Here is a 288,358-nt window from a genome sequence, read left to right as displayed (position 1 = left end):
TCGAGTAGGTAACGCTACTCCTCCAATGCCAGCTTGATGGCCAATAACTCTCGGTCTCCTATGGAATAGTTGCGCTCAGAAGAGGAGAAGAGTTTGGAGAAGAAGCCACAAGTTACCATTCTCCCGGAAGACGATTTTTGGGTAAGTACCGCTCCGGCTCCAGAGGAGGAGGCGTCAACTTCCAGGAAGAACTACTTGTTGCCGTCCGGGCGATGCAGCACCGGGGCGGAAGAGAAGGCCTGTTTTAAGGAAAGAAAGGCCTCCTCTGCTTCGGGCGGCCACTCTCTGGGATTAGTGCCCTTACGGGTAAGCGCGGAAATTGGGGCAGTCCGGGAAGAGAAGTGCGGTATGAAGAGGCGGTAGTAGTTGGCGAAGCCCAGGAACCGCTGAATAGCCTTCAACCCCTCCGGTCAAGGCCATTTCTCGATGGCAGACAGTTTCTCTGGATCCATTCGGAAGCCGGTCTTAGAAATAATGTAGCCCAAAAACGGAAGTGAGGTCTGCTCAAAGAGGCACTTCTCATATTTAACGAAGAGGTGATTCTGCCTGAGCCTGAGCAGGACCTGACGAACATCCCTCCGGTGAGTCTGGAGATCCGGAGAGAAGACCAAGATGTCGTCCAGGTACACCACTACGCAGGAGTAGAGAAGGTCCCGGAAGATGTCATTGACCAACTCTTGAAAGACGGCAGGAGCATTACAGAGACCAAAGGGCATTACCAGATATTCATAGTGGCCGTCCCGGGTGTTGAATGCAGTCTTCCATTCATCCCCCTGACGGATACGGACCAGGTTGTACGCCCCACGGAGGTCCAGTTTGGTGAAGATTCTAGCCCCCCTCAGACGATCAAATAACTCCGGAATGAGCGGAAGGGGGTACTTATTCTTCACCGTGATCTGGTTAAGGCCTCTATAGTCTATACAGGGACGGAGAGAGCCGTCCTTCTTTTTAACGAAAAAGAAGCCTGCTCCCGCCGGGGAGGTAGATTTCCGGATGAATCCCCGGGCCAGATTCTCCTCAATATATTCGGACATCGACCGGGTCTCAGCAGCGGACAATGGGTAAATACGCCCACGGGGAGGCGTAGTACCGGGTAACAGGTCGATAGGACAGTTGTATGGTCTATGAGGGGGTAATGTCTCTGCCTCCTTTTTATTAAAGACATCAGCAAATGACCAATAAGGAATCGGAAGTCCAGGTAGATTAGTTGGGGTAGGAGAAGGACGGACGGGATGAACGGGAACCAAACAAGTCTTATGGCAGTCCTGTCCCCAGCGAAGGACCTCTCCGGTCTGCCAGTCAAGCACGGGTGCATGTTTCTGGAGCCAAAGTAGGCCTAGTAAGAGGGCGTGAGAGAGTCCAGGCAGAACATGAAAAGAGATGCTCTCAGAATGCAGCATTCCCACCTGCAGAGTAATGGATTCGGTGATGAGTTGGATGGGATGTGGTAAGAGGCCCCCATCCACGGCAGCGACAGATAAGGGTACAGCCAGAGGTTTGGTGGGAATGCGGTATTTTTCTACCAGGGACTGTGAAATAAGATTCCCGGCTGCTCCAGAGTCAAGTTGGGCTAGTTCGAAATAACGGTTCTCCCCGCAGATAATTGAGACTGACAGCAGCAGAGATGGAGAGGATTTATTCTTGTCTAGGTCGACCTCTCTGAGCGAACCTAGACACAGGCGTTTCCCGACCTCTCCGGGCAGGTACGGATCCGGTGCTCCTTGCTGCCACAGTAGAAGCAGCTCCCCTCGGCACGGCATAAGTCCTGACGGGTTTTGACCATCTTGGTCTGGTCGACCTGCATAGGCTCAGGAGAGTGTACCTGGGGAGAAACAGAGGGAGTGACGGGTTTCTAGAAAGTAGGAGCTAGACGTGGAAACCTCCTCTCACGGGTGACCTCTTTGGCACGCTCCTGGAACCGTAGGTCAATCCGGGTGGCAAGAGTTATTAAGTCATCGAGAGTGGTAGGAATGTCCCGACCGGCGAGTTCATCTTTAATACGGCCAGACAGGCCCTACCAGAAGACAGATACCAGAGCGTCGTTATCCCAGGCCAGCTCCGAGGCAAGGGTACGGAACCGTATGGCATATTGGCCCATGGTGAGACTTCCCTGACGGAGGCGTAGCAGAGACGATGCGGATGAGGTCTTCCGTCCGTGTTCGTCGAAGACTTTCCGGAAAGCCGTGAGAAAGGCAGGCAAGTCGGACACCAGGGGGTCTCCTCTCTCCCATAGAGGATTCAGCCAAGCCAGTGCCTCCCCCGTGAGATGGGACATGATGAAGGCTACTTTGGCCCGGTCGGAGTTAAACTGGTGGGACAGGAGTTCAAAGTGCAGGGTGCACTGGTTTATGAAGCCCCGAGCCTGAGCGGAGTCACCTCCGAAGCGAGGAGGTGCAGAAAGCCGGGGTCCGGAGCAGGATACCATAGTATTGGTGGGCAGCGGAGCTGCCGGGTTGCGAGTCATGACACTAGCGGTGGTTGCTGGTGGAGCAGTCAGAGTGTCCAGGCGAGAATTGACATTCCGCAGGTGACTCAGGATGGACTCCTGTTGGGACCTCTGACGGGACAGTTCATGACAAAGGTCCGAGAGCGAGGGAGCTTGGGTGCCACCGGGTTCCATGGCCCGAGCAAACTGTAACGGGTCTGGGAGGCGGAACCTCTGAGCAACTTATACAAGGGGGCGGTCCTTGTAAGGAAGCGGGTGGCGACCAGGGAAGACAGGCAGGTAGTCACAGCAGGTGACCGGGACAGTCTCTGGGTAAAGGGGCAGGAGGTCACAGCAAGTGACCGGGGCAGTCTCTGGGTGAACGGGCAGGAGGTCACGGCAAGTGACCGGGACAGTCTTTGGGTAAACGGGCAGGAGGTCACGGCACGTGACCGGGATAGTCTCTGGGTAAAGGGTAGGTACGACCTGTGACGGCTGAGCCTCCAGGTAGGCTAGCAGGCAGATGGCAGAAATGTGCTCCCAGGTGAGCGGGCAAGAGTCTCTGGACTGGCAGGTGGTCACAGCACGTGACGGCGGAGCCTCCAGGTAGGCTAGCAGACAGGTAGCAGGTGAGCGCTCCCAGGTGAGCAGGCAAGAGTCTCTGGACTGGCAGGTGGTCACAGTACGTGACTGCGGAGCCTCCAGGTAGGCTAGCAGACAGGTAACAGGTGAGCGCTCCCAGGTGAGCAGGCAAGAGTCTCTGGACTGGCAGGTGGTCACAGCACGTGACGGCGGAGCCTCCAGGTAGGCTAGCAGACAGGTAGCAGGTGAGCGCTCCCAGGTGAGCGGGCAAGCTGGTCCATAGACAGACTGACAGGTGTCGGAAGGCAGACCGTCGGACCTCAGGCTAGCAAGCAGGTAAGCGGATAACAGGCAGGAATCAGACAGCACACTGGCAGGAAACTGGCAGGTAATTGGCAGGTAACTGGAAACGGGACCTGAGGGCTGAAGCAGAGTAGTGAACAGTGCAACAACATTGCTCGGGCACCTCCATTTTGGAGGAGGTGCCTTATATATGGTGAAGTCCTCCGGCCATTGGCCGGGGACTCCTTAGGACGGCGCGCGCGGCCCCTTTAAGAGGGGGGGAGCACGAGTGCGCACGCCCTAAGCACCGTGGCCGGGAAGGAGCGCGCGCTGCCAGCAGAGCGGGAGGAGGACGCCGGGCTCGGAGTGGAGAGGTGAGGGGAACAGCGTCCCTGCCTAGCAGAGGGCAGGGACGCCGACGCTACAGTCAGTAAAGATGGACTAGTAGAACAAGTCCCAAACACTGCTAGAAGGACAAATATTTTTTCAGAGCTAGATGCAGAAAAAAATTATATTCAATTTGCAACCTGATGGAGGTCAGTATAGATGGACTAATAGACCAAGTCCCACACACTGCTAGAAGGCCAAATATTTTTTCAGAGCTAGATGCAGAAAAAAAAATATTTTTAATTTGCAACCTGATGGAGGTCAGTATAGATGGACTAATAGAACAAGTCCCACACACTGCTAGAAGCCCAAATATTTTTTCAGAGGTAGATGCAGAAAAAAATTATATTCATTTTGCAACCTGATGGAGGTCAGTATAGATGGACTAATAGAACAAGTCCCACACACTGCTAGAAGGCCAAATATTTTTTCAGAGCTAGATGCAGATAAAATTTATTTTTAATTTGCAACCTGATGGAGGTCAGTATAGATGGACTAATAAAACAAGTCCCACACACTGCTAGAAGCCCAAATATTTTTTCAGAGGTAGATGCAGAAAAAAATTATATTCAGTTTGCAACCTGATGGAGGTCAGTATAGATGGACTAGTAGAACAAGTCCCACACACTGCTAGAAGGACAAATATTTTTTCAGAGCTAGATGCAGATAAAAATTATTTTTAATTTGCAACCTGATGGAGGTCAGTATAGATGGACTAGTAGAACAAGTCCCACACACTGCTAGAAGGACAAATATTTTTTCAGAGCTAGATGCAGAAAAAAATTATGTTCAATTTGCAACCTGATGGAGGTCAGTATAGATGGACTAATAGAACAAGTCCCACACACTGCTAGAAGGCCAAATATTTTTTCAGAGCTAGATGCAGACAAAAAATTATTTTTAATTTGCAACCTGATGGAGGTCAGTATAGATGGACTAGTAGAACAAGTCCCACACACTGCTAGAAGGACAAATATTTTTTCAGAGGTAGATGCAGAAAAAAATTATATTCATTTTGCAACCTGACGGAGGTCAGTATAGATGGACTAATAGAACAAGTCCCACACACTGCTAGAAGGCCAAATATTTTTTCAGAGCTAGATGCAGATAAAAATTATTTTTAATTTGCAACCTGATGGAGGTCAGTATAGATGGACTAATAAAACAAGTCCCACACACTGCTAGAAGCTCAAATATTTTTTCAGAGGTAGATGCAGAAAAAAATTATATTCAGTTTGCAACCTGATGGAGGTCAGTATAGATGGACTAGTAGAACAAGTCCCACACACTGCTAGAAGGTCAAATATTTTTTCAGAGCTAGATGCAGAAAAAAAATTATTTTGAATTTGCAACCTGATGGAGGTCAGTATAGATGGACTAGTAGAACAAGTCCCACACACTGCTAGAAGGACAAGTATTTTTTCAGAGCTAGATGCAGAAAAAAATTATATTCAATTTGCAACCTGATGGAGGTCAGTATAGATGGACTAATAGAACAAGTCCCACACACTGCTAGAAGGCCAAATATTTTTTCAGAGCTAGATGCAGACAAAAAAATTATTTTAAATTTGCAACCTGATGGAGGTCAGTATAGATGGACTAATAGAACAAGTCCCACACACTGCTAGAAGGCCAAATATTTTTTCAGAGCTAGATGCAGAAAAAAATTATTTTTAATTTGCAACCTAATGGAGGTCAGTATAGATGGACTAGTAGAACAAGTCCCACACACTGCTAGAAGGACAAATATTTTTTCAGAGCTAGATGCAGAAAAAAATTATATTCAATTTGCAACCTGATGAAGGTCAGTATAGATGGACTAATAGAACAAGTCCCACACACTGCTAGAAAGCCAAATATTTTTTCAGAGCTAGATGCAGACAAAAAATATTTTTAATTTGCAACCTGATGGAGGTCAGTATAGATGGACTAATAGAACAAGTCCCACACACTGCTAGAAGTCCAAATATTTTTTCACACACTGCTAGAAGCCCAAATATTTTTTCAAAGGTAGATGCAGAAAAAAATTATATTCATTTTGCAACCTGACGGAGGTCAGTATAGATGGACTAATAGAACAAGTCCCACACACTGCTAGAAGGCCAAATATTTTTTCAGAGCTAGATGCAGAAAAAAATTATTTTTAATTTGCAACCTGATGGAGGTCAGTATAGATGGACTAATAAAACAAGTCCCACACACTGCTAGAAGCTCAAATATTTTTTCAGAGGTAGATGCAGAAAAAAATTATATTCAGTTTGCAACCTGATGGAGGTCAGTATAGATGGACTAGTAGAACAAGTCCCACACACTGCTAGAAGGTCAAATATTTTTTCAGAGCTAGATGCAGAAAAAAAATTATTTTGAATTTGCAACCTGATGGAGGTCAGTATAGATGGACTAGTAGAACAAGTCCCACACACTGCTAGAAGGACAAGTATTTTTTCAGAGCTAGATGCAGAAAAAAATTATATTCAATTTGCAACCTGATGGAGGTCAGTATAGATGGACTAATAGAACTAGTCCCACACACTGCTAGAAGGCCAAATATTTTTTCAGAGCTAGATGCAGACAAAAAAATTATTTTAAATTTGCAACCTGATGGAGGTCAGTATAGATGGACTAATAGAACAAGTCCCACACACTGCTAGAAGGCCAAATATTTTTTCAGAGCTAGATGCAGAAAAAAATTATTTTTAATTTGCAACCTAATGGAGGTCAGTATAGATGGACTAGTAGAACAAGTCCCACACACTGCTAGAAGCCCAAATATTTTTTCAGAGGTAGATGCAGAAAAAAATTATATTCATTTTGCAACCTGACGGAGGTCAGTATAGATGGACTAATAGAACAAGTCCCACACACTGCTAGAAGGCCAAATATTTTTTCAGAGCTAGATGCAGAAAAAAATTATTTTTAATTTGCAACCTGATGGAGGTCAGTATAGATGGACTAATAAAACAAGTCCCACACACTGCTAGAAGCTCAAATATTTTTTCAGAGGTAGATGCAGAAAAAAATTATATTCAGTTTGCAACCTGATGGAGGTCAGTATAGATGGACTAGTAGAACAAGTCCCACACACTGCTAGAAGGTCAAATATTTTTTCAGAGCTAGATGCAGAAAAAAAATTATTTTGAATTTGCAACCTGATGGAGGTCAGTATAGATGGACTAGTAGAACAAGTCCCACACACTGCTAGAAGGACAAGTATTTTTTCAGAGCTAGATGCAGAAAAAAATTATATTCAATTTGCAACCTGATGGAGGTCAGTATAGATGGACTAATAGAACAAGTCCCACACACTGCTAGAAGGCCAAATATTTTTTCAGAGCTAGATGCAGACAAAAAAATTATTTTAAATTTGCAACCTGATGGAGGTCAGTATAGATGGACTAATAGAACAAGTCCCACACACTGCTAGAAGGCCAAATATTTTTTCAGAGCTAGATGCAGAAAAAAATTATTTTTAATTTGCAACCTAATGGAGGTCAGTATAGATGGACTAGTAGAACAAGTCCCACACACTGCTAGAAGGACAAATATTTTTTCAGAGCTAGATGCAGAAAAAAATTATATTCAATTTGCAACCTGATGAAGGTCAGTATAGATGGACTAATAGAACAAGTCCCACACACTGCTAGAAGGCCAAATATTTTTTCAGAGCTAGATGCAGACAAAAAATATTTTTAATTTGCAACCTGATGGAGGTCAGTATAGATGGACTAATAGAACAAGTCCCACACACTGCTAGAAGTCCAAATATTTTTTCACACACTGCTAGAAGCCCAAATATTTTTTCAGAGGTAGATGCAGAAAAAAATTATATTCATTTTGCAACCTGACGGAGGTCAGTATAGATGGACTAATAGAACAAGTCCCACACACTGCTAGAAGGCCAAATATTTTTTCAGAGCTAGATGCAGAAAAAAATTATTTTTAATTTGCAACCTGATGGAGGTCAGTATAGATGGACTAATAAAACAAGTCCCACACACTGCTAGAAGCTCAAATATTTTTTCAGAGGTAGATGCAGAAAAAAATTATATTCAGTTTGCAACCTGATGGAGGTCAGTATAGATGGACTAGTAGAACAAGTCCCACACACTGCTAGAAGGTCAAATATTTTTTCAGAGCTAGATGCAGAAAAAAAATTATTTTGAATTTGCAACCTGATGGAGGTCAGTATAGATGGACTAGTAGAACAAGTCCCACACACTGCTAGAAGGACAAGTATTTTTTCAGAGCTAGATGCAGAAAAAAATTATATTCAGTTTGCAACCTGATGGAGGTCAGTATAGATGGACTAATAGAACAAGTCCCACACACTGCTAGAAGGCCAAATATTTTTTCAGAGCTAGATGCAGACAAAAAAATTATTTTAAATTTGCAACCTGATGGAGGTCAGTATAGATGGACTAATAGAACAAGTCCCACACACTGCTAGAAGGCCAAATATTTTTTCAGAGCTAGATGCAGAAAAAATTATTTTTAATTTGCAACCTGATGGAGGTCAGTATAGATGGACTAATAAAACAAGTCCCACACACTGCTAGAAGCCCAAATATTTTTTCAGAGGTAGATGCAGAAAAAAATTATATTCAGTTTGCAACCTGATGGAGGTCAGTATAGATGGACTAGTAGAACAAGTCCCACACACTGCTAGAAGGACAAATATTTTTTCAGAGCTAGATGCAGATAAAAATTATTTTTAATTTGCAACCTGATGGAGGTCAGTAAAGATGGACTAGTAGAACAAGTCCCACACACTGCTAGAAGGACAAATATTTTTTCAGAGCTAGATGCAGAAAAAAATTATATTCAATTTGCAACCTGATGGAGGTCAGTATAGATGGACTAATAGAACAAGTCCCACACACTGCTAGAAGGCCAAATATTTTTTCAGAGCTAGATGCAGACAAAAAAATTATTTTTAATTTGCAACCTGATGGAGGTCAGTATAGATGGACTAATAGAACAAGTCCCACACACTGCTAGAAGGCCAAATATTTTTTCAGAGCTAGATGCAGATAAAAATTATTTTTAATTTGCAACCTGATGGAGGTCAGTATAGATGGACTAATAGAACAAGTCCCACACACTGCTAGAAGCCCAAATATTTTTTCAGAGCTAGATGCAGAAAAAAATTATTTTTAATTTGCAACCTGATGGAGGTCAGTATAGATGGACTAATAGAACAAGTCCCACACACTGCTAGAAGGCCAAATATTTTTTCAGAGCTAGATGCAGACAAAAAAATATTTTTAATTTGCAACCTGATGGAGGTCAGTATAGATGGACTAATAGAACAAGTCCCACACTCTGCTAGAAGCCCAAATATTTTTTCAGAGCTAGATGCAGACAAAAAAATATTTTGAATTTGCAACCTGATGGAGGTCAGTATAGATGGACTAGTAGAACAAGTCCCACACACTGCTAGAAGGACAAATATTTTTTCAGAGCTAGATGCAGAAAAAAATTATATTCAATTTGCAACCTTATGGAGGTCAGTATAGATGGACTAATAGAATGATGCTATGCCCAAAAGGTTTTACTTCACTAGGTGCAGTAAAAAAATTGGTATTCTATACACAGGTGGTGTATCTTGCAACACATATAGGCTACTCCACTGACTAACACACTCTGCAATAGGCCAAATAGGATTAGCTTTGCTAGATTCAGCCAAATGCTGTGAAAAAAACTTGCACAGCACTGGCACAGACCTGCCTGGCAAAAACTGATAGGAACTGATGTAACTTAGTCCTGAAAAGGACTGCAATTACAATTAGTCTTTACTCCCACAACCTATCTATTTAAGAGCACAGACCAGCCTGATAAAAGTCGTAGGAAATGCTGTAGTCTAGTCCTTAAAAGGACTGCAATCACAACTATTCCCTACTCCCAAGCTATCTGTAGATTTGTGCGAAAATTGGCTTGAAATTAACAAGGTATAGAGCACACAGCAACAGCGGTGCCGTCTAACACGCAGCTGCAGCAGTGAGAAAATGGTGGCGACGGGGAAAATGGCTGGGTCTTATAGGGCAAGGATATGTGACATACACTGCCAATGACACATGCCCTTGCGTGTGTGAAAAAAAGCACTTCGCTCCGTGTGTGCGCTGCTGATAGGCTGACAGATTGCACCTCCCCACTGTAAATGCGGGAAAGAGAAAAAAAAATGGAGATCTTCATTATTCCTGCAGAGATCCATCCCCTGCCCCTCCCCCCGCCCCGCTGTACACTCAAACTGCGTATTAACATTAATTTTCATCATTACTGAGAAAAAATCCAGTTATGATTTTGGTGCACGAACAGTTATCGAACATAACCTCGAACAGCCGAATTTTTCTCAAATCGTTCGTGTTCGTCGAACACCGCCCAAAACAGCTCGAATTTGAGATTGTCGAACAACGCTCATCTCTAGTCACCAGCCTCAGAAATCGCAGGTTAACAGCAGCTCAGATTAGAGACCAGGTCAATGCCACACAGAGTTCTAGCAGCAGACTCATCTCTACAACTGTTAAGAGGAGACTTTGTGCAGCAGGCCTTCATGGTAAAATAGCTGCTAGGAAACCACTGCTAAGGACAGGCAACAAGCAGACGAGATAAGTTTGGGCTAAAGAACACAAGTAATCGACATTAGACCAGTGGAAATCTGTGCTTTGGTCTGATGAGTCCAAATTTGAGATCTTTGGTTCCAACCACCGTGTCTTTGTGCGATGCAGAAAAGGTGAACGGATGGACTCTACATGCCTGGTTCCCATCGTGAAGCATGGAGGAGAAGGTGTGATGGTGTGGGGGTGCTTTACTGGTGACACTGTTGGGGATTTATTCAAAATTGAAGGCATGCTGAACCAGCATGGTTACCACAGCATCTTGCAGCGGCATGCTATTCCATCTGGTTTGCGTTTAGTTGGACCATCATTTATTTTTCAATAGGACAATGACCCCAAACACACCTCCAGGCTGTGTAAGGGCTATTTGACCAAGAAGGAGAGTGATAGGGTGCTACGCCAGATGACCTGGCCTCCACAGTCACCAGACCTGAATCCAATCGAGATGATTTGGGGTGAGCTGGACCGCAGAGTGAAAGCAAAAGGGCCAACAAGTGCTAAGCATCTCTGGGAACTCCTTCAAGATTGTTGGAAGACCATTTCCGGTGACTACCTCTTGAAGCTCATCAAGAAAATGCCAAGAGTGTGCAAAGCAGTCATCAAAGCAAAAGGTGGCTACTTTGAAGAACCTAGAATAGAAGACATATTTTTAGTTGTTTCACACTTTTTTGTTAAGTATATAATTCCACATGTGTTAATTCATAGTTTTGATGCCTTCAGTGTGAATGTACAATTTTCATAGTCATGAAAATACAGAAAAATCTTTAAATGAGAAGGTGTGTCCAAACGTTTGGTCTGTACTGTACATGTATTTCTCCTTGAAAGCCTGAGAAATATGGGTCGTTCAAGACATTGTTCATAAGAGCAGCTTTTGATTAAAAAGTAGATTGGAGAGGGTAAAGTTTGTAAAGAAGTGCAGACAATGATAGGATGTTCAGCTAAAATTATCTCCAGTGCTTTAAAATGCAAAACCAGAGAGACGTAGAAGAAAACAAAAGACTACCATTCGAATGTATCGAAGAATAGCCAGAATGGCAAAGGCTCAGCCAATGATCAACTCCAGGATGATCAAAGACAGTCTCAAGTTACCTGTGAGTACTGTGACAGTTAGAAGACCCCTGTGTGAAGCTAAACTCTTACCAAGAAGTACCCGCAAAGTCCCACTGTTAAAAAACACACATGTACTGAAGCGGATACAATTTGCCAAAGAACACATCAACTGGTCTAAAGAGAAATGGAGAAACATTTTGTGGACTGACGAAAGTAAAATTGCTCTTTTTGATTCCAAGGGCCGCAGACAGTTTGTCAGACAACTCAGAAACTCTGCATTTAAGCCAGAGTACACTCTGAAGACAGTGAAGCATGGTGGCGCAAGCATCATGATAAGGGGCATGTCATGTTTCTCTTACTATGGTGCCGGACCTATTTACCGCATACCAGGGATCATGCACCTGTTTGTATATATTAAAATATTTGAAGAGGTCATGTTTCCTTACGATGAAGAGGATATGCCCTTGAGATGGGTGTTTCAACAAGACAACGACCCTAAACACACCAGTAAATTGTTAGGAGTCCGGGTGGTGGAACCTCTGTGCTTCGGTGCAAGGAGGGACCAGAGGGGCGCGACTAAGTGCCTACTCAGCCTGACCAAGGTCGCACGGGGGTTCAATCGACTCTGTGAACCAGGGAGGGACCGATCAGGGGGACCAGGTGCCACTCTGGGACCGACGTTGTGTGAGAGCAGGTGACTCCCACTGGTCAGATGGCAGGAACTGACCAGTACAGCGGATGAGCATGGTATGAAGGCTGACGGGTGGTCCAGGTAGATAAGCAGGCTGGTTCGGCAGATAGCCAGATGGGTGCTCCGGGTAGGCAAGCTGGCGGGCACGACAGGTAACAGGTAGGTGCTCCAGGTAGGCTGGCTGGTGGGCACAACAGGTAACAGGCAGGTGCTCCAGGTAGGCAGGCTGGCGTGCACTACAGGTAACAGACAGGTGCTTCCAGGTAAGCTGGCTGGCGAGCAGAACTATAGACAGACTGGCGGGCTGGACTGTAGTCAGACTGATGAGCAGGACTGACAGGCACCTGGACCTGAGGGCTGAAGCAAGTGTTAGCACACAGAACAATAACCTTGCACAGGCACCTCCATTTGGAGGAGGTGCCTTATATAGGGCCAGTCCTCTGGCCATTGGCCGGGGACTCTATAGGACGGTGCGCGCGGCCCCTTTAAGAGGGAGGGAGCGCATACGCACCCTAAGCACAGAGCCCAGTAAGCTGCACATGGTGCGCGCCACAGCAGCAGGGCAGGGGGAGGACGCCGGACCTGGACCACGGTGGTGAGGGGAACGGCGTCTCTTCCCAGCAGGAGGCAGAGATGCTGATACTACATAAATGAGCAAAATTTTGGTTCTAGTCCAACTAAACTGAGGTTATGGAGTGGCCAGCCCAATCCCCAGACCTTAATCCGATAGAACACTTGTGGGGTGACATCAAAAATGCAGTTTCTGAGGAAAAGTCAACAAATGACAAAAATTTGTGGCATGTAGTCAAAGCATCCTGGGCTGGAAATAACAGTTAACAGTTAGTGCCAGAAGTTGGTTGACTCTTTGCAACATAGATGTGAAGCAGTTCTAAAAACTGTGGGTATGCAACTAAATATTGGGTTAGTGATTCACAGGAATTCTAAATCCTCAAAAAAAAAAGAGTACATATTGTGAGTTTGTAAAGACAAATGCAGACGCTGTTATTTTTTAGAACAGCACAAAGTCATTTTTTGTTATTTTCTGTAAAGTAGTTAAAAATTATATACATTTATCTTCATGTTTTGAATTAGAAAACATTGTGCAATTTTCCCAATGCATGGAAATATAAACTAGTATAAAGATTTTGTGCTTAACTTAAGTTTTTGAACACACTGCTATTATTTTGAACACTACTGTAGCTGAACTTAAGCGGGTGCAGAAAAGAGCAACCAGGGTTATTAAGGGAATGGGTGGACACTGGACAGCAATATCAAGACAGGTTATCAAACTTGGGGTTATTTAGTTTGGAAAAATGAAGGCTTAGAGGCGATTTTATTACAATGTACAAATATATGAGGGGATAGTACAGAGATCTTTCTAATGATCGTTTTCCACCTAGGTCTGCAACGGTGACAAGGGATCTTCCTCTACATCTAGAATAAAGAATAATTAATCATAATCACAGAGACAGATTATGTACTTGAAGAGCAGTAACACTATTGAACTCTTTGCCATGTGATGTTGTAATGGTTGATTGGCTACAAAAGTTAAAGGAGGGTCTGAATGCCTTCCTTGAAAAATATAATATTATAGACTATGGGTAATAGAGTCTTGATTTTTCTGGAGCCCAAGGTTAACCTTCCTAGGAATTTTGTTTTCCTTTAGGGAAAGCTGTCACCTGTATTTCAGGCTCCGCTCACAATCATCTGGCTCTGAGGGTCAATGTGTGGGACTCATTGTTTCCCTACTGCAGGGTAATCCCCAGGCTTCGGCCTTTTCTCCAATTATTATAATTGGATTTCCATGCATTGAATTAAAACAGCATTTATTCAACACTTGAGTGCCGGGATCTTTCTCTCTGTTGCATTTTACCTCCACAAGCACCACAACTCCCTGTAGTGCTGACGCATTGCTTTCTATTTTTTTGGTTAATCCAGAGGCTGGTATAGTTGAAGCTTGTTTGCCCTGAGAAAACCTGAATAGGGCACAGTGTAGACAGTCCTCAACACTAATAAGAGTTGCATTGATGGAATGAGCTTTGAATTGGGGACAAGGTGTGGTTATCCACCAGAAATATCAAGCTCAAGGCCCCTCTGCTAAGTTGGGTCCCAAGTTCATTGATCCTTATAAGATTATTGAGGTGGTCAATCCAGTAGTCTTCCATTGGAAACTTAACCCCTCATTTCAGATTCCCAATGTCTTTCACAAACCCTTGCTAAAGACAGATCGCTTGCTGATGCATCCTGTTGATAACCCCCCTCCATCTGTGTTGGTTGGAGCCAGCCTCGAGTGTGAGGTGTAAAAAATCCTTGATTCAAGGATAGTAAAGGGATCCTTGCAGTACCTGGTTCATTGGAAAGGCTACGGACCAGAGGAAAGATTGTGGGTGTCAGCTAATAAGATCAATGCTGACAATCTTATCAGAAAGTTCCATCATTCTTTCCATGGAAAGCCTGGTCATAAGTAAGAAGGGGGGTACTATAACAACTGTGGCGGTCTCTGCTTCAGCCGCTAGGCAGCACCACACCATTGCTACAGGTTGTAACGGGTCTGGGAGGTGGAACCTCTGAGCTACGATACAAAGGGGCAGTCCTTGTAAGGAAGTGGGTGGCTCCCAGGGTAGGTGGGCAGGTAGTCACGGCAAGTGACGGGGACAGTCTCTGGGTAGAAGGGCAAGAGGTCACGGCATGTGACGGGAACAGTCTCTTGACAGGCGGGTGGTCACGGCAAGTGACGGCGAAGCCTCCAGATAGGCTAGCAGGCGGGTAGCAGGTGAACACTCCCAGATGAGCGGGCAAGAGTCTCTGGACAGGCAGGTGGTCACAGCAAGTGATGGCTAAGCCTCCAGGTAGACTAGCAGGCTGGTAGCAGGTGGACGCTCCCAGGTGAGCGGGCAAGAGTCTCTGGACAGGCAGGTGGTCACAGCAAGTGATGGCTAAGCCTCCAGGTAGACTAGCAGGCTGGTAGCAGGTGGACGCTCCCAGGTGAGCGGGCAAGAGTCTCTGGACAGGCAGGTAGTCTCAGCAGGTGACGGCAGAGCCTCCAGGTAGGCTAGCAGGCAGGTAGCAGGCGGACGCTCCCAGGTGAGCGGGTAAGAGTCTCTGGACAGGCAGGTGGTCACAGCACGTGACGGCAGAGCCTCCAGGTAGGCTAGCAGGCAGGTAGCAGATGAGCACTCCCAGGTGAGCGGGCAATCAGATCCATAGACAGACTGGCAGGGCTGGTAGACAGACTGTCGGACCGCAGGAATGCAAGTAGATAGACAAGTATCAGGCAGGTATCAAGCAGGAATCTGGCAGGTAACTGGTAACGGGACCTGAGGGCTGAAGCAGAGTGATAGACTATGCAACAACATTGCTCGGGCACCTCCATTTTGGAGGAGGTGCCTTATATATCGTGAGGTCCTCCGGCCATTGGCCGGGGACCCCTTGGGACGGCGCGCGCGGCCCCTTTAAGAGAGGGGGAGCACGCGCGCCCTAAGCACAGTGGCCGGGAAGCAGCACGCGCTGCCAGCAGAGCGGGAGGAAGACGCCGGACACGGAGCGGAGAGGTGAGGGGAACAGCGTCCCTGCCTAGCAGGAGGCAGGGACGCCGACGCTACACAGGTGATGCTTATTAGCATCAATCCTATTTTATTTCTAGGTCATGTGGCTCAGGACAGTCTGGAAGCTACAGAGTTAATCTTGTTGATTTGCTTTCTGGTTGCTGTCAGCGCTGGATGGGGTGTTCTATATAAACCCCTGAGAACCCTCTCCCACTGCCAGTCAATGGTTCAGCTTTCCTAATTCAGACCTCTGTGTTGTGCATCTGTGTTTTGTACTGATTATACCCATTCTTTGAGCTTGGCTTGATATTTGAATACACGCTTGTTTTATGATTCTGTTCCTGAAATGACTTTTTTGCTTTGACCCTGCTTGGCGACCATTCCTACCTCTGGACAACAGCCCTTCCATGCTAGCAATCCACTGGATCCTGTTCTAAAACCTAATCCCTGTGTAGGAGTTAAAGCGTATTGGGGTTCCTCTGGAGTCTGCCAGACAGAGTGGCCTGTACTAAGTCTGTCTGTGGCTATGTGCGCACGTTCAGGATTTGAAGCAGAAATTTCCACAGCATTTCTGCATCTCCTTTGCAGGGAAAACGCTGTGGAAAACGCGCAGTATTGATGCGTTTTTGATACTTTTTTGAAGCGTTTTTGTATATCAATGAATGCTTTTTGGATCTAAATAAAGTTATTTAGTGGGACAATGCTTTTTGTATTACCGTCAGAACTGGGGTGAGTATATTGGTTAATTTAAATGATTAAATAATGTGTTTGTTGCATTTCAAATAAAGTGTTTACTCTGTTTCTGTGTGTTTATTTAACTCTTTACTTTAATTAGGTTTGGCGATGAAAGGGTCTGATTGACACCTTCTAATCACCAAATAAAATAGCTAGGTGTCAGCTAATCCCATTCACCTAATCTGATTAGCATTTCCATTCATGTAATTTCTGGGGCAGCTGTGAGCTGCTATTTTTAGCCTAGGAAGGTGCCATTAGGCAAACATGTTCCCTGGCCATTAACAGCAGCTCACAGCTGTTTCGTTAGCCGCTATGTCCCCACGAACAGCAACAAGCAGCTCTTTGAATGCAGCGTATTTTTGCTGCATCCAAAACGCGGTGTTCTAATGCCGCACTTTTGTTGTCGGTATATGTGAATCCACCACATACAATGACACTTCAACCGGTCAAAATCTGCAGCGGAGACTAGCGTGTTCACTACAGAAATTGACATGCTGTGGGTGAGTTTGGGTACATGGCCACGATCAGAAGCTGCTGCAGGTTTGATGCTGCATGTTTATACAGCATCAAACCCGCAGCGTCCAGATGTTGCAGCATAGTGAATTGGATCTTTAGAAATCCCATGTCCACTGTGCGTGCATCAGAGGCTGCGAATCGCCTGTGGACACTGACATGCGGCACGTCTTTCTGGACCGCAGCATGTCAAATTCTCTTGCTGAGTCGCTAGTCTCCGCAACAGAAATTTGACCACTAGAACGTATTGAATGCAGTGAATATGCATGGTTCAGTGGACACATGTGGATTTACCTGCGTTCAATAGAATGCAACGTTTTGGATGCAGCAAACAATATGCGTCCAAAGCGCTGCTACATCTGAATCGTGGGCACAGAGCCTAAAATGTAAAAAAAAAAATGGCGTGTGCTCCCGCGTCATTTTTATACCCTGCAGAGGGAAGGCCTACCCCTGGGGGCTGATATTAGTAGACGGGGAAAGGGGCCATTAACCAACAATGTTCCCTGGCTATTAATATCAGCCCACAGCTGTTTGTTTAGCCTTTACTGGCTAGATTACAGCGAGACCCCAGAAAAAAATTGATGTGGGGTACCCCTATAAAATCTAACCAGAATAGGCTAAACAGACAGCTGCGGGCTAAAATTAATAGCCAAGGAAGGGGCAATGAATACTAGCCCCCTCTGCGGATAATAATAGAATCCCTCAGCAGTCCCAGAAATGGCGCATCCATAATGGCGCTCTTCCCACTGCTCTGTAGTGGTGGTCCGTGGGGTAATGGGGTTGGGGTTCACGTCAGCCTTGTGTTGGCAGTTGACGGGAAGCCAAGGTTAGTAATGGAGGGCATCTATGAGACGCCCCCATTACTAATCGCGTAGTAAAGTGGTTGCCGCTTTTTCAATAAATACATGGCCAGAATAAAGTATTTTAATAAAATCAAAAACACATGGTTTTAAAAAAAAAATTATTACACTCTCAGTCCCGAATCAATCTTCTGAAAAAAAACATAAAATAAAAAACAACCATATCCCTCACCTGTCATCCGTCACGACGTAGTCCACGATTACCGCCAACGATTGTCTGTTGGCGATCCGTGTCACTTCTACAGCAGTGACATCAGCAATCACTGACGTAACTGCTGTAGAAGACAGCAATGTATACTGATAGGAGTGTAAAATCACTCCGTTAAGTATACATTGCTGCTGCAGGAGTGAGGTCACTGGGGTTCATCAGCAGAAAATTAGCTGATCAGCCCTGGTGAGCTCACCACCAGTACTGGTGGGAATATTCTCAAGAATGTTCCCATGGTGAGGTCATGTGAGCTCTCAGCTGATCTTCAGCTGAGAGCTCACATGACCATCACATGACCGCAGGTCCTGGCAGCACAATACACTGCTGGGAGCGAGCGCGCTCCCCGCAGTGTGCCGCCGGCTGCCGACCTTATCAGATTGTTGGGGACCAAGGACCAGGAGGACACTGGGGGGCACCGGACAGGTGAGTATAGTGTTTTTTTTTTCATTTTTATTTTTTTTTATTTTTTTACACCGCATGGTACCCGGCTCGGCTGAGGAGACTACTGCTCCCCTCAGCCACGCCGCTCTCGCTGTTATCAATGAAAGGAGTAGTAGTCCTCCTCTGCTGAACCAGGGCATTTCCACCGTGAATTCACTCCCATTGGCTTTAATTGAAACGCAGCAAATCCGCAGATATTATAACTGCGGATTTGCTGCGGTTCAATAGACCTCAATGGGCGCAAATTCGCGTTGCGGAAACGCGCGCACAATGGACATGCTGCGGTATTTTCCGCAATGGTAATCCTGAGCGGAAATTTTCGCATCATGAGCGCAGCACATCAGGATTACCATTGCAATAGCTGGCAGATCGATTAACAAGCATTTTCGCAGCAAAAATGCTACATGTGCACACACCCTGAGGTAGCCTTTTTGAGCCGGTAGCCTCAGGTAGAGGGGACATATATAGGCACTTAGCCTATGACACCTTGTCTACCTGTGTCTGTTTTGAGACATACTGTACAAATTGGTACTGTACCCTCTACATTATAAGCAGACTAAGACCCACATATATATTACTATATATGTGTTTTGAGGTTATTTTGACTACCAAAACCAGTAAAGAGAGGGGGGAGCATTCGCTGTGTCTTACATTCTCTTTTTAAGATTAACTAATAATATGTATTATATTTCTTCATGTTTAAGCTTTCTTGCTTCTTTTTTTTGGGGGGTAGGGGGCAGTGTTTATTATCTTTTGGAAGTGCCCCTTTAATAATGGACTTATATAGGAATTTAATCTGCAGGTTGTTAGCGTTCTGAACCTGCCTGGCGCATACACAGAGCCTCGATGCCAGGAGGAACTTAACTTTATTCCCCCAGCAGGTTCGGACTTTCAGTCATAAGGGTGGACTAGCATGGCTTTAGTCACCGCTCAGTGCATAGTGAGCGGCGGCTGTAACCGCTCCCCCCGATACTATGACACAAGATAGCTATACTGCATCAGCAAGGTCTCTCCTGGGCAAAGATTTCAAAGTAGACTAGCGGTTCAAAATGTTCTTTTCAACTTATTTTGAAGAAGAACCAAGAATCGGGCAATATTGAGGACTATAGATGCAGTGGTTGGCTAAGGAAATTTAGGGTGGCAGCAACCACTGGGACCAAGCTACATCCATTTACTGTTTGAGGACGTCCGGTCAGAAGGGATCTTCATGGAAGAATTGTGGCCAAAAAGTCTTATCTTGAGAGATGCGTGGCCAGCAGCCTAATGTAAGAGACACAAGATTTGTGTGCTCCTGTGCTGTATACCACGCAACTGGGGAGTATGGCTCAGGACCCTAACACTACATCCACTACACCACATTTCCAGGGGACAGGGCGAGATTGCTCCTATGGGAGAGCACAGTCCCTGGTCCCTGGCTGGAGTGGGGAGGAACCACTTAGAGAGGGGGAACTATGTAGTGGATGGGGTGGAGGACATAGATCCTGGGAGCATTGGAGTAGAAGCTATAAAAGGAAGGAACCATCTTGGTTTGGGGTTGTTGGAGTCGTGGAGTCCCAGTCAGACAGACTGAGGAGAAGTCAGGGAGCGGAGGCTCTGTGTGAGCTCTGCTCCACAGTCGGGCCAAGTCAGGAGGCCTGAGCCTGAGAGAGAGGAAAGGGAGCAGGACGGCTCCAGGAATGAGGAGAGAAGGGACCCTAGGGGTACGGGCCGTGCAGCAAGCCACCCGTACGCCCGCCGCTACAAGGAGGTAGGGGGGTCAGGCCAGAAGAAGGGAACCGGTCCCTCAACTAGCACAGAGCTACAAGGCCCAACTAGGAAACTGGAGGCTGCAGCATTTCAAGTACTGCAAGCCACAAGTCCACACCAGTACATTAAGAAGGTAGCCACATAGAACCCAGGGGACGGAACATACGTCGCCCGCCAAGGCCCAAGGGTACCGGACAGAAGTGGCGCTGGGTGTGAGGTGCAGGAAGAAGCCAGAGGAAGGTACAGAGAACGGGGTCCTGATAAGTGCTCTGGAAATACCTGAGGGTGGACTGAACCCCTCACTGAGTACGCACAGCACGACGGGGGGAAGATTGCTTGGTACCTGTAATCTGAACTACACCAACAGTGAGTAAAGACCCTGGGACTGCATTATCTTGTCTCTGTGTTCCTTGCAGCGCCAGCACTCGCAGCACTAGAACGCCCTGCACAATCACCACCATCATCCATACACGCTGCCCTGAAGCTACACTCCTCCTGTGCGGTGTCACATCATCTTGCTGCACATACCACCAGCTTCAGCAGACTGCTCCGCAGCGGCAGTTACCAATAACCGCATTCCACAGGTGGCGTAGTCGGACATTAACATTTGTACACATAGACTACCCCCTTGGTTTGACCGCCCTGGGTCATGGACCGAGTTGCCGCCACGGTGACTACGACCCCCAGCATCTACAAGGCCCGGCTCCGGGTATCCCCACGACCCAGGGGGCGCGTCAACTTCATAAGTGTAGCACTTCAGCACACAAGCAGGAGAGCACAGTAATTTTAACTAAGTGCAGGGTGAGCTCAAACAGCTTCCCAGGGAGCAGACTCTGCAATTAACTCCCTCAGTGCTGGCCAAAAGCACGGGTAACATTGAAGACCACAAGTGCTGGATCCTGCAGACAGGCTTAGTTTCTGCAAGCAGCTGATCCCTCGTCCAGATTAGATCGACTCTACTAGCAAGTGAGGCTGACGAGCCTCCTTCGTGCCCAAGTTACGCAGACAGAAGAGACCATCGGACACCCCAACATTTCCTTTATTATATCAATGGTGGTAACTTTGCCTCTTACAGGTCTGCTTCACTAGTGTTTTATAGCTACTGTCAAATCTCTGGACAACAATACTAACTATTGATCCAGTTACTAAGTTTGACTTGCACTTTTATGTTTATGTGTATTATCTGCTGATTGTATATCCTACTTCTACTATTACTACTAGTATAAGTGCCGTTCCTCTTCTTTACATTGTTACTGAAATAACTATTATTGTAATGTGAACTGTACTGTTAAGTACTTATTACTGCTACTGAGAGCTCTGCCACCTCTACAGAGCCAAGACACCCAGCGCAAACCCAAAACCTCACATATATAAGCTACGACAATTACAAACCCTCCCTACTACTGTCCACCTTCACCTCTCCTTCCTCCCTACACAAAAAATCTTACATATTACAACCTAGCCATAATCTAACGCTACTTCCTTGTAATAAGCTACTCAATATTACACACATATTTCTATAACTAGACATAACGTACTCTTGATCTCCTTCTAAATCATTCAACTGTTTCTCACTGCTTCCGGTCCAAGATCTGAAACTCCAAATATCGAGCCCGATTAAAGAGATCTCCCTAACACTATCACTAATCCAAATAAAATGCCTCCAAAAACAAAATCCAATCTTAATAATAAACCAGCTAATAACGACCAAACAACCGATTCAGGTAAAGATCAACAAAATCTGAAATCAACCTCTTCGGTTCAAACTACCACTGACCTAAAACCTGAACGCAACTCATAAATAATTGAAACTCATCCAGAAAATCAAAGATCATCCCCTGAAGACTTGATGGCATATGAAAATTCACAACTCATCACTAAACGTAAAGAAAGAGAAATACAGACCAAACCTCACCTAAATTACAGTCTTCCAGACGATACTGACTCTGAAGTTGACACTAAATTCAAAAGCCCAATTCGACGAAGATCAAGAAAGGATAACTCTGAAGACGACCCTTTACTGAACTTCAATGTGGGTCAACCTATGGATAGAGACTTTTTTTCACAAACTCTTCTCTGCTTTCAAGCAGTCTCTAAAGGAAGACCTCACAGAACAGTTTGATGACATGCGATACTCACTAGCGATAGTTGTCTCCAGAACAGAAAACAATGAGAGAGCAGTACTTGACCTGAAGAAGGAAAGTAAATGACGCGCCCCCTGGGCCAGTGTTGTTTGGGGGATACCCGGAGCCGGATCAGATGGGGGTTGTAGTCTCCGAGTGGCGGTGACCCGGCCCGTGCCCAGGGTGTCAAGCTCAGTGTGTGGCAGTCCTTATAGATGTTACTAGATGTTCTTTTATGTCGACTACGCCACCCGTTGAATTGCGGTCAATACGGCCGCCGCTACAGCAGGGTCCGCTGAGGCTGGTGATGTGTGTGCAGCTCAGGTAGTATAACCCCCAACGGGAGGGGTATAGCCTCAGGGGGTCAGGTGTAGAGGATGGTGGTTGTGGAGGTGCAGTGAGGATGGTAATGAGACTCAGAGTCGGGCTGTGCAGTTCAGGGTCTTTACTTACTGCTGTTATTCTGGTCACTCCGGCCTTGAGCGACCGCCCGAGCCGTGCTGCGTCCACCAGGTCCTGGACTCGGCCAACTCCCAAGTAATTCTGGAGCGTGATCCTGAGCTCCCTTTCTGACGTTCCTTCTCTCTGGCCTTCCCCACCCGGGATCCACCTAAGTCCGGCTCCCTCGGGCCTCTTGTTGGTAAACCCTTGTCTCTGGGTTCCCTGACCCTATTCTTGGTTTGCCTTCCGGGTGGATTTAGTGGGTGGTCGTGGCAGATCCTGCCCACGACCTCCGGTCTCTGGCTGAGGATTAGTGCCCTCCACCAGCTTGGGATCCGGTACCCTTGTGCCAACTCTTCACCCTCTGGTCTAATTTTGGGATCTTGGAGTTCTCTCTTCTCCCCCTCTGGGTCCTTCTTTCTCCTCTCTCTCTCTTGGCCTTGGAGCTGCTCTTCTCCTCTGCTCTCTTCCTCTGACTCTGCAAAAAGACTGACAGACTGACTGACTGTCCCTCTACAGAAGACTGACTGACCCTGATCTAAGATGGTTCCCACCTTATATACTCCCTCTATGTGTGAGCTCAGGTGACCAGCACCCAATGAGCTCCTAGCATTACCCAGACTGCTCCCCCTATCTGCCCCTACACTACTGGGATGTTCCACCCCCCTCCCACTCCAGCCAGGGACAGACACTGTCGTACCTGCACATTTCTCTAGTGGGAGTACCATTGGTCTGTCCCCCGGAAATGGGATGTGTGTAGTGCATGCAGCCTACTGAGCTCAGTTCCACACTCCATCCTTACCCGGGAGTGGAATATCACACCTCTGGCTGAGGTGCAATACCCCTGTAGCAGCCGAATCCTCAGGGTGCTACATAAAGAATTCAAAAAAGGACAAGACCAGATGAGAGATGAAATAAAGTTTCTGAAAGATAAACTAGCGGATAGAGAGGATCGAGACCGCCGCAACAACCTCAAATTTAGAGGAATTCCGGAAAAGGTCAAAAACCCCGAACTCATGTCCTTCATGAAAGACCTGATTAAAACAACAATTCCCACCTTATCGGATATCGAATATTCATTAGAAAGAGCACATAGACTACCCAAGCCATCCCATCTACCCAATGATATCCCTAGAGATGTCATAGTAAAATTTTCATTTTATCAGACGAGGGACCAGATCACCAACTTCTTAAGGATCAATAAAACATTGCCCTCTCCATTCAAGAAAATTAAAGTCTTCACAGACATATCAAAAGAGACTATGACTAGACGCAAGGCACTGAAACCGATCACTGATATCCTCCAAGAGAAAAAAATTCCGTACAGATGGGGACGACCAACCACTAATGTCATCTTCTCCTTTAAACAAAAGATGATTACAATTGACGAGACAGCAGCGGGATTAAAAACTCTTAAGGATCTCCATATATCCAATACATGAAGCTTCATATCACACCTAAGTACTTAACACATTTCTCTCTAACTAAGGTCCAGCCTAGGCACAAAGGCTAAAACTTTAGTCTCCTCGGAAGTTTTACATTTGCTTTGACCCTTCCGCTCTACCATCTCTTTAGTGACCTACGAATCCCTTAAAATTTACGGGTGCCTCTGAACCCGGTTGTTCATTCACTGTTCATTTACCGTTAACCCCTCTTGAAAATGGAAGTCACACAATTACTATCTCAAAATGTTACCCCTATGCCCCTATGCACTCTATCTTACCAAAAATTCCACATTGCTACCCAAGCACCTGACTCAGACTATGGCTAACAAATTCTTATCCTACAACGTTAAAGGTCTAAATTCACCCCAGAAACAATTCCTAATATGGAAAGAACTTACAAAATTAAATATTGACATTGCAGGCATACAGGAAACTAAGTTTTCAATTGATAATCCACCTCAATTCATGAACAAAAACTACCCAAATATTTTTTTATTTTCTAATAAAAAGAAAAGGGCAGGGGTAGCTATCATTGTCAAAGACACTGTTAAATTTGAAAAAATCAACTTAATTAAAGATGAAGATGGCCGCTTTCTAATTCTCATCTGCAAAATAAATGATACATGCTACACCCTAGTCAACGTGTATGCCCCTAACAAGGGACAAATTACTTTCCTAAAAAGACTAATCAAAATTATACATGAATCACAAAAAGGACAGTTACTCATATTCGGAGACTTTAATGCAGTACCTAACGCTTCCTTGGATTCTTCCAACAAATCTAGGAATTTAAACACTTCACTCGATCCCTGGTTAAATAGAGAGGAACTTTTTGATGCCTTTCGCTGCATTAATTCTTCCTCAATTGAGTACACCCACTACTCTGATACCCATAAATCATTTGCCCGAATTGACCTACTCTTAACTGATATCCGTACACTTCAAAACATTAAATCTGTTAATATCCTTTCCAGGTCGTGGTCTGACCACTCGCCGATCATTTTCGAAGTCACCCATGGCCCCACCCACTCTGTAAAAAAGCACTGGCGAGCAAACTCTTAACTATTCCACCACCCACAATATAGAGAAGCAATACAAAATTCTATAAATCTTTATTTTCAGGAGAACGATTTAGAAAACATCGCAATTTCAACCCTCTGGGCCACTCATAAAGCGGTAATAAGAGGCCACCTAATTCAACTCAACTCTAGACTAAAACGCGACAACATTAAAAATTCTGAAAACATTATTAAAAAAATCAAAAACTTAGAGGTCCAACTAGAAATGTTTCCTAATGATAAAACTCACACAGAAATCCTTCAACCGTGAGTTCAACTAAAGAATCTGCTAACATCTGATTATGACAAATACATCCATACTATCAAAAGCAATTTCCACAACTGCATGGACAAACCATCTAAACTCTTTGCCAACAAAATTAAGATTCATAGACACAAAACTAGAATCCTCAAAATCAAAGATAAGCAAAACTTAATACATAAAATCCCGAAAGACATCTCGAATGTTTTTGCCAGTTTCTATAGAAAGCTCTATAATCTGAAAGAAGACCCAACAGAAATCTTGCCCTCAAAGTCTGACATAGACAAATTCCTAGAATATCCTACTACACTCTCTTTTAAACGAAGACTTGAACTTTCTCAATTCCCCCTTTACTGAAACAGAAATTTTGGCGACAATCAATTCATTATCAAAATGCAAATCTCCTGGCCCAGACGGCCTACAGAACGAATATTACCTAAACTTTAAAAACTCTCTTGCTCCCTTCCTTACTAAACTTATCAACTCCTCCACTACATGCCAAGACGCCTTCCCAGCAGAAATGCAGGAGGCAATAATCACGGTGATATCCAAAAATAAGTGTAACACCGAGAATGTCAGCAACTACCGCCCTATCTCACTTCTAAATACAGAACTAAAAATCATCGCCAAAACTATTACCTCAAGACTTCAAAAAATCTCCCCTAGGCTTCTTCAAAAAGATCAAGTGGGATTTATCCCTGGAAGGGGAACGTCTGATGCTACTAGACGTGCCATTAATCTGCTATCCTATATTGCAAAAACTAAAACTCCCGCCCTGGTGGTCGTTGTCGACGCAGAAAAAGCGTTCGACAGAGTCTACTGGGGCTTCCTTTTTCAAACTCTAAAAAAAATTGGATTTGAGGGAAACATCTTAAATGCTATCACATCTCTCTATTCTTGCCCCTCAGCAAAAATTCTGGCCAACAATGTTCTGTCAGATGAAATTGCACTTACCAATGGCACGAGGCAAGGTTGTCCCCTTTCTCCCACCCTTTTTGATCTCTATATAGAACCTCTGGCTGAGAAAATTTGAGCAAATCCCCTAATAAGTGGTATCCAGATACATCAGAGACAATACAAATTTTCATTGTTCGCAGATGATATTCTTATAATTCTTTCAAACCCACTTAACTCAATTAGAAATCTACTGGGCACAATTAAACACTTCTCCAAAATTTCATATTACAAAATAAATTTGACTAAAACCCAAGTCCTCCACCTAAACCTTGATCCACAAATCTTGGAAACTCACCTTTACTTGGGCTAAAAAGAAACCTAGGGTAGCTAGTTCTGTCCTAGAAAAGAACAAAAAAAGAGGTGAACTCGCCTTGCCCAACTTAACTGCCTACTACCACGCCACCTTAGTCAAACTTAGCCAGAATTGGTGGGCAGAAAAAGAAAAGCCGACCTGGATAGCCCTAGAAGAACCTTTGAAACCCAGTGGCAGACTTAGCCTAATCACCCTCTCCCAGCGCCGGACTGGAGTATCTGGGGCCCACCAGGAAAAAATCAATCTTGGGGCCCACCAGCACCATGCAGTTACCGTATATTGGAATAACATAAGTCCACAAACTCTTTCAAAATGAATCAACTTTATTAACCAATAAATAACCAATATAATGAATAAATAACAAACTAAAGAAACACTCCTGGCAAAAGAGGAACACTGTTATCTTATTCACACCAGTGTGTGATAAAGTGCCATAACAGAACAATAACAATAAATACTTTCAAGGTACATTCTCTTAAAGTATAAGTGCCACAAATTGAACCTGCATCTATCTAGCATCCCAGCAGCCAGCATCATTGCAGCAGCACCAAACTTGGCCCACTGGGAAACTTAAAGAATTCTGTAAGCATTTTGGAAGTTTGTATTGCACGTTTTCCTCTCCTCTATAATACAATACCATTCAATTGTTAGTGAAAGGCCCAAAACAACAAATAAACACACACTAACAGTCATTCAGCAGTAAAATTACAAAAGTTTTTTTTTCAGAACAGAAGATGACATTGCATACTTATTAATAATGTCATCATACTCTACGTTCCTTGAAATGTCATACTCAATGTTCAACAGAAGGAGTGACTCTAAAAGCTCCTGTCCAATCGAAGACCTCAGACGATTTTTTACAATTTTCAGCTTTGAGAACACTCTTTCGCATGAAACCTGGGTGCAAGCAAGTGTAAGAAGTGTATTGTAAACTGCAAAAATGTTTGCATAAGCAGCAGAATGTAAATTGTAGTCATATAAAAGTCTGTAGCAGCAGGAAAGACAGTTTTTTTTGCGGGACGAGTTGTACTTTCAGATGCAATCATTTATTTTACCATATAGTGTACAAGGAAATGGCAACAAAAATTCCAAGTGCAGTAAAATTGCAAAAAAAGTGCAATTACACATTTGTTTATTGGGTTTTTTAGTCACCATGCTCACTATATGGAAAAACCGACGTGACAGGGTGATGTCTCGTGTCAGTACGAGTTTGTAGATACCAAACATGTATACCATTACTGGTATCTAAGTGGTGAAGACAAATTCATAAGTTTGAAAAAAAAATCACACTTTTCACGCCATGTTCTGCGCACCGTAGTATTCTCATTATTTTGGATCTGGGGCTGTGTGACGGCTTATTTTTTGCGTCTTGAGCTGACATGCATCTCTGCTGCTGTGTAGTAGTCACAACACAGGGAGAGGTTAAACATCCAAGTATTTAATATGTATTGTAAATAAAGAATGTTCCCATTCTTAATATCCGAAAAAACAAATGACTGACAACCATCTCTAGACTAATAATACCATATAGAAGAGAGAAATACCGCCACACCATGACCAGAACACATACCACCACATAGTGATCAAATACTACCAAGTACAAGGTATATATACTGCCACACAATGAGAAGACCACATATTACCACCACATAGTGACTGTCTGAATAATACCACATACAAGGGACAAATTCCGCCACGCCATGACCATGGCACATAATGGCACCAGATAGTGACTGATAATGAAAATGTAAAAAAGCTCTGTATATAGAGTCAGTGTACAGATAATGTAGAGATTATCAGTGACATTATGCACAGGAGCTCTGTGTATAGTGTCAGTGTAGAGGTAATACAGTGATCACCAGTGACATTATGCACAGGAGCTTGGTATATAGTGTCAGTGTGTGTGTATAGGTAATACAGTGATCACCAGTGACATTACACACAGGAGCTCTGTATATAGTGTCAGTGTACAGATAATGTAGAGATTATCAGTGAGATTATACACAGGAGCTCTGTGTATAGTGTCAGTGTAGAGGTAATACAGTGATCACCAGTGACATTATGCATAGGAGCTCTGTATATAGTGTCAGTGTGTGTGTATAGGTAATACAGTGATCACCAGTGACATTACACACAGGAGCTCTGTATATAGTGTCAGTGTGTGTATAGGTAATACACATACTCACCAGTGATGTCTCTAGGTGAAGTTCTTTATCTGCCGCAGACCGATATATCACATCTTCTATGCAGGACTTATCTCTGCAGAAAATAACATAGTTAGCTATAACTGATCACTTCCAGAGCACAATCCACACTTTTCCCAAGATTTCTACACTGCATGAAATGACAAAAATAGAAACATAGTGCCGCACTACACAGTAACAGTGCTCCAGTGTCATTCTGTGCCTCCTCATCTCTGTCAGCAGACATATTTGTCTGATGGCAAAGATGTAGCAGAGCTGAAGACAGAAGACCTATGGATTACGTTGGAGTGAGGATTTTTCTTTATTAAAGATGGAGTCCCTAAATGTGTTTTATTTTTAATAAAAAAAAAAAATTCTGTCTTTTTTTTTTCTGTATACTAGAAATTCATGGTGGCTATGTCTAATTTGGTGTGACACCATGAATTTCGGGCTTAGTATCAGCTGATAAAACAAAGCTGGCCTGGTACTAACCCTATTATTACCCAGGGTGCCACTCACCGCCAGGGCCGCTGGAAGAGCCGGCTAAAGCACCTGGAAATGGTGCTATGATGAATGCGCTATTTTCATGGGTGGCTGCGGGCTGCAATTTTCAGCGTGGGGGGCCAAGAACGCCTGGGCCTTACCATGCTGTGAATCCCAGCCCCCAGCTGCCTTGTTTTATCTGGCTGGCGATCAACATATGGCGGGAGCTGGGCAATGGGCATGATTATCAAATAATATATATCTGACAGGAGCCCATAGATTCTGCTGGCTCTAATAATATATACCTGACAGGAGCCCATACATTCTGCTACCTCCAATAATATATACCTGACAGGAGCCCATAGATTCTGCTGCCTCCAATAATATATACCTGACAGGAGCCTATATATTCTCCTGCCTTCAATAATATATACCTGATAGAAGCCCATACATTCTCCTGCCTCCAATAATATATACCTGACAGGAGCCCATGCAGTCTCCTGCCTCCAATAATATATACCTGACAGGAGCCCATAGAATCTGCTGGCTCCAATAATATATACCTGACAGGAGCCCATAGATTCTGCTGCCTCCAATAATATATACCTGACAGGAGCCCATAGATTCTGCTGCCTCCAATAATATATACCTGACAGGAGCCCATAGATTCTGCTGCCTCCAATAATACATACCTGACAGGAGCCCATAGATTCTCCTACCTCCAATAATATATACCTGACAGGCGCCCATACATTCCCCTGCCTCCAATAATATACACCTGGTAGGAGCCCATACATTCTGCTGGTGTTAGGTGCCCCAGCGAGGTAGTCGTGGGCGAGCTGTAGCCCCCTCTCGATCTGGAACCCTACAGACAATTCGTGTCCTCCCTCTGATGTGTGGCTGTGTATGTGGGGCTCTCCACTTACTTCAAACCATCGGGTTGCGGCATTTCTCTTCTGGGACCAGGGCAGCAATAAATTCAGAGGACACGAGGTTCTTAACCATAACTTGGACTTTACTTGGGGAAGAGGAATATGTACAATATTTACAGGCAGATATAATGGATAAGGCCCGACAGGTTATCTCCCTCACAGGCGCTGGCAACATCTTCAGCCCTGGTTCCCTCTTTAAGTGAAGCATCTCTGTGACTCTAATCTCTAGCCCAAGAGACTCTTCTGCAATACCAGCAGTGTTCCGGATCCAATATCTCCCCCACGTCTTAGCCTGCAGTCCTATTTATCTTCCTCTGCTTCCTGCAGACTAGAAGTGCCCCGGGTCCTCAATACCTCTGTTGAGTTTCTCCAGCCGGCTAACAGGACTCTTGCGTAGGGAGACTTTTACACTGGTGATCCCACTGTCTGAGGGTATGGAGCTTCCATCTACCCTAGCAGCCACCATATAGACAGGCTGCCCGTACAGTTCACTGTCCTATCTCTTACTAATCATCACTTCCTGCTTCTGGAAACTAAGCAGAGATTTTCCTAATGTGCCCACCCTCTGTGGACTGTCATCACATAGCATTAACCCCATCACTGTCTATAACACTGCTAGCAGACTCAACCTAACATCTGCACCCAGGACAGTGGCATCTTGTGGCTGATTACAGGTACTGCAGCCCACAAGGCATTATGCCAGAACCAAGCTCTATAAAACTCAAGGCTTGGTCAGGACTAAGTTCCCCCTCTTCTCTACTGACTGGACCACTGATGCTAACCTCTTAGCTTGGCCTACCAACAGTTCTGAGAGGTTTAACTACGGGAACACTCCCTTTAACTACTTCAGTGCCAAAAGGAAGGCTACGTCCTTCCCTACTATTACATTGGCTCCAATAATATATACCTGACAGGAGCCCATAGATTCTCCTGCCTCCAATAATATATATGACGCGACCCCTGGGCCATGGGGATAACCGGAGCCGGGCCTTGCAAATGCTGGGGGTTGTAGTCACCGTGGCGGCGATCCGGTCCATGACCCAGGGCGGTCAAACCAGGGTAGTCTATGTGTATAGGTTATATATAGTCTGACTACGCCACCTGTGGAATGCGGTTATTGGTAACCGCCGCTGCGGAGCAGTCTGCTGAAGCTGGTGGTATGTGCAGCTAGGTGATGTGACTCCCCACAGGAGGAGTGTAGCTTCAGGGCAGCGTGACTGGATGATGGTGGTGATTGTGCAGGGCGTTCTAGTACTGTGAGTGCTGGCGCCGCAAGGAACACAGAAACAAGATAGTGCAGTCCCGGGGTCTTTACTCACTGTTGTTGTAGTTCAGATTACAGGTACCAAGCAATCTTCTCCCGTCGTGCTATGCGTACTCAGTGAGGGGCTCAGTCCACCCTCAGGTATTTCCAGAGCACTTTTCAGGACCCCGTTCTGTGTACCTTCCTCTGGCTTCTTCCTGCACCTCACACCCAGCGCCACTTCTATCCGGTACCCTCGGGCCTTGGTGGGCGACGTATGTTCCGTCCCCTGGGTCTTATGTGGCTACCTTCTTAGGGCTACTGGTGTGGACTTGTGGCCTGCAGTACTTGAAATACTACAGCCTCCGGTTTCTAGCTGAGCCTTTATGGTTTCTCTACTAGTTGAGGGATCCGGTTCCCTGTTCTGGCCTGACCCCTCTACCTCCTGGTAGCAACGGGCATACGGGTGGCCTTCTGCACGGCCCGCACCCCTAGGGTCCCTTCACTCCTAATTCCTGGAGCCGTCCTGCTCCCTCTCCTCTCAGACTGGGGCCTCAATGCTAGGCCCGCCTGTGGAGAAGAGCTCGTGCAGATCCTCTGTTCCTGACTTCTCCTCCTCTCACTGTCTGACTGGAACTGAACTGAACTCTGGACTAAGATGGTGTCTAGTTTTTATACCTCCTACTCATGTGCTCCCAGGATCAACGTCCTCCACCCCATCCACTACATAGTTCCCCCTCTTGAGGTGGTTCCCCCCACTCCAGCCAGGGATCAGGGACTGTGCTCTCCCGTAGGAGCAATCTCGCCCTGTCGCCCGGAAATGTGGTGTAGTGAATGCAGGTATTAGGGTCCTGAGCTGTACTCCTTCCTTACCTGAGAGTGAGATACCACACCTCTGGGTGAGATGCAATACCTCTGTGGCGACCGAACCCTCAGGGACGCCTCATATACCTGACAGGAGCCCATACATTCTGCTGCCTCCAATAATATATACCTGACAGGAGCCCATACATTCTGCTGCCTCCAATAATATATACCTGACAGGGTCCCATACATTCTGCTGCCTCCAATAATATATACCTGACACGAGCCCATAGATTCTGCTGCCTCCAATAATATATACCTGACAGGAGCCCATATATTCTCCTGCCTCCAATAATATATACCTGATAGGAGCCAATACATTCTCCTGCCTCCAATAATATATACCTGACAGGAGCCCATACATTCTCCTGCCTCCAATAATATAAGCCTGACAGGAGCACTTAGATTCTTCTGGCTCCAATAATATATACCTGACAGGAGCCCATGGATTCTGCTGCCTCCAATAATATATACCTGACAGGAGCCCATAGATTCTGCTGGCTGCAATAATATATACCTGACAGGAGCCCATGGATTCTGCTGCCTCCAATAATATATACCTGACAGAAGCCCATACATTCTGCTGGCTCCAATAATATATACCTGACAGGAGCCCATAGATTCTCCTGCCTCCAATAATATACACCTGACAGGAGCCCATACATTCTGCTGCCCCAATAATATATACCTGACAGGAGCACATACATTCTGCTGCCTCCAATAATATATACCTGACAGGAGCCCATACATTCTGCTGCCTCCAATAATATATACCTGACAGGACCCATAGATTCTGCTGCCTCCAATAATACATACCTGACAGGAGCCCATACATTCTCTTGCCTCCAATAATATATACCTGACAGGAGCCCATAGATTCTGCTGCCTCCAATAATATATACCTGACAGGACCCATAGATTCTGCTGCCTCCAATAATATATACCTGACAGGAGCCCATAGATTCTGCTGCCTCCAATAATATATACATGTCAGGAGCCCATACATTCTCCTGCCTCCAATAATATATAACTAACATAAACCCATAGATTCTCCTGCCTCCAATAATATATACCTGTCAGGAGCCCATAGATTCTGCTGCCTCCAATACTATATACCTGGTAGGAGGCCATAGATACTACTGCCTCCAATAATATATACCTGACAGGAGCCCATAGATTTTGCTGTCTCCAATACTATATACCTGGTAGGAGCTCATAGATTCTGCTGCCTCCAATACTATATACCTGACAGGAGCCCATAGATTCTGCTGCCTCCAATACTATATACCTGACAGGAGCCCATGGATTCTGCTGCCTCCAATACTATATACCTGACAGGAGCCCATAGATTCTGCTGCCTCCAATACTATATACCTGACAGGAGCCCATAGATTCTGCTGCCTCCAATACTATATACCTGACTGGAGCCAATAGATTCTGCTGCCTCCAATACTATATACCTGACAGGAGCCCATAGATTCTGCTGCCTCCAATACTATATACCTGACAGGAGCCCATGGATTCTGCTGCCTCCAATAATGCATACTGTAACGGGTCTGGGAGATGGAACCTCTGAGCAACTATACAAGGGGGCGGTCCTTGTAAGGAAGCGGGTGGCTCCCAGGGAAGACGGGCAGGTAGTCACGGCAAGTGACAGGGACAGTCTCTGGGTAGAAGGGCAGGTAGTCACGGCAAGTGACAGGGACAGTCTCTGGGTAGAAGGGCAGGTAGTCACGGCAAGGGACAGGGACAGTCTCTGAGTAGAAGGACGGGTACTCACGGCAAGTGACAGGGACAGTCTCCGGGTAGAAGGACAGCAGGCAGGTGGCTGGTGAGCGCTCCCAGGTGAGCGGGCGAGAGTCTTTGGACAGGCAGGTGGTCACGGCAAGTGACGGCAGAGCCTCCAGGTAGGCTAGCAGGCAAGTAGCAGGTGAGCGCTCCCAGGTGAGCGGGCAAGAGTCTCTGGACGGGCAGGTGGTCACGGCAAGTGACGGCAGAGCCTCCAGGTAGGCTAGCAGGCAGGTAGCAGGTGAGCGCTCCCAGGTGAGCAGGCAAGAGTCTCTGGACAGGCAGGTGGTCACGGCAAGTGACGGCGGAGCCTCCAGGTAGGCTAGCAGACAGGTAGCAGGTGAGCGCTCCCAGGTGAGCGGGCAAGAGTCTCTGGACAGGCAGGTGGTCACGGCAAGTGACGGCGGAGCCTCCAGGTAGGGATGAAGCAGAGTGAAGCAGAGTGAAGGCTTTGCAACAACATTGCTCGGGCACCTCCATTTTGGAGGAGGTGCCTTATATATGGTGAGGTCCTCCGGCCATATGGTGAGGTCCTCCGGGGACTCCTTAGGACGGCGCGCGCGGCCCCTTTAAGAGAGGGGGAGCGCGCGCGCCCTAAGCACAGTGGCCGGGAAGCAGCGCGCGCTGCCAGCAGAGCGGGAGGAGGACGCCGGGCACGGAGTGGAGAGGTGAGGGGAACAGCGTCCCTGCCTAGCAGGAGGCAGGGACGCCGACGCTACAGTACCCCCCCTTTAGGCCCCCCCTTTTTTAGGCCAGACAGAAATTTATCAAGGATGAGAGGGGCATGGATGTTCTCCCGGGGCTCCCACGTTCTCTCCTCAGGACCAAACCCCTTCCAATCTACCAAAAAAAAGTTTTTTCCTCTTACCCTTTTGGTGGCCAGAATGTTCTCTACCTCAAACTCGTTTTCAGCAGAAACCGGAGCAGGAGACGTACCTGTAGACTTGGAAAAAGAGTTAAGTACCACGAGAGATACATGGAAGGAGTTAGGGATCCGCAAGTTGGCCGGAAGTTTCAATTTATAGGCCACTGGGTTGATTTGTTTGATAACTTCTAGTGGGCCGATGAACTGAGGCCCTAACTTGTAGGAAGGAATCTTGAGCCGGACATACTTGGACGAGAGCCAGACTTTATCTCCAGGACGGAATTGTGGAGGATCCAGGCGTTTTTTGTCAGCGTGTTTTTTCATCCGCTCGGACGACTGAAGGAGTGCTTATCGGGTACTTTCCCAAATGGAGGAAAATTTGCTAACGAGAGATTCCGCAGCCGGATTGTCCACCGAGGTGGAGACGGGAAATGGGATCCGAGGATGCTGACCGAAGACTACAAAAAACGGGGATCTGGAGGAAGATTCGCTCTCGTGATTATTGTAAGAGAATTCGGCCCATGGCAGGAGATCCACCCAGTCTGAATGGTGGGCATTAACGCAGTGCCGGAGGTAACTGGTCAGGATCTGATTGATCCGCGCCACTTGACCATTGGACTGTGGGTGGTATGCAGAGGAGAAGTCCAGGGTGACGTCTAGCAGCTTACATGTGGCTCTCCAGAAGCGTGAGGTGAACTGAACCCCACGATCCGACACGATGTGGAGGGGCAGGCCATGGAGATGGAAGATGTGGCGGATAAAGTCTTTAGCCAGCTCGGGTGCAGATGGGAGGCCTGGCAGGGGAATGAAATGAGCCATTTTGGAAAAGCGGTCAGCGACCACCCAAATGACCGTACAACCGGCAGAGACAGGGAGATCTGTTATGAAGTCCATAGCTATATGCTGCCAGGGGGCAGCAGGTACTGGAAGAGGAAGGAGGCGACCGGCTGGCAGGTGTCTCGGAACCTTGTTGCGGGCGCAGGACACACAGGCAGAAACAAAGTCTATTACGTCCTTGTGCAGGGTAGGCCACCAGTAGTGCCGGGTAATAAGCTGGAGGGTCTTTTTCTGACCGGCATGGCCAGCAAGCTTAGACGAGTGACCCCAGTGTAGGATCTTCTTCCGATCACGTACCGTTACGAACGTCTTACCGGGAGGGAGACGATTTAGACTCACGGGGGCCACCTGCATTACTCTGGCGGGATCGATGATGTGTTTAGGTTCCTCCTCAAGATCAGACACCAGGAAGGATCGGGACAAGGCGTCAGCTTTGATGTTTTTGTCAGCCGGGCGAAAATGAAGAACAAAATCAAAGCGAGCAAAAAACAAGGACCACCGGGCTTGGCGCGGGTTAAGTCTCTGGGCACTCTGGAGGTAAGCCAAGTTCTTGTGGTCCGTGTAAATTATTACCGGGTGAAGAGCCCCCTCGAGCAGGTAACGCCATTCCTCCAATGCCAGCTTAATGGCCAATAATTCTCGGTCTCCTATAGAATAGTTGCGCTCGGAAGAGGAGAAGAGTTTGGAGAAGAAGCCGCAAGTTACCATTCTCCCGGAAGACGATTTTTGGGTAAGTACCGCTCCGGCTCCAGAGGAGGAGGCGTCAACTTCCAGGAAGAATTGCTTGTTGCCGTCCGGGCGATGCAGCACCGGGGCGGAAGAGAAAGCCTGTTTTAAGGAAAGAAAGGCTTCCTCAGCTTCGGGCGGCCATTCTCTGGGATTAGTGCCCTTACGGGTGAGCGCAGAGATTGGGGCAGTCCGGGAAGAGAAGTGCGGTATGAAGAGGCGGTAGTAGTTGGCGAAGCCCAGGAACCGCTGAATAGCCTTCAACCCCTCTGGTCGAGGCCACTTCTCGATGGCAGACAGTTTCTCAGGATCCATTCGTAGGCCGGTCTGAGAAATTATGTAGCCCAAAAACGGAAGCGAGGTCTGCTCAAAGAGGCACTTCTCATATTTAGCGTAGAGGTGGTTCTGCCTGAGCCTGAGCAGAACCTGACGAACATCCCTCCGGTGTGTGGGGAGATCAGGAGAGAAGACCAAGATGTCGTCCAGGTACACCACTACGCAGGAGTAGAGAAGGTCCCGGAAGATGTCATTGACCAACTCTTGAAAGACGGCGGGAGCGTTACAGAGACCGAAGGGCATTACCAGGTATTCATAGTGGCCGTCCCGGGTGTTGTATGCCGTCTTCCATTCATCCCCCTGACGGATACGGACCAGGTTATACGCCCCACGGAGGTCCAGCTTGGTGAAGATTCTAGCCCCCCTCAGACGGTCAAATAATTCCGGAATGAGCGGAAGGGGGTATTTATTCTTCACCGTGATCTGGTTAAGGCCTCTATAGTCTATACAGGGACGGAGTGAGCCATCCTTCTTTTTGACGAAGAAGAAGCCTGCTCCCGCCGGGGAAGTAGATTTCCGGATGAATCCCCGGGCCAGATTCTCCTCAATATATTCTGACATGGATCGGGTCTCAGCAGCGGACAAAGGGTAAATGCGCCCACGGGGAGGAGTAACACCAGGCATCAGGTCGATTGGGCAGTCGTATAGTCTATGAGGGGGTAATGTCTCTGCCTCCTTTTTATTAAAGACGTCCGCATACGACCAATAAGGAGTGGGAAGACCAGGTAGATTGGCTGGAGTAGGAGAAGGACGGACAGGATGGACGGGAACTAAACAAGTCTTATGGCAGTCCTGTCCCCAGCGAAGGACTTCTCCGGTCTGCCAATCAAGCACGGGTGCATGTTTCTGAAGCCAAGGTAGGCCTAGCAATAGGGCGTGAGAGAGTCCAGGCAGAACATGAAAGAAGATGCTCTCAGAGTGCAGCATTCCCACCTGCAGGGTTATGGATTCGGTGATGAGTTGGATGGGATGTGGTAAGAGGCCCCCATCCACGGCAGCGACAGATAAGGGTACAGCTAGAGGTTTGGTGGGAATGTGGTATTTCTCTACCAGAGACTGAGAAATGAGATTTCCGGCAGCTCCAGAGTCAAGTTGGGCTAGTTCAAAATAACGGTTCTCCCCGCAGATGATAGAGACTGACAGCAACAGAGATGGAGAGGGTCTACTCTTGTCTAGGACGACCTCTCTGAGCGATCCTAGACACAGGCGTTTCCCGACCTCTCCGGGCAGGAACGGATCCGGTGCTCCTTACTGCCACAGTAGAAGCAGCTCCCCTCGGCACGGCGTAACTCTTGACAGGTTTTGACCATCTTGGTCAGGTCGACCTGCATAGGCTCGGGTGAGTGCGCCTAGGGAGTAGCGGGAGAAGTGACAGGTTTCTGAAAGATAGAGGCTAGACGTGGAAACCTCCTCTCACGGGTGACCTCTTTGGCGCGTTCCTGGAAACGGATGTCAATCCGGGTGGCAAGAGTTATTAAGTCGTCGAGAGTGGTAGGTATGTCCCGACCGGCGAGTTCATCTTTAATACGGCCGGACAGACCCTCCCAAAAGACAGACACCAGGGCGTCGTTATCCCAGGCCAGCTCCGAAGCAAGGGTACGGAACCGTATGGCATATTGGCCCACGGTGAGATTTCCTTGATGGAGGCGTAGCAGAGATGATGCGGATGAGGTCTTCCGTCCGGGTTCGTCGAAGACTTTCCGGAAAGCCGTGAGAAAGGCTGGCAGGTTGGACAACAGGGGGTCTCCTCTCTCCCATAGAGGATTTAGCCAAGCCAGTGCCTCCCCCGTGAGATGGGACATGATGAAGGCTACTTTGGCCCGGTTGGAGATAAACTGGTGGGACAGGAGTTCAAAGTGCAGGGTGCACTGGTTTATGAAGCCCCGAGCTTGAGCGGGGTCGCCTCCGAAGCGTGGAGGTGCAGAAAGCCGGGGTCCGGGGCAGGATGCCATGGTATTGGTGGGCAGCGGCGCTGCCGGGCTGCGAGTCATGACACTAGCGGTGGTTGCTGGTGGAGCAGTCAGAGTGTCCAGGCGAGAGTTGACATTCCGCAGATGACTCAGGATGGACTCCTGTTGGGACCTCTGACGGGACAGTTCATGACATAGGTCCGAGAGCGAGGGAGCTTGGGTGCCACCGGGTTCCATGGCCCGAGCAAACTGTAACGGGTCTGGGAGACGGAACCTCTGAGCAACTATACAAGGGGGCGGTCCTTGTAAGGAAGCGGGTGGCTCATAGGGAAGACGGGCAGGTAGTCACGGCAAGTGACAGGGACAGTCTCTGGGTAGAAGGGCAGGTAGTCACGGGAAGTGACAGGGACAGTCTCTGGGTAGAAGGGCAGGTAGTCACGGCAAGGGACAGGGACAGTCTCTGAGTAGAAGGACGGGTACTCACGGCAAGTGACAGGGACAGTTTCTGGGTAGAAGGACAGCAGGCAGGTGGCTGGTGAGCGCTCCCAGGTGAGCGGGCGAGAGTCTTTGGACAGGCAGGTGGTCACGGCAAGTGACGGCAGAGCCTCCAGGTAGGCTAGCAGACAGGTAGCAGGTGAGCGCTCCCAGGTGAGCGGGCAAGAGTCTCTGGACGGGCAGGTGGTCACGGCAAGTGACGGCAGAGCCTCCAGATAGGCTAGCAGGCAGGTAGCAGGTGAGCGCTCCCAGGTGAGCGGGCAAGAGTCTCTGGACAGGCAGGTGGTCACGGCAAGTGACGGCGGAGCCTCCAGGTAGGCTAGCATACAGGTAGCAGGTGAGCGCTCCCAGGTGAGCGGGCAAGAGTCTCTGGACGGGCAGGTGGTCACGGCAAGTGATGGCAGAGCCTCCAGGTAGGCTAGCAGGCAGGTATCTGGCAGGTGACTGGCAGGTAACTGGTAACGGGACCTGAGGGCTGAAGCAGAGTGAAGGCTTTGCAACAACATTGCTCGGGCACATCCATTTTGGAGGAGGTGCCTTATATATGGTGAGGTCCTCCGGCCATTGGCCGGGGACTCCTTAGGACGGCGCGCGCGGCCCCTTTAAGAGAGGGGGAGCGCGCGTGCGCCCTAAGCACCGTGGCCGGGAAGCAGCGCGCGCTGCCAGCAGAGCGGGAGGAGGACGCCGGGCACGGAGTGGAGAGGTGAGGGGAACAGCGTCCCTGCCTAGCAGGGACGCCGACGCTACACATACCTGACAGGAGCCCATGGATTTTGCTGCCGCTGCCTGGGGTGACGCCGGGTCGGTCCTCCACAGCGCGCACAGGAAGCAGTCCCAGGGCGATGACGTCATCGCCCTGAGACAGACTTCCTGCGCACGCGCCGGCAGTGTCGCGCTGTGCAGAGGAGGTAGAGAGGCACTGCGGCAGCAGGCAGAGCAGGGAGATCGCTCTCCCTGCTTTGCCGCTGCAGAGGGCCCATCACTAATCATATCGGCAGTGCTGCCGATATGATTAGCGAACCGGGGGGGGGCCCTCTGTTCTCTGTACAGGGCCCAGGGGGGTAGGGGCGGGGCTTGGGGCGGGGCCAACGGGACCCAGGGCCCACCAGGGGTTTTCCCGATCCTCCGGTGAGCCAGTCCGCCCCTGCCCTCTCCTACTTATGGGACAAAACTAAGAGACTTCCAGAAGAAATCACAGTTAAATCTGCAATTCTCTCTTGGAGATTACAACTAAAACTATCTCACAAAAGCTACCCCATGGTTTCTCCAACCTGGATAGTTGTAGATATTCTTGAACTGTTATCCTCAAGAATCAAACTAGATTCATGGAAGAAGTTAGGCATTAAATTTATCTCAGATATAATGGATGACAAGAAACAACTCATACCTTTTCAATCTCTTAGAGATAAATTCAAACTCAACATTCTAGAAGAAAAGACATGGAAGAAGATTCAAAACATCCTCAACTCTCACAACCTAAACTTTTTTCTCCCTCAAAATCTAGCTCAGATGTTCAAATACCCATAAACTCCCTCCCCTTTTCTGGAAAACTGGTCACATATATCAGAACTTCAACCAAGACGCTCACTTTCCACATACAGTACAACAAATATAGAAGCATGGAAAAAAGAATTAAGTATATATATTACGACCGATATTCTGCACAAAGTCTTCGAATCTATCTATACTGACATTCCCTGCTCATCCCTTGTAGAAACCCACTACAAGATCTACAGACGCTGGTATTTTACTCCGCTTAAACTTCATAAAATTCAGAACACTAACTCCCCCCTTTGCTAGAGGAATTGTAATGCTACTGGCAGTCTGACTCACATCTTTTGGAGCCGTAAAGCTCTCAAATCATACTGGTCTGGAATTGAATCCTTAATTAACAATATCACAGGTTTAAACATACATCTTTCACCAGAACTGGTGCTCCTACTTTTGGGCTTTGAAACCCTCCCATGCAGATACAGACCTATCATTACTCATATACTCCTTACAGCAAAAAGCAATATTGCCGCCCTTTGGAAAGACCCTCTTCCCCCAACTGTGGAAAAAAGTATAGAAAAATTAGCATGCCACAACACGTATGAATATACATACGCCCTTAGAAACAATCTTTTAAAAAAATACTTCAGAAAATGGGAGGATTGGAAGTCTATTATGATTCCAAAACATTCACCGTAGAGACCTTAGCGTTGTTTAAGACTATATTAGTCTTCTCAATCTAACTCGACTCATCATCCTCATTCATCTAATTGTATCTAACTTACAGGATAGTCATAGCGGGCATATCGTGTCTTAATATCACCATCCGATTTTCACTTCCCCCCTGTTTTCCTGAAACATTTCTGTGTACTTCAAAATATGTAAATAGTTATCTTTGTATACCTTGGTAACTTATGTTATGAACCAGGGGTCCTCAAACTACGGCCCGCGGGCCACATGCGGCCCGCGCAGGATTTTCATTCGGCCCGCCGAGCTGTGGGCAGAGGAGAGCTGTGCCAGCGCCCGCCCTTCCCCCCCGCTCGCTCAGGGCCTCGGCAGCCGGATACTTACCTCTCCCCGTGCCTCCGCAGATCCGCTGTCTTCCTGGTGCGCACTCCCTGTGACGTGTCAGGTCAGAGGGTGCGGTGACGTCTTTACACCGCGCCCTCCCCTGAGTCGCTACAGGCAGCGCAGAGCGGGGCGACACTGGAATATAGACCTGAGCAGCGGCAGCAGGTGAGGAGGAGGGAGGTGAGTATTGCATTTTTTTTTTAATGTATGGAGGCATGGGACATAATAATAGGGGTGACATCCTGCATGGGGCATTATATGGGGGGGGGTGACATGCTGCATGGGGCATTATATGGGGGGGTGACATCCTGAATGGGGCATTATAACGACAGGGGAGTGATATCTTGCATGGGCATTATATGGTGGGAGATAGGGACATCCTGCATGGGGCATTATATGGGGGGTGACATCCTGCATGGGGCATTATAAGGGGGGAACAGCCTGCATGGGGCATTATAAGGGGGAAATAGCCTGCCTATTGAGGACCTATGCTGCCTATTGGGGAAATTTACCTGCCCATTGAGGACCTATGCTGCCTATTGGGGACATTTACCTGCCCATTGAGGACCTATGCTGCCTATTGGGGACATTTACCTGCCTATTGGGGACATTTACATGCCTATTGGGGACCTATGCTGCCTATTGGGGATATTTACCTGCCTATTGGGGACATTTACCTCCCCATTGAGGACCTATGCTGCCTATTGGGGACATTTACCTGCCTATTGGGGACATTTACCTGCCCATTGAGGACCTATGCTGCCTATTGGGGACATTTACCTCCCCATTGAGGACCTATGCTGCCTATTGGGGACATTTACCTGCCTATTGGGGACATTTACCTGCCCATTGAGGACCTATGCTGCCTATTGGGGACATTTACCTCCCCATTGAGGACCTATGCTGCCTATTGGGGACATTTACCTGCCTATTGGGGTCATTTACCTGCCTATTGGGGACCTATGCTGCCTATTGGGGATATTTAGCTGCCTATTGGGGACATTTACCTCCCCATTGAGGACCTATGCTGCCTATTGGGGACATTTACCTGCCTATTGGGGACATTTACCTGCCTATTGAGGATATTTACCTGCCTATTGGGGACCTATGCTGCCTATTGGGGATATTTACCTGCCTATTGGGGACCTATGCTGCCTATTGGGGACATTTACCTGCCTATTGAAATACCGGTTTATCTAACTTTACTTGTTCTTCATTTTAAATATTGTATTTGTTCCTGTATTGTTTTTTTACGTCAAAATAAGATATGTGCAGTGTGCATAGGAATTTGTTCATAGTTTTTTAAAAAAAAACTATATTCCGGCCCTCCAATGGTCTGAGGGACAGTGAACTGGCCCCGTGTTTAAAAAGTTTGAGGACCCCTGTTATGAACGAATCAACCAAGTTACCCATCTATAAAATGCACCTATAAGGCTATGTGCCCACGATGCAGAAATGAAGCAAAAAATTTCTGCAGCATTTCTGCATCTCCCTGGCAGAAAAAACGCATGCAGATTGTGCATGCGTTTTTCCTGCAGAATACATGCGGATTCACATGCGTTAACGCATGTGTTTCCGCATGTGGACTGACAAGCACTTTCCAGGCGATAGCATCACTTGGAAAGTGCTTGACAACTAGGTCACACTATATAAATCCATGCAAAAGGCATGGATTTATATAGTGTGACCGTAAAAATAAAAAAATAAGCTATACTTACCCCCGATCCCCCGCCGCGTGTGCTGTCGCGCTCGTCCTGGCTTCTTCCAGGTTGCCGGCATCTCGCGAGACAGCTTGCGGTCACATCCTGCATGGGGCATTATATGGGGGGTGACATCCTGCATGGGGCATTATAAGGGGGAACAGCCTGCATGGGGCATTATAAGGGGGGAACAGCCTGCATGGGGCATTATAAGGGGGAAATAGCCTGCCTATTGAGGACCTATGCTGCCTATTGGGGAAATTTACCTGCCCATTGAGGACCTATGCTGCCTATTGGGGACATTTACCTGCCTATTGGGGACCTATGCTAGCCTATTGGGGATATTTACTTGCCTATTGGGGACATTTACCTCCCCATTGAGGACCTATGCTGCCTATTGGGGACATTTACCTGCCTATTGGGGACATTTACCTGCCTATTGGGGACATTTACCTGCCTATTGGGGATATTTACCTGCCTATTGGGGACCTATGCTGCCTATTGGGGACATTTACCTGCCCATTGAGGACCTATGCTGCCTATTGGGGACATTTACCTCCCCATTGAGGACCTATGCTGCCTATTGGGGACATTTACCTGCCTATTGGGGACATTTACCTGCCTATTGGGGACCTATGCTGCCTATTGGGGATATTTAGCTGCCTATTGGGGACATTTACCTCCCCATTGAGGACCTATGCTGCCTATTGGGGACATTTACCTGCCTATTGGGGATATTTACCTGCCTATTGGGGACCTATGCTGCCTATTGGGGATATTTACCTGCCTATTGGGGACCTATGCTGCCTATTGGGGACATTTACCTGCCTATTGAAATACCGGTTTATCTAACTTTACTTGTTCTTCATTTTAAATATTGTATTTGTTCCTGTATTGTTTTTTTTACGTCAAAATAAGATATGTGCAGTGTGCATAGGAATTTGTTCATAGTTTTTTAAAAAAAAACTATATTCCGGCCCTCCAATGGTCTGAGGGACAGTGAACTGGCCCCGTGTTTAAAAAGTTTGAGGACCCCTGTTATGAACGAATCAACCAAGTTACCCGTCTATAAAATGCACCTATAAGGCTACGTGCCCACGATGCAGAAATGAAGCAGAAAATTTCTGCAGCATTTCTGCATCTCCCTGGCAGAAAAAACGCATGCAGATTGTACATGCAGATTGTGCATGCGTTTTTCCTACAGAATACATGCGGATTCACATGCGTTAACGCATGTGTTTCCGCATGTGGACTGACAAGTACTTTCCAGGCGATAGCATCACTTGGAAAGTGCTTGACAACTAGGTCACACTATATAAATCCATGCAAAAGGCATGGATTTATATAGTGTGACCGTAAAAATAAAAAAATAAGCTATACTTACCCCCGATCCCCCGCCGCGTGTGCTGTCGCGCTCATCCTGGCTTCTTCCAGGTTGCCGGCATCTCGCGAGACAGCCTGCGGTCACATGACCGCGACGTCATCTCAGGTCCTGGAAGGAGAAGCGCTGCAGGGGCCGCCGCACAGGTGAATATAAACTTTATTTATTATTTTATTCTTTTTTTTACAAGTACAATGGTACCCAGGTCTGGATGAGAGTCTTCTCTCCTCCAGACCTGGGTACCATCCGCACATTGAACCGCATATAATCCGCTTGTACAAATGTACAGACACGGATTCTATGCGTCTCAATGCAAGTCAATGGCGGCGCTTCCGCAAAAATAATGAACATGCTGCGGATTTATTTGCGCTGCAGAAACGCTGCAGAAAAATCCACAGCATGTGCATTGACATTGCGGAATGCCATTGGGGACCATGGGGTGCGGATTACCAAGCGTTTTTGATGCGTTTCCGCTGCGGAAATTCCGCAGCATAAATGCATGAAAAACGCATCGTGTGCACGCAGCCTTAGATATAGCTTACGTATCTAAAGCTATGAATCATATCACCAACCGAATAATTTCAGGTTTACGACGATATTCACCTTGTTTACTTGTGTATCTCAATTTCACTATATATGTACTGTTTGTATGAAATCTATATTTTTTTCATTCTACTTGAAAATTTAATAAAAAAATATTTGAATACAAAAGTCTTATCTTTGACATAAAAACAAGGCTAAGCGACACAATTCGGCATGAGAAAACAATTGTGGCATGTTGCGAGTGCATCTGAGAATTGGATCGCACGCACCAATACAAGTCATGTTTGAGTGTGAAACATTGGACTGCACTTGGATGTCATCTGAGTGTAGTCCGATTACCGTGGATGCCGGCAATGGAGGAGATGGAGAAATTACTTCTGATAATGGACTCAAACTAACAGTGGCATTTGCGTAATTGTCCCCGATTTTCTCTCACGCTTGTGTGACCCCAGCCTCAATGCAGAGAGGCGCATACTTATCCATCATCATCAACTACCATCAATGAGGTGCCTGATTGGTTTCAAAATTATTCTGCAGCAGGACAACAACCCCAAACATACAACTAATGTTATCAACAAGTGTCTTCAGGGTAAATAAAAGCAAGTAGCCTGGAAGTAATGATATGGCCCCTACTGAGCCCTGATCTCATTATCACCAAGCCTGTCTGGTATTACATGAAATATGTGTAAAGGAAAAAATAGAGAAAATCTGTGCTGCTGGTAGATGGTAATAAATCCAGGTCCACACTAGGATAATGCACGATTTTTTTATTGTCTACGCGTTTTGAAGAACAATACTTCTTCTCAGATCCATGAACCTGCTGCAGCTAGGATTACATGCTCACTTAAATCTTGTGTTAACACAACATTATCAGGTTAGCATAACCTTTAATTATTTTATCTATTTTAACCGGATAAGACCCTATTGCGCTCTTCTTCTCCATCTTAGTTCTCCTGGTATTACATGGAGAGACAAAAGGATTTGAACAAACCAACAACTGTAGAACATCTGTGGTTAGTTGTCCAAGATGTTTGAAACAATTTGCCTGCTTAGTTCCCTCAAAAACTGTGTAAAATTTATGCTGTTTTGAAGGCAAAGGGTGGTCATACCAAATATTGTTAATTCACAAAAATGAAATATTACTACTATTTTTGAAGGCATTTTTGCTTTGCAGTTTTTTTCCATAACTGCCAAAACGTTTTGCACTGTACTGGACATCTGACAGGAGGCTCTGACGTGATATGAACAGAATCTTAATTGGATATGAATAGCGGTACCAGAGCGCCAATAACAGGGCAAAAATATTAAAAGGACTGATTTATTAATATACACACAACGCGTTTCGGTGGACACAGCCACCTTCATCAGGTGTGACAAGCAGCAAACAATTGATCCTTATATACATTTGACTAGGTATACAATTACTTAAAAGGGGCGGGGCCAGATACAGAGTAATACCTCTATATTAACCCCTTGAGTTCATATATGCTCAATAGAGTAAAAAGGATTGTTATAAAATAATGCCTAATGAAGCATATAGGGTTCTTATAAAAAGGATTCGCTGTAAAAAAACAACAACTTGTGAATCCTATAATCTTAATACTTCATAGGATATATTGTCATCTACCACCCTATATTTTAGATTATATAAAAAAATAATAATAATTTTTACATACAACATAAAACAATGCATAAATATAAAGTATAAAATTACAATCAGTTTCTATCATTATAATTAGGAAAAGTAGACGAAGAAAGGAAAGAGAAAAAAAAAAAAAAAAATTCCAAAAAAAATCCCCCCCCAAAAAAAAAAAAAAAAAAAAAAAAAATTTTCAAAAAAAACAAAAATAAAAAAAAAATAAAAAATTTTTCTTTAAATTTTTCTTTCCTTTTTCCTTCCCTCCTCCTCCCTTTCCTCCCCTCCTTCTCCCTTCTCTCTCTCTCCTCCCTCCTCCCCTCCCTCTCTCCTTTACCCTCTTCCCTCCTTCTCCTCCATATAAAAGATATATATAATAAATTTGCTAAAATATGAAAACAATTATTTAAAAAGTTGTCTTCTCTATATTAAGGTTCAAACCTTCAGGAGACAAGGTTCCCATTTTGAAAATCCAATAATTTTCACGTGTAATGAGACGATTTAGTCTATCAGGGTGTGTATCAACTATATGATCAATGATAGTTAGTTTTAGGTTATTAGGATTTTTTTGATGTTCTTTTAAGAAATGATTAGAAACACTATGTAGGGGAAAGCCGTTTCTAATATTTTGGCGATGTTTATTTAATCTGGAGTGCATTTCCTGGATAGTGCGGCCAATGTATTGCAGGCCGCAGGTGCACTGGAGCAGATAGATCACATATGAGGACTGACATGTAAGTCTAAAGCGAATGGGATATATCTCTCCAGTGACCGCAGAGACGAATGTTTTGGCTCCGTTATCAATGGATTGACAGCATAAGCATTTAGGGACATTACATTTATAACATCCATTATTGCTAATAGGAACTGAATGGTTCGGTCTTCTACCAATTGTTGTATTGCTAGGGGCTATATAGTTTCCTAGATTTTTACTCCTCCGATATATGACATGAGGAAATTCCGGTAAATGACCAGTTAATATTGGATCATTACTTAAAATGAACCAGTATTTTTTTAATAAACTGGATAACACTTGCGTAGGTTTACCATAGGTAGTAATCAGATTTAAACTGAAATCGCTGTATGGCTCTTGGCTGGTATTCTTGGATTTGTTGATACACAGGTTCTGTGATAGGGATCTAGTTTTGGAGAAAGCATCCTCTAATAATTTCCGGGGGTATCCCTTAGCTCTAAAACGTTTTTGTAAAACCTTAGATTCCAGAAAAAAATCCGAATCATGTGTACAATTTTTTCTGACACGCCAATATTGACCGTATGGAATATTTCTAATCCAGCTGGGTAGATGGCCACTGTCAAATTCAAGATAGCTATTTACATCCACTTCCTTAAAGTGGGTAGATGTGGATATTTTACCCGAATTGTCTATATTTATCTGAAGGTCAAGATATTGAATATTACTCTCAGATATGGTAGAGGTAAAGGAAAGACCCCAGTCGTTAGAGTTTAATTCATCAATAAATTTGGCAGCCTCCACAGTATTTCCCCTCCATATAATAAACAGATCGTCTATAAAGCGGCGGTACATAACGATGGGTTTATCGGCGCCGAGGGATTGCGCGATGTGGATAGACTCGAATGCCCCCATATATAGATTTGCATAACTGGGGGCAAACCTCGTCCCCATCGCGCAGCCCCTCAGCTGCCGATACATCACCCCCTCAAAAGAAAATACATTGTTCTCAAGAATGAAAGTTATACCCCTCAATAAAAAGTTTTTCTGAGGATCTTGTAAGTTAGGGTCCTCATCTAGGAATTTTTTAATTGCCTGTAAACCCAATACATGTGTGATATTGGAATAAAGAGAGCTTATATCGAGTGTAATAAGAAGACAGCCTGGAAGAGGGGGTAATTCTCTCAATAGTCTAATTAAATGTGTGGAATCCTTTAAATGAGAATCTAGGGATAAAACGTACTTCTGTAAAAAAAGATCAATATAGTGGGATAAGTTGGATGTGATAGAATTAATACCAGAAATAATAGGACGTCCAGGGGGATTAAATTTATCTTTATGAATTTTGGGTAAAAAATAAAAATAAGGGACTTTGAATTTTTTAATGTCTAAAAAGGATTTTTCTTTTTTATTGAGGAAGCCAGCTGTAGAGGCCCCTGCTACAAGTCCTTTTTTTGGAATTTTTTTTTTTTTTTTTTTTTTCTCTTTCCTTTCTTCGTCTACTTTTCCTAATTATAATGATAGAAACTGATTGTAATTTTATACTTTATATTTATGCATTGTTTTATGTTGTATGTAAAAATTATTATTATTTTTTTATATAATCTAAAATATAGGGTGGTAGATGACAATATATCCTATGAAGTATTAAGATTATAGGATTCACAAGTTGTTGTTTTTTTACAGCGAATCCTTTTTATAAGAACCCTATATGCTTCATTAGGCATTATTTTATAACAATCCTTTTTACTCTATTGAGCATATATGAACTCAAGGGGTTAATATAGAGGTATTACTCTGTATCTGGCCCCGCCCCTTTTAAGTAATTGTATACCTAGTCAAATGTATATAAGGATCAATTGTTTGCTGCTTGTCACACCTGATGAAGGTGGCTGTGTCCACCGAAACGCGTTGTGTGTATATTAATAAATCAGTCCTTTTAATATTTTTGCCCTGTTATTGGCGCTCTGGTACCGCTATCCATATTCACTGATTGTCCCTTTCCCCCTGTTGGGGTGCGGTAGAGCTGCCTTTAACTTATTGTTCTTTCACCTGTGGGAGGAATTTAATTAGAATCACTACCCTGGTTTTCCAAGCTGCGCTGCCCTAACCCCTCCGGAACGCTGCCGGGGGTGTTGGTGAAGCTGGGCGTCCATCTCGGCGTTACATGCAACTAACCTGACCACGTGATCCACCACCGAGAGATCAGGATCTGTGAACGCCGCTGGAAATAGATGACAGCCACCAACAGAGCGGAGCTTGTGGAGCTTTACACTGGGGTTGTGCAGAGGTGCACAACTTCATAAGGTTAGTAGCCATCCTCACACCCCTCTAACAATTGCAATACTGAGTCACCCATTGCGCCTTGTTCTCTCCTCTCTTTACATGAACAGAATCTTGTTATACAGAATTTTCCTCCAATAAAGAATAAGTGCTGTCCATGTGCAGTCTATTGTGGACACAAACAACAGACTGATCGAAATTATAATCTTCTGAACAGACCCTAAGAAGTACATATATAAATATACATAGTTTGTACATCTGTGGTCTATAGTGCATGTTACTACTTTGGACAGTTTATTATTGCTATATGGACACTAAACAATACTTTCTCAAACCCTCTGTAGAACAGTGTGAACATGCTCTCATATGTTGCATGTATACCAACTTATGCCCCAGCTCATTTCTTTCTTTAGCTTTTCTGTAGTTCTTTGTACTTTCTATAAACAGGGTTGTGGCTTCCTTTTTTAAGCTAGGGATTTAATTTGTTAGCTTCCCATGGTCAAGTGTATGACCAGTTGGACCCCGATCCTGCTGTGTCCCTATCTACATTGATGTCATCTAACGCCAGGTAAGGTTTTAATACTAGAGGATACGACTGTCCCGATTGGTGTACTCCTAGTCTCGGTGGGATGGCTTTTTTGATCAAAAGCAGTGTTTACTAAGTACCTAATCTTATTTATATGTACTATTACTATTTACTTACTTACAGCAGGGTATATGCTCATTTTGTTTCTATCTTAGGTTTTGTCTGTTAAATGGTTGCAGTGTGAACATACTCTTGTACTTTGCATGTATACCAACTTATGCTCAAGCTCATTTCTTTTATTTTGCTGTAGTTTTTTGCACTTTGTTGAAACAGGTTTGTGGCTTCCTTTTTTTAACTAGACATTTCATTTATATAGCTTCCCATGGCCAGGTGTCTGACCATTTGGACCCCAGTCATGCTCTGCCCCCATCCACATTGAAGTCATCTGACTCATGGTGAGGTTTTAATGCTAAAACAGGGATGTCAAACTCAAACACACAAAGGGCCAAAATGAAAAACTTGGGAAAAAGGTTCGGCCAACCAGTATACAGTATAATGGGCCCCATACAGTCCTCCATACAGAATAATGGGTCCCACATAGTCCTCCAAACAGTATAATGGCCCCACATAGCTTTTCATATAGCATAATGGGCCCCACAAAGTCCTCCATACAGAATAATGGCCCCACATAAGGGGTGATGGTTCTGGTGTCGCGGGCCAAATGTAATCGCCCACAGGTCAGAGTTTGACATGTATGTGCTAGAGGATAGGACTATCCCAATTTGGGTACACCTTGACACTCGTGGGAAGGATTTTATGCTTTTTTGATCAATATCAATGTTTACTAAGTACCCTATGCTATTTATATGTACTATTACCATTTACTTACCGTACTTACAGCAGGGTATATGCTCATTTTGTATCAATCTTAGGTTTTACCTACTAACTGGCCACAGTGTGAACATGCTCTTATACATTGCATGTGAACCAATTTATGCTCCTGCTCATTTCTTTGGTTTTCCTCTGTAGCTAATAAGCAGAGCACTTATGGACTTGGAAGCTGCAACTCTTTGTTGGAAATCCAAAACAGCACTAGATAAATATTGCTCCATTGGGTTAAAATAATTAGCAATGTAAAAATCATATACGAGGGTTAACACAGTATCACGATATATGATGTATTTAGTACCAAAACAATCAGAGCAATCTGGGACCTCAGCAGGACAAAATTTTTCCTACCTGTGGGAGTATAGGTTATTTAACGGGAAGCTGATATGTCCAGAAATGCTATTTTCCTGCTGATATTACTGAAAGTGTGGCTATACTGAGAAATTTTATTTTTAATTTCTCTGAAATATCTCTCTTTGAGTCCAAAGGCCCCATCACTGTGGTTAATAGCCTGCTCTGCACATACAAACAGTGGTGAAGGCTACCAATCAAAGTGCCAGAGAGTGATAACGGCCGCCTTCACTGTATAGAAAGCAGTAACGTAATTGCTACCCTACATCACCTTGTTCACTCAGAGAGTGCGTTTACAAGAACATTAAACCTTCATTTTCTCTGTGTAGCCATGCTGCAGATGGCTGCACAGAATTTAAGCACAATTTACCTGCAGGTTACCCTAATATCTGCAAGTAAATACAGTGGGTACGGAAAGTATTCAAACCCCTTTAAGTTTTTCATTGCAGCCATTTGGTAAATTCTAAAAAGTTATTTTTTTTCTCATTAAAGTATACTCTGCACCCCATCTTGACTTAAAAAAACAGAAATGTAAAAATTTTTGCAAATTTATTAAAAAAGAAAAACTGAAATATCACATGGTCATAAGTTTTCAGACCCTTTGCACAGACACTCATATTTAAGTCACATTTCAGTCCATTTCCTTGTGATCATCCTTGAGATGGTTCTACGTCTTCATTGGAGTCCAGCTGTGTTTAATTAAACTGATAGGACTTGATTTGGAAAGGCACACACCTGTCTATATAAGACCTCACAGCTCACAGTGCATGTCAGACCAAATGAGAATCATGAGCTCAAATGAACTGCCCAAGGAGCTCAGAGACAGAATTGTGGCAAGGCACAGATCTGGCCAAGGTTATAAAATAATTGCTACAATACTCAAGGTTCCTAAGAGCACAGTAGCCTCCATAATCCTTCAATGGATAAAGTTTGGGACCACAAGAAGTCTTCCTAGACCTGCCCGTCCAGCCAAACTAAGCAATTGACGCGCCCCCTGGGTCGTGGGGTACTCGGCAGCCGGGCCTATGGATGCCGGTATAGGGGATATCACGGTGGCTGGCCCGGTCCGTGGCCCAGGGCGGTCAGTAAAAGGGGGAATACACTGTGTGCAGAATTATTAGGCAAGTAGTATTTTAGAGGATTATTTTTATTATTGATCAACAACTATGTTCTCAATCAACCCAAAAGACTCATAAATATCCAAGCTTAATATTTTTGGAAGTTGGAGTGGGGTTTATTTTTACATTTGGCTATCTTAGGAGGATATCTGTTTGTGCAGGTAACTATTACTGTGCAGAATTATTAGGCAACTTAATAAAAAACAAATATAATCCCATCTCACTTGTTTATTTTCACCAGGTAAACCAATATCAGTGCACAAAATTTAGAAATAAACATTTCTGACATGCAAAAACAAAAAACCAAAAAATTAGTGATGAATATAGCCACCTTTCTTTATGATGACACTCAACAGCCTTCCATCCATAGATTCTGTCAGTTGCTTGATCTGTTTTCGATCGACATTGCATGCAGCAGTCACCATAGCCTCCCAGACACTGTTCCGAGAGGTGTACTGTTTTCCCTCCCTGTAGATCTCACATTTTATTATGGACCACAGGTTCTCTATGGGGTTCAGATCAGGTGAGCAAAGGCGCCATGTCATTATTTTTTCTTCTTTTAGACATTTACTGGCCAGCCACACTGTGGAGTAGTTGGATGCATGTAATGGAGCATTGTCCGGCATGAAAATCATGTTTTTCTTGAACGATACCGACTTCTTCCTGTACCACTGCTTGAAGAAGTTGTCTTCCAGAAACTGGCAGTAGGTCTGGGAGTTGAGCTTCACTCCATCCTCAACCCGAAAAGGTCCCACAAGTTCATCTTTGATGATACCAGCCCATACCAGTACCCCACCTCCACCTTTCTGGCGTCTGAGTCGGAGTGGAGCTCTTTGCCCTTTACTGATCCAGCCTCTAGCCCATCCATCTGGCCCATCAAGAGTCACTCTCATTTCATCAGTCCATAAAACCTTTGAAAAATCAGTCTAAAGATATTTCTTGACCCATTCTTGACGTTTTATCTTATGTTTCTTGTTCAAAGGTGGTCGTTTTTCAGCCTTCCTTACCTTGGCAATGTCCCTGAGTATCGCACATCTTGTGCTTTTTGATACTCCAGTAACGTTGCGGCTCTGAAATATGGCAAAACTAGTGGCGAATGGCATCTTGGCAGCTTCACGCTTGATTTTCCTCAATTTATGGGCAGTTATTTTGCACCTTTTTTGGCCAACACGCTTTTCAGAGCCCGTCAAAACTCTCTTCTGACCCATTTTGCCAAAAGAAAGGAAGTTGCCTAATAATTAAGCACACCTTATATAGGGTGTTGATGTCATTAGTCAACACCCCTCCTCATTACAGAGATGCACATCACCAGATTTACTTAATTGGTAGTTGGTTCTCAAGCCTATGCAGCTTGGAGTAGGACAACATGTATAAAAAGTATCAAAGTGATCAAAATACGCATTTGCCTAATAATTCTGCACGCGGTGTATATAGGGGATTTGGAAAGTTTGTGACGCCACCTGTGGAATGCGGCTAAGGGGTGCCGCCGCTGCGGAGCAGTCCTCTGAGGCAGATGGTAGGGCAGCTTGTGATGGAATGGCTCCCCACAGGTGGAGCGGACCTCAGGGCAGCGTGTGGTGTAATGGATGGTGGTGCAGGGGAGAGACGGCAGGACGGTCCCGGAGGAAAGACGGACACTCACACGGGAATAAGCTTCAGTACCTTTACTGGTGATGCTGCAGGCATGGTCCAGGGTACTCCAGGTGAAGGGCGCACTTCTGTACTCTCCCCAGTGAGCGGGTATAGGGCCTCCTGATCCGTTGCTTTATTCCCTCAGCTTCTGACATGCCTGGAGCTAGGCCTAGCTTGGTTACTGTCTCTCTTTGCACATGCTGACCTGGTGGTAGGGCCTTCACTTTGGAAATCACTCTCCCTGGACGCTGGGACGTCCGTGACTCCTAGCCCTGGTACTGTAATCAGCGTTTGGTGAACCTGGGATCTGTAGTCCTCCAGGGGTTCCGGTGGTTCCTACTGGGTATAAGGAGTCCCTGTAGGCACGGACCCGGAGTCCGGTATATATATCGGGTTGAGACTGGTATGCTCATCTGCCCCCCTTGCTACTTCTTCCCTCTCCTCTCGCCTTCGGCCCACTCAAGGCCCTCACTAGGCTTTCACACCTGCTGTAGGCCTTGGCTCGCCTAAGCACTGCAGCCAGCTTGCTGCTTTTCACTGCTCTCTGAGCATCAGCACACTCTCTGCTCAACTCAGAGCTGTGTTCCTTTCTGTCTCTGAACACTCACTGCACTAGACTGAGCTGCCTGGCTCCACCCTCCCTATATATATCCCTAACGGGCTCCCTCTGCTGGTCTGAGGTGGTTGGGTGGAGGTGTGTGAATGTGTGAGGGCCTCTTGTGGAGAAGTCCATCCATGCACTCTTCTGGGTTCTGTGGCACCAATGCGTAGCAGGGCGCCACACAATCATGGGAGAAGAGCCTTGGTGAGAGAGGTAAAGAAGAACCCCAAGATCAGTGTGGCTGAGCTCCAGAGATGGAGTAGGGAGATGGGAGAAAGTTCCACAAAGTCAACTATCACTGCAGCCCTCCACCAGTCGGGCCTTTATGGCCTTGTTCACTCCATGCCTAGAAGACTTAATGCTCTCCTTAAAAAACATAGAGGTCATACAAAATACTAGATGTAGTAGTTTTGATGTGGGGTGTATTCATTTATGCAGCAATTAATTTGAGCAAAACTGAAGATTTTGTAATGAAAATTATATTATTAACCTTACTTTCATGTTATCGGTTAAAAAAATATTCTATGAAACTCATTCTTGTCAAAATTACGGAAATTGCTCTTCTGTTCTGTGGCATATTGATTAAAATCTATCTTGCATTTCATACTTATGATGAGAACTGTATACATATGAGACAGTAGAACAGGGCACAAGCTGAGCTTGACTTCCATCAAAAACTGTTCAATTATTGGTTAAGGAGTGACTCAAAATTTCAGCATCAGAGACTGAGTAACTGGGAGTGGACCAATGTCTCCTGTTCCACTAGCCAAGACAAGTGCCTGGAGAGTACTAGCATGGTGTCCTCTACGGTCATTGGTTGCTGATTAAGTTAATGACAGACCGCCAAGCATAGCGCCTAACATTATAAACACTAAGCTTCTGCCCCTTTAGAGTAAAATATTTGTTTTGCTTGTGTATTGCTGCGCCATTACTCCATTACTAAACCTACTCAGATCTCACTCTGAGATCAGATTTTCTTGCATGAATGCTATCCGTAATTTTTTCAAGGAGCATGCGTACCAATGATAGTCCATGGGGTAGTTCACATTTCCGATTTGTTTCTTGGACAAAGTGGTTCACACAAAAGCACGAGTTTTGTCTGATTTTGATCTGAATCTCAGATCAAACTCACCAAAGCAAAGACTATGGGTCCACGAAAAAATCGAACAGCTAACCATGTGATGTCCGTTTTTCACAGCCTGTTTGAAATGGGAAGCTTGAGAAACCTTTGTCTTTCTTTTTCTGAGAAAAACCGATGATACTCTGTCCAAACTCTGACACACTGACCAAAGTCTGACAACACACTGTGTTTTTCACCAATTTTACAGCTATTCTATGTAGATCATACTTTACTGTCCTTGTAGCTGTCTAATCAAATGGAGTTTACCAGGATTCCCTTGTGTTTCTAATCCACTAACAATCTAGGTACAAATTTTCATGTCTGGTTTTAACGTTTTGCCGAGTATAATTTTCGGGAAATTGCTAAATCCAAATCCAAGCGAGTTACTTTTAAATTACATTTTTAAATAGCATATTGTTACTGAAAATTGATTATTTCATTTTTGCAAAAGCCAATGTGACCGCTTATGTAGTATATAAACGTGGATTTATTGCACGCTCATAATGTTAATTTATGAAAGCAAAAACAGAAAACATCTGTCGTAATATTTTCTTTAGCTGTTTCATTTAGCCACTTAATGTACATTTTACATTCTAGCAGAGGTACTACCCTTCTTATTCATTCACTTAAGAGCTTGTGCACATGACTGTATTTTCGGTCCCAGTTTGATCCGACAAAACATCAGATCGCACTCGGATTAATGTGATTCTGTGGGGCCGTACACATGTCCGATATTTTAATCGGACCGAGTGCTGCTTCGACTTTTTGTTTAGAGAATTCTTGGCAATTCTTTTGTTATGATTTTCTTGCACCCATCCTTGAAGACCATGCTGCTTGATTTTCTGCTACAATATATTTATGTACATACTGTATATATATATATACAGATAGATACATCTATCTACCTATCCTAATTTCCAAATTTTTTCACATTACACACACAAACCAAACTTAAATGTATGTTATTGTTATCTGATCTACCAATGCAAAGTAGCAAGTATTTGTGAAGTGTAAAGGAAATGATTAGTGTTGAGCGAACATGCTCGACACTGCTCGGTACTCACCCGAGCATCACGCTACTTGGGATGTTCGACGAGCACCGAGCATTTCCGGGTTACTCGGGCGGGAGCTCGGGTCTCCGTCCTGCATGTTTGGCGCTCTTTACAGAGCCAATGAACATGCAGGGATTGCCAGCCAGTCACTGTAATGCTGCAGCCATGTTGGTTGTGGGCATTACAGTGATTGGCTGGCCGCACAGCGTCACCTCGAGTATTTAAAACGGGGCGCCGCCATCTTGGACACAGTCGCTCCGGATTAGACAGTGTAGGGACAGCGCTGCTGATTTAGGGAGAGATATAAACTGCAAAATAGTTAGTGTATGGTCTGTAAAGGCTGCCAGAACAAACAAACAGTCCTTTTCAGGACTAATATCCATCCCAGATACCAGGCAGGCAGGCTGTATAGGAGACACAGTGGTTATACCAGCAAACGCTGCATTACAGTCCTGTGTGCTCCTGTTGCTGAAATTGCTGGACTTAGCACCAGGTGTCGGGGGCCAGGAAAAATCCTTTTTTTTTCATCTAAATCCTCCTTTTTTTTTCCTCCTTCACACTGTACAAATACCCGTCTTATTAACCTTTTGGTGTGTCCCCCCCCCCCCCAAAAAAAAAAGCGTGTCTCTCATTTTTCAGACACAAATATAACTGTTGAAAATAGTCTGGTGTAGGCTAGAGAAACAGAAGTGTTGTTTTGCACTTCCACGGTTCAAACCTCTATATTATCCATTTTGGGCCATTTGTATCTAAAAAAAAAAACAGTTTGAGTGTGTCGCTCACTGTTCAGCCACAAATATCTCTATTTAAAAAAGTGTGGTATACCCCAGTAAACAATAACTGTGGTTTTGCCATCCCACGGTAAAAAAATCTCTATTATTCAGCTTTTGATAGTTTTTTCCGTAAAGAAAAACAGTAGTGTCTCCTGACTGTTGTGACACAAAAATATATCTGTTGAAAATAGTCTTGTGTAGGCCCGACATCCCAGTGTGGTTTCGCAGTTCCATGGGTCAAATCGCTGTACTATCCAGTTTTGGGCCTTTGGTATCTAAAAAAAAAAGCAGTTTGAGTGTGTCGCTCACTGTTCAGCCGCAAATATCTCTATTTAAAAAAGTGTGGTATACCCCAGTAAACAATAACTGTGGTTTTGCCATCCCACGGTAAAAAATCTCTATTATTCAGCTTTTGGTAGTTTTTTCCGTAAAGAAAAACAGTAGTGTCTCCTGACTGTTGTGACACAAAAATATATCTGTTGAAAATAGTCTTGTGTAGGCCCGACATCCCAGTGTGGTTTCGCAGTTCCACGGGTCAAATCGCTGTACTATCCAGATTTGGGCCTTTGGTATCTAAAAAAAAAAGCAGTTTGAGTGTGTCGCTCACTGTTCAGCCGCAAATATCTCTATTTAAAAAAGTGTGGTATACCCCAGTAAACAATAACTGTGGTTTTGCCATCCCACGGTAAAAAAATCTCTATTATTCAGGTTTTGGTAGTTTTTTCCGTAAAGAAAAACAGTAGTGTCTCCTGACTGTTGTGACACAAAAATATATCTGTTGAAAATAGTCTTGTGTAGGCCCGACATCCCAGTGTGGTTTTGCAGTTCCACGGGTCAAATCGCTGTACTATCCAGTTTTGGGCCTTTGATATCTAAAAAAAAAGCAGTTTGAGTGTGTCGCTCACTGTTCAGCCGCAAATATCTCTATTTAAAAAAGTGTGGTATACCCCAGTAAACAATAACTGTGGTTTTGCCATCCCACGATAAAAAATCTCTATTATTCAGCTTTTGGTAGTTTTTTCCGTAAAGAAAAACAGTAGTGTCTCCTGACTGTTGTGACACTAAAATATATCTGTGGAAAATAGTCTTGTGTAGGCCCGACATCCCAGTGTGGTTTCGCAGTTCCATGGGTCAAATCGCTGTACTATCCAGTTTTGGGCCTTTGGTATCTAAAAAAAACCAGTTTGAGTGTGTCGCTCACTGTTCAGCCGCAAATATCTCTATTTAAAAAAGTGTGGTATACCCCAGTAAACAATAACTGTGGTTTTGCCATCCCACGGTAAAAAATCTCTATTATTCAGCTTTTGGTAGTTTTTTCCGTAAAGAAAAATAGTAGTGTCTCCTGACTGTTGTGACACAAAAATATATCTGTTGAAAATAGTCTTGTGTAGGCCCGACATCCCAGTGTGGTTTCGCAGTTCCACAGGTCAAATCGCTGTACTATCCAGTTTTGGGCCTTTGGTATCTAAAAAAAAGCAGTTTGAGTGTGTCGCTCACTGTTCAGCCGCAAATATCTCTATTTAAAAAAGTGTGGTATACCCCAGTAAACAATAACTGTGGTTTTCCTCTTCCACTGTTCTAATCTACTCTTTATTACCCTTTTTCCATTGATAGTGCAAGTGTAAGCTATTTTACTTCATTTACAATGGGCAAGGAGCGTGGCAAGGGACGTGGAAGTGGACGTTCTGGTGATGGTTCGTGCAGAGGACGGGGCCGTGGCCAAGGTGAAAATGTGCCACAACCAACAGCCACATCTTCTCGCTCCCACTTCTTGACCGAATTACTAGGGAAGCACAGAACAACACCAGTATTGAGAACTGATCAGTGTGAACAGGTTATTAATTGGATAGCAGATAATACTTCCAGTTATCTGGGCATCACCACCTCCGGTCTGTCTTCCACACGGTCAACTCTTAGTAGCCGTGAGTCTCGACCGCATACTCCTCCTCACCCTGACGCTCCTTCCTCCCACCATGCCGAGTGTCGTCAGACAGCAAGTGATCCCACACTTGGACACTTTGAAGAGTTGTTCACTGGTCCATTTCCATATTTGGGCCCCTCGCCTGATACGCTTGAAGTGGTGGAAGAGGAGATCCCATGTTGCGATGTCCAAATATTTGAACAGCCACGGCCACAGGAAGTCGACGTTGGCAATCTGTCACAAGAGGTGGACGATGACGAGACACAATTGCCAGGAAGTGAGGAGGAGGATCGTGGTGCGCAAGTGGAAGAGGAGGAGGTGGTGGATGATCTAGTAACTGACCCAACGTGGAAGGAGGACATGCAGAGTGAGGCCAGCAGCACACAGGGGGAGGGAGGCAGAGTACCCCAACAGGCAGGAAGAAGCAGTGTGGTGGCAGCAGACAGAAGGCAGGCAACTGTTCCCCGCAACACCAACACGAGGGACGTTGCCAGTACAAGCTGTAGGTCTTCCAGAGTCTGGAATTTTTTTAAAGACTCTGCTGATAACCCCAAAAAGGCCATATGTTCCACCTGCCATGCCAGCATCAGCAGGGGTGACAAAACTACCAGCCTGACCACCACCAGCATGATCAGGCACATGGCAGCAAAGCACCCGACTTTGTGGAGCAAAACCCAGGGTCCACGACCAGTGTCAGCGGGTGTCACCACTGCTTCTTCCACTGTTGTGCGTGCAATAGAACCCCCTGTTGTGTGTGCAAGGCAATCCCCTGTCCATACTGAATGTAAAGATGCCCCCTCCTCTCAGTCTTCACTTGTTATTGCAGTTTCTCAAGAAACAGCATCAACGACCACATCCACGTCCCACCGCAGCGTTCAATTGTCCATATCCCAGACCTTTGAACGAAAGCGGAAATTCGCAGCTAACGCCCCACAGGCCACAGTCCTAAATTCGCACATTTCACGACTGCTTGCATTGGAAATGCTGCCTTTTAAGCTGGTGGAGACGGAATCCTTCCTCAATCTTATGGCGGTGGCCGTCCCTCGGTACTCGGTCCCCAGCCGACACTATTTTGCCCGGTGTGCCATCCCCGCACTACACAAGCACGTGTCCCAAAGCATCTGCCATGCCCTCAACAACGCAGTTACTGGGAGAGTCTACCTGACAACGGACACGTGGACAAGTGCTTGTGGCCAGGGACGGTACATCTCTCTGACGGCACACTGGGTAAACATAGTGGAAGCCGGGACCCAGTCGGACCTTGGGACGGAACACATCCTCCCCACACCGAGGATTGAGGGCCCTATGTCAGTCAGAGTTGCCCCCACAGTGTACAGCTCCTGCGCATCCTCCTCCTCCTCCTCCTCCTCATGTTCAGCCTCCATCTCAGATATCACCACATCAGTTACAAGCTGGAAGCATTGCAGTACTGCCTCCGCCAAGCGGCAACAGGCTGTGCTGAAACTCATAAGCTTAGGTGATAAACCTCACACTGCTTGTGAGTTGTGGACAGCTGTGAAAGAGCAGGCAGATCTGTGGCTGAGACCGCTGAACCTACATCCCGGCATGGTCGTGTGTGACAATGGCCGTAACCTGGTGGCGGCTCTGAGGCGAGGTGAGATCACACACGTACCATGCCTGGCTCATGTGCTTAACCTCGTGGTTCAGCGGTTTCTTAAATTGTACCCCGAGTTGCCAGATCTGCTCGTGAAAGTACGCCGCCTGTCAGCTCATTTTCGCAAGTCGGCTACAGCTTCCGCCGCCCTTGCTGTGTTGCAGCAGCGTTTGCAGCTTCCGGCACACCGACTGGTGTGTGATGTCCCCACACGTTGGAACTCTACCCTCCACATGTTGCAAAGGATTTGTGAGCAGAAGAGAGCAGTTGTGGAGTACCAGCTGCAACAAGGCCGTCGATATTCAGGTCAGACTCCACACATAAGACCTCAGGAGTGGACCTGGATGTCTGACATATGTACCATCCTGACAAACTTTGAGGAGGCCACCAAGATGCTGAGTGGCGATGATGCCATCATTAGTGTCAGCATCCCACTTGTCTGTCTTTTGCAACGCTCTCTGCAGAGAATTAAAGAGGAGGCATTGCAGCCAGAGTATGATGAGATGGATCAAGAAGCCGTAGCGGGCGATTACACACAGCCCAGCCTCATCTCATCCCAACGTGCATTGGGGGACAATGAGGGAGAGGAGGAGGAGGAGGAGGAAGAACAGGAGCTGCTATCATGCGTAGACGGTAGTACCTGTACAAGTGTCATACCGTCGGTTCAGCGTGGGTGGCCTGAGGACAGGGGGGAGGAGGAAGAGGAGGAGGAGGAGAGCATGGTCAGTCGTCATCTTGGTGAGGACACGGAAATCTTGCCCATTACCAGTCTGGCACGCATGGCTGACTTTATGTTACGCTGCCTTAACCGTGACCCTCGCGTTGTCAAAATGTTGGGTGACAGTCATTACTGGTTGGTGACACTTGTAGACCCCCGCTACAAGGAGAACTTTCACTCTCTTATTCCTGAGGTGGAGAGGTCTACAAAAATGGGGCAATACCAGAAGGCCCTTGCTGCAGAACTCTTAAAAAAATTCCCATCTGAACACGCTAGAGGCAGAGGTCACAGTTCGTTGCCCAACCAAGGCGTACAGGCGAGAGAGATGCAACTCCAATCCAGCAGAGGCAGAGGAACACTGTCAGCGTTCTGGGACAGTTTTCTGACACCCGCCCAGCTTACAGGCCTTGAGGCGCGGGGTACTCTCACAAGGAGTGGAAAGTTTCAAAAGATGGTGAGGGAGTACCTTGCCGATCGTACCAGCGTCCTCCGTGATTCCTCTGTGCCTTTTAATTATTGGGTATTCAAGCTGGACACTTGGAATGAACTCGCTCTGTACGCCTTGGAGGTCCTGGCCTGCCCTGCCGCTTGCGTGTTATCGGAGCGTGTTTTTAGTGCCGCTGGGGGAATTATAACTGATAAGCGCACTCGCCTGTCAACTGACAATGCTGACAAGCTGACCCTTATCAAAATGAACAAGGGCTGGATTGGGCCAGACTTCTCATAACCACCAAATGACAGCAGAGTAACATAAAGTCAAATCCACTGTGTTATTTCGGGAGGTGCATTCACATGCACCACTTCACACCCACACATGGGTATACGCTTCCTCGTTTCGGCTGTTTAATCTTCTTCTTATTCTCAGCCTCCACCACCACTATACCACCAGGGTGCCAGCATTGCAAGTTCCTCCGTCCTTATTTTTGGCAGCTTTTGCTTGCAAGGCATAAGCAAATACTATGGGACACCCACTCCCCAATAATGGGACTTATGTTTGTAATATGCTGTACTGCATGACTCTTGTAAGGGGCATTGCAAGTTGCTCCGTCCTAATTTTTGGCAGCTTTTGCTGGGAAAGCATAAGCAAATACTATGGGACACCCACTCCCCAATAATGGGACTTATGTTTGTAATATGCTGTACTGCATGGCTCTTGTAAGGGGCATTGCAAGTTGCTCCGTCCTAATTTTTGGCAGCTTTTGCTTGGAAAGCATAAGCAAATACTATGGGACACCCACTCCCCAATAATGGGACTTATGTTTGTAATATGCTGTACTGCATGGCTCTTGTAAGGGGCATTGCAAGTTGCTCCGTCCTAATTTTTGGCAGCTTTTGCTGGGAAAGCATAAGCAAATACTATGGGACACCCACTCCCCAATAATGGGACTTATGCTTGTAATATGCTGTACTGCATGGCTCTTGCAAGGGGCATTGCAAGTTGCTCCGTCCTAATTTTTGGCAGCTTTTGCTGGGAAAGCATAAGCAAATACTATGGGACACCCACTCCCCAATAATAGGACTTATGTTTGTAATATGCTGTACTGCATGGCTCTTGTAAGGGGCATTGCAAGTTGCTCCGTCCTAATTTTTGGCAGCTTTTGCTGGGAAAGCATAAGCAAATACTATGGGACACCCACTCCCCAATAATGGGACTTATGTTTGTAATATGCTGTACTGCATGGCTCTTGTAAGGGGCATTGCAAGTTGCTCCGTCCTAATTTTTGGCAGCTTTTGCTGGGAAAGCATAAGCAAATACTATGGGACACCCACTCCCCAATAATGGGACTTATGTTTGTAATATGCTGTACTGCATGGCTCTTGTAAGGGGCATTGCAAGTTGCTCCGTCCTAATTTTTGGCAGCTTTTGCTGGGAAAGCATAAGCAAATACTATGGGACACCCACTCCCCAATAATGGGACTTATGTTTGTAATATGCTGTACTGCATGGCTCTTGTAAGGGGCATTGCAAGTTGCTCCGTCCTAATCTTTGGCAGCTTTTGCTTGGAAAGCATAAGCAAATACCATGGGACACCCACTCCCCAATAATGGGACTTATGTTTGTAATATGCTGTACTGCATGTGACGCGCCCCCTGGGCCGTGTGTACACGTGTGTGGGATACCCGGTGCCGGGTCTCTGGGGTCTGTAGTCTCCGTGGCGGTGACCCGGTCCCGTGCCTCAGGCTGGTCAAACCAGTGGCAGTCTTTCTTAGGTTTTGAGGTTAATTGTCCAACTGCGCCACCCATGGATTGCGGTCAGGGAGTACCACCGCTGCGAGGCAGACCGCTGAGGCTGGTGTTGTGTGCGCTGCATAGAATGGGATAACTCCCCTCGGGAGGAGTATAGCCTCAGGGCAGTGAGTGTGGATGATGGGGGTGATGGTGCACGAGCGCAGCAGGAACGACTGAGAGTCTTTGCAGTGCAGTTCAGGGTCTTTACTGATGATTATAAGGTAGACCCTCCCGGGAGTACTGGCTAGCATAAGAGGCCTGGTCAGTCTGTGAGCAAGCAGGAGTTCCCCTGGCCAGGTGGAGTTGTAGGCCTCCCCGTCTGTCTGCACTCTTCCTGGCTACCTTGCTGTAAGCGGGTAGAAGTAGCCCACGTCCCTGAGTGTACCGTGTAGTGCTCACCCCTATGGCTGGTGACTTGGGGCCTTCTGTTAGCCTCCGCTCCACGACGGCGGTGCAGGTCCCTTGCTTGTGACTGAGCCTCCGGGCTTCTATGGCCAGAGGACCTGAAATCCCCTGCCGGCTGGTTTCTGCTGCTGGATATATAAGTCCTCACAGCTTCGGACTCCTGTGTCCGGTTCCTATTGTCTTCTGCCAGGGCGAGCTCTGCTCAGCTTCCAGCCCCTGGTCTTTAGCTCCTAGCTCCTACAGAGCTCCTTGCTGTTACTTTCCCTTGCTCTCACTCTGACTCTGACTGTTCTTTGACTCACTCAACCCCGCCCTAGATCCAGTTTATAAGGGCAGAATTCTCCCCTCCCAGGATTGGGGCAGGAGGATGTTGCATGTTTAAGGGATCCTGACCAGGAAACCTCCCACTTGCTCTCCGACGTAATATCTCTATTACTGTGGTGACCAGACCCCTGGGGTGCCACACATGGCTCTTGTAAGGGGCATTGCAGTTCCTCATAATTTTTGGAAAGCCTTCCATTCACTGCTTAGGCCAACAGTGCACGGGAGACTCAGTTGCTATAAATGGAAAAAAAGGTTTAGTTAACGCCCTCTGACCTCCATGTCATTTCCAAGGGGCATTGGAGTGGCTCGAAATTTTTGGTAGGCATTGCACTCACTGTATGCTCTATAACTGTGTAGCCGAACCGCTCCTTTTGTTACAGAAACATATCCTACAAGACATATCTGGTTGACTGGCCTGATATTGATGTGAATGGTCCCTGTTCCTCCTGCTCTTTCTCCTTTGCCACTACCTCATCCATCATTTATCACCTGAAGCTTTGTTTTAACGGGAGTCATAGAACTTGGATAGTAGCAGGAAAACATCCAGCAATCCTCGGAGGAGGTAGGATATGCGCCAAAACGCTGACCACCTCAGGCCTAGCCGCTACTACATACATGCGCTTGCATTACAACAAAACAAAGCAGATGCTAACTTCTATCATCCTCATCATGCTCCTCACCTTGGCACTCTCAACTCCCCTGATGGAGAAGCCAGGGCCCACCGGAGGAGTCTGATAGTCCGGTGGGCTCGGCCAATGCTGCCCTAAAGCAGGCCAGGCTAAGAAAAGTGTGGGAAAGGTTACCGGGACAAATAGGGGTGGCTGGGGACCGAGTATGGACACCCGGCCACCCCCTGGAGGCTGGGGAGCAAGCGGGGACACCCGGCCTCCAGGCGGCTGGGGACTGAGTATGGATACCAGGCCGCCGACAAAGCCATGGCGTAGTGGCCAGATTCCGCCTCCACATGCCTAAAAGGCCCAATTTAAAGTGCAAGCAAGCAAGCAGTATGGTATTGCAGCCTGGGGGTGGGTGGGTGGCAGGCTGCATACTTGCGCTTGCATTGCAAGGAATGGGAGAGGTACAATTGAACACTGCCCTGGGACAAGGACTTGAATGGGGATAGTTGCAAGTCTGCAACGACAGGTGCAAGGTGGGAGGCATCTTCGCATGTACCATGAACAGGGGTTTGGCATGCACACACTACAGCGGAATAGGCTCTCCTTCCCACTAAATGCACTGGGGAGGGCACAGGTAATGTTTTGGTATACGCGCTTAATCTTATGTATAAGGCACACCAGGACAAATATGGGCGGCTGGGGACTGAGTATGGATACCTCGCTGCCGAAGCAGCCATGAGGTAGTGGCCAGCTTCGGCCTCCTCCAAACTAAAAGGCCCCATTTCAAGTGCAAGCTAGCAGTATGGAATTGCAGTCTGGGGGTGGGTGGGTGGCAGGCTGCACACTTACACTTGCATTAAAAGAAAACATAGCAGATACTAACTTCTGTCATCATCATCATGCTCCTCACCTTGGCACTCTCAACTCCACCGATGGAGAAGTCAGGGCCCACCGGAGGAGTCTGGTTCTCTGGTGGGTTCGTCCAATGCTACCTAAAGCAGGCCGGGCAAAGAAAAGTGTGTGGGGGGATGTTCCAAGGAGAAATAGGGGTGGCTGGGGACCGTTTATGGACACCCGGCTGCCCCCAGGCGGCTGGGGACCATGTGTGGACACCCGGCCGCGGGGCGGCTGGGGACCGAGTATGGACACCCGGCCGCCGGGCGGCTGGGGACTGAGTATGGATTCCAGGCCGCCAACACAGCCATGACGTGGTGGCCAGATTCCGCCTCCACATGCCTAAAAGGCCCAATTTCAAGTTCAAGCAAGCAAGCAGTATGGTATTGCAGCCTGGGGGTGGGTGGGTGGCAGGCTTCATACTTGAGCTTGTATTGCAAGGAATGGGGGAGGTACAATTGAACACTGCCCTGGGACTAGAACTTGCATGGGGATAGTTGCAAGTCTGCATCTTCTGATGCGGTAAGGATCACTTATGATGGGCACACTTTTAGACAGTGACCTGGGAGTCAGAGATGCTTAAAGGGGTCTTCCCCATGCTGTTCCCTTGTCTTTTCAGCACTTTATGCATGTGTCACACAGCACATGGCCAGATAAGGTTGTAAAATGTTAAAATGACATTTCACGGTGAATGCATTTGTCATAGTTGAAAGCAATACAAAAGTGCAAAAACGCATAAAAAATGCTACTTGTGAACATAGCCGAAGGTGTGGAGGCGTATTTTTGTTTTTGGTCATTTATTTTAACTTATACACAAGTCTTTACCCTGGAAAGGATGTTCCTTAACATATTTCACAGGAAAAAAGTTTCACTTTCGTTTTTGAATGTTTTATTGTGAGCCAGTAAAAGTGGCTTAATACCTCTGACCAAGTTGTTAACAGCAGTGACCTGGGGGTCAGAAATGCTTCCTGGGGCGATCCCCATGCTGTCCCCATGTCATTTGAGCACTGTCACTATCATTTTGGGCACTTGTTAGGCTTTTAAAAGACTGCCGGGGGTGCCACCGCAAAAATGCTCGAGTCTCCCATAGACTAACATTGGGCTCGTTGCTCGGGTCGAGCACCCGAGTATCACGGCGAGCTCGGCCCGAGCTTCGAGCACCCATGGTTTTCTGAATATTTAAAAAATAATATGAAAATTGCGATGTGCATTTGTATTCCGCCCCTGTAGTCTAATACCCCTAAATAAAATCACGAGTGACCAATTGCCTGCAGAATTCACATAATTAGTAAATTGAGTCCACCTCTGTCTAATTTATTATCAGTATAACTAGAGCTGTTCACTAAAGGCCTCTAAGATTTGTTTGGCAACATTAGGGTTCAAACAGCATCATCAAAACCAAGGAACACACCAGAAAGGTCAGGGATAATGGTGTGAAGACCAGTAAAGCAGTATTAGGTTATAAAAAAAAAATTGCCAAAGCTCTGAACATCTCAAAGAGCACTGTTTAATCCATCATCCAAAAATGGAAGGGGTATGGCAGAACTGCAAACCTACCAAGACATGGCTGTCCACCTAAACTGACATCCCAAGCAAGGAGAGCACTAATTAGAGAAGCAACCAAGAGGCCCCTGGTTACTCTGGACGAGTTGCAGAGATCCACAGCTCAGGTGGGAGAATGAGAATCTGTCCATGGGACAACTATTAGTCGTATATTCCATGACCTTTATGTAAGAGTGGCAAGAAGAAAGCCATTCTTGAAAGCAAGTCATAAGAAGTCCCATTTGCAGTTTGCAAAACAGCATGTAGGGGACACAGCTAGCAGGTGGAATAAGGTGCTCTGGTAAGATGAGACCAAAGTATAACTTTTTTACCTTAATACAAACACTATGTGTGGCAGAAAACTAACACTGCACATCACCCTGAAAACTCCATGTGGGGATGCTTTTCTTTAGCATGGACAGGTAAGCTGGTCAGAGTTCATGAGAAGATGGATGGAGCTAAATACATGGCAATCCTAGATAAAAACCTGTTAGAGGCTGCAAAAGACTTGATGCTGGGGCATAGATTCACTTTCTAGCAACACAACAACCCTAAACATACTGCCAGAGCTACAATGAAATGGTTTAGGTCAAAGCATATTCATGTGTTTGAATGGTCCAGTCACAGTCCAGACCGAAATCTCATTGAGAATCTGTGGCAAGACTGGAAAATTGCTGTTCACAACTCTCCGTCCAATCTCACTGAGCTGGAGCTAGTTTACAAAGAAGAATGAGCAAAAAATTCTGCCTCTAGATGCTGGTGGAGTGCAAAGCTGGTGGAGACAAACCCCCAAACCTTTCAGCAGTAATTGCAGGGAAATTCAGGTCACAATTTGAATACAATAAATATTTCTTCAATGTTTCTTTTATTTGCTTAAAAAGCAATCCAGAGTACACCATTTTTCTGCTCCATTTGCTTGTTAGCACTGCAGAATACAGCCAGATCTGTTCCATATTTCAGCGATAAAAATCCAGAAATTTGAACTGAACGTAGAAAATATTATCCTCCTTTTCCTTTCTGTTGCAGTGTGTCGGTAAAGCTATTCACACTAGGTCTCTGTGAAGAATAGTATTAGTAAATTACAGGCCTGCTATTTAAAACCGTGTTTCTCTGTCAGACATATCACATATAACAGCGTTCCAAAATAAGCCATTTATGCCTTCCATTTCGTTGCAGTGTATCAGTCAAGCTATTCATACGAGATCTCTGTGAAGAATAGTATTAGTAAACTATAGGCCTGCTATTTAAAACTGTGGTTCTCTGTCAGACATATCACATATAACTGCGTTCCAAAATCAGCCATTACTTGTGAGCGTGGAAAATATTGTCCTCCATTTAAAATGGGCAAGGTGCACGGCAAGGGACAGGGAAGTGGACGTGATAGAGATGGTGCATGCAGAGGCCGAAGACGAGGCTGTGGGCAAGCTAAAATTGTGCCACATCTTGTCGCTTGACCTTCCTGTCCCAATTACTAGGGGACCGCAGAACACCACTATTGAACCCAGAGCAGTGTCATAAGGTTGTTGGTTGGATAGCAGTCACTTTGCCACCACCACCACCCTGTCTTCCACACGGTCAAGTCTCAGTAGCCGTGAGTCTGCACAGCATATTCCTCACCCTGATCCTCCTTCGTCCCACCATGCAGAGTTCCTGGAGAACCACACTTGGACACTAAGAAGAGCTGTTCACTTTTCAATTTGTAGATTCGGGCCTCTCGCCCGGCCAGCTTCAAGCGAGTCAAGAGGAGAATGCGTGTAGCGATGCCCAAATATTTGAGCAGCCACAGTCACACAAAAGCAACGGTGGGAAACTGTCGCAAGAGGTGGATGATAATACACAATTGCCAGAAAGTCAGGGGGAGGACCTGGGTGCAGAAGTGGAAGACGAGGTAGTGGATGATATAGTAACTGACCCAACCAGGCAGGGGGACATGCAGAGCGAGGACAGCAGTACACAGGGGGAGGGAGGTGTAGCACCACAACAGGCAGGAAGAAGCAGTGTGGTGGCCATAGACACAATGCGGGAAAGTGTTTCCCGTAACGCCAACATGACGGAAGGTGCCAGTACAACTGTTAGGTCTTCCCGAGTCTGTTTTTTTTTAAAGACTCTGCAGATAACCCCAAAAAGACCATTTGCACCACCTGCCAGGTCAGCATCAGCATGGGTAGCAAAACTAGCAGCCTGACCACCACCAGCATGATCAGGCACATGGCAGCAAAGCACCCGACTAAGTGGGCCGAACTCCAGGGTCCAGCAACAGTGTCTGCGGGTGACACCACTGCTTGTTCCGCTGTTGTGCGTGCAGGCCAATCCCCTGTCCATGGTGCATGCCAAGACGCCTCCCGCCCTGCACGTCCACGTCCTTGTCCCAGCGCAGCGTTCAATTGTCCCTAACCCAGTCCTTGGAACGCAAGTGCAAATACACAACAAACTCCCCACATGCCACACTACTAAATTCACACATTTTGCGACTGCTTGCGCTTGAAAGGTTGCCTTTTAGGCTCGTGGAGATGGAAGCTTTCCGCAATCTGATGGCGGCAGCCATCCCTCGGTACTCAGTCCCCAGCCGCAACTATTTCTTCTGGTGTGCCATTCCCACATTAAACGAGCATGTGTCCCGCAACATTAGCCATGTCCTCAACAACACAGTTACTGGGAAAGTCCACCTAACCACGGACACGTGGACAAGTGCTTGTGGACAGGGACGGTACATCTCACTGACGGCACCACTGGGTTAATATAGTGGAAGCCGGGAACCAGTCGGACCTTGGGACGGAACACGTCCTCCCGACGCTGAGGATTGTGGGCCCTGGGTCAATCAGGGTTGCCCCCACAATCTACAGCTCCTGCACCTCCTCCTCTTCAGCCTCCATCTCCGAAATGACCACATCAGTCACAAACTGGAAGCACTGCAGCACTGCCTCGGCCAAGCGGAAACAGGCTGTGCTGAAACTAATATGCTTAGGTGACAAACCGTACAATGCTGAAGAGTTGTGGACAGGCAGATCTGTGGCTGACACCGCTGACCCTACAGCCAGGCATGGTCGTGTGAGACAATGGCCGGAACCTGGTGGGTGCTCTGAAGCGAGGCGAGTTCACACACGTACCATGCCTGGCCCATGTGCTTAACCTTGTAGTTCAGCAGTTTCTCAAAACCTACCAGGATCTGCCGGATCTGCTTGTCAAAGTACATTGCCTGTGAGCCCATTTTAGAAAGTCAGCTACAGCTTTTGCCGTCCTTACCATGCTTTAGCAGCATTTGCAGCTTCCAGCTCACTGACTGGTGTGCAATGTCCCCACGTGTCAGAACTCTAGACTGCAGATGTTGGGAAGGATTTGTGAGCAGAAGAGGACAGTTGTTGATTACCAGCATCAACAAGGCCGTCGGTATACAGTTCAGACTCCACACATAAAACCTCAGGAGTGGACATGGAAGTCAGACATCTGTACCATCCTCCATAACTTTGAGGACTCCACCAAGATGGTGAGCAGCGATAACGCCATAATTCGCATCACCATCCCGCTTCTATGTCTTCTGAAATGCTCTCTACTCACAATTAAAGAGGATGCATTGCAGGCGGAGCATAATGAGATGGAGCAAGGAACCATACAGGGTGATTCCACACAGCCCAGCCTCTCATCCCAACGTGGATTGGATGACAATGAGGAAGAGGAGGAGGAAGAACAGGAGCTAGTTTCCTGCGCTATAGTCAGTACTACCTGCTCAACTGTCATACCGTCTGTTCAGCGTGGATGGCCTGAGGACAGGGAGGAAGAGGAGGAGGCGGATGAGGAGGAGAGCATGGTCAGTCGTCCTCTTGGTGAGGACACGGAAGTCTTGCCTGTTAGCAGCCTGGCACACATGGCTGAGTTTATTTTACGCTCCCTTTCTTGTGACCCTCGCGTTGTCCAAAGTTTGGGTGACAGTCATTACTGGTTGGTGACACTTCTAGACCCACGCTACAAGGAGAACTTTCTGTCTCTTATTCCCGTGCGGGAGAGGCCTAATAAAATGGGGCAGTACGAGATGGCCCTTGTTGCGGAATTATTTAAAAAATTCCCATCTGAAAATGCTGGTGGCAGAGGTCACAGTTCGTTGGACAACCAAGGAGTACAGGCGAGAGAGACGCAAATCCAATCCAGCAGAGGCAGGGGAACATTGTGTTACGGGTCCGGGTGGTGGAACCTCTGTGCTGCGGTGCAAGGAGGGACCAGAGGGGGGTAACTAAGTGCCAACTCGGACCGACCCAGGTCACACGGCGCCTCATTCGACTCCGTGAACCAGGGAGGGACCGGGCAGGTGGACCAGGTGCCACTCTGGGACCAACCTTGTGTGAGAGCAGGTGACTCCCACGGGTCAGATGACAGGAGCTGACCGGTACAGTGGATGAGCACGGCAGGAAGGCTGACGGGTGGTCCGGGTAGATAAGCAGGCTGGTATGGAAGATAGCCAGACAGGTGCTCCGGGTAGGCAAGCAGGCGGGCACGGCAGGTAATTGGCAGAGACAGGTGCTCCAGGTAGGCAAGCAGGCGGGCACAGCAGATAACTGGCAAGTGCTCCAGGAAGACAGGCTGGCGAGCATGACAGGTTACAGGCAGGTGCTCCAGGTAGGCTGGCTGGTGGGCACAACAGGTAATGGACAGGTGCTCCGGGTAAGCAGGCTGACAGGTAACTGGTAGGTGCTCCAGGTAGGCAGGCTGGTGGGCAGAACTGTTAGACAGACTGGCGGGCTGAACTGTAGACAGACAGGCGGGTTGGACTGTTAGACTAGCGGGCTGGACTGACAGACAGTGGGACCTGAGGGCTGAAGCAAGTGTTAGCACACTGAACAAAAACCTTGCACAGGCACCTCCATTTTGGAGGAGGTGCCTTATATAGGAGAAGTACTCCGGCCATTGGCCGGGGATTCTATAAGACGGCGCGCGTGGCCCCTTTAAGAGGGAGGGAGCGCGCGCCCTAAGCAAAGTGCCCGGGAAGCTGCACGCAGTGCATGCCACAGCAGCGGGGGAGCAGGAAGACGCCGGACCAGGACCGCAGCGGTGAGGGGAACGGCGTCTCTGCCCGGCAGGAGGCAGAGACACCGATGCTACACATTGTCAAAGTTCTGGGACAGTTTTCTCAGACCCTCCCATCGCACAGGCCCTGATGCGTGGTGTACTCTCACAAGGAAGGACAAGTTTCGGAAGATGCTGAAGGAGTACCTTGCCGACTGTGCCAATGTTCTCCATGAATCCTCTGTGCCTTATATTTATTGGGTATCGAAGCTGGACACGTGGCATGAACTGGCTCTCAGAGTGGGTTTTTAGTGCCCCTGGTGGAATTATAACCGATAGGCGCATCTGCCTGTGAACTGAAAATGCTGACAGGCTGACTCTTATAAAAATGAACAAGGGCTGGAATGGGCCAGACTTCTCAACACCACCGAATGATAGCAGCGTAACATAAACTTAAATACAGTGTCTTTTTTTTTGGGAGGTCTAACTCTATTCCCATGCACCTCTGTCTTCACACCCAGACATGGGTATACGCTTCTTGATTTTATCTATTTGCTCTTGTCCTCCTCCTTCTCCTCATCCTCATCCTCCATCACCATATCTACCAAAGCACCATATCTACGTCTCTTGCAAAGGACATTGGAGTTCCTCCAAATTTTTGGCAGCCGTTGCATTCACTGCATAGCATAGGCAAACAGTATGGGAGAACCACTTCCTAATAATGGGAACATTGTTTTCAGGATGCCCTCCGACCTCTACGTCTCTTGCAAGGGGCATTGGAGTGCCTCCAAATTTTTGGCAGCTGTTGCATTCACTGCATAAGCAAACAGTATGGGAGACCCACTTCCTAATAATGGGAGCATTTCTTTCAGGAGGCCCTCTGACCTCTACATCTCTTGCAAGGGACATTGGAGTTCCCCCAAATTTTTGGCAGCCATTGCATTCACTGCATAGACAAACAGTATGGGAGACCCACTCCTTTTTAATGGGAACATGTCGTACTCGTTACTGTGGCCCAGCTCTATGTGTCTTTAAATTGTTAGTGGAGTTTTTTCTAAATTTTGGCAGCCATTGGACTCACTGCATACCCTATAACTATATAGCAAACCCTCTCCTTTCTAATGGGAACATGTCATTACTGTGGTCCTGATCTATGTGTCTTTAAATTGTTAGTGGGGTTTTTCCTAAATTTTGGCAGCCGTTGAACTCACTGCATACTCTATAACTGTATAGCAGACCCTCTACTTTCTAATGGGAACATGTCATTACTGTGGCCCAGCACTATGTGTCTTTAAATTGTTATTGGGGTTTTTCCCAATTTTGGCAGCCCTTGCAGTCACTGCATGGGCATTACCACTATAGGAGACCCATTCCTTTATAATGGGAATATTTTTTTTACTGAGACCCTCCTCTATGTCTCTTCAAAGGGGTATTGGGGTGCGTCCAAATTTTTGGCAGCCCTTGCAGTCACTACATATGCAATAACAGTATAGGAGACCCACTCTTTAATAATGGGAACCACAAAGCGTAGCCGATTGCTGGCCCTTTAAGAATAGTAAGGCTGTAAAAATAGTGTTTGTGACTTTCAGAGTCCCTCCTTCATAAATGAAACAGGATGAGTCTGATGATGTTTCACACACCACATAGCCAGATAAGGTTGTAAAATGTTAAAATTACATTTCCTGGTGAATGCATTTTTCACTGTTCAAAGCAATTCAAAAGTGAAAAAATGCATCGAAAATACTACATGTGAACATAGCCCAAGGTGTGGAGGAGCATTTTTGCTTTTGTATATTTATTTTGCCTTATATACAAGTCATTACCCTGGAAAGGATGTTCCTTAACATATTTCCCAGGAAAATCCATTTTGGTTTTGTTTTTGTTTGTTTTATTGTGAGTCCGTAAAAGTGGCGTAATACCTCTGACAACATTGTTGACAGCAGTGACCTGGGAGTCAGAAATGCTTCCAGGGGTCTTCCTTATGCTGTTCTCATGTCATTTGAGCACTTTTCCCATCGATTTGGGCAATTTTTAAGCCCTCTGCAGACCGCCGGGAGGGGGCCCCCGGAAAAATGCTCGAGTTTCCCATAGACTTACATTGGGCTCGTTACTCGGACCAAGCATTCGAGCATTCCAATTTGCTTAACCCGAGCAACGAGTACCCAAGCATTTTAGCGCTCTGTCATCACTAACCAGTGCATGACAGCATGTACTTCTATGAAGCTGTCACGCTCGGGTCAGGAGAATCAGCGGCCAGTCCAAGCATTGCATTGTTATCATCGTTCGTATTATATGTCTGTCTGCGCCCTAACAGTACAGACAGGCGCAAATAACATCAGGCTTGGTCAAAAGACTGGCTTGCATAAGAAGCAAGCCATGCCCCTGATCTGTGATGTAGCGTCCCGGAAGAGAGAGGGAGCACTCGGGAGCAACTTCTCCATCACACTGAGTAGGTCTATGAAGCTCATCAAGTATCAAGTGGAGATTAAAAGCAGCAATATAGTGTGAGGATCTGCCCACTTCCTAAAGACTATGAGACTTTCTCATCACGGAGCACCGATTCCGTCTATATCATTATTATGTTTTATTAGTGATTTAATTGTTATGTTTTATACAGTTCTGCTTGCTTGTCAGTATGTGCACTAGATTCACTTGTAAAATGTCCAGCATTCCACTAATCTCATCTGTATCTCAGGGGTCTATAACCATTGTTCCAACAGTGAATAATCTCATTGTGTGAGTGTTAGACACAGTGGAGCCGTCACCACAGGGGGTCTTACATGCAGTCTCAGATGAAGGCTCTGGGAATATTCTTCATTGTTTCAGTTAACAGTAAATGCTTAAGGGGGAGGGTGACATCACATCTGCCCTTGGAGGGGGCTGAGCCCAGAGAGGGGCAAGGGACAAGTTTTAGTGAGAGTTGTGTGGAAGGACATTGAAGGAAGCGGATGGAGACTGTGGACTTGGAAGGACGGATGGCTAACCATGTTACCATTATGGGATATGTCGTTTGGATTTAAACTCTTGTAAAAGATTATGGCTACTGGATACCTGTGTTTCTATTGATTTATCTGTCATCTGGAGGATCGTGGACTGTGGCTACAGACTATACTGGCTGGAGATACAAAATCTGTGGGCCAACCAAAGGTTGGGAGACAGTGAGTATGGCCTGAAACAAAGCCAGTGGACTTACTGATCCCAGGTTGAGAACTTAAGGACTGAGAGAACTGTATTTTGCCCATTTACTTGGAATTGCTACATTACCATGGATGTGTTTAATAAAATATTGTCGCATCGTTAACCTGCCTAGGTGATTACTTACAACCCACAATCTCAGATCCTTATATGGATATGAGCCTTTATTGTTTTTGAAGTTATGTTAATGTGAATACATTTGAATTTCTGTTCAATAACGCATTAAGTTCCATATTTTTTCCAGCCTTTTACTCTATATTTTAATGGGTTTCTAAATAGCTGAAGCTACAATTTCTAAATCCTGAACTATTTCATTGCATGTGCTGAACATATTGTTCTTCTGCTGTGAATGCACGCTAACCAGAGATGAGTCTCAAGAAAAGAAACTCTTAAACGGAATCTGTTTTTTGCTATCTCATCTGAGAGCAGCAAAATGTAGGAAAAGGGACCCTGATTCCAACGATGTACCACTTCGCTTACTGGGTACAGCAGTTTTGACACAGAGTTCTTAGATGTAGAATAAAGTAGAGCTGAGGAAGCTAACCCCACCCACACCATAGCTTTCTATGTACATTGTCTATTGGCAGTGAACTGCTTATCAGAAGAGGGGGCGTGGTTGAACATGACACAAGACAGCGAGTCAGGGCAATGTTAATTTCCTAGTGATAAAACCTTCATTGTAAGAAAACAACAGCACACAGCCTAATAAGGGACACATCATTGAATTCAGTATTTTAACTTCTACCTCATGCTGTCCTCAGATTACATAGCAAAAACCTGCTGACATATTCCATTTAAAGGGAATTAGCCAGTAGTATCAATGCTCCTAAGCCGTCTATATGGGCATGTAGGTCATAGCAAGCTGAATAAAATGATACATTGATATCTGATGTTTTATTCCAGAGAAATCCATGTTTTTCTTTTATGTAAATGAGCTGATCAGGATTATGGGCCGGACACTGATCTGCATGAGAGTCTGCCTCCAGGGATTATTTTACATGAAAGGGGGAGTTACCACTGTGAGACAAGTAACTAACACAGAACAAGAGAATGAACTTTGTCTCCTTACAAACACATTAGCAGCCACAGCTCTCACAGCTTTGCTGTATTGCAGCAATATCGCAACACTGGTTGCCTGTGAGTTGGAAGTTGAAGTACTAAGAGTATCCTGCAGATGTGTTTAAAGGGGAGTTCCAAAACTAACATCTATTTTGATCCTAAATGCCTCAATTAAAAAGTTCCTATCTTACCCTCACTACGCTAACTGCTTTTTTTTTTTTACTATTTCCTGTTTAATGACGCTACGTTTGAGAATTTCAGTACATGCTGAGATACTCAAATGAGGAGTCATCATGGGGCAGAGTTGTGTCATCAGTGACGACGGTGTCAGAGGCTGGGCTTGCTCTACAGGGCGTGCATCAGTTTTCAAATACAATGTATACTGTAAGGTGGCTACCGAACACATAGTCGATGGGAGGTATGTATCACAGAGGTGGTTGTCCTCTGTGATGAAACCTGGGGTATTTCTCTAGTGCACATAGTACTAAGAGGCTTGCTTGTGAATCAAGGCCAGGTTTTACGTTCAGCCTGAGATATGGGCAGGTCTGGCTGCCCACATACCCCACCCCTGGGTGTGGTTCACAGGGTAAAATGGAGTCTATTTGTTTGATACATGGTCTGTGTGTGTGAAGGCCTCCTGTTTCTTATCTCCAGACTGAGCCAGTATACTGGATGCTATCCAGCATGTGTGTCCTGGACTGTCTCTAAAGTAACTTTGTTAAGAACTGTTTACTTTGTTTTGCCTGCACTGAAAAGTCATTTATTTTCTTTTGATTGTAGCATTGTTTATGAAACACCAATAAACCAACGTGGACATTTAAATGGAAACGGTTCCTGTGTTACGCACCCAAGTGAGAAGCATTCGCACAATTGGTGTTAGAAGTGCAAGCAGCATTCCCAGGGAACACGTGTGACTGCTACAAAGGTACTGCATGTCCTGGGTGAAGGAGGCTGTAAGCCAGCAGGCAACGTTGGACAGCATGGAGGACCTGGTTAAACACCTGGTGCAAGCCCAGCTGCAGCAACAGCACCAACAACAACAGCTGGCGCAACAGGAGACAAATAACCTGCTTATGCAACAGATCCAGCAACAGCAGCACAGTGAACAGCAGCTGTTTGATTTACTCGCAGAGGCGGTTCGTGGCACGGCGGCAGCTCTGACTTCAAGATGAGCTGATGATTTTTCCATCCGGAAGGCGGTAAGGAGAGCCCTGCAGAAAATGACTGAGGGTAACGACATAGAGGCCTTTTTGACCGTTTTTGAAAGGGTCGCTGAGACGGGGAAACTCCCACCAAAGCAATGGACGGAAGTGCTGGCGCCACACTTAGTGGGGGAGCCCCAGAAGGCCTACTATAACTTAGCCTTACAAAACACCAAGAAATATGTAAAACTGAAAACTGAAATTTTGGCACACTGGGGGTGACGATGGCTGTCAGGGCACAATGGGTCCACCGCTGGGCATATCACCATGACAAACCCCCTCGCTCCCAAATGTTTGATCTGTGGCACCTGGTCCAGAAATTACTGCAGATGGAGTCCTCTACCCCTGCGCGGATGGTAGAGTGAGTGGTAATGGACCGGCTTATGCACTCCCTTCTCAAGCCAAAACAGACTTGGGTTGCCCAGGGTGATCCCCGGAACATCGATGACCTGGTCGGACTGGTTGTAAGGTATCAGGGGGTCGAGGGTTCCTTGAGGAGGCAACTTACTCCATACTAGAGTTCCCAAAAGGGGATGGATGCCAAAAAGGGGGTGGGGCATCCAAGGTCCAAAGGGGCGGGGGAGGTTATGCCGAAGGTCCCAGCTGGTGATATTATATGCTGGAAATGTCACGTCCCAGGCCATATAGCAGTCCTTTGTGCCCTGACCTCCGAGCAGATGGACTGTAACCTGGGCTGTCGTTATTCATACTATGTGTATCCGACCTGCAGTGTGAACTGTCCATCCAGCGAGGGGCCACAAGCTTGTCTTGTAAAGGTGAATAGTTGGGAAGTGACTGGACTGCTAGACTCAGTGAGTTTGGTGACCCTTGTGAGGGCCACACTTCCTCTCCAGCTGATCACTGTGAAGAAGGTTGGCATCCACTGCATTCACGAGAATGCTAAAGACTATCCAGTGGCCAAAGTGGACATTGAAACAGTCCAAGGTACTGAGTCCCACGAGGTTTACGTGGTCCAGGACTTATTGCAACCTGTTATGATAGTCCGGGACTTTGTTTGTTTTGGGACTTGTGGGGGAGGGGGACAGGGCTTGGTTGCTCGGATATGAGACCGGTTAACTCTAAATTAGTGTCACCAGAGCCAGAGTTGATTGGTACCCTGGTTAAATCTGCTCATGGACATCAATACATATTGGTCATCCTTGACTATGCTACACGGTACCCTGAACCGGTTCCCCTGAGAAACTCCTCTGCAAAAATTATAACCCACGAGTTGGTACATGTTTTTTCCCTGACAGGATTACCGAGGGAGATCCTGACCGGCCAAGGAACACCTTTATGAGTACAGTGAGGAGGGAATTGTGTAAGGCCCTGCAAATTTCCCAGCTGAAGACGTCAGTGTACCATTCACAGATGGACAGCCTTGTGGAAAAGTGCAATAAAACATTGAAGAATATGCTTATGAAGGTCTTAGAACAGGACTGTCGAGACTGGGACTGTCTCCTACAGTATCTGTTGTTTTCTATGTGGGAGGTTCCACAAGCCTCTACTAGATCCTCTCAGTTTGAACTTCTGTATGGCCGACATCCGCAGAGTCTCCTTGATATAGGAAAGCTAACCTGGGAAGTGGAAGTCACACTCCACCGAAGCGTCATCGAGCATGTCACCCAAATGCAGAAGAGGATTGCGAAGAGGCCCAAGCTAGGGTTTACAACCGGTCAGCCAGGGTGATGCAGTTCACCCCGAAGGAGCGAGTCCTCGTACAAATTCCCGCAGTGGAGAGTAAGTTCTTGTCCAATGGCAAGGCGCCTTGAGGTGGTGGAGAAGCTTGGTGAAGTGAACTACAAGGTTCATCAAACAGGAAGAAAACCATACTAAGTGTACTACATCAATCTTATCAGGCCTTGGAAAGACAGGGAGCCAGTTGAAACTCTGTATTTGCTGGTCAAGCCAGAAGCAGATGTTGAAGGAGGCGCAATAGTGGAGATGCTGTGGAAGGCAGAAAAACAGCAGTATTGGGAATTGCTGCAGCAGTACAGATACCTGTTCTTAGATTTGCCTGGGTGCACAAAGGTCATAGCTCACAAAGTTCTGACGGAATTCCATGTGCAGGTGAACTTAAAGCCCTATCGAATTCCCAATAGCCAGGCGAGATCTGATCTCCAAATAAGTAAAACGTATGCAGAATCTCAGAGTCATTGAGGAATCCAAGAACAGGTGGTCTAGCCCGATTGTCCTGGTTCTCAAATCCGATGGCAAATGGAGGTTCTGTAACGATTATAGGAAGCTGAATGAAGTCTCCAAGTTCGACACATATCCGAAGCCGTGTGTCAATGAGCTGATGAAGAGATTTGGGCCAGCAGGGTACATAACCACCTTGGATTTAACAAACCGATATTGGCAAATCCCCATGTCACAAGAAGCCAAGGAGAAGACAGCTATCTCTATGCCCGACAGATGCTTCCAATACATCCAGATGCCATTTGGTCTGCAGGAAGCCCCGGCCACCTTCCAGAGAGCCATGGACCGGATCCTCGCACCACATAAGAATTATGCCACGGCATACTTGGATGATATTGTAATCTTCAACCCGGATTGGAGAAGTCATCTGCAAAAGGTCCAGGCGGTGTTTGATGCTGTAAGGAAGGCGGGGTTTTCTATAAATATGAAAAAATGTGTCATGGGGAAAGAAGAGGCCAAATACCTAGGATATGTAGTAGGTAGAGGCAAGATCAAACCCCAGATCAGTAAAGTAGACACAATTTAAAACTGGCCAAGATCAGTCTCAAAGAAGCAAGTTAGAGCCTTTTTGGGAATCGTGGGGTACTACAGGAGATTCATTCCAAACTTTGCCATGATGGCCGCACCCCTGACCGACCTCCTTAAGAAGACGAAATAAGCTATGGCCAAATGGACTGTGGAGGCACAGATGGGATTTCAAGAACAGGAAGTAGCCCTGTGTAAGCCGCCGGTTCTGGTTGCCCCTGACTATAAGAAGGAATTTGTACTCCAGACAGATGGCTCAGAAGTCAGTTTAGGAGCAGTCCTTTCTCAGGAGATACATGGAGAGGAGTTCTCTACCTGAGTAGGAAGCTGTCGGCATGTGAGAAGAATTATTCCATCATAGAAAAGGAATGCTTGGCCATAAAGTGCGTGGTGGATGCATTATGATACTATAGGGAAATAATTTAAATTAGTATCAGACCATGCCCCACTCAGGTGGATGAGGGAGAAAAAGGGGAAAAATGCTAGAGTGACCCGCAGTGGCTACCGGACAAATAGTTGATGGGAGGTATGTATCACAGAGGTGGTTGTCCTCTGTGATGTACACTTGGAGTATTTCTCTAATGCACATAGTACTAAGAGGCTTGTTTGTGCATCTGGCCCAGGTTTTACGGGCAGCCTGATCGATGGGCAGGTCTAGCTGCCCACATACCTCACCACTACGTGTGGTTCACAGGGTAAAATGGAGTCTATTTGTTTGATACATGGTCTGTGTTTGTGGAGGCAAGAAGACCTCCTGTGTGTTATCTCCAGACTGAGCCAGTATACTGGATGCTATCCAGCCTGTGTGTCCTGGACTGTCTCTAAAGTAACTTTGTTAAGAACTGTTTACTTTGTTTTGCCTGAATTGAAAGGCCATTTATTTTCCTTTGCTTGTGGCTTGGTTTATGAAGCACCAATAAACCAGCATGGACATTTAAATGGAAACGGTTCCTGTCTTACCTCACCATGCACCCGAGAGAGTGGCATTCACACAATGCTCAGTAGAATCTTGTATTTCTCTGTTACACAAAAGTTGTTTTTTTATGTATGATGTATGACCAATTTTTACAAACTCTAAACAAAACCTTTATCTTTCATTATTGATCCTTCTGGGCTTTTGTGCAATCACAATTTTGAAAATTGTTCAGAGTTGGGATACTCCTTCTAAAATCATGGTGAAAATTGTCATATCTCTTGAAGGCACTTGTGTATGTCCTATTGCTGTCATTTACACAGTTCAAGAGATCTAAGTAAAATATTATGTTTGTTATGTAAGCTAACACATTGTAAGTGTTACCAGCAATACTTTTTGATTTCAGTACAAATATATTGAACATAAACAATGCAAGGGAAGCTCAAGTCCCTTAACTGGAAATGAAAGGCTGGAATATTGGAATGAGTAGTTTATTGAATAATTTGGACGGTTTTTGTTTCTTCATTCATCATCGCTGTATTGTCCTGTGTACAATAAGAGAGAAACATTAGTATGGTCATACATAGTATGGACTGTATTGTCAACAAATGTAAAGGAGTGGACTTAGCAATAGTTATCCTTGGCAGGAGAAGATAAAAGGAGGAAAAAGAACAGAGAGTGCTGCCTGAGCATAGTAATTAGCTGTAACACTGTGGAGAGGTGAAGTGTATGTAATGAACTCATTCAAAGTGGTTGCGCTGGACAGGCACAACACTGGCAGAAAATTTAGAAGAGGACTGGAATTTCTCCTCCGGTATGCTGCTCATTAGTGATGAGCTAACATGTTCGCTACTGCTCGGTGCTCGCCCAAGCATCTCACTGCTCGACATGCTCGGCGCTCACCGAGTATTTCCGGGGTTGCTCGGTGGGAGCTCGGGTCTCCTCCCTGCATGTTTGGTGCTCTTTAGAGCGCCAATGAACATGCAGGAATTGCCTGCCACTCACTGTAATGCCGTAGCCATGTTGGTTGTGGCATTACAGTCTATATCAGACCTGGCGCCGCCATGCTCGTCACAGTCACTCCGGAATCAGACAGTGTAGGGAGAGGTGCTGCTGAGCTAGGGAGAGATTTGCTTGTTTCTAGTTAGTGTAGGTGTACCAAACTATATTAGAGACACATATCCATCTCAACAAACAGTCCTTCTGAGGACTAATCCATCTGCAGAGATATCAGGCAGGCAGTGTATATAGGCAGGCAGGCAGTGTATATAGCAGACTGCAGTGCATATAGCACAAGAGGCTCCATTCCAGCTCTGTCTGCTGCTACTGTTATATTTCTAGAAATAGGCCCAGGTCTCAGGGGCCAGGAATATTTTTTTTTTATCTTAATCCTCATTATCTGCTTAAAAAGCAATCCAGAAACACCGTTTTTCTGTGCCATTTGCTTGTTGGCACTGCAGAATACAGCCAGGTCCTTTCCATATTACAGCGCTAAAAATCCAGCTATTTAAAACTGTGTTTTCTCCGTCAAACGGATCACATATATGTTTTCAGAAAATACTGCCATTTATGGCCTCCATTAAAAAAAAATTTCAGTGTGTCAGCAAAGTTTTTGACACCAGTTTGCTGTTCAAAATAGTTACCTACAGGCCAGGTATTTAAAACTGTGTTTTCTCCGTCACACAGATCACATATACGTTTTCAGAAAATACTGCCATTTCTGGCCTCCATTAAAAATTTGTTTCAGTGTGTCAGTGAAGCAATTGACACCAGTTTGCTGTTCAAAATAGTTACCTACAGGTCAAACATTTAAAACTGTGGTTTGTCCGTTACACGAATCACATATAAGTTTGCTCCAAATTCAATCATTTGTTGTGAGCGTGGAAGATATGAGACACAATTGCCAGAAAGTCAGGAGGAAAGCCAGAGTGCAGAAGTGGAAGACGAGGTGGTGGCTGATATAGTAACTGACCCAACCTGGCAGGAGGACATGCAGAGCGAGGAGAGCAGCACACAGGGGGAGGGAGGCAGAGCACCCCAAGAGGCAGGAAGAAGCAGTGTGGTGGCCGCAGAAAGAAGGCAGACAACCGTTCCCCGTAACACCAACACGAAGTAAGTTGCCAGTACAAATATTATGTCTTCCCGAGTCTGGTTGTTTTTTAAAGACTCTGCCGATAACCCCAAAAAGGCCATTTGCACTACCTGCCAGGCCAGCATCAGCAGGGGTGGCAAAACGACCAGCCTGACCACCAGCAGCATGATCAGGCAAAGCACCCGACTTTGCGGGCTGAACCCCAGGGTCCACGAACAGTGTCTGCGGGTGGCACTATTGATTCTTCAGCTGTTGTGCATGCAAGCCAATCCCCTGTCCATGGTGCATGCAAAGATGCCTCCTGCACTGCACCTGTCATTGCACACTCTCAAGTAGCAGCAGCAGGAAGCATGTCCACGTCCTTGTCCCAGGGCAGCGTTCAGTTGTTCATACCCCAGTCCTTGGAAAGCAAGGGCAAATACACAGCCAACACCCCACAGGCCAAACTACTAAATTCCCACATTTCATTACTGCTTGCGCTCGAAATGTTGCCTTTTAGGCTCATGGAGACGGAAGCATTCCGCAACCTGATGGCGGCGGCCGTCCCTCGGTATTCGGTCCCCAGCCGCCACTATTTCTGCGGGTGTGCCGTCCCCGCATTACACAAGCACGTGTCCCAAAACATTAGCCGTGCCCTCAAAAACGCAGTTACCGGGAAAGTCCACCTGACCACGGACACGTGGACAAGTGTTTGTGGGCAGGGATGGTACATCTCGCTGATGGCACACTGGGTTAAAATAGAGTGAAAGTCGGGACCCAGTCGGACCTTGGGACGTAACATATCCTCCAGACGCCAAGGATTGCGGCCCCTAGGTCAATCCGGGTTGCCCCCACAGTCTACAGCTCCTGCACCTCATCCTCCTCAGCCTTCACCTCCTCTTCAGCCTCCATCTCCGATATGACCACAGCAGCAACAAGCTGGAAGCACTGCAGCACTGCCTCAACCAAGCGGCAACAGGCTGTGTTGATGCTAATATGCTTAGTTGACAAACCGCACAATGCTGAAGAGTTGTGGACAGCTCTGAAAGAGCAGGCAGATCTGTGGCTCACACTGCTGAATCTACAGCCAGGCATGGTTGTGTGTGACAATGGCCGGAACCTGGTGGCGGCTCTGAGGCGAGGCGAGCTCACACACGTACCATGCCTGGCCCATGTGCTTAAAATCGTGGTTCAGCGGTTTCTCAAATCCTACCCGGAGCTGCCAGATCTGCTTGATAAAGTACGCCACCTGTGTGCCAATTTTAGAAAGTCACCAACAGCTTCCTCCGCCCTTGCCGTGCTTCAGCAGCGTTTGCAGCTTCCAGCTCACAGGCTGGTATGTGATATCCCCACGCGTTGGAACTCTACACTGCAGATGTTGGGAAGAATTTGTGAGCAGAAGAGGGCAGTTGTTGAGTTCCAGCATCAACAAGGCCGTCGGTATTCAGTTCAGACTCCACACATAAGACCTCAGGAGTGGACATGGATGTCAGACATATGTACCATCCTCCAAAACTTTGAGGACTCCACCAAGATGGTGAGCGGCGATGACACCATATTTAGCGTCACCATCCCACTTCTCTGTCTTCTGAAACGCTCTCTGCTCATAATCAAAGAGGATTCATTGCAGGCGAAGCATGATGAGATGGAGCAAGGAACCATACAGGGTGATTACACACAGCCAAGCCTCATCTCATCCCAACGTGGATTGGGTGACAATGAGGAAGAGGAGGAGGAGGAAGAACAGGAGTTAGTTTCATGCGATATAGAAGGTACTATCTGCATAACTGTCATACCATCTGTTCAGCGTGGATGGCCAGAGGACAGAGAGGAGGAGGAGGAGAGCATGGTCAGTCATCCTCTTGGTGAGGACACGGAAGTCTTGCCTGTTAGCAGTCTGGCACACATGGCTGAGTTTATGATACGCTGCCTTTCCCATGACCCTCGCGTTCTCAAAATTTTAGGTGACAGTCATTACTGGTTGGTGACACTTCTAGACCCATGCTACAAGGAGAACTTTATATCTCTTATTCCTGAGGCGGACAGGTCTACAAAAATGGGGCAGTACCAGAAGGCCCTTGTTGCGGAACTAAAAATTTCTCATCTGAAATCGCTGGCGGCAGAGGTCACAGTTCGTTGGACAACCAAGGAGTACAGGCGAGAGAGACATAAATGCAATATAACAGAGGCAGGGGAACTCTGTCAAAGTTCTGGGACAGTTTTCTCAGACCCTCCCATCGCACAGGCCCTGAGGTGCTGGGTACTCTCACAAGGAGTGGAAAGCTTGGGAAGATGCTGAGAGAGGACCTTGCCGACCGTACCAACGTCCTCCATGATTCCTCTGTGCCTTTTAATTATTGGGTATCCAAGTTGGATACGTGGAATGAACTGGCTCTCTACGCCTTGGAGGTCCTGGGCTGCCCTGCCGCTAGCGTTTTATCAGAGAGGGTTTTTAGTGCCGCTGGTGGAATCATAATTGATAAGCCCATCCGCCTGTCAACTGAAACTGCTGACAGGCTGACTCTTATGAAAATGAACAAGGGCTGGATTGGGCTTGACTTCTCAACACCACCGAATGATAGCGGCGTAACATAAACTCAAATCCAGTGTCTTTTTTTGGGAGGTGTATTCACATGCACCTCTTCACACCCACACATAGGTATACGCTTCCTGATTTTGGCTATTTGCTCTTGTCCTCCTCCTTCTCCGTATCCTCATCCTCCACCACCATATCACCAGGGTGACCGTGGTTTGTGATGCAACACCCACATAATTTTTTTAAAATAATAATTTATACAGTATGTTCATGTATACCCCCAGGGGTAAATGTTTGTCAGCCCATACAATTAGTGCATGGGCATTACCAGTGTAGGAGACCCGCTCCTTTCTAATGGGAAAAAAATGTTATGAGGCCCTCTAAGTCTCTTCCAAGGGGCATTGGAGTGCCTCCCAATTTTTGGCAGCCCTTGCATTCAATGCAAAGGCCAACACTATGGGAGACCCTCTCCTTTCTAATGAGAATTTGTCATTACTGTGGCCCTGCTCTATGTGTCTTTAAATTCTTAGTGGGGTTTTTCTTAAATTTGGTCAGCCGTTGGACTCACTGCATACCCTATAACTGTATAGCAGACCCTCTCCTTTCTAATGGGAACATGTCGTACTTGTTGATGTGGCTCTGCTCTACACTGTGTTCCGAATTATTAGGCAAATTAGTATTTTGATCACATGATACTTTTTATACATGTTGTCCTACTCCAAGCTGCATAGGCTTGAGAGCCAACTACCAATTAAGTAAATCTGGTGATGTGCATCTCTGTAATGAGGAGGGGTGTTGACTAATGACATCAACACCCTATATAAGGTGTGCTTAATTATTAGGCAACTTCCTTTCCTTTGGCAAAATGGGTCAGAAGAGAGTTTTGACGGGCTCTGAAAAGTCCAAAATTGTGAGATGTCTTGCAGAGGGATGCAGCAGTCTTGAAATTTCCAAACTTTTGAAGCGTGATCACCGAACAATCGTTTCATGGAAAATAGCCAACAAGGTCGCAAGAAGCGTGTTGGCCAAAAAAGGCACAAAATAACTGCCCATGAATTGAGGAAAATCAAGCGTGAAGCTGCCAAGATGCCATTCGCCACCAGTTTTGCCATATTTCAGACCTGCAACGTTACTGGAGTATCAAAAAGCACAAGGTATACAATACTCAGGGACATAGCCAAGGTAAGGAAGGCTGAAAAACGACCACCTTTGAACAAGAAACATAAGATAAAACTTCAAGAATGGTTCAAGAAATATCTTAAGACTGATTTCTCAAAGGTTTTATGGACTGATGAAATGAGAGTGACTCGTGATGGGCCAGATGCTGGATCAGTAAAGGGCAGAGAGCTCCACCCCGACTCAGAAGCCAACAAGGTGGAGGTGGGGTACTGGTATGAGCTGGTATCATCAAAGATGAACTTGTGGGACCTTTTCAGGTTGAGGATGGAGTGAAGCTCAACTCCCAGACCTACTGCCAGTTTCTGGAAGACAACTTCTTCAAGCAGTGATACAGAAAGAAGTCAGTATCGTTCAAGAAAAACATGATTTTCATGCAGGACAATGCGCCATCACATGCATCCAACTACTCCACAGCGTGGCTGGCCAGTAAAGGTCTAAAAGAAGAAAAAATAATGACATGGACCCCTTGTTCACCTGATCTGAACCCCATAGAGAACCTATGGTCCATCATAAAATGTGAGATCTACAGGGAGGGAAAACAGTACACCTCTCGGAACAGTGTCTGGGAGGCTGTGGTGGCTGCTGCATGCAATGTTGATCGAAAACAGATCAAGCAACTGACAGAATCTATGGATGGAAGGCTGTTGAGTGTCATCATAAAGAAAGGTGGCTATATTGATCACTAATTATTTTGGTTTTTGGTTTTGCATGTCAGAAATGTTTATTTCTAAGTTTTGTGCACTGATATTGGTTTACCTGGTGAAAATAAACAAGTGAGATGGGATTATATTTGTTTTTTATTAAGTTGCCTAATAATTCGGGACAGTAATAGTTACCTGCACAAACAGATATCCTCCTAAGATAGCCAAATCTAAAAAAAAAACACTCCAACTTCCAAAAATATTAAGCTTGGATATTTATGAGTCTTTTGGGTTGATTGAGAACATAGTTGTTGATCAATAATAAAAATAATCCTCTAAAATACAACTTGCCTAATAATTCAGAACACAGTGTATGTGTCTTTAAATTCTTAATGGGGCTTTTCCTAAAATTTGTCAGCCGTTGTACTCACTGCATACCCTATAACTGTATAGTAGACCCTCTCCTTTCTAATGGGAACATGTCGTACTTGTTACTGTGGCTCTGCTCTATGTGTCTTTAAATTCTTAGTGGGGTTTTTCCTAAATTTGGTCAGCCGTTGGACTCACTGCATACCCTATAGCTGTATAGTATATCCTCTCCTTTCTAATGGGAACATGTCGTACTTGTTACTGTGGCTCTGCTCTATGTGTCTTTAAATGCTTAGTGGGGTTTTTCCTAAATTTAGTCAGCCGTTGAACTCACTGCATACCCTATAACTGTATAGCAGACCCTCTCCTTTCTAAAGGGAACATGTCATACTTGTTACTGTGGCCCTGCTCTATGTGTCTTTAAATTCTTAGTGGGGTTTTACCTAAAATTCGTCAGCCGTTGGATTCACTGCATATCCTATAACTGTATAGCAGACTCTCTCCTTTCTAATGGGAATTTGTTGTTACTGTGGCTCTGCTCTATGTGTCTTTAAATTCTTAGTGGGGTTTTTCCTAAAATTGGTCATCCATTGGACTCACTGCATACTCTATAACTGTATAGCAGACTCTCTCCTTTCTAATGGGAACATGTTGTACTTGTTACTGTGGCCCTGCTCTATGTGTCTTTAAATTCTTAGTGGGGTTTTTACTAAACTTGGTCAGCCATTGGACTCACTGCATACTCTATAACTGTATAGCAGACTCTCTCCTTTCTAATGGGAATTTGTCGTTACTGTGGCCTTGCTCTATGTGTCTTTAAATTCTTAGTGGGGTTTTTCTTAAATTTGGTCAGCCGTTGGACTCACTGCATACCCTATAACTGTATAGCAGACCCTCTCCTTTCTAATGGGAACATGTCGTACTTGTTACTGTGGCTCTGCTCTATGTGTCTTTAAATTCTTAGTGGGATTTTTCCTAAAATTGGTCAGCCGTTGGACTCATTGCATACCACATAACTCTATAGCAGACTCTCTCCTTTCTAATGGGAATTTGTCGTTACTGTGGCCCTGCTCTATGTGTCTTTAAATTCTTAGTGGGGTTTTTCCGAAATTTGTTCAGCCGTTGGACTCACTGCATACCCTATAACTGTATAGCAGACTCTCTGCTTTCTAATGGGAATTTGTCATTACTGTGGCCCTGCTCTATGTGTCTTTAAATTGTTAGTGGGGTTTTTCCTAAAATTGGTCAGCCGTTGGACTCACTGCATACCCTATAACTGTATAGCAGACCTTCTCCTTTCTAAAGGGAACATGTCATACTTGTTACAGTGGCCCTGCTCTATGTGTCTTTAAATTCTTAGTGGGGTTTTACCTAAAATTGGTGAGCCGTTGGATTCACTGCACACCCTATAACTGTATAGCAGACCCTCTCCTTTCTAATGGGAATTTGTTGTTACTGTGGCCCTGCTCTATGAGTCTTTAAATTCTTAGTGGGGTTTTTCCTAAAATTGGTCAGCCGTTGGACTCACTGCATACCCTATAACTGTACAGTAGACCCTCTCCTTTCTAATGGCAACATGTCGCACTTGTGACTGTGGCCCTTCTCTATGTGTTTTTAAATTCTAAGTGGGATTTTTCCTTAATTTAGTCAGCCGACAGACTCACTGCATACCCTATAACTGTATAGCAGACTCTCCTTTCTAATGTGAATTTGTTGCTACTGTGGCCCTGCTCTATGTGTCTTTAAATTCTTAGTGGGGTTTTTCCTAAAATTGGTCAGCCGTTGGACTCACTCCATACCCTATAACTGTATAGCAGACTCTCTCCTTTCTAATGGGAACATGTCGTACTTGTTACTGTGGCCCTGCTCTATGTGTCTTTAAATTCTTAGTGGGGTTTTACTAAACTTGGTCAGCCGTTGGACTCACTGCATACCCTATAACTGTATAGCAGACTCTCTCCTTTCTAATGGGAATTTGTCGTTACTGTGGCCTTGCTCTATGTGTCTTTAAATTCTTAGTGGGGTTTTTCCTTAATTTGCTCAGCTGTTGGACTCACTGCATACCCTATAACTGTATAGCAGACCCTCTCCTTTCTACTGGGAACATGTCGTACTTGTTACTGTGGCCCTGCTCTTTGTGTCTTTAAATTCTTAGTGGGGTTTTTCCTAAATTTGGTCAGCCGTTGGACTCACTGCATACCCTATAACTGTATAGCAAACTCTCTCCTTTCTAATGGAAATTTTTTGTTACTGTGGCCCTGTTCTATGTGTCTTTAAATTCTTATTGGGGTTTTTCCTAAATTTGGTCAGCCGTTGGACTCACTGCTTCCCCTATAACTGTATTGCAGACTCTCTCCTTTCTAATGGGAATTTGTCATTACTGTGGCCCTGCTCTATGTGTCTTTAAATTCTTAGTGGGGTTTTTCCCAAATTTTGGCAGCCCTTGCAGTCACAGCATGGGCATTACCACTATAGGAGACCCGCTCCTTTATAATGGGAACATTTTTTTTACTGAAACCCTCCTTTATGTCTCTTCAAAGAGGTATTGGGTTGCGTCCAAAGTTTTGGCAGCCCTTGCAGTCACTGCATACGCAATAACAGTATAGGAGACCCACTTGTTAATAATCGGTACGACAAAGCATAGCCGGCTGATGGCTCTCTAACAATAGCAATGGCCGACTGCTGGCCTTTTAAGAATAGTAAGGGCCGTCTGATGGCCCTATGAAAATAGGCTTTATGACTTTCAGAATCTCTCCATCATAAATAAAACAGGATGTGTCTGATGATGTGTCACACACCACATTGCCAAATAAGGTTGTAAAATGTTAAAATGACATTTCCCGGTGATTGCATTTGTCTTAAAAAATAACGTAAAAAAAACAAAACAATAGGATCTTTCTTTAGTATAAAAAACAGCGTCACCAATTTAACCTCAATGTATTCACCTTGTTCAGCTCCTGCACCTCCTCCTCCATCTCCGAAATGACCAAACCAGTCACAAGCTGACAGCACTGCAGCACTGCCTTGGCCAAGTGGCAACAGGCTGTGCTGAAGATAACATGCCTAATGCATAGGTGACAAACCACCCAGCGCTGCAGAGGTGTTGAAAGCTGCAACACAGCAGCCTGATCTGTGGCTCTCACTGCTGAACATACAGCCAGGCATGGTCATGTATGACAATGGGCGGAACCTGGTGACGGAGAAATGACAGCCGGAGTAGATACGGTTTCCCTCTATGCCAGTCCTTTCACCGAGCTAAAGAGTATGGCTGTGGTGAAATACTCCCACTGAGAAGCTGTTTCAGATTGAAAAACATTGTGCCCACCAGAGGATTTGATTCTGAGGGCTCACCTTTCTTCCCCGCTCAAGAGCCCCATAGCAGCTGCAAAGTTAGCGCTATCATGAACTCTCCTGAGGTAGAAGCCAGTGCACACCAGAAGATTCTCTGGTGGCACCGTACAACCCTGCCGAGAAGCAGTCCTAGCTAAGAAAAGTGTGGGGGAAGGTTCCCGGACACTCTATGGCTACTTTTCTAATGTGGATCGGACGTGCTTATGCATGTTATTTCTCAAACCGCATGGCAGATCAGGCCATTGCCCAACTCTGTAGTCATGAAATTAAATGCGCAAAGAAAGATGTTTGTGTGTCAAAGCACCACCGACAAGTATGAGTTGATGTTGGAGGGGCTGCCATTGCTTCTGCATCAAGCTGCATTAGAGGACTTCCTGGGAGAAATGACACCCAGAGTAGATACAGTTTCCCTCTATGCCAGTCCTTTCACCGAGCTAAATACAACTCAGCAAAAAAAAGCGGTGGACTGGCTCCGTACCGTCCCTGGCCACATTCACCTGTCCACGTGTTTGTGGTTAGGCGGTCCTTCCAAGTAAGTGCATTGGGGGGGGCATGGGTAATGTTGTGGGACCCGTGCTTGTGGAAGGCGGAGACAATACCGGGAAAAATAGTGGTAGCTGGGGACCAAGAATGGATACTCGGTCACCGCCGCCATAAGATTGTGGACAGCTTCCGCCTCCACGAGCCTAAAAGGCCACATTTCAAGTGCAAGCAGCTGTCAAAAATTTGGCAGTACAGTATTGCAGCCTGTGGGAGGGTGGGTGGCTGGCTGCATACTTGCGCTTGCATTCCAAGGACTGGGGTAGGGACAACTGAACGCTGCACTGGGACAAGGACATGGACGGTGATTGTTGCAAGTCTGCAATGACAGGTGCATGGCAGGAGGCATCTTCGCATGCGCCAAGGATCACTTATGATGGGCACACTTTTAGGCAGTGACCTGGGAGTCAGAAATGCTTCCAGAGGTCTTCCCCATGCTGTTCCCATATCTTTTCAGGACTGTATGCATGTGTCTGATGATGTGTCACACACCACATGGCCAGATAAGGTTGTAAAATATTAAAATGACATTTCCCAGTGAATGCATTTGTCTTGGTTGAAAGAAATGCAAAAGTGCAAAAACGTATCAAAAACGCTACGTGTGAACATAGTCCAAGGTGTGGAGGAGTATTTTTGGTTTTGGCTATTTATTTTGCCTTATATACAAGTCATTACCCTGAAAAGGATGTTTCTTAACATATTTCCCAGGAAAATCCATTTTGGTTTAGTTTTTGTATGTTTTATTGTGAGTCCGTAAAAGTGGCGTAATACTCTGACAATGTTGTTGACAGCAGTGACTTGGGAGTCATAAATACTTCCAGGGGTCTTCCCCATGCTGTCCCCATGTAATTTGAGCACTGTTCCCGTCGATTTGGGCAATTTTTAGGCCCTCTGTAGACCGCCGGGGGGAGCCGCCTGAAAAATACTGAAGTTTCCCATAGACTTACATTGGGCTCATTGCTCGGGTCGAGCACCCGAGTATTCCAATTTGCTCGATCCGAGCAACGAGTACCCGAGCATTTTAGTGCTCACTCATCACTATTGCTCATCCAATGCCATGGTAGTGTGCTTTTCCTGGCCCTAAAGCTACTCCACATGGAGGTATACAAGGAAAGAAGAACTTGGGATGGCGCTTCCGTTTGAATGTGGAGATCCGACAGTCCATATATCCATATTAAATTAATTGGTTTTAAAAACAGATTTTACTGTAAAACCACATTTACCATAAAAAACATTTAAAAACACAACGCGTTTCAACGTCTATGAATCTTCATCAGGTGAACTTGTTTGAGACGTCCGATAAGATTGCGGTTCTTGTTTTCAAAATTGCCATTGAATAGTGAGAGATAGAATCTACTTGTTTTTCATCACCGTTTAAAAAAATCTCCAAACTTCAAATCTCTATACTTCTCTCTTCGCTTGCAATCCCCAATTTCAGCAAACAGTGTAAGATGGCAAGTTTCTACATAGTAAGTTTCTTACCACAAGCGACGGTGTTTAGTCACTAACATACTAACAGCATAAAAGCCAATGTACATAATTAAAGCCTAAGAGCCAGATTAGATTTGGCCATTAAAGTCTATAGGGATTTGTTATACACGGATGAAAAGCTGAATACATTCCTTTTGACTTCAGTTTTCGATCTGTGTTTCATCTGGTTTTCATCACTGTGGTTTGTCTTGATGAAGAAGTGTGTTACTTTGAAACGCGTTGACAATTCAACCACATTACTGGATATCTGATTCCTGTACATTGTTGATCCTTTGGCAGCGTAGATATTAACCCATTCTTCTCCAGCCTTTGATGCTCTCCAAGTCATGGGTCTGCAGAAACCTTTTAAGCAGTTATTATCACACAAAGCTACCAGGGGAACACATTTTCCCACACATTCTCACTTTTTATCCAAATAAGACCCTATTGCTCTTATTGTCTTTCCAGTTTAGTATTCTTATTTCAGCCACTTTTCACTGATCCTTTGTAAGGCTAAGTGCCCACGATGCAGAAATGCTGCATATTTTTACCGCTTCCCCCTGGCAGGAAAAACGCATGCGGATTTTACATGCGTTTTTCCTGCCAGGTAGAAGCGTTTATCAAGCGTTTTTGCATACATTTCTGCATGTGGGTTATCAAGCGCTTTTCCAAGCGATTTTAGCATCACTTGGAAAAGTGCTTGACAACTTGGTCACACTATATAAATACATGCAACCGACATGGATTTATATAGTGTGACCAAGTAATAGTTAAAAAAAAGAATAAGAATGGTAAAAAATAAAGATTATACTTACCTTCCAATGGCCCCGGGTGTTTTCTCCGCTACGTCCGGTCTGTTGTATGGGTCGCGGTGGTGTGAAAGGACCTGCCATGAAGTCATTTAGTCATGTGACAGGTCACGCGACTGACGTCGGCGGTCGCGTGACCTGTCACATGACTAAATGACGTCATGGCAGGTCTTTTCACACCACCGCGACCCATACAACAGACCGGACACATCGCTGAGGAGACCGGGGGCCATCAGAAGGTAAGTATAATCTTTATTTTTTATTTTAAATTCTTTTTTTAACAGGTTCTATGGTACCTAGGTCTGGGGGAGAGTTTCCTCTTCTACCATCCGCACATTAAATCGCATAATATCCGCTTGTGCAAATGTGCTCATACGGATATTATGCGCTTCAATGCAAGTCAATGGCGGCAATTACGCTGCGTGTCTGCAAAATTAATGGACATGCTGCGTATTTTTCCACAATGATAACCCGCAGCGTAAATTTCAGCAGCATGTGCACAGCACATGCGGATTATCATTGGGGACCATGGGGCACGTATTACCAAACGTTTTCGCTGCAGAAATTCCGCTGCAAAAACACTTGAAAAATGCATAGTGGGCACGCAGCCTTAAAGGGGTGCCCAGGGGAGATAAAAAAAAATTGTACTGTCCCTGCTCTCAAACTATAAAGATGAGATGAAAAGTGCAGTTTTATTATCTTTAGAACACTTGTAATTCTGTGTGACAGGAGCTGCTCCTCACTGCTCCCATCTCCCATCTGGGACATTACATCATACACCAGTGTGCAGCTCTCCATAAAATAGTTGTTTCTTGGAATAGAACAGTGGGGGTGTCCACGCCCCCTCTTCTCCTAGCTGTTACTCACAGGGGGAGCTGCACACTGGTGTGTGACGTATTGTCCCAGACGGGAGGGGGGAGTAGTGAAGAGAACCTGCTGTCACACAGAATTACAAGTGTTCTAAAGATTATAAAAGTGCACTGGGCTTCTCATCTTTATAGTTTATGAGGGCAGGGAGAGTACAAAAATGTTTCATCTACCCAAAGTACCCCTTTAAGAGTAACTGGATAAGTAAAGTCTACCTACGTCAGTATTTAAAAACAGATGAGAAAAAAATTGATGCAAAACGGAGGCAATACAGATGACACATGAGAAAAACAGTCTGTTTTGCATGGGTGTAAAAATAGACATGGATGTGTGAATGTAGCCTAATCTTGCTAAAAACAATACTTAATACAGCTATTTGGTTGTGAAAATTAAAACTTTATGGTTCTTGAAATGTGATTATAAAATGACAGAACCGGGTTATTGTACATGAGATATCTGATACCGGCTTCCCCATAGGAGAAATGGTGGAGGAGTTGATACACACGCCCAACACAGTTCTCACAACTCACCTTTTTCTCCAAATAGGCACTTTAAATACACTATTTACTTACAAAGCCACAATACACTTGTTGGCTCTGTAGCTGTCAAAGAGTTTAGTTACAGTTTGTTGCAAACAGCTAATTACAATAGTTAGCTGTGGTGGCTTCCCTATGTATAGAATGCTGTCTCACAGTCTATATGCAATGTGCACAGTTGTCCCAATTAGGGCTATGTTGGGTCTCTCGCTTTTCTCGATACCTCTGATCTGAATCCTCCCTTCACCTTCTCTATTGCCTTTTCTGCTGCGGATTCTTACTTATTGGGTGCTAAGGGTTCTTAGTTCTCCTCTTTGGCTACGACTTTAGGGGAAAATAACCACTCCCTCTAACACAATGGCATGTCATGCCACACACAGAACAGTATACTTACTGACATGGAGGCCTACACAGAATAATCATATTAAAAAATGCTTAGTCCTTAAAAAGAACAGTCACCAGCTGTCTCAATATAAACTCTCCTACAATATTAAATAGATCTCATAGACCTGATAAGGATGCTGTGTTTACTTTGAAAAGCCATGTCAGAATGTTTTCTTAACCCTTTATGATAGCATAGTCTTCGCCCACCTAGTCTGATTGTCAGTGCCCCTCAATGTCTGCCCTACTGCTGAGATCTTAAACTGATCAGTACAAGTTGAGCTGTTAGCCCAGCTGGGTAGAGACTGAATATTCTTGGATTCATGAACCGTTTCATTCTATAGCTGGCCTCAAATAAGCCCATTCTGACATGGATTGGCTAAGAAAATACTCCAGTCTCATCAGGACTAAGGTCTAATTAATAATATGTGCAGTTTTATTGTGAAATAAGGTGACAGATCTGCTTTAAGGGGAACCTGTCCTGTCAAAAATATTATTAACCTGCAGATATGGAGTTAATCTGGAGGTTAACAGTGTTCTAAAGCAAATTGGCCACCAGAGTGAAAGACCAGCTACCGGGAAGAAATTAACTTTATTCCTCCCAGCAGCCTTGGGCTTCAGTTATAGAAATGCAGCTTCAGTCACCGCTCAGTATACAATGAGCAGCACTGACTGACAGCCGGCTCTGTACTGATGCACTGCTAAACTGGCTGTCAGTCACCGCCGGGGGCGTGGTTACAGCCTTTGCTTACTATGCACTGAGCGGTGACTGAAGCCGCACCGGCTGCGCCTCTATGACTGACAGCCAGTGGAAGCCATGATTAATAAGGTCCATTTCCTCTCAGGAGACATGTCTTTAAAGCGGTGTCTGCATGGCTTTAGAACACTATTAACCTGCAGATTAACCCCATATCTGCAGGTTAATAACGTTTTGGGACACGACAGGCTCCCTTTAAGACCTGGGTATGAGGGTTTATTTTAAATTGCTGTGTCCTCAACTTTTCACCTGTCTTCTTTTTAGCATTGAAAAAAACAGGCTATTTTTCTAAATCTGATGATTTATCAAATTGTGAATTTGAGATGTTTTAGATCCATCAACTCTTGGTAAAATTATTGTAAGGCTATATTCACTTCATGTTTAATCCTACAATTGTATTTAAAAGGGTTGTCCATTACTTTAAAAAATATGCCAATGTGTTTTAATGATAAATAGAAGCTTCTTTCTAATTACCTCCTGGTGCTGTTTCTTCCTGTGAGCGTCGCTATCAGTGGCCGCTCACAGGCAGCACGTGACCCCCCGCTGACGTCACGTCAGGTGAGGCGTGAGTCAGACCTGGCGTCCCCGCAGTTACTGCTGGGTTGTGAGTTATTCGCACCCAGCATCCACCGCGCGCTTTCCCAATGAATGGGGAGAGGGAGAGTGTGTGGTGGATGCCGGGTGTGACGCGCGGGGTAACCCCGCCCACAACCCAGCAGCCACCGGTGGAACGCGGAACAGGGACCTTCGGCTTCAGCCTGGACTTATCGTAATGTAAACGGATGTCAGAGCCGGCTGCAGCCGGGGTTCACTGGGGCATCCACCGCACGCTCTCCCTCTCCCCATTCATTGGGAAAGCGCGCGGTGGATGCTGGGTGGGAATAACTCACAACCCAGCAGCAACTGCGGGGACCCCAAGTCTGAGTCACGCCTCACCTGACATGATGTCAGCGGGGGGGTCACGTGCTGCCTGTGAGCGGCCACTGATAGCGCCACTCACAGGCAGAAACAGCACCAGGAGGTAATTAGAAAGAAGCTTCTATTTATCATTAAAACACATTGGCATATTTTTTAAGAGTACTGGACAACCCCTTTAATCTTTGCAATAACTCTATTGAAACTATCTTTATTTTATAAAAATACTGTGTAATAGTTATTTTTTTTCTTTGGTTGTTGAAAATGAACTAGGAGACAATTTTTTTTTGTAGACATTTTCATAAAACAAATTTTAGCATTGTGATCTACCAAAGCCATTTCTATTGTGCACAAGGTTTGCCTCGATTCTAAAATACCCTATTAGGGGATTTATGGTTAATAGGAGGGTGGCATCGGTTCAAGAACCACTTCCATTAACCATCTGTTGCTGGCATGTCTGTACATCATACGTACAGCTCATTGTTGCAAACTAGTTTGGATTGAGAATCAATTGAACCTCTTATACAAATGAAATGAAATGCATGAAATAAAGAACAAAACACGGATTGAAAATTATCAATAGTTTCTATTAAAATTTCTGAGACTGCAAAAACACAAACTTGTATTCTGCAAACAGTTTAATTTTGGGACTTTAATTAGCACCACTGCAATTCTAGAGATGCAAAATTATCAGAATTTCTTATCCTTATTTTTAATCTGAGACCCATTATTACATTTTCTGCTTTCATTTTCTTTATCCTTACCGGATTCATTATTCATCACGTTTTTCTACCTTACTGGCACCAGCCTGCTCTTCAGTTTTCTGGGATGTATTACTGGTATCTAAAAATTAATATAAACAAATAAAATGCTTGCATATTACATTTGATAGAAACATGAGGATTATGTTTCCTGTTTTTCGATTTCATTTCATTAAAATGGTTTTCCCCTAATCTCATACAAATTGTTTATACGTCTAAAAAGAAACCTGTACTCATCTCTTTGACCAGTGCCGCTACTTTGTACTGTTTTTATAATTGATTTAATTTCTCCCACCTTATGTACATTTTGCAATATCGTGGAAATCACCCTAGGCGCCATTCACACTGCGATTCTGCAGTGCATTTGGGTGCCTAAATTCCCTTAAAAACAGGATTCAGACAAGTCTCATAGGCGGCTATGATGCAATTGGACTTCAAATGAACATCGTTAGTGCATTTTTCTGAACATTTCCATCATTTCACATAGCAGACTACGTTTCTGCTCCATTGGGGGCTTGTTTGAATGCCGTTTTTAGGGGGATCCAGATGACTGGACTTGCAGCAGCTATCACGTGACATTGTTTATGGCAGGATACTGGCAGAGGACATAGTAGCTAGTGAGCAATGTTGTTTTCCTTTTTTTATTTCATTTCCCTCATTGGGAAGTTTTAAAGCAGAATAAATACCATTTTATAATATTTTAGTATATAGCTGATGAATAATGCTTTTTTTCTGTTTTTTCATGAGGTAGTTCTATATATATATATTTTTTTTTTTTTCTAAAACCATCTTCAGGAACTTCCATACTGGAGACGCTCCTTTTCTGTATTAATGGAAACTTGACAGCTGATACATGCGGCATGTATCAGGCAACGGCTGTATGATCTCAGCCCGGTATGTTTGACTCTGAAACGCTGTGACATTTGAAAGAAAAACATAGTTTAAAAGCAGCCAGGGGCCAAGCAGCACAGAAGATTAGTCAATGGCAGCTTCTCCTCACCCGCTCCCCTGAAGTGACAGGTCTCTCCTTGCATGCCATTGTAGGAAGAGAACTGTGAGTCACTAGCAGCAGGCAGAGAGAGGCATCCAGAGATTTGTCTTTCTGACTAGTCACCGATGCAACTTGATCCATGGCGGCTCTTAAAGTCTGTTTTTCTCTAAAACGTCGCAGAGTTTCAGAATCAAACATACCTGACTGAAATCATACAGTCAGTGCCCGATACATGCTGCCCGTGGATCGGTCAGCAATTATCCACCTGCTAGGTTCCCTTTAACTGTATAGTACAGCAAAGAGTTTGTGCATTATAGCAAGTCAATCATTCCTCATAGAGGCAGCGATCATGCCCTAGGATATCCTGGGAGGCAGCGATCATGCCATCAAAGAATTTTAGATAACTAGAGGAGGAAGACCTGTGAAGTTTCAAACTTCAAAGTTGGATTTCAGAAAGGCAGATTTTAAGAGACTCAGAAAGAGGATAGGAGGGCTCCAATGGCTGGATGTCCTTAAGAACAGAAATGTCCAGGAAGGATGGCAAATTTTGAAAAATGAGATTCTCAAAGCACAAGCGTTAACAATCCCTAAAAGAGGGAAGAATAGCAAGCATTTTAAGGAAACCAGGATGGATGAAAACAGAACTTAAACATATGCTAGAAAGGAAGAAAGAAATGTTTATCAAATGGAAAGAAGGAGGCATATCTAAAGAAGAAGATAATGCTGTCTGCAGAACAGATTAGCTACAGCTGATAATGAATTAAGGCTTGCAAGAGATGTCAAAAGCAATAACAAAGGATTTTGGGGTATGTCAAAAGTAAAAGAAAAGTCAAAGATGGTATAGGATTTTGACAGGATGAAAATGGTAAAGTAGTAAAAAATGATGCTTAGAAGACCGAACTTTTAAATTCCTATTTTGCATCTGTTTTTTCTCAGAAAGTAAATGTCACATAAACTGATCTTCACTGTACTATTGAAGGAATAGAAGAATCCACACTATCTATAAACAGAGAAATAGTGAGGGAACACTTAGCTAACATAAATGAATTCAAGTCATCAGGTCCAGATGAATTACATCCTAGGGTACCGAAGGAGATAGCAGAGGAAATTATTGAACCACTCTCCATAATCTTTGAAAATTCTTAGAGAACAGGATAAGTCTCAGAAGACTGGAGAAGAGGGAATGTTGTTCCAATCTTCAAAAAGGGGAAGAAGGTGGACCAAGGGAATTATAGGCCTGTGAGCCTTACTTCTATACCAGGAAAGATCTTTAAAAAATTATTAAACAACATGTATGCAAGTACCTTTATAAGAATGAGGTGATTAACCAGAGCCAGCATGGGATTGTAACTAATAAGTCATGTTAAACTAACAATTTTCTTCAGTGACAGAATCACTGGGTGGATCAGGAAAATGCGGTATAGTATATTTTGACTTCAGCAAAGCATTTGACAAAGTATCTTATGCAATCCTTATTGAAAAAAATGACCAACTATGGAATGGACAAAGCAACTGTTAGGTGGATTCATAACTGGCTTAGCTATCTGACCCAAAGAGTGGTAATAAATGTTGCACATGCAGTTGGAAGAATGTCTCAAGGGGGTACCACCAGGCTCTGTCCTGGGCCCTGTGACGTTCAACATCTTTATCAATGATTTAGATGAAGGAATTGAGGGTAAACTGATCAAATGTACTGATGACACAAAGCTAAGAGGGATAGATAATACTAGAGAAGAAACAGAGAGGATTCAAAAAGATCTAAACAAACTGCAACTGTAGGCAGCAACTAACAGATTGGTTTTGAACTGGTAGAAATGCAAAGTCCTACATCTGGGCAAGAAAAATGAAAAAAAAAACATATACAGAATGGGAGGAATAGAGCTAAGCAAGAGCACGTGTGAGAAAGACGTGGCTATAACTAATCGATCACAGACTGAACATGAGTCAACAGTGTGATGCAGCAGCAAAAAAGGCAAACACAATTCTGGGTTGCATTAACAGAAACATAAAGAGTAGATGACGTGAAGTAATTATCCCCCTTTACTCCTCTTTCGTCAGACCTCGTCTGGAATACTGTGTCCAGTTCTGGGCATCACATTTTAAAAAAGACATTGAAAAACTGGAGCAAGTTCAGAGTAGAGCTACCAGGATGGTGACCGGTCTGAAAACAATGTCCTATGAGGAATAGTTAGAGGATTTGGGAATGTTTAGCTTGCAAAAGGGAAGACTGAGCGGAAACTTAATAGCTGTCTACAAATATCTCAAGGGCTGTCACATTGTAGAAGAATCAGCTTTATTCTCATTTGCACATGGAAACACAAGAAGTAATGGGATGAAGCTGAAATGAACAAGGTACAGATTAGATATTATAAAAAACTTTTTGACATTGAAGGTGATCAATGAGTGGAACAGGCTGCCATGAGATTTCAATGGAAATCTTCAAACAGAGGCTGGACAGACATTTGTCTGAGATGGTTTAGTGAATTCTGCATTGAGCAGGGCGGTTGGACATGATGACCCTGGAGGTCCCTTCCAACTCTAACATTCTATGATTCTCAGATGCTGCTCTAGTGGCCAGCTTGAAAATTAGAATATTTTATGATATTTTATGTGGATGGCAATAAAAAAATTAAACTTCAATTATTTTAAAAATGTGTTGAGAATGATCAGCTTTTAGCTTTGCTCATTGAAATTGTTTTGGTTGTTGCTTATTTTAAATATATAAATATGTAGTGTGCCCTGTGTGTCATCTCATTGTTTTAAAAATACATTGTGCTTGATTCATTCTTGTATTTGTCCAGTTTTTAGTGACTTTTGCCTGCTTTTCATTTGCGCCTTATTCTTCTGAATTATATATTACTGCCTATTTTTCTTTTTATGTTCACCATCGTGGACAAGGCTTGTGGTTTTCAGATGTTTTCTGCTGATTCATCAAGTGTGACTTTTTAAAAAGTTGCTAAATATTTGTGAAAATATAGTTCACCACTGGAGTAATTTTCTATGATTTCCATAATGTTTTAGCAAATCTTGCGACATTAAACATAACATGTGACTTTTTATGCTTTAAGAAGTTGCAAAACTGGTTATAGATAAAATATATTTAGTGCTCTATTTTAAAGAATTGGGCGCAAAAAATAATCGACGTATAAACTTAAAAAATGCAGATGATAAAACAAGGCTACGGTCAGTGGCGTGCCGCCCATAGCGGCAGACCATGCAACTTCTACGGGGCCTGAGGGTTCAGGGGGCCTTGTGTCGGCTGCTCTGTGACAAGCCCAGGGGCGTACATAGAAATCATGGGCAAAGAAATCATAGAAATCATATAATGACCCTACTGTACCCCACTTCAACTCCCAAGGCAAAGTATGGTGACCCTAACACAGTATGATCCCCCAACTGTGACTCCCACACAGCCCTCCAGACAGTATGATGGGCCTACATACAGTATAATGGCCCGCACTAGCCCTCCAAACAGTATAATGGCCCCAAAACAGACCTCCAAACATTATTATGGACCCCACACAAACCTTCACACCGTATAATTGCTTTCATACAGTATAATGGCCCCCCACATAGCCCTCAAAATATTATAATGGCCCCACATAGCCTTCCATATAGTATAATACGCCACCCATAATCCTCCATATTGTATAATGCACCCCCCATAATCCTCCATATAGTATAATGAACTTCCCATGGTCCTCCATAGAATATAATGCACTCCCCATAGTCCTCCATACAGCATATTACACACCCCATAGGGTAAAATGCAGCCCCCATATAGTATAATGCACCCCACAGTCCTGCAGTATTATGGGCACCACAAACTCACTGATTTTAAAATACCGTATATTTTAAATAAGCCGACCCGAGTATAAGCTGAGGCCCCTAATTTTACCGCAAAAAACTGGGAAAACGTATTGACTCAAGTATAAGCCTAGGGTGGGAAATGCAGCAGCTACTGGTAAATTTCCCCATCCTGGTATGCATGGCCTCCTCATCCCCCAATCCTGGTACATATGACACCCCTCATCCCCCAATCCTGGTACATATGGCACCCCTCATCCCCCAATCCTGGTAAGTATGGCACCCCTCATCCCCCAATCCTGGTATGTATGGCACCCCTCATCCCCCAATCCTGGTAAGTATGGCACCCCTCATCCCCCACATCCCCCAATCCTGGTACGTATGGCACCCCTCATCCCCCAATCCTGAAATGCATGGCACCGCTCATCCCCCGATCCTGGTACGCATGGCACCCCTCATCCCCCAATCCTGGTACGCATTGCTCCCTCATCCCCCAATCCTGGTATGTATGGCACCCCTCATCCCCCAATCCTGGTATGTGTGGCCTCCTCACCCCCCAATCCTGGTATGCGTGGCCTCTTCATCCCCCAATCCTGGTAGTTGTGGCCCCTCTCATCCCCTAATCGTGGTATGTGTGGCCCTCCTCATCCCCAAATCCGGGTATGTGTGGCCCCCATCATCCCCCAATCCTGGTATGTGTGGCCCCCCTCATGCCCTAATCCTGGTTTGTGTGTCCCCCCTCATCCCCGGTATATGTGGCCCCCTCATCCAGCAATCCTGGTATGTGTGACCCCATCACTGCACACACAAAAAAATAAACACTTATACTCACCTTCCTTCCTCACCTCTGCTCCAGCGCTGCATCCTGTCTGCCAGGCAGCTCATGTCAGCATCTGAGCAGCACGTGCTCTCAGACGCTGATGTGAGCTGCTGCCGGCATATTCACCCCTCTCCACGCCGGGACTATGGGCGTGGAGAAGAGTGAATATGCAATCTCTTTAGTAGCGGGCACTGTCAGCAGGAGCCGCGGCTCAGCGCTCCTCCGTGCCCGCTACTAAAGAGAATGAATATTCCCTCTTCTCCACGTCCATGGGAGTGGAGAAGAGGGAATATTCATGTCCCTTTAGCAGTGGTAGCTGCAGCAGCGGCTACTGTGTGTGCCCCCACTCCTCCGCTGCCACAACCCCCCCCAGGAAAATAGAATACTCACCTATCCTCCTCGTTCCCCCACTGCTTCGGGGCCCCCCCCGGCTCACGGGCCCCATAGCAGTGGCGTGGTCTGCCGCCACTGGACATGCCCCTCTAGATCACTACGCTGCGTGCAGTGCCATGAACACCAGTGAGGAGCTGAGCAGCGTGAGCATGGTGATCATTAGAGTCTGCCTAGTGGAGAGCACTATGGAGAGAGAGAGAGAGCCGGCATGGATGCAGGGGTAAGTCTAAGCTCACTGACACACTGCAGGTTTAGCACCGCAGTGCTATGCTCTGTGAGTGCGGAATGACGGTGTCTAATGAGTTTCTACTGTGCGGTCTGTTGGATGTGCGGCGTTAAGGCCGGGAAAGGGGTCATCAATGGAATTGATGGGTTTATGGGGAGAAGTTCTGTGAACAAATAGTCAGGGAAGCCTCCTTCACACCGAGTAACTGTCCTTTGTCAGTCACCACAGGGCCTGAGGTGGAACTCCTGAACCTGGGACCAGAGGATATTACAGCTGAAACCACCAGCAAATGGATCCCTAAAATATAACCTTTAATATATAAGTTAAAAAACACAAAAAAAAACTCTCAAAAGCATATTAGAAAATGTATACCCGAATATGCATATAACAGCCAGCATACATAAGGGTCCTCCAAAAAATATATATATATTTTGGCAGGGTATGATATATAGGGACTATGTCCCCCTGGAATTCCCTATATGCTACCCTACCTACCAGCGGAGGTTGACACCCTAAATTGTGAGATATGGTGCCTATGCTCCTTGGCGGCTATCCTTTGGAACATTAGTATACCCCTAATATAAAGAGTAGCACAGGTAATATAGAATAATTAATCCTGAATATATCATAATACAATGTACACAGCAATATTAGCCCATATCTCAGAACACAGATGGCATAAATACATCCAGACAATTGATCATGACTTGAAAAGAACACCAGTAAGGATAAGCATTAAACATGCTTACCTTAAATGGAAAACCAATCCCATTGTAAATCTCATACCCTGACGCGTTTCCCGCAAGGGACACTGGGGTACATCAGGAGATCATATGACATACTGTCAATGCAGCATCGCCGGAAATGACGACATCCATTTGCGCTTCATCTCCTGTTTGGATGTCGTCATATCTGGAGCACATATGATGAATATTGATTATGGTACGCGGTATCCGTTCCACACCTCGCTCTGAGACCGAAAGTGACATCGGACACCAGTTTAAATCATTGGCGCCCGTGATCGGATGCAGCACGCATTATTTTTTGTGGCCAATTCATGAGAGTCCGTTAGCCACAACAAGTTGTACCTTTCTTTGATGGGACCTAACCAAATTTAAAAGGCAGGTAGAATCCAACACTAATTAAAAACAGTCTTAGGCCTCATTCACACATCCGATTTTTTCACATACGAGAATAAAGAACCGATTATTTTGATCAGAGTGTGGTCCTGAGTGTCATTAGCTTTTCTTGTACGTGGAGAACTAAAAAAATAAAAATTCTGCCAGGTCAGCTCTGCCAGTGGCTGAGCTCTGGCACTAAACAGCCAGGAGTAGTGTTAGCGCCGCCTCTGACTGTTAACCTCCTGAATGCTGCAATTCAGTGCGATCACATCGTTCAGGAGGCAGGCAGAGGGACGGGAGTTCCCTCTGCCTTCAGATTGGCGCCCCCCGCGACGTCATCGCGGGGGCCCGACGGTTGCCATGGTGACCTGGGGTCGTCATGACAACCCCCAGGTCACCAAGCTACGGAAAGCTTCTGAGACCATGCTCACATAAAATATATTACACTAGTATAATAAAATATATTACACTAATAAATACACATTTTTATGTAAAAAAAATAAAAATAAACAAAAAAAAGCACATATATTTAGTATCACCACGGCCGGAATGACCCGATCTATAAATGTGTCACACTAGTTAACCCCTTCAGTGAACAGCGTTAAAAAGAAAAACACATGGGAAACTATGCCTTTTCATCATACCGCTAGAAAAAAGTGGAATAAAACGCGATCAAAAAGGTGAATGCAAATAAAAATGGTACTGCTGAAAACGTCATCTTGTCCCGCAAAAGCAAGCCACCATAGAGCTCCGTCAGCAGAAAAATAAAAAAGTTATAGCTCTCAGAATAAAGCGATGTAAAGATAATTTTTTTTCCTATAAAAGTTTTTATTATGTAAAAGCGCAAAAACATTTAAAAAATGACATACCTGAGGTATCGCTATAATCGTACTGACCCGAAGAATAAAGCTGCCTTATCAATTTTACCACATGCAGAATGGCATAAAAAATAAATTCCTGAATTGTTGGTTTTTGTTTATTTTGCCTCTCAAAAATCGGATTAGAAAGCGATCAAAAAGTGTCACGTGCCCGAAAATAGTACCAATAAAAATATCAAGAGTCATGTAAGGGCAAAAAACAAGCCCTTACATGACTCTGACGGCCGAAATATGGAAAAATTATAGCTCTCAAAATATGGAGATGCAAAAACTATTTTTTGCAAAAAAAGTTTTTTAGTGTGTGACAGCTGTCAATCATAAAAACCCGCTATAAATCTGATATAGCTGTAATCGCACCGACCTGAAGAATAAAGTCGCCTACTCACTTATACTGCAAGAGGAACGACGTAAAATATAAATAAAACCAATTCTTCACCTGCTGTTTATTTGTTCATTCTGCCTCCCTAAGATCGCAGTAAGGCTCTGCTCAGTTGTTCTGTGCTCTGCGCTGAGCGCTTATACCGGGGTTTCCATGTAAATCTCTGAAATAAGTGATTCAGACAGAACCCCCGGCGGAAGATTCCCTATAATGAAGAAGAAGGAGGCATGTGGACGCCGTCTGACCTATGATCCAGCGGTGTCCATCTTTTTAGGCATAGATAAAAGCGCAGTCAGTCACAGTTTTGTGAACCTCTGAAAAGGACAATGCTGAACAGAGGCCAGATGGAGTCCAGAGTAACTCTGCTGCCTCATCTCATTATAGTGAATGGATCCCTTGGGAGTTTCATCTGAATCACGTCATTCGGAGATTAAGATAGAAACCCAAAAGTAAGTGCTCATCGTATAGCACAGGATAAATGTGTTCCAAAATGTTATGTAAAATGTTCCCAATAAAAGTTTCAGATAAATAGCCCCTACTTAGGTCTGTCATGTGTTAATGGAAATATAGGGGGCTTTCACGTTACTGGTAGTACAAAGGCTCTGGAAAAGCGAAATGGCTCCTCGCCCCCCCAAAAGAAATTCATCAAATTCTGCACTCCCAAATTTAAATCCCCCCTCCCTTCTGAGCCCCACAGTGTGTCTAAACCAAGTTTGGCAGGGGTATGATTTCCAAAATGGGGTCACTTGGGGGAGGGTTCTGCTCTTCTAGCACTTAGGGGTTCTGTATATGGAGTCCGCAAACTATTCTAGGAAAATCTGCGCTCCAGCAGGCAAATAGCGCTACGTCCCTGCCGAGGCTCACCGTGTGGCTAAGCAGTATGGACCACCACACATTGCCACGCTCAGCAGAAATTGTGTGACACATTTTGGTGCCGTTTTTTTTTTTTTTTTACCAATTACCCCATGTGAAAATGTGAAATCTTGGGCTAAAACAAAATATTTGTGGTAAAAATGTAATTATTTTTTCTTCACTCCCCAATGGTATAAAATTCTGGGACACATCTGTGATGTCAGTATGATCACTGCACCCTTAGATGAATTCATTGAGAGGTGTAGTTTGTAAAATGGAGTCACTTATGGGGGATTCTGCTGTTTTGGCAACTCAGGGACTCTGCCAATGTGACATGGCACACTCAAACCATTCCAGCTAAATTTGAACTCCAATATGACGCTTCTTCCCTTTTGAGCTTAGCACTGTGCCTCAAAAGTAGTTTTCGACCACACATTGTGTATTGACGTACTCAGGAGAAATTGCACAACAAATTTTGAGGTCCATTTTCTTCTGTTACCCTTGTGAAAATAAAAAATTTAGGACTAAAAGATCATTTTTTTGGAAAAAAATTTTTTTTTTCATAGCTCTACGTTATAAACTTCTGTGAAGCACCTGGGGGTTCAAGGTGTTCACCACACATCTAAATATGTTCCTTGAGTGGTCTAGTTTCCAAAATGGGGTCACTTATGGTATGTTTCCATTGTTTAGGCACATCAGAGGCACTCCAAATGCAACATGGTGTCCACTCTCGATTCCAGCCAATTTTGAGTTCAAAAAGTCAAACTGTGCTCCTTGCCATCCTAGCCCTGCCGTGCGCCCAAACAATGATATTCCCCCACATATGGGGTATCGGCGTATTCAGGAGAAATTGCACAAATTTTGAGGTCATTTACTCCAGTTACACTTGTGAAAATAAAAAATTTGGGACTAAAAGATATTTTTTTGTGGAAAAAAAATTGATTTTTTTTTTCACAGCTTTACGTTATAAACTTCTGTGAAGCACCTGGGGGTTCAAGGTGTTCACCACACATCTAAATATGTTCCTTGAGGGGTCTAGTTTCCAAAATGGGGTCACTTATGGTATGTTTCCACTGTTTAGGCACATCAGAGGCACTCCAAACGCAACATGGTGTCCGCTCTCAATTCCAGCCAATTTTGAGTTAAAAAAATCAAACAGTGCTCCTTGCCTTCCAAGACCTGCCGTGCGCCCAAACAATGATATTCCCCCACATATGGGGTATCGGCGTATTCAGGAGAAATTGCACAACAAATTTGGGGGGCAATTTTCTCCTGATACCCTCGTGAAAATAAAAAAAAAAATGGGTCTAAAGTAAAATTTTTGTGAAAAAAAGTTAGATGTTCATTTTTTCCTTTTACATTGCTTCAGTTCCTGTGAAGCACCTGAAGGGTTAATAAACTTCTGGCATGTGGTTTTGAGCACCTTGAGGGCTGCAGTTTTTAGAATGGTGTCACTTTTGGGTATTTTCTGTCATAAAGACCTCTCAAAGTGACTTCAAATGTGATGTAGTCCCTAAAAAAATGGTTTTGAAAATTTTGTTGGAAAAATGAGAAATTGCTGGACAACTTTTAACCCTTATAATTTCCTAACCCCCAAAAATTATGTCTCAAAATTGTTCTGATGTAAAGTAGACATGTGGGAAATGTTATTTATTAACTATTTTGTGTGACATAATTCTCTGTTTAAGGAAATAAAAATTCAAATTTTGGAAATTGTAAAATTTTTGCCAAATTTCCATTTTTTTCACAAATAAACGCAAGTCATATCGAAAAACTTTTACCACTATATTAGAAGTACAATGTGTCTCAAAAAAACAATCTCAGAATCAGCAGGATCTGTTTAAGCATTCCAGAGTTATTACCTCATAAAGTGACAGTGGTCAAATTTAAAAAATGAGGCCTGGTCATTAACCTACAAAGTGGCTTGGTCCTTAAGGGGTTAAAGTCAGACATATAAATTCCCCCATAGACTATCATTGTAGGTGGAAATCAGATGTGTAAGTGAATCCTTAGGCTGATCGGAAAAGATCAGTATACTATTAGAAGTGGTGACTTCCTCGATATCTGACTGATCCCCTTCCCTCAGCCTCATTCACATATCAGTATTTTTGATCAGTATTTCATCAGTAATTTTTTGCCAAAACCAGGAGTGTCTCCATACACAAAACAGGTGTCAATCTTTCAATTATAGTTTTTCTCTGTAAGTTCCATTCCTGACTTTGGCATACAAATACTGATGCAAAATACTGACTCACCATGTGTGAATGAGGCCTAAAGCTGTTTCTAATTAGTGGTGGATCCTTTATATTTGTAGGCTTTTAGCCTGGCAGAGGCATTTCTGATAATTATTAGGCTTAGGGTCCCATCAAAGAACGATATGGCTTGTCGCGGCTGGTGGGCTCTCATGAATTGGCCAACTTATGCACTAAGTACCTTAATTTTATAAGTATATTCTATATTTAGCAGTAATGAAGTTGAAATGTCATATATTCAATGTTTGTACTTCTTAGCGCTTACAGAGGCTGTTGTATTCTTATATATAAACCATACATTTTTGGCAGGCCAGTCTTCCCAGCCAGCTGATGTGCTGAGTGCTAACACAGTGAAGTGTGGGGGAGAGATGCGCTTTGCACAATCTTCACAGGTTACAAAGCCATAAAGCCCAGTTTCTGATCAGAGGATTACGTCTACGAAGTTGATATATGGGCATATGGACAAAGGTTGTCTTTCTGAGTCAAACTCTTTACCATCCATTTATTGATTGTAGTAACATAAACTTCGGTTATATATATATATATATATATATATATATATATATATAATATAACGGTACAAGCGTCCCTCTGTCTGAAGCATTTATAGACTGCGCAAACACGACACGCCTGCGCAGTCTGGCTCCAGACAGAAGAACGCATAGAGCCGTTATAGGTAAGAGGAGTGTGTATGGTGCCGGAGATCACGGTATGCGTAGGCACTGAACGCATACCGCGATCTTCGGCGCCATACTTACATGCTTACCTGACCGGGAGGAGCGTTGCCGCGGTACCGCTCTTCTCGCCAGAGACCGGGGCAGGAGTTAAGGCATCGGAATAGGCGCATGCGCATATCGCTATCCGGCGCCATTTTACTGAAGACACATTTGTAGTGCGGTATGGGCACGCGCGTACTCCGGCGCCACACTCCTCCCCCGGCCTTCGGCAGAACAGGACACAGCAGCTCTGGAGCACAGGGAAGAAAGGTGAGTATAAGTGGGGTTTTTTTGTATGTGTGCAGCGTGAAAGGGATGAGGGTGCCACACATACCAGGATTGGGGGTTGAGGGGGCCACACATTCCAGGATTGGGGGATGAGGGGGCCACACATACAAGGATTGGGGGATGAGGGGGCCACACATACCAGGATTGGGGGATGAGGGGGCCACACATACCAGGATTTGGGGATGAGGGGTACCATACATACCAGGATTGAGGGGTACCATACATACCAGGATTGAGGGGTGTGGGGTACCATGCATACCAGGATTGGGGGGTGAGGGGACCATGAATACCAGTGTTGGGGGTGAGGGGACCATGCATACCAGGATTGGGGGTGAGGGGACCATGCATACCAGGATTGGGGGATGAGGGGTACCATGCATACCAGGATTGGGGATGAGGGGTACCATGCATACCAGGATTGGGGATGAGGGGTGCCATGCATACCAGGATTGAGGGGTGCCATGCATACCAGCATTGGGGATGGGGGGTGCCATGCATTCCAGTATTGGGGATGAGGAGTATCATGCATACCAGGATAGGAATGTGGGGTACCATGCATACCAGGATGATGGATTGGGTGCCATGCATACCAGGATGAGGGGTACCATGCATACCAGAATAGAGATGAGGGGTACCATGCATACCAGAATAGAAATATGTGGTGCCATGCAAACCAGGATTGGGGGATGAGGAGTGCCATGCATACCAGGATAGGGATGAGGGTGCCATACATATATCAGGATGGATTGGGGGATGAGGAGGCCATATGTACCAGGATTGGGGGATGAGGAGTGCCATACATGCCAGAATTGGGATGAGGGGTGCCATGTATACCAGGATGAGGGGTACCATACATACCAGAATAGGGATGTGGGGTACCATGCATGCCATAATGAGGGATGGGGTGTCATGCATACCAGGATGAGGGGTACCATGCATAAAAGAATAGGGATGAGGAGTACCATGCATACCAGGATAGGAATGCGGGGTACCATGCATACCAGGATGAGGGGGATGGAGTGCCATGCATACCAGGATTGAGGGATGAGGAGGCCATACATACCAGAATTGGGATGAGAGGTGCCATGTATACCAGGACAAGGGGTACCATACATACCAGAATAGGGATGCGGGGTACCATGCATACCAGGATGAGGGATGGGGTGCCATGCATACCAGAATGAGGGGTACCATACACACTAGGATAGGGATGAGGGGTGCCATGCATACCAGGATTGGGGATGAGAGGTACCATGCATACTAGGATTGGGGATGAGGAAGCCATGCATACCAGGATGAGGGATTGGGAACCATTCATACCAGGATTGGGGGATGAGGGGTTCCATACATACCAGGATTAGTATGAGGGGTGACATGTATATCAAATTTGTGATGAGGGGGCCATGCATACCAGGATAAGAGATGGGGTGCCATGCATACCAGGATTGGGATGAGTGGTGCTATGTATACCAGATTTGGAATGAGGGGTGCCATGCATACCAGGATTGGGGATGAGGGGTGCCATGTATACCAGGATTGGGGATGAGGGGTGCCATGCAAACCAGGATTGGGGATGAGGAGTGCCATGCATACCAGGATAGGGATGAGGGGTTCCATGCATACCAGGATACGGATCTGGGGGGCCAAGCATACCAGGATTCGAATGAGGGGCCATGCTTACCAGGATTGGGGATGAGGGGTGCCATGCATACCAGGATTGGGGATGAGGGGTGCCATGCATACCAGGATTGGGGATGAGGGGTGCCATGCATACCAGGATTGGGGATGAGAGATGCCATGCATACCAGGATTGGGGATGAGGGGAGCCATGCATACCAGGATTGGGGATGAGGGGTACCATGCATACTAGGATTGTGGATGAGGAAGCCATGCATACCAGGAATGAGGGATTGGGAACCATTCATACCAGGATTGGGGGATGAGGGGTGCCATACATACCAGGATTAGTATGAGGGGTGACATGTATATCAAATTAGAGATGGGGGGGCCATGCATACCAGGATGAGAGATGGGGTGCCATGCATACCAGGATTGGGATGAGTGGTGCCATGTATACCAGATTTGAAATGACGGGTGCCATGCATACCAGGATTGGGGATGAGGGGTGCCATGCATGCCAGGATTGGGGATGAGGGGTGCCATGCAAACCAGGATTGGGGATGAGGGGTGCCATGCATGCCAGGATTGGGGATGAGGGGTGCCATGCAAACCAGGATTGGGGATGAGGAGTGCCATGCATACCAGGATTGGGGATGAGGGGTGCCATGCATACCAGGATAGGGATGAGGGGTACCATGCATACCAGGATAGGGATCTGGGGGGCCAAGCATACCAGAATTCGGATGAGGGGCCATGCATACCAGGATTGGGGATGAGGGGTGCCATGCATGCAAGGATTGGGGATGAGGCGTGCCATGCATAACAGGATTGGGGATGAGGGGTGCCATGCATACCAGGATTGGGGATGAGGGTGCCATGCATATCAGGATTGGGAATGAGGAGTGCCATGCATACCAAGATTGGGGATGAGGGTTGCCATGCATACCAGGATTGGGGATGAGGGGTGCCATGCATACCAGGATAGGGATGAGGTTACCATGCATACCAGGATAGGGATGAGGGGTACCATGCATACCAGGATTGAGGATGAGGGGTGCCATTCATACCAGGATTGGGGATGAGGCGTGCCATGCATACCAGGATTGGGGATGAGGGGTGCCATGCATACCAGGATTGGGGATGAGGGGTGCCATGCATACCAGGATTGGGGATGAGGGGTGCCATGCATACCAAGATTGGGGATGAGGGGTGCAATGCATGCCAGGATTGGGGATGAGGGGTGCAATGCATACCAGGATTGGGGATGAGGGGTGCCATGCATACCAGGATAGGGATGAGGGGTACCATGCATACCAAGATAGGGATCTGGGGGAGCCATGCATACCAGGATTCGGATGAGGGGCCATGCATACCAGGATAGGGATGAGATGAACCATGTATACCAGGATAGGGATGAGGGGTACAATGCATACCAGGATGAGGGATGGGGTGCCATGAATACCAGAATAGGGATGAGGGGTACCATGTATACCAGAATAGGAATATGTAGTGCCTTGCATACCAGGATTGGGGGATGGGGAGTACCATGCATACCAGGATAGGGATGAGGGGGCCATACATACCAGGATTGGGGGATGAGGGGTGCCATACATACCAGAATTGGGATGAGGGGTGCCATGTATACCAGGATGAGGGATTGGGTGCCATGCATACCAGGATGAGGGATGGGGTGCCATGCATACCAGGATGAGGGGCACCATGCATACCAGAATAGGGATGAGGAGTTCCATGCATACCAGGATAGGAATGCGGGGTACCATGATTACCAGGATCAGGATGAGGGATGGAGTGCTATGCATACCAGGATTGAGGAATGAGGAGGCCATACATACCAGAATTGGGATAAGGGGTACCATTTATACCAGGATGAGGGGTACCATACATAACAGAATAGGGATGCGGGATACCATGCATACCAGGATGAGGGATGGGGTGCCATGCATACCAGAATGAGGGGTACCATACATACTGGGATGGGGATGCGGGGTACCATGCATACCAGGATAGGGATGAGGAGTACCATGCATATCAGGATTGGGGATGAGGGGTGCCATGCATACCAGGATTGGAGATGAGGAAGTCATGCATACCAGGAATGGGGATTGGGTACCATACATACCAGGATTGGGGGATGAGGGGTGCCATGCATACCAGGATTGGGAATGAGGGGTGCCATGCATAACAGGATTTGGGATGAGGGGTGCCATGCATACCAGGATTGGGGATGAGGGGTGCCATGCATACCAGGATTTAGGATGAGGGGTGCCATGCATACCAGGATAGGGTTGAGGGGTACCCTTCACACCAGGATAGGGATCTGGGGTGCCATGCATACCAGGATTCGGATGAGGGGCCATGCATACCAGGATAGGGATCTGGGGGGGCCATGCATACCAGGATTCGGATGAGGGGCCATGCATACCAGGATAGGAATGAGGAGTGCCATGCATATCAGGATTGGGGATGAGGGGTGCCATGCATACCAGGATTGGGGATGAGGGGTGCCATGCATACCAGGATTGGGGATGAGGGGTGCCATGCATACAAGGATTGGGGATGAGGGGTGCCATGCATACTAGGATTGGGGATGAGGGGTGCCATGCATACCAGGATTTGGGATGAGGGGTGCCATGCATACCAGGATAGGTATGAGGAGTACCCTGCATACCAGGATAGGGATCTGGGGGGGCCATGCATACCAGGATTCGGATGAGGGGCCATGCATACCAGGATAGGGATGAGAGGTACCATGTATACCAGGATAGGGATGAGGGGTACCATGCATACCAGGATGAGGGATGCCATACATACCAGGATAGGGATGAGGGGTACCATGCATACCAGGATTGGGTATGAGGGAGCCATGCATGCCAGGATTGGGATGAGGGGTGCCATGCATACCAGGATTGGAGCTGAGGGGTGCCATGCATAAAAGGATTGGGGGTGAGGGATACCATGCATACCAGGATTGGGGATGAGGGGTGCCATGCATACCAGGATTACTGGTGAGGGGTTCCATACCTAACAGGATTTGGGGTGAGGGGTGCCATGCATACCAGGATTGAGGGTGAGGGGTGCCATGCAAACCAGGATTGGGGGTGAGGGGTGCCATGCATACCAGGATAGGGATGAGGCGTGCCATGCATACCAGGATAGGGATGAGGCGTGCCATGCATACCAGGATATGGCAGCACAAATACCAGGATGGGGGCAGCACATACCAGCATGGGAGACCATATACCAATAAAAATGCTCGCCACCCGGGCATAGAATGTGCTCAATAGCTAGAATATATATATCCATGTAAAAATATGGAGGCAGCACACAGAATAGAATGAAGTGATAAGATTTAATAGCTCATATGGCAAAGCAGTACCATGCAGGCTACCGCTGGTACTATATTAAGAACTATCTTACACTGTGATGTATATATAAAAAACAAAAATAGGAAACAGCACAAAAAATATTTTGGTGCAAGAAAAAACCTCCAGGTACATACAAGTCCTTTAAGTATCCATGTAAAAATATGGAGGCAGCACACAGAATAGAATGAAGTGATAAGAATTAATAGCCCATATGGCAACGTTTCAGTCCAAGGTTGTGGACCTTTCTCAGGCATAGGTAAGGTGCAAGTGCAAAGGTTTTAAGGTGGTCTAATAATAATAGTAATCAGCAGCAATTACATGAAAAGTGCACAATATACATGATCTTTCAAACAATGTTACAAAACATCATAGTGCATAATCAGTGTAAAGTGACATAGTGCATATGTAAAGGACATATTGATACTCATGTAGAGCAAGTCCATTTTGTCTGCTTGCTTTAAAATCATCCTATTATCACTCCTTGCATAACATACAGTACAGACCAAAAGTTTGGACACACCTTCTCATTTAAAGATTTTTCTGTATTTTCATGACTATGAAAACTGTACATTCACTCTGAAGGCATCAAAACTATGAATTAACACATGTGGAATTATATACTTAACAAAAAAGTGTGAAACAACTGAAAATATGTCTTATATTCTAGGCTCTTCAAAGTAGCCACCTTTTGCTTTGATGACTGCTTTGCACACTCTTGGCATTCTCTTGATGAGCTTCAAGAGGTAGTCACTGGAAATGGTTTTCACTTCACAGGTGTGCCCTGTCAGGTTTAATAAGTGGGATTTCTTGCCTTATAAATGGGGTTGGGACCATCAGTTTTGTTGTGCAGAAGTCAGGTGGATACACAGCTGATAGTCCTACTGAATAGACTGTTAGAATTTGTATTATGGCAAGAAAAAAGCAGCTAAGTAAAGAAAAACGAGTGGCCATCATTGCTTTAAGAAATGAAGGTCAGTCAGTGCGAAAAATTGGGAAAACTTTGAAAGTGTCCCCAAGTGCAGTTGCAAAAACCATCAAGCGCTACAAAGAAACTGGCTCACATGAGGACCGCCCCAGGAAAGGAAGACCAAGAGTCACCTCAGCTTCTGAGGATAAGTTTATCCGAGTCACCAGCCTCAGAAATCCCATGTTAACAGCAGCTCAGATTAGAGACCAGGTCAATGCCACACAGAGTTCTAGCAGCAGACACATCTCTTCAACAACTGTTAAGAGGAGACTTTGTGCAGCAGGCCTTCATGGTAAAATAGCTGCTAGTAAACCACTGCTAAGGACAGGCAACAAGCAGAAGAGACTTGTTTGGGCTAAAGAACACAAGGAATGGACATTAGACCAGTGGAAATCTGTGCTTTGGTCTGATGAGTCCAAATTTGAGATCTTTGGTTCCAACCACCGTGTCTTTGTGCAATGCAGAAAAGGTGAACGGATGGACTCTACATGCCTGGTTCCCACCGTGAAGCATGGAGGAAGAGGTGTGATGGTGTGGGGGTGCTTTGCTGGGGACACTGTTGGGGATTTATTCAAAATTGAAGGCATACTGAACCAGCATGGCTACCACAGCATCTTGAAGCGGCATGCTATTCCATCCGGTTTCGTTTAGTTGGACCATCATTTATTTTTCAACAGGAGAATGACCCCAAACACACCTCCAGGCTGTGTAAGAGCTATTTGACAAAGAAGGAGAGTGATGGGGTGCTACGCCAGATGACCTGGCCTCCACAGTCACCAGACCTGAACCCTATCGAGATGGTTTGGGGTGAGCTGGACCGCAGAGTGACGGCAAAAGGGCCAACAAGTGCTAAGCATCTCTGGGAACTCCTTCAAGATTGTTGGAAGACCATTTCTGGTGACTACCTCTTGAAGCTCATCAAGAAAATGCCAAGAGTGTGCAAAGCAGTCATCAAAGGAAAAGGTGGCTACTTTGAAGAACCTAGAATATAAGACATATTTTCAGTTGTTTCACAATTTTTGTTAAGTATATAATTCCACATGTGTTAATTCATAGTTTTGATGCCTTCAGTGTGAATGTACAATTTTCAAAGTCATGAAAATACAGAAAAATCTTTAAATGAGAAGGTGTGTCCAAACTTTTGGTCTGTACTGAACATTCCTTCCTTCTTTTCTTCTGTTCACATGCATCTTTCCCACAAACTTTTTCTCACAAGAACATTTTGTATTTTGTCAGACACTCCGCTCCTGTTATCTAACTAGTTTAGGCCAGGATTGACCTTGTAAAATTTCCATAGTGCTTCGAACTAACAATGATAATATGACCATATATGTGTTTCCGTAATAATTGTACTAACATTGGTTAGCCTATAGTACTGTAGTATGGCTGCAGAGTTGATTGGCTATTAAAATACTCAAAACAATAAAAAATGCTAAGCAAAATAAACGGGATCAGAGATTCTTTTGAATCCTCCCATACGGAGCAAGCACTGTCTCCGTCTGGTTCTCTGTTGGATTGCGCAATCAACATAATAATTTGACACTCACTTGGTCAACCGTGAAGGGTTATTGCCCTCCCTTAACACATAAATACAATAGATATAGGCTTATAGCCATAAAGTTCATATACATATACAATTGGTCATATGCAGCAGCTGTGTATACATAATAGAAAACATGGCTCACCCAAATTTCATTTGCATATAGCGCCAAAATCTCAGCGACCGTGTAAATAATACCGCACATGTCAGAATAGGAAATGCAGACTTAAGCATTTGCGCACTAGAGACCAGATATACCGGCGCCATCTTGGAAAAGGGCATATCGCTCAAAATACATTTGTCACATGGTGGTCACATGATCGCACCACAAAACATCATGGGCGTCATAAGGTCTTCAGGCACAGAGCGGTATGGAGAGCACAGCTATTGGAAAAGGGAAACTTGCCCAAACAGGAAATCCAAGCCAACAAAGTACAATAATGGGACAAATACCAACAGGAGAGCTGCATACAAATAATAATAAGCATCACATCAGGATAAACATCCTGTAATTTTAAATAGGAGAGAAGCCCAAGTGGCATAAGAATGCCCCCCATGTGTTAGGGAAAGCAACCCAGAGGCCAAAGGTACAAGGGGGATATAAACCTATCAAGAACACATCTCAATCCTTACACCATACAAAGGTTAACATGTCACATATAGAATTGTGCATTCATATTGGATCACAATCTCTAAGGTAAGTAGATATAAGGGAATCCATATTCCACACAGTCATGGATACAGTTAAATATATATCTGAAATAGAGCGACAATCGTCGGACATCGAGGTATATGAGGAATTAAATGGGGATCCTAAGTATGTGATTATGAGGAAAATTAAATCTATCTTGGATGAAGCTATCCATTAAAACATCATCGATGAAGATTTGTACAAATTTCTTATGCATGATAATCCGGTGACACCGGTGATATATAGTACAGACCAAAAGTTTGGACACACCTTCTCATTTAAAGATTTTTCTGTATTTGCATGACTATGAAAATTGTACATTCACACTGAAGGCATCAAAACTATGAATTAACACATGTGGAATTATATACTTAACAAAAAAGAGTGAAACAACTGAAAATACATCTTATATTCTAGGTTCTTCAAAGTAGCCACCTTTTGCTTTGATGACTGCTTTGCAAACTCTTGGCATTCTCTTGATGAGCTTCAAGAGGTAGTCACCGGAAATGGTCTTCCAACAATCTTGAAGGAGTTACTTACTTTACATTACTTTATGAAATGAAGGTCAGTCAGTCCGAAAAATTGGGCAAACTTTGAAAGTGTCCCCAAGTGCAGTTGCAAAAATCATCAAGCACTACAAAGAAACTGGCGCACATGAGGACTGCCCTAGGAAAAGGAAGACCAAGTGTCACTTCTGCTCCTGAGGATAAGTTTATCCGAGTCACCAGCCTCAGAAATCGCAGGTTAACAGCAGTTCAGATTAGAGACCAGGTCAATGCCACACAGAGTTCTAGCAGCAGACACATCTCTACAACAACTGTTAAGAGGAGACTTTGTGCAGCAGGCCTTCATGGTCAAATAGCTGCTAGGAAACCACTGCTACGGACAGGCAACAAGCAGAAGAGACTTGTTTGGGCTAAAGAACACAAGGAATGGACATTAGACCAGTGGAAATCTGTGCTTTGGTTTGATTAGTCCAAATTTGAGATCTTAGGTTTCAACCACCGTGTCTTTGTGCGATGAAGAAAAGGTGAAAGGATGGACTCTACATGCCTGGTTCCCACCGTGAAGCATGGAGGAGGAGGTGTGATGGTGTGGGGGCGCTTTGCTGGTGACACTGTTGGGGATTTATTCAAAATTGAAGGCATACTGAACCAGCATGGCTACCACAGCATCTTGCAGCGGCATGCTATTCCATCCGGTTTGCGCTTAGTTGGACCATCATTTATATTTCAACAGGACAATGACCCCAAACACACCTCCAGGCTGTGTAAGGGTTATTTGACCAAGAAGGAGAGTGATGGGGTGCTACGCCAGATGACCTGGGCTCCACAGTCACCAGACCTGAACAAAATCGAGATGGTTTGGGGTGAGCTGGACCGCAGAGTGAAGGCAAAAGGGCCAACAAGTGCTAAGCATCTCTGGGAACTCCTTCAAGATTGTTGGAAGACCATTTCCGGGGACTACCTCTTGAAGCTCATCAAGAGAATGCCAAGAGTGTGCAAAGCAGTCATCAAAGCAAAAGGTGGCTACTTTGAAGAACCTAGAATATAAGACATATTTTCAGTTGTTTCACACTTTTTTGTTAAGTATATAATTCCGCATGTATTAATTCATAGTTTTAATGCTTTCAGTGTTAATGTACAATTTTCATAGTCATGAAAATACAGAAAAATCTTTAAATGAGAAGGTGTGTCCAAACTTCTGGTCTGTACTGTACATGCTCCCTAAAATACATAAGTCTCTCGTAAATCCTCCTGGACATCCTATTGTTTCAGGGAGTGATTCCCTGTTCAGTTGTATTGGGACGTATCTGGATAGGATCTTAAGTCTATGGAAATTAAATTTGGTTGTAATTGACAATGAAATAATTTTGGCTTCTTTTGACATGACTTCGTTGTACACGTCAATCAATCACGAAGTGGGTCTTGCGGCAGTGAGTAAGAAGCTAGTTGAGACCGATTATACATCGAAGGAAAGTGACTTTATCTTGTGTCTGTTGGAGCTAGTGTTGAAAAATAAATATTTCATTTTTGGTGATAAATATTATCTACAACGTAGAGGGACCGCCATGAGGGCAAGCATGGCTCCCGCGTACGCCAACCTGACTATGATGGTCATGGAGGAGTACCTTATCTATGTGTCCCACCACTTCAAACATGTCCGGGGGGTGGTGGAGATACATAGATGATGTCCTCCTCCTATGGTCTGGATCTAAGGAGGAATTGGTGGAATTCCATGTCTTTTTGAATAACCTGGATAGTGATATCAAATTTATGCTTTTGAGCTCAGAGACAGAGATACAATTCTTGGATGTCCTAGCTAAATATGAGAATCATAAGTTGAGTACAGAGTTATTTGTTAAACCGACAGATAAGAATAATCTGTTACGGTATGATGGTCATTACCCACGGAGAATGGTGCACTCCCTACCATATAGTCAGTTGTTAAGAGTTAGGAGAATTGTAAGCAACAAAGATAGACTTGAGACTGCTTTGTATTCTATGGTTGACAGATTTAGGGAGCGAAAGTATCCCAAAAAACTGTTGAATAAATGAAGAGATAAGGTTGAAAAAATGGATCGTACTAGCCTTTTGGATAAAAAAATCAGTGGGGATACTAATTTGGAGAGAGTTCCATTGGTGACCACTCTCTGTGAGCAGAGTAAGTGTGTGGCCAGTATTGTCAAGAGACATTGGCCTATGTTAAATAAATGTTTGCCGGAGATTAAGGAGTTCAAAATGCCCCCGTTGATCTCATATAAACATGCTAAGAACATCAGAAACAGGTTAATAAGGGCAGATGTTGGCCCTCAGAGAGTAATAACTCAAGGGTCACTAACTGGGAAGCAGAGATTGGGTTGTTTCCCATGTTTCAATTGCGTCAATTGTCCAAATATGCTAAAAGGGGGTAAATTTCAATATCCAGTAAGTGGAGTGATGTATACAATTAAACATTATCTTACGTGTTCTTCTGATCACATCATTTATCTATTACAGTCCCTGTGTAATTTGCTATATATCGGTGAGACGACTATAAATTTTAAGACCAGTCATTCTATTAGGAAAAAAAGGTTTCTAAACACTTTAAGGAGAATGGACTTCTTGAGAAACAATTGAAGTTTAGGATTATTGACCATATACCTCCACTTAGAAGAGGAGGAGACAGGGTGCGCCTTCTCAAGATAAGGGAACTTGAATGGATTAGGAGATTCAACACTTTGAAACCACATGATCTTAATGTTGACTTTAAATTGAGTGTGATCCTCTAGGAACAGTCGTTTGCCTAATATTCTCTCCTTTGGTGAATTTTTTTATTAAGCGTGGTGTAAGTTTTAGGTGTTTTTACTAATTATTATTATTGCTGTGGGACAACAGAGGACATGATTCATCCCCATATACTTGTTATTAAGATCATAATTTGTAATAAATTTTGTATATTACATAAAAGCTTTTTTAATTATATCGCACTATGTTGGATTAGGAATATGGATTCCCTTATATCAACTTACAGTGGTGGCCAAAAGTATTGGCATCTCTGCAATTCAGTCAGCTAATACTCAGTTTCTTCCTGAAAATGATTGCAATCACAAATTCTTTGGTATTTTTATCTTCATTTAATTTGCTTGCAAGGAAAAAACACAAAAGAGAATGAAGCAAAAATCAAATCATTGATCATTCCACACAAAACTCCAAAAATGGGCCAGACAAAAGTATTGGCACCCTCAGCCTAATACTTGGTTGCACAACCTTTAGCCAAAATAATTGCGAACAACCGCTTCCGGTAACCATCAATGAGTTTCTTACAATGCTCTGCTGGAATTGTAGACCTTTCTTCTTTGGCAAACTGCTCCAGGTCCCTGATATTTGAAGGGTGCCTTCTCCAAACTGCCATTTTGACATCTTTCCACAGGTGTTCTATGGGATTCAGGTCTGGACTCATTGCTGGCCACCTTAGAAGTCTCCAGTGCTTTCTCTCAAACCATTTTATAGTGCTTTTGGAAGTGTGTTTTGGGTCATTGTCCAGCTGGAAGACCCATGACCTCTGAGGGAGACCCAGCTTTCTCACACTGGGCCCTACATTATGCTGCAAAATTTGTTGGTAGTCTTCAGACTTCATAATGCCATGCACACGGTCAAGCAGTCCAGTGCCAGAGGCAGCAAAGCAACCCCAAAACATCAGGGAACCTCCACCATGTTTGACTGTAGGGACCGTGTTCTTTTCTTTGAATGCCTCTTTTTTTTTCCTGTACACTCTATGTTGATGCTTTTTGCCAAAAAGCTCAACTTTTGTCTCATCTGACTAGAGAACATTCTTCCAAAATGTTTTAGGCTTTCTCAGGTAAGTTTTGGCAAACTCCAGCCTGGCTTTTTTATGTCTCGGGGTAAGAAGTGGGGTCTTCCTGGATATCCTACCATACAGTCCCTTTTCATTCAGACGCCGACGGATAGTACGGGTTGACACTGTTGTACCCTCGGACTGCAGGGCAGCTTGAACTTGTTTGGATGTTAGTCGAGGTTCTTTATCCACCATCCGCACAATCTTGCATTGAAATCTCTCGTCAATTTTTCTTTTCCGTCCATATCTAGGGAGGTTAGCAAAGTGCCATGGGCTTTAAACTTCTTGATGACACTGCGCACGGAAGACACAGGAACATTCAGGTCTTTGGAGATGGACTTGTAGCCTTGAGATTGCTCATGCTTCCTCACAATTTGGTTTCTCAAGTCCTCAGACAGTTCTTTGGTCTTCTTTCTTTTCTCCATGCTCAATGTGGTACACACAAGGACACAGGACAGAGGTTGAGTCAACTTTAATCCATGTTAACTGGCTGCAAGTGTGATTTAGTTATTGCCAACACCTGTTAGGTGCCACAGGAAAGTTACAGGTGCTGTTAATTACACGAATTAGAGAAGCATCACATGATTTTTCATACAGTGCCAATACTTTTGTCCACCCCCTTATTTAGGTTTGGTGTGGAATTGTATCCAATTTGGCTTTAGGACAATTCTTTTTGTGTTTTTTCATTGAAGACAAATTAAATGAAAATAATAATACCAAAGAATTTGTGATTGCAATCATTTTCAGGAAGAAACTGAGTATTATGTGACAGAATTGCAGTGGTGCCAATACTTTTGGCCACCACTGTACCTTGGAGTTTGTGATCCAATATGAATGTGTAATAGTGGGGAAGGGCGTAGCCTTCCCTTGGTACTGAGATAGTTAAAGGAAGTGTTCCTGAGGTCAGACCTCCCTAACTGTGGTAGACCAAGCTAAGGGGGTTAGCTTTAGTGGTCCAGTTAGTAGAGTAGAGGGGAAACTTAGTGCCCTTATCAAGCCTAGAGGGATATAGAGCTTGTTCCTGGTATAATTCCTTCTGGGCTGTAGTACTTGAAAACAGCCACAAGATGCCACTGTTCTGGGTGCAGATGTCAGGTTGAGTCTGCCAGCAGAGTTATAGACAGTGATGGGTTAAAGTTCTGTGATGACAGCTCACTGAGGGTGGGCATATTAGGAAAGTCTCTGTTTAGTTTCCAGAATCAGGAAGTGATTCTTCAGTACGAGTTGAGACTGCAAGTTGTTCAGACAGCCTGACTATAGTGGCTGCTAGGGTAGACGGGAGCTCCGTACCCTCAGACAGTGGGATCCCAGTGTGCAATTCTCCCCACACAAGAGCACGAGTCCTGTCAGCCCGCCGGAGAAACTCATCAAAGCGTAGTGAGGACACGGGGCACTTCTAGTCTGCAGGAAGCAGAGGAAGCTAAATAGGACTCCAGGCTAAGACGTGGGGGAGAGATATCGGATCCAGGTCACTGTCAATACAGAGGAGTCTCTTGGGCCAGGGATTATAGCCACAGAGATGCTCCGCTTAAAGAGGGAACCAGGGCTGAAGCAGTTAACAGCGCCTGTGAGAGAGATGATTGCCTGTCGGGCCTTATCCATTATATCTGACTGTAAATATTGTATATATTCCTCTTCCCCAAGTAAAGTCCAAGTTCTGGTTAAGAACCTCGTGTCCTCTGAAATTATTGCTGCCCTGGTCCCAGAAGAAAATTGCCTGGAGACAGCCGCGATCGGATGGCTTGAAGTAAGTGAAGAGCACTACATACACAGCCACACTTCAGAGGGAGGACACGTATTGTCTGTAGGGTGCCATAGCGAGAGGGGGCTACAGCTCGCCCACGACTACCTCGCTGGGGCACCATACATTTGGCGTAGTCGGCAGGATGCGAGTTCCTTGCACGAAGAAAGCGGGGAAGAGCCGACACAGAACACTGAGGAGAAAGTGTTGGAAGGCATGCGGCCCAAGATGGCGGCCCGAAGCATGGATTCCAAGATGGTGACGACGGCGGTAAAGTCTGGGAGAAGGACCGCCTATCGTGGGAGTGGACAGCGCTGGAGAGCGCGAAAAGATGTCCAGCCCCTACGAGTTTCGGCCAGAAGAAGGATGGGTCCAGCGGTGAAGATGCGTCCCAGTATGAGACGTCCAGAGAGGAAGAGGGCGCGGCGTAAAGTGAAGCCCGGCCCCGTGAGTATCAGCGCGCACAGAGAGGGGGCGCGGCTGAAGGCGGAGCGGCCGAGAGTGACGAGTGACGCGGCGGTCGCGTCAGAGGTCCGGCCTAGGAAGAGGCGGAGCTGGACGCGCAGGACGCGCGTCACCGGTAGGCGACCGGCGCCATTTTCTGTCCGACACGTCAGGAGAAGGAGATCCGGCAGCGGACGTCTTGTAAGAATGGCAGCCTCAGGGCCTCACAGCGTGAGAGAGACCGGAGGAGAGTTGGAACCCCTGCAGATCGTTACCCCGGGGGCCGCGGCTGGAAGCCGTTCGCCGGTGGGCGCTGCCCGCGAACCGTTGCCTCTACCCCCAGTGGCTGTTCAGTGGGCCACTAGGCCTGATCCGGAGCTGGGCCTGCTACTGCACGAACTTCGTGTGTGGTGCTGGAGCCAGATACTGGAGGAGTCGTCCCCCTCGGCTGAGAGAGGAGAACACCCAGGAAAGGCCGGAGCAATCGTTGCCGTGGAGCTAAGAGAAGGTGAGCGGTCCATGCCCCAGTGGCCGGTCACCCCTGTAGGACCTGCCCCAGCAGCCTCGGCGACAACAGAAGCCCTCAGGCCCTCAAGAGGCGGAGCAGAAGAGATGCCTCCTAAAAGAAAGGCCCCGCAAGAGAGCTTCTGGTCATTGGCCATGGAGGCCCTACATTCCCCCTCCGCAGAGCGGTACACTAAGCCCGGCAGTCCACAGTGGGCCACCCGCGACCCTCCAATGACCTCGCGGGAGCAGCGGCGGTGGACCGACACCTTCCTAAGAGGCTGGCTAGAGGGATCCAACGCGGCGCGGAGGGAGTCAGTGGAGGACTCCCAGACCCGGGGGCAGGTTGTGGACTTCCGTGTCCGCGAGGGATACGGGTTCCTCGAGGAAGAGTGGACTGGGCACAAGGTATTTATCAGCCGGGAGGCCATCAAACGTGAATACCTGCCCGATCGCCTCCACAACCTGCGGGAAGGGGAAATTGTCCTCTTCGTAAAATGTGAGTGTGCAAGGGGGTGGTATGCGGCTGCGGTCACCCGCCCATACAAGTGGGAAGACGTCCTAGAGAAGGACCGGCAGGTCTTCCAGAGGAGGGCCAAAAGGGAGGCTAAGCAGCGCTGGGCTAGGGAAGCCCCTAAAGGCTTTCTGTCCCCACCTAAGGCCAGTACTCCACCAACAGAGGAGCCTAGGAGGCGGCAGTGGGGAAATATTGTGAGCGACGAGGAGGAGGATGTCGCCAGCGACAAGGAGGCTGATTTCCTTAGTGAGGTGCCAGAGAAGGGGTCGGCAACACAACATCCAGGAGGGGCTGAGGCGGTTGAGCCAGGGACTGCCAGAGGGACTCAGGCTGGTGCCAGTCAGGAGGTCCATCATTTCTCTGTTACAAGCTACGGCCCTACCCAGGTTGGTTGTGGCAGTGCTACGTCCTCGGACGAGGACCCCAGGCCTAGCAGATACCCCGATCAGCCGTGGAAGTGGAGGAAGCTACCTTCATCTGCAGCATGGGCCGCCTTCATGAAGGAGCGGAAGGGGGCCCGGAAGAAATGAGGTGGTGAGCTAAAAGGTCCGTTGACCTTCCACTTTTCTCTTTAGGACCCATCGGTGGTGGTCCTGTCTGTAGTTTGGGACTGTTACCCAGTGGGGGCGGAGTGCCCCATGTTGACTTAAGTTAAAAGGAAAAAAAAAAATGGAGGACTGTTCCCCTACCTCCTAGGCCAGGAAGGCCTTAAGCAGCACCCAAAAGTTGCGTGCCCGGGAGAGCTGCTCTTTTTGTTTTTACTTTTGTTTTCTTTTTGTTGCGCTTGTTGCGCCTTTTTCTGCTGGAATTTAAAATGCTGAGGCACACCTTGAGGATGGATATCCTCCAAATCTAAAAGACTTGCGGCCTAGCGGGAAGAACCGGTGACCCCCGCTAGGGCCAAGAAGAAAGAGACTCACAGGGTATTACCTGTGACTGTGTGCCTCAGAATGTAGCCCCAGGAGGGGATTGGGGGCTATTGAGGTGTTGACCTGACTTAAAACTGTGGACACTTCGCTTCCAGAGTCCTTACCCAGAAGGACCGGTGCCTCTGAAAAAAAAAGTTGATAATGGACTGTCCTGAATTGCTGTTCCAGGGCCCTTAACCGAGAAGGGCCGTTCTTCCATCCAAGAAGATGACCTGAGGACCAGTCGTTTACTAAAAATGTTTTAGTAAAATTTAGTTATGTAACATAATTTTATAGCTGTTGATTGATGTTTATTGCTTAGCGTGGTCAGGGACGACCAACATTAAAGTGTCGGAGAATGTAATAGTGGGGAAGGGCGTAGCCTTCCCTTGGTACTGAGATAGTTAAAGGAAGTGTTCCTGAGGTCAGACCTCCCTAACTGTGGTAGACCAAACTAAGGGGGTTAGCTTTAGTGGTCCAGTTAGTAGAGTAGAGGGGAAACTTAGTGCCCTTATCAAGCCTAGAGGGATATAGAGCTTGTTCCTGGTATAATTCCTTCTGGGCTGTAGTACCTGAAAACAGCCACAAGATGCCACTGTTCTGGGTGCAGATGTCAGGTTGAGTCTGCCAGCAGAGTTATAGACAGTGATGGGTTAAAGTTCTGTGATGACAGCTCACTGAGGGTGGGCATATTAGGAAAGTCTCTGTTTAGTTTCCAGAATCAGGAAGAGATTCTTCAGTACGAGTTGAGACTGCAAGTTGTTCAGACAGCCTGACTATAGTGGCTGCTAGGGTAGACGGGAGCTCCGTACCCTCAGACAGTGGGATCCCAGTGTGCAATTCTCCCCACACAAGAGCACGAGTCCTGTCAGCCCGCCGGAGAAACTCATCAAAGCGTAGTGAGGACACGGGGCACTTCTAGTCTGCAGGAAGCAGAGGAAGCTAAATAGGACTCCAGGCTAAGACGTGGGGGAGAGATATCGGATCCAGGTCACTGTCAATACAGAGGAGTCCCTTGGGCCAGGGATTATAGCCACAGAGATGCTCCGCTTAAAGAGGGAACCAGGGCTGAAGCAGTTAACAGCGCCTGTGAGAGAGATGATTGCCTGTCGGGCCTTATCCATTATATCTGACTGTAAATATTGTATATATTCCTCTTCCCCAAGTAAAGTCCAAGTTCTGGTTAAGAACCTCGTGTCCTCTAAAATTATTGCTGCCCTGGTCCCAGAAGAAAATTGCCTGGAGACAGCCGCGATCGGATGGCTTGAAGTAAGTGAAGAGCACTACATACACAGCCACACTTCAGAGGGAGGACACGTATTGTCTGTAGGGTGCCATAGCGAGAGGGGGCTACCGCTCGCCCACGACTACCTCACTGGGGCACCTTACAAATGCACAGTTCTATATGTGACATGTTAACCTTTGTATGGTGTAAGGGTTGAGATGTGTTCTTGATAGGTTCATATGTCCCCTGTACCTTTGGCCTCTGGGTTGCTTTCCCTAACACAATGGGGAGCGTTCTCATGCCACTTGGGTTTCTGTCCTATTTAAAATGACAGGATGTTTATCCTGATGTGATGCTTATTATTATTTGTATACAGCTCTCCTGTTGGTATTTGTTCCGGTATTGTACTTTGTTGGCTTGGATATCCTGTTTGGGCAAGTTTCCCTTTTCCAATATGATGGGCGGTGACCTCCATACCGCACTGCGCCTGAAGACCTTATTACGCCCATGATGTTTTGTGGTGCGATCATGTGACCACCATGTGACAAATGTATTTTGAGCGATATGCCCTTTTCCAAGATGGCGCCGGTATATCTGGTCTCTAGTGCGCAAATGCGGAAGTCCGTATTTCCTATTCTGACATGCGCGGTATTGGTTACAGGGTTGCCGATATTTTGGCGCTATATGCAAATGAAATTTGGGTGAGCTATGTTTTCTATTATGTATACACAGCTGCTGCATATGACCAATTGTATATGTATATGAACTTTATGGCTATAAGCCTATATCTATTGTATTTATGCACTATGTCACTTTACACTGATTATGCACTATGATGTATGTAACGTTGTTTGTTTGAAAGATCATGTATATTGCGCACTTTTCATGTCATTGCTGCTGATTACTATTGTGATTAGAGCTCCTTAAATACTCTGCACTTGCACCTTACCTATGCTTGAGAAAGGTCCACAACCTTGGACTGAAACGTTGCCATATGGGCTATTAAATCTTATCACTTCATTCTATTCTGTGTGCTGTCTCCATATTTTTACATGGATACTTAAAGGACTGGTATGTACCAGGGGGGCTTTTTTTTTGCACCAAAATATTTTTTGTGCTGTTTCCTATTTTTTTTTTTTATATATATATATATACATATATATATATATATATATATATATATATATATATATATATATATATATATCACAGTGTAAGATAGTAATTAATATAGTACCAGCGGCAGACTGCATGGCTCCTTTTGAGCCCAGTGCTAAAAGGCTCTTTCCTTTACCATTCACTGGTGAATCTGGGTCTCAGTGCAGCAGGCACGATGACGTCACCATAGTGCGCCTGTTGTCTGTTGCCTCACGTCACACGCTGCATAGAGCAGAGCAGCTCATTGGGGGAACAGGGCTAGGTGAGTAGTTTTTATATATAGATTTTTTCACCAGTTAGGACTTGTAGGGGGCTGTGGTGCCTTATACTGTAATAGGGACTACTATGGGGGTCATCATATTGTGTGAGGGGCTTGTGGGGATCATCATACTGTGGTGGCTACTACTGTGGGGGCCAACATTAATGTGTGGGTGGACCTATGCAGACCATCATACTGTGGGGAACTTCATCATGTTGTATGGGGGTCATGAGGAGACCATCAAACAGTGTGAGAGGCTGTTAGGGCCATCATACAGTGTGGGTCTGTGAGTCCATCAAACTGTGTGGGGGGTTTGTGAGGGCCATCATACTGTGTGAGGGGGTTGTGAGGGCCATCATATGGTGTGGGTCTGTGGGGGCATCAAGCTTTGCTGGGAGGACTATGGGGTCATCATACTGTGCTTGAGGGCTTACTGTAGGGGAATTTATTATAGGGGGTATCATACAGTGTGATGGATGCAATTTCGGGGGCATCTTAATCTATAGGGCCATAAAAGGGATATCATAATGGGTGAGAACATTAAAGGGCTACCGTATGGGCACATTTACACATGTAAATACCACTATACATGTCCACTGTCCTGTCTTCAAAAGTTGAGAGGTATGCCCTTTTGTGACTGCACCATTGTGTTGTTATTCTACTTTGTAGAATTTTTTATTTTTTTCTATGGGGAGGGGGGCCCAATTTGGTATTTTGCTATGGGGTCCCTTGATTCCTATGTACGCTCCTGGCTACGGTGTTTGAAAAAAGGATTAGAGGTAAATAATATAGGCCTAATCTGAAAAGGACTGTGCTTGCCTAAGAATCTGCAGTGAAATTGTCATGTATTACTCATAAATGTGGTTTGAGATTTGGTGCCACCTTTTGCCCAAAGTACTGTACTTGGTAAAATCTGAGTCAAGATTTTGCACCAGATATTGCATGTTGAGGATTTGAAAATGTGCAATACATACCATAAGCATATAGCATGACAGACTGAGTAAAAGAAATACAATGTACCAATTCTAATATCAGAAACAGGATATATAGTGTTGGCAGTTTGGCACCCTTGAAATTGTTTCAGAAAATTAAGTATTTTTCCCAGAAAATTATTGCAATTACACGTTTTGTTATACACGCTTATTTCCTTTGTGTGTATTGGAACAACACAAAAATATTGAAAAAAAGGCAAATTTGCCATAATTTCACACAAAACCTTAAAAATGTGCTGGACAAAATTGTTGGCACCCTCAGCTTACTATTTAATTACACACTGTGACAGAGTCACTGGTATGATTTATGAGGGGAGGTATGTGTCGCAGAGATTGCTAGCCTGTGTGAACTGAAACCAATGGACTTTCTGCCAGCATGTTATATGCTGGTGGGTTAATTCACTTAAAGGGTGTGGTTTTAGGGGAATGACATAGAGATGGGAGGGACGTCATTCCCCATATCTCCACCTCCCAGTGTGGCTGAACAAAGTTTAAATGTTCAATCCTGTTTTTTTTTCTCTGTGCTGTGTTTGGAGAGGCAAGGTCTCCAGACTGGACAGCTCAGGAGGGAGCTGAAGGCTGGACATAACCTGTGTGGGCGAACCGCACACACATATATGGACTGTGCTATAGTTTATCTTTTGTTTTGTTGTTAGCCAAGTAAGGCTGTGTTTATTTTGCTGGAGTGCAGAGCTTTATACTGTTAATAAAGCCTGCAAAGAAAACCCGGGTTCCTGAGTCTACTTCCGGAGGTGGCCACGCGAGTCGTCCTACCACAACACTTTGGAATAAATAACTACAATCAATCGCTTCCTATAACCATCAATAAGCTTCTTACACCTCTCAACTGGAAATTTTGACCACTCTTCTTTTGCAAACTGCTCCAGGTCTCTCATATTTGAAGGCTGCTTTCTCCCAACAGCAATTTTAAGATCTATCCACAGGTGTGCAATATGATTTAAATCAGGACTTATTTGCTGGCTACTTCAGAACTCTCCAGCACTTTGTTTCCATCCATTTCTGTGTGCTTCTTGAAGTAATTTTTGGGGTCATTGTTCAGTTGGAAGACCCATGACCTAGGACGCAAACCCAGCTTTCTGACACTGGGCACTAGATTGCGACCCAAAATCCTTAGGCCTCATTCCATTTAATCATTAGAATGATGTGCTTTTCCAAAAAAACTCTATCTTGGTCTCATATGTCCACAAGACATTTTCCCAGAAGGATTTTGGCTTGCTCATGTACATTTTGGCAAACTGCAGTTTAGCTTTTCTATGTCAGTTTCTGCAGTGAGGCCCTTTTGGGTTTCCTGCCACAGAGTTTCATTTCATTCAAAGGTTGACGGATAGTTCACACTAACACTGATGCACCCTAAGCCTGCAGGACAGCTTGAATTTCTTTGGAACTTGAGTGGGGCTGCTTATTCACCATCTGGACTACTCTGCGTTGCAACCTTTCATCAATGTTTCTCTGCTGTCCTTTTCCAGGGAGATTTGCCACAGTGCCATGGGTTGTAAACTTCTTGATTATGTTGTGCACCATGGACAAAGGAATATCACGATCTCTGGAGATGGATTTGTAACCTTGAGATTGTTGGAGTGTTGTGAGGGGGTTGTGGCATGTCCTCATCACTCTCTATACTATCTTTACAACTGCTGTTGCATATGCACTGTACCCTTTATGCCCTGGTTACACATGCTCTGGTAATGCTATGTGAATTATGACCAATGACCAATATATTTTTTAGTTCAGTATTTTTTTTACTAGTCATATGCTGTTATTTTTTTAGCAAAAATATTAATTAATTTTACATCTTGGTATTATACCATTTATTGTATGTTCTACTCACTGCACTTTACTTCTCTTTTAAATCTTATTTGCTAGGACTATATTATATAGTGCATTATGCTATACCTGGGCTTTGTAATGCAAAAATAATCTCCTATAATCTATGTGGGACATACTCATCCCATTCTCATTTACTTTTATGTATTTTAAATATCCTTGTGTTTATTTTTACTTTCTAATAAAAATTATAGATTTATATATATTGCCTTGTTGTGAATACTTTTTGAGTTTTTCTGATTGCATGGTATTCCAGGGTGCTTACCTTGAATATTTTTGGCACTTCCTTCTCTTATAGATTCTTGTGATTTTCATATTGCCCACACCTGTTACTTGCCACAGGTGAGTTTGAACGAGCATCACATGCTTACGCACAATTTTGGAAAGGTGTCAACAATTTTGTCCAGCCCATTTTTAGGATTTTGTGTGAAATTATGTCCAATTTGCCTTTTTTTCTCAGCTTTTTTTTTTGTTAAAGAAATACTTATCTTTCTGAAACATTTTCAAAGGTGCCAACACTTTCCGCCATGATGGTGTTATCTAGAGATCAGAATGCTATATCAATGACCATGGAGGAAACCATAATAAAATGGAGTTGAGACCTTGTAAAGGGTCTCTATATTCATAAAGACAATCAGTTAAGAAGGCTGGCCCCAACAATAGTGAGCAAATAGGAAAGATGGAGGAAGAGAAAAGAACAAAACACATCTATTTCCAAATACCCAATTAAGATCTCCGGAGTTAAAGAATACTCCACAATTCATGACCAGCATTTATTTGTCAAAGAGGAGAATATCTACAAACAGCATTTCATTTAAAGAGAATCAGTCAACAGCAGGAACATAGTTAGTGCACAATGAACACACATTTATGGCTCTCTATAAATGTAACTAAAAACTAAGGTGGCATGGTGAGACCACATGGTGCGGCTACACAGACAAAACTCTGCCCACCGTGGCAGCCAATCGCTGCACGATTTTATTTCAAAATTCTGTGCCCATTGGTAACTGCGGGAAGGGGATGAAATTTCAGCCAAACCGTATGGTCTCACCCTAAACACGGGTCTCACAGGTTGTGTCCGATAGTTGGTATTTGGAACCATTTCCAGTGGTTTTGTATTTTCTATTGGTTTTATGGCTTTTATGATTTCTGCACACAGAATGTGACTCACGACCAAGTGTCAGAGCTAAATGTGGCACTGAAGATAATAAAAGTTGGGACCACTGCTTTATAGTATAGTGACATATTATATATAGAAGAGATGGCTATTAACCCCCTCACCTAATTCAGTAGAAGTTTCTTCCTGCCTGAGGATATCATCTAGCTTTTTCTTTTGTCTTCTGTATTTCAAAAACCTGTGAGATGTTAAAATTATCTTTTTATCTAGTGCTGATACGTCAAATAAAACACAACAATAGGAAAGAGGGGGGTGGGTGAGCATGGGCAGCCTGTCTATTTTGCCGCCAAATGGTCCCATACCCAGTAATCTGCAATGCATTGTGTATTCTGGTACCTCTCTGTGATGGTCAGGAGGAACTATTTCAGCAATTTGTGCTACCGTAGCTCTTCTGTGAGATTATGGACAGCCAACATTATTTAAAAATACAGAAACATAGGAAAACCAAAAAACAATAAAAGATTTTAATGGGTTGTCTTATACTGCACAACGCCTTATTAATAACTGCAGCCTGGCACAAAAGTTAAAAAAGTTTGTAGTAAGCTCCCATTCTAGCACCGTTCCTGCAATTTCTCCCAGCACATAAATCAGCGATAGGCACATAAAAACTGTTGGTAAGTACTAATCACTGTATACTGGGAAAACCCCACAAGTCCAGTTATTTTGGAGATGCTCCGACCCAGTCATAAAGTAATCGCAATTTGGTCCTTAAAGTTGGCCAGTTGCCTGCATTTGTCCAGTTTTCCTGTTTCCAACCAACTTCAAAAATGGACTGTTCACTGACTAATAGAGATGAGCAGTTCGATCATGGGAGGATTGACTTAAAGTCAACTTTTCTCAAATTCACAAGTCACTGACAATCCGAACACTTTGCGATTTAATTCACAAAGATCGGAAAAAAAAATGTCTGGTGCATTTTACATACTACTGGAGACTTAGAGAGAGGGCTAATGACGTCAGGAATCACTGCGCAGGCTTCACCATAATGCCTTGCAAATATCACATCACATGGTCTAGCATAGCCAACCAGGGGGACAATTGTAGCCCGTACAAAAGATGAGGGCCAGCTAAGGAGCAACATTTTAGGATTTTATAGCATATGGTTGGAAGGTCAGAGTATACAGCTTATACCACATAGGAATAGAAAAAGATCTGATTGTGGTGCTACTACAAACTGGGAGTGGTAACAATAGTCTGTGAATCGAAGTCCAAAGATTCAAGTAATATGGTGGCGCTACTCCAGCAGAGTCAGTGTAACTGTGAACTGATTGGTCGGTGATATACTGCAGTAACAGAACCTTAATAACAGCATTTTTAAATTATTCATATATTGCAAAGAACGAGGACAGTTTAATAGTCCTCTGTCCAAATTTTGCTACTAAAAAATAGAAGGCTTGTGCGTCAAAAAAAGTGAGCTTCATGGCTTGTGGGACTGGTAAGCAATCATTTTATCTTATTTCATTTTTATTTAAAAAAATGAAAAATCTTCACAATACAGAAATTTGAACATAACTGTCTACCTCATAAGGTGTGTGTGATGTAATTTTTCTGCTTGTTTGGTTTTTGCACTCTTCCTTGTCATAATAGTAATCAAAATGCTGCAGTTGTTATAATAAAAATGGTGCAGTTATTGCCCCAAGTTTCTTTTCATGTATGTACGTTCCAATCAACATAGCATTCTGGGTTTTTCTTGTTGATTTGAGGTAATAGTGTTTTATAAATCAAAAGCAAAAATTTGAAAACATTATACACAAGTTTTACTTTTTGCCTGTTTTAGTTTTCCAATTTGGCAAGTGTACTCTTCACAACTATTTTGTGGGCAGTTGCAGCATTCTTAGACTATATTCAATCTACTGGCCTTTAGTTTTCCAAGTCCTTTTTGTGCAGGGTGAATTAATCTGCTTTAACCAAAAATCTGAAAACAAATTATTATTGTAAATCGAGACATTTAACTGTGGAGGTCTGTTTTGGCACACTGGTTTAAATTGTAGAACTGGAAACACATACAGTGGTGGCCAAAAGTATTGGCACCCCTGCAATTCTGTCAGACAATACTCAGTTTCTTCCTGAAAATGATTGCAATCACAAATTCTTTGGTATTATTATCTTCATTTAATTTGTCTTCAATGAAAAAACACAAAAAGAATTGTCCTAAAGCCAAATTGGATATAATTCCACACCAAACCTAAAAAAGAGGGTGGACAAAAGTATTGGCACTGTTTGAAAAATCATGTGATGCTTCTCTAATTCGTGTAATTAACAGCACCTGTAACTTACCTGTGGCACCTAACAGGTGTTGGCAATAACTAAATCACACTTGCAGCCAGTTAACATGGATTAAAGTTGACTCAACCTCTGTCCTGTGTCCTTGTGTGTACCACATTAAGCATGGAGAAAAGAAAGAAGACCAAAGAGCTGTCTGAGGACTTGAGAAACCAAATTGTGAGGAAGCATGAGCAATCTCAAGGCTACAAGTCCATCTCCAAAGACCTGAATGTTCCTGTGTCTTCCGTGCGCAGTGTCATCAAGAAGTTTAAAGCCCATGGCACTGTGGCTAACCTTCCTAGATGTGGACGGCAAAGAAAAATTGACGAGAGATTTCAACGCAAGATTGTGCGGATGGTGGATAAAGAACCTCAACTAACATCCAAACAAGTTCAAGCTGCCCTGCAGTCCGAGAGTACAACAGTGTCAACCCATACTATCCGTCGGCTTCTGAATGAAAAGGGACTGTATGGTAGGATACCCAGGAAGACCCCACTTCTTACACCGAGACATAAAAAAGCCAGGCTGGAGTTTGCCAAAACTTACCTGAGAAAGCCTAAAACGTTTTGGAAGAATGTTCTCTGGTCAGATGAGACAAAAGTAGAGCTTTTTGGGAAAAAGCATCAACATAGAGTGTACAGGAAAAAGAAAAGAGGCATTCAAAGAAAAGAACACGGTCCCTACAGTCAAGCATGGCGGAGGTTCCCTGATGTTTTGGGGTTGCTTTGCTGCCTCTGGACTGCTTGACCGTGTGCATTTTGCAGCATAATGTAGGGCCCAGTGTGAGAAAGCTGGGTCTCCCTAAGAGGTCATGGGTCTTCCAGCAGGACAATGACCCAAAACACACTTCCAAAAGCACTATAAAATGGTTTGAGAGAAAGCACTGGAGACTGCTAAGGTGGCCAGCAATGAGTCCAGACCTGAATCCCATAGAACACCTGTGGAGAGATCTCAAAATGGCAGTTTGGAGAAGGCACTCTTCAAATATCAGGGACCTGGAGCAGTTTGCCAAAGAAGAATGGTCTACAATTCCAGCAGAGCATTGTAAGAAACTCATTGATGGTTACCGGAAGCGGTTGTTCGCAATTATTTTGGCTAAAGGTTGTGCAACCAAGTATTAGGCTGAGGGTGCCAATACTTTTGTCTGGCCCATTTTGGAGTTTTGTGTGAAATGATCAATGATTTGATTTTTGCTTCATTCTCTTTTGTGTTTTTTCCTTGCAAGCAAATTAAATGAAGATAATAATACCAAAGAATTTGTGATTGCAATCATTTTCAGGAAGAAACTGAGTATTATCTGACAGAATTGCAGGGGTGCCAATACTTTTGGCCACCACTGTACATGCCACATTGATATTATAGGGAGGCTTTTTGCATTAGCCTTTTTGACTGTCATGTGAACCCTGCTTAGTATTTCTGTTAGCTAGCCTGTTCCTGTTCACTAAAAAAGCAGATCATCTTTGTACAGCTTGATAAAAAAAACCTATGTAATTGTTTTAATCATTTTGAGAATAGAAAATCTCAAAAAAGGGATATTATTTCACTCCTAGCTGAGAAGCTATTACTTCTTCACTTTCAAAACAGCTAACCTGCTCCTGATCCATAAATAAATGGTTAATTGTTTAATAGCTTGTAAAAATGTTATTGCCTCTTCATTAAGCAAAGAAAAAAGCAATTTTTGATACTCCTCAAACAAGAATAACTTTTGCACTACTCCTTGTGAAATAAACACAGATTTTTTTGGTTTCCACCACCTGTATGTACACTGCTCAAAAAAATAAAGGGAACACTCAAATAACACATCCTAGATCTGAATGAATGAAATATTCTCATTGAATACTTTGTTCTGTACAAAGTTGAATGTGCTGACAACAAAATCACACAAAAATCATCAATGGAAATCAAATTTATTAACCAATGGAGGCCTGGATTTGGAGTCACCCCCAAAATTAAAGTGGAAAAACACACTACAGGCTGATCCAACTTTGATGTAATGTCCTTAAAACAAGTCAAAATGAGGCTCAGTATTGTGTGTGGCCTCCACGTGCCTGTGCAAGAAAAAGTTTCCAGTTTGTCAGGGAGCGCTTCCAGGTGATTCATTACTTACTCCAAATCTTTCAGGAATAATCCAGTTTATTTTTATATAAACAACGCGTTTCGGCTATACATAACATTAGCCTTCATCAGGTAAAATCATAGTTGTCTTTAAAGAATACATTTATATAGCATAAAAAGAGGAGGAGGAACTAATCCAACCCCTCAATCAATTTTCATCAATTTAAAACACATGTGCACTTCTAAAAGGCATTAAGCAGTTAATTAAAAGTGAACTCTATATGGATTTAGAAAGGGGGGAGGGGGAAACAAAAACAAAAAAAAAAATTTTAAAAAATAAATAAATAAAATAAAAATAAAAAACACCACTATATATTGTTTTTTCCTATTCAATAAATTTTTTTTTTTTTTTTTTCTATAAAATAAAATTATTTGTCATATGACTCCATTTACTATCCTATTTTCTACTTCACTGATAGGGGAGAAATATTTTTCCCGATTCTAGAATATAACGATGTCATCAATATTAAGAACTCCATTTTTTATCTTATCTACTACATCACCAATAAGGGAAAAATATTTCTCCCAATTCTAAGGTATAGCGAATTTATCACCAATATATGAACCAGTATCTGCCGGGATTGGAACTCATACATTTAGATTCCCCATATCTACAATATTTGCGTATTTACTCCATTGAGCCACTCACATGTATAGTCTCTGGGTGCTTAATTTTTCTTTTTATTCTCTTTAGCTTTTCTCCCTCTACCTCATTTACGAGGTTTGCAGACTTCGATTTTTAACCCCCAAAAATTTAGCGGTATTATATGTTCTCTAGTTTATCATTGAGGCCGTCTGGGTACAGAGTCCTCAATCTGTATATCCAGAAGGCCTCTTTTTTATTTAACTGTTGTATCCTATTGGAAACATCTCTAGGGATCTGTTCAATCGGTGTCAAAGTAACATTGAATTCTTTTTTATGCGTTAGCAAAAGGTGTCTTGATAGACTATGGATAAGGAGACCAACTCTGGCATTGTGTCTGTGGCCATTCAGTCGGGTTCGGACCATTTGAGTGGTCCTCCCCACATACTGGAGGCCACAGTCACAATTTATAACATATATAACAAAGTCGCTTATACATGTCAAATGTTGTTCTATCTGAAATATTTCACCTGTACTCTTGGAAACTATTTGTTGTTGTTTATCTGCTATATTATAGCAGCACTGACATTTTTTCTGGTTACATTTATATACTCCAGGTTTATTCACCTTTTTTGAGCAATTATGGGTTTTCATGAAGTTTTTCAATCGGCTGGGAGCTACCATGTTCCTTATTGTTTTTCCCCTTCTAAATGTCATATTGGGGACTTGTGGTAATACATTTCGTAGCAAGGGATCATGTTTTAAGATATACCAGTGTTTTTTCAAGATTCCACGAATTTTTTCGTTATCTTTATTATAGGCTGTAATGAAGTTGAACTGCCATTTCTCATCATTAGATTTCAGGTGAGATTTAGTTGTATCCATGACAGCATTTTCTCTCACAGTTTTTTCAGTGCTTTTTTCTCTAGTATTTTCAAGCGTTTTTTTCAAACATTCACCCTGAGTTTTTGCTAAGTTTACCTTATAAGCTTGTTGTATTAGGGTTTTTGGATACTTTTTTTCCCGAAATCTGTTAGTCAGGATCTTGCTTTGTGTTATATAATCCTGTTCACTACTATTATTTTTCCTTATTCTTAAATATTGACTGAATGGAATATTATTCTTCCATTTAGTAGTGTGTAAATATCCATTAATGTCTACTTTTTTAAAATGTGTTTTTGTTACGATTTTCTTTTTCATATGTGAAATCTCTAAATCCAAGTAAACTATTTTTTCAGCGCTGATAGTGGATGTAAAGGATATGCCCCATGTGTTTTGATTCATTTCCCTCACCAGCAAATGGGCTTGTTCTATATACCCCCTCCAAATGATTAATAAGTCATCTATAAAACGTTTATACATTATTATGTAGTCTTTGTATTTTTCTGAATTAAGTGAGGATAGGGACTCGAATAGCCCCATAAATAAATTTGCAAAACTTGGGGCTACCCGAGTCCCCATCGCGGTACCATGCTGCTGCAGGTACAGTTGTCCATCAAACTCAAAGACATTATGACGCAAAATGAATTGCAAACCAGTCAGAAGAAATTCTACTTGTTCATCTGGCATTTTTTCATTTTTCTCCAAATAAAATCTGGCAGCTCTTATACCCAAATTATGTTCTATATTTGAATATAACGCTACCACATCTAGGGTTAGAAATAAAAAATTCTCCTCCCAATCCATTCCCTCCAAGAGACTAATGAGGTGGCTCGAGTCTTTCAAATATGAGGGCAGTGATTTGACATGTGCTTGTAAATGTAAATCCAGGTAGTGTGACAAACAGCTAGTGAGAGAATTAATCCCCGAAATAATAGGTCGTCCAGGTGGATTTTCGAGGTCCTTATGGACTTTGGGGAGATGGTAAAAAAAAGCCATAGCTGGTTCTTTGTTAATTAAAAATTTTTTCTCTCTTTTTGTTATAATTCCTTTCTCAGAGGCCTCATTCAGAAATAGGTGATATTCTTTAGAAAAATCAACAGTAGGATCCTTTTCCAATTTTTTATAGTATTTTCGATTGGATAGTATTTTAACTGCCTCACTGAGATAATCCTTCCTATCTTGAATAACAGTACCACCGCCTTTATCAGCCTCTCTAATTATTATTTCAGTGTTCTCTCTTAGATTTTTTAAGGCTTCTCTTTCTTGGGGGGTAATGTTATATTTAGCAATTTTTTGGGCAGTTTTTGATTTCTTATGTAAATTTTTACATTTTTTATCTTTGCTCTTTATTTTATCAGTAGTATTCAACTTACGGAAATCATCACCTACTAGAGATAAAAATGTTTCAATATAGCTACCCCTATGATGTATGGGATTAAAGGCAGATTGTGGTTTCACTTCCATATGTATATATGGTGTTTCGTTTGTTATCCTTGCCGTTTGTTCCAATTCTTTCTTATTTTTTAAAACAATGTTTTTGTCATTTTTCCCTTTATTACGATCTTGCAATACAAAGTGTCTTTTTAGGGTAAGACGCCTTATATAGTGATTAAGATCAATAAAAAGCTCAAAATTATTACTATGTTGTGTGGGGCAAAAATTTAGCCCTTTACTCAAGACCTTTTCTTCATCTTGTGTAAGTACATGCGAGGACAAGTTGAAGATTTTTTGAGAGGATTTAGGGGAAATTTTATTTTTGAAAAAAGACCCTTTTGTTGAGTTAGTTAAAATAAACTCGGATTTTTTATCTTTTTTGAATTGGACTCTTCTACCACCCCTGCAGCCCCTGGTACTTCTTTTCTTTTTTGGGGGGCTATAAGTGTGGGAAAGAAATTTTTGCCCCACACAACATAGTAATAATTTTGAGCTTTTTATTGATCTTAATCACTATATAAGGCGGCTTACCCTAAAAAGACACTTTGTATTGCAAGATCGTAATAAAGGGAAAAATGACGAAAACATTGTTTTAAAAAATAAGAAAGAATTGGAACAAACGGCAAGGATAACAAACGAAACACCATATATACATATGAAAGTGAAACCACAATCTGCCTTTAATCCCATACATCATAGGGGTAGCTATATTGAAACATTTTTATCTCTAGTAGGTGATGATTTCCGTAAGTTGAATACTACTGATAAAATAAAGAGCAAAGATAAAAAATGTAAAAATTTACATAAGAAATCAAAAACTGCCAAAAAAATTGCTAAATATAACATTACCCCCCAAGAAAGAGAAGCCTTAAAAAATCTAAGAGAGAACACTGAAATAATAATTAGAGAGGCTGATAAAGGCGGTGGTACTGTTATTCAAGATAGGAAGGATTATCTCAGTGAGGCAGTTAAAATCGAAAATACAGTGAGGCAGTATCCAATCGAAAATACTATAAAAAATTGGAAAAGGATCCTACTGTTGATTTTTCTAAAGAATATCACCTATTTCTGAATGAGGCCACTGAGAAAGGAATTATAACAAAAAGAGAGAAAAAATTTTTAATTAACAAAGAACCAGCTATGGCTTTTTTTTACCATCTTCCCAAAGTCCATAAGGACCTCGAAAATCCACCTGGACGACCTATTATTTCGGGGATTAATTCTCTCACTAGCTGTTTGTCACACTACCTGGATTTACATTTACAAGCACATGTCAAATCACTGCCCTCATATTTGAAAGACTCGAGCCACCTCATTAGTCTCTTGGAGGGAATGGATTGGGAGGAGAATTTTTTATTTCTAACCCTAGATGTGGTAGCGTTATATTCAAATATAGAACATAATTTGGGTATAAGAGCTGCCAGATTTTATTTGGAGAAAAATGAAAAAATGCCAGATGAACAAGTAGAATTTCTTCTGACTGGTTTGCAATTCATTTTGCGTCATAATGTCTTTGAGTTTGATGGACAACTGTACCTGCAGCAGCATGGTACCGCGATGGGGACTCGGGTAGCCCCAAGTTTTGCAAATTTATTTATGGGGCTATTCGAGTCCCTATCCCCACTTAATTCAGAAAAATACAAAGACAACATAATAATGTATAAACGTTTTATAGATGACTTATTAATCATTTGGAGGGGGGATATAGAACAAGCCCATTTGCTGGTGAGGGAAATGAATCAAAACACATGGGGCATATCCTTTACATCCACTATCAGCGCTGAAAAAATAGTTTACATGGATTTAGAGATTTCACATATGAAAAAGAAAATCGTAACAAAAACACATTTTAAAAAAGTAGACATTAATGGATATTTACATTATAACAGTGCACACTATACTAAATGGAAGAATAATATTCCATTCAGTCAATATTTAAGAAAAATAATAGTAGTGAACAGGATTATATAACACAAAGCAAGATCCTGACTAACAGATTTCGGGAAAAAAAGTATCCAAAAACCCTAATACAACAAGCTTATAAGGTAAACTTAGCAAAAACTCAGGGTGAATGTTTGAAAAAAACGCTTGAAAATACTAGAGAAAAAAGCACTGAAAAAACTGTGAGAGAAAATGCTGTCATGGATACAACTAAATCTCACCTGAAATCTAATGATGAGAAATGGCAGTTCAACTTCATTACAGCCTATAATAAAGATAACGAAAAAATTCGTGGAATCTTGAAAAAACACTGGTATATCTTAAAACATGATCCCTTGCTACGAAATGTATTACCACAAGTCCCCAATATGACATTTAGAAGGGGAAAAACAATAAGGAACATGGTAGCTCCCAGCCGATTGAAAAACTTCATGAAAACCCATAATTGCTCAAAAAAGGTGAATAAACCTGGAGTATATAAATGTAACCAGAAAAAATGTCAGTGCTGCTATAATATAGCAGATAAACAACAACAAATAGTTTCCAAGAGTACAGGTGAAATATTTCAGATAGAACAACATTTGACATGTATAAGCGACTTTGTTATATATGTTATAAATTGTGACTGTGGCCTCCAGTATGTGGGGAGGACCACTCAAATGGTCCGAACCCGACTGAATGGCCACAGACACAATGCCAGAGTCGGTCTCCTTATCCATAGTCTATCAAGACACCTTTTGCTAACGCATAAAAAAGAATTCAATGTTACTTTGACACCGATTGAACAGATCCCTAGAGATGTTTCCAATAGGATACAACAGTTAAATAAAAAAGAGGCCTTCTGGATATATAGATTGAGGACTCTGTACCCAGACGGCCTCAATGATAAACTAGAGAACATATAATACCGCTAAATTTTTGGGGGTTAAAAATCGAAGTCTGCAAACCTCGTAAATGAGGTAGAGGGAGAAAAGCTAAAGAGAATAAAAAGAAAAATTAAGCACCCAGAGACTATACATGTGAGTGGCTCAATGGAGTAAATACGCAAATATTGTAGATATGGGGAATCTAAATGTATGAGTTCCAATCCCGGCAGATACTGGTTCATATATTGGTGATAAATTCGTTATACCTTAGAATTGGGAGAAATATTTTTCCCTTATTGGTGATGTAGTAGATAAGATAAAAAATGGAGTTCTTAATATTGATGACATCGTTATATTCTAGAATCGGGAAAAATATTTCTCCCCTATCAGTGAAGTAGAAAATAGGATAGTAAATGGAGTCATATGACAAATAATTTTATTTTATAGAAAAAAAAAAAAAAAATTTATTGAATAGGAAAAAACAATATATAGTGGAGTTTTTTATTTTTATTTTATTTATTTTTTAAAAAAAAATTTTTTTTTTTGTTTTTGTTTCCCCCTCCCCCCTTTCTAAATCCATATAGAGTTCACTTTTAATTAACTGCTTAATACCTTTTAGAAGTGCACATGTGTTTTAAATTGATGAAAATTGATTGAGGGGTTGGATTAGTTGCTCCTCCTCTTTTTATGCTATATAAATGTATTCTTTAAAGACAACTATGATTTTACCTGATGAAGGCTAATGTTATGTATAGCTGAAACGCGTTGTTTATATAAAAATAAACTGGATTATTCCTGAAAGATTTGAAGTAAGTAATGAATCACCTGGAAGCGCTCCCTGACAAACTGGAAACTTTTTCTTGCACTTTCTGACGAGTCTCCTGCAAAGGAGCTCGTTTTACCTGTTTTTGAGCTGCAGGCCAGCAGATCCAGACAACTACTCCACTCCCTAAAGACAGGGATACATGCTGGATAACAAGACACCACAAAGGTGAGAGCAATTTTTAATTCTAATTCGATATTGTTAAAATATTACACTTAGATCTGCGCCCCCCTTTCTTTTCTCCTTTTCCCTTTTTTTTATTCATCCACGTGCCTGTATGACCTCCCTACAACGCCTGGGCATGCTCCTGATGAGATTGCGGATGGTCTCCTGTGGGATCTCCTCCCAGACCTGGACTAAAGCATCCGCCAACTCCTGGACAGTCTGTGGTGCAACGTGACGTTGGTGGATGGAGCGAGACATGATGTCCCAGATGTGCTCAATCGGATTCAGGTCTGGGGAATGGGCGGGCCAGTCCATAGCTTCAATGCCTTCATCTTGCAGGAACTGCTGACACACTCCAGCCACATGAGGTCTGCCATTGTCCAGCATTAGGAGGAACCCAGGGCCAACCGCACCAGCATATGGTCTCACAAGGGGTCTGAGGATCTCATCTCGGTACCTAATGGCAGTCAGGCTACCTCTGGCGAGCACATGGAGGGCTGTGCGGCCCTCCAAAGAAATGCCACCCCACACCATTACTGACCCACTGCCAAAACGGTCATGGTGAAGAATGTTGCAGGCAGCAGATCACTCTCCACGGCGTCTCCAGACTCTGTCACGTCACATGTGCTCAGTGTGAACCTGCTTTCATCTGTGAAGAGCACAGGGCGCCAGTGGCAACTGCCAATCCTGGTGTTCTGTGGCAAATGCCAAGCGTCCTGCACGGTGTTGGGCTGTGAGCACAACCCCCATTTGTGGACGTCGGGCCCTCATACCACTCTCATGGAGTCGGTTTCTAACAGTTTGTGCAGACTCATGCACATTTGTGGCCTGCTGGAGATCATTTTGCAGGGCTTTGGCAGTGCTCCTCCTGTTCCTCCTTGCACAAAGGAGGTAACGGTCCTGCTGCTGGGTTTTTGCCCTCCTATGGCTCCCTCCACATCTCCTGGTATCTGCTCCATGCCCTGAACACTGTGCTGACAGACACAGCTACGCTTCTTGCCACAGCTCGCACTGGTGTGCCATCCTGGATGAACTGCACTACCTGAGCAACTTCTGTGGGTTGTACTGTAGACACTGCCTCATGCTAGTGTACCTCTATGGGTAAGAGCAATTGCAAAATGAAAAAGTGACCAAAACAACAGCCAAAAAGGATGAGAACAGAGAAATGGTCTGTGGTCACCAACTGCAGAACCACTCCTTTATAGGGGTATCTCGCTAAGTGCCTATCACTTCTACCAGTTGACTGTTCCATTTGCACAACAGCAGGAGAAATTGATTCACAATCAGTGTTGCATCAGAACTGGACAGGTAGATTTCACAGAAGTGTTATTGACTTGGAGTTACATTGTGTTGTTTAAGTGTTCCCTTTATTTTTTTGAGCAGTGTATTAACCACCTGGTGTATCAACACCAGCAAGGCAGGCATCTGCCTCAAAAAGGGATAATTTTTGAACCGTTATTAAAATTGAAGTAGCCTAAAAAGTCTGATACTGTATATTATTGTTAAATAGACTTCAGGTTTCCACCGGTTACCTTCCATTTTCCCTTAGCCAAATAGGTTGGAATCACTAGGGCATTAAGGTTGTGTTTGCAGTAAGACCTCAAAAGGAGTTCACAAGTCTTCTAGGCATGGAATGAACAAATTGTCAACATATTGCAAAATATATATTTTTCCATTCTTCAAGAATGACCTCTTTTAGAGCCTGGATGCTGGATGAAGAGTTGAATGAATGATGCTCAACTTGTCTCTTCAGAATTCCTCATAGGTGTTTTGATTGGGTTCAGACCTTGAGACACACTTGGTCACTGACTCACTTTCACCCTGTTCTTCTTTAGAAATGCGACATATGTGTCTTTTGGATCATTGTCATGTTGGAAAAGTGAACATCTACCAAGAGCACGGAGTGATGATAATATCTTTTTTTCAATATAAAACAACATCTGTGAATTCATGTTACCATCAATGAAATGTATTTCTCAACATCAGGAACACTCATGCAGCCACATAAATACACCACAATATTTCACTATAGGCACCATGCATGTAGAAAAATTAATTTAGAAAAATGCATGGTGCCAACAGTGAAACAAGGTGGTCACAGCAACCTTATGAGGGGCTGCATGAGTGCTGCTGGTGTCAGTGAGCTATATTTCATTGATGGTATCATGAAATCACAGATGTACTGTTCTATATTGAAAGATAAGATGCTATCATCACTCCGTGCTTTTGGTAGACGTGCACTTTTACAACATGACAATCAAAAACACACATCTGTTGTATTTATAAAGAAGAACAGGGTGAAAGTGATTCAGTGGCCAAGTATGTCTCCTGATCTGAACCCATCTGAACACCTATGGGGAATTCTGAAGAGACAAGTTGAGCATCGCTCTCCATCCAGCATCTAGGCTCTAAAAGAGATCGTTTTTGAAGAATGGAAATAGATAGATGTTGCAATATGTCGCCAATTTGTCCATTCCATGCCTAGAATAGGTCATACAAAATACTAGACGTTGTACTTTTTGATATGGGATGTATTCATTTTTGCATCAACTAATTTGAGCAAAACTGGAGACTTTGCACTGAAAGTTTTATTATTAACCTTACTTTCTTGTCATGGGTTAAATAAATGCTCTATGAAACTCAGTCTTGTCAAAATCTTGGAAATTGTTCTTGTATTCAGTGAGATATTGATTAAATATTACTTTTCAAAGGGGGTGTACTCATTTATGCTGTGCACGGTATATGCATATATAGACACACACATACATATATATAGATAGACACACACACATACTGTCGTGGCTGAAGGAATGGGACTTACGACCAACTCTAGTGTGAATCCCACTTTTAAAACTGTCTCAATTGATTAACTAAACAGTGGTTCTCAACTCCAGTCCTCAAGACCCACCAACAGATCATGTTTTCAGCATTTCATTAGTATTACACAGGTAATAAATTCCTTCACCTGTGCAATACTAAGGAAATCCTGAAAACATGATCAGTTGGTGGGTCTTGAGGACTGGAGTTGAGAACCACTGAACTAAGGGGATGTCGTGTTTGGTTACCCATTCACCTACTATGTATCAAACTTGCTTACCTTGACTTTGGAAACATAAAATTAGGCTTTTGTCAAAGGTTTTACTTTGTGAAAATTTTTTATCAAACATACTTGATTTTCATTAACATGTAAAGCAGCATTGTGATGTGGTACTTACCAAATTCCTATACTTGCCCAAAGCAAAATTACCACAATGACCATCATACTGTAAAATGCTATTACATAGTCTGAAAAGGAAAATGTGCATCAGAACCAAGAAAAGTGTCACCTTGCCAAAGATAAACTTTACAAACCAAATGTCAATATGAACTTATGTTAAGTACGCAAATAAATGAATGCTGTTTCCACCCTCTACGCCAAACTTAGGTTTTGTTTACGTGCATTTTGACGTATCAGTCTATAAAATTGACAGGTAGAATATAACTCAAACCATTCAATGTCATGTAAAAACCTTTACCCAGTACTCTTTGCAGTGGTCCATAGCTAGAAAAGATATACTTTTTTTTTTCAGCAGGCAATGGGGAATGTACTTTTTATAAAATGAGTGAACCCTTTACCTGGAACTTTCTTTTTATAGCAGACACCCATGGAGTAACAGCATTCTTTCAGGACACATTCTATTCTTGTTTTATTGTCCGTAATGCAGGGATTGTATAGAGGCTCCTCACAAACTAGCAAGCAAACCATAATGTATCATAAAACAAATATACCATTAGTGTTATAATATCAATAATTACACTGGTAATTTGTGTTTAACATTTCATTGCAAAATATCCATAATTAGAACATATATTAACTAGACGGTACTTTGTTATAGATGTGATGTAAGATGGTTGTACGATTTTCTTCAATAAAAGGCTACTAACGAGGATTTCAACCACGAGTTAAAAAAAACATGCAGAAAGCTCTAAAACGTGGTGGTCACTCGTGTGCTCAGTGCTTAGCTATGGATAGCATACAAAGAGGAGCAGTGTGGCATCAGTAGAATAAGGCTTATTTTATTTCATTTTAGAGATAGCTGTTTTATTATTTTTTTATTCAGAGGTATAAAGCTAGTTGAGTCTCAAACAGACTTGCTAACTTTATTTTTCCCGGACAGCTTTTTCAAAAACCACAGTGAGCTTACATTGTTCACAAACAAAATGGAGAACTACAATGAATCATAAATAATATGTGTCTATATCTCAGAATTCTGACATGAAGACATTAGTTGCATTTACCGTCAATTGTAAAATGATGATAATTATATCAAAATATTTTTACATCTAGTAAAAAAAAAGCCTTTATTTTTTATAAACTGGCCAGAAATTTATGGACAGTTGACAATTATAAGAAAGACATCCAAATGCACTTGGGAACCTAATAAATTAGAGTAGTCACTATATAAAAGCGAACATTCAAGAAGATGTGACTATTCTTGATAATTGTATGTCTGGAATGGCAGCTCTTCTACTTGATAGTACACTTGATTATTTGGTATTGAAGCTCCTCTAAATACTAGACTACAAAACACTGGCGGACACAGACAGAAGAGGCCCCTGTGCAAGAACAATATATGGGAGCTTTTTGTCCCGATAGCTCATCATAATGCACAATTCCACCTCCTTTGGAGGTGAGAATTGGCCCCCCTAACTCGTGGACCGCTGTGCACCAATGGTATGTCCACCCCTGCTACAAAATACACATCAACAAAAAAATTCATTGAATTCAGGTGTTTCTTTCAGTCCTATTGTCACAAGTGTATACAATCCACTCCATAGCAATACAGTTTGTCTTTATTGTCATGTATGGTTACTTATTTTAGATAAATACTGTTTTGAAAGTCAGTATCTATCTAAAAACCCTTGTTTTTTGTACCTATTTTTCAAGGAAAGCTCCCTGCCATCTTATGGATGGCACGGCTTCTCAATAAACCGTCTGCATCACGCACGGTTCCAACGCGCAGGCAGAGAGACCGGATGTGCGCTGCTCCCAGAGACATAGTGCTGCTTTATTAGAAGACTTTTCCCTGCCTGTCTGCAGACTCACTATTACTGTCACACTGGTGTGTGCTCTGATTTATGCTCCACACAGAGTGAACACGCTCCGATCAGAGCAATGACCAGTGTGATAGTGACAGATAATGAAGCTGAGGCAGACAAGGAAAAGTGTAATAATATAGTCATCGCTGGCGTTTGATAGTCTCAGACAGTGCAGCCATGTCCCCAGGAGCCGGGCGTATGAGAACATTTCTTGATCTTTCTCTCAATATGGAGTGAGATCTCGCTTAGTGAGGAGAGGAAGACTAAGAACTGTTCTCACACACGTGGCTCCCAGGCACCCTGTGAACGTTACCTGAATGACTGCATTGTGACATCTTTAAAGTTTGGTGCTAATGATATGGGGTGTTTTTCAGTGGTCGGTCTGGTCCCCTTAGTTCCAGCAAAAGAAAGTATTAATGTTTCAGAATGCAAAAACATTTTAGACAATTGTATGCTTCCAACTTTGTGGGAACAAAGACCCTTTTCTGTTCTAGGATGAATGTGCCCCAATGCATAAAAATTACAGAGATGATAGCGACACATAACATGTACTAACATCCTTATCAGGCACTAATTCAATATTTTATACCTAATAACACCTCTCTGACGGCTGGAATACAATCTATGTATGTTTATATCACTACTTTATACCGACTTGATAATTTGATAATTCACAAGTGTTTAAAACCAAAATTGTTATATTATTTCAATTTATTTGTTCAAGCTTGCTAGAACTCCTTTCCTCTTACCCATCCTTACCTAGTCCTTTCTATCCCTTACCTTTCCACCCCATCCTGCCAATAAAGTTGATCCCTATCCCCTCCCGCCATTATACCTTCTATTCCTCTATACCCTCATTGCCCTATTTTTCTCATGTCATTAAGTTTACATTTAAATTTGCATATTGCTTTAAACTAAATAAAAATTATTGGGAAAAACAGTCTATAAAGTCATATTTGGGTGGTTCTGTGCCAAAGAACTTAACTGACTTACACACAGCATTAACCTGAACCCCATCAAACGCTTTGGATTGAGCTTGAACTGAGATAGCAAGCCAGGCTCTTTGGTCCAACATCATTTGAGCTCACAAATGCTTTTCTGGAGTCCCAATACTTTTGTTCATATAGTGTATCCCTCCTCCAGAAAGAAAAAAAAATTCTATTGTTACTTATAAGTGGCTACCCTGTACGTCCATGCTCAACCCCCAACCCAACCTGGGTTATTGCTCCTCGTCATGGCTGTACTAAGAGTAAAACAAAAATAAATGTATTTCAGCTCATCCAGCCAAATGCATGTCCCATAATCTCTATAAAATGGACTGTTGAGGGGAAAGACTCCATGCTGAGAGAGCAGGATCTCCAGTAGAAAAGCAGGTGTCCAGCATCAAATCCAAATTAAACATAAAAGCTGTATAGAGCCATGATTAAGAACGCTCAAAACGCGTAGGGATATTGTTTGCATGTCTTCTGTTTTTAAATACAACACATACAATTTTTATTTTTCATTTGGAGGTGATGCTGGATATCTGCTTTTCTGACTTCCAGTTAGCTTTGTAGTGACTTAACCTGCAGACAGCCAGCATGGTTGGAAGTTCTTAGGGCAATGTTTCTTGCCAAAAAGCATGATGTCCACCAAAAGGGAGAAATCTAGATAATATGCCTCTATAATGTCTTTATGCAAGAATCCTCTTTAACAATGTACTAAAAATAGGCAGATAGTTGAGCAGAATTTTTGAGAATTATCCCTTCAGAGGAGCATGTAAAATTCCATAATGAACTGTATATACAAACACTATCCCCTACTGCAATTGTTGATTAAATAAACCATTTTATAGACATCTTTAAACAACACTCAATCCGAATGCCAATTTATACCATGTGCTCATAACCTGAGTTATTGTGTGATTTGAGATATGGAAATATGTTGACGTTTTATAGAAACACACACCTGCCAATGGGTCAAACAATCCTCGTCTGAGTAAGTGGTCAGGATTAAATTTGTTCATATTGAATGTGTGTGGTTTACCTGCAAAATAGTAAAATGTACATTGGATTTTATTACGATTATAAAAAGTCAGCAAAGCATAGAAACATAGGGGAAAATTGATCCAAAGTAATGCAAAGGAAAAGTGGAGGAACTGCTATAGCAAATAATCTGCTTCTTCTGCATTTCCCATTTCACACTCTCCCGCACCACACAGTAAAAAAAAATTGCTAAAAAACTGGCAAAAAATTAGGAACAGAAGCTGGTAGCGCATAAGCTATTCATATCAATAGTTCGGCAATCCAGAAGTTGACTACACTGGTTTTACTGTAGGGTTAGGGCTTGCCGTAGTCACTTCTGGCACCGCTGGGCAACTGCCATTAACTCTTAAATGCTGCGTAGCAATCTGAAGGCCTGGACAGGTCAGATCATTAATTGGTTTTATACCAGACGTAGCATGAGATTTGCTCATTTTTTCTACAATATACTTCAGTGTTAAATGTATTCATGTGCAATAGCAGAATTCACATTGAAGAAATAAGGTTGACATCCAGGTTCAAATAAATCTTTTCACACCTCTCATGAATGCGTGTGGATCTGTCGAGGCCTATTCTTGGGGACTGGGACCGGAGTCTTAGCATCTCTATAGAGTATAGTATAAGTCATGCATGATATAAGTGTACATCCATATAATGCAATAATTTAGGTCTTTTAAATTATGAAATAAAGGGATTTTTTGATAATTGACTTTTATAATATGTCTCTTTTGGCCACATACATTAATCGCCTACCTATTGTAAAAGTAAATTATGACGAATGAAAATAAGGACTGAGACCCCCACTTGATGATAACATTGGTGAAGGCTATAACTGTTGGACTGTCACTCCAATTGAGATTATGACAACTCTTTTGGACAAGTATTAAAAAGCCCTTGACTGTTAAGATGTGCTTAATGAAAGCACCATGTAAATGGCATATAAAGCAGACAGATCTGTAATTATCTTTAGAGTAATGCAGCCTTTTTTTCTTGATAAACCTTAATGTAGAAATACAAACTGACGCATCGCAGGCGGACAGTTGAATTCAGGTCTCCAGACCTTGCTATGTGGACTGCAGGCGCCAGCATGCCTTGTGCTGATTGGTTTAAGGTGCAATTGGATTGTGAGTTTGTGTCAGCTCATTATTTAAAGAATGGGCACAAACAAGAGATGGTCAGTCCTCCGTTTCCTAACTCTATGATGATCTCAGGGCTTAACCGCTTCACCACCTTGCAATTTTCCATTTTTGCGTTTTTTGCTCCCTCTCTTCGTAGAGACATAGCTTTTTTATTTTTCCATCAATATAGCCATATGAGGGCTTGTTCATTGTGGGACGAGTTGTACTTTTGAATGACGCCATTGATTTTACCATATACTGTACTGGAAAATGGGAAAAAAAAATCCAAGTGCAGTGAAATTGCAAAAAAACGCAATTCCACAATTTTTTTTTTTTTACCATGGTAACTAAAATGCTAAAACTGACCTGCCATTATGATCCGCCAGGCCATTATGAGTTCATAGATAAAAAAACAAAACAAAACTATACATGTTTTGTAAGTGCTGAAAAAAAAATTCCGAAATTTGTAAGAAAAAAAAATGGCACCATTTTCCGAGATCCATAGCATCTTCATTTTTCGTGATCTGGGGATGGGTGAGGGCTTATTTTTTGAGAGCCAAGCTGCCATTTTTTAGCAATACCATTTTGTGCTAGATGCAATATTTTCATCGCCTATTATTGCACTATATTGCAATGATGCTGTGACCAAAAAAATGTAATTCTGGCAGTTTGATTTTTTTTCTTGTTACACTGTTTACCGATCGGATTCATTTACTTTATATTTTTAGAGATTGGACTTTGTTGAGCGCAGCGATGCCAAATATGTCTATTTTTTATTATTGTTTTATTTTGCATGGGGCAAACGGGGGATGATTTGAGCTTCTATATTTTTTTCATTTTTTAAAGATTTTTTTTAAAACATTTTTTTTTTACTTTTTACATTCCTTAGGAGACTTGAAGCTGCGATCTTCCGATCACTTGTGCTACGCATAACAGGGCTTCAACATGTCAACAGACACGAGTGAAACGCGATTCCACAGGCGGCTGTTCGAGGAAAGATGCAGGCTCAGCGCTGGAGCCCGCATCAAAGGGAGGGAGACGACCTTGGATATACTTATACATCCAAAATCGTAAAGGAGAGGGGTAGTCCAAAGTCAAAGTAAATTTATTCCTAAATCCCTACCTATTTAGTGCCATAAACCAAGCTATTTTCTATAATGCTTGTATTAAAAATTCCCTAACACTCCCTCAGTACACTGTCTAGCTGCTATTCTATTTTTTTCATATTTCCTGTGTGATTACGCACAGTGCATCCCAGTGCAAGAATCTTCATCAGGGGGCAAAGGCTGCAGTCACTGCCAGAGCCCTACACTCCTTCAAACGAAGATTCATCAAGTAATGCTCGCTTCGGGGCTGTACTAGTCCCTGCGTGCTGTGCACTGTGTGATCTGCACAGTGTGCGCTCAGTCGTCAGCTCAAGTCAGTAATAAGTAGCCGGCAACAGAGTGGTGTCAGAATAACCAGCGTGCAGGAGATCAGTGAGGTAATTTCTGGAGGCGGCGCTGGTCTCCTGCACACAGGGCACTGCGACACCACTCTGTTGCCGGCTAGTTATTACCGACCTGAGCCGACAGCAGATCACACAGTGACAGAGCAGGGACGAGCACAGCCACCGAAACAAGTGTCACTAATGACACTTCATTTCAGGGAGGGAGCAGTGACTGCAGCTTCTGCCCCCTGATGGCGTTTCATTCGAGTATCCCAGCATGCACTGGGATATTCAAATGAAGCATCATCACGCAGTAAATAAGGGAAAAAAACAGAATAGTAGTTACATAGTGTAGTTAGGGAACAGTAGGGAATTTGTAATGCAAGTACACTCCCTGACAGAAGTTATGTCACTTATCCATGTTATGTAAATAAAAGCTTATAACCGGACGTTAAATTCATCCATTGGTTTTATAAATTACTCATTTGAAAGCTGAAATCCTCCCAAATTTGGTTTAGGTAAAGAAAATAAATTGGCATCAATGCTGAAATATTGATCATTTAATGAACACAGAATGGTCAGATTTTGGCAAGACAAAAGTTTTGTCACCTGGTCATATAATGCACCCAATCCTAGTTTACATCCTCACCAGTGCTCAGTAAATGATCGATTAATTAGTGGGTGTGTATAAAAAGAAACCCAGCACCCCAGACCTTCACTTGAACTGCAACTTGAGCTCTGACAACATGCCAAACATCCAACCTGCGACCAAAGCCTTCATTATCAAGAGGCTGAAGACCAGATCCACTGCAGAGGTGTCTGGCACCTTTAATGTGTCTCAGCAGCAAGTACAAATAATTAAAAAAAGATTTGAAGAGAGTGGAGATGTGTTTGATAAACCCCGGTCCGGCAGACCCCGCAAGACAACTGCTCAGGAGGAACGTTTGTTGGTTAGAAAATCCAAAGCAAGCCCCTCTTCCACTGCAGCAGAGCTCCAACAGGCCTGGTCACCTCAAGTCCCTGTGTCAACCAGAACAGTTTGTAGGATTCTGTCTCGAAATGGCCTCCATGGTCGAATCAGTGCCCAGAAGCCAGCACTAAACAAAAGTCAAATAAAAAACCTGTGTGGCATTTGCAAAGTCCCACAGCCTGCTAAACAGATGGACGCTGGAAAAGTGGCAGAAGGTGGATTTCTCTGATGAATCTTCAGTAGAATTACACCACAGCCACCGCAAATACTGCAGGAGACCTACTGGAGCCCATATGGATCCAAAATACACCCAGAAAACAGTTACATTTGGTGGTGGAAAGATCATGGTCTGGGGTTACATTCAGTATGGGGGTGTGCGAAACATTTGCAAGGTGGAAGGCAATATCAATAGCCTAAAATATCAAGAAGTATTAGTTACCTCTTACATTCCAAATCATAAAAGGGGTCAAATTCTGCAGCAAGATGGTGCTCCATCTCATACATCCATCTCTACAACAAAGCTCCTCCAGGCAAAAAAGATCAAGGTGCTCAAGGACTGGCCAGCCCAGTCACCAGACATGAACATCATTGAGCATGTTTGGAGTAGGATGATAGAGGAAGCTTGGAAGACAAAACCAAAGAATCTAGATGACCTCTGGGAGGCATGAAAGACGGCATTCTTTGCTATTCCTGATGACTTCATTAATAAATTGTATGAATCATTGTTGAACCGCATGGATGCAGTCCTTCAAGCTCATGGAAGTCACACAAAATATTAAATATGATTCTAATAGCACCACAACTCCTTTCACCAATGTTATGCCACATATATTTGTATTTTAAGATAATTATTTGTTTGAATATCACATTACTTTCTGTGGGCGACAAAACTTTTGTCTTGCCAAAATTGGACCATTCTGTGTTCATTAAATGATCAATATTTCAGCATTAATGCCAATTTATTTTCTTAACCTAAACCAAATTTGGAAGGGTTTCAGCTTTCAAAAGAGTAATTTATAAAACCAATGGATGAATTTAACGTCAGGTTATAAGCTTTTATTTACATAACATGGATAAGCGACATAACTTCTGTCAGGGAGTGTACATTAGAAAATAGCTTAGATTATGGCACTAAATAGATAGTGATTTAGAATGAAATTAACTTTGAACCACCCTTTTAATTCTCCACAATAGATGCAGGGTATAGGAGCACCCAGATAAACATGAAAAAAAAAATTAACATATGCATTGCAATGTTTTGTGGCATACAGTGCTGCTCACCATTACTGGCACCCCTTAATTTTTTTTCATAGACCAAAGTACCAAAGTTATACCCTGAGGATTTTTTAATTAGTTTTCCAAAGTAATACAACAATAAAACATTGTTTTTCAACTTCCATGTTGCAATTTCAAAGAAAAAAACAGAATAAACAGCATGTGCAGCAATAAAGGCACCCCTAATAAATTCTTGGTTACACACCCTTTGACATTGCTGACAGCCTCCAAACATTTCTTGTAGTCATCGATAAGCGTCCTGTACTTCTCAGCTGCAATTTTCTCCCACTCTTCCTTTGCAGTTTGTTCAAGCTCTTGAATGTTTGCAGGGTTCTTTTTCCCAATGGCAGATTTCAGTTCACCCCAAAGATTTTCAATGGGATTGAGATCAGGACTCATTGCTGGCCATTTTAAAAGTCCATTTTTTCTTTTTCAACCATTCCTGTGTACTTTTGGATGTGTGCTTTGGGTCATTGTCTTGTTGGAGGACCCATGATCTTCGACTTAAACCAAGTTTTCGTACACTGGGTAGGACATTTCGCTCTAAAATCTCTTGATAATTCTCAGATTTCATGATTACTGCATATGGTCAAGGCCTCCAGTTCCAGATGCAGCACAGCAACCCCCACAGCATTATAGATCTTCCACCATGCTTAACTGTTGGTAAGTTGTTCTTTTCCTTATAAGCTTCATTGTGCCGTCTGTAAACACACTGTAGCTTTGCATTGCCAAAAAGCTCTATTTTTGTTTTAGCTGTTCACAGAACATTTTCCCAGAAGGATTGTGGCATTGGCCTTTACCCATAAAGTTCTGCTTTGTTTAATGTGCAGCACAAGGTACTTCTTGACACCATGACCCGACTGTTCCAGGTTGGCCTTCAGGTCTTTGGATGTTTGACGTGGTGTTATTTCCACCATTCGGACCAACCTTCGAAGACATCTATTGTCAATTTTCCTCTTTCCCCCATGTCCAGGGAGGTTCTTAATGGTTCCATGCTTGGCAAACTTCTTAGTAACATTGCACACTGTTGAAATTGGGATTCCAAGGTCTTATACCCTTTGGAAGTATTGTGTTTGCAAATAAAAGCAGTTCTGATGTCCGCAGACAGCTCCTTTGTCTTCACCATTGTGACAAAGGAACATGGCCTACCATGTGGCTTTTTAAAACATCTAAGTCATCATTCATTGGCTAATTCATGTCACATGGGCACTGAATCACAGGTGAATCTCTTTTGTGATTTACCACAGGCAAGTCAAAATGTGTTTCCATACTAGATTAATGTAAAGGGTGCCAAATGCCAGTGTCACAACAAGCTTTAGGTTTTTCTATTTTTCCCTCCCATTTTTTGTTTTAAATCGTATATCATTTGTTCTTTTGTATATAAGATGAGGGCTCTATACAAAAAAAAAAAGCTTTCACTAGATTCATTTTTTTCAGGAGATATGACACATTATGTACTTAAACTTCATGGGTGCCAATAACAATGAGCAGGACTGTATGTTCAGGTTTTTGACCTTCTGTTATGCACATCTCAATTGTAAAGACACAAAGTGGTTAAAAGAAGTGACTTAAACCATTGGCTTCCCACTCATAAGTCACTCTCTAGTTAATGCAGTACAAAAAAAATGCCAGCTGCAAAGCGAAAAACAAAAAGATGGCCAAAAAAATTTTCAAAAGCGTTTTCGATTTGCACAACTCAGCAGATATACTGCTGTATAAGAGACGACTTGTGCACATACCATTGCAGGATAATTATGATGGAAACTCTTCATCCCCTTTGTTCACACAGCAGTCGTGCTGCTGCATTCTTTTTATCGTTTCACTGCACAATCATTTGATCTTGTAGAGCAACAGCTGTTTCACTTGCAAAACCGGTGGTTCATTAGTATCAGCTGCCTAATCTTGTAGGTGAAACAGCTGTTTTTCTGAAATATTAAGTGATCTTGCAGGGAAATAGTAAAAAGACCACAGTGGCACAGGGCTGCTGCGACTAAATGCAGCATGACCACTGCATGTGAACACAGCCTAAGGAAAATCTTTTGACAATACCAATAGCCATTCTAAAAAAAAAGTTGCAAGTTTTTTACATGAAGTCTAGCATTCTACAGACTAACAAATTAAAAGACTGGCAGCCCATCAGTTATCTGTAGGTATGTAGAACACGGTGCACCCGGAAATTCCCTACGCATATTTTAAAGACATAACCCAATATATTAGATTTGCTAACACCTTTATGTCAGCACTAAAATAATAAAGATGAAAACAATAAATAATATAAAATGAAAGGATTTATTTTTATAAAGTACATGTTTATATACAGCAATAATATACAAATCTTGTAGTGGTCATTTGGACGCGCCATGAAACCTGTGTTCATTCTCTCCACAGTAACAGATAGTAGAGGAGGTACTATTGCATTCCAGCTCCTTGACAATGTACATTAATGAAGTGACTGCTTTATTGTAACCAACTTAAACTGCAGTTACTGTAACTAATCGTGGTTTTGTACAAATGTGAATTACATAAGCAATGGCCTTCTCGAATGGTGACTGGGTATGTAACAAATCAGTCTATTTTCTTGCATGGCAGGATAAAGATACCCATATGTAAAATCACACAGACCCACTAACTATGCAAACAACTTTCCAGATTAACTTCCCTAATTATTTAGACCCAAAGAATGGCTTTACATCCCTAAAACTTTAATTAAAAACACACCACTGAAAGACTGGACGAATTCAGGTCCTCCATTATTAGATTATATATATATATATATATATATATATACACACATAAAAACAGAAAAAGTCTTAAAATCTGAGCTGTTAGGGTCATGTCTAGTTAATGTCAGTTAGCTGAACTAGCTCTAAATGTTTTTTTTTCACCATCAAGACCGGTGTTATTCATGCCAATCTTGATGAGATATGCTGGAGTCAGACACTCCAGATTCATGAAAAGGCTTCATTAAGTGGCATACACCTCTGTGAGCGCCTCACCATTAATCCTACAACAGTCTTTCCTGGAGCAAGATCTGTGGCGTAGCGAACGCCGGCGCTCCATGGATTTGACGCGTGTTGGTTGCTACGCCCCTGTCCAGCCCCACTTTGTTGGAGCTGGGCAAAAATAGCACGAGAACATCAGAAGTCGCTAAATTTTAGTGCAGCCTTAAAATGTGCCAAAATTATGCGACTTTTCAAAGCTTTATGCCCGATTTCTGGCATAAAAGCTTTGATGAATAGGGCCAGTAGTTGTTACTTCTTGTATAGCATTTTGGAAATGTTCTGACATGATGATATGACAACTTGCTTGTTACTCTGGGACATAAAATCACACACAGGTGTACAGCTGTGGCACAAATTTAGCTGTAGTTAATTTAGTATGAAGTTTCCATCTTCCAAAATTATTATATGTGTGGACAAAGGCATAATCATAAACTATGGTAGTCATAGAGCCTGGAGTACTCTATCTTGAGAGAGTGTTCAGACGTGCAGATTTTCAATTTGTTTCCAGACGACAAACATACTAATTGTTGCCAATGTGCTGGTGCACACGGGTGGAAAAAAAAAATAATAAAAAAAAAATTGCAGCATATTCTCATCCAATTTATAGACCAGCAATAGAAGGCAGCGCCTGCACCCATCCGCAATATGGACAAGCACACAAAGCTAATCACGGCCCATTTTTTTATATGGCTTTCTGATCCCAGCCTAAGGCTGTCTTCAGACAAATCTCTTTTCGGTCGGCACACTACTCCTACATCCATGTACAACACAGACGAGTGCACAGAACATGACACAGACACGACCACGTATTTAATTTTCAGACATGATTACCTCATATATTAAGATTTTTATGTGAACACCATTTTAATGAAGGGAGAGAATTAATGCAGATTACATAGCTCAGAGCTAATATTGCTAAAATTCAAAATGATAAAAAAATAAAATGCGTTTTGAGCAGCAAACATTGGAAAAGATTCCATTGATTAATTTGTTGTTCTTTTATGGGTTGTAAATGTATACCAGTATATTGTGAATGATGTGTGGATTAGAAAAGCGTAAACTATTCAGCCCCATTAGTAAGTATGTATTTATACTTTATCTAATGCAGGATCACTTGCATGTCAATGGACTCAAATTGTTGCCCCCATGGGAATAACATCATTGACAATTTTTCCCAAAAAAGAATCTGCTCTTAAATGGTATAAGCACTTCAGGTGAACTGAAGTGTGGTTTGTAAAAACAAAGCGTAGCTGTAGTAAAATATGGCTCAGTTTTTTGGCTACTAAAAGAAAAACATAACAAATGCCGCTTTTTAGTCTTGGTTTTATGATGACCAGAAGACTATAAATTATAAATGTAACTTTGCAAATGTAACTTTGAATACAATTTCTTAATTTGTATAGATGTAATTTACTTTTATGTTATCAGCTCTGATAATATTTTGCACGAGTCCTGAATTACATCTTGTACGCAAAGAGTAGCACTTCTAGTTCAGCTAATTGTTAGGGGAAATCCACACGCAACATATGGACTTTGCATTTGTAAGAACCCCAAATTTCATCCAAATCACAGTACACGTTGCTTAAATCAGGTTTCTTTTCATTACCTAGAGTGGTTTCACACTCCCCAAAATGCAAACCACTCCAATAAGCTCTATTTAGATACTAAGCCAACAAGAAACATTGGGCAATTCCGGCAGAATTGGGATTACAGCTCTGTCTTATACAAGCGGAAGTTCAGAATCAGATCTATTTACAAGGAAGGCTTAATGCCTTGTATGCCAATTTTAGCTATATGCAAACTCTTAAAGCGTTCACATGTTTCGAAACGTCCAGCCTGCCCAATTACAGCACAAACTACAATTATGCCTCCAGGATTATTTTTTTTTTCCTTCTTCAGCCAAAATGGGGGGTAATTCCAGATAACACAATGTAAAGGGTTATTTCCGAATATGAAAATTCTAGCCTATTCAGAAGCCTGATTGGTTGCAGTTTGACTGCTGGGTCCAACTCTAATCCGGAGAATGGGGACATGACAATCTGCTGCTACATTCAATCTTTAAGGTCAATTACTGAATCCTGATGGCATATATTAGAGCACAATTCTTGAGTTCAGAGCAGATCACAGAGGTCAAACCACCAATGATCAGACATGTAGCACTTATCCTATAGATGAGACTTTACTTTCAATGTTGGGGAAAAACGAGAGTTAACCAAAGTAATGTAGCCATTGGGCTTCATCAATTTTCCCTTTTTACTGAAATAGCCTAAAATGCTCGTCACCAATAAATGTCTAATCTTCCCAATGGTATGGCTTACTTTAAGGGAAAAAAAGCAGGATCTAATATTTACTTGGATAGAAATAACCTGATTAGACATTCTAAAATACCAAAATAAAATAAGTTTTTGGATTCCTAGTTGCATAGCTCATTGTTGGAACTACAAAAGTTATGGAGTCCAAGATTTACTTAGCATGAATGAATTTGAAGAATTTTGGGTCTTTCTTTAAAATCACTTTAAAGAACATATACATGGTTCTTTCAAAATCCCTATGGTCCCGATTCATCATTTGCAGTTTATTTACAGTCACTTTTCATTTTTTGCTGTGTTTAATTTTTTTTTTATACTCCATTCTTCAAAACATGCATATAGCTCATTAATTTTGCTCTTTATTTTCATTATCATCTTTTTTTTTCCCTTAAAAAAAGACACAAAAAATAAAAAAATGTATGGTTAAAATGTCACAAGCAACTCAAACTTTGCACCAAAAATTCTTTAGAAAAAAAAGACCCTCTCTCCAAAGGAGGACTGGAGTACATTTGTGCAAAAATGTGGCAACTTTTAAAAAGTCTCAACTTTGGAGTGGGCCGGAAAAATCTGGAAAACAAAAATTACACCCACAATGGCAAACCTAAATATACAAAACAGGAGAACACAAAGTAGACTTCAAAAAAGGTGCAAAGTAAAACAATTTGGCGCAAATCAAAAAACTGACAATACAAAAACTTGACAAAAAAAAAAAAAACAGGAGCAAGTTTAATAATGAATTAAAGATTTCATACGAGTCAAGTTCCAAAAGCAAAAAAAAAAAAAAAAAAATTGTGATTCAAAGTGCTACCCTAACAGATCCACATTGACAAATTTGGATGCCGCCAACATGTCAAACGTTCTGACCATTTTTGGTCAACTTCTGCAGGCATAATACAAATTTCAGACATTAATTCACCTTCTGCTGATGACCACAACTTTCTATGTTCAGTTGTACAGCACGTCTCTATCACAATTCCTAGCTGTGACTATTATATTCACATTTCGAATGTCACTCATGCTTCCCAATAGAGTGCATATTTCAAATTCTTTTCAGCTTGGGTGGTGCTTTTCTTCATGTGCCATTTGATGCTACAGTTTTGTAAGATTGGCTGATGTAACAACTGTTCCAGGTAAACTTTTGGCACAATAGTCTTACTTTATGGCCACGTTCACACGTTCAGTATTTTACATCCGTATTTGTAAGCCAAAATCAGGAGTGGAAAAATGCAGAAGTGGCGACGTGTTTCTATTACACTTTTCCTCTGATTGTTCCATTCATGGGTTTAGCTTACAAATACTGATCAAATACTCAACGTGTGCATGTGGCCTAAAAAAGCAATTGCCCAATTGGCAAATTAAATTTACGAAACCAAAACAGCACTTAAGACTTTAGCAAAACCTTAAAGCAACCTAATTTAGGAGACGTTTCCTGCCACTATAAGGGTATGTGCTTGTGCCGAGTCCAGCAGATTTTGAGACACCAAAAACAAGAGTGTTGGCAGGAAAACCCCGTGCTAAAATGTGCATTTATGATGCATTTTTATGTACATTTGCCAACCTCATTTGAATGGGTGAAAAACGCTGAAAGAATTGATCTGAAAAAAGGCTTTTAGGATTCAAATCAGCAAGGAAAAATTAAGCCGCATGTGCATAAGATTTCAGGAATCTCATTCATTAAGCTGGTACTGTTAACAGCAGCAGTTTTTACCCTGTGCTAAGTGAACAAGCCCTAAGGATCACAGTTTTACTGCTTTTATACACAAAGAAGACAATGCTACAAGTTGAAAAATTCCCTGTTTTTTTAACGAACTAGTCATTTCTCCTGTATATACTAGAGTTTGTGTCCTGAGAATAAACTAAAGCTTACCATTTTATGAGTTTTTCATTGAATGTAGACATTTAATTTAGCATCTTGCTTTAGCCTTTGACTTGGTTCTCTTTTTTATGCATTTCATTCACAGCAGTATGTAAGCAATGTATTGTTAGGTAGCATGTATTAGCATTGCCACTGAAAAGTGAATACACAGACTATAGTCTGCAATACATTTATATATCTTGAATATTTGTGCCACTTGCTGGTTGATAACATAATTAGAAGAGTTAATCTTATTGGCCATGTAAGTGACTGCATATTATTGCCCTACTATGACTGCTATACATTTGTTTAATGGCAGACATATAAAAGGATGGCTACAGGCACACAGTTGCATGTGTATATCCATTTGTTTGGTGTAACTATTTAAATCGACCCAAAAATAGTAGAAAACTTCTTATAAATAGTGAAAATTGAGTCAAAATACTAACCTTTAAACTGACCGCTAAAGAGAACAAAACCCGCAGGACTTGTTTCCATTAGGCAAAAACACAAGAGGATTTTCTGTTGCATATTAAAGTAGCAGCACTGCGTGTGGAATGCTATTAAGACTCATTCATAAGCGGCCAAGAAAATTCATTTCGAAAAGTGAAGAGCACTATGGAATTTAAATCCACAGCAGGAGAATTTATGCTGCAGATTTCATTACGGATTTCACACTCTGCAACGCAAATTGTGAAATACGCTGCTCAACTGCACCAAAATAAAATTGAAGTGATTCGTCCATGTAAACTTCAGTCATCCAGCTAAGAAAGCCCATTTTTAAATTTCTGGTTAAGGAATTCTGCTTTAAAAGGGAATCTGTCAGCAGGTTTTTGCTACGTAGTCTGACAGCAGAATGATGTAGGGACGAGGCCCTGATTCCAGCGATGTCACTTATTGGGCTGAATTTTGCTGTTTCAATAAAATCAGTGTATTATCAGCAAGAGATGATCACTATAGGACTAGGTGTCACGTGCCTCATAGTCCAACCATGCCCCCAAACACTGTCAATATACAATGCACACAATGCTGAGCCCTGTATAACCCCAACCACATCAGTGAACACAGTGATTGTAAAACAACTGCTGCACCCAGTAGAATAAGCGATACGTTGCGGGAGTCAAGATCATTGGCCCTACATTATGCTGCTGCCAGATTCACTGTAATGGTGATCCTCTATTTAGAATACTTATCTCTTTCCACAGTGGAGAGCCGATAACGGCTACTCATGCGCAGGAAGAGCGGTCTGGTCATGTATTATACTGACCATGCTCATTCAAATCAATTACCTGTGTGTTCTGTAAATTATCCAGCAGAGCCACCAATTGAGAAATATATACTGCCAAGTTTCCCCATAGATTAAAGCTGATTGCTGATGGTTCTTGCTATGCAACTAGACCTCTTGTTCTCATTTGTCTTTGAGATTTGGGCTTTTAAGAGATTTATGTAACACTTTTTCACTATTAGGCTGTGTGCCCACGATGCGGATTTAATGCGTTTCCGCGGCGCCATATCCGCGTCGAAAACGCATTAAAAATGCTTGTTAAGTTGTCTGCCATGTTTCCCAATGATAATCCGCATGTGCTCTGCACATGCTGCAGAAATTTCCGCTGCGGATTATCATTGCGGAAAAATCTGCAGCACAACCATTAATTTTGCGGAATCGACTTGCATTGGACCGCATAACATCCGCATGACTACACGTACACATGCGGATATTATGCGATTCAATGCGTGGATGGTACTCAGGTTTGGAGAAGAGGAGACTCTCCCCACAGACCCGGGTACCATAGAACCTGTAGTTAAAAAAGAATGAACATAAAAAACAAACATATACTTACCTTCTGATGGGCTCCTGTCTGCTTCCGGAGGCGCTGCTGGCTCTTCGGCTGCTCGCGGTGGTGTAAAAGAACCTTCCATGACGTCATTTAGTCAAGTGACAGGTCACACATCCGCTGACATCATTTAGTCAAGTGACAGGTCACGCGTCCGCTGACGTCAGCGGTCGCGTGACCTGTCACATGACTAAATGACGTCATGGAAGGTCCTTTTTAGAGCACCGCGAGCCGCCGAAGACACCGGACGCACCGGAGAAATCGCATGTTTAAAACGCTTCTACCTGGCAGAAAAAAAAGCATGTAAAATCCGCATGTGTTTTTTCTGCCAGGGAGATGCAGAAACGCTCCGCAGCATTTCTGCATCGTGGGCACTTAGCCTTAATAAGTTGCAGAACTTTGTTACACAAACTTAGAGAATATATCATTACCAAATCTGAGAGCAGCATAAAGTAGGGGCAATTCTGATTCTAATGTTGGGTCAATTACTGGGTTCATTGCTGTAGTTTAGATAACAACCCTTTTATCTCCTGCAACTCAATTTTCAGCTCCTGTCAAGTCATATTCATGAGCTCTAGCCATCGCCACCACCCATTAATGATTCTCAGCTTTCTACCTAATGCACAGTATAGGTAGAATACTGTCAATGAATGTTGTGAATGGGTTAAAGAGATCCAATCATTAAGAGGACTGCAGACTAGCAGTGATATTAACAAAACTACAACATGGAGCCAAGTAAGTGACAGTACTGGAATCAGGGTATCGATCTACATTTTATGCTTCCCTCAAATTGAAAGGTATAAACCCAATAAAACTTTCTATGCATCCATAACTCAGTTTATAATCTCTACCTGAAAAGTTGGATTTACCTAATAACATGCACTTGTTGTAGGGTGTTGTCTGCTACTTTGATATTGAGGACCTATCCTTAGGAAAGAATATCAATATCATAGGTTTTAGGGTCAGTTACCCAATACTCCCCACTTACCAGCTTTTAGACAGGTGCTGATCGCAGTAGCCAAAGAGGCCACTAAACAGTGCAGAGGAGCTGTGGTTTTCTGATTTACACACAGGTCCAGAAATACCTGGATAGATACACAAATTTTGGCATTTTAGCTGTCTACCAAAATATATTCAAGATACGATGATATAAATCAATATGGGCTGAAAGTTCAGACTCAGCTTTAATTTGAGGGTATTCACATCCTATTTTGAGTAAGGGTTTAGTAATTACAGCTCTTTAATTTGTAGCAGCCTCTTTTTAAAGAGACCAAAAGTAATTGGACAATAATTTAAAAATGGACTGTATAGGCTATTCTCTCATTATTCCATCATCAATCATCAATTAAGTAGGTAAAGAGTCTGGAGCTAATTCCATGTGTGGCATTTGCATTTGGAAGCTGCTGCTGTGAACCCACAACATGAGATCAAAGAAGCTCTCAATGGAAGAGAAACAGACCATCATTAGGCTGGAAAAAAGAAGAGATCCATCAGAGAGATAGCAGAAATGTTATTAGTGGCCAAATGAACAGTTTGGTACATTCTGCCAAAAAAAAAACACTGGTGAGCTAGGAAACTCAAAAAGGCCTGGAAATCCACTGAAGACAACAGTGGTGGATGATCACAGAATCCTTATCATGGTGAAGAAAAACTCCTTCACAACATCCAATCTATTGAAGAACACACTCCAGGAAGGAGGTGTTTTTTCAATATCTGAGACTACCATAAAAAGAAAATTTTATGAGCGCAAATAGAGGGTTCACCACAAGGTGCAAACAATCAGCCTTAAAAATAGAAAAGGGCAGATTAGACTTTGCTAAAAACATCTAATGAATCCAGCTCAGTTATGGAAAAGCATTATTTGGACAAATGAAACGAAGATCAACCTGGAGCAGAATGATCGTAAGAAAGTATAAAGAATGCTTTAAATGGCTCATGATCCAAAGTACACCACATCCTCTGTAAAACATGGTGGAGGCCATGTGATGGCATGGGCATGCATGGCTTCCAATGGCAGCGGGTCACTAGTGTTTATTAATGATGCAACTAAACACAGAAGCCAGCTGGATGAATTCTGAACTGTACAGGGCTATACTTTCTACTCAGATTCAACCATACGCAGCAAGGCTGATTGGACAGCGCTTCACAGTACAGATGGACATTAACCCAAAACATACTGCAAAAGCAAACCAGGAGGATTTTAAGGCAAAGAAGTGGAATATTCCGCAATGACCGAATTAATCACCAGATCTCAACCCCATCGAGCATTCATTGCACATGCTTAACACAAAATTTAAAGGGGTTTTCCCATGAACGAAAGTTGATTTTAATCAATAGATCCTGGAATAATAATAAGTTCCACAATTGGATGTGTTTAAATAAAAAGTTCCTGTGCTGAGATAATCTTATAAATGCTCCAATGTGTAATGGCTGTGTCTGACATGTACAGAACATGGTCTGATCATACCACAGCTCCTGGTCAGGGAGGGAAGAAAAAGAGTATACAGACATTACAGCAGGGGATCGCAGCTGATACTTTCAGTGAGGCAAAACATTTAACTGCCTGTTTTCAAACAATGTTTTACTTCAAAGAAAGAATCAGCTGTGATCCCATGATGTAATGTCTGTATACTCTTTTGTCGCCGCCCCCGTCCGCCCAGGAGATGTGGTATTATCAGACCATGTTCCGTGCACGGTCAGACACAGTTATTGATTAAAATGAACTTTTGTTTGGGGGAAAACCCCTTTAAGGCAGAAAGACCCACAAGCAAACAATTGAAGCCAGCTGCAGTAAAGGTCTGGCAAAGAATCACAAAAGAGGAAACCCAACGTTTGGTGAAGTCCATGGCTTCCAGACTTCAGGCAGTCATTGCCTGCAAAGGATTCTCTACAAAGTAGTAAAAATGCCCATTTTTGTCCAATTACTTTTCAGTCCTTGAAATGAGGAGGCTTTGTAGAAAAATGGTTGCAATTCCTAAATTTACAGTATATTTTTGATCAACCGCTTTAATAAAACATAAAAGTCTACACTTCAATTGCAGCTCAGTTGTTTCATTTTAAATCCAAAATAGTGGCATGGAGAGACCAAATCACAAAGATGCTATTTGGGGCTAAAAAAGCATTTTTGTAATTGGGTTTCATTAAAATGTTAGCACATTTTTGGGGGAGCTTTTACATTATCTTTGTTTTCACTGCACATGTAAACTTTAATGTAGTCAGTAGTCATAAATCTAACGAGAGGAGCTCAGAAAGAAATAAAACTTCCCATCAGACCACCATAGTGGATTGAATGACACACAACTGGAAAAAAAAAAGTGTTTTTTTTTTTATAAAACCTCAGTCACAGAAATTTATGCATTTAGGTATAAGGAAAAAAAAAGTCCCCATTTGTGGACAATCACTAGTATTTACAAGTTGCTAGCTATATATATATATATATATATATATATATATATATATATATATATATATATATATATATATATATATATATATATATATATATATATATATATAGATCGATATATAGTGGAGCTGTAAAAATTGGGAGGAAAAGAAAAACACATGTAGACATATACATCATTTGGTGCCCCCACGTTAGAAGAGAAGCAAAGCAAGATCATAAATATATATATATTTGTATAAACACGGGCGGCAATTTGTTAGTGAGCAGTTTAACATTGAAAAGATTTTCATTTCCCTTGCTTGGTTTTGCCTGGCTACATGACCATAAATAATGTATTTAAATTATTTTCACACATAGTCCACCCTTTCAAGCATGTAACTAGAACACAGACAGTAAGTTCCCTCCCGTCAACACGTAGGTAGACCATTTTAAAATATGTACAAGTGACCAGTATGAAGATCCACCGAAAGTATAAAGAGGTTTTAGTGCCCTTGACATATGCATTCAAAACACCATATACATGAGAAGAAGAATACATATCTATATACCAGCTGAAAAAAAAATCTGGTAAAAAAAAGTAATCAGACTCTTAGCAACTGCTCCTTCTGCATAATGAGGTAATTAACGTGAAGTTCGAAGGGTATCCAATTGGTATTGTTCAAACTTCTAAACTTCACATTTGCGACTGCTTAAAGTTGTGTCTGCAGGCGGGCAGCAATGTATGGATGTAGTACTGAGAGTCCTATTACAATCCAGTTAAATCTCAATTAGCAGTGCTTCTGTTTTTACAAGGACACACACAAAACACAAGGTCCAAGTGTTTGATCCCTGGCATGGAATTAGGAAGATATTGGATGTGCCATTATAAATTGGTTTCATCCCAGGAAGGATCATTCATGTTCTTCAGAACTCTCCTGATGAGCTTCTCAAGTTCCTTACGTGCTCTTTGTTCTTCTTCTAAGGATTTCTTCATCTTTTTGCTATCCTGTTAATGACAGTATGTATGTGAAAGTTAGAAAGTAATAAAAGTGAGACGTCTAAAATAGAAAGAGAGGTTCGTTTGGTAAAGTTTAATGGCTATATTGATTAAAGGGGACAAGAAGCAGAAGCAAAAACGTAAATCGGCAGTGCAGAAACCCTGCTGGGTTGGTACTTCATATTTACTGGTTGATGAAATTGTCACTTTGGTATTTACCGTATTTTTCTGACTATAAGATGCACTTTTTTCTTCCAAACCTTTGGAGGAAAGTGGGAGGTGAGTGTTATAGTCCGGATGTACCTTATAGTGTGGCTGTGGATGGGGGACCGGCAGTGGCAGAGGAGCGAGTCACATGAGGGAGGAGAGAGTCATGGGAGGCAGGAGCCAGCGACTCCTGCTAACACATGTGCCGCTGTTAAAGAAAATTAATATTCACAGCTCCTCACGCCCATAGTCTCAACCACCTCTATGCACTGAAGCCGATGCCGAGAGGTGGTGGGACTATGGGAGTGGAGAGCAGTGAATGTTCATGCTCTTTAATACCGGGCACATGTGATCGAGCAGTCGCTGCAAGAGCAGGTGGCTGCAGCCAACAGTGCGCCTGCTATTAAAGGAAAGGAATATTCATTACTCCACACGCCCATAGTCCGGGAGTGGGGAGCAGTGAATAATCGGGCAGCTGATATCAGCGTGTGGGGGCGCATGGCAGTGACATCATGCGCTGCTTACATGCGGAAATCAGCTGCTAGTATCAGAACAGGACGCTGCGAGGGAGTGGAAAGAAGGGGAGTAGATTAGTTTCTTTTTATGTGTGCATTATGATGAGGGGAGGGGGCCCCCATGTACACCAGGACGGGGACAGCGACCCCCATGTACACCAGAATGGGGGCGGCGACCCCATGTACACCAGAACGGGGACCCCCATGTACACCAGAACGGGGACCCCCATGTACACCAGGACGGGGGGGGGGGCTCCCCATGTACACCAGGATATGGGGGGTGGGTCCATGTACACCAAGATATGGGGTGGCCAGGTATAGCAGGATGAGGATCATATATATCAGGATGGGGGATATTAGTACAGAATTGGGGGACATTACCGCCAACAGTGTTAGCGGCAGATTACTACTCCTCCCCCCCCCCCCCCTTTATCATAACAGTGCATCATGACCACATTTTTTGCTTCAATTTTTTTTTTCTATCATCTTCCTCCTCTAAAACCTAGGCGCGTCTTAGAGCCCGAAAAATATAGTATTACTTTGGCCACATGCATTAAGTGTAAAACCAATAATGTACAATTAATTATATATAACCAATGTGCCGCTCTAACTTTTCTACGTCACATGTACTGTGTTTCATGCAACCCGACCCCCAACCATTTTTTTTTTTTTTTTTTGTTCTCTTAATATGAGACTGTTTTATACATTTTTTTTATAAAAGCAGTTGTAATAAAATTACTTTATCTTGATGAAGTGTACAGTATCTGATTATTTGGTGTATACTTTATATTGCAGTAAAAACCTTAAACATTAAATACACACCTGCTTTAGCTCTTGGACCTCATCTTTTAATGCATACACTGTGTCCACAAGACTCCTAGAAGGGAAATAAAACAGATCAGTACTTCAAAGAAGCAGGTTTTGATGAGAGAGTTCAATTTCAAAAGTAGAAGTCACAAAAAAGGCTGTTCTATCAATAATGGAGAAGTATCTGGTTTCACTAACCTAACCCATCCAGGTTAGAATGTATTTCATCTGTTTGTAGCAAGAGGGTCACATAAGCTTAACATCAGTTACATTGTTGCACTCTCTAATAAGCAACAAATAGCAGAAATACTCACTTTTCTTCTATAACAGTTTGACCGTTGCTTCTCGTTTCTTCTACGATAATTTTCTCCTCTTCTGGAAGTAAAACCTGAGGAGCAGATTCTTTGCGTGAACCTGAACGTAGCAAGATTAAGAAAGTTACCACAAATTCATAGTTTGAGCTATACATCTATATTTTAAGCCTAGTGTCCCACAGGTTCACAAGTCATCAAAAACTACAACTATGAAGCCTATAAACTGACAAAATACTAAAACTGGTTATCACTAAATACCTTCTATCCTGAAGAAGAGTATTTTCCATAGCTATACACTAATCATTACAGTTGTATGGCTGCGAGTCCCCGTTGTACATAAATAGTATGAATAACCTACATACAATACCTGTAGCATCAGGGTGTACATATTATACTGCACTTATTACAACATTCAAACAATTCACAATGAAAACTTACCTAAACAGGCAATAGGAAAAGGAAACACATTAACACATTAGAACATCCATGACAAGAACAAACCTATTACACAGGACACACATGACCGTGAAGTGGGATTATTCCACATAACCTCTTCACTGCTAAAAGGAGTATTTATCAATGTGACTTGATATCTGCTTAAAATGAGTTATCCTTATAGAGGGTTATAACAGGATTTCAAAAAGATCACTAAAATATGAAAGCAGCTGAATATTGCAGCTGAAGGTCTCGTGTTTTCCGAAAATCAGCTTTGATTATCTAAATGCAGTCTGCCAACCGTGGAGACAGAGTGACGTGATCTACACAAAAGGAAGGATCTTCTAGAGAACATTAACCTCTTATAACCCTCCATTTTGCACCTGTTACAGCTCATTCAAGTTTGCTGGCTTGTGGATGATTGACAATAGACTGACTAAAGAAATAAACAGCTGCATTTGAATGGAAGGTAAAATTATATTGTACCTAACAGGAAACGGGAACATGGAAAAGATGGGATTGAGAAAGTATGGAGTTATCTATATTTTGAAGAACTGCATGGGATATGAATACAGTGACAAAGCCACAATCGCTAAAGTGATTGCACAACTTCAAGAACGGTCAAAGGAGGGAAGGAAAAAAAAATACAAAACAATAGATTTTAGACATCTCCTCCTTTCTAACTTCAACAAACAAAACAACTATACATAGATCAGACATCTAGACTTACAGACTTTTACAATGGTTCACGAGTGGCTACTGATGAGAACAGGATTTTTCCACTCTTATTATTTTTACTGTAGCAGTGATTCAAGTCATACACCATGTCAATTAAGAATTGTTTCTTACAATAATCTCATTGTAGGGCATCATTGATTTCAAATGCCATTGAAGATGGATTTTTTTTGTATTCGTTTCGTCTTTCTGATCGGTCCTTGATAAAGAGCTACTTTAACTGTAATGAGTTTCCCATCAGAACATTAAGTGACTTTTTTTTCTTACATTGTAGTACCAAAGTATTATAGGGAAGAGGTTTTTATAGGAGATGGTTGTATAGACAGTGCTCAATAGCTTGGCCATATAAAAAGTCAATATTGTGAATATATATCACTTTTCATATGGACTATTCCAGGGGGGTGGGGGTGGGGGGTGGTTTGGAACGTCTCTTTTTAAGAAGAGCAGACTATGTAGGGAAGATTTTACTTTCAGTGGTTTGAGATTTAAAGCTCTGTGACCCTAGTTCAGTGTACGGTTTCTTTCAGGCACATAAGGAAACCTGAAGTTAATATTTTAGAGAGTCTAAGAGGTGAAAAGTGTGGTCACAGATGTCGACCTTGCGTTTTTGAGGAAGAAACTGTTGCTATTAGTATACATACACATTAGCATCTGCCATCCTGTATTTTCTATAGTGTGATGTAAAAATCGTAGGCACACTGCTACATACATAGCAAGTTTGGCCACACATTAACGTTCCTAGCTAGAATCTAACAGCGGGCACATTTTAGAATTTAAGTGGAGTGTGTCGAAGAGTGTCAAACACTTCCAGTACAAATAATCTACTGTAATATGCTTTTATTTTATTGTGATACATATTTTTCTATACATTGGGGACACCATTGTGCCATGCTATGTGGTTTCCCTGCACTGGAATGACCACCATGTTTTCTGAAAAGGAATCACACTAATTAAATATACTGCGCTAATCCACATAAGTCTTAAAAACAGGGAGACTAGAATGAATACTACAGTACTAGGTCACTGTACCTTAATTCCTTCTACTTAGTACTAGGTCACTGTACCTTAATTCCTTCTACTTAGTACTAGGTCACTGTACCTTAATTCCTTCTACTTAGTACTAGGTCACTGTACCTTAATTCCTTCTACTTAGTACTAGGTCACTGTACCTTAATTCCTTCTACTTAGTACTAGGTCACTGTACCTTAATTCCTTCTACTTAGTACTAGGTCACTGTACCTTAATTCCTTCTACTTAGTACTAGGTCACTGTACCTTAATTTCTACTGTGTCCATACCTAGCCAGTAAAAAAAGTCACTTTTGAAGGCACAGACTAGCAAAGGCAAAATTTATTTCAACCGTACATAACAAATGCATTCTCTCCGACTTTGCTTTTTTCAATTTTATGAGAAAGCAAATACTTTAATGTCATACTGAACCACAAGGCATATTTATACTGTACAATACAACACTCAGAAATACATCTGTATTTTAGTTTGTAGTCTTAAGAAGGCAATGTCCGATCAGACATGGCTTTTCACTTCTGTAGATGAGGTGAACAGGAAATTACTCACACCACTGAACACTGGGTTAATGTGCTTCGCCGCAGATACAGAAACACTGAACATAGAGATGGGCACTAGAAAATGCCGAGAAATACAGTGCGACAATTCATGTCATTGAGGTGGTAAGGGATCAGGACATTCGCTAACCTCGAGTTTGGACCCAATGCCCTTGTTCAGCATATATATTTATCTACATGGATATAGGTTTATATATATATGTATATATGTTACAGAATTGCATAAACAAAGTGTTTACTTGACTCACAAAAATAGAAACGTTGACTATTCTGGAAAATGTGTTATTTTACCTTAAAGAAAAAATGCTGAATACTTCAGAGTATTGATACTTCAATATATTGACACCTTTCAGTGATTATAGCAGAGGATGAAAAATAAGAGTTCAACCATGTTCTTAAAACACAGCTGTTTAGACATAATGCTACAAAAGTGATTTGGCTATATAAACCTGATTTCTTATGGCCAGATTGCTGGTTCTCTGAATGCAGCCAGCAATGAACACAATGGAGGTTGTCAAGGCTATATGAATGAATGTGTAAGGTCTGCCAGTTTGGAGAGCATTTTTGAAGTGCCCAAACAGCTATATTAAAAAAACAGATCGTAAAAAACAAAAACAGTATTAAAAGCACCTTTGGATTCTGTTCACATCTGTGCTACAAGCCTCCATGGAGGAATCAATCAAAGTTTCACTCAGTTTTGATGGCATCAATGCTGCCGTCCAAATAAACTGACAAATCATATTGTAAAGCAATAGGATCATCATACAAAAAATATGGCATAGAATCATAGCCTTCACTATTACCTAAAACAATAGGGCAGATGTGGACAGATCCTTACATGGCTATCCTCTAGTTTAATGTCTACCTACAAAAGGAATCATAGAATTAAATAATTAGTGACAATCTTCTTAGTTTCTAACATAGGTCAGGTCAAATTTTTTACTTTGCTTTTTTTCCATCCACAAAAAAAATAAAATGAAAAATTATTATATAGATCAGTGAAGTGAAAAAGGAATTCACAATATCACCACCCTCAAGTCCTGCGGTAATAAACCCTTCTGTATTTGAGACATGGCATCAAGTTCAAAAGGTCAAATTATAGTCCCAGTCATTGTGTAATTTCTCCCCTTTTCCAGTCAGATTACTAAAAAAAAGCTATAGTTCATTAAAAGGGTGATTTAATGGTTTTTACAGGTAATACTGAAGAAGCTTTCTAAACAATTGGTTCCTAAACTTGCTTTTAAATCAGACATGCAACCTTCAGGTTTGATTGTTGGCGTTTTGCTAAGCTGGTTTCAGAGTCAAAGGTTTTTTTTACTGCAGCATTACATAATATCTAAGAAGGATTGAGAGATTAATGTCATGTAACCCGGCTTCGTCATAAACCATTTCACACAGGAAAAGTTATAGGCATTGTCATGTACTGCATATCTTATACACATTTATACAACTTAGAAATAAACTTAAAGGGAATCCGTCAGCAGGTTTTTGCCATGTTATCTGAGGACAGCATGACATAGGGGTTTAAAACACAAATTTCAGTGATGTGTCCCTTATCAGGCTGTGAACGGTTTACTTACAGTGAAGGTTTTATCACCAGGACATAATCATTGCTGCAATTAGCTGCCTGCTGCCAAGCAGTCTGACTCTGCCTCCGTCTCTGATAAGCAGCTCACTGTCAATATACAATGTACAGAGAGAGCCTGGCATGGGTGGGGTTAGCTTTCTCAGCTCTGCTTCATGCTACATCTAAGAACTGATTGTGTCACAACTGCTGCACCCAGTAATCTAAGTGATACATCATTGGATTCAGGGTCTCTTAACTACATCATGCTGCTCTCAGATTAGGTAACAAAAACCTGCTGACAGACTCCCATTAAATTAAGTGCCTGATCTGAACATATCAGCACCAGTCCCCCAGGTTTAAGTAGATCTACTTCTGGCGTGGGTTTTGCACAAGAAAGCTTTGAGGGAGCTAATGTACAATGATAAGTGAAGGATTGGCTGGCTTAACCCAGGCAACTGAAGCTGCCAACAAATAGGACTACTGCCAATATCTTCATACCAGGCAACATTCTTAATTCAAGTATATGAGCAAGTTGTATGTGTATTTTTATTATTATTTTAAACATAACTTCAATGCTTTAAACCTGGACAACCCCTTTAATACATATTAGACAGAGATACCTTCTGTTGGGAGAGAGCAGTCTACAGTTTGTCTTTTTTTTTTTTTTTTTTTACATGGCAATTACCTTTGCTTTGGAATAGAACTACATGTATATCACAGTAAAAATGTAGTCAGCATTAGCATTTGGAGAATCCTCTTACTCTGAGATGCCAATAAGCATACACGTGTCATGGAAGGAAATTCTGTATACACAAAGTAATACTACTATCTGTTTAAAATAGGATTTTAAAAAGGAAAAGTTTCTGTCTCTGCAGTTAATTACGTTTCGTAAAGTCATGATGTGCGGTTATTGGGACCTGGTCTTAACGCTGTATGCTTATCTTGGATGCAAGGCCATCTCTCCATTCTCCGTCTGGATATGGTGGCTACCTTGTCAGAAATAGAGGGGTTGAAAGAACCTGTCAGCTCTGTGGACGAGTCTGGTTTAGTAAATAATTGTATTTTCAAGAAAATGAAAATGTACAAGCATCATTCTTTTATAAAAAAATGTACTAAAAAAGGACAAGTCAGAAGAGCTGACATACCCTCTTAAAAAGGGAATATGTCATCATGTTTAGTATGTTAAAATAAAGGTACGGTCAATGTGCCACTTTTATACTGATTTAATAGATACCTGTAGGGAAGAAATCCCCATCCTGGTTCTTGATTAATTCATGTTAGAAGTTTTGGTGCAATTTCCTCTTCGTAGATTGGGGTGGGATTTGGGGGCGGGACTGTGGATAGGGTTTTCGGCTGTGCCACAGCCCCTGTTTGTATGAGCCTCCTATTTTAAAGTTCGCGCTAGCATGCGCATATTCAGACCTCGGATCAATGGAAAGCCAAAGTCTCAAACTGCACATACGCCGCCGCCCCCACAACCCCAGCCCATTTTGCTGAAGACCACTGGGAGATGAATATGCTCAAGTGCCGCCAGCGGCAAGGGCGGCGCTGATTGAACTTTAAAATAGGAGACTCATACAAATGCAGAGGGCCCGCGGCAGAGCCAAAAACACTACCCAGAGTCCTGCCCCGATGTACGAAGGCTATATTGCACCAAAACTTCTAAAGTGAATTAAACAAGAACCAGGATGCTTTTTTCTTCCCCATAGGTATCCACTAAATCAGTATAAAAGTGGCACTAAAACCATAGCTTTATTTTAACATATTAAATCGTGATTTTGTGTTGCCTTTACACACAAAAAACTGACTACATTTTATAGGGATTTTCCCCATCCTTTCTGCTCTGTGGGTCAACAACCCCATGAACATAATATTCCACCCAACTACTTAGAGGACCTTACTTTTGCCAACAACAAACTCAAACTCTATACAAATCACTGAAATGCTCCTCCTATCAAGAACTAAAGAATAATGAGAAATAACACATTAAAGCAGCTTAGCAGAGAGTTTAGTTGAGGCAAGTACCATGTGATAATTAGATGGTGTTGGACTTGGCTGACAGCTTTAAAATAGGCATCAGTGAGACATTTTATAGGAAATTAATGGACTAATTTAATCACTGGCAAAAATGGGTGGAGGATCTCACCACCACAATCCAAAGGATTTGTGCCATTATAAGACAACACAAACGCATGTCAGAATCCAAAACATTAACTGGGCTTAATATGTCAGGAATATAAATGAAGAGAAACGTCCACCACATTGTTTATACAGCTATTCTAAATTGTAGAAACTGCGGAATTCTTTCTTTGCCGTAAGTTAACGTTAACATTTGTAGTTAAATTTGAATGGTAAGGTCAATAAGAAAAAACAGCAAGGAGTGGTGGCTTACCTTTCACTTTCTACAAGGGTCAACTATGACAAGGAAAAAAAATAGGGGAACTAATGTAAAAAGGTACTGTCTAGGAAGGTTTCCTTTAAATACCTAACCCCACAAGTTTGCTTGCATAGCATGAGTGTGCTTAATAAAGAAAGTCATTATACATTTATAGGAAATGCAGAGGAAGTACTATGTAATCTTCTCCTAAACTGGAGACAGCCTTCTTTGGCTTCCCATATTGGACAAAAGGGAAGAGATTATAGATGCTTATTTCTTTCATTGTATTATACTAAGTGTAGATAATGCCACTGAGGCGGTTGGGACAATAAAAAAAAGTGAACGCAAAAGTGCACAAAGCCTTTAAAAAAGAACGCTAAACTCGAAAATGCATGATTAGAGAAAAGGAGATAATCTAACCCACATGTGCTAATCTACAGGATTTTCTGCAGAAAATAACAGACTAGTAGAAATCCTGAAGGCAATACAGAAGTCCGTTTCCTGCTAATCTGTTCCATTTCTAGATAAAAAGTGGATTGTGTAGCAGGACTTCATGATCGGTGTCCTGCTGCAGCCAGTTATGCTGTGATCAGACATGGCTGAGCCTCTTGACATAGAGGTAACTCTCTACATACTTCTCAGTTTGAATTGCAATATGAAACAAAATTGGTTTACAAAAAAAGGAGATTAGGAACATAATTCTTGAGATTTTTTTGTGTGCATCTTCTTGTTTAGCGTTCCTTTAAAATTAACAAAGGAAACATGAGTCCCACACAGTTAAAAAGGAAAAGCTATGCATTAAAGTTAATTGTAACGTAATGTAAAGCCTTAAAGGAGTTCTCCAAGAATGCAATAAAATGGCCCCCATCACATAATTTCAACAGAAGCCCATCCTAGTCACGTGTCAGGACTGGATACACTCTGAAGAATCACAACTCCAGAGACTTGTGTTTCTTCAGATTACAACCAGTTCTGACATGTGACCAAGACGGGTTGCTGTTTGAACAACGTAAAAAGGGCCAATTTTATTACATTCTTGGAGAATCCCTTTAAGTAATAGTAGATGTAGCTCACAAATCAAGAAATGTCAATAGATGGCATTATAAAGAGCAAACAAAAAGGGTGTTCTCTTAAGCAAAGCTAAATTTTTACCATCATTTTAGGGTAGAAATCATCAGGTAGTGTAAGGTATGGGAGCACGCTAAGTATTTGGTGCAGAAATTGCTGCGTTTTTCCTGCCAAGAAAATTCCAGAGCGGCAAAAACATGAGATTTTGGTGTCGATTTTTCTCCACTCAGTATGGGTGAAATCTGCACTTCACAAATAAGCAATGTGTGCGTGAGAATTCGGGATTCTCATTCACTTTGCTGGCATCAGGAAACCCTTCAAGTTTTTTTTACAAATCTGCACTGAAAAATACGCAGCAAAAATGCAACATGTGCACACAACCTTAAATAGGTTTACAAATATATCACCATCTTGCACGATTACATCACGAGTAAATGCCCCTATGCACATCCGACTAGAAACTGATATCTACGAGTTCAACTGACGGTCTAATGTGTATGGGGCCCCAGATGCCTGATCGTCAAGAGAGATGTTGATCACTCATGTCCAATTTCAGACTGACAAATGTATTTTTCTCCCAGAGATAAGCCACCAGCTGACATGTCAGTAAGCAGCTTTCTCAGAGAACACAGGAGCGCTTTTATGTATGGGAGTGTGGGCTGAGATGGTTGTTAGCCAAACAATAGGCTGAAGCATCATTCACCCGACAGCCATCTAATGTGTACGGCCGACTTAGGATTCAAAGAATTCTGCTGGTTGCCTGTTAGCTCTTAAGCTATGTTCACACATGTTGGATTTTTTTTACATCACAAATCTGCAGCAAAACTTATCTCTGGCAGGAAATCAACTGTGCCAAGAACTCAGGTTTTGCTGCGTTTTTGATGCGTTTTTTTCCAGTGTCCTTCTGTCTCTATGCATGTACATAAAAGTTCTGTGAAAAAAAAGAACCCCATTTTATATTGCCATCAAAAACGCTGAAAAAAAGCTGCTGCGTTTTTTGATGAATTTTTGATGCGTTTTATCAGCTTTTTTTTTTTTTTCACTACCCATTACTTCCTATAGGTGAAAAACGCTGACAGAAATGACATGCTCTATTTTCCAAAAACCCAACCAAGGCACAAAATATGAAGCAAAAAAAAAAAAGGTGTGTTAACAGAGAATTCTGGTTTCTCATAGACTTTGCTGGTACTGCAAAACACAGCAGAAAATTTGCATAAAAATCTTCAGCAAAAAAAGCTGACAAACCTGTGTGAACATAGCCTTAGGCTGCATATAGACACTTTACTGCAGTGTCTGATAAGATCATGCTTCATTGTGGTGCATTCAAGGAGATGTAGTTTTTTTACTACATGCGACAGCTGTATGTTGACTGGTGTAAATATTACATTTTCCACCAACCAGTGTAGCTGGGAAAATGGTCCGGTACAAGAAAAATCTAGAAACCGCACCAAACATGGCCTTCCATTACCACGGCATGTCATTCCAAAGAGGGGTCACCAATAACTCTTCAGCCAACAACACCTTAGTGGTATAAACTAGACCTAGTAATCTTAAGGGGATATTGTTTCTGGCATTTAGCAATTCAGCTATCATTAATTACTGTCTGTACCATTTGTTACTTGAGAGTCAAACATATCAGGTGGTGTTGAGCCCCATTAAGAATTTTGTGTGAAAAATGGCAGTGGTGTAATGCAATGTACAGTTTAATCGTTATCATCTTTATGCCATTAAATGAAAGCCTTGAGTCATACTTTTCTGAATTTAGCGTTACTGGTAGCTGCTATACTAGGGACCACATGAAGGGGGCCTGAGAAGTTCGGATGGGGTAACACTGATCTACTCTTGGGAAAAATAAGTTAGATAATACAGACAGGTAGCAGCTTGTGTATGAGAATAAAAAAAGTAGATTTTCCCACCACTTACACATTTCATATGGATAGAATATCACATATGGACAAGATGTGAAGGCCTCCTTGATACCATCATATAAGTTAGTTGCATGATGAACAATTAAATCAATAGCAATAAGAACATAACACAAAAGAAAATATTTAAATACTGTAAAATACATACAGGCACATTAAATAAGAACACAAACAAACAGTGACCATAGCAAATGCTGGCAAGGCGGGAATTTTTTTTTCAGGCACCGCCATTGCCTTTCACACGTAGGCTGTGCAAGCTCTCTTCCTGACCGTCATTTGCTATGTTGCAGAGGCTTCCCTCAGAACTATTGTACTTTGAGAACTAACCTTATTTATGGAGTTATTTCTATACAAAATTATATATTCACAAAGGCCCGCACATATCTGCACAGTTTCAGGTTTCCAAATGACAAAAAAATACACAGAAAATTAGCACTTTAAAAGAAACATCAAAAGACAGAATACTTAATCTGCCAGAGTAGAAAAAAATCCTCACATTCTCGTACATAAAACTAAGCTAGGAACGTACGGCAAGCATTTCAAGAGCGTGAGGTATATTAACCAATGGACATTCTACCTTTGTGAATAGATTTTTTTTCCCCCAGCAGAAAAAGGAACCTGGATCCATATATATATATACAAACAGAGTACCAGAAACTGCCTCAGTTCTTATAATAATCACATTAAAGACAGAGAACACAAGTAAACATCAAGAAAAAAAAGTAGATTGTGGTATAACAAGCATTTTGTTAAGAAAAAAAAGTTTAGAAGTGCATTAGTTCTGGTGAGAGATATATGAGCAACAGCTCTTACGAGAAGTAGACCCCATTCTGTAACTATGGGCTGTCCATATACTGTCATAGTCAGAGTCTTCGGAGAGGTCTGAAGGCTCCAAACGAGAAAGACTACTGCGACGACCCAAGGAGTCTAGACTTGATTGGTCATCATCAGCCAAGACGTGATTATGCATCAGATCAGTGCCTTGCCATGCTAAGGATGATGTATGGGTGAAATGAAATGGCAATGGTGGGAGGCAAAGATGGAAGGAATGAACATAAGAGGAGTAGAACAGGACAGGAAAAGCCACAACCAAAATCATAACATGAAACAAAACAAAAAGCAAAAAAAGGGTGATGGGAAGAGAGGGAAAAAGAAAATATTGTTAAAAAGGAGACCAAAGCTTTGCAGATTTCATTAGTTACTTGTTCATGAGATAAGACTTTGCAGCCAGAAGTAGATACAACTATTGTTAGGTGTGCCTACATTTTGTCTAGGGACTGGTCTACTGGACTCCACAAATAATTACAACACAATAGGGTGATTGACAGAACAAATCAGGAATGTCACAAAGTTAGGGGAGAGAAAAAGAACTAACTACCAAGTTTGAGAAGTTCAATAAAAGAATCAAAGAATTCTATAGTATGCATATGACAATCTGGGATTTATAACCTGTATGCATAGATTTTTGAAATTAAGGGGTGTTTACACTACTAGGCTATACCATAACATTAAGATTATTACACGTCCAACTTCTCGGACCCCTGCCGATCCAGAAAAGAAAGGCAGACAGTCCTTTTCAGCATTTCTCCTGCATAAAGTAGTCTCTGTTACCATTTTGTGAAGGGAATGGCAAATGTCTGTTTTTTTGCCCTTATTAAATGGGAATGTGCTGCCGCTCAGCTTATCAGCACAGCTGTTCCTTCATTCTATGGATCGGTAGGAGTGCATGCAATGGTATTCCCATCAGTAAGTGATGGCATGTCCTAGTGATATGCCACCATTGAAGACAATAGTTTTTATTCTTTACACTGAAATGAACATATCTGAGGCTAAAAACTTTTGCAATTGAGTTTCATTTTAAAAAAATTGCACCTTCTGGCCTTTCGAGTCTTTGTTTTCCTGTACATTTAACTTTACAATCTCTCCGTCAGACCGTCATAACAAACTGCTGACTGACAGACTCTGAGTTAACTTATTCAGACACCGGCAATGAAACAGTGGAAACTAGAAGCTATAGCCGGAAAATAGTGCAAATTTCTATTGAAAACCCACTGCATTCATTTCTTTTAGCCCCGATTGCACACACTTAAGTAAAAAAAAAAAAATAAATAAAGACCCCAAATGAGAAAACACCTTTGAGGGAGGAAACCTCTTTAAGACAACCTGGATCATGTACCCATGTTGTAAGCAGCCATTTTTTGGACTAATCGTCATAAATAAGACCATCATTATAAACTAGCTATATAAGCTACACACTAGCCTTAGCGAGAACATAGCTACAGATTGCTGAAGAGAAGGCTTCTTCCTTGCACTCTACTATCGGAGTTAATAAGTGCACACTACATGGCTGAGAAGGTTACTTTATACACAGCCACAGTATAACATCAGCATCAGAGACAGATGTAACAGGCTGGGAGACATCATTAAGCCATTAAGAAGGGTGCAGAGACATATCACATGAAGGAAGGAAGCAAAATGGAAAAGCTTGATATAAACATGATTGCTATTGATCTGGCCTTGATAGAATCATTCCTTAAAATTGTTTTTCATCTGCAAAGCACATGGGAAAAGCTGCTTGGTTGTGATACATAAGCAAATCAGCAGGATATCAGAACAGAAAGACTTTTCTGTTTCTTGCAAAGTTATGAAGAACGTGGCTGGGAATCTGTGGTTCCTGAATATAGAGACATCTCTGCTTACCTGCTGCTTAACAGTACAGAAAAGCAAACACATCCAATCTACCAGCCATGAAAAATAAACACATGCGTGTAAAACACTAAAGATCTTAAACGTATATTTTAGCACACCAGGAGCCGAGATATGAGTAACTTCATATGCAGAATGTTAGTAGATCGATTCAATACAGAGCTGCAGACAACTTATCAGCCGCTGCCTCACAAGCATTTACAGCCTAAAGGCTCAAATTAATAGGATGTGTTCATACATTTGATTATAGCATGGCTTCATCAAAATTGCACCCAAAATCTGATATAACTGAAATGTGTGAACACAGCCTTACATGCTCTTATTAGTGGCATTAAACTAAAAATGTTCACCTTTTCAGAGAAACTACATCGAAAACATAAAATATGAATGCTATAATATCTAAATTACCAAAAAATTAAACAATCTATGAAAAGGTTTAACATGGGGTTAGTTGGCACAAATCTATTTTTATTCATTATAATGCCAACAGGCAATATAAGCCAGGATTTACAATGTATAATAAAATAATAATGGAACTCAGGTATTTAGGATTACTAGAAAAATTATGTACATTATAAGCCAAAGTGCACTCTGAGAAGTATACTTACAGTTCATCTTCATTCAGTAGAAAGTAACAAATATAACAAACACTACTAACGCTCAGTATTTTCCAAAAAAATAAAAAAACATTTTGAATGTTTTAAGACACAACTGTACTTTAATAAAACCAAAAGAAAAATAATGTACACTTACTGGAATTTAACGTCTGACGTGTTTTGGCACTTGTACAGTACGCCTCAATAACTTTCAGAATCTGAGCATCTTCCTCCAGTGCTGCTGTGCCTGGGGAGAAAAAAAACACAGACGTTAGAAAGATATCTCAACAGGTTTAGGAACAATTATAAGGAATTTCCAATGAGTTTATTTTTCCCAACCCGACCAAGCTATACGTGAAACAAACATTGCAATACTTGCTTTAGTAATGCAGGAGAGCCATTCATTTTGACATCCTCACTGTGTGAAAAGCTCTGCTGAAGCCACGTATATCGGTCCCATGGTAAACCTTTGGTTTTCCATTATGGAATCTCAGCAGTAACAAAACGTTTAGATGGCTACACTTTGAGCATGCATAGGTCTGACACCAGACACGCACAGAAGACCTCATTCAGCGCAATAGGTTATTGCGCACCTATGAAGCTACAGGTGAATTAGGTAGGAGATGGAACATTGTTGATGTGTTGCATGTAGGGAATTACTTTTCTGTGTCAAGATACAGGCACGCCCCTGCATCAGGAAGAAAAGGATATGTATTCAACAGTAACCAGCCCAAAAAAGGGAGGAATATAGAAACTGAAAATGTGGAGATAAAAAGCTTCAACTACCTGTACTAGTTAGAACAAATAGCTTGTGGATGTTTTTTTCGACTTAGACAATCCTTTTCATTTTGTTGGCAATTGCCTCAAGTTTTACTTAAAAGAAATCATTAGCTTAGATTGCATGTCTTAAGATCAGCCCTACTCTAAAACTGAAAATACATATCAATTAAAAAAGGACTTATCATCAAGTCAAGAGTCCAGTTTTTGCTTTATTATCTTCCCTTCTGTCATACAATTCCAGAGATCTGGGTCTTGTTACCTTGTGCTACCAAGGGAGATGTGCTCACAGGGTAATAATGCAGAGCAGCCTAAAGACATGCCCTTGAGAATCCTGTGATCCATGCCCCCTGGATAAAGTCCATACAAATTAGTACTAAATAAAAAGTCCATATATTTGGAACCGTATGGCGGAATTAAAAAAGAAAAAAAAAAAAAGATAATTAATCAGGGTAGCAGCAAAAACTGGATTGTCCTTCTAAAATTTTAATTTTCCAGGGGGTTGCAAGACTATAGAACAAATGGAACTGTTAATCTCTCTACCTGTGTCCAGCACCGCCTCCCCACTACTGTGTTAGTCTTTGTTGATTAGAGCGCGAGTGACTGCTGTAATCAGACATGACATTGGAGCAGCAGTGCAGCACATCAACAAAGGCTGGGGAGCAACATTGGAGCAGCAGTGCTGGACCTGGGAAGGGCAAGTGGCAGCTCAGTTTGTTATTTTATTGATTTGCAACCCTATGAAAAAAAAAAAAAATCAATTCTGATTGAGTTTAAAAACATTTTTTAAATATTTGCCGCACAAAGCTTTTCCCAAAACATACTTTTTCTCAGTGCAAACTCTTCATCTGATGGCTTTCGTTCTGGCTTGCGCTTGGGAAGTAATTTTTTCATAGTTTTAGGACTTTTACTGAGATCCTTTAAAAGAAAATGGAAAGTTTAGTTAAGCAAAAGAAAGATTTATTATTATGACTACTACTACTATTATCATCAAACATATTCTAACATTCAAACTTCATGACCTTTTCTAAAAAAAAACATTAAAAAAAAAGAAAAATAGAAAAGACACATAAAACTGGTGTGTGTGTCTGTGAGTCAGTACTGCATGGGAACCTGATCAGTAGCTTTCTGGTTACAGTTGTAAAAATAAACTCAGCTACCAACCCTCATCAGTCTCTCTAGTAGTACTTGGTCTTCAATTCCTGAATTGGCTAAAGGAAGAATGACAAATTGTTCTACAGCAATTTCTGTCTGAGATCAAATCTTTCCCAGGAATGACTCCATAGAGTGGAGTTGCAACCAACACACAAGCCTCATTTATGTAAATCCATCTCGACTCAAAGGGTTATAATTGAATTTGAAGACCATACATGCATAAATATAAATCTGATAAACAGATGACTCAAACCAAGTCAGCCTCATGCATTCTTAGGCAGGTGGTAGACAATCACAAAAGGTAGTGTCTAAGTAGGAACAGATACATTAAATGACAGCTATTTAGGAATAAAGGCAGGAGAGATGTGGAGTGAGGGTCCTAAAGGTGGAGGGGACTTGACACTATTTGTTTACCAACAATGGAAAACAAGTCGTCGTAGAGGGAACAGACCACTAGAAGGTGGTAATGCGTAGTAGTGTGCAGATCTGCTCTACATGCCGTTCTACGAGGATACAGAGGGGCTTACCCCTTACCTTAAGAATACAAGACATCCTCTAATAAAGTGTGAAAAAAGCAAAAACAAAGTAATAAGCAATATGCTGGCCAGCCAGTAGTAAAAGGCAGTTTTTGAATTATTTATAAAGTATTTGACTAGTTTGACATTCAAAAAGATATTTTTTTTCATTCACAACAAATTTTCCGAATATCTACAGATGCAAAACAAATAGCCATCATGGAGGGGGTCAGTAGGTGTGGAGCAAACTCATGTCATGCATGCTCCACATGCAGGAGATGCCGGCATCTGTCTATAACAGCCGCGGATGGAGCATCGGCTTCCATCAGCTTCCCGGGATGGGCTCAGAGGACTGATGAGTTACCATGGAAGCTAAGGCCTAATGAAGACCCTCAGTCACTGCCATATTGGTACTTCTGTGATGTTCAACCACAGGCTGAGCTCCATAAGAAAATGCCAAAACTGCGGTTTTTAGGTCAACACATCGTCAAAAATAAATAAAGCAATTAAAAAGTCATACCTACCCCCAAAATAGTATCTATAGAACAGTTCACTTTCCATGCAAAAAACAGGCCTACACACAGCTCTATCGTTGGAAAAATAACAAGTGACCAAAAAAAATAAATAAATAAATAAAAAATGCTCGCCTCTTAAGGTTAAAAAGTTCAGCGACTCATACCGGGACACTAAAACAGAACACATCTGCCATGATCTTACATTCTAAACTGAAGCTTTTCCTTACCTCTTTGTAACAAAGTGCTGCAGATGGTCGAAGAGGAGGAGCGGGACGCAAGCAACTCAAGCTCCATGGCTTTGACGTTTTAGGTGGCTCTAAAGGGCTCCAGTTGATGCTGTGCGGCGTCCCGTGGTGTGAAAGGTGCGGTAGTGTGTGATATGCTGGCGTGTGAGTTGCTGGTTTGCAGTCTGAATGCTTGCTTGATGGCGTCACTGGATGTGAGGGAAGCTGACAACAAAATCAAACACTATATTATTCTAAGCCAGTAGTAACGAAATGAGAAATTATATTCGTGATGTCCATGGAGAGGGATTTGACTTGAGCACAAAAATGGTATCTCTTTTCAAGGAAAATTCCTTGATTATCATAAAGACCTAGCACAGTATACAAATAGCTCCAAGCCATTTCATGTTATGTAATACATTCACAGTTACAATAAAACCTAGTCTGAAAAGATAATTTGTAGGTAAAGGTTACATTTACATATATTTTAATTAAAATGAACATTCTTCACACATAATTATGTAAAATTTACAAGTTTGGCCAGAAATGTATTAATTGAAAGAATAAAGGCATATGAAATGCACAATAATATATTAAACTTTAGCAGGGAATTCTATTTCACAGGTAGTTATATTCACCGTAACTTATAGTAGCAGGATCGTAATTCTTTGGTTTATATCAAAGTGAGAAAAAAAAGAGCTTCAAATCAATTTCTCATCTGAGAGAAAGTTATATATGAGGGTATTCTGGGAAACTTAAAGAGGTTGTCCAGTGCTTTGATATTGATGACCTACCGATCAATACCAGATCGGTGGGGACCCAACACCTAGGTTGTATTCAGATGAATTGGATCTATCTGCAGTACTTTGTACATGGTTCACATCCGATCACCGCCCAAGTTAAAGAGGTACTCCGGGGAGATTAAAAAAAGAAATAAAAATGTTGTACTGTCCCTGCCCTCAAACTATAAAGATGAGATGCCCAGAGAAGTTCTATTACCTTTATAACGCTTGTAATTCAGTGAGACAGGAGCTGCTCCTCACTGCCCCCTCCCCCACCACATCTGTGACAATACGTCACAGCAGTATAAGCCACTATAAAAGCCAGTCAGATGTCATGTCACATAAGTGCTACAGACAAAGTTATGCAGACATCGCTGGAACGGAGGTGGTGAAGGAGGAAAGTATACGCTTTTATCATCTTACTAAGGCATTTATAAAAATAAAAAAGGGGGTTGTTAAAGTAGTATACAATCCCCTTCATGTATAAAATTAGTACGGCATATTATACAGTACAGAACAAAAGTTTGGACACACCTTCTAATTAAAAGATTTTTCTGTATTTTCATGACTATGAAAATTGTACATTCACACTGAAGACATCAAAACTATGAATTAACACATGTGGAATTATATACTTAATAAAAAAGTGTGAAAAAACTGAAAATATGTATTATATTCTAGGTTCTTCAAAGTAGCCACCTTTTGCTTTGATGACTTCTCTGCACACTCTTGGCATTCTCTTGATGAGCTTCAGGAGGTAGTCACCGGAAATGGTCTTCCAACAATCTTGAAGGCGTTCCCACAGATGTTTAGCACTTGTTGGCCCTTTTGCCTTCACTCTGCGGTCCAGCTCACCCCAAACCATCTCGATAGGGTTCAGGTCTGGTGACTGTGGAGGCCAGGTCATCTGGCGTAGCACCCCATCACTCTCCTTCTTGGTCAAATAGCCCTTACACAGCCTGGAGGTGTGTTTGGGGTCAATGTCCTGTTGAAAAAAAAATGATGGTCCAACTAAACGCAAACCGGATGGAATAGCATGTCGCTGCAAGATGCTGTGGTAGCCATGCTGGTTCAGTATGCCTTCAATTTTGAATAAATCCCCAACAGTGTCACCAGCAAAGCACCCCCACACCATCACATCTCCTCCTCCATGCTTCACGGTGGGAACCAGGCATGTAGAGTCCATCTGTTCACCTTTTCTGCGTCGCACAAAGACACGGTGGTTGGAACCAGAGATCTCAAATTTGGACTCGTCAGACCAAAGCACAGATTTCCACTGGTCTAATGTCCATTCCTTGTGTTCTTTAGCCCAAACAAGTCTCTTCTGCTTGTTGCCTGTCCTTAGCAGTGGTTTCCTAGCAACTATTTTACCATGAAGGCCTGCTGCACAAAGTCTCCTTTTAATCGTTTTTGAAGAGATGTGTCTGCTGCTAGAACTCTGTGTGGCATTGACCTGGTCTCTAATCTGAGCTGCTGTTAACCTGCGATTTCTGAGGCTGGTGACTCAGATAAACTTATCCTCAGAAGCAGAGGTGACTCTTGGTCTTCCTTTCCAGGGGCGGTCCTCATGTGAGCCAGTTTCTTTGTAGCGCTTGATGGTTTTTGCAACTGCACTTGGGGACACTTTCAAAGTTTTCACAATTTTTCGCACTGACTGACCTTCATTTCTTAAAGTAATGATGGCCACTCGTTTTTCTTTACTTAGAATTTGTATTATGGCAAGAAAAAAAGCAGCTAACAGTCTATTCAGTAGGACTATCAGCTGTGTATCCACCAGACTTCTGCACAACACAACTGATGGTCCCAACCCCATTTATAAGGCAAGAAATCCCACTTATGAAACCTGACAGGGTACACCTGTGAAGTGAAAACCATTTCCGGTGACTACCTTTTGAAGCTCATCAAGAGAATGCCAAGAGTGTGCAAAGCAGTCATCAAAGCAAAAGGTGGCTACTTTGAAGAACCTAGAATATAAGACATATTTTCAGTTGTTTCACACTTTTTTGTTAAGTATATAATTCCACATGTGTTAATTCATAGTTTTGATACCTTCAGTGTGAATGTACAATTTGTATAGTCATGAAAATACAGTAAAATCTTTAAATGAGAAGGTGTGTCCAAACTTTTGGTCTGTACTGTATATATAAAAAATAGGCAGAATTCATTATCGTTACATCCTTAGGCTATAGTCACATACAGGTTACAAGAGTTTCTCAGACTTCATTTCAGTAAGTTCAGAAATTTCTGCAAGCAGTTTGCAGAGTGTGAATGCCAATTTTAAAATTCACATTGAAACTTTACAAATATAATAACAGTGAATGTGCCTTTAACAAACAGTGTAAAATTAAAGAAGTCATCTCATCAAAATTCTTATTCCGTAATTCCTTCTAATTATCTATGTAATGGAGTGCAACTGTATTAAAAAACTCAAAGGAGTTTTCCGACCTTGCAATAACTACTCTATGTGACAACAGACTTCTGAACCCTTACGGCGCACGTATCGCACACCGTCGCTCTGACTAGATGTAATCGGCCTCGCTCAATGACAGTGAATTAAGCAGAAGAGGAGCACGTCTAGTCGGCATGTATGCAAATTGTATACTTGCAGTCAGGTGACCGCCCATTCACACCGGCAACACCAGAGAATCCTGACAGCGTGCGATGCGGTGCGCGCGATGTAAGGATTTAGAAGTCTGCAGTCACAGGGTGAGTGCAGACATTTCTCACAAGCCCGGGCAACCCCTTTAAGGATTTTAGTCTTCTCCAGTTTCCAGCACTGCTCTGGTTCATGTGACCGCTCTGCGGCTTTTCTGGCTTACACAGCGTCTACTGTGTGGGGCAGTGTCACTTCCCCATTGTAAAGCTGCATCTACAATGCAGAAAGCCTGATTCCAGTCATGTGTCACTTACTAGGCTGTGTGTCATTTCAATAAAGTTAATATTTTAATCAGAAGAAGATTAACACTACAGGACTAGGTGTCAAGTGTCATGTAGTCCTCCTGCTTTGTGCAACCCCACCCCCAGCACTGATTGGTAGCTTTATGAGTACACTGTGCATAGGCAGAAAACTGCTAATCAGAGGTGTGGGTTGGGTTACACAGAGCTCAGCATTCAGAGAACTGCTGGATCTGCAGCAGATAATACTGTGATTGTATCAAAATGACAGCAAGCAGTCCAATATATGACACATCACTGGAATCGGGGTTCAGGCTGCTCTCGGATTACATAGTAAAAACCTGGTGACTGATTCCCTTTAATACACTTACACAACATTACATATATAACTAGGATGGATTGTAGGATAAGAAATTTGATAACACTTCTGCTGAGTATTCTAGGCATGAAGTGCGTTTTAGGTCACCTACAGGTAAACTGGTTGGGCATTTTCCACACCATATCTGGAGAAAAGCAAGTGTTTCTAGAGGAGTTTTTACCAATATGCATTGGGTTTAACCTGGTGCATTTCAACACTGAAGACCCGCAAAAAAAAAAAATGGGATGCTGTGGATTTCCAATTTTGTACTACAGGTCATTTTCAGCGTGGAAAAAACTACTAGTACATTATTAAATGTTATCTATCTTCACCAGAAACTTTTTTTAAAAGGGAAAACCCCTTTAACTAGTTTCTCACCATAGGACATGAAACTATGCACTATAGTAACAGGACCAAAAGATTAACCTCACTTGTTACCCTGTCTGTGGGTTAAGATTACATTCACACATATAAATTGACGTGCTGAGGAATAATCTCCAATGCAGGTCAATTTCTGCAGTGTGTGGATGAGATTTGCTAATGGAAAAGCTTAGGCCATACATAGACAGAACCTAAAAAGTACAGAGCTAGATTCTTATGGGTCCTATGCTACAGGTGTAGCAGTGTCATGGACACTGCTCTGCGGCATATTTTGCAATGTGATAATACTCAATAGGACTGGAAAAATTCTAAACATGCCTGTAAAGATCAGGTACATGCAAATCTAAAACACTATCGGAAAATGAGTCTCTTACAGTGTGACAGGGCACAGAATGAGGCTTTATTGTTGGGGTGGTCATAGAAGTGAATTTCGTCTGTCTATGTAGATGGTCAACCCACTCTTGTAGATCTTGTTGGTTATTGCAAGACACTGTTATCCGTTCAATCATGTTACCTACAAATAGGATGAAAAGCATGTTAGACTCAAGTTCAGGCACATTTAGCAATAGTGCAAGTATGACCATTTACCCTGTATTTAGAAATTGGCTGAACATCTATTAAACTTATCAAAAAGGGGCATGCAGAATAAAACACTGCAAAATAATATGCACTCTAAAGATATATATTTTTTAATGTTCTTCACCTTATGGCTGGTATAAAATGCAATATTTGGAGGCAAAAACTAACATCTGCCCATAAATTTTTTTTTACTGTAACCTTTACTTATGAAAGCAAAATAGTATAATATTCTGCTTTCTACATGTGGGGTAGTAGTCGGAACAGAGCTATCTTGGAAACCCAAAAGGTCCCAGTATATATGAGATGCAAAAAATATTGGATGTATAACAGAGCCATCAAATCTGCGAAGAAACCATGGAACAGAACTTGATATTGACCCTCATCAATATCAGATCATGGGAGGCCATGAACACATCACTCCTACCAATCCGCTGTTGGTAGCTCCAGCAGCCGGATGTAAACCGTTAATGGAGCTGGAACACCACAGCTCCATTCACGGTGTAGTGGCCATTACCAAGAACTGCAGCTCCGCTCATATTGAATTGAATAAGGGGCTAAGCCAAAGGTCTCGTTAATGGCTGAGGGTGCTGGCTCCATGAACTGTTCAACCACCAGAGATGCAAACAGCTGATCAGCAGGGGGAGGGTTGTCGGACCACCAGCAATCTGGTACTGATGACCTATCCTAAAGAAAAAGTCATCAATGTTACTAAAGGGCTTGTCCAGTTTTATAAGTAGACCATTTCTTATTAAACAGGAGACAGTAGCCAAGTGAAGGTCAAATGTGAAGATATTGATTACCAGATATATCATAGGCATTCTTGTGATTTTCATTGTCTTCTAGCTTGGTGATGCAAGTCCCTGTTAGTGGAAGTTTTCCCTGAGTAAAAAGGCAATAATGAAAATCTATCCAACAAGAAGATAAATACAGTAGTGAGCGATAGGGCAGGCGGTAATATCTGCAATATTAAATTGGACACAAATCTGTTTTATTACTATAATTTTTCTGTCTACAGGCGGGGTTGGTAGGGAAGAGAACATTAATATCTCATCTACAGATGACCAAGGAAAGCCGAACCTAAAGTTCATACGCTGTGCAGCTGAATGCAAAGTATTGTTTCCACCAAATAGCCATTTTAGTCTGGGAAAGAGCCTTCTGTAGTGTTCATCAATGGGGCGACAGACAGGAAGTCTAGAAACAGTCTGCCTTTCTGATCATACTTTTCAGAAACATTTAAATGCATATCTGTAACAATTATGTACGGACAACCCATGTCCGGCCCTTAAGTCAGGAATTCCTGATGACAAAACTGATACTAGTTTCCTATAGGAATAGTTTTATATCCAGAGGCTCCAATTGTGTTAACGGATGTCTATGCCTCATTATTCTGTCCAGCTATGGATGCTGGACCAGTCCACAAAGTTTACAATTTTTATTAGTTGTGAACATCTCACCAAAAAAAAAAAAAAAACTGGCCAGGCACAATTGGTTTAGGTTAACCCAGTATTTTATTAATATCTTAAAAGAAATTGGAAAAAAATACTTTTTTCCCTTTCATTTATGCGGAAGTGCTCTTTAAAAATGCCACTGTCATGAGCACACGCGACTGGAATCCAAATGGCATGGATACTACGTAGTGCAAGAAGTAGCAAATAAATGAAAAAAAAAAACAGTCAGTGGATTTACCTGATAAATAAAGCCGCTCATTCTTGGACTGGCAGAAAGCATTAATAATGCATTGGGGAAAAGGAGAAGATACCTCTCATTCTTTTCCTAGAAGGGAAGAAAGTACATCAGCAAGTAGCACACGGATCATTCAGATAACATAACACTGGGCGTCAGCTCAGCAGTAAGTCACACAATCAGCTTCTGTGTCAATGGGCTCATAAAAGAGAATGTGTCATCAGAAAATGGCCTATTATTTTGATCAGGCTTTCATGTTATTATCAAAACATTTTTTCATATCCGGATATATACAGTACAGACCAAAAGTTTGGACACACCTTCTCATTTAAAGAAATTTCTGTATTTTCATGACTATGAAAATTGTACATTCTCACTGAAGGCATCAAAACTATGAATTAACACATGTGGAATTATATACTTAACAAAAAAGTGTGAAATAACTGAAAATATGTCTTATATTCTAGGTTCTTCAAAGTAGCCACCTTTTGCTTTGATGACTGCTTTGCACACTCTTGGCATTCTCTTGATGAGTTTCAAGAGGTAGTCACCGGAAATGATCTTCCAACAATCTTGAAGGAGTTCCCAGAGATGCTTAGCACTTGTTGGCCCTTTTGCCTTCACTCTGCGGTCCAGCTCACCCCAAACCATCTCGATTGGGTTCAGGTCTGGTGACTGTGGAGGCCAGGTCATCTGGCGTAGCACTCCATCACTCTCCTTCTTGATCGAATAGCCCTTACACAGCCTGGAGGTGTGTTTGGGGTCATTGTCCTGTTGAAAAATAAATGATGGTCCAACTAAACGCAAACCGGATAGAATAGCATGCCGCTGCAAGATGCTGTGGTAGCCATGCTGGTTCAGTATGCCTCCAATTTTGAATAAATCCCCAACAGTGTCCCCAGCAAAGCACCAACACACCATCACACCTCCTCCTCCATGCTTCATGGTGGGAACCAGGCATGTAGAGTCCATCCGTTCACCTTTTCTGCGTCACACAAAGACTCGGTGGTTGGAACCAAAGATCTCAAATTTGGACTCGTCAGACCAAAGCACAGATTTCCACTGGTCTAATGTCCATTCCTTGTGTTCTTTAGCCCAAACAAGTCTCTTCTGCTTGTTGCCTGTCCTTAGCAGTGGTTTCCTAGCAGCTATTTTACCATGAAGGCCTGCTGCACAAAGTCTCCTCTTAACAGTTGTTGTAGAGATGTGTCTGCTGCTAGAAATCTGTGTGGCATTGACCTGGTCTCTAATCTGAGCTGCTGTTAACCTGCGAGTTCTAAGGCTGGTGACTCGGATAAACTTATCCTCAGAAGCAGATGTGACTCTTGGTCTTCCTTTCCTGGGGCGGTCCTCATGTGAGCCAGTTTCTTTGTAGCGCTTGATGGTTTTTGCAACTGCACTTGGGGACACTTTCAAAGTTTGCCCAATTTTTCAGACTGACTGACCTTCATTTCTTAAAGTAATGATGGCCACTCGTTTTTCTTTACTTAGAATTTGTATTATGGGAAGAAAAAAGCAGCTAACAGTCTAGTCAGTAGGACTATCAGCTGTGTATCCACCTGACTTCTGCACAACACAACTGATGGTCCCAACCCCATTTATAAGGCAAGAAATGCCACATATTAAACCTGACAGGGCACACCTGTGAAGTGAAAACCATTTCTGGTGACTACCTCTTGAAGCTCATCAAGAGAATGCCAAGAGTGTGCAAAGCAGTCATCAAAGCAAAAGGTGGCTACTTTGAAGAACCTAGAATATAAGATATATTTTCAGTTGTTTCACACTTTTTTGTTAAGTATATAATTCCACATGTGTTAATTCATAGTTTTGATGCATTCAGTGTGAATGTACAATTTTCATAGTCATGAAAATACAGAAAAATCTTTAAATGAGTAGGTGTGTCCAAACTTTTGGTCTGTACTGTACATTTAAAAAAACAAAAAAAAACCACACCATTGCAATTTTCACACTAGCTACTAAGCCTAATACTAGACATGAACATCCTGTTCTATACAGGAAGCCGCATGGACACAGACAGCATTGGATTGGCTCTGAAGACAAGAAGTATTAAGCCTAGTGATCAGTTTAAAAACTGAGATATCTATTTTTATTTTATTAAGTATGGATTCTAGAGGTCAATAAAAAAAAAAAAAGAAAAGAAAACTAAACCTAAAACGTTAACAGGTAGTTCGTGATGAAACATTCCTTTTAACATAGTGCATTGGTTACAGACCAGGTTTGCAGTAGGAGCCCGTACTGCAGTTTGGGGCTTGCATTTACATTTGTGAGCTACAGAATTAGCCTCTAGATGTAACAATCTTAGGAGAAATACTGATAAAGCATTTACTGTAACATACTATGAAGTACAATAACCATGCTCATTTATGGATTCTTAAAGAGGACCTTTCATCAAATTTGTGGCTGCCGAGTGGAACAATCTTTTTGATAAATCCAAGTGGATTGTTAACTCATTAGATGCCAACTATCTTTATGCTAACACATCCATAAGGGACAGACAAAGTTTTAAAAAAAAAGAAAAAAAAAAAAACACACAAACTTTTTATTCCACTCTGCAGCCACTAATACATGATGCGTCATATTCAACATGAAACATTTGGTGACAGGTCCTCTTTAAAGACAATAAAATGAGCAAACACGGAATTACTGATGCATAGTTGTATCAATACTAACCACATACACAACATAGTGCCACTCTCTATGAAAATAGTGAAAATACAAGATCTGATTTTTTTTAGATGCTATATGTTGTAGTCCATATGGAAATTTGTTCCATTCCAAAAAGCTTACATGAAAATTTTTATGTGCAGCAGTAAATGTGGAAAGTCATTTTTGACCTGTGGATGTCCTGAAACGGCTCATTTAAAACCAGCTGCTGAACAGTGAGAAAAACTGCAATCTTGGTTGGCTGGTAGCAAAATGACCCAAGTATGACCAGTTTTACTTCAAGGGTTGTCCAGAGCTGCTCATTTTATGATTTCTCGTCTACAGATACCTGTCAATCGTACAGGTGTACCGGTATCTGTAGAGGCAACGTCATTGGTGACACCTCTTGAATTAAAAATTAGTGGTGGCAGACAAATTGCTTAAAATAGGGTAACCAATTTGCCAGGAGTTATAATCACAAAACACACAAATAAATTATAAGCAAAAAAGTTACACATCCAATTCAAAGAAGACCCCCAAAATAAAACATCATGCAAATCATCCAGTATAAAAAAGCTCTTACCTCATTCCCTGCACATTGTATCATCACTTGGGACATATATATAACAGATCCCAGTGTCTTAATGTCGTCGCCTTCCCAGCCCCGTATAGCCTCATTTAAAATTTGCAGTTCCAATTCTTTTCTTTTTCTCACTTCTTGACATTGTGCCTGCAAACAAAATACATAGTGTGTCATACTTTGGAAAAATACTTCAATTTCACAATATTATATTTAGTTGTACAAAATTCAGTAGAAAATAGCAACTTCTATTGGCACTTAAAAAAAAAAATTTAAAAAAAATGAAAAAATGAACACAGATCAGAAGTTGAAATGCATCTCATGCCATCTTCGGATGGACACATTAGCATCTTCTTGACAAGACACCCTCGAAGCCTGCAGGATGGGAGTCTATTCATTTACACAACTCTAAGACGTGGAATAAACAAAGTTCTACTTTCTTCCCTTGTAACCAACTAGTGACAACGTTTTACTCCCAGAAAGTTGTTTTTTTTGTGTTTCTCTTTTTCCCCCATGGTTTTGCAATTGAGTTTGGGGTCCATGCTTCCTATAAATATCAAATAATACAATGTATTGCTGTCTACCCAGTCTGATTCCCACTAGTTTTCTATGTACAAAATGCATTATAGCAGGTCTGTGAATGAAACCAAATTAAATCTCTTCTTTTTCTTTTAGCCCCATTTACTGATTTTCTCTTGTGTGTGTTACCAAATGCAGTCTGTATCATAAATACAAACCAGTCAACACCAATAAATATACATTATATTAATACATATTATACACACAAAAAAAATATATAAATCACACACACGCGAATACACACACGCAAGCCTTACCGAAAGGTTCTTGAAAGCAGTCATTGACTTTTGTATATCGGGCCTATCTGGATGATAATCCTGTATAAAAAAAGAGTGATAATCCGGTTAGAAGCTGACCGCCCTGACTTTGGCTATGATTAACTAGATAGAATAGTGCAGCATCCTATGCTATTCCCATCATGAAAAACCATCAGAAATCTAACCATGTGAACAGAGCCCAAAAGGGTGCAAATCTTTTATTACAGCTGTTCAGTCATGAAATACATTCAAAGTAGTAACTAGATTTGGGAGAAAAAAAGGACCACAGTAGTAAAAATTACACACGGCCTTGCAGCTTTATTTTTACACTTGCGTAATTCATCTCAACAGATGTTACAGTAATAGTAAATATGACTATGAAATCAATTCATTACACTACAATAAAAAAAAAGAAAAGAAAAAGAAGAAAGGTGGGCAAAATATCAAATGACAGAAATGTATGTCAATATGTATGAGAAAGTCCAAGAACAGAGAATACATGCAGCACAAAGACTCTGTCTCTGTGACTACCAAAAGAGGTAAATCTTTGTTATTCAATTACAAAACCAATATGAAAACCATAGATAGAAAAATAAAAAAATGCGTAAAACCTCACGTATTGTGCTGTCAACACAAGTCTGGACTCTGAATAAGGTCAAATACGGGAACTCACGTACTAGTGGATAAAGGTTATGCACAACAGAGATGGTGTTCAAAATAATAGCAGAAGACCCCTATACAAGAAACTATATAATTCAAGCTAAAAACGAGAAATAATCCGGCATCAAAAACAAAAAATGTGAGGGTGTGAGGAAGAAATACAAATCTATCAGGCTGTGTGCCCACGATGCGGATTTAATGCGCTTCCGCGGCGGTATTTCTGCTGCGAAAACGCATTAAAACGCTTGTTAAGTTGTCTGCCATGTTTCCCAATGACCATCCGCATGTGCCGTGCACATGCTGCGGAAATTTCCACTGCAGATTATCATTGCGACAAAATCCACAGCACTACCAATTATTGTGCGTAATCGCGGCAAAAATCGCCACCATTGACTTGCATTGAACCGCGTAACATCCACATGTATACATGTATGCATGCGGATGTTATGCGGTTCATGGTACCTGGGTCTGGAGAAGAGGAGACTCCTCCAGAACTGGGTACCATTAGTGAAAAAGAATTAAAGGTAAAAAAAACTAACAAAAAAAAAAAAACACCTCTCCAGTGGCGTCCGCTGCGTCCAGCGGTGTTCTGAAAGGACCTGCGCTGACGTCATTTAGTCATGTGATCGTCACGCAAACGCTGACACCAGTGGTTGCGTGACCTGTCAGCTGACTAAATGAAGTCACCGCAGGTCCTTTCAGAACACCGCGGGACGCTGATGACAGAGGATGCCACCGGAGAGGAGACCGGGGGCCACCGGAGAGGTAAGTATAATGTTTTTTTTTTGTGTTTTTTTACGTTTTAATTACTATTGATGCGGCATAAGTTGGTCACACAATATAAATCCATGCCGCCGGTTGCATGGATTTATATTGTGTGACCAACTTGTCAAGCACTTTCCAAGTGATGCTCAAAATCACTGGAAAAAACGCATGCAAAAGCGCTTAAAAAAACACTTCTCCCTGGCAGAAATAAACGCATGTAAAATCCGCATGCATTTTTTCTGCCAGGGAGAGACAGAAATGCTTAGGAAAAACCAGCATCAATTCAGCATCGTGAGCACATAGCCTTAAACACGTGTGTGTCATGTGTGTGGAAACATCTGCTATTATACTGAACACCATCCCGGTCATGGATGACATTTAAAAAGATATTGACGTCTTGGGAGGAAATTTTTAATTTATTTTTATTTAAAAAGTACAGTATGTACTTTTGGCTAAAAAAATAGAATTAAAAACCCTCCTGTAAGAATGAGCTCAATAGCTGATTGTAAATTAACCCATTCTACGGTCTGTAATAGTGCAACATAGAAGCTGCAGAGGCAAACAGTGCAACATTTTTAATGAAGCCCATTTGCAAAAATGATTTTTAGCCAGGAAATACTTTCATTTATAAAATAAAAATTACCCCGTAAGTGCAAATAACACCTTTCACTCATCCCAAAAGCCATTTTTAACACTCTTTACATGAAAGAATCTAATTGCTGAATTACCCATTTTGGCTGATGCCTGCCCTTTGGCTTCAGTAACATCCTGTGACACTTCATGCTTCCAACTTTTAGTGCACTGGATCTGAAAGAATGTATGAGCTCAGTGTGCCAGGGACGTCTGCCCATACCAACACCTCATTTCAATAGTTCAGGAATGGTGGGGCAATGCCAAAGCCCATTTCAGAAAATCCTGTAAACTTTTCACTATCAGCACACTATTCGCAAGGTCTGCTAAAGCTATGATTTTCTATGTAACTAGCAAATCAAAGAAAGACAAAAACATATTGCTGCCTGCTCTATTAGGTTTACAAAAAAATTAGAAAAAGGGAATTAATATAGTCACATAATATAACAAGTTAAAATATGTCATAACATAATGGTTAATAGGGCACCGATCTCTGAAATCCAGAACAATTCACTTTCTTCGTGCAAAACTTTACTCCCAATGGGTGGATAAAGTGCTCCTCTGTGTAGGGCAACACTGCTGCAATTAATACCCAGGCCCCTTCAAGAATCAGTGGTAACCATGGCAGTCACAGCCCCAAAATCAGCACGTGCTAGCCTTACTAAAGAGCTAACAATCATATACTAAGGTTGGAACCCCCCGTAATCATAATTTATATAATCTACTTTATACTAACAAACACCCCTACTATGACCAGAGCTGAATAATAAATGATGGACAACATATTTCAACCAATAAAACCTCCCCACAGACATGAACATTCGACTAAGCCAAACGTGCATTTCTGGAGATGGGGAAAAACAGAAGCAGCGTCTTGGTGGAAACAATAGAACCAGAAAGGAAATATCCATCTGTCTAAGTAATCCCCAGAGGGACCTGCAACCACAGACTTTAGACTGTTGGCAGATCCCAGAGAAATCAGAGGGACTCAAGGACACATTTAATATTTATTACCAACTTTAATCTGTATCAGAATAAAACATGGAGATCATAAACATATTTTCTCAGTCAATAAAGAGATGTGTTACAAGGGTGAAAGAGTTCTGTTCATTTCCATGGAAAGAGGAAGAGGCCAACAACCCTTTTAAGACACTTATAGCTATCCTGATCTAAGATTGCCACTTAACTGCCACTGGAGGAGCTGATGGCAGGGGCACTCAGAGGAATATTTGTATATTTTGTAGAAAAATCTTAACAATTGACAACTTTACCGCATTACATTGTACATCTCTACGTCATGTGCTGCATTTATGTTCATGCTTTTCCCTACTGAAAAAGAAGCATTATCCAATTCTTTGCTGTGCTAAAGAGATGCTCTGGGATTTTACTACAGAAGACCCATACCTAGGATAGGTCACCATTATCAGATTGGTGGGGGTCTGACTCCCAGTAACATCCCCTCCCATCAGCTGCTTGAAGGAGCCATGGTAGTCTCTTCATTGTGTAGCAGGCATAGTGCTGCACTTTTTATGGTGGTTGTGCCTGGTTTTGCAGGCTGGTCTAATTAACATGGGTGAAACTGAGCAGGCGAAAGCTTCCGTACCATGCACGGTCAATGCAAAACAGATAAAGTAAACAATGAAGAAATCGCAGCGCCGTGGCCCCTTTATCCAGCTGCTGCGTCAGCGTGCCGAAAGTTTGATCCCTACAGATTTCATATTGAGGACTAAATCTAAAAAAGTAAGTCATTAATAGTGGAGTCCTTAAATCTGTATAAGCATATTCAAACAATTATTACTTGGTAATCAAGATTTGCACCAGGGCTGTGGAGTCAGTAAGTCAAACCTCCGACTCCTCAAATTCCCTGACATCCGACTTCTCAACTCCACAGCAAAGCCTCACTACGGAGAATGCACATAAATTGCAGCACATAGTCATCCCAACTAAAAGCCTAGATCCTTAGGACCAGAAACAGAACAGACATTTATAGGACATTTCATAACTTTCCCAAATTCTTATGAAAATATTTACAGCACATCCTGCATTGTACGAATAATCCCAATTTATTATATATTTTAGGAGTCTGTCCATTTTATACCAACTCAGACTCAACCAAAATGGACACTGATTCTACAATCCTGATTTCCACTGCATATTACCAATAAGACTTTCCATACCTCCATATGTCTTTCCAGCTCTTTTAGTAAAGTTGGGTACTTGTCCAGGCGCATGAATGGTTTACTAAGACCTGTCGTTAGCACAAGAATACCAGGGCTACTGGCACCTTTCATCTCCATAAATTCACCAAGTTCTTCACTGTAGAACAGGGATAGAAAAAGCTGGACTTTACTTTATGTTTGCTTACATAAAGCAATTAAGTTATAACAAAATGTTAAATACTTCCTTTAGATTTAAGTTGAAAAAATAAAATAAAAATGGTGCTACATGCATCAGGCCTCGTGTCTCCACTTTGTTAGCACCTGCATTCATTCCCTGAAGCAGAACCATGAATTTACCATTAATGCATGATCCATCACATAACCGGTAGCACCCAACATACCCCCACAGACTAATAGGGTTCAACTGTGATTATGGTGTCCATCATCTTATAGACAAAACAGAGTAACACTCTGCACCTTTTCTTCAGGAAATTGTAGAGGAATCTGCGACGGAGCCATCAGTGCAGAAGTGAAAAGAGCCTTAATAATAGTAAGAATGTAAATGGAAGACTGGCACCAACTCTTAACCTTACACATATTCTTCTCTTCTTTGTTCCATTTATATGGTTTCTGGAAAAAGTATTCTTCATAAACTTATAAAAATAAACCTACCTATCAATGACCTATGGGCGAATTCAGACCATGTATGAACCATGATATACGGACAGCCGGCGGCGTCTTCCATCCCGGACAGTCTCAAAGGCATAGATGAGGCTGTCGAGTTCAAGTCGGGAGACCCAAGGACAGTCCATACATTGCAGATAGTACACAGACCGAATTCAAGGATGTCTAGTTTTGGCTTAAGAGTGATACATATGAAAACTACATTGTACAGAAGGCACTTTGGCCAATATATATTAGGTAGTAATAACAATGTTACATAACTATGGCAGTAAATATTTAGAGAGAGAAAAAAACAATGCCAGGTCTGCAGGCTCAATGCTTTTATAGAATACCTCCATAAGGAAATCTGAATTCTGCTGGACTGTAAAGTGGAAGGCGAAAAAGAAAGCATGAATAGCTGAAAGGAGTAATTCTAGATTCCCTGGCGTTTCACTATGCCACAGTGCCTCTGTTATCTATGAAAAGTGGCAGCAAAATTATAACAATTCTCTGATCCCAGCTGCACTAACAGGACAAAACATTCTTTCATGAGGTTTGTTCGAATGCTTGTAAGCTCAGCATAGACCATGTCCTCTGTGCTCAGCTTACATGCATTGCAAGCTAGATATACAAAAGAAACACAAAACACACAGTGAACAGTAACCCACCTACATGGCAGCGACAAGACAATGCCACAGCATTAAAGAGCAAATACGAGCTCGGTGCCATCTCAGACAACCCAGAGCAAAGATACCAGTAATGTTAAGCCTTAAGAACAAATACATAAGCCCCGGCTATGGACAATGGAAAAGCCAAGCTTGCATAATGCCTTAAAATGTTAAACCATGACCCATTAACTCACTTAAAAAAGATCAAAATGCAATCAAGTATGGTATATTAAAAAAGTAAATATGGCACTGTATTTTACCGTATCACTTCATGTTTGAATTCCCCCAGACCGGAAACAGAAGAGGTAGATCCAACACTGAATCAATACTTTTTACCATACCCTGGTATGCCTCATTGGTATGAATAGCTAAAATTTCTCCAAAAATCTGATTTTCCACTTCCCCATCTTGTTTTGGAATCTGACTTACAGAAACACATAACACTGATGTGCATTCGATAAGAATAAAACTTAAATGCAATTATAAAAGCAGGGTCTCAGCAGGGGTGGAAAGAGAACATCTGCTTTACCAGGTGCTGAGGCAGAACTGGCTAAAAGGCAGATTCATCTAAAGCTGCACTTACACTTCGGAGGTGGATTTCTGCTTGTAGTAGATGGAGCAGGAACTTTCCGCACTGACCGGCCTTAGGATGGCACACAGACACCGCATTGTAGTGCGAGCACAAGCGCACTGTGGTGCCCCAGACTAGGATCTGTACGTCTTCTGTTCTGATAGAAGGCTGGGGCTCCTTTCTCTGTACGCTGATGGGAGGATGACATCACCTCCCCTGCATACAGCCAGGCTATGGGAAGGCAGTGTGCAGGAGACACAAAGAATTCGCTGCCTGGGTTATCCATGCTCCAGTTACTCTGCAGATACCCAGAGCTCTCACCAGACACTTACTCTGAACAAACATAGCTTGCACTTAAGCGTATTATCTGCTTCACTTCTTGGCTCCATAGGGATAGCCTTTTTTAAGATGGTTTGCACAGTCATCACTACAATACAAAACCAGGCTCACACTCCTGGTCATGGCGCAAAAAAAAACAAAAACTGTAATTTGTGACTAGAAGATTTGGCATTTGCCGGTCTTCCTTTACGATATATGAAGCAAAAACCCCAATACAGAGATGTATTTAACCCCTAGAACCATTCACCAAGGTTAATCACTAGAGGAATGGCTTGAAATGACAGTGTCGTCACATCAGTGAACCAATTTTCATTGAAGATTATTGCACCTTTTTTTTTTCCTACATAAAACGCAATATATATATATATATATATGTTAATGATATCCCTTTATTTATTAAAAGGGATATTGCCAATATCAGAATAGTGGTTCATTTTGTTCTAAATCTAAAATCATTAAATCTTTATATGTACACATTTAAAAATAAATATAAAAGCACCATTCCTGATTATTCACTTTCCCATATGCCTCATTCCTTCTCGGTGTTTAGCCTTTGTTGCTAATGGACACGTCCTTCAGTAGTTTTTCACTCACAGGTCGAGCACGCTCAGTTCCTCCTGCCTTTACTCTTATACAATAACGGTCTCTTCCTGTATTCACAACAAGCAAGGGGGACAATGTGGTCCTGATTCATTAACACTGGAATTGTACACAACAGCAATCACTTCCTCCAGATATTAATTACATCCAATGGATGGGGTCAGTGAAGTGACCGCTGATTGTTGTGTCACACAATCCCTGCAGCCAATGTCACACGAGCCCCAGGAGAACCAGTGCCGACACTGCTGCAACGATGCTGTCACTGGAGGCGAGAACAGGTGTCACAACCCCTTTAAGTAGGTTACTGACTGATACATTGTAGTGCACAATGCACATGTGTAAAATCACAGCAACCTAAACCTCAAGAGAAGGAATGAAGTGTAAACCAAAAAAAAAATCATCATTTCACCAATGTAAGGGTGTGGTCTTTGAAATTAACAAGAACATATAAAGCAAGAATAAAATTTTGAACTACTGGAGTTTTAATGGGTAGCGTTTTCCTTCAGTATGTCTGTTGCAACACACTGATTGTAAGGTAAACACACTGATAAATCTGCTTTCTATAACTGGCTTAGACAGACTTGAGTTTATTGGTAAAATCTGTGTCCTCACCTGTGCTGTGTAAGGACGTTAACTGCTGAAGGATGGTTGGCACAATATGCCATATATAGACTCTTCATTTGGTTCATTAGGCTCATAAAACAACCGCCAACTCGTTGTTGTCCCTCTGGTAATCTAAGAAAGTGAAAAATCACATTGTTAGGTCAGTTTTCACATCAGTGTTTCTGTCTGTACTCTGACCACAATGCATGGATTGACTGCAGTTCTCCCGATGCAGACTCGACAGCCTCATACATGCCAATGGGACCCAGTGCATCAGTAATACAGAAATCAGCCTTAAAATCCAAACAAGCAGTTATGGAAACCAGTTACAAGTTTTCTCAGCTTAAGGAAAACTTCTCTTAATTTCATTTTTACTCGGCAGATTATTTCCAAATTAAAGAAAAAGTTATTGCGTGTTTACATACACACAAACTGATCCAGTAACTTTAATATCCAGACTTGATTGATTTTTTAGGAAAGCCAGGGAGGCTAGGGTTAAATTCTAGCACTACAGGTCCTAATAAGGTGTACCTGGATAGCTATGACTAGAACCAGGCCAGGTGTTCACTGATCAGTCAGCTGGGGGAAGCTGAGCAGAGTGGGTGGTGTTGGAGCTGGAGAGAGACAAGCCAGAGTCTCTGAGAAAAGACTGCACAGGCCCTGTGCTATGGACGATAGTTGTTTTGTGTGACCAAACTGACTAGCTCAGTCATGTCTGTATTGTTTAGCTAGCGCCTGTACAAGACTAGAGATTTATATTTATGGTTTTGTTTTCACTACTGTGCAACCAGTGGAAATAAACATTATTCTGTTTTTTGACATAAAAACCATGTGGCTTCTTGTTCCAAGCAGCTACCTGAGAATGTCAACCCCTACAATATATAAATATATATGCATATACAGCTCTGGCAAAAATTAAGAGACCACTGAACAGTTTTCTAGTGGAAAGTATGGAAAGACTGGTGGAAAGCATGCCAAGACGCATGAAAGCTGTGATTAAAAATCATGGTTAGGCTGTGTGCCCAATATGCGTTTAAGTGTTTCCGCAGCGGCAATTCCGCCGCAGAAACGCTTAAAGAACGCTTGGTAGAATGTCTGCCATGTTCCCCAATGATCCGCACCACTACCAATTATTTTGCGGAATCACTAAGTTTTCGCCACCATTGACTTGCATAGAATCGCTTAATATCCGCATGATTACATGTGCACATGCGGATATTAAGCGATTCAATGTGCCCGACACACCGGACGCACCGGAGGAGACCGGGGGGCCATCGGATGGTGAGTATAAGGTTTATTTTTTACCATTCTTTTACTATAACTTGGTCACACTACATAAATCCATGCCGGTTGCATGGATTTATATAGTGTGACCAAGTTGTCAAGCACTTTCCAAGTGATGCTAAAATCGCTTGGAAAAGCGCTTGTCAACCCGCATGTGAAATCGCATGTGAAAAACGCTTCACATCAGCTTGTCCCTGGCAGGAAAAACGCATGTACAATCCGCATGTGTTTTTTTTCCGCAAGGGAGATGCAGAAACGCTCAGGACAAATCCGGAGCATTTCTGCATCGTGGGCACATAACCTTTGTCCACCAATTATTGATTTCTGAACTGTTCCCAAGTTAAAACATGAGTAATTTGAGGTCCGAAAGCACTGTTTCTTTTTTAGTATTTTGACATTTGCTGCAAATAAATACAACATTTTTAGCTTTGAATTTCGGAGACATGTTGGCAGTAGTTTATATAATAAAACAACAATGTACATTTTACTCAAAAATATACCTATAAAGAGAAAAATCAGAGAAACTAAAAATTTTGCAGCAGTCTCTTAATTTTTGCCAGAGCTGCATATTATTAGCACACACCCTGTAGTATTATTAGCTTATACAGAAAAGTGGGAACAACCCAAGTATCTAAGCCGTGATGCATGGTATTAAGAAACCTATTCAGATATCAATAAATGACTGTTGCTAAACAAAACAAAAAAAAGCAATACTTTAACGCAGATCAAGGGAAAACATATTTTACAATTAGCAGGGTTACGTGCTTATACTAGTCAGATATGCTGAATATTGCATCACTTACTTTGTACAATCCTCCAATGTCTGCACCAAAAGCTGTTGGAAAGCACAAATCTCCTCCAGGTTCCCCATTAAATAAGAAATACTAGTGAGATTCAACCTTCAAAAGAAAACGTACACACAGAAAAGTTACAATGGCTTGTCATATAGAACAAATACCAATTAAAGCTATAGTCAATTATCCAAAACAACATCGGATAGATCACAAAGAATTGCTACTGAGCATGTCACAAGTAGAGCTACCAGTGTACATTTCTTGATGGTCACCTTTTATGGCACAGCTATTCAGCACGAAAATTGGTTTGTTTAAGCCTTTTTTAAAGCACCACTCCAGCATTTTTTTCAGCACTGGAGTGGTGCTTCTAATCTAAGCTCCATGCCCCTAATCTTATACTTACCCACCGACATCTTCATCTTTTATCAACGCCATCATATTGTGACTGCAACTTCTGACTAAGTAGAAGTCAGAAGTAACAGTCACAAGCTGTCAATGTCAGTCTATGACAGCCAGAACAAGGTTCTCATAGACTTACATTGGAAAGTGACCTCCGACTCATTCCAGTAAACACTGGAGCGATCCAGCAGGTCACAACCTGCTGAAGACCGACCAGAGCAGGGCTAATAGAAGGTGAAGACGGCGGCTGGCAAGTTTAAGATTAGAGGCAGGGAACTTACATTAGTGGCACCACTCCAGCGCGGCAATAAAAAATAAAAAAACACTGGAGTCGTGCTTTAACTGGCTATACTGGAAAGTGAGCGACGAGAATGCCAGGAACCAAACACTGGCAGCACTGGAATGTATATATACCATGAGAATTTCATTTTAGTTTTTTAAACTGTAAACTGTTCCCTTACTCAACCCCACATGTACAGGAAATACAGTATTAATTGGTAGCCAGTTAAAAGAAGACCTATCAGGTCAAGTGTACAGCATTTGCTCTTATTTTACTATTACTGCTAGAGTATTTTTTCTTTTTTTCTTTTTTAAAATCTGCAATAATAGTTCAAGAGATATAGACCTTTTTATTTAGTGTGACAAATATGCCTTATTTCAAGTCTTTGCAAGGGGGCATTGAGCACAGGGCTATCACGAAAAGCAGCCTAAAGACACACCCAGAAGATCCTGTGTGCCATGCCCCCTTGGTAAAGACCTTAAAAATTATCATTAGATAAAATGGAACTGTATAGAGGAATTTAAAAAATCATGGGAGTAGCAGGATTAAAATAAGAGTAAAAACTGGCCACTTTGCATCCAAGTGAAGGTTCCTCTTTAAATGTAATATATGGAGGGCAAATATGTGTCAGACAAGGGGCTTCTAAACAAGACTTTCCTCTTTATTTGAGCCATGTTCCATATTAGAACATATGAATATAGAATATCCAGATGGCACGACCCCCCTAAAAACAGTTTCTTTATTTAATTAAAAAAAAAAAAACCAACATAGAATGTGTAACCTTACTTTTCACTAGTTTGTAAATGACGAAGATAATTTGCTAATAAATTCTGGATCTCTTTGAAGTATTCATTTTCCGTTTCTAAAATATTTTGTAGCACCTGCACAAAAGAAGAAAAAAAAAAGGTATTATTTCTATAGTCCTTAATTATTGTGAGCCAAAAGTCATCATTTTTATACATGTGATAAATTGCCATCATTACTCTAAATGAAGGGGCAGCGTTTCTTCTTGCGGAGAGTGACATGCCAATGTGAGGAGGCTTTTAAGCCTTGTAATGCTCCTCTGGGAAGTGAAGTATGCAACTTGTCTCTTCAGAGAGGAAAGGGACTCTAGTGCCTCCAATTGGAAGTAGCAAACCTAAAAGTCACTATCCACTCTAACGAGCCTTGCCATATGACTTCGGATAAAAGCCAAATCAGAATCTCAATTTGCAGACACTGTTTCAGGGTATTGCCCCTCGTCAGTGCAAAGTATGAGATCTGATTTGGCTAGGTGAGAGGCTTAAGACTGGAATCTAAGGGGTAAAGTTTCTCCTTGTGGAGAGTGACATCTCAGGCCTGTCATGTCAGTGTGAGGAGACTTATATACGCCATGCATGTTCTTCTGGGAAATTAAATATGCAAATTGCCTTTTCGGAGAGGAAGAGGACTAGAACTCTAGCACCACCTATTGGGAGTAGCAATCCTAAAAGTCAAGTCGACCCTTTAACGAGCCTTATCACATGACTTAGGATAGGCTTTTATCCCAAGTCATATGGCAAGGCTCAAAGGGTTGATATTGACATTTAGGATTGCTACTTTCAATAGGTAGCACGAGAGTTCTAGTCCTCTTCCTCTCTGAACAGGCAATTTGCATAATGTAAATGAAGCTACACATGCCAGTAACTTATTAATATACTAACTTGGCAGTGATAACCAGTTAGTAAAGTTATTATATTGCCAGCTCAATGATCTACTAAGCTTTAGTAAGTGTACAATGGGCATCATCACTAAATATACATACATATATACATATACACAGTACAGACCAAAAGTTTGGACACACCAAGTCTATCACCACATAATCTGGCCATAGAGGCCTGAAATCCTCTTTTCCACTGTTCGTAATCCAAATTTACCATATTTTTTTACATTTAATAGCACAGCCTATAACCTAACAGTAGCAAGTCTATACACCAAGGCTTTCAGTATTCATTGTGCACAGCTCGGACAGAAAGGCTTGAGGTTTCATTCTGCGGCTACATTACAGCCTGTTTGCTAGCCTTCAATGCTTCCATTCATTTCAAAGTACACAGAGAGGAATAAGGACACTTTTTGTTGAATTTTGCAAGTTCATTCACTGCCCAGGACCTAATTGTTGACCTCCGCAGCCAAGTGGCTCAATTTTACCGCATCCATGAGTGTCATAAATGCAGTAATGCAGTCAGCTGGCCATGGCCAAGAAAATATGGGCTACTAGGTTGAAAACTCAGAAGGGGCAGTGCAAAAAAAAAAAAAAAAGTGACAAAACACATGGTTTCAGTCAATGAAGTAAATACCCCTCTAAAAGACAATCAGTATATAGTGGTACATGATTAAGAAACAGTGAAGCAATTATTCATGTGAAGCAGGAAACACTCATTCTATAAAAATATACTTAAATAGGAGAGAGAAGTCACTAAGGAGAATTTCTAATAGACATGAATATATTATTTTTTATAACCCAACGCCACAAACCAGAATTAATTACCGTATAAGCCTTATTAAACAAGACAGGAAGCAGTGCATTGTACAACCCTGAAATAAAAGCAGTGCTAGTGGAAGCTGAGCACAAGTCACCTCTCCTGCGCCCCTCTTCAGCCAGATCCCCCTGCGTGGGCGGCAAGTACTGGGAAAGCTCATTGAAGACCCCATGACACAGCAAGCGAGTTTTCGTTAGCCTTCCCATCCCACCGATGCTCTGGAGGAATTGATGAGCATTAAACAGAGCCTTGCTGTTAAAGAACAGGATAAATAGTCCATGCCAAGTAAGCGATGAATGGTGAAGACATTACAGCTAGGAGACATCCCAGTGTACAGAGGGGAGGGGGATTCTCCAGACAACTCACGGTATTTTCACAGAAAACTTCAGCAAACAGGAGAGACGCAAGCGGAAAAGAAGTCTTTTCATAGCAATATCCACATCCAAGAGATATTTATCCTCACAGTATAATGAGGAGTCTACAGTTGTGGACTAACAGTCAGCGAGCTAAGCATGCCAAATCTTTAGCTGCATACATCGGCACACCTGGCTTCTTGTCAAATTGGCTCATATGAGAAGACCAATATAATTTAGTACCCATAAAATTTGGGGGGTCCTGTTGGAAATTTTGCATTGGGTCCACACGCTTCAAGTTACCCCACTGGCTGCACTGAAAAATGCATAATTGTGCTATGAAATTATCTAGATCAGGGATAACCAACCCATGGTTCGCAAGCAGACAAGTGAAAGTCGTCTGTACTACACAGCGAACAAGGAGGAACTATGAAAAAGCTCTACTGGCGCTGCAGCTCCCTCCTCCTCCTTACAGATGTGGTCACCTGACTGCCCCTTGCAGCTGCCTCCTCCTCCTCCTTGCTGGCGATGTCATGGGACTCTCCCCTGCAGATTCCTCCTTCTCCTTGCTGATGAAGTGACTCAACTCTCCCCTGCAGCTCCCTCCTACTCTTTACTGGCGACATAATAGGACTCTTCTTTTCTTCTTTTACTTTTTTTTCCCACCCCAAAAGACTTCAGTTTGTTTTTAAATTGAACTGTACAGATTGTGGATGGCATTGATGGAAAGTTCTGAAATTATTCTTCTTGGTATTTTTTTTTTTTTTTACATGACAAAAATCTGGCATTTTAAAAGAAATCTGTAGACTTTTTATATCCACTATATGATATACAATGTCCCACAACTATGACACCAAGCATAAAAGGCTTGTCCCCCACTTGGGGAGCAGTGAAATACTAGTGCTACCTTACACTGTACTAATATAAGAGTGTGCATGTCATGCTCATTTTGGTGATATAACCACTTTTATAAATATAATAGGTTTCCAAGATTAGGAAAAAGGGTTCCCTTTTTTTTTTTTCTTCAAAAACCAGCACTATTTTAGTACATTTGCTTTATCTGGTATACACAGCTCATGATGCACAGCACATGGACTAAACTGGTGCAGTTTCTATAAAAAGAAAAAGGGAGAGAAAAATAAAAACACTTTTTTTTGGTAATCCTGGTAGCTTTTTCAAGCCAATTTCAGTTGAGCATATTTCACACTCCGCATATGCACCGCAATGCAATAGGTGTCCTGACCCAAAAGAACACCCACACGCCAAGGACATACTAACAGGAGAATTTAGATTGTGAACCAATTGGGACGGTATTCGATTCGATTACCGTATTATATTATAGAATGTTGTTCGAGATGGTATTTTAGAACGGACTATGGTTCTCAAAGTAAGAATGTTTGGGGACCACTGAGTCACATAGGTTTTCTTAATACCGTTCACTCACATGCATTGGAAAACCAAAAATTAAAAAAAAAAAAAAAAGTCAGTACAGATTTTTGATTATGCCACACAATTACAAAAAAAAGGGACAAAAAAACAAGCTGTGACATTCCAGTACATTCTTGTGTGTCTTGTTATTTTTCTTATCCAAAATATTTGCTAACCCAAAATCAAGTCCTATTGTTACTGGATTATACATATTTCACATCCTGAACCCTCCGCCAAATAAATGTAACTTGAGCTACATACATTATAAGAAAGGGTGGGACAGTATCCATGAGGTTTACAATGTGAGGCTGTAATATACGATGGCTCTTAGAAAGCAGCGAGAAATAGATAATTGTTATTCTTTGTATAGAAAAGCTGTAATTTTACTAAATATATGCCTGATCCTAAAAGAAGATCCATCTGGCATGCAAAAGTAATATTAATGTTTTGGAGGCGCTGTGGAATATGATGGTGCTGAGTAAGTATAATAAATACATTTATGTCCACCCATTCTCACATGATATGCAGCAGATGGGCATTAACAGTCGTAAACTGAACTAGAAGTCAATAAGACGAGAAAACTGATATCCACGGGAGAAGAACCCTGGTCATACCATACAGTGGATAACCTCTATATACAGCGGCATGCCTGACTCTAGATCAATATATTACGTTTTATGTCTAGATTTTAACATATGGATACAGAGTGAAGATATTATCTTTGAGACACCAAGAAGGGGTACGGTCAAGGATAGGAAAGTGATAAAAGGGTTGTCCACTACCACACAACTCCTATGTAAAAGGTCCAAAGAGGTTTTAAAAAAAAAAAAAAAACCCACAGCTATACCCACCTCCCAGACATGCACCGCTCCTCCATATTCAGCTCAGAATCCCCCACGGGACTCATGGAGTCAACATCTGTCGAGAGTCACATGGCTGAAGCAGCTTATCAGCCTTTACATCTTGGCAGTGCCGCTTGGACACAATGTGGATGCTGCAGCCAATGAGTAGCCATTGCTTGGCTGCAGCTCTCACGTGATACCCCCGCCAGATGTTGATGCCAGTACCTGCCTGGGCCCAGCGGTGAACAATCCCTTTAAAAAATCATTATTTCCTGAACATAAAATATTTCAAACCACAAGAGGGCAGCATTGTCATAATGACCACATATGGCTGTAAAATTTCTACGTGATCAGGATTAATTAATACATTGCAATCCTGATCTATTTTACACTATGCAAGCCACGGCAGACTGACATTTCTTGACCTGCAGCCATTATAGGGAAACTGCATCTCTGCTAAAACTACTTTCTTTGCAATGTGCAGTATAGGAAAAAAATATATTAAAAACGCAGATTTATCACACTGTGTTTGCAAGAATTCTGGGAAAAAGTATTTAAAATGATGCAATTTATTTGCACAACTCAGCATTTTATGCCGTCCTGGCCAGCTATGCCCATTTTTTAAAAAGTAGGTGGCTCTTCGCCAGGATATGCCATGGACGAGCGCATCATAAATTTATATCACAAAAATCATGTCAATTATGACAAAATAAAAACGCAGATGTGTGAGATCTGGAGTTATCTATGCTCATTGGGAACCTGTGCATATGTTTCCATTGCTTTTCCCAGCAAGTAAAGGACAGCATGCAGCAGTATTGTCGAGACAAAAACCACTGAAACCTACACCCCAAATACTTAACTCCTAAAAACGCCAAAATTGAACAAGGAGGTTGTGATACGGCCAAAAGTGTAATGCTTTTCAGAACAGGTATATCTAACTGGCAAAGATACAGTAATGTATATACATTTGTAATAAGTCATCCACATCTATAGTGCACACTCACCACATTATAGTAGCTTTTGTTGATTGCAGAAGTCTCAAAACCTTTTGGAGGGCTTTTCAGTGTTGTAGACTTCGGAGATACTGGCTTTTCTGAAGAATAGAAGAAATAGCAGGATGGCTCCACTTAATAATGGTAGTAGATAAGACAGGTAAGAGAAGGTCCGGTGTTTTATGTCATTACTATCCTCATGGCAGTCTAGAAAATGTAGATCGACCCTCACAAAGAGGATTATGGGTAACCTACGACTAAAGATGTACAGCTAGTATTGTACAATGTTATCTTCTTAACATAAATCTATATGCCAATGCCACAACTACACAAACTTTGGATCAGTTTTCTTCTCTACAAAGTGTATAAACCACAGACTTTGGAGTAAAACACACAATGACAGGATCAATGCACTGTGTGGGCTAGACAATCATTAACCATTTTATGTGACTAAATATTATCATCTTCCAGTTACCAAGTAGAAAAAAAATCTTTATGCCTCTAGAAGATGGAAAAAGATTAATAAACCTACAGTCAGCCCTGCTCTCAGCCTTTAAAGGCCCCTGAGGGAGTATAGAGGAACTTTTCTTCTTGTTGCCAACCCCTTTAACCATCAGGAAGTTTGTGTGCCCACCGACTCACATGGTATTCTACGCACACGCAACAATCGAAGGAACGATCGTACAATGCACATGGAAGTGCAGTCGGCCTGACCAAACAGACTAATAAAGGCCATTGCCAATGGCCAGTATAATTACACCCTAAAAGCCAAGAGGTTTATAGTACAACTGTATGGAGAAGACCCCACCTATATAAATTTATAACTAAAGGCCAAACAAGATTATATGGAAAAAAGGGGGCAAAGGAACATGTTTTAAAGAAGCACTCCCACAACATTTTTATTGTTTAACCGGTTCCCGACCGCCCACTGTAGATAAACGTCCGCGCTGCCTGGGCTCTGTGCAGCGCCGACGTTTAAAAACGGTGGGTGGTCTCGCAGTGCTCAGGACCCCCAGGGTCCTGCAAGCACTGCGATTCCGGTGCAGAGCGTTCGCTCTGACAGGGTACATCATCGGGACCTGATTAGATCAGGTCCCAGTGATGTTAACCCTTTGCTGTCTTCTATATGCTGCGATCTATAGGGATCGCGGCATATAGGAGACAGCAGGAAGAGAGGGGGTCGTCTTACTTACCTCCGAAGACCTCCGTTTCGTTTGAGGACCTGGGGTTGCTATGGCAGCTGGAGGTCACATGACAGCCTCCAGCTCTGCCATATATGGTGTCCTTCCTGTCTGGCTTCAGCCTGTATGTAGCTGATGCCAGACAGGAAACTGACTGAAACAGTCAGTGAAGATCTCATGTAATGTAATATATGTCTATTACATTACATGAGATCAGTGATCAGAAAAATAAAAATTAATCTCCCATACAGGGACTAAGTAAAAATTAAAAAAAAAAGTAAAAAAAAAGTTTTTAAACTATTAAAAAAAAAAATGCACAAAATAAATAAAAATAAATAAAATATTAAACCAATAAATCCGTATATTATTACAAAACCAAAAAAAGTACACATATTTGGTATCGCCGCGTCCGAAACAACCCGAGCTATAAAACTGTCACACTAATTAACTCCTTCTGTGCACACCGTAATAAAAATAAATAAAAAACGGAGCAAAAAAATATGCTTTTTCACATCGCCAAACAAAAAGTGGAAAAAAATGCGATCAAAAAGCAGAATAAAAATAAAAATGGTACCACTGAAAACTTCATCTTGTTCCGCAAAAAAAAGCCGCCATACAGCTCCATCAGCCGAAAAATAAAAAAGTTATAGCGCTCAGAATAAAGCAATGCAAAAAAAATATTTTTTTTCTATAAAATTGTTTTATTGTGTAAAAGCGCCAAAACATAAAAAAAATACAGTAAGTGTAGTATCGCTGTAAACGTACTGACCCGAAGAATAACGCTGCCTGATCACTTTTACCACACGCAGAACGGCATAAAAAAAACCTCAAAAAACAATTCCTGAAGTGTTTGTTTTTGTTAACTTTACCTCCCAAAAAACGGAATAGAAAGCGATCAAAAAATGTCACGTACCCAAAAATGGTTCCAATAAAAATGTCAACTCGTCCTGCAAAAAACAAGCCGTCACATGACTATCGGCCGAAATATGGAAAAATTATAGCTCTCAAAATATGGTGATGCAAAAACTAGATTTTGCAAAAAAAGCGTATTTTAGTGTGTGACAGCTGTCAGTCATAAAAACCCGATATAAATCTGGTATCTCTGTAATCGCACCGACCCGAAGAATAAAGTAATCTAATCAGTTATATCACACTAGGAACGGCATAAAAAATAAATAAAACAAATATTATTCACCAGCTACTGATTTGTTTATTATGTCTCCCAAAGATCCCAGTAAGGCTCTGCTCACATTTATCCTGTGCTCTGCGCTGAGCACTTACACCAGAGTTTCCGTGTAAATCTCTGAAATACGTGATTCAGCCAGAACCCATGATGGAAGATTCCCTGTAATGAGGCAGATATAGGCCACTGTGGACGCCGTCTAGCCTGGGATCCCACGGTGTCATTTGTTTTAGGCGTGCATAAAAGTGCGGTTGGCCACAGTTTTGTGCACTTCTGAAAAAAAGGACACCACTAAACAGAGGCCAGACGGAGTCCAGAGTAACTCTGCTGCCTCATTACAGTGAATGGATCCGGCAGGGGTTTCATCTGAATTACATCACTTGGAAATTTAGATGGAAACCCCGATGTAAGTGCTCAGCCTAGAGCGCCGGATAAATGTTACGTAAAATGTTCCCAATAAAAGCTTCAACTCAGTCCTCAAAAAAAGCAAGTCCCCACTCAGGTCCATCATCTGTTAAAAATATAAGGGACTTCCAAGTTACTGGTAGCAGAAAGGCTCTGGAAAAGCAAAATGGTCCTTGCCCCCCAAAAGAAATTCAGAAAATTTTGTGCTCCCAAATCCAAATGCCTATTCTACAATAATTTGTTCTCCAATTGTCAAATAGCACTCCTTCGCCCTCAAATCTCACCGTATGGCTAAGTGGTACGATACAGCCACATATGGGGTATTAACACTTTTAGAAGAAATTGTGTGACACATTTCGGCACCATTTTTACCCATTGCCCTGTGTGAAAATGTAAAATCTGAGGGTAAAACATTTTTTTGTGGTAAAAATATAATTATGCTTTTTTCACTGCCCAATGGTATAAATTTAAAAATTAAAAAATGCTCACTACTTCCCTAGATGAATTCCTTGAGAGGTGTAGTTTACAAAATGGGGTCACTTGTGGGGGTTTCTGCTGTTTTGGCATGTCAGCGACTCTTCAAATGTGACATGGTGTCTGCTGCCTATCCCAGCCAACATAGCGCTCCTTTCTCTTCCGAACACCAAAGCAGTGGTTTTCCCCCACATATGGGGTATCGGCGTACTCAGGAGAAATTGTACAACATGGTGCAATTTATCCTGTTACCCTTATGATAATACAAAATTAGGGAATGAAAAACATTTTTTGAGGGAAAAACGTGAAAATTTTATTTTTACAGCTCAATATTATAAACTTCTGTGAAGCACCTTGGGGTTCAAGGTGCTCACTACACATCTAGATAAGTTCCCTAAGGGGTCTAGTTTCCAAAATGGTGTCACTTGTGGGGGGTTTCCACTGTTTAGGCACATCAGGAGCTCTCCAAACGCAACATAGCGTCTGCTAATTATTCAGACAAATTTTACATTCAAAAAGTCTAATGGCGCTCCTTCCCTTCCGAACCCTGCCATGCGCCCAAACAGTGGTTTTCCCTCACATATGGGGTATCAGCACGCTCAAGAGAAATTGCACAAAAAAATTTGGGGTCCATTTTTTCATGTTACCCCTGTGAAAATAAAAAAAATTGGGTCTAAAGTAACATTTTTGTGAAAAAAGTTAAATGTTAATTTTTTTCTTCCACATTCCAAAAATTCCTGTGAAGCACCTGAAGGGTTAATAAAGTTCTTGAATGTGGTTTTGAGCACCTTGAGGGGTGCAGTTTTTAGAATGGTGTCACTTTTGGGTATTTTCTGTCATAAAGACCCCTCAAAGTGACTTCAAATATGATGTGGTCCCTAAAAAAATGTTTTTGTAAATTTTGTTGGAAAAATGAGAAATCGCTGGTCAACTTTTAACCCTTATAGCTCCCTAACAAAAAAAAATTTTGTTATGTATTAACTCTTTTGTGTGACATATCTCTCTGATTTAAGGGCATGAAAATTCAAAGTTTGAAAATTGCAAAATTTTCAAAATTTTCGCCAAATTTCCAATTTTTTCACAAATAAACGCAAGTTATATCGAAGAAATTTTACCACTATCATGAAGTACAATATGTCACGAAAAAACAATCTCAGAATCAGGGGAATACGTTGAAGCGTTCCAGAGTAATTACTTCATAAAGTGACAGTGGTCAGAATTGAAAAAATTGGCCCGGTCACGAAGGCAAAAACAGGCTCTGGCGCGAAGTGGTTAAATGTGTGAATCTAATGTAGTGTGAGTGTGTTATTAATATACTCACCTACCGCCACTCTCTCCAGTGTCCAGCGCCATTCTTCTGCCCTTCTGAGTGACATCACAGCTCTGCGTGACCTGGAAGTGACTTTTACAATGCAGGCTCAGGAGCATCAAAACGAGGCTCCATAAGCTTGAATTGCAACAGCGACTTCTGACTCATGCATAGTGTGTAGAGCAGGCAGGTCTCATTTGTGGTGACATCACTGAGAAGAGGAGCAGAACGGCACTGGACACCGGAGAGAGTGGCTGGTAGGAGATTATATTAAGGCTATGTGCCCACGATGCAGAAATGAAGCAGAAAAGTTCTGCAGCATTTCTGCATCTCCCTGGCAGAAAAAAACGCATGCAGATTGTGCATGCGTTTTTCCTGCAGAATACATGCGGATCCACATGCGAGTTCACATGCGTTTCCGCATGCAGATTGACAAGCACTTTCCAGGCGATAGCATCACTTGGAAAGTGCTTGACAACTAGGTCACACTGTATAAATCCATGCAAACAGCATGGATTTATACAGTGTGAACCGTAAAAATTAAAACAAATAAAGCTATACTCACTCCCGAGGCCCCGGCGTGGCTGCAGCGCTGCTTCCTGGCTGGTTCCCGGCTGCCGGCATATCGCGAGACAGAGCGGTGAAGGGCCTGCGGTCACATGACTGTGACGTCACCGAAGGTCCTTCAGCGCTGCTGGCATTCAGAGAGAAGACGCCGGACAGGTGAATATAAACTTTATTTGTTATTTTATTCTTTTTTTACAGGTACAATGGTACCCAGGTCTGGATGAGAGTCTCCTCTCCTCCAGAACTGGGTACCATCCGCACATAGAGACGCATAGAAGCCGCTTGTAAAAATGTACAGTCGCGGTTTCTGTGCATCTCAATGCAAGTCAATGGCGGGAGTTCCACTGCACTTCCGCAAAATTAAATGACATGCTGCGGATTTTTGTATGCAGCATAAACGCTGCGGAAAAATCCGCAGCATGTGCATAGAACATGCGGAATCCCTTGGGGACCATGGGGTGCGGCTTACCTAGCGTTTCACAAGCGTTTCCGCTGCGGAAATTCCGCAGCATAAACGCTTGAAAAACGCTACGTGGGCACACAGCCTAACACACTCACACTGGTGAGTTCTCCTTCAATGGAAGTCTTCATACAGAGGCTGGACAGTCATCTGTCTGAGATGGTTTAGCGAATCCTGCATTGAGCAGGGGGTTGGACACGATGACCCTGGAGGTCCCTTCCAACTCTCCCATGCTATCATTCTACATTACAAGCATGTGCGCACACATTTAAACAATAAAAATGTAAGTGGGAGTGCTTCTTTCACTACACTGGAAACCAGGGCCAGTTCCAGGTTTTTGTGGCCCCCATATAACGCTCCATACAGGATACTGGCCCCCATATAACGTTCCATGCAGGCTGTACCCCCACATAATGCCCCACGCAGGCTGTTCCCCCCCCACATAATGCCCCACGCAGGCTGTTCCCCCCCACACAATGCCCCACGCAGGCTGTTCCCCCCCACATAATGCCCCACGCAGGCTGTTCCCCCCCACATAATGCCCCACGCAGGCTGTCACCCCACCCCCTTATAATGCCCCATGTAGGATGTCACCCCCCCCCTTATAATGCCCCATGCAGGATGTCACCCCCCCCCCCTTATAATGCCCCATGCAGAATGTCACACACACACCCCTCCCTTATAATGCCCCATGCAGGATGTCACACACACCCCTCCCTTATAATGCCCCATGAAGGATGTCACCGCCCCCACTTATAATGCCCCATGCAGGATGTCACAACCCCCTCGCTTATAATGCCCCTGCAGGATGTCACACCCCCCCCTTATAATGCCTCATGCAGGATGTCACACACCCCCCCCCCTTATAATGCCCCATGCAGGATGTCACCCGCCCCCCCCCTTATAATGCCCCATGAAGGATGTCACCCCCCCCTTATAATACCCCATGCAGGATGTCACACACACCCCACCTTATAATGCCCCATGCAGGATGTCACCCCCCCCCTTATAATGCCCCACGCAGGATGTCACACACCCCCCTTATAATGCCCCATGCAGGATGTCACCCCCCCCCTCCATTATAATGCCCCATGAAGGATGTAACACACACACCCCTGCCTTATAATGCCCCATGCAGGAAATCACCCCCCCTCCATTATAATGCCCCATGCAGGATGTCACACCCCCCCTACTTATAATTCCCCATGCAGGATGTCACCCCCCCCTTATAATGCCCCATGCAGGATGTCACCCCCCCCCTTATAATGCCCCATGCAGGATGTCACCCCCCCCTTATAATGCCCCATGCAGGATGTCACAACCCCCTCGCTTATAATGCCCCTGCAGGATGTCACACGCCACCCCCCCCTTATAATGCCCCACGCAGGATGTCACACACCCCCCTTATAATGCCCCATGCAGGATGTCACACCCCCCCCTCCATTATAATGCCCCATGCAGGATGTCACCCCCCCCTTATAATGCCCCATGCAGGATGTCACAACCCCCTCGCTTATAATGCCCCTGCAGGATGTCACACGCCCCCCCCCCTTATAATGCCCCACGCAGGATGTCACACACCCCCCTTATAATGCCCCATGCAGAATGTCACACCCCCCCTCCATTATAATGCCCCATGAAGGATGTCACACACACCCCTGCCTTATAATGCCCCATGCAGGATGTGACCCCCCCCCTCCATTATAATGCCCCATGCAGGATGTCACCCCCCCCCCGCTTATAATGCCCCATGCAGGATGTCACAACCCCCTCGCTTATAATGCCCCTGCAGGATGTCACACCCCCTTATAATGCCTCATGCAGGATGGCACACGCCCCCCCCTTTAATGCCCCATGCAGGATGTCACACCCCCCCCTTATAATACCCCATGCAGGATGTCACACACCCCCCTTATAATACCCCATGCAGGATGTCACACACACCCCACCTTATAATGCCCCATGCAGGATGTCACACCCCCCCTTATAATGCCCCATGCAGGATGTCACACGCCCCCCCCCCTTATAATGCCCCACGCAGGATTTCACACCCCCCCTCCATTATAATGCCCCATGAAGGATGTCACCCCCCCCCTCCATTATAATGCCCCATGCAGGATGTCACCCCCCCCTCCATTATAATGCCCCATTCAGGATGTCACCCCCCCCTCCATTATAATGCCCCATGCAGGATGTCACCCCCCCCCCCACTTATAATGCCCCATACAGGATGTCACACCACCCCACCCCCCCTCCCTTATAATGCCCCATGCAGGATGTCACACCACCCCACCTCCCCCACCATATAATGCCCCACGCCTCCATACAATATAAAAAGAAAAAATCAAATACTCACCTCTCTTCTCCTCACCTGCTGCCGCTGCTCCGGACTCCTCACGCGCACCGGCATCTTCCCGCTCTGGCTGTGACTGCTCAGGAGAGAGCACGGTGTAAAGACGTCACCGCGCCCTCTGACCTGAGACGTCACAGTGCAGCAGCCGCGGAAGAGACAGAAGCTGCTGCGGAGGCACGGGGAGAGGTAAGTATTGCGCCGGGTGCCGGGGCCCTGAGCAAGCGGCGGGAAGTGGGTGCTGGCAACGCTCTCCCCCGCTCACGGGTCCTATAGCGCGGCGGGGTGATCGACGGCGAGTGCCCCCCCCCCGCCTGCTCAGGGCCCCGGCACTTGCCCCGGGTGCTGACGCCGGCCCTGCTGGAAACATACATGTTTTTTCCCCTAATCCAGGTGTTTATGGTGTTTGAAAAAAGATAAGGAAAAAAATATTTCTAAAGCCTCATTCACACGTCCATGTTTAAACATGTACGTGAAAAAATGGTACCGGTGTCGGTGTGTCCTCAATGTTCGTTTTAACCATCAGTGTATGGTCAGGGTGTTCATTTTTACCATAAACTTGTAATGGCCCTTTGCATCAGTGATACCGGCAAAAAATTGACATGTCTCTGAGTTTTGCAAGGACACATGGCTCATAAAAAAACACGGACATGGGAATAGCATCATAGATAATAATGGGTACATTTAGCATCAATGAAAAAATTCAGATAGAACATGTGCATGCAACACGGAAATCTGAATGAGACCTTAGTGGTGAGTGGCATTTTGGAGGGGCACTATAAGGTGCAGGAGAGGCTACAGACTATGCCCTGTGCAAAAGCATGCATGCTACTGGTAATGTGCATAGCAATAGCCTTACGTACATTGTCAATGAAGGCACCAAAGCAGACACTCTAAAAGCGCAACTGCTGATATAAAATGGATCATTACATTTGGTTACTAAAGAAGAAATTTGGCTGATGGTATAACACGATATAAAATGAATTATGTAACTGACCAAATAAGAAGCTATATTACTAGTGACATTTACTTATATTTAAAAGGGTATCATAAAGGTCAGACTTTGTGTTACTTCTTTTCAGAACATTTTGGCACCATCAGTAATTTGGTGTGTAATAATTACCCACAAGGACACCACTTCTACAGAGTCATATAAAGTCAGGAAAAGCTGGTAATACAGAGGCAACTAGAAGGATATACATATGGCAGAATCACTGCTACTGATACCAGTTTACTGCCCTTAGGAGGAGATAGTCTCAAAAGCACAGGCAGGAGGTCCTCAAGGTTTGGCCCCAAGCTACTGATTGCCACTAAGTTGACTGACACTTTTCCTATACTACCCACAAACTAATAACATGAATGTGACCCCTTTTTACGGAAAATTTTAAGTAGCATTTTAAGCAAGTAAGATGCCACCTTAGACTATTCGCTTAGAAGTGTATATCTATTTGTATATTATAACTGGAGAACTCATACAAAATGAGGCTAAGACAAGAGATACCTACCAGAAGACTTGATTTCTCTGACATAATTGCTCGGGAACCATCCTGTCTTGCCACTATGTGTTCCCTCCCACCAGCCGCCTTCTTCCAGCCGTGTAACATGGATTATATCACCCTTGCAGAAAGACAGTTCATCTTCATTGGTTTGTTGAAAATTAAACTTTGCCCTCACCATAATGTGATGGTTACTGTTATCGGTCATGTCCTAAAACAGAAGATAAAATAATCAGTGAAAATATTCATTGTCCTTAAATTAAAATGTTTATTTTTCCACTGCCTTCATATTATTGACAGGACAAAGTAACTCAAAATTTCATCTCAGAGACTAGTGATTGCTGCTCCCAAGTAGAGTACCAGCTGTAACTCAAGAACTGTCATGTGATAGATTGTATTCACAAATGTGAGGACTTTTAGGATTTGTTCACACTTATGTTGCACATTCCTTCATATTTCACAAGAAATACAATGCTGTCAAACAAAGGACACCTTGGTCGATCCAATAAGTCAATGGGGTCCATCAGCCTCAAGGGTGTGTGCTGTGTGACAAGTATAGCTTAGCAATGTGACTTCCACCATGAATACCACAGTGCAAGAGTGAAAAAAGCATCTGTTGGGTGTTCAAAAGGGGAATATACACTTTATGGAATTTGCTGAAATGTGGCAGGGCAGCATGGCGTATAGCTTCAGCTCGACTGCTGATCCACAAGTCTAGAGCATAGCCCCCCAAGCTTGGCTGACATTATCTGGTGAAGATGCAGCCACTGTGCAGACAGCTGGTGAGCACTATAACGTAATGATTCTGCACATTAATGAACCTTCGCTCCAAGGACAAAAACTTATCTGAATACAATTCCTGGTGCCCAGTCTCTAAGAAAAATATGTACGCTGCCAAGATACACTAAGCCAAGCAAAACGGGTTATTTACTGGAAGATATTAAACTTAGAAAATTAAGAAAGCAATTTTCATGAGGATTTATTACAAATCATATCCGAGAATATGTGAGGTTACGGTTCATGCTTAGTTGTGCATTGTAGAAATCGTTACAGATGGATGAGAATTTATAGCGTCCTCACAGCCCAGGGATAAAGAACTCATGTAAAATAATGTAGCTACATATATAAAGAGATAAAACAACTCACCAGGCTTCGATATTGACCCTGCAATAATTTTGATGACCGACTGAGTACAGACTGGGACCCAAGGGAATCAAATGACTTAATCCGGTGTGAAGATGGACGTGCACACACAGAGTCGCTCCCCAAGCCAATATCTAAGGATTTAAGAGAGATACAAAGTTATATTTAGAAAGAAAGACATTTCTAACCACAATGATGGCACACTAGACAAGTTTACAGTTTAGCTCTGGTTAGGTTAAGTTCCCATGAATTTTTGGCAAAATTTTTCAATGCTGTGTATTTTAGCCATGCAAACTATGGGCTATTATTATTATAGCGCCATTTATTCCATGGCGCTTTACCTGTGAAAGGGATATACATAGCACAAACAATTAGAATAAATATGAACAATACATGTCAGAAACTGGTACAGGGACCTCCCTGCCCGCGAGGGCTCACAATCTACAGGGGATGGGTGAGGATACAGTAGGTGAGGGTAGAGCTGGTCGTGCAGCAATTGGTGGAGCGAGGGTCACTGCAGGTTGTAGGCTTTTCGGAAGAGGTGGGTCTTCAGGTTCCTTTTGAAGGTTTCCACGGTAGGAGAGAGTCTGATGTGTTGGGGTAGAGAGTTCCAGAGTAGGGGGGAAGCACGGGAGAAATCTTGTAAATGATTGTGGGAAGAGGAGATAAGAGGGGAGTAGAGAAGGAGATCTTGTGAGGATCGGAGGTTGCGTGTAGGTAAGTACCCGGAGACTAGGTCCCAGATATATGGGGGGAGACAGGTTGTGGATTGCTTTGAATGCCATGGTTAGGGTTTTGAACTGGAGTCTCTGGGCAATGGGGAGCCAGTGAAGGGATTGACAGAGAGGAGAGGCTGGGGAATAGCAGGGGGACAGGTTGATTAGTCGGGCAGCAGAGTTTAGGATAGATTGGAGGGGTGCGAGAGTGGTAGAAGGGAGGCCACAGAGCAAGAGGTTGCAGTAGTTGAGGTGGGAGATGAGGGCATGCACTGGTGTTTTTGCAGATTCGTGGTTGAGGAATGTGCAGATTCGGGAGATATTTTTGAGTTGGAGTCGGCATGAAGTGGAAAGGGCTTGGATATGTGGTTTAAAAGGAGAGATTAGAGTACAGGGTTACCCCGAGGCAGCGGGCAGCCATTGACTTTGATGGATATGTCAGTTGGTGGGGGGGTTTGAGTGAGACGGTGGAAAGATGATGAATTTAGTTTTGTCCATGTTAAGTTTTAGAAATCTGTCAGAGAAGAAGGATGGAATAGCAGACAGACATTGTGGGATTTTGGTTAGTAGGGAAGAGATATCGGATCCAGAGAGGTAGATCTGTGTGTCATTAGCATAGAGGTGATAATGAAAGCCATGAGACTCTATGAGCTGTCCCAGGCCAAAGGTGTAGATGGAGAAGAGCAGGGGTTCTAGGACTGAACCCTGGGGGACACCAACAGATAGGGGACGAGATGAGGAGGTGGTGTGTGAGTGGGAGACACTGAATGTCCTTACAGTTAGGTATGAAGTTATCCAAGATAGCGCCAAGTCTGTGATGCCGAGAGATGAGAGAGCAGGAGGAGAGGTGGGAGGACAGGTCAGAATGAACATGTTGCTCCAGTAGTTTTGAGGCATAGGGGAGAAGTGATATGGGGCGATAGCTAGACACAGAGGATGGGTCAAGGGAGGAATTTTTGAGGATGGGTGTGATCGAGGCATGTTTGAACCATGAGGGGAAGACACCAGTTTTTAGTGACAGGCTGAAAAGGTGGGTTAGGGTTGAGATGAGGATAGTGGTAAGGTTAGGCATGAGGTGGGACGGGATTGGGTCAATTTCGCAAGTGGTGAGGTGCGATTTTTAGAGTAAAGAAGAGAGTTGATCTTCCGTAATGGTGAAGAGGCTGGTTTTGGAGGAGGAGGGTCTGTGGGAACTTTAGGCAAAAGTTTTGTCTGATGTTATCAATCTTCTGCTTGAAGAAAGTGGCTAGGTCTTCGGCTGACGTGAGAGGAGAGGGAGGAGGCACTTGGGGACGAAGGAGAGATTGGAAAGTTTTGAATAGCTGTTTAGGGTTGTGAGACAGGGAGGATATGGGAGATGAGAAGTATGTTTGTTTTGCTGCAGTGAGTGTGGACTTGAAGGTAGTGAGAGACTGTTTGAATGCGATGAAGTGCTCGTTGGAGTGGGACCTTTTCCATTTCCGCTCAGCAACCCTGGAGGCCCTTCGCTTTTTTTTAGTCAGGTTGGTGTGCCAGGGTTGCCGGTTGAGTGGGTGAACTGTGGTGTGAGGGGGGGGCAACCGAATTGAGAGCTGCAGCTGTTGTGGTGTTATATAAAGTGGCAGCAGCATTTGCATCGTGTAATGAACTTATGCCTGTGAGAGGGAGAAGGGATTCAGAGAGTGAGTGTAGGTCAAAGTGTTTGAGATTTCGGCGAGGGTGTGCAAGTTTGTGGAGTGGGGCTTGAACACCTGGAGAGGAGAGGGTAGAGAATGTGAGTAGGTTGTGGTCAGAAAGATGGAGAGGTGACCTAGAGAGGATAGATAAAGAACAGAGACGGGTGATTGGGAGGTCCAGTGTGTGGCCATCTTTGTGAGTGGGGGCAGAAGACCATTGAGCAAGGCCGAAGGAAGAAGTGAGGGATAGAAGCTTGGAGACAGATGAGTGGGAAGTGTCAATGGGGATGTTGAAGTCACCCATGATGATAGTGGGGATGTCAGCGGAAAGAAAATGAAGCAGCCAGGTGGTGAAGTGGTCAAAGGAGGTGGTGGCTAGTCCTGAGGGCGGTAAACATCGGCCAGTTGGAGGTTGGAGGGGGAGTAATGGAGGGTGGCAGCGGGATATGGGTGAAGGAACAATTAAGTTAAATTTAGCTAAAAGGTGCAGAAAACGTGCAACATCTAAGACTCACCAAATACTCATTGTGGGAACGTACCTTAAGGGTATGTGCACACGTTCAGGAATTGAAGCAGAAATTTCCTGTGCGTTTTTGCCTCTCCCTGGCAGAAAAAAACGCATGTGGATGTACATGCGTTTTTTAAGTGGTTTTTGAAGCGTTTTTGAGCATCAATGAATGATTTTTGGAGCTAAATAAAGGTATTTGGTGAGACATTGCTTAAGCCCTTGGATTACCACAAGAACTGGGATGAGTATATTGGTTCATTTAAATGATTAAAGAATGGGTCTGTTGTATTTCAAATAAAGTGCTTACACTTTGTCAGTACTTTGTTTGGTCATGAAAAGGTCTGATTGACACCCTGACATCACCAAACAAAAGAGCTGGGTGTCAGCTTGTCCCATTCACCCAATCTTCATTAGCATTTCTATTCATGTCATTTATGCGACTGCTGTGAGCTGTTTTTTTTTTTAGCCTGGGAAGGTGCCATTAGGCAAACATTTCCCTGGCCATTAAATAACATCTCACAGCTGGTTCGTTAGCCCCTACGTTCCTCAATCAGCAGCGCTTTGGACACTACGTATTTATGTTGCGTCCAAAACGCGATGTTCTAATGCCACACTTTTGTTGATGGTACATGTGAATACACCGCACATAATGACACTTCAATCGGTCAAAATCTGCAGCGGAGACTAGCGTGTCCGCTATAGAAATTCGACATGCTGCAGGTAAGTTTGGGTATGTGGCCACGGTCAGGTGCCGCTGCAGGTTTGACGCTCCATGTATATACAGCGTCAAACCCGCAGCGTCCAGATGTTACAGCATAGTGGATGGGATCTCTAGAAATCCCATGTCCGCTATGTGTGCATCAGAGGCTGCGGATCACCCGTAGACACTGACATGCCACACGTCTTTCAGGACCGCAGCATGTCAATTTTTCTTACGGAGTTGCTAGTCTCCACAACAGAAATTTGACCACTAGAAAGTATTGAATGCGGTAAATCCGCATGGTTCAGTGAACACATGTGGATTTACCTGCATTCAATAGAATGCAACGTTTTGGAAACAGCAAAAATTTGCGTCCAAAGTGCTATGTCTGAATTATGGGCACAGAGCCTAAAATTAAAACAAAAAATTGGCGCGAGCTCCCACGTCATTTTTATAACCAGCAGAGGGAAAGCCAGCCACTAGGGGTTGATATTAGTAACCGCGGAAGGGGCCATTAGCTAACAATGTTCCATGGCTATTAATATCAGCCCCACCTGTTTGTTTAGCCTTTACTGGCTTGATTACAGGGGGACCCCAGAAAAAAATTGACGTGGGGTCCCCCTATAAAATCTAACCAGCAAAGGCTAAGACAGACCAGCTAAGACAGCTGCGGGCTGATGTTAATAGCCATGGAAAGGGCCATGGATACTAGCCCCCTCCACGGCTATTAATATCAACCCTTAGCAGTCTCAGAAATGGGGCATCCATAAGACGCGCCAAATCTGGCCCATAGCCTCCACTCTTCCCACTGCCCTGTAGCGGTGGCGAGTGGGGTAATGGGGTTGGGGTTCACGTCAGCCTTGTATTGGCAGCTGACGTGAAGTCCAGGTTAGTAATGGAGGGTGTCTATAAGACGCCCCCATTACTAACCACGTGGTAAAACGGTCGCCGCTTTTTCAATAAAAGACACGGCCGGAATAAAATATTCTAATGTAATAAAACACACACGGTTCTACAATTTTTTTTTTTTTTTTATTACACGCCTGCACGAAGTCCTTGATCTTCTGAAAAAAAAAAACTTAAAAAAACAAACAATATTCCTCACCTGTCCGCCGTCAACGACGAACTCCACGTAACGCCAAGTGTACCATGGCGATCGGGGTCAATTCTACAGCTGTGACATCAGAAATCACTGATGTCACAGCTGTAGAATACAGCACAGGGGGTGATTTTTACACCCCTGTCAGTGTACACGCTGCAGGGGGTCACTGGGGTTCATCAGCTGAAGATCAGCTGATAAGCCCCGGTGAGCTAGACACTGTGGGAACATTCCCACGGTGAGCATCAGTTGATCGGTCATGAGACCGATCAGCTGATTACTGGCGTCAGCAATCAGCTGATGGTCACTTGACTATCAGGTGATCAGTGACGTCACCGCAGGTCCTGTCAGTACACTGCTGGCAGCCGGACAGACAGCATCGCCGCCAGGGACCAAGAGGACACCGGGGGCTGCCGGACAGGTGAGTATGAGGTTTTTTTTGTTTTTTTTTTTACTAGCGCGGGCATGCGGGCTGGGAAGAGCAGACTGCTGCTTCTCCCATCCACGCTGCTCTCTGTGTTATCAGCCAGAGCAGCAGTCGGATGAGAGGAGTAGCAGCCTCCTCTCCCAACCCGGGTACCAGCCGCAGTGTGATTCAGGCGCGATTTTGCGAATATTGATTTTCATTGAAACGTACCAAATCCGCATGTATAGATATTATACATGCGGGTTTGCTGCGATTCAATGCAAGTCAATGGGCGCGAATTTGCTGCGGAATCATGCAAGAATTGGTTATGCTGCGGTTTGTGCCGCAATGATAATCCGGTGCGGAAATTTCCGCATCATGGGAACAGCACATGCGGATTATCATAGCTATTCATGGCAGACCTTTTACCAAGCGGTTTTAATGCGTTTCTGCGGTGGAAAGACCGAAGCGGAAACGCATTAAAACCGCATCGTGTGCATTCAGCCTTAAAGGGGATTAACATTTTTTTAAATAATGATTGCTTATAGTATTAGTTTTTCAACAGTTCTATGGGATTCCAAGATCTCTGCTTGCTATCGTCCTGACCTGTAACTCCACACACAGGAGCATAGCTCTTTCAAATAAGGGTGACAACATCTTTATTAAAGGCTCTACTTAAAGAGAAGGTTTTGAAGATCACAACTGTAAAGTGAATCACTACTTGACGTGATTTGTTTCCTTGCTATTATAGTAAGTCACTTACAAGTCTTTCAGATTTTAAAGCGGATGTCACCCCATTTCACAATACAGACTGCATACATTATTAAATAGATTAAAAAAAAAAAAAAAAACGATTAGACTGGTGTATTTGCTTTGAGAATCAATGTGAAAATCGCCCTATAATCCCCGTATTAACATGAACTCCAGAATGAGAAAGCTCATGAGGCCCTATGGATTTAGTCTCTGCTCTGCCTCAATACAGGCTGCAATTTGTACTGAACAGTATGAGATCACAGCAGCAAGAGGTACACTGAGGAGCTGTGTTTATAATCTCAAAAAAAGATTATAAGGCTGTGTGCCCACGATGCGTTTTTAATGCGTTTCTGCAGCGTTTTTGCAGCTGCGGAAACGCATTAAAAACGCTTGGTAGAAGGCCTGCCATGTTCCCCAATGATAATCAGCATGTGCTGTGTACATGCTGCGGAAATTTCCGCTGCGGATTATCATTGCGGAAAAAAATGCAGCACTAACCATTATTTTGCGGAAGTGCTGCGTCTTCACCGCCATTGACTTGCATTAGACCGCATGGATTACGCATCACTGCATATGTAGATGCGTAATCCAAGCGTTCTAATGTGCAGATGGTACCCGGGTGTAGATGAGAGGAGAGTCTCATCCACACACAGGTACCATTAAAAGCTATAAAAAATAAATGTATATTTACCTTCCGGCGGCCTGCGGTGCGCTCCTCCTTGCTTCCCGGCGGATTGAAGGACCTGCGCTGACGTCAGAGTCATGTGACGGGTCACGCGGCGCTGACGTCAGCAGGTCTTTCAATCCACCGCTGTCGGCAAGGGAGAACGGAGTGTAAAGCAGGACACCGGGCGCCATCGGAGGGTAAGTATACATTTATTTTTACCACTCTCTCGGGTCACAGTATATAAATCCATGCTGTTTGCATGGATTTATATTGTGTGACCTAGTTGTCACAAGCACTTTCCAAGTGATGCTAATCGCTTGGAAAGCACTTGTCAATCAGCATGCGGAAATGCCAGTGAATAACGCTTCATTTCCGCATGTCCCTGGCAGGAAAACGCATGTACAATCTGCATGTGTTTTTTTCTGCCAGGGAGATGCAGAAACGCTCAGGAAAAAATCCTGAGCATTTCTGCATCGTGGGCACATAGCCTAAAGCTGATGTATTCACTTTGAAAAATCCATGCAAGATTGGCTGTATCAGATAGTTTCCTCTGTCAGAACTGAATGCTGCAGAGCTCAAATTACAAATTTTACAAGATAGACAGAGGTCTAAGGGGTAACGTTTCTCCTTATGGAGAGTGACACACCAGCTCTGGCAGGTCAAGGTAAGGAGGCTTATTCGCCATGCAATGCTCCTCTGGGAAATTTAATATGCAAATCGCCTCTTCAGAGAAAGCCCCTTAGACCTCAGTCCAGAGCCTCTCACCTAGCCAAATCAGTTCTCATACTCTGCACTGACGAGGGCCAACAGCCCGAAACACCGTGTCTGCAGATTGAGATTTTGATTTGGCTTTTATCCTAAGTCATATTGCACGACTCGTTAAAGGGTTGATTGTGACTTCTAGGATTGCTGCTTCCAATAGGTGGCGCTGTAGAGTACAAGTCCTCTGCATCTCTGAAGAGGCAATTTGCACACAAGATAGACAGGGATACATTGAACAGAGCAGCAGCGCAGGTCCCAGTGGAGAGTTAAAGTTCCCATCTCCAAGCAAATAACTCCAATTAGAAGAGTAGTATCGTTCTTCTGATTAGAAATGTTGCTTACCCCATGTGCAGGGCATTACAGTAGCTTAGATTATCCATCCACTAACAGAGAGATAGATTCCACTAACTGTCACTATATGACCTGTCTTAACCATGGATATCTAAGCTACTGCAATGTCCTGCACATGGGGCAAGTGACATTTCTAATCAGAAGAACTAAATTACAAATACCTTTTAATTGGAGGTATTTGTGAATATCATTATTACACCTACTACATATTGGGATAGGATCTTGGAGATGGGAATACCCATTTAATTCAGCCCATTGGGGGTCTAAAAAAGTGATTGCCCAGTAGTGGACAACCACTCTAAGGTGTTGATACACCCTAAAAAGCTGTTGGCTGAAAGCTCATCTGGCCAAAAGCTATTTCTCCCAACTTCACGATAGAAAAATATTACCGTTTAAGTGTCCTCAGTAGTGGATACCTTTTAATGGCTAACTGAACAGATGGTAACAAATAGCACTCCGGTCTCTTCATCAGGCATAGTATAGCACAAAATCTGAAGAGTCACATATTTATACACAACAGGACAAAGGAATAGTGCAGAAATAAGACAAATGACGTGAAGGAAAACTATCAATGTGGAAAGGGGACAAAGCAATTGTGGCAGTAAAATATTGGAGCAGTTCACAGATGACGCATGTGAAAGTTTTATTGTCTTCGGACTGAGGTCTGGTCCAGGGTTGTGATGCCCCCAAATAGTCTGTGGAGCACAGTCCTTAAAGTATCTACTATCACAGTATTATTATTATTATTATTTTATATATATATATATATATATATATATATATATATATATATATATATATATATATATATATATATATATATATATATATATATATATATATATATATATATATATATATATAAATAAAGGGGGTGATTTATCAAACATGGTGTAAAGTGAAACTGGCTCAATTGCCCTTAGCAACCAATCAGATTCCACTTTTCATTCCTCACAGACTCTTTGGAAAATGAAAGGTGGAATCTGATTGGTTGCTAAGGGCAACTGAGGCAGTTTCACAGATCTAGTTTTCACAGATAGATCTCCCCCAAATCTGTTTTCATTTCAGATAATTCAGATAACACATAATGGCAAATAATTTAAATACAGATCAAAGAAAATGGATTTTAACAGAGTATTGGAAATCTCAAAATGCTGAAACCGTTAGAGCAAATTGGGTTGAAACATTTGGTACTCAAGCCCCAAAGAGACAAACCATTTACCGCATTCGTGACAAATTCAATGCCACTGGCTCAATCCTTAATGCTCCAAAAACTGGTAGACCCAAAACAGTCTGTACAGAAGATAACAAACAACTTGTTGCTGAAACATTTGTTCATAGTCCAAAAACGTCCACCAGAAGAGCATCTTTGGAATTGGGAATATTACGAGCTTCTATCATGCGAATCCTGAAATCTATTGGGTGGAAAGCTTATCGCCCACGTCTAATTCATGGTTTATTGGAGGATGATCCAGACAGGCGGCTGCAATTTAGTGTTTGATAAATCCCCCCCTTCAGAACCTTATTACACTTTCTGTCCACCTCTGGACCACCCTGTATATATTTCCTGTATCAATCCCACATACACATGCATGCTCTCGGCGTGCATGTATTCTAAATGAGGAGCGATGAGTAAGATGCTGCCAGACTCCTATGACATCGGCTTATCTCCCGGGAGAACTTTTGTCTACCATATGTTGGGCAACAGTCGTAAAGGTCCCATACACATTAGAAAAGTCAGCGTTACTGGCTAACAATCTAATGTTTATGGGGCCTTTACTTTTAACTAATAAAAATTGATCAACCAATAGCAGTAAAACATCACTGGGGTCCACAGCATCCCAGCAACCTGCTAAAAAAGCGATCGGCAACCTAATACACAAAGACTGAGCCCTCATTTTGCAGTTTATAAACATGCTGGTGTAGATTTTAAAAATAATTTTAGAGCAGTTTTCTTTTCTTTTTTTTTTTTCCTTTTTGTTAAGGTGAAACTTTATAAAAATGATTCTCCTTTTACTTCCATAAGCATGTACTGCAGGCCCATCTAGGGTGGTCGACCTAAAAATAAAGACATTCTGTGCCAATAGGGCCTGAATGAAATAAGTAAGGTAGTGAGAAGCATTGGTCATCTGTGTCAGGAAGAAGAGCTGAACAGGATGTCCGTCTTCCACCACAGCCCTGACTTGCATACTCATTGTTCCCTGCCTGCTGCTTAAAAAGGAAGCAGCTGGGAGACAAAGCAGGACGCCCGTGTGTATACAATTGGGAACAAATATAGCGCACATACACCAGTAACACAGGCCTCGGCTCCAGAAAAATAAAGACCAGGAAGGAGCTAGTCCTACGTGAAATGTCCCTAAAGAAAACAACCAGCAACACAAGCTTTTGGTTACGTCTGTGGTTAATACAGCGCGTTTCCCAGAGCTTAATACAGAAAACCTAAAAATTCTCTTTTAGGTTATGTTCACACATTGCGCTTTTTCAGTATTTTTTTCTGCAGCAAAACCTGATCTCTTGGCAGGAGGTTTGTTCAGGATTTTTCTTGCTTGCTTTTTTTTGTTTGTTTTTTGGTGCGTTTGTCCTTTTGTCTCTTTATGCATGTACATAATATTCAGTGAAAACAAAAATCTCATTCTGGTTTTGGCACAAAAAACACTGAAAAATCTGCCACCTGCATTTCTGGTGCGTTTTTTCAGTGTTTTTATCACCAGCCGTTCCTTCCAATGGGTGAAAAAACACTGAAAGAAGTGACATACTCTACTCTATTCTGCAAAAAAAACATGCAAAGCACAAAATAGTGATCAAATAAAAACCAAGCTGTGTGCATGAGATTTCTGGAATCTCATAGACTTTACAGTTATTGTAAAACGCAGCTGAAAATTTGCATGGAAAAAAAAAACTGCGAAAAAACGCAATGTTTGAACATCGCCTTATGATTTGCAATGTAATTCTCACTATATTTTATTAGAAGTTGTCTGGCTCTATGCTTAAAAGGAACCGGTCATATCTAGAAACACCATTTACCTGCCAATACATTGGTAATCAGCAAATAAATGGCATTTAAATTAAGGCTTACTGAGGCAGCGACTAAAGGGAGAGAATGAAGTTATATTATCCGTACAGCCGCTCGCTTCCAGTCATTGGGGCAGTGTAGGGAGCTGATACAGATCCCACTCACTATACCGTAACCAGGGCTGTGGAGTCAGTCGTGGAGTCGGAGCCCATTCTGGTGGAATCGGTATAAAACTGATCGACTCAGACTCCTAAAATATATAATAAATTGGGTTCAGTAGATCAATGCAGTTTGCGGGGAATATTTTTTTCATAAGAATTTTAGAAAGTTATGAAATGTCCTATAAATGTCTGTCCTATTCCTGATCTAAGGGTCTAGACTTTTAGCTGAGAATAATCTGTGCTACAGTACATTTATCACTTAAACATGTATGAAGGAGTCGGAGTCCGAGTCGGTGACAAGGATATTGAGGAGTCGGAGGTTTGGCTTACAGACTCCACAGCTCTGACTGTAACTGCACTGTAATCACTGCCCAGCACCCTGACTGCCAATCACTGTAAAGAAGAGGCTGTAGGAAGAATAGAATTTAATTTTCTCCCTGTAACCAGTAAGTCAGCTCATCTAGATTTAGAATACCACTATATCTGCAGGAAAACAGCATTTCTGGACAAGACAGATTCTAGTTAAGGTGTTATCTATATTGGATTGGTGGAAATCCTCCAGAATCATTGCTCACCTGGCTCAGCGCCGTACATTTTATAGTGGCAGTGCGTAGTATTACAGCTCTCTGTAGCTCATTCTAAGGCAGGGGTCCTCAAACTAAGGCCCGCGGGCAACATGCGGCCCGTCGAGGATTTTTATCCGGCCCGCCGGGTGTTTTTTGCCCTGTAATCGTGGGCGGAACGACGAGGCGGCGAGTAAAGGCGATGTGCTGCCACTCTGGAAGACTTGTGGCCCTCCGTATACAGCACAGACGACGTGATGATGTCACGCGCCTGTGCCAGAAGTAGACGGAATCGAGCGGGCGCCTATTCAGAGCAGTGGGGTACATAGGTGAATACTGGTATTTTTTTTATTTTTAACGCTGGGTCCAGTCTATCATGCATATTGGGGACATTTACCTGCCTATTGGGGACATTTACCTGCCTATTGGAGACATTTACCTGCCTATTGGAGACATTTACCTGCCTATTGGAGACATTTACCTGCCTATTGGAGACATTTACCTGCCTATTGGAGACATTTACCTGCCTATTGGGGACCCATGCTGCCTATTGAGCACATTTACCTGCCTATTGGGGACCCATGCTGCCTATTGAGCACATTTACCTGCCTATTGGGGACCCATGCTGCCTATTGAGCACATTTACCTGCCTATTGAGCACATTTACCTGCCTATTGGGGACATTTACCTGCCTATTGAAATACCGGTAAGTTTGTTGATTTAACTTTACTTGTTCTTCATTTTAAATATTGTATTTATTCCCGTTTTGTTTTTTTACTTCAAAATAAGATATGTGCAGTGTGCATAGCTTTTTTTTTTTAACTATATTCTGGCCCTCCAATGGTCTGAGGGACAGTGAACTGGCCCCGTTTAAAAAGTTTGAAGACCCCTGTTCTATGGCATACTACAGAGCTGCAATACCAGGAAAGGCCACTATAAAATGTGTGGAGCTGTGCCAGGTAAACAACAAAGGGACCACTGGGGGAAGTTAGGTGCAGGGTTGCCGACTTGACTTTATTTTTTCTGTAAAGCTTATAAAAAAAAAAAATGCAAAAATAAAAAATCAGGGGCAAACACCTTTTTACGGACACGTTGGAAAACCATAATAAATCATTATGACAAGTGATACTTGTCTAAAGCCCATGAGTCTGACATTAAGACATTACCTGCATTCACTGTAAAATGATGACAATTACAGTCAAAATAAGTCTTACAAGTTTTTTCAGCTTCAAAAAAAGTCAGACGCCTTAATTTATTTTTATGCACACGACAAAAAAGTGCCCTATTTTTACGGACAGTCCTGAGATTTCTGGACTGTTGGAAACCCTGGTTACGAGTCAAATTCCCACAAATCTGATATTCAGAGGCAATCCATGCAATATCAAAGTCTCAGAAAACCCTTCTACTGAAAATCACAGATCTAAAGCTGTCCGCTAATAACAGAATAGACTGAACAAAGATTTTATGCAATTCCCAAAAAATCATTTTATCAGTGGGAAGTCATATATATTTGGAGCAGCATTTCTCTTGAATAAAATTTGTCTTTTATCAGTGGTAGATTTCAAAGCATGAACAAAGTAGAATTTTAGGCCTAGAGTTGTAATAATTATCAATGGTAGAATTGCTCAGGTAATTCATGATAACTTTTAGGTCCAGAGCCAGACACAAACATGACAGGAGAAATACAATCTAGGCACATACCTGCTGTGACTTTATTCAGGAGGACTAAGGAATTCAGCACCTTGTTGAAGTTCTGCCCTTGATACAGGTCATTGGCCTCAAAGGTCTGAAAAATAAAAACACGTGAAATGGTAATGTTTATGCACCAATACATACATACATACATAGTGCTTTTGTATCCCATTAAAGGGAATCTGTCACCCCCTGGCACTTATCTGATCTCTAATATGGGCATACAGGTGATAGAAATGTAAATCTATACCTACCTGTATGCCTCATATTAGAGGTTTGGTTGCTGTAAAATGTCTTTTTATTCAGTCAAGTTTCTTATGCGGTGGAGTCGCGGCCTGGAAGAAATCCCCGCCTCCTGTGTGAATTACAATGTTTTCCCCCCTCCCCTGCAAGTCACAGTGCCTGGATTTGGCTGCTGCAACTGTACATCACAGGGCACTGTGACATGCAGGGGAGGGGGAAAACATTGTAATTCACACAGGAGACGGGGATTTCTTCCAGGCCGCGACTCCACCGCATAAGAAACTTGACTGAATAAAAAGACATTTTACAGCAACCAAACCTCTAATATGAGGCATACAGGTAGGTATAGATTTACATTTCTATCACCTGTATGCCCATATTAGAGATCAGATAAGTGCCAGGGGGTGACATTCCCTTTAAGGCTACTGCCAGATATGGAGCCTGGTCAATCTCATACAAGTCACCTGACCAGCTAAATCATCCTGTAATTTACCTTTTCTGGGCTAGTGTACTCGAATTAGACACACACAACTTACATTGAGGTCATTAAAGTGAATCTGTCACCCCATTTGAGCTATTAATATGGGCATACAGATTGTATTTAGCTGAAACTAGTCATACCTGTATGCCTCCTGGATGTTGCCTTGTTCAGTAAAAATCATCTTTTATAACTTTATGTTGGTTAATTAGATCTTCCAGGCTATGGGGCGTATCCTGCCTACAAGATAATACTGCCTCCTCTCTCATTACATCAGATTTCGCCTCCCCTCTCTTCACAGTGTGCCTTTGAGGTCAGGTGCGCGGCCGGAAATCACACACCTGCGAGTTTTTGCCCGCCCTGCAGGTGGGAAGGTGTATTTACATTTTTGGCCATGCAATGATGCACAGAGAGCCTGTACTTGGTTTGAACAGTCATTCTGTGCTGGCAGAGTCCATTCAAGGACTGACAACAGTTGCAATATATCCAAATCTGCTAGAATTTTGGTTACATCTGTCTCATTGTCAGTGTATAACAAATCATTAGTAATGTGCCATTAGTTGAGTAACATGAATATCACAAAGTCCACATATACCTCCAGCCTAGCATTTGAAGAAAGTGGATAATAGCTGAACATCTCGACACATAAAAGCTGCTGTTGAACACTACAATTAAACTCAAAATACACATCATAGGGGAAATTTATCAATACTGATTCAAGAGAAAATTTGCGAACTTTTGCACAGCAACGACTATAAAAATGTACACAAATATGAATGGAAGTGTTACCGAACCTTCATCTTGGAAGATGCTGCTCTCCAAATCTTGTCCAGCAATGAAATGAATAACAGGATATTCCAGCCTTATTCTAGGCTTCCTGTTCCATACAGGACAGTCCTACAGATTAGTTAACTGGAAACAATATGATTGGAGGATACAGGGTACCCCTGCTATGTGGAAACCAGCCTCTCCAGCTCATGGAAAAGAAGCAGACTAATAGCTAATCTATATTGTGTGGGTTTGCTTCTTAAATAGTTCTCTCATTTCCTCCATTAAAAATAAATTATATAGGAAAAAAACAGCAACTATCATCGTATTCGCATTACAGGAAGAACCCACAAATGGGAAGTCATCGATAAATGAAGTCGCCACACAATGAGGAAGACTATAGTCCTCAGGGCAAAATCTGTAGAATCACCAACAATACTATCTACAGAAAGGCCTATTGTGTCAGTAGATTTAGGTTCAGGCTCCACAGCAATTTTTGCATGCAACAGTTTCAGCTTGTTTGTCGATCTGTTGTGTTAAAGGGAACCAGGCACCAGGTTTCCCCCTGGTATAAACTAAAGCCACCACACTTAACTGCTCTATAACCGCAGGCCATGAACCTGTAACTAAGCCTCAAACTCCCCCTTCACAAGCCAAAAAATACCTTATATACTTTTGGAATATGGCATGGTCTGGTTCGACAGGAGTTTTTTTATCTTTTCTCAGCGCCTCCTCAATCCCTGCAGCTACCGTCTTCCTGGCTTTATTGATGTGGATGACACATCTTGTATCTGAGGAGTTGAAATGCCTGCACAGGTGTTCTATGCTCTGCACAGAAGTAGAAAAGGAATTTTTGGCACATGCAGGGAAAGTTTGGAACTTAGATACAGGTCGATGGACTCGGTAATAGGGTGGTGCTTTAGTTTAAATTGGGAAAACCTTGTGACAGGTTCCCTTTAAGATGCATTTAGAATATTCAGATCAGCATCATGAAAAGATAGCAGATCAGCTAATTAGAAGCAGACTAGCTGACAGGTAATAGCCTAGTTAGACAGGCCGACAGAATGATCGGTAATTCGACCATTATGAGCACACTGACTTTATATGTTCTCAGCAGCAAGCTTAAAAATTATTTCCCCTGACAAACTAGTTTTTTGCCAATTCATCAGGCGATTGGCAACCTGTTTAAATCGGCCGATTATCGAGAATCGAGCATTCCTAGAAGAAGCCAAATGAGAGAAGTCAGAGGTATTAATTCCTCACTTGTGTAAAATCTTTTACCATTTCTTAAAAAACAGTTGTACAATTTGTAGGAAAAAACTATTTGTTTTGTTATACGCCAGGTGGGTTATAAACTGGAGGCTCCTAGTCTCTTGGAATCTCTCGGCTTCTATATATATTTAGGTTCTATGTTATTTATTGATATACTATATGCACTTTATACAGGTGTTCAAATATATACACTGCTCAAAAAAATAAAGCAAAAACTTATAACACAATGTAACTGCAAGTCAATAACACTTGTGTGAAATCTACCTGTCCAGTTATGAAGCAACACTGATTGTGAATCAATTTCTCCTGCTGTTGTGCAAATGGAACAGACAACTGGTAGAAATGATAGGCAATTAGCAAGATACCCCCTATAAAGAAGTGGTTCTGCAGGGGTTACCACAGACCATTTCTCTGTTCTCATCCTTTATGGCTGTTTTGGTCACTTTCATTTTGCCATTGCTCTCACCCCTAGAGGTACAGTAGCATGAGGCGGTGTCTACAGTACAACCCACAGAAGTTGCTCAGGTGGTGCAGTTCATCCAGGATGGCACATCAGTGCGAGCTGTGGCAAGAAGGTATGTGTATGTTTCAGGTCCTTGTTTGCTGCAGAGTAAGTTTGGAGTCAGATACTTCCCTGATAGTATAGCATCATGTGTGCAGAAAAATGGCAGCAGGTGCTCCAGACTGTGAAATATTTGTCTCTTAACAGAAAGCAGTTTGTTAGCTGAAGGGCTTGAGAACGGTATAATGAGTGTCTGCAGGGAATAGTGAAGCATGGTGGAGTTTCCTTGCAAGTTTGGGCTGCATTTGAGGAAATGGAGCGGAGGATTTGGTCAATATTATTGGTGTCCTCAATGCTAAGAAATACAGACATATCTATTCATCACAAAATACCATCAGAGAAGTATCTTATTGGCTCCAAATTAATTCTGTAGCAGGACCACAATCCCAAACATATTGCCAATGTCATTAAGAACTATCTTCAGCGTAAAGAAGAACAAGGAATCCTGGAATGTGATGATATGGTCCCCACAACGTTCTGAGCTCAACATGATCAAGTCTGGGATTAGATGAAGAGACAGAAGGATTTGCACAAGCCTACATCTATAGAAGATCTACGGTTAGCTCTCCAAGATGTTTGGAACTTCTGACATGTTCCTTCCAAACCTGTTTGCAAGTGTATCTAGAAGAACTGATGCTGTTTTAAAAGGAAAGGATAGTCACTATTTTTGAACTATTAACATTTACTCTGCAACAGTTATTCCATATACATAGTATATCTTGTTGCATGCATTTTTTTATACTTTTATATTAACCTTTTTTTTGGGGGTGGGGTGTGGTTCTGCTATGCATATGCAGGGGACACGTGATTACAACGTCATTGCTATGAGCCATAAAGGTTTGGAATATGCTCCATTTTAATTGTACCTGACAAGGTCAAACTGACATCAAAATGTGTTGTGCAAATTATAAAATGCATTGTTTCAAGCCTTTTTTTTTTTTGTGGATGTTTGAACATTAGTTTCTTTATGAGCCTTTGGTTCCATTAATGCAATAATGAAGTATTCATGAATTTATGGTAAATTTTCATCCACTGATCACACCCTAACCAAGATAGGGGTGCTGAGGTGCACTCAAATTTTTCAAAATCAGACTAAATCATGTAACGCGTCAGAATTGTTAAAAGATGTTCACTTTCTCCTATCTGTTTGTAGAGACATCATGTACAGCAGGGGCAGGGCCTGCGTCAACACCCGGCGCCCTGAGCAGGCGGGGGGCCCACTCGAGGTCGGGCACCCGCCAGGCTATGGGCAGAGGAGAGCGGTGCCAGCGCCCACCCTTCTCCCCTGCTTGCTCAGGGCCCCGGCAGCCGGATACTTACCTCTCCCCGTCCTTCCGCAGATCCGTTGTCTTCCTGCTGTGCGCTCCCTGTGACGTCTCAGGTCAGAGGGTGCGGTGACGTCTTTCCACCGCGCCCTCCCCTGAGCAGTCACAGGCAGCGAAGAGCGCGAAGACACCGGCGACGCTGAGGAGTCCGGGCCTGAGCAGCGGCAGCAGGTGAGAAGAAGTGAGGTGAGTATTTGATTTGATTTTTTTTTTTTTTTTTACACTGTATGGGGAATTGTATGGGGGGGGGCGACATCCTGCATGGGGCATTATAAAGAGCGGGTGGGGTGACCTCCTGCATGGGGCATGATATGGGGGGGGGGGGGGGAACGACACCCTGCATGGGGCATTATATCATTATATGGAGGGGAAAGGGACATCCTGCATGGGGCATTTAATGGATGGTGGGGGAGGGGGGGTGGCCGACAGCCTGCATAGGGCATTATGTGGGGGTACAGCCTGCATGGAGCATTATATGGGGACCAGTATCCTGTACGGAGCGTTATATGGGGGTCAGTATTCCGTATGGAGTGTTATATAGGGGCCAGTATACTGTGTGGGGCGATTCGCCGGTTTCTGAGCTGTTGTTGAATTTACAATAGATATCACTCATGTAATGCAAGAAGTGAAATCTTTGCATTGATATATAATATATATATATATATACACATACACACACACACACACACACAGTATCTGTGCATCACGAATCGTGGTATGTGTTAAAGGGGCCCACAGAGACTCTTTCGCCCAGGGCCCAGAAAAATCTGGAGCCAGCCCTGAGCAGGGGTTTCAAACACGCGGCCCGAGACTGCTTTATGCGGCCCGCAGGCACCACAGACCCTTTGACGATTCCGGCCCGATGCAGGAGCCGCCAACAGCAGCACTTTATTTCCGTTTAATGTGCATTCTTGGACACACATTAAATTGAAACTTATTGCCGCGCAGAGACCGGCTCTCTGCACTGCAATACCAGCCGCTGGCCTACAGAGGCCAGCAGCTGACATCTGTGTCCCGGCGCAGCGGCTTATTAAGACGTCCCTGTTATGCGCAGATGTCAGCTGCTAGCCTCTGTAGGCCGGTATTGGTATTGCTGTGCAGAGAGCCGGTCTCTGGCGGGAATACATTTCAAGGATGCATATTCAACTGAAGTAAAGCACGTCGGCGGCTCTTGGACCAAGCCGCGATTGTCAAGGGAGTCTATGGTGCCTGCGGGACGCATGTGCAGAAAGGACGCCGAGGAAATAGACAGGTGAGAAGAATCTTTATTTTCTCTTTTATGCATATGTGAAGAAGGGCACAATAGGGGACATTACTGCAAGATGGGGACCAGGATAGGGGACATTACTGCAAGATGGGGACCAGGATGGGGGACATTACTGCAACTATAAAAAAATAAAATAAACGCAGCAAAAAAGGTTCAAAAGGAGTATAGAAAAAAAATGGTATCATTAAAAATGTCACTTTGTCCTGCAAAGAATGCGGCCACCCAATTCAAATTTTTTTTATGCCGCGGCCCATGTTCCCAGCAGAGTTTGAGACCCCTGATGTACAGAGTTTAGTCAAAGATGCAACATCATAAAGACTTATAAACTATGTCTGTACCACTCACAGCTGGGGAGCCTTTCCTCTAGGTGATACTTTGGCAATTGTGTGAGAATCTAGAGGTAAAATAGTAATAATGTGAAAATAATACTGTGAAAAAAATTAGATTAAAAGGAGCAGCTATTATCTTGGAAAAACTTTTATATACCAGGGACTGTATGTGAACAAGAAGCTCGGCTTTGTATGCAGGAAACGATGCAGACACTTGGCTTATGTACGGCGTGACAACATATTTCATGGCAAGAGTTAAAACAACTGAAGGACAAATCCCATTATTATTCATCATCACACCTATGAGTCCCTACATGAATGTCAACAATGTGGGGGGTATATACAAAGACATTTTATATGAGGACTTCATAGTGAAACCACCTTGGTATGTTAGACCATGAAGGTTTATTGATATTTTAATTCCTTTCCATCCACTTCAGGGACTAATGAATAGCTTAATAGTACCTGAGCGAACCTGGTCTCATTGAGATACCATTACTGTATGTAACGCAAAATGAAGGCGCCATCTTTATTGACTCTCGTTATACCATTTTTCAAGACTAACTCTTTACATGTTTTACGTACATCCCATTTTTAGCTGCCGTGCACGTTTAGTGCCTGCCCAGGACTACTCAATTTTGTCAGGCAGCTCCGGGCAATATGATGATAGTGGCAGCCTGAGCTGCTGAAACATACTGGGAACATACAAAAGTATATGAAAGTGTGATATGGGAAGAGGGGGCTATAGACATTTAGTGACACAAATGTGTGACAGACTGCAGCCAAGGGCAAGTATTTCTCAAAATGACAGCCTGTCTGGGCGGTTGGATCTTTTGGATTGGGTGTTATTGGCACTCCTCTTGGAGTGGTCATCCAGTTTTACTCCCAGAAAGTGGTCCCATGCTCAAAGTCATGTAAAAACCTTTTTTGTTTTTTCTGTCCCATTAAAGTTGCAGAAGTTTTAAAATGTCCTGCGCGTTATGTAAATGAAGGCCGGTGTCCGCTGGGAGTATACCATGGATGAAAAGGTCTGCTTCAACTGTAACTAAACCCATATATTCTTGATTGCCATGGATGACACCACAAGCCTAATGCACAGACTTCATCACGCACACACCGAAGAGGAAGAAACCAGACCATGCACATTGGGAATGCAAATCCCTTCTCTGCATGTCCAGATTTGCTAAGCATTGTAGGTGATAGAGAAGGTGCCATCCACATAAATCAAGGAAAGATGGATGCTTCCAAAAATAGTGTACGCCCAGCAGACACTCAAGTCCTTTTCATATGGAACATTTCCTTTTTGTAAGCTCTAATGGGGAGCAACAGGCATAGATTTAGAAAGGTCTTAACATGACTTAGGAGTATGTTAATACCACCTTTGGTGAGATAAAACAATGACAGGTTCCAAAGTCTAGCTCATGTCAGAGATTAAGGCAGAAAGGAGTGAATCATATTATGATGTCTCATATGGCTTCCATCCAAGACCAAAGGAGATTCAGGAAACATTCTGGAACCGCAATTGTCTGGCCAGCTGAAATGTTTGGTAAATTGTTAAAACAAGTGGCAAATATGAGCAATGAAGGGGATCAGACCATGTGGTTCTGTCTGTGCATCTAGTAACTGATAAGTTCAGGCTTGACCACTAGTCTTGACCAGTTATATTACGCATTAAAAAGGACCTGTCACCACATTTTACATGCTAAACTGTCTACATCATGACAAAGTGGCTGAAGATTACATTAAAACATTTATTTTCTCATCTACGTTGCAGAGATATTAGCATGAGTAAAGTTTATATGCTAATAATTAGCAGAGATTCTTCACAGAGTGAGTTTACTTTTCCACTGAATGCAGTTGCCGAATCATAAGCAAGAGGCATCATATAGGGGAAAATAAGCATAAGCCACCAAAGTGGCTTAGAACAGCCTTTCTTTCTGTTCTAACTGATGTGTCTAACCAGATCACACAGATCTCACTGCTGCCACATACTGTCATCACAATTTTGCCTAAGAATACTGCCATGAAAAAAATAGCATCTAAACAACCTCCAAGAGCAACTTTTCCCAATGATCAAGTAGCAATATGGTGATGAACAATGCTTTTCCAGCATGACATAGCACCATGTCACCAGGTAAAAGTGGTAAGTGGATAGGTAAACAAAACATTGAAATTTTGGGTCCATGGTCAGGAGACTCCCCAGATTTCAATCCCATTGAGAACCTGTTATCAGTCGTCAAAATCAAGGAGACAAACAAATACAGAAATTGTGATAAACTCGAGCACTGATAAGGCAAGAATGGGTAGCCATATGTCAGGCTTTGTCCCAGAAGCTGACAAAAATCATGCCAGGTCAAACTGCAGAAGTCTTGAAAAAGAAGGGTCAAGACTATAAATACAGAATCTTTGCATAAACTTGTTGTATTGGTCTATAAAAAAAAAAAAAAAAGTGTAAAAAACGTATAAATTGCTTATTATAATTGTACTTCAGTAACCACAGAAACATCTGACTAAAAGATCTAAAAACACTGAAGCAGCAAACTGAGAAAACCAAAATTTATGTCAGTCTCAAAACTATTGACCACTACGGTAGATGCCAGCAGCGAGATTGGTGTGACCTGGTTACAGGCATCAGTCTTACCATATCACAAAGAGAAAGTCAGTTTTAAGCTTTTTAGAGGACATTTTTTTGTTTTTCTTCCCCTTCTCTGCATGATGTTACCCACTGATTGGTCAACAAACTCATGCAGGGGAAAATAGAATTGCCCCAGAGAGGAACCTCTACTAACACCTCAATGGTTGAAGGAAAAAAAAAATCATATATAAAACTTAACAAAACAATATCTCCAACAGAGATGAGAAATTGAAAAAAAAAAAAAAGTTTTATTCAAGTCTTCAGCTTTATTATCAGGATGTGGCCAGTTTAGCATAGAAAAAAATTGATGAAAGGTCCTCTTTAAGAGCTGTTGGTGGGGAAACTCCCCATTCATTCCACCACACATAATTACTAGCAAAACAAGTTCATCTTCCCTGCTGCTAACTTCCTCAAGCCTAGAGGCACAGGTGGATCACAATTGCATGGAGAAACCCACCAAATGTAGTTTTTATATTTAACCATTTGGTTGATAAATGTCTAAAGATGATGTTGCAGCCCCTTCCATCCCATAGTTTTTACCATACTTAAACACGCATGCTATTTTTTCATACTTTTAAGGCTCTGTTCCCACGACGAGATTTTGACGCTGTGTGTTTTTGCGGAGCCAAAAACAGTGTCTTACAGTTTTAGCAACGTGGATGGGATTTATAGAAATTTCATGCCCGCCGTGCTTCTTTTTAACGCTTTGTAAACTGACCTGCGGTGAGTGTTTCAAATCCGCAGCATGCCAATTTCTCCTGTGGGTACGCCGAGTTGTCTGTGCCGATTTTCCCCATTGAATTACCGTACATTAAATACAGAAAATCCGCAGATAAAAAATGAATGCGTTTAAGTGCATTTCCGTGTTGAAAACGCATCAAGAACGTATCTAATCTGCACCTAGTTATAGCAATAAAGTTGTCATAGCAAAAAAAAACAAAAAAAAAACAGGAAGTATCAAAAACAAAGCAGCTTTATTTAAAGCAGGACACACCAAACAGACAACTAAAAAGTAACCTAATTTAAATACGGTAATAGGTGCAGAAATTATACAAAAGCTCATTGTTGGAACCACTCAGCAGTGGTTCACATTTTTTTGCATGTCGTTTTGTTTTGCTTCCTGTTATTTTATTTAGATTTGAAAAACAAACTGATAAAATCATGTGCAGATTACTTGTGTTTTTGTGGAAATACACGAAAAATGCATATGCGTTTTTTTATCTGCCGATTTTCCGCATCTCGTTCAAGTCTATGAGCAAAATCCAGAAATAAAACGCATATTTACCATGAGAAAATGACATTCCGTCAAAAATACCTTTACGACCAGAATAATTTTTCGCACACAAAAGTACATGGCAGAGAAAACACTCATCATAGAAACTTGGCATAAGGCTGCATTTAGACTACATTCCCACGATGAGCTTTTGATGTTGCAGAATTTCTGCACCTATTTAAATTAGGTTACTTGCCTTTTTTCTTTGCGGTTTTATCGCATTTTTGACACTGTGGTTTTTGTTTTTTGTTGGTGTGTCACATTCTTTAAATAAAGCTGCCTTGTTTTTTAAACTTTCTGGCATTTTGATTTCACTGAACTTTATTGACATACGTAGTTGCGGATTACATGCGTTTTCGCTGCCGAAACACACTAAAAACACCTGCGTTTTTTACCTGTGGATTTTCCGCAGTGGATTTTCCTTTCTAATGTAAGGAAAATCTGCACATAAAACTCAGGGTACCCGCAAGAGAAATGGACATGCTGAGGATTTGAAAAACGCAGAGCAGGTGAGTTTACGCAGCATAAATAAGCACACTGAGCATGAGATTTCTATAAATCCCATCCACTTTACTGGAACTGTAAGATGCTGTGTTTTTGACGCACAGAAAACACACAGCATCAAAAAAAGCAATAAAAGCTCAACGTGGGAACGTAGCCTTAGACAGTCTGATCGCGGAGGTTAAACGGCTGCCAATCGGCTACATGTCTGCTGATCGGCAGTCATTTAATAGCCTGTTTAGACAGACTGAATGCACCTCCATGTTAATAGGATAGTTCTGTGAGTATAGACTGTCATCCTCAGCAGCACATGACCTGTTTATATATGCTGATGTGAGGCCGAGAAGCTTAAAAATCATTTCACTTGCCACAAATGCACAGCAAATTCTAATGTAACACATGCAGATTTAGCAGTGGATTCACTTCACACTTAACGCCTCCTACACGGAAAGCGGCGATATGCATAGAAAAATTCCACTGCATGTGGATCAGATCTGTAAAATTATACACGTTCTGAATTGGAAGAGGAATTAGCAGCTACCACCTGTTATGGCAGCTTTTAATACTTTAGAACAAAGGTTTTGGCATGCTGAAATTCAATATACCTTAGAGGTTTCTAAAGGCTTGCTCCACTACTTTTACAGTGATGACTGATCATAAGGATAGGTCATCAACATCAGATCTGTGGGGGACTGGCATCCCCTTGTCGATTAGCTGTCCTCGGTGTAAGCTATGGTGGGTACTGAAGATCCACTCTTATTCATCTGAATATGGATGGATGTGCAGTCCCTGGCCACATCCGCTACACAAGTGACAGAGCTGTACTGTACAGGCGATCTATAAGGTAAATGTACATGATGGAACGTTGAGACGTTACAGAGTTTGTCACAGCTCAGAAAATCATTATCAAATGACAGGCAGTCGCTCTATTCTACTGGGTCATTTCTGAAGACACAGCACAGGTGATAACTGGGGGTCTGACCGGCAAGATCTCACCTTTTTGTAGGATAGGACAACACCTTTAACCCGTTTCCCCCGAATGTTGTTTTCATCTTCCTGACCAGGCCAATTTTTACAATTCTGACCAGAATTATGAGGTAAAACTCTGGAACACTTCAACGGATCCCACTGACTCTGAGAATGTTTTTTTCGTGACATATTGTACTTCATGATAGTACAATTTATTTGATATGACTTGTTTATTTGTGAAAAAATCTGAAATTTTCAAATTTTACATTTATGCCCTTAAATCAGAGAGATAGGTCACACAAAATAGTTAATAAATAACATTTCCCACATGTCTACTTTACATCAGCACAATTTTAGAAACAAAAACTGCACCCCTCAAGTGACCCCATTTTGGAAACTAGACCCCCAAAGGAATTTATCTAGACAAGGTGAGCACCCTGAACCCACAGGTGCTGCACAGAATTTTACAACATTGATCTGTGAAAATGGAAAAAAAAAAAAAAATTTCCACAAAAATGTTGTTTTAGCCCCAAATTTTCACAAGGATAGCAGGAGAAAATGGACCCCAAATTTTGTTGTACAATTTCTCCTGAGAGTAAGCCGATACCCCCCATATGTGGTTGAAAACTACTTTTGAGGCACAGTGCAAAGCTTCGAAGGGTAGAAGCGCCATATTGGAGTTCAGATTTTGCTAGACTGGTTTGACGGTGCCATGTCACATTGGTAAAGCCCCTGAGGTGCCAGATCATCCGAAGTGACCCCATTTTACAAACTACACCTCTCAATGAATTCATCTAGGGGTGCAGTGATCATATTAACACCACAGGTGTGTCACAGCATTTTATACCATTAGGGCTCTTTCACACGTCCTGATATTTCCAGTACTGGAATAATCAGTCTCGGAGATATCCGTGTCCATGTGCCGCATCAGGAGCGCACGTACCGGCATCTGGGAATCAGTGTACAGTTAACGCTGTTCCCAAGCACCAGGTGCTGACCGCTGTCCTCATCATTATTCCCTGCTGGCGCTGCGATCAGCACCAGCAGGGGACAATGTTGAGAGTAGTAGTCTGCTGTCGCTGTAACCAACTATAAAAATAAGAATAAAATAAAAGAATCCTTATACTCACCTGTCCGGAACAGCGCTAACTGTAAAGCTGATTCCCAAGCGCCGGTACGGGTCACACGGATGCCACATGGATGTCATCCGTGTTTCATCAGTGTGGGACGTTTTGCGGCCCATGCAGCGGGTAAAAAACAGACATGTCAAACAGACTGTGGAAACATGCTAACATGTGCACAGACCCATTCATTTGAATGGGTCTACGCGTGTCTCCAGTACATGTGGAAACTGTAACCACACGTACCGGACACACTGACATGTGAAAGAGGCCTTCGGAAGTGAAAAAAAATAATTCATATTTACCACCAAAATTGGTGCTGATGAGTGCACCGAGGGAGCTCACGCAGTCTACGATGCTCCTGTAGGTCGCTTTCACTATTGACAGTGGTATCAGAGGGGTTAAAGGCCCACGATCAGTGCTAACACCGATCGTGGGCGTTGCACGTGGTGTCAGCTCTCATATTCAGCTGACACCAACACTTGATCGTGGTGGCACTCAGCATGAGCCCGCGTGATCGTGAAGCAGTAGATATACGGCGGTTTGCGGGAACTCAGCTCCCACAGCGCCGTATATGTACGGCGCATGTCAGGAAGGTGTAAAAGGGAACCTGACAACTGGATCGGGCAGCATGTATCAGGCACTGGCTGTATAATATTAGCCAGGTATGTTTGACTCAAATACTGTGGCATTTCAGCGAAAAACAGTTTAGCTGCCAGTGATAAAGCTGCAAAGAAGACAAGTTGGAGAGGTGGGTCCCCAGTTACTTCTCCTCACCCACTCCCCATGAGTGACTGATCTCTCCCTGTCTGTGAGTATAGGGAGAGACCGGTCACTCCAGAGGAGCGGGAGAAGCTGCCAGTGACCCGCCTGTCCAACTAGTCTTCCATGCAGCTCGGAACCCGGTGGCTTTTAAAATATGTTTTTCTCTGTTTTCTCCGAAAAGCTGCGAGATTTCATAGCCAAACGTACCTGGATGAGGTCATACAACCAGTGTCTGATACATGCTGCCTGATGTATCAGCTGTCAGGTTCCATCATCATTTAACTGTATGCAAGATCTCACTAAAGCTAGCGATGATATTTTATGGGGGCACGATTTTGATTCACGGATTAAAATGGGCAATAAATGGTACGATTACTCAGAAATTAACACATCATAATTTTTTTTGTACACTACAGTGGTGATCAGGCTAAACCTACAGACTCACCAGCAGTTTCTGACTCGCTAGCTGTGGAAGAAAGACAGATACCAACCCTCAGCACTAGATTATTAACCATTCTGCTAGTCACAGGCGTCCTTCTGTTAAAAGTAATAGAAACAGCAAGCACTCACCTTCCTCAGGATCAGTGTGGCTGATTAGCTGCAGTAGTAAACTATCACTGGGCCCTTCGGTACCTGCCATCTATATCGGCAGAGCTGCTGAGAGCCCAGCAATTGGCTGCAGCGCTGTCGACTATTTTTTTTTTTACATAGGTACACAATCTGTGTGCAAAGCTCTGAAATGGGAAAAGTCATTCTACTGTACTACAGGATTCATGATACAAAGGCCATAGAAAGAAGATATGGAGGAAATCTTAGTTCTGCCCAGCAAAGTTAACTTTGTATATATTTTTTTGTTTGACAAATACTTAAATTACATTGTTTTGGTATAGGTTTGTCCCATTGGAAATCTAGAAATATTTCAGTGCATGATTATATACATCAGATTTGGTGGCCAAACACAATATGAACACAGCCTTAGATAATACAGCCATTTTCTGTCTCTCACAGTGTTAGGCCATGTTCACAACCAAATGTTACCCTGCATATGGAACCAATGGTAAACCAGAGTATGCCATAGCATTTACGGACCCCACTCCTGCACCTGCCTGCCATGCGGCGCTGCACACAGCCAGTCATGTCCACAATCTGAAATTGATCTGAATGTCAGATCAAACTCGCCAATGCAAGTCTATGGATCCAGGGGAAAACAAATACTGTCGGTAATGCCTTATTAGCAGCCGTGGGTCTCCTGACCCAAATTAACAGCCTCACAGGTATATATACGCATGGCAGTTAGTTCGGGTCAGGAGTCCAGAGGATGGTCTGCGCCTTGCAGTCTGTGTATGAACATCTAAAATATTGGAAATGTAGGATACGGAACATTCAGTAGCTATACAATCATTGTCCAACTATCCTGAAGACATTCTCACAGCATACCTCAGATTGTGAAACAAGCCCAAGGGTAGTGGCATAAAATTAACAGGAAGGCTGTATTGATGAGAGTATTTTTTTTTCAGCATTCGCTCATGCTTATTTTGTTTAATAAAAATGACAGGGCAATATTTTGGAGTATTTTTTTTGCTAAATAAAAAACCTTAAAGAGTTTGTCCCAAGGATAGTTGGTAACATATGATTCTCAGAACTAAGGCTGGGGTCAGATGAGCGAGAGAATCGGCTCGATTGTGCTAACAACACTCAGTTCAAACTTTCAGAGTTTGATCCAAGTGTTATCTTAATGTGATCCAGTTCTCTTGCATGAGAGAATCGCAGCACATTTGTGGAGAGGATGGAGAACTTAATTGCTCCATCTTCTCCATTGTCTGAGTCTGCGAATTTCAGACTGCACTCGGATGAGATCAGAGTGCAGTCCGATGTTTCACACGTACCTAGACTTAAATGGGTGCGTGTGATCCGAATTCCACAGCATACTGCGATTTTCAGATCTGCACTGCCCCAACAGCATAACATTGGTCCGAGTCCTATCCAATTCCCCACCTCTAGTCCTCAAGGCCCACCAACAGGTCATGTTTTCAGGATTTCCTTAGTATTGCACACGTGATGGAATTATTGCCTGTGCAATACTAAGGAAAACCTGAAAACATGGCCTGTTGGTGGGCCTTGAGGAATCCTGCAATAAGACATCAGATAGTACTCGGCCATGTTATACGTTCATGTGAGTTAGGCCTAAGGGTCCAAATTCCCCCTTTGTAAATGAAGTAGTAGTCAGCATGAACATATCCTTAGGATGAACCTGCAGATTTTGGAGGGATCGGACGACCATCTAACGTGTATTGGATGCTCAGCCGGTGTCAGGTAAGTAGACTTGGGAATGCTGAATGTGAACGGTCACCTGTGGCCTGATGGCTATCTATTGAGATTGCAGCAAATGTGAAATTATGAGAGGTAGGGGAAGCCGCATCCAAACTCCTTATCCAACTCTGCTCTGACTGAGGACAAGAATTGTATGACAGTCCAATAATGCAGAACCTTTGATAATCCGACACCTCACTCACAAGGAGCACACATTACATAACCATAGCGACCGCAGCAGATAAACATCATGGACGCTGCACAGGACACTCACCTCCAGGTTGAAGTGGCTGCAGCCCTTCAGGAACTCCCTGATGTTGCCCAGGCACTCGGCCTCGGTGCGCGGCTCCGGGTACACCTGCGGGTAGAGACAGACACCGGGTTAGGAGAGGAGGACTCCGGGGCTGCACACTGCACCGTACGGAGCCCCATACGCGTCAGTGACCGGCGTGGATGAGCACGGAGGACCCTCACCTCACACACTGTCTGCTCTCTGCGGCATCTACCAGGAAGCAAATCCCAAGTCAGGAAATGACGTCCAGAGCAGGGAACACGGGGCCTCCCCCCTCCGTGCAGGGAACACGGGGCCTCCCCCTCCGTGCGGAGCGGGTGCATGCTGTACGGATGTGTACACATTACCTACGGGTAACCCTGTCACTGCCGGAGACCTCCTTCTGACACCGTGTACAGCACGGCCACCCCATAGACAGCAGGGTGACGAGTGGCCCATTACATGTACAGGCTGCCCACATCAGCTTTTGCTCCGTGTATTGCAGAAGGCTCAGCCTTGTGATGTACATTTGCCGCATATTCTAAATCCTTTTGACGTCTATAGCCTCATTACCCAATGGGTTAATTTAAGACCTTCCTAATGGGTGAACAAATGCACTAGGTATCACGGTAGAAGAAATCTCAATCAGACGTCCTATCCACAGCATCAATTGTAGTGTAGATTTCAAAGCCTGTCTGCTTTGGCCATGTTCACACTGGGTTTGTATCATGAGTTTTTTTGAGTAAAAACGTTCCAAAATTCTCCTCAAAAACTCTTGACAAATCCACTTTGCTGTTCATGTGAGGAGTTTTTTGAGCTAATTTTTCCTGACGAGGTTTTGACAAACTCCTGAGGGAAAAAAGGATCTTGCATGTCACTTCTCTGAAGTGGATCCCTACAGTAAGCTGTTAGGATCATTCAGCCATGGAGGGTCCTTGTTGGAGTCGGGGTATCCCCGTAACAAGAAATACACAGACACGTAGTGTATAATCAAGTACTGGGAAGCCCCTGAGCGCGTCTGCCTCTATAGGTGCAGTCCCTTTATTTATATTAATAATCATAGTTTGTTGTCATACATGCGCAGTAAAATGCCTTTGTTTCACAAGCAGTGAAGTGATGATTCATAACAGTGGAATGTTGATAAGAAAGTTTCATAAACAGAAAAGTGATAATTAGTAGAAGGTTGCTGAGACAGCTAAAACAAGTTACAATCTAGTTTCTGGGCGTCAGTCCAAATGTCCAGATAAGGGAAGAATAACTTCATCTGTGTCTTACATCGTAGTCTTGCGTGAAGTACAACTCCCATCATCCTCTCAAAGCGCACACAACTTTTTCAGGCGGAGTACGACTGAAAAGTGGCTTTTAAAAAATTATTAAAAAGAACGCGCATATGCACCGCGATGTCAAAACGCCTCGGGCGTATGTGCAGTGTTTTTGAGTTAGTTTAATCAGACTTCAAAAGCGACTAAAAGACAGGACCCTTCTTCAGGCGGCATAAGCTTGTAAGACGCTCGCTAGTTTGTATGGAAAAAAAGACGCTGCAAAAACAACCAAAGAGACAACAAAGAATACGCTTCAGGAAAAAAAAACAATCGCCCGCGTTCTCCTGAAGCATCTTCTGCTTCAAAAACTCAGCAGCCATGCTGCCACCGAAAAGGCATCGTGTGCACCTACCCTCTAGGCCTCAGTCATGTACACAAAAAAATGGTACAAGACTCATTAGTGTTTGGTTAGCGTGTCATCAGTGTTTTGGACCCGACCGCCATCAGTGTTTGGTCAGCATGTCATCAATGTTTGGCTAGCGTGTCATCAGTGTTTTGGACCCGACTGCCATCAGTGTTTGGTCAGCATGTCATCAGTATTTGGTTAGCGTGTCATCAGTGTTTTGGACCCGACTGCCATCAGTGTTTGGTCAGCATGTCATCAGTATTTGGTTAGCGTGTCATCAGTGTTTTGGACCCGACTGCCATCAGTATTTGGTCAGCATGTCATCAGTGTTTGGTTAGCGTGTCATCAGTGTTTTGGACCCGACTGCCATCAGTGTTTGGTTAGCGTGTAATCAGTGTTTTGGACCCGACTGTCATCAGTGTTTGGTCAGTGTGTCATCAGTATTTGGTTACTTGCAAACACGGATAGAACAAGTATGCAACACAAAAGTCTGAATGAGACCTAAAAGAAAAACCTTCTCCAAACTAGGTAGGCACTGTTCAATGAAAAGGCTGAAAAAAAAGTCTTCAGGAAATAAAAGTCTTCAAACAGCTCCAGGAAAAATAATAAACTATCAACTGCCCAAAAAGGAGTTTCCTGAAGCGGTTTCTGCTTAAAAACTGATGTTACGCAGTGTAATGTATTTGGAACATTCTGTTTTCCTATCAATGTTATTAATACTAAATAAAAACATTTACAGTAAAAGACAAACAAAACTCAGTGTAAACCTACTATTGCGCTGCTGATGTGGAGCTGATTCTAAGTTTTTTGTTGCCTAAGGCAAAAATTAGAATGGCACCAACCCCCAGCCCCCGCCCCCCCCCAAAAAAAAAAATTATAAGAAATCCACATAAAATTAAAATCTTAAATTGTCCCTCTCTAGCTTAAATATGTAATACCATGAAACAAACAACATATACAACTATACTCTACCAGTAAATAAACTGCATGACTGTATGTACATAATGTATAAAGAAGTACGGTATATACAGTCATGGCCGAAAGTGGCTTGAAATTGTTCCAGAAAATGAAATATTTCTCCTAGAAAATTATTGCAATTACACATGTTTTGTTCTACACGTTTATTTCCTTTATGTGTATTGGAACAACACAAAAACAAAACAGAGAAAAAAAGGCAAATTGAACATAATTTCACACAAAACCCAAAAAATGGGCTGGATAAAATTGTTGGCACCTTTCCAAAATTGTGGGTAAACAACTTTGTTTCAAGCATGTGATGCTCGTTCAAACTCACCTGTGGTAAGTAACAGGTGTAGCAATATGAAAATTACACCTGAAACCAGATAAAAAGGGGAAAAGTTGGCTCAATATTTGCAGTGTGTGTGCCACACTAAGCATGGAAAACAGAAAGAGGAGAAGAGAGCTGTCTGAGTACTTGAGAACCAAAATTGTTGAAAAATATCCACAATCTCAAGATTACAAGTCCATCTCCAGAGACCTTGATGTTCCTTTGTCCACGGTGCGCAACATAATCAAGAAGTTTACAACCCATGGCACTGTAGCTAATTTCCCTGGACATAGACGGCAGAGAAAAATCGATGAAAAAAGATTGCAACGCAAAATAGTAGATAAGCAGCCCCAATCAAGTTCCAAAGAAATTCAAGCTGTCCTGCAGGCTAAGGGTGCATCAGTGTCGGCGTGAACTATCCATCAACATTTGAATGAAATGAAACGCTATTGCAGGAGACCCAGGAGGACCCCACTGCTTGCACAGACATAAAAAAGCTAACCTGCAGTTTGCCAAAATGTATGCAAGCCAAAATTCTTCTGGGAATGCGTCCTATGGACAGATGAGACCAAGGTAGAGCTTTTTGGTAAAGCACATCATTCTACTGTTTATCGAAAACGGCCTACACAGAAAAGAACATAGTACCTACAGTCAAATATGGTGGAGGTGTTCAAAGATGTTTTGGGGTTGTTTTGTTGCATCTGACACTGGGTTCCTGGACTTTGTGCAGGGCATCATGAAATCTGAAGATTACCAAAGGATTTTGGGTAGTAATGTAGTGCCCAGTGTCAGAAAGCGGGGTTTGCATCCTAGGTCATGGGTCTTCCAGCAGGACAATGACCCCAAACATACTTCAAAAAGCAACTAGAAATGGATGGAAACAAAGCGCAGGAGAGTTCTGAAGTGGCCAGCAAGGAGTCCGGATCTAAATCCCATTGAACACCTGTGGAGAGATCTTAAAATTGCTGTTGGGGGAAGGCAACCTTCAAATATGAGAGACCTGGAGCAGTTTGCAAAAGAAGAGTTGTCCAAAATTCCAGCAGAGAAGAGCAAGAAACTTGCTGATGGTTATAGGAAGCAATTGATTGCAGTAATTTATTCCAAAGGGTGTGCAACCAAATATTAAAGTTGAGGGTGCAAAACAACTTTGTCCGGCCCATTTTTGAGGTTCTGTATGAATTTATGTCCAATTTGCGGTTTTTTCTCTGTTTTTTTTGCATTTTTCCAATACACGCAAAGGAAATAAACGTGTGTATAACAAAACGTGTAATTGCAATAATTTTCTGGGAGAAATACGTCATTTTCTGGAACAATTTCAAGGCTGCCAACACTTTCGGCCATGACTGTATGTGTTATATACATGGCATCATTCAAAAATCTACAATTGTATATATTTTATAGAGATTTTCCAGGAATTGTTTTTTAATGATTCTTTTTAATAAACTCTGGCATTACTCACCTCTACCTGCTGTAGCAATGCCTCTGTGTTGCTGCCGCAGACTTTGTGGGCAGGCTATAAGCGGTGGCGTCGTGACTACAGCACAAGAGACCACTGAGCTCAGTGATTAGCTGCAGCGGTTACATGTACTGGATACGTGATGTCACCACTGTAGCCTGTCAGCAAAGTCTGGAACAGAGGTAGCTTGGCATCTTGGAGCAATGGAGGGTGAGTAACAGATGACTTTATTATTTTAACTAGTGCAAAAAATTATTCCCAGAAAATCCAATTTACAGTATATACAATTGTAGAACATTAAATTATGTCATATACATAACACACATATACATACATTATATACATGTGTTCATCACACACATACTATAGAAGAAATGCCCATTACATACACATCATATACACACACATTCGGGAGGGCTGAGTGTTGATGCTGCTGGCTGGCTATGGTCAGGAGCAGGACAGTTCCTTACACTAGATAGTGATGCTGCGGCGCTGGCTATGTTCTGTGTGGGAGGACATTGCCTTAGTTGTAACTCTCGGGGGTCGGCTAAATTCTCCTGCTGCAGAAGTATTGTGGTGGCTGGACAGATCATGGTGATACTGTGGGTAGCTGACAAAAATCAGGAGCATTGTGCCGACACAAGAGATAACTTGGACCGCCTACTGAGGAGGCCCTGTGTAAATGTCCCCATGGATTTCACCTGTTGCAGTAACCTAAAAAGGTTTAAATAGAATATTGTCAGTAGGATCAACCATCCTAAACCATCTATATGAGCAGGTCATAGAAAGTTGAATAGAATAAAATGATACCTTGATATCTGCTATCTGATCTCTCATTCCAGATAAATCCATGTTTTTGTATATGTAAATGAGCTGTTCCAGGCTATGGGCCGGACACTGGTCTCCCTGAGAATCTGCCTCCAGAGATTATTTTAAATGAAAGGAGGAGTTACCAGTGTGAGACATGTAATGACTGACAGTCTGCTCTCCTGAGCTACATGTCTCACACTGGTGACGCCTCCTTCATTTAAAAAAGTAGCTTTAGGCTGTGTGCCCACTATGCGTTTTTCAAGCGTTTTTGTCGCGGAATTTCCGCAGCGAAAACGCATAAAAAACGCTTGGTAATACGTGCCCCATGGGTCCCCAAAGATAATCCACATGTGCTGTGCACATGCTGCGGAAATTTCCACTGCTGATTATCATTGCGGAAAAATATGCAGCATGTCCATTAATTTTGCGGACACGCAGCGTAATTGCCGCCATTGACTTGCATTGAAACGCTTCATATCCGCATCACTACATGTGCACACGTGGATATGAAGCGATTCAGTGTGCGGATGGTACCCAGGCCTGGAGAAGAGGAGATTCTCATCCAGACCTGGGTACCATAGAAACTGTAAAAAAAAGAATTTTAAATAAAAAATAAAGATTATACTTACCTTCTGATGTCCCCCGGTCTCCATAGCGATGCGTGCGGTGTGTTGGGCGGCTCGCGGTGGTGTGAGGACCTGACTTGACGTCATTGAGTCATGTGACAGGTCACGCGACCGCTGACGTCGGCGGTCGCGTGACCTGTCACATGACTAAATGACGTCATCGCAAGTCCTTCACACCACCGCGAGACACCGGGGAGACCGGACGGAGCGGAGAAGGAGACCGGGGGCCATCGGAAGGTAAGTATAATCTTTATTTTTTACCATTCTTATTCTTTTTTTTTAACTAACTTGGTCACACTATATAAATCCATGCCGGTTGCATGTATTTATATAGAGTGATGAAGTGGTCAAGCACTTTTCCAAGTGATGCTAAAATCGCTTGGAAAAGCGCTTGATAACCCGCATGCAGAAATGTATGCAAAAACGCTTGACAAACGCTTCTACCTGGCGGGAAAAACGCATGTAAAATCCGCATGCGTTTTTCCTGCCAGGGAGAAGAGGAAAAAATATGCCGCATTTCTGCATCGTGGGCACATAGCCTTAGGAGACTCTTGGGAAGATCTATTTCTGGCCCATAGACCTTAACAGCTCATGTACACATTAAGAAAAAAGTGGATTTTTCTGGAATAAGACATCAGATTACAGATATCAAGGTGTCGCAGGTGTCATGTTATTCAGTTTCCTATGACCTGCATGCCCATATAGACGCTTAGGAGGGCTGACAGATTCCCTTTAATACTGATGTTGCAGTACAGGGATAATAAATACTGTGAAAACAGTACACTAATGTACAAGGGTAATAGATATAGCAATGTGGAAGTACATAGATAATACAGTGATGTCACACTACAGAGATAAACACAGCACTGACAGTGCAGAGGTAATAAATGTAGTGAGGTCACAATATAGAGATAAATGTAGTGATGTCACAGTACAGAGATATTTAATAGTGATATTATAGTACAGGGTTAATAAATGTAATGATGACACAGTACTGTGATAACAATACAGTGACATCATAATACAGGGATAATAAAAGTAGTGATGTCATAGTACAGTTATAACCAATACAGTGATGTCACAGTACAAGGATGGACACTAATGTAACTATGGCTATAATAAAGACAATAATGTCTTTACACCAGGTTAAAGTCAGTGATGTTACAACTACAGAGTAATGGCCAAATATCAACATGGAAACAAAGCACAGAAATAATAGTGATATTGCGGAGAAGGGGTGCACTGCACACTGGATCATAAACACTCATCACTCATAGGAAAGTGTTACTGTACACTAACCACAACACTAATCATGGTCACAGTGTATCACAATACACAGTCATGTCACAGCACAGGATGAAACACAGAATAAAGCTATAGGAAAGGGTTACTGCAGACAATATACTGCAGACATAATAGTGAGGTCACAGAATGGGGGCAAAAAGATAATGATGTCAGAAGCTAAAGGATTATGACCACTAAGTAATGTCACTGCATAGGAATAATAATCAGTGCCATAAAGCGGGCTGCGCTTAAGGAATGAAGAGCCTTGGGATTCTAAGGCTATGTGCCCACGATGCAGAAATGCTGCATATTTTTTACGCTTCTTCCTGGTAGGAAAAACGCATGCGGATTTTACATGTGTTTTTCCTGCCAGGTAGTAGCGTTTGTCAAGCGTCTTTGCATGCATTTCTGCATGCGGGTTATCAAGCGCTTTTCCAAACGATTTTAGTATCACTTGGAAAAATGCTTGACAACTTGGTCACACTATATAAATCCATGCAACCGGCATGGATTTATAGTAGTGTGACCAAGTTAGTTAAAAAAAAAGAATAGAATGGTAAAAAATAAAGTTTATACTCACCTTCTGGTGTCCTCCTGGTGTTCTCTCTGCCGCGTACGGTGTGTTGGGTGGCTCGTGGTGGTGTGAAGGACCTGCGGTGACGTCATTGAGCCATGTGATGGGTCACATGACTCAGTGACGTCATGGCAGGTCCTTCACAACAGCAGGAGCATTGCAATAGACCGGACGGAGCAGACAAAACACCGGGAGGACACCGGAAGGTGAGTATAAACTTTATTTTTTATTTTACTTTTTTTTTTTTACAGTTTCTATGGTACCTAGGTCTGGATGAGAGTCTTCTCTCCTCCAGACCTGGGTACCATCCGCACATAGAAACGCATAATATCCGTGTGTACAAATGTACTGACACGGATATTATGCGTTTCAATGCAAGTCAATGGCGACGATTACGCTGCGTGTCCGCAAAATTAATGGACATGCTGCGGATTTTTGAGCGCAGCATAAATGCTGCGGAAAAATCCGCAGCATGGGCATTGACATTGCGGCTTGTCATTGGGGACCATGGGGGGTGGATTACCAAGCGTTTCCCAAGCGTTTACGCTGCGGAAATTCCGCAGCATATACGCTTGTAAAACGCTACGTGGGCACATACCCTAAGGCTATGTGTCCACGATGCAGAAATGAAGCAGAAATTTTCCTGACCATTTCTGCATCTCCTTGCCAGAAAAACGCATGCGGATTCTATGTGCGGTTTTGATGCGTTAACCCCTACACACATGGGCAACCTCTCCCCCCAATATCCAATTGAGGCTCTTTCACACGTCAGAATCTCCGGTACAAGTGGTGATGACTTTTTCCACACATACCGGAGACACACACAGACCCATTTCAATGTATGCTTGGTCACGCATACGTTGTATAATAATTACATTTCAATGTATTTAAAAATAAAAAAAATTGGGAGGGCTCACGCGTATTTTTAATAACCAGCAGAGGGAAAGCAGACGGATGAGGGCTGATGTTATAGTCTGGGAGGTAGCCAAGGATCATGGCCCCTCTCTAGGCTATTAATATCAGGATGCAGCAGTTAGCTTAGCCTTTACTGCCCTTTACTCCCAAATTAAAGCCAGCAAAGGCTAGGCGGACAGCTGCGACCTGATATTAATAGCCTAGAAAGGGGCCATGGTTATAGGCCCCCTCCCAGGCTATAATATCAGCCCTCAACTGCCCCAGATTTGGCGCATCATATTTGTGCGCCAAATCTGGCGCTTAGCCTCGCTCTTCCACGCTGCCCTGGTGCGGTGGCAGGGGGTAATGGTGGTGGGGTTCATGTCAGCGCCAGCTGCCATGAAGCCCAGGTTAGTAATGAGGGGCATCTATAAGACACCCCCATTACTAACCTACAAAGAGTTAAAAAAAAAAAAAACACACTAGACCCAGAAAAAAAATTGTTTATTTGAAATAAAGGACACAATTTTATTTAATTATTAATTTACTAAAAAAAATAATTACCTGTCCACGTTCCTGCTCTGATCTCCCATGCACAGCTGTCACATCTGGAGATGTGACAGCTGTCATGGCTGCTGTATGCTCACACTGCCGGGAACACGTCCGCTCCCGGCAGCGTGAGCCCCTGACTAAGGTCACCGGAGTGCATTCAGTCAGTGCAGCTCTGGTGACCTCCTTTACGGCCCTGCTGTACCGTGGGAATTTCTCACGGTCAGCGGGGCCGTAAAGGAGCTCACCGGAGCAGCGCTGCCTGAACTCTGGTGAACTCGCTTATGCAATGACGGGACTGCTTTACGGCCCCGTCATTGTAGCGGCGGCGGTGGTTTAGAGCGGTCACATTTTATGTGGCTGCTCTAAACTGGAGATCTTCGTGGGACACTCGTGGACTACTACAGAGGGGTAAGGATACACTTTTGGTTTATTATTTTATATTTTATTACAGGAGATTGATGGCTTCGGGGAATTAGGTGTCTAGGTGAGTTTAGGATTTATTTTTTTATTTTTTACTTTATTTTAGGTGGCGTTCGGTGGGGACAGGTAGTGTATAAACTAAATTTATTTTAGGCAACAACTGGCCACCAATGAAATGTATTTTTAAAATTTGTGGACCAAAAAAAAAAAATGGGGACTGTAAATTAAAAAAAAAATAAAAAATAAATAAGTAAAATCAAAAAAATATGGGGGCATAAAAAAATAAATAAATAAAAATAAAGGGGCAAAATATAAACCTATGGGGGCCAAAAATTAACATATGGGGGCAGTTTAAAGGACACATTAGGGCAATTTTAACAGCGGGATCAGGCTGATGGGAACTACTGCTCCCATCGAGCTGATCCTGCTGGCACTAGTGGACGGGGGACAGACATAGGCCGATGGGAGTAGTAGTGACACATCGGCCTATGTCTGCCTGCACGGAGACACAGCACAGAGCACCCGCAGACACCGGCAGACACACGCAGACACCGGCAGACACACACCACACTAATCATGACCGGGACATTCAGGTCCATAATTTTGTACCACCCCAGATGCTCAGCCATGATCCAGGAAGACGAGAATGGTATGGGATTCTCGTCTTCCTGGAATGGGATGGTCTGGGATGGCAGGAATGCCACGGCATGAGGTCACTTCCCATTTGCTGCGGTCTTGTGTTCCAAAATCGCAGCAAATGTGCTTCAATTCCGCAAGTAGTTTTACATACTTGCAGATTTGAAGCAGCTCAATGCAAGTCTATGGCGGCGAAAACGCAGCTCTTCCACAAAATAATTGGTAGTGCTGCGTTTTTTTCCGCAATGATAATCCGCAGCGGGAATGTCCGCAGCATGTGCACAGCACATGCGGATTATCATTGGGGAACATGGCAGGCCTTCTACCATGCGTTTTTAATGCGTTTCCGCAACGTTTTTGCTGCTGCGGAAGCCATTAAAAAACGCATCGTGGGCACACAGCCTAAGTCGGTTTTTATTAATACCAACGCGTTTCTGCACCGCATCGGCTCCTTTTTCAAGGTATCAAAACCAAGAGCTTCTCAGTAATGCAAAAATGCACATACTACACAGATAATAAACATGGAGAGTCCCTCATGGGATACTTGGCCCAGGTGGTCTATGTGCCACCTAAAGTACTGCCCTTGCTCACAAGACTAATTTCTGTCACAAGTTCTGTATGGAACCACTAGAGCTTATTGCACCAGATGGTGGATATGGATGACAAGTAACAGGATCCTTACTGGAGCTTGTATGGGAAATGACTCTCCCCACAGTACTGCCATCCATTTTGTATATTAGTTCTATGGATTACAATCTCAGGACCTGTACAGTAGACCAGCTACAAGGAATGCAACTATCAAGAATTAATTCAACTTTATATTCAATAGCCAGAAAGATACATGCTTTCCTTACTAGTCATAAAGGTCTCTGGAAATGCTAGCACCTACCCAAGCTCGCCCTGTTAGCATCTTTGATTGACATCCTATGTTCATGCCATCAATGCCAGATGGTTAACAGGATTTTGTCTCCAGATCTGCACAGAATGCATTATTGTTTGGCTGAACATCCATCTGCCTTGGAGCAGATGTAACCAGGAATGGTGATAAATCTGTATGCGTACTTATTTTAGTATTCTCTGGTTACGTTTAGTTGGTTTTTCCCATGAAATACCAGCAAATTATCACTTATTCTGTTATACCGGTATACAACCTCTTTAACCGAGGCTAAAATATTACCATAGCTAAAAAAATTAAAATCTCACAATTCCTTCACTAAAGTTGGCTAAAGACATGAGATATTTGTATGCATCAGTGTTTTTGTACATGTGCTGTCCATTATTTTTTTAGATCATAGACACATTACAAACACCAATTTAGCCATAACTGGAAAGTAAAAATACCTATGTCCGAGACACACCTATAAATCAGAATTAATAACCAACAAGAAAGGAAGGTGCAGAAAAAGTCTCACAAAATGAATGACTTTATTAATATAAAGATTCACATCAAATATCAAGGTTTAAAAAGAAAAACAGAGAGCTTCAATGGAGGGCTACAGACACATACTTAGACTTGCACAGTGCAAAATATGCCAACATGTCAATGCCTCAAGATTATATCTCAGTCAAGAATAGGGCCAAATAGAGTTAATAAAAACTTACATAGTATAATTGTGGTATGGTCCAATAGTGGTGCAGCCCTGGCGCCCCAACACGCGTTTCACCCAGCTTCGTCAGGGAAAGTGTCCCTATTTTTCACTGAGATTTAATCTTGTGGCATTGACATTTTTGCATATTATGCAAGTATAAGTATGTGGCTGTAGCCCTCAATTGAGGCTCTCTGTTTTTCATTTTAGGCCTTGATATTTGATGTGAATCTTTATATTAATAAAGTCATTTATTTTGTGAGACATTTTCTTCACCTTCTTGTCTCGTTGGACATTACAATCAATGTGTCTTTCCACATGTTTTTTTTTGAAGACTGATTGTCTGCAAAATTGACATGGAGACATGTCCATCTTTGATCCGTGTTACTATGTACTGCCCAAATTGTACCGTTTAAAAGAACTGGTCAGTCGATTTCTGCTGCCTAAACCAAGGTCAGCATGAATCAAAACCTGGTTGCACAATTGCAATCGCGTATGATTTTCTCTGACACGCTACGGTGTTTGAGATAAAATATCATTTGAACAGCCTTCCGGGAATCATAAAATTAGGCAAGACTTGTCCAATGAGGCCCCTGGCCAGCGTCTCCTCACTCCTCTCCAGGTAGTGGACAGGTCTCTTTCATTTGTGTACAATGGGAGAGACTTGTCAATCAACTAGAGTGGGGTGTGGAGAAGCCAGGCAGGGGCTGTGCAGGACTTGTCTTAGCTCTCCCTATAGTCCCCAGCCTCTTCTTTAAACTATGATTTCTCTGAAACGCTGCAATCGTACATCCAGGCTTCGATTTATGCTACCCCTGGTTTTGGCAGCAAGAAACAACTGACAGGTTTCTTATGGGTGGAAGAAGCTAAAACATTTTTTTTCATGGATTTCATGGAAGTGTTTTTTCTCCAGAAATGTTTTTTGCAGCCTTTAGATTGGGCAGTGCCTAGTTTGGAGCATTTTCCATTGGGAGCTGTTTCAAAGAAATTACATGCACTTTATTTTCCCATCATTTATTACAACCTGAAGTAGAAAAAAAACTCTCTATATTAACAGCCAAGTGGTTTTACAGTGTAAATGAATAGCAAGAGCCTTTCAATTGCTTTTTCAGGCATTTTTCGGATAAGACCCTCTCTAAAAAAAATTCTCAAAAACTCTGTGTGCAGATACCCTAACATCTATGATGAAAGAAGGAGATGCTACCAAAACTGTCTGGCATAAGCCAACTAATATCTCATGCCATGTCTACTATGATCACCAAAAAGTAACACCTACACCAAATGATCATTACTGAAAAAAGAAACCATACAACTAGAATCCTGCAGAGAGTACAAGCAATTATTTTATTAGTAAGTCCTGTATGAGCTTTTTCCAGCTCTCAGTCAGCATTTTGCAGCTGCACAGACAATAATAAAGAGGGAATGGCAAAGGATTTTTAACCAGTGTGACATTGCCCTTAGCCATGTTTTAATCAAAACCAGTCAATATTTTATGTCTATGTAGATACACAAAAATAAATAAGCTATTATGTCAACATGATGAGTAACTTCCAGAAATACTGTCTGACTGCCAGCTTGTCTAATATATTCTACACTGGTTTATAATGGTAAATAATGTGAATCACATCAAAAATTACGCCAACTCTTAAAGGGAACTTGTCATCAAAGTTGAGGTCATTAAACCACTGCCCGTACGCTATAGGACTGATAAGTACATTATTCATATTGGCAGAAAAATTGAATAGTTCTGAGTATTTATCTGGGAGGTTTTCCTCACTATGAAACCGGGTTCACACGACTGTATAAAAATCGTCAGTTTCATCCAGAAAACTCACGATTTGTTTCTTTTTTGTCATCTGTATACAATCTGTTTTTCTATAGCAGTAGTTATTAATAATTTACAAGACTATCTAGAGTTTCCTATTTAAAAGAATTGCAATGTATCATTAAAAATCAGATGCTATACTGTGGCTCCGTATTGCATGTGATTTTTTTTCACGTACCCATACACTTGAGTGGGTGAGTGTCATCCGATACACAGAAGAAACTAGTGCATGCTGCGATTTTGTTCATATGCTGATTTGATCAGTGAAACAAAAATCACCCATTTGCACTGCCCCATTAAATAACATTGTTCCGAGTGCGTTTTTTTTTTTTTGTTTTTTTTTTTACGGTTAGCACTCAGACCGAAAATACAGTCGTGTGAACAAGCCCTTACAATGTGCTCTCTGCCTTGACAGAAATCCCACCTACTGTGATAAGTTAGCACTATCTTTCAGTCAAGGCAGAGTAGGTGTGCTAACAGTGAGGATACTGTTATTTGTCATCACTGTAGCACCGCCCAGATGACTATGGAGAGAAACACATTGAAATATTTATTTCTCCATCCCCCAGATGCCCTTTAAATAACTATGGTATTTTTTTCTTTTAATGAAAGGTCTCTTAGCCATTAGAAATCACTGTAGCTACAAGGATTTAATGACTATACCTTGAAGGGGTTGTCCGGGACTTTTTAGTATGGGTTTAAGAACTCACAGAACAGCTGCTTATTTTCTGCTCTGTTGACAAGGAGGATGGGGGAGGTGTGACTGTCAATGTCAGGCTGATTGACAGCCAGCTCCCCACTGCCTAACTGAAGGAAGTTGGCTGTCAATTAGTCTGATGTCGGCAGTGACGCCCCATCGACAGGGCAGAAGAAGTAGAGCTACTCTGTTGATATGAGGTCAAATAAAGCAGTAGAATCGACAGGAGCTGTGACCGCTCTGCGTCGGACAGAACAGGTAGGTAGCTAGCAACTACCTGCCTGTCAGTTTTTAGCCCCATGAGAAAAAAAATAATAATTCCGGATAACCCCTTGAAGTCCAAAATCTGAGTTATCAAACAATCAATCATGAAATAGAAATAGAAATAACAAGGAAAGTCCCTATCACCCCATAATTATTCAGACAACAGTGATTTTACTCGTACTAAAAAAAAAAGGACCGATTGTCATCAATTTTTTTGCGCACAAGAAGATTTATCAAGCTTTCCTTATCAAACAAACATGAATCTCAAATTGCACAAGTATGGAATACTAATGACTTCTGAGTCGAGTCCTTTCTTTTTACGGACATATAGACTTGAAAGTTTGATCTATGACTGACCAAAACTGGACATTTTTTTTTTGTTTTGGTGCAGATCATTAGATCCACACAAAAAAAAACCACAGACATGTGAACAGCTACATGGACTATATTGAATACAAGTTCTACCCTAGTTGTATCCAGTATTGTCCAATTTTCATGTTTGTTTGATAAAAGCTTGATAAACCTTCTCGTCCACAAAAAAATAAATAAATATGAAATTCTGATGGTAAAAACTCCTCACTAAACATTGATGTGAACCTGATCCAAAACACCAATCAGTCCATTTTTTGTGTACAAGAAAAATTACTACCAATGTCTGAATGAGCCTTTACAGCAACTGTCCAACATAAGGATTCCTTACTACATTTCTATTGTTTTCTTCCTTGTACTGGGAATTATTTTGTATCCCAGGTTTTGTTCATATCTATTTTTGTATACTAGTAACTTTTGGTTTTTTTCGTAGACTTTTTTATTTTCTTATTATGCGTGCTATGTCCCTTTGCTGATTTGTCACCTCTCCCTCTTTATTTAGGGACAGGGTTTCCCTGTAAATAATTCAGCAACATAGACCCATTTGAAAACGTATTTTCAACCTTCTAAAATTCCATCTTCAAGCTAGTTTGATTTTTTCATCTCATCTTTCCACCTCTTACCAATAATTAACTAATCCTCCTGTCCTCACACCTTGTACCTCTTAAAAGGGGTTATCCGTGACTTTTAGTTTGGGGTTATGGGGCTAAGAACTTACCGGCAGGTAGTTGCTAACTACGTACTTGCCCTACGACGATGTGTTACAGCTCAGACGGCGATTCTCCGGCTTCATTTGACCTCACGTCAACAGAGCATCGCTTTCACTTCCGATCCACTTTGTTGACAGGGCATCACTGCCGACGTCATGCTGAATAACTGCTGGTTCCCTGCAGTAAGGCAGCCGGGAGTCAGCTGTCAATCAGCATAACAACAGCAGTGATGCCCGTCAATACAGCAGAGCAGAAGAGAAGAAGCTGCTCTGTCGACGTGAGTGGTCCGTGAAGGTTGTGAGCTGGAACAGATCATCCCAGGGCTGAACAGACAGGAGGTAAGTTCTTAGAGAAAACTACTTTTCACTGAAATGCAAATGAGGTGGCTTCTGTGAACCATTGGCGTGAACAAAGGCTCAAGGCACCATTACCTTCCTTCAATTTGCATTTTAGAGACTTCCCCAATTCTGAGTGAAAGGGTTCACATGCCAAGAACTAGGGCTGCCTGAACTCAATGTGCGTATGTGCACTTAAACCGCCTGAGCTAGGCCAGCTTACCCACACAGCATTAAGGTGGGCAGATGTCTTCTCCTCCCTGGCTCCTCTCTGCGGCTGCTGCTCTCTACACTGTATAAACGCAAGTGGAGCGAGAGAAAGGAGTGGCTTTGAGGATTATAGTGCAAGAAATTTTATATGTACAGCTCATGACTTTGTTTGAGCTAACCTCTCCTTCTCTCTGAAGCCACTTGCTTGCTTATGGGTGTATAAGCAAACGGCAAATGCTGTAAATCAGAAGCAGGGCAAGTTCCCAAAATGTAGATTGCACTGAGCCATTTGCAACGTCAAGGGAGCTCCGAAACCCCCTGATTTGAATTTGAATTATGAGTAATTTTCTCAGGTTCTGTACCACTAAAATGTGCACTGCTAGTATGATTTTAATAGAGGCTGAGCATGCTTTCACATTGTGCATATCTTCACGTTTGTGGGTCCTGTCGGGGCTTGGGTCCGAACCCCCCCGCAAAATGGGATTCGGACATATGCACTGATGGGGCAATAAACTTTAATGGTGATGGCAGAGCAAACGTGCGATCTGATGTGCAACATTTTCAAACGTATACACCTACTGGAGGCAGACACCCAGACGTAGTAGACTGCGCTCTGCCGAACCATTATAGTCTATGGCCCAGTCGGCACAAATGTCGGAGGGGTTTGGACGCAAGCTCTGACGAGACCCACAAGCGTGAAGATAAGTGCAATGTGAAATCACCCTTAGTCTTCTATTTTACTGTATAGCTAGTTTAATATATTTTGGGGGTCACAGACTCCCTTTAAAAATGTGTCTTTCAGTGTGCACAGGTCTATTACATTTTTCATTGATGCCACATTAAACGGTTTTCCAGTCTTGTGATACTGATGAACTATCCATAGGGTAGGTCATCAATATGAGATAGTTGGGGGTCTGACACCTGGCACCCCCCAATGATCAGCTGTTGTCAGCTCCAAAGGTGGCAGGATATAAATGGTGTATTGAGCTGAACAGCACATAGGAGCTGAGGAGTTCTTGGAAGCAGCCCATACACAGTGGAGGAAGCCTGGACGAAGCCACGCTGCTCAGGCTCCGATCCTTGTTTACATCTGACTTGAGATAACAGCTGATAGGGGTGCTGAGTGTCAGACCCCACTGATATGATATTGATGACTTATCCAAGGCATAGCAACTAAATATATAAAAGTATATAAAAAATATAGAACTTACTAATGTATAATCAAATGTTCCCTTATCTTCAGATCTCACTGTGTTCCTGGCAGCTCAACTTCCAGGGGAACTATGAAAGGATCTGGCTGACTAAATTCACTAGATAAGCCAATATCCTTCCTTGTCTATGCTTAACTGTGAAAGAAAAGGTGTTTGACTTTGCCAGCAAGCACCCTTTAGGCGACTTCGAGATTTTTCACACATGCAAAAAAATGGCTATAGCGTCATCAGTGTTTGGATCTGTGTTTCATCAATGTATGGTCAGTGTTTGAGTTTTTATCATCAGTGTTTCATCAATGATTTTTCACATATGAAAAAAAACTAAATGAACTGCAAACCTTCTTCTATGCATTACAATATTAATCAGGGACAGCATAAAGATTGTACGTTGATGCCAGCCGTTAGCTGTCCATGATTTTCATACCCAAAGACTTGCATGGGTGATATTCATCCGTGATGCTGATAAAAACTGACCTTTTCTAGTGATTTTTCTGCAGACACATTGTCTGGAAAAAAAACATGGACATGTGAACAACTCTACATTCTATAATGGGCAGGTGTTCTAACCACAAATAAAATGTGAAAACTAAACGCTAATTTCTACGTATAAATGACTTTTACTGTGTGCATATGTTCAGTTTTTTAAATAGTTTAAAGTTTCCAAAGACACCAAACAGTTAAAAGAAGTGGCCAGACCACTCTTCAGGCGTTTTCCAGTTTGAAGAAGTTTTTTAATTTACAATACAAGTCAATGGGAATGCTCAAAAGACGTGTGGAAGGCGCCTGGGTCTTTTTAGTGTTTTGCCAACATTTTAACTTCAAAAATCGCTACCAGTTTCTTCATCGCTGAACAGAGTTACAAAAAGATCCAGAAAACGCCAGTAAGAAACCCCCAAACATGCTGAAAAAATGCTGAAAAACACCACCGGTTGTCACAAACCTTGCAAAAGCGCTCAAGAAATTACCAAAGTACCGTATGTTAAATAAGACACTTCAGGATTACAAAAGGCCAAAACGAAGCATCTTTTCCTTGAAAAACTTGGCTTGTTCGTCTACCTAAAAAGAAAAAAAAAATGTAGTGTGCACACACCCTAAGGGTATGTGAACTCAACGTCTTTTCCAGGCAGATTCTGCCTGGAAACCACCTGAAAAAGCACTAAGAAAACTGCAAAAAGAAAGAACATATTGTTGCGTCTTTTTTCACTTAATGGCTTCAAGCTTCGAAACTCGTGAAGTGGCTAAATGAAGTGAACTGTTCATTCTCTTGGCGACTTCCACTTACCACCACTATTAGGCCATGGCCCCACTATCAGTATTTGGTCAGTATTCGGTCAGTATTTTTTCTCACGAGTGGGAGCCAAAACCAGGAGTGGGTGATGAATGCAGAATTGGTGACTTGTTTCTATTATACCTTTTCTCTGATTGTTCATCACCTGGTTTTGGCTCACTCTCCTGGGAAAAAATACTGAACAAATACTGATAGTGGGGCCGTGGCCTTATTACAGTATATATATATATATATATATATATATATATATGTTAAAAAAGACACCGTAAAAGACATCCAAAGAGACAACAAAAAAAGACGCTTCAGGTAAAACACCACTTGCCTAGTGCAAAAAACTAGTGCAAAAAACATGTGCACATATACTAAGGCTGGGTTTCCACATTCAGATTTTTCAGCGTTTTTTAAAGACAAAGCCAGGAATGGATCTTAAATGGAAGACAGCTGTAAAGAGAAAACCAAGACTCCTTTTTTAGAATCCGTTCTCTTGGCACTGACTTCAAAAACTGCATTAAATTCCTGAAAGTTGCAACCCAACCTCATATTATCGCAACTCATTTTATTCAGTAAGGCAGCACTCCTCTTTATTTAGGGTGAGGCAATCCATTCTCAAAACATTAAACATTTCTTCTGCCAAACATGTAAATACCTATCTTGTGGACACAGCATCTTGGCGCATTCAAGTCTTCCAAAATTAATATTTTCACAAAACCTATATAACAAACTAATAAAGACAAACTCTACCCAAATGCCCTATCAATGAAGAGGAAGGCAATCCTTGCCAGACATTTCTCACAGTGGGTTATACCCTGTCAAAACAAAGGATTTTTCTTTCCCCTAAATCAGACATTAGGGTACAGTTGGGAGACATCCCTAATATACATCAGATTGTTGATGGTTTCCATCAAAATTGAATGAAATGTATATTGGTCTAATGCGGGGCATCTCAAACTTTTTTTTTACTACAGTGTCAACAGCTAGAACAGTGTAATGCCCAGCCTAACCATTGGGCATCTTTTTTTGTCTCATGGACCCAACATTACATTACAATAAGCCAAAAACCAAAGATTTATACAGCAAGAAACGGTTCCTTGTGGCACATGATCACATTTGTGAAAACTGCTTTCTAAAAAATGAGGGTCAGCCTTATAGTATGAATACCACTGATCTAGTGAGTAAAGCCAGCTCTACACTCCCCATAATACACTCACTTACATATTGGATAATCCAGATAACACAATGCTCAGATAATCCCCATGTTATAAAGTGATGCCATATCGCTGGGATATTCCATCACCTTATGATTAGTACATTTCCAACAAAGTGTACCTCGCCTGATCCTAAGAATAAAGAGGCCACAGAGGCGGAGAAAAGGGAAAAAACAGCAGAAATGTCTGACCGTGGCTTATTCTGCTCCCCTATTTAGAACATTTAGAATTCAGTAGGAATAGCTGCTTGTCTGAACAAGCATTCTAACTGCATTAAAGGGGTTGTCCAGGTGTTTAACAAAAGTCTGCAGTCTCTCTATGTGACGGCAAAGTTGTGAATACTCACAGCGCGCACCAGGTACGCTGTGAGGATTCTCCTGTGCCAGCGGTGAAACCAGGCAATCATATGACCACAAGCATGTGATATATGAGGGCAGCATGGTGGCTCAGTAATTAGCACTGCAGCCTTGCAGCACTGGGGTCCTGGGTTCAAATCCCACCAAGGACCACATCTGCAAGGAGTTTGTATGTTCTCCCTCTGTTTGCGTGGGTGTTCTCCGGTTTCCTCCCACACTCCAAATACATACTGACAGGGAATTTAGATTGTGAGCCCCAATGGGGACAGTGCCAATAATGTAAAGCACTGTGGAATTAATGGTGCTATATAAGTGAGTAAAATAAATAAAATAAGATATACATACTTCAAGACACATTCCAAAGAGACGTGTGCGGCCTCACTCAATACAAGCGAACTGAGCGAGGCCACGTGTCTAGTCACAATGTGGCAGGGTGTATGCATATAGCGAAATGTGGTGCAGGAGAAGGATGATATCAATACCGTGGATGCTAAGAAGAACAAACAAATCAATTTTGGGACAAATCAAGCTAGACATGTCATTCGAAGCAAGGATCATCAAGCTACGATTTGCCTACTTTGGACACATATGAAAAGATCAATAAGTGGAGAAGGACATGATGGTCAGAAGAACAGAAGGAACAAGGCAAGGATAAAGACCAGAAACCGATGGCTTGATACAATCAAGATAACGGCAGAGAAGACCCTGGTGGATCTATCTAGGCTTGCACAAGATCGATATTCCTACAGAGTGTTCATCCATCAAGTCACAATGGCTCAAAACCAAGCCAAAGGCTGTTGAATAATTATAATAAATACCAGCCAAATGACTGGCCAATCTTGCTGCTGGCACTGGAGAATTCTAACAACGCATGCTGTGCGCACTGTGAGAGCTAACAAGTCTGCAGTCATATAGAGTGACTTCAGACTTTAGTGATAAACCTGGACAATCGCTTCAATATAAATATATGGCCTCCTTTAGTCTTCTTACATTATGCACATTATATATTTTTGCACTTGTAACTTGGACTTCTTGAGGCCAAATACTTCAATACCGTAAACATCCTGGCCTAAATAAAACTTGTGTATTATAGGTAAACACTAGAGTTGAGTAAAAAGATTAGCAGGACCCTGGTCCAGTGGCCACATCAGTAGTCCAGACCAAAGCCCTCTGAACCTTCTCCTAGCTGCCAACACCCCCAAGTGCATCTTCGATTAGTAGACACAGCACAACATCACGCATGTGTAGCACTGGGCCTGCTAATCAGAAGAAGTGCCAGGGTGCCAGAAGGTAGGAGGAGGTTAGCAGGTCTACCAACACCGCCGCTGGGTCAGGCTCTTGAGAATCTCTGCGCTGGACTCCAGTAAACAGTAATAATTGTTTAGCACTTTCTGCAAAACATTTACAAGAGAGGGAACATATATGTTAACAATGCCCCAACACCATCATAATAAAATGCATAAAACACAGTACAAGGCATATAGCATGGTGTACTACAGAATAATTAGCAGGAAAATACAGTTGCCTTGCATTGTTGTATTTGTAGATATTAGTTAGACTATTCACCTATAAATGCCGACTCCATTAATTCAGTAAAGCAAATCAACACACAGACATAAGAGCTATCGGGGTGTATTTTCTACGCTTGTGGCTGTCATTGGGGAGATGTGATGATCAGCACGTGACACAGGAGCCCCCCACCCCGCTAGCTCCTTAGTATTGGCTGTAGTGTGGCTCTCCACCAGTAGGAGCGTCTGAGGAGCTCACTGACAAAGAGCACAGCTGTCATAGCCATTCTCCTTCCCTGGGAGTATGGATAGACCCCCAATCACGGCTAATGTTTCCTCTACTACGCAGCCCACCACCATAGGGGCCACTAACACCGCCCCACCTGTCGCTAGGCCTATCCATGACCAGCACAGTCATGTCTGAGTGCTACATGTATGTAGTGTAGGAATAGGACTGAAGGGGAGGGCAGTGGCCTTAGATGCACCATACAGACTAGCTATACTTATACACACCATATAGACACACATACATATATTATATACACACACATACATATATTATATACACACACATACATACATACATTATATACACACACATACATATATTACATTATATACACACACATACATATATTACATTATACATACATATATGTATTACACACACACAGTGTCTGTATCAGTGCACACAGCTGGGGCTCTATGGCACCAGAGGTTACTGTGTGCCTGTTGTCTGACAATGACCCCCAGCATTTGGGCCCCCTGTGTGTGGTGAGGGCACCTCCTCCACCTCCAGCTATCGGTCCAGAGTGGGGGCGGTGGTGGTGCTGCACATTAACCCCCGCAGTGCCGCGGACAGGCTGCTTACCTTGTCTATGGTGCCGGGTAGCAGCCTCTCCAGCAGCCTGCACAGCACCACCCCATCTTTCAGGGACGCCTGCAGGAAGCCCTCCGGGTCGGAAATGGTCTTCTTGGGAGACTCCAGCACCCCGAGTGTTATGAGCCATGTAACGGTCTGCTCTGCTGAATTCATAGCTCACGGAGAATGCAGCCTGGAACCGCAGGAGCAAGGGGGGCAGGGACCCCCAAATCCAGCCCCTTCCCCCCGTTCCGAGGAGATCTGCTGGCGATTTCCCGTAGTTCACATTGAAGCCCGGGCTGCTGCTGCTGCTGATCCCTCCTTTCCTGGGTAGATGCAGATGATGACGCCTCGATGCTGTAGAAATGCAGCAGGTCTGCTCCTCTCTCCTCCTCCCCCTCCTATTCCTGGCTCTCCCTCACTGCCCCCTCTCCTCCATGGCTGGGCCTGGCAGCCTGTCATTGCATACACAACCTGCAATGCCGCCTCAGCCTTAACTCTTCAGAGGATCCTGGCACTGAGAGTGCTGCCCTGCTGCCAGAGGAGAGGAGCCCTGTGCATGGAGCCAATGCTGCCAGTCTTACAGCACATCGCTGGCATGCATCATGAAGTGTCTTCTCCACATAGTATCTACTGACATTCCTGTTATTAGTAATAATTATCCAAATTCTGCAATGATTTCCACAAGCAGACCCACAGCGGAGCCTTGTAATGATAACCATGTCACCCTAGTGCAAATGCCATGAGAAGGATGTCATTAAAAATCTCTAGCATATGAATCTAGTATATTTTCCATTGATTACAGCTTTGCTTTTTTTGGGCAGGTTGTAAATGATAATTTAGCACTAAAGCACATTGATCATAATGGTTATTGATTTCAGTATATGAGTAAGCACTTAAATAAGGCTATATGCACATATAGATAAAACATATTGGAAATCTTGTGTTGCTGTCACTGTTCTGCACATGGATTATTTCCGATTAGTGAGGCTATTGCAGGTTTGGGCAGAATCCACCCAAAAAAGGCTTCTACGAAAGGCATGTTAATTGTTGAGGCCATTTTGGAAACGGAACCGGACAAGACACAGCCATATGAACTGCAACGCGGATCTCACATTGGAATCAATGGCGTTTGCTTTGTGGGGGGTTTTAGTATAGATATTGGTGAACAGAACGTGCATATTCCGTGTCAAACTTTGCAATTAAAAACTCCACTGAACATGCTCTTACTAGAATTGCTACTCCTGCTTAGATTTCTTCTTGCGTTTCTTCTGCCACTGTCGCTATAGGTGTCCAACAATGGCTCAAGGCCTCCATACAATTTAGACTAATGTTGGCCAAGCCCGCCAACATTGACAGGTTCAGCCAACGCTCTAATGTGTATGGGGACATCGGCCAACTGATCTTCGGGGCCCAGGGTGATGTCGATTGGCCATGTTCGATTTCGGTCTGCTGATTGCTTGTTTCTTCCTGAAATAAGGGTGCTAACATCAGTATATAATAATGTCTATGGGAATATATATCAATCGTATAACATAGTGTGTATCTCACTCTTTGCTAATTTATTTTTTTTATTTATTACTTTATGAGATTATATTAAAATATCAAACAAACTGTCACGCAAGGTGTGGGAAAGACTAAGTGCAACACGAAGGGAAGAGGGGGAGGAAGCCCAAACACTAGGAAAAGGGGGAGAGGAGACCTCTAGGCACATCTAATAATACCCTGCCTACCCTACCGTCCCTATATAGGTTTCACACCTATCGCCGAGCAGGACCCTAAACCCTGTATGTCCCTAGAGCTTGGCCCTGGAGGGGGAAGGGGGAGCACTGGTCAAGCCTCACTACAAACTAAACACAACAAGGTAGACAAACAAAGGGGATTAACTTAGCTTGAGCAGACACCAGAGAAGAATCCAGCCAACAGTTAGTACTCCAAGCATGCTCAAAGGTACATAGAAGTATCACCGGTGATTGCCTGGAGCAAACTGAGTGTTTTTAACTCCCATGCAAGGGTGTGTCAATCAGCAGCAGGAGGGAGGTCGCAGCTTGGTCTTAAAAGAAGAAGAATTAAGAAGCTGTCTGCAATGCCAAGCGCAGTGATCTTCTACAGCCAGATCCAGAGCGACTGTCACACCTGACACACCCGTGACACAAACGCCATAAATAAGGCCAAAAATAAACCAGCAGAGATGTCTGTTGGCGGCTGTATCTTAGAGAACACATGACTACTAGGCTGAGCAAGCGCTCATCTGTATAGAAGAGAAGGCTGAGATGGCTGTCAACCGAACAGTTGGCCAAAGCATCGTTTAGCCAGCAGCCATTTATGGGATACCAACTCACAGACACCCCCTGTTTTACTGATAGTCTACAGCTATCTCACCTGTGCAATAAAGACGTTTGGAACCAACATGCCAAAAATCTCTTACAATATGATGCCTCCACATAGGTGGATTATAATGAGGGCAATCTGGGCTACCGCTAAGGGCCCAGGGCCAGATTGCCCCCATTATAATGTTTTGTCATTATAATGTTTTGTGTGCCACCATCGGCGGCGCACTTCTTTGGGCAGAAAGCTTTCCTTTTGCTCCCCTGCCGGCAATAAAGAATGGCTGCGCAGCTCCAGGTAAGGTACTGTTGCCACTTCTGTTTCGGCGCAATTGTGACATCAGCCGGTTCCGGTGCAATAACGATATTGCGCTTAATATATGCTGACCACAAGAAGAAGTGGAGCCCCAGGGGAATGGGAGTGAGGTGAGTATGTATTGTTCTTTTTTTTTCAATATGTGTATGAGATGTGTGCATGTACAGTGGTGTGAAAAAGTGTTTGCCCCCTTCCTGATTTCTTATTCTGCATGTTTGTCACACTTAAATGTTTCAGATCACAAAACAAATTTAAATATTACACACAAGTAAACAAAGAATGCAGTTTTTAAATGAAGGTCTTTATTATTAAGGGGGAAAAAATCCAAACTTATAGGTCCCTGTGTGAAAAAGTGATTGCCCCCTAAACCTAATAACTAGACTGGCCACCCTTAGCAACAACAATTGCAATCAAGCGTTTGCGATAACTGGCCAAGAGTCTTTCACAATGCTCTGGAGGAATTTTGGCCGACTCATATTTACAAAATTGTTGTAATTCAGCCACCTTGGTGGGTTTCCGAGCATGAACCGCCTTTTTAAGGTCATGCCACAGCATCTTAATCGGATTAAGGTCAGGACTTTGACTAGACCACTCCAAAGTCTTAATTTCGTTTTTCTTAAGCCATGCAGAGGTGGACCTACTGGTGTGTTTTGGATGATTGTCCTGCTGCATATCCAAAGTGCACTTCAGCTAGCACAAACTGATGGCCGGCAGTCTCCTTCAGGATTTTTTGATAGACAGCAGAATTCATGGTTCCATTTACCACAGCAAGTCTTCCAGGTCCTGGAGCAGCAAATCAGCCCCAGACCATCACACTATCACCAACATATTTTACTGTTGGTATGACGTTCCTTTTCTCAAATTCTTTGTTACTTTTACGCCAGATGTAATGGAACATACGCCTTCCAAAAAGTTAATCTTTTGTCTTGTCAGTCCACAGAGTATTCTCCCAAAAGTGTTGGCGATCATCAAGATGTTTTCTGGCAAAACTGAGACGAACCTTTATGTTCTTTTTGCTCAGCAGTGATTTTCGTCTTGGAATTCTGCCATGCATGCCATTTTTGCCCAGTTTTTTTCTTATGGTAGAGTTATGAACACTGACCTTAACTGAGGTAAGTGAGGCCTGCAATTCTTTGGAGGTTGTTGTGTGGTCTTTTGTGACCTCTTGGATGAATCGTCGCTGCGCTCTTGGGATAATTTTGGTCAGCCGGCCACTCCTGGGAAGGTTCACCACTGTTCCATGTTTTTGTCATTTGTGGATAATGACTCTAACTGTGGTTCGCTGGAGTCCCAAAGCTTTAGAAATGGCTTTATAACCTTTTCCAGACTGATATATTACTTTGTTTCTGAATTTCTTTGGTTCGCAGCATGATGTCTAGCTTTTGAAGATCTTTTGGTCTACTTCACTTTGTCCGTCAGGTCCTATTGCAGTGATTTCTTGATTGAGAACAGGTGTGGCAGGAATCAGGCCTGTGTGTGGCTAGGGAAATTGAGCTCAGCTTCCCAAAGATGCCATAAACCACAATTAATTTATGTTTGGGGGGGGGAGGTGATCACTTTTTCACACAGGGCCCTGTAGGTTTGGATTTCTTTTTCCCTTAATAATAAAGACCTTCATTTAAAAACTGCATTCTTTGTTTACTTGTGTCTAATATTTAAATTGGTTTTGTGATCTGAAACATTTAAGTGTGACAAACATGCAAAAGAGTCAGAAACCAGGAATGGGGCAAACACTTTTTCACACCACTATACATGCACACTTCTCATACACATATTGAAAAAAAAAAACCTTAACACATACTCACCTCACTCCCATTCCCCCCGGGGCTTCACTTCTTCTTGTGGTCAGCGTGTACATGCTGGTGCGATAACATAATTTTTTGTTTACTTGTGTGATCTTTGTCTAATATTTAAATTTGTTTTGTGATCTGAAACATTTAAGTGTGACAAACATGCAAAAGAATAAGAAATCAGAAAGGAGGCAAAACGCTTTTTCAAACCATTGTATATAGGGGGATATGTGAGAGCTCATACTGTATACAGGGGCTATGTGGGGGCTCATACTGTATATAGAAGGTTATGGGAGGCTCATTCTATATACAGGGGCTATGTAGGGGCTCACACTGTATATAGTAAGCTGTGTAGGCACTCATACTGTATATAGGAGGCTATGGCGGGTGTAATGCACACGCCCGGGCTGAGCGGCGTGTGCGTGTGATTCCACTGGACCGTGCCGGAGAGTGAATGCCTGGAGGGGCGTAACTAGGTATTCACCCGATCCGACCAGGGTCGCACGACAGCATACGACGCCAGTGCACCAAGGAGGAACCGAGCAGAGGGACTAGGTGTTACTCCAGGACAGACCCCGGACACGGCTGTTGACCCACACAGGGGAATACAGGAACAGACTGGTTAGGCTGGCACACAGACTGGTGGGTATAGGCAGGCACGACTGGTATGCAGGCAGGCGGGTATGCAGGCAGGGGGGTACATGCAAGCACGGCTAGAGTGCAGACAGGGAGGCACTAGCAGGTAGGAACACCGGCGGGATAGGACCCAGTACACACTGGGACTCAGGAACAGAACCACAGATGTGGCGGACAAACACAGCAGAGTAAGGCCGCCCAGAGTGGTGAGCGAGAGCAGGGCAAGACGAGACCGCCTAGAGCGGTGAGCGAGAGTAGAGCAGGACGAGGCCGCCTGGAGCGGTGAGCGAGAGTAGAGCAGGACGAGGCCGCCTGGAGCGGTGAGCGAGAGTAGAGCAGGACGAGGCCGCCTGGAGCGGTAAGCGAGAGTAGAGCAGGACGAGGCCGCCGGAGCGGTGAGCAAGAGTAGAGCAGGACGAGGCCGCCGGAGCAGTGAGCAAAGGAGTCAGAGCAGAGCGAGACTGCCGGAGCAGTGAGCAAAGGGTCAGAGCAGAGCGAGACTGCCGGAGCAGTGAGCAAAGGGTCAGAGCAGAGTGAGACTGCCGGAGCAGTGAGCAAAGGGTCAGCGGAGCGAGACTGCCGGAGCAGTGAGCAAAGGGTCAGCGGAGCGAGACTGCCGGAGCAGTGAGCAAAGGGTCAGAGCGGAGCGAGACTGCCGGAGCAGTGAGCAAAGGGTCAGAGCGGAGCGAGACTGCCGGAGCAGTGAGCAAAGGGTCAGAGCGGAGCAAGACTGCCGGAGTATTGAACAAAGGGTCAGAGCGGAGCAAGACTGCCGGAGCAGTGAGTAAAGGGTCAGAGTGGAGCGAGACTGCCGGAGCAGTGAGCAAAGGGTCAGAGCAGGCCAGAACCGCCGGAGCGGTGAGCAAAGGCAGAGCAGGCTAGAACCGCCGGAGCGGTGAGCAAGGCAGAGCAGGCTAGAACCGCCGGAGCGGTGAGCAAGGCAGAGCAGGCTAGAACCGCCGGAGCGGTGAGCAAGGCAGAGCTGGCTAGAACCGCCGGAGCGGTGAGCAAGGCAGGGCAGGGGGGACAGGGCTCTGTACACACGGAACAGGCAGGAAGGGAAAGGCAGAACCAGATACCCACAGGGTACTTGCAGTGAAGTAGCGAGTGGACCACAAACTCACAAACGGAAGTACAGTGACAACGAGCAGGAGTTAGGTACGAGTTCAGACTCTGCAGAAAAAGGAAAGGTACGGACATAGAGAAACACAGGAAACAGGCTAGAAGAGTATACAGACAAGAACAGACACAGTAGCAAGATACAGGAGCGGGTCTAGGTATGCAGCCCCTAGAAGGCGGGAGGGACAGGCCAGGAGCGAGTTCAGACAGAACAGACAAGATACGGGAGCGGGTCTAGGTATGCGGCCCCTAGAAGGCGGAACGAACAGGCAAGGAGCGTGTTCAGACAGGACTGGAAATACAACCTACAAGAAAGGCAAGCAAGCAAACACAGAAAGGGACCTGGCACATTCAGAGTGAAAGAGCACACTGAATGAAACACAATGCTCAGGCAGGGATTCATTGGAGCAGCTGGGTTAAATACCAGGTGACAGACAGCAATAGGCTGAGGACGCACAAGGGGTGTGCCCGCAGCAGGTACAAGAAACAGGAAGTGATCGGGCGCCGCCCTTAAGCAGCAGACACAGAGGCAAGCAGACAGCATGGAGGGAAGCCAGGCTAGCAGACTGGACTGGAGATCAAGTGCGCGCCCTTGCACAGTGGGAGATGGACCACTATGCAAGGACGCCACCAGGTATGTTACAGCGGGATTCACACTATACAGGAGCTATGTGGGGGCTCACACTGTATATAGGGAGATATGTGAGGGCTCACACTGTATATAGAGAGCTATGTGGGGGTTTACAGTGTATATAGGTTGCTATTTAGGGGCTCATACTGTATACAGGGAGGTATGTAGGGGCTCATACTGCATATAGGGAGCTATGTAGGGGCTCATACTGTATATATGGGGCTATGTGAGGACTCATCCTGTATATAGAGAGACTATGTGGAGGCCTATCCTGTTTATAGATAGGCTATGTTGGGGCTCATCCTGCATATAGAGAGTTTATGTTGGGGATCATACTGTATATAGAGAGGTTATGTAGGGCTCATACTGTATATGGGGGGCTATGTGGAAGCTCATACTGTATAGTAGGTTATATGAGGGCTCACACTGTATAAAGGAGGCTATGTGAGGGTTCATGCTGTATATAGAGAGCTATGCGGGTGCTCATACTGTATATTGGAGGCTATGGTGGAGCTCATACTGTATATAGGGAGGCTATGTGGGGACTCATACTGTATATAGGGGGCTATGTGAGGGCTCATACTGTATATAAAGATGCTATGTGTGAGCTCATACTGTATCTAGGGAGGCTATGTGAGAGCTCATACTGTATATAGAGAGCTATGTGAGGACTCATGCTGTTATGGGGGGATGTGTGGGGGCTCATACTGTATATATAGAGATATGTGGGGCTCATCCTGTATATAGGGGGCCATGTGGGGCTCATACTGTATATATGGGGCTATTTGAGGGCTTATACTATATATAGAGGGGGGTTATTTAAGAGATCATACTGTATATAGGAGGCTATGTGATGGCTCATACTGTACAGTATAAGGGGGGCTATGTGAGGGCTCATACTTTATATAGAAGGCTATGTGAGGGCTCATAATGTATGTAGGGAGCTATGTGAGGGCTCATGCTGTATATAGGGACTATGTGGGGGTTCATGCTATATGCATATAGGGGGATGTGTATTAGCTCATACATTATATAGGGAGATGTCAGCATGCTTAATTCTGATCAATATTAAGTTATTGAATTAATATAAAATAATAATATATTACTATTAATATTGAGCAAAATTAATTTCAGCCTCTTGGTTTGACCCTCCACAATAGTCAAGGTTTGTCATGTGGCACCTGGGAAAATTAATTGTCCACCCCTGATCTATTATGTATAGTGCTATGTTATGTATAGTGCTGTACATAAGGGGAAAAAAAATTGCGTTGCGCGCCACTATCTTTCTTGTTTTACATGCACAGATATGCACCAGAGCACTTGTGTTAATCACGTGACTCATCACAAGATCTATCAAAGTGGGTCATGTGATATGTCCTGTGATACATTGGGGGGTGGGGGTCACGCCTTCTAAACTGCCCAGGGCCCTGACTACTCTTAATCTGCCCCGTGCCTCCATACATACTAGAATGGTGCACCCTCCTATATACAACTTAAGCAGTTTGAGAAGTCGGCATGAGACAACTCATATTTAATTTGCACTAGCTGCTCTTCCTAAGTCTCTCAATGTTCTCTTAATGTTCATTGAAAAACTACAGCCCCTGCTTCATTGAGAGAAGCAGGAACATAAACTAGTCGGCACGTGATCATAAGAATGAAAATATCTGTTACGCTCGCGCCCGGACTGACTGGCGTGAGCGTGATTAGTGATCCCACTGTACCATGAACCGAGGAGTGCCTGGAGGGGCGTAACTAATATCAACCCGATCCGACCA

At 42.9% G+C, this 288,358-nt stretch overlaps 2 protein-coding genes across 5 annotated transcripts; both read right to left on the bottom strand.

Annotated features, from left to right (window-relative positions):
* Positions 1-99,489: 99,489 nt before the first annotated feature.
* TEX29 (testis expressed 29) lies at positions 99,490-168,841 on the bottom strand. The gene is made up of 6 exons (XM_073664381.1): positions 168,725-168,841; positions 153,870-153,947; positions 150,459-150,572; positions 150,059-150,128; positions 135,874-135,947; positions 99,490-99,816 (listed from the first exon to the last, which is right to left on the bottom strand). The coding sequence occupies exons 2-6, from the start codon at positions 153,925-153,927 to the stop codon at positions 99,746-99,748; spliced, it is 387 nt and encodes a 128-aa protein (XP_073520482.1). The 5' UTR covers positions 153,928-153,947; positions 168,725-168,841; the 3' UTR covers positions 99,490-99,745.
* On the bottom strand, positions 161,446-280,171 carry ARHGEF7 (Rho guanine nucleotide exchange factor 7). 4 transcript variants are annotated; one of them, XM_073664377.1, is made up of 22 exons: positions 279,774-280,171; positions 257,134-257,217; positions 241,051-241,135; positions 227,999-228,129; positions 226,862-227,063; positions 217,440-217,528; positions 212,098-212,192; positions 210,642-210,737; positions 208,564-208,686; positions 205,129-205,267; positions 200,897-200,956; positions 200,064-200,210; positions 196,820-196,906; positions 195,934-196,012; positions 194,929-195,068; positions 190,142-190,363; positions 188,554-188,647; positions 187,110-187,199; positions 184,464-184,640; positions 173,962-174,061; positions 173,663-173,717; positions 161,446-172,127 (listed from the first exon to the last, which is right to left on the bottom strand). In XM_073664377.1, the coding sequence occupies exons 1-22, from the start codon at positions 279,936-279,938 to the stop codon at positions 172,005-172,007; spliced, it is 2,583 nt and encodes an 860-aa protein (XP_073520478.1). In that variant the 5' UTR covers positions 279,939-280,171; the 3' UTR covers positions 161,446-172,004. The 4 variants fall into 4 exon arrangements, with proteins under 4 accessions (XP_073520478.1, XP_073520480.1, XP_073520479.1 ...); XM_073664379.1 differs by lacking the exon at positions 279,774-280,171 and adding an exon at positions 257,334-257,443; XM_073664378.1 differs by lacking the exon at positions 184,464-184,640 and having other exon boundaries at positions 279,774-280,166.
* Between the last annotated feature and the right edge of the window lie 8,187 nt (positions 280,172-288,358).

Source organism: Phyllobates terribilis, unplaced genomic scaffold (assembly GCF_046119375.1).
Source record: "Phyllobates terribilis strain yellow unplaced genomic scaffold, ASM4611937v1 Scaffold_2__4_contigs__length_985480577, whole genome shotgun sequence".
Taxonomy (NCBI): domain Eukaryota; kingdom Metazoa; phylum Chordata; class Amphibia; order Anura; family Dendrobatidae; genus Phyllobates; species Phyllobates terribilis.
This window is presented reverse-complemented; position numbering and strand designations above follow the sequence as displayed.

Excerpts from the sequence above, each read along its gene's own strand:
- TEX29 (XM_073664381.1), bottom strand. The coding sequence starts at position 153,927 with ATGAACAAATTTAATCCTGACCACTTACTCAGACGAGGATTGTTTGAC. Across the intron at positions 135,948-150,058 it reads TGGGCAAGTATAGGAATTTG|GTTTTTGAAATACAGAAGAC; the intron begins GTAAGTACCACA and ends AACATCTCACAG. Across the intron at positions 99,817-135,873 it reads AGAAACTTCTACTGAATTAG|ATACCAGTAATACATCCCAG; the intron begins GTGAGGGGGTTA and ends ATTAATTTTTAG.
- ARHGEF7 (XM_073664377.1), bottom strand. The coding sequence starts at position 279,938 with ATGAATTCAGCAGAGCAGACCGTTACATGGCTCATAACACTCGGGGTG. Across the intron at positions 188,648-190,141 it reads CAGCACTTTGTTACAAAGAG|GATCTCAGTAAAAGTCCTAA; the intron begins GTAAGGAAAAGC and ends TTTCTTTTAAAG. Across the intron at positions 173,718-173,961 it reads CAAACTGTTATAGAAGAAAA|GAGTCTTGTGGACACAGTGT; the intron begins GTGAGTATTTCT and ends TTTCCCTTCTAG.